Source organism: Myxine glutinosa, chromosome 14 (assembly GCF_964187855.1).
Source record: "Myxine glutinosa chromosome 14, kmMyxGlut1.1, whole genome shotgun sequence".
In the NCBI taxonomy this organism is placed as follows: domain Eukaryota; kingdom Metazoa; phylum Chordata; class Myxini; order Myxiniformes; family Myxinidae; genus Myxine; species Myxine glutinosa.
In genome coordinates, this window is record NC_136274.1 from 29,856,299 (window position 1) to 30,117,508 (window position 261,210).

A 261,210-nucleotide genomic window follows, 5' to 3' on the forward strand; every position below is an offset into this window, starting at 1 on the left:
AACTAGATATATGCGGTCGCAAAGGGTGAGCCTCCCCTGGCTTCCCATTGGCCCTTAATCCAATGATAATAATAATAATAATACATTTATTTTATATAGCGCTTTTCAAGAAGCCCAAAGGCGCTTTGACAGAGTACAAAAAACAAGTGCAAAAAGACAGAAATCAATAGGTAAATAATCAAAGCAAAAGGAAGGAGAAGGAGAAGAGATAGTCAGGGGTTAAATGCTCTGGGTTAAATGTTGAATGCAGTGTTGAACAGGTGGGTCTTGAGTGATGTTTTCAATGTGGTGAGCGAGGAGGAGTCTCTGATGGTGTGAGGTAGTGAGTTCCAGAGGGTGGGAGCAGCGACGGAGAAGGCCCTGTCCCCCCAGGATCTGAATTTGGTCCAGATGGGGGGGGGGGGGGGTCAGGAGGTTGGTACCAGCAGAGCTTTGGTTGCGGGTGGGAGTGTGTCTGGAGAGGTCAGTCAGGTAGGATGGGGCCAGGTTATGGAGGGCTTTGTAGGTCAAGAGGAGGATTTTGTACTGGATTCTCTGGGGGATGGGGAGCCAGTGAAGCTTATAAAGGACGGGGGTGATGTCACGGGTCCGGGAATGGGTGAGTAGATGGGCAGCGGAGTTCTGAATGTATTGGAGTTTATTGAGGGTGAACCATAGAGGAGGCTGTTGCAGTAGTCCAGACGGGAGGTGATGAAGGCGTGGATGAGGGTTTCTGCAGCCGTGGAGGAGAGGGATGGACGGAGACGGGCAATGTTTTTCAGGTGAAAGAAGGCTGTCTTTGTGATCTGTTTAGTATATTTGTCGAAGGAGAGGGTTTGGTCAAAGATGATGCCAAGATTCCGGATGTGAGGGGAGGTGGATATTGGGAAACCGTCGATGTTGAGGGCAAAGTTATGGGTGGATTTGGTGAGCGTTTTTGGGCCAATGATGATTATTTCAGATTTATCATAGTTAAGTTTGATGAAGTTGATTTGAAGCCAGGATTTTATTTCAGTGATGCAGTTTGTCAGGATAGAGTGGGTGTCGGTGGAGACGGACTTGGTGGAGATGAAAAGCTGGATGTCATCGGCGAAGCAGTGGAATTGGAGACCATGACGGCGGATTAAGTGACCAAGGGGGGACAGGTACAGGATGAAGAGGAGGGGCCAAGAACTGAACCTTGGGGGAGGGGAGCAGTGGGGGATTTGCAGTTATTGATGGAGATGAACTGGCGTCTGTCAGAGAGGTATGATTTGATCCAAGAGAGGGCAGTGCCGGTAATGTTAAAGGTGGTTTCAAGTCGGGTGAGGAGGATGGTGTGATTGATGGTGTCAAAGGCGGCGCTGAGGTCGAGGAGGCTGATAATGTTGAGGTTGCCGGCGTCAGAGGAGAGGAGAAGGTCGTTGGTGATTTTGAGGAGAGCAGTTTCAGTACTGTGGTTGGAGCGGAATCCTGATTGGAATGTTTCATACAGGTTATTGGCAGAGAGGTGATGTTTGAGTTGAGTGGCTACAGCGTGTTCCAAAACTTTTGACAGAAAGGGTAGGTTGGAGATGGGTCTGAAGTTGTTTAGGGTGTCAGGGTTTAGTCCAGGTTTTTTTCAGAATGGGGGTAACAGCAGCAATTTTGAGGGAAGGTGGGACGATGCCTGTAGACAGGGAGGAGTTTATTGTTGCAGTGATAAGTGGAGAGAGAGCAGGAAGGGAGGCCTTGACAAAGCTGGAGGGGATGGGGTCAAGAGTGCAGGTGGCAGTTTTCATTCCTATGAGGTCAGTCGGGGAGACTGGGGAGAACTGAGACAGGGGTTGGCAGGATAAGGGGGGGTAGGTGGTTTGAGGGGGAGCGGGTGCGGTGGTTTGAGGGGGAGCGGGTGCGGTGGTGGTTAAGCTGTTATCGATGTTGTCAATTTTGGTTTGGAAGAATGAAAGGAAGGAGATGCAGTTGTCTACTGTGAATGACTGGGTGGTGGTGTTCAGGGGGCTGAGGAGTTTGTTTATTGTAGAGAAGAGTGCTTTTGGGTTTCCGGAGCCAGAGTGGATAATTTGAGAGTAGTCGGCGGAGCGGGCGTGGGAGAGGGCATCTTTGTCGTGCTGTCGGTGGTCCTTGTAGGCTTGGGAGTGAATTGTGAGACCTGTTTTATTGCGGAGTCTTTCAAGTTGGCGAGCACGAGTTTTCATCAGGCGGAGTTCAGGTTATATTATACCAATGATGGTTATATTATTTTCAGACCACCATATGACGTTGACCATCAACATTTAGGGATAGAGGGTAAATTAAGAAAATGTGTCCCCATCTGAAATCTATCGATAAAACTCCATCATGAAAATCAGATAAAAATTAGTTGTGATGAAAAAGGTGTTTTTAGTTAATTAAGTCACAATCAGAAAAAGTGTCAGACACAAATCAACGTCAGTGCAGGTGCACTATTATGATGCAAGAACATCAAGGAAGGCCAATCGGTCTTTGAGATTCCACATTGGCAAAATTGAGCAATGACAAAACACGTGTTTTTTTTTGTTGTTTTTTTTTGTTTGGGTTTTTCAGACGACCATTTTACCTTGACCTTTAACCTCGAGGGGTATGAGTTAGATATGGGCTGCTGTAGGCTATCTGGAGAGGGAAATGTCATTCTGATCAGCGAAACCTTAGGCAAGTTATGGCAAAAAATGTTTAAATGTCTATAATTAGGTTGTGACCTTAAAATTAGGTCAAGGTTAAAATTATGTCAACCCTAACCACCCCCGCATAATTTATATTCACATTATTGATGCAAGATTTTATTCTGAAAGCCCCAATCGGTATTTTAGGAGTGATGGGAGCTTTTTAGGAGACATTAGGAGTGAAGGGAAAAAAATAAAACCCTAAATGGTGGTTTAGTAATTCTATGGGTCTAAGAACCTCTGGGGTCAGTAATTGTAGAAACAAACCCTACAAGGCTTAACTACACTGACCACGAGAGTCAAACGGATCAGCTGTTTCGATTGAATGCTGCTGGGACTTTTCACCGCACTCAGGTACCATATAATGAAGGGTGGAGCAACCACAAACGGGTCCACCGAATAGCCAACTGGCACACCATCAAATCCGCTGTAGCCGACATCAGTTTAACCAATGAGACTTGACGAGGTGAAACCCAAAGGGAACGATTCGTGAGTGCGCAGTGTGTTCTCAGCACGCACCATGGCTCACCAAAGGTGATGCTCATACCTGACGTGGAACCAAATTAGATGAGGGCTCTTCAAGAGATGAAAACATTGCAGGTTTATCGGGATCGTCGATGGGCAACAAAGGCTGGGAGGTGGCTCTAGGGTCCACGGATGTGCTCTGAAGACCACGACTTTGGTAAGGGTCCAAGCTTGTGCTTTCAATCATTTAGAGATGTTCAACCGGTTGTCCCATATCTGCTTTAGATGTGGAAGGGCCAAAGTATTTTTTTATTTGGATACTTCCTTATGTGGGGGTAATTTTACCCCCATTCAAAATCCCCACAGCATTGGACGTCATTGGTCATATATGGGGTTTACCTTTTTGGGGTCAGTATAATCCAAGTGATACAAAGTTATATGGCCATAACGAGGTTGTTTGGGTTGGTTTTAAAAATGTGAATGAGGCATACTTAGACTGGTATGGCACCTGTATACCTGTAACACACCGGTCCAATAAAAATGGATTATACCGATCGGTACCACACGCTTGGATTGTGGACCAGCGGTACTGGTATATGAGCAATCATTGGGCCGATGTGGTAGCTGTAAAAGGTACCCATATCTCAGTTTATTATCTGTACAAGCCAACATTGGTCTAGTGTGTCACCTGTAGAAGGTGTGCTTCCTGTCTATTTAATGAACCCGTGAGACAAGCTGAGACTTGTAGTTCAGGCATCTTGGCACACAGGCCCACACATCCCTCAACTGGGCCAACCTTACACGCACTCTGCCATGTTATCACCCGGGAGAGCTTCATGGGACTTTAATTCAAGGTTCCAGGTCCAAGTTCGAACAGCAGCTGCAGTGCTGCCACATCGCAGATGGTTCAAGCTGAATTCACACTCTGCTCACACCTTTGGGAAGTTGAGGATTTCTCCGTAACTCGTCCACAAGTCCCTTCCATGCAAATCGGTCTCGTGCAGTCATTGTGTGGCAAGGCCCCTCAAGGTGTGCTGTGGATTCACCAGGTATGGATTAGTAAGTATTGTATACCTGTAATTACTCTATGCTATGGATCATCGCTGTTATAAAGTAGGTCATGGTTAACAAAGAACGACGCTCTTCGAAGAACCACGTCGACCGATATGACTCCGCCCATTATACATACTTGTACCAAGTTTAATTATTTTTATTTATTTTTTTGTATACAGAATCAAGGCTCGTGTAAGAGCTAACACATTGAACATGAAAACATGCACAGGCACACAAAACATATGATAAAGGGGGAGACAAGAGGGGGAGAGAGGGGGAAGCACACAAGCACAACAGTAGAGAACAGGTACGTCGGTAGATCTGTGGAAGGGGGAGGGCTGGGGGAGGAGGGTGGGGTACACGTTATAAAGCAAATTAACACTACTAGGAATTTCAGGAAAGAAGTTGGGGATTGAAAGAGGCGGATTTGGAGTTTTTTAACGGGGGTAGAAAAGATCAAGGTTTTGGATTGGGGAAGATAAGAGATGGTGGTGAACAGCTGTTTTAAAGACCTGGAGGGAGGAGTGGGATTGAAGAGAGTGAGGGAGTTTGTTCCAGAGGCGGGAGAAAAGAGGAATGAAGGAGTGAAGGTTTTTCTCATGCATTTCTCAGGCTATTCTCATGCAGAAACGTGTGTGTTTCATCAAATAGTGTGTAATGTGCTTGAAAACGGCAAAATAACACATATTTGACAAGAAACCTTTTTCATGCAAACCAATCTTGTTTTCCAAATAGAAGCAGTTTTGACACAAAAGTGCAAGTTTGTTTGGTTGCAAGTCACTATTCTCATGCAGAAACGTGTGTGTTTCATCAAATAGTGTATATTATGTTTGAAAACAGCAAAATAACACAAATTTGACAAGAAACCTTTTTCGTGCTAAACCAATCTTGTTTGCCAAATAGAAGCAGCTTTTGGTCCAAAAGTGCAAGTTTGTTTGGTTGCAAGTCACTATTCTCATGCAGAAACGTGTGTATTATGCTTGAAAACAGCAAAATAACACAAATTTGACAAGAAACCTTTTTCGTGCTAAACCAATCTTGTTTTCCAAATAGATGCAGTTTTGACACAAAAGTGCACGTTTTTTTTGTTGCAGATCACTATTCTCAGGCAGAAACGTGTGTATTATGCTTGTTTCCAGCAAAATAACACAAATTTGACAAGAAACCTTTTTCGTGCTAAACCAATCTTGTTTGCCAAATAGAAGCAGCTTTTGGTCCAAAAGTGCAAGTTTGTTTGGTTGCAAGTCACTATTCTCATGCAGAAATGTGTGTGTTTCATCAAATAGAGTGTATTATGCTTGAAAACAGCAAAATAACACAAATTTGACAAGAAACCTTTTTCGTGCTAAACCAATCTTGTTTGCCAAATAGAAGCAGCTTTTGGTCCAAAAGTGCAAGTTTGTTTGGTTGCAAGTCACTATTCTCATGCAGAAACGTGTGTATTATGCTTGAAAACAGCAAAATAACACAAATTTGACAAGAAACCTTTTTCGTGCTAAACCAATCTTGTTTGCCAAATAGAAGCAGCTTTTGGTCCAAAAGTGCAAGTTTGTTTGGTTGCAAGTCACTATTCTCATGCAGAAATGTGTGTGTTTCATCAAATAGAGTGTATTATGCTTGAAAACAGCAAAATAACACAAATTTGACAAGAAACCTTTTTCGTGCTAAACCAATCTTGTTTGCCAAATAGAAGCAGCTTTTGGTCCAAAAGTGCAAGTTTGTTTGGTTGCAAGTCACTATTCTCATGCAGAAACGTGTGTATTATGCTTGAAAACAGCAAAATAACACAAATTTGACAAGAAACCTTTTTCGTGCTAAACCAATCTTGTTTGCCAAATAGAAGCAGCTTTTGGTCCAAAAGTGCAAGTTTGTTTGGTTGCAAGTCACTATTCTCATGCAGAAACGTGTGTATTATGCTTGAAAACAGCAAAATAACACAAATTTGACAAGAAACCTTTTTCGTGCTAAACCAATCTTGTTTGCCAAATAGAAGCAGCTTTTGGTCCAAAAGTGCAAGTTTGTTTGGTTGCAAGTCACTATTCTCATGCAGAAACGTGTGTATTATGCTTGAAAACAGCAAAATAACACAAATTTGACAAGAAACCTTTTTAGTGCAAAACCAATCTTGTTTTCCAAATAGAAGCAGCTTTGACACAAAAGTGCAAGTTTGTTTGGTTGCAAGTCACTATTCTCATGCAGAAACGTGTGTGTTTCATCAAATAGTGTGTATTATGCTTGTTTCCAGTAAAATAACACATATGTGACAAGAAACCTTTTTAGTGCAAAACCAATCTTGTTTGCCAAATAGAAGCAGTTTTGACACAAAAGTGCAAGTTTGTTTGGTTGCAAGTCGCGATGCTCATGCAGAAACATGTGTGTTTCATCAAATAGTGTGTATTATGCATGAAAACAGCAAAATAACACAAATTTGACAAGAAACCTTTTTAGTGCAAAACCAATCATGTTAGGGTTCTTCGGGTTGTTAGGGTTACTAGGTGTGAGGCAGGAGCACCGGCCCAGAGGGGAGAACAGTATTCCATTGAGCTGCGAATGGGAGACTTGTGTGTGGTCGGGAGCTCAGGTGTGCCCAGAAAGGACTTCGCACGTCGGAGGATGCCCAGTCGGCGACTGGCTTTAGAGGCCAGCTTGGAAATGTGGTTTTCCCAGGAAAGATCATGGCAGATAGTGAGACCCAAAAGCTTGAGTGACAGAACTTCTTGGAGAGGATTGTTGAGAAAGTAGATGGGAGGGTGTTCCCGACAGTCTTTTTGGAGAGACGTAGTTAGAGTGTGAGATTTGTCAGGATTTAAATCCATTCAGCTGTTCTCAAGTATCACATTTTTACCTGACATGACCCCTGACTTCACCAAAATCACATCACTCCTCACATTTGATGCCCTAATCAAATCAGTTCATCTTTGCATCATGATATAAACTTATACCAAGTTTGGTCAAAATCCCATCACCAGTTCACAAGTTAGAACAGTAACATAATTTTTACTTGACATGACCTCTGACATTTGGCCTAGTGACCCCATAAGCTAATCAGTTCATGTTTACATCATTATACTGTACATACTTGTACCAAGTTTGATTTTAATCCCTTCAGCTGTTTTCATATTATCACATTTTTACCTGACATGACCTCTGACCTTTGATCTGTTGACTCCAACATCTACTCACTTAATCTTTGCATCATATATACTTGTACCAAATTTGTTAAAAATCCCATCACTGGTTTCACGACTTGACGCGTCAACATAATTTTTACTTTTGTTGACCTCTGCCATGACCTTTGTTGACCTTTGTTGACCTATGTTGACCTCTGGCATGACATGACCTCTGGCCTTTGACCTCTTGACCCCAAGATGTAAACAGTTCATGTTTACATCATTATACATACCTGTACCAAGTTTGACTTGGGTCCCTTCAGCTGTTCTTAAGATGTGGTGGTAACGAAATAATTGTAACTTAAATATGACCTTTGATCTTTGACCTCTTGGCCCCAAAATCGAATCCGTTTATCTTTGCATCCTAATATATAATTATACCAAGTTTGGTGAAAATCTCATGACTGGTTCACAAGTTAGCTCGGTAGTTTAAAAATGGTCTCTCTGGCTCCATCGTTGCAGGTCTAACTGTCGCTGGTGCTCCCCCCCCTCCCCCTCCCCCACCCCACCCCCCATGGATCACCGGAAGTCACAATTCGGTGAGTAAATGACATTTCACAACATTTGATTACACTGTTTAAGTTTGAAGAAACTTTTCAATCTTAGCAATCCTGATAATTACCGTATTAATTGATAATGGTGATGAAGACCTTTTTCCAGATGTGAACAATGAAAATTTTTCCGAGTACCACTTGTATGAATACTACGACTTTGACATCTCCTTCGACAACCTGGTGGTGAGTAAATGTGAGTACAAAGGTCGCATTGGGGACATACATGCACCTATTGTTCCACATTCTCGAATGTTCTGCTCTGGAACTCCTTGACGAGTTCCTGCTTCCTTCGTCGGCCATTACCTTCGCTTTGAGCTTTCACGAAAGGCAAACTTGTTCGTTTAACAATGTCGTTCATGGTGGTGCTACTGGAAGCCTGCATGAGAACATGGGAGGTAAAGACACGTTTGCACCTGCAAATCGTGACATGATTGTACGTGTAGTGAGTGTGACGTCATACTCAGCAAAAATTCACAACAGCAATGCGCTTCACACACTGTACCTGTAGATACCTGTGCCATGTCTCCGATGCTCTCTCTCGGCACCTTCCGAAGGTTTCTTTGCACTTTACAAGAATCCAGCTTACCCTCATCCCTTCATCAATCATCAGCAAGGTCATGGAATCCATCATCACAGTTGAAATGAAATCCTTCCTTTTCTCCAACAACCTCATCTCACATCGCCAATTTGATTTAAGACCAGGTCACTCCACCTTGGACATGCAACTTCTACTCACCCAACAATGGATGGAGGCCCTCAATGTCAGACATTAGATCTTGGCCGTCTCTGTGGACATATCCCGTGCTTTTGATGCAATCTGACATCCTGCCTTGCTCTCCAAACTCTCTGCCTGTGGCATCTAAGGTCATCTCACACATTGTTTTCTGACTTCCTCTACTCTCGTCGCCAACGTGTGTGGCTCTCAACGGAATCCTTTAATCTCCTCTCCCTGTCAAGGCTGGAGTGCGCAGTGTTATGGGCCTAGCCTGTCTGCCTCTCTGGAAAATCCTCTTGATCTATTTATTGACAACTCAACCTTCTGCTGTGACATCCCTCATACTTCAGACATGCAGGCTGCAGCCTCTTCCTTCTCTTCAGACCTTGACAAAATCACAAACTGGTCAAACACTTTGAATATGTCTTTCAATCCTTACAAATCTCACTCTCACTATCTCCGAAAGGACCGTCTCGCAACCCCCAACCCCTCTCTACCTTCCAAGCGATCCTCTTGAGCAAGTTCAGTCATTCAACCTCTTGGGTCTCAGTATCAGCCATGATCTTTCTTTGGCAAACCCCATTTCAAAGTTGGCCTCCAAAGCTAGCCGCCGACGGCGCATCTGTCACACAAAGTCTTTCCTTGGCACACCTGAACTCCTATCCACCGATAAGGCCTTCATCCGCAGCTTGATGGAGTACTTCTTACCCCTCTGGGCTGGCTACCCTGCCTCACACCTTGCTCGGCTTAATGTCGTGGAAACCAAGGTTTTCAAGATCATTGGAATCTCCCGCACTGAAGCTGAGTCTATGGGCCTTGCACTTCACCATCAGACAGTTTGGTGATCTCTTTCTTCTACCACCTCCTTTCTGGCCTTGCAACTTCTCCTCTTTCCGTCCCTTCCCACCCATCGCCCCCGCCGGCCCTCCGGTTTTCTGCAGGATACACAGTCCACCATTAACTCCCTTCTGGTGAAACTACCCAAATCCAGGATGACTGCTCACCTCCACTCATTCGTTTCTCTTTTTCCCACCTGTGGAATCATCTTCACCCTCACTTCAATCTCATTCTTCCCTCCAGATATTCAAGACAGCTGTTCACCACCATCTCAAGGTCATCCCCAATCCAAAACCATGATCTTTTCTACCCTCGTCAACCCCTCACCCCCAATCCCTCCTCCTTCCAAATTTCTAGTTTTCCCTCTTGAGAGTTCCCTTCTGTATCCATCTTGTCCACCCCATGCATCCTCTCCTGCCCCCCATTCCTCCCCACACCCATTCTTTGTCCACCTCCCTCTGTCTTGGCCTTACACTCTGCTGCTGGTGTTTCCTTTTCTCTATTGTTTATTCTGTCCTGTTGCCTCCTGATCCGTTCAGTGTTCTCGTACTAGCTCTTCCACGAGTCTCGACTATGTATCCAAAAAAAATCCTACATGCAGGAGAGCGTACAGCAGCGAACTCGTCTTGAGCTGTTCAACCTCATATCCTCATTTCTGTCTTCTACCGACTCCTCTCCGGCCTTGCTCCCCCAGCTCTCTCTGTGCTCTGTCCCCCAAATATTCCTACAGGTCGCACAAGATCTGCCAGCAACCCTCTGATGGTTAAACTGCCGAAATCTCGGCTCTCTGCTCACCTTCACTCTTTCATTCCTCTTTTCTCCCGCCTGTGGAACAAACTCCCACACTCCCTTCAATCCCTCTCCTCCCTCCAGGTCTTTAAAACAGCTGTTCACCACCATCTCTTATCTTCCCCCATCCATAACCTTGATCTTTTCTACCCCCACTAATTCACCCCAGATCCACCTTGTTTGAAATTCCAACTTATTTCCTGGAAATCCTGGCAGTGTCCATATGTTTATACCTCTCCCACCCCCCCCTTCACATGCCTCCCCCCTTCACATGCCTCCCCCCATTCACATGCCTCCCCCCCAAAGCCCTCTCCCTCCCACAGATCTCTCGATGTCTCCATGTCTCTCGGTCCCTGCTCTCAAATGTTGTTTGTGTCCTTCCCCCTCTCTCCCCATCTTGTCTACCGCTCCCGATGTTATTTGTTTTATGTGTCTGTTTGTCTTTCTGTGTGATTAATGTTCGCTCTTTCACGAGCCTCGATCTTGTATACAAAAAAAAAAAAAAAAAAAAAAAAAAAAAACCTGCGTTTGATTTAGAACCTCACTATAATTTGTCGTCCTGGTACTTTGTAGTTGTTGCATCTCTGCCGGGTGGTAACTTTGGCAAGAGGATTGTCATGCGTGGACTATGCACATGGACATGTGAACTGCATGAGCTGAGCCTTGCGAGTGTGCAGCGTGGGGACAATGCGAGACAACCATGATGATGTTTAAAGGATCTACTTCGGACCATTTTTCATCCCAGGGGCCATCGAAGCTATCCTGACATAATTTGGACGAATATAATAATGGCGGGAAGCTGCAGTATAGCCCAGTATGTATAGTGGACCTATATGGTCCTGGTTAGAAGATTGTGCATGAAGACCAGTCAAGGTTGAGAAGTGTGCTCGGTAATGAAATAAAACAAAAGTGGGCCATTGTCTGTCTGTGACGTCACAATGTTTTCATTCGCAGATTCCATTGTCATTGGGTTCTGGTGCGGAGTGGTCCTTCTCCTCATGTTACTCTTACTCTTCTCCATCGTCCTCATGCGCCTTGCCAGTCGTGGGTGTGTATCGACCATGCGGTCTCCATTAAGCATTCTCACCAAATCATAGGTCCAACGAACAACTCTTGGTCACGACCAAATGGTCTAATGAAGGAGCACTCATTACAATCGAAGGACTAAGGGAATAATCGTAAGCTTTAGCGGGGTGAAATGGACTTGTGCGTTGGTAGACCTGATAGACCTTTGGTGGAGCAGAGGTTGCAGGTGAAATATCGTTTGTTTGTGGTTGTGCCTTTTTACAGGTTTTACGGTTATTTTAGCAAAATACGATTTTCCGACGTAGGTCAAAGCTCATGGTTAAGGTATCACGGGATAGCAAACAAGGATAATTTCGAAATAGGATGGAAAAGTCATGAGAACAAAAATAATTGTTTGAGGGACCAACATTGGACTAGAGGTTCCGGTGAGTGGACACCTTGAAAAGTCCATGACAAAATGCCGCTCATTGGCGGCCCCATAAGACTGGAAGGAGCCGTGTGTTTTGAGTTATGATGCAATTAATGTCTAACATTTGAATTTGTGACCTATTTGTATGGTGCTGTACCTTGTGCGCACTGCAGGTCACCTCGTTACGGGACACGCACTCGCACGTTACGGGACAGTCAGCACCGGGAAGGTGAGGACTCGCAGGTCGACCCCACCTGTTCCACACAGATTGCCACAGATGATTGGGGGTGTCTCCGAGGTCGGTTTGGACCACAAAGTTCAGGCGTGCACCCCAGGCCTTCCCTAGGAATGCCATCCCAATGCGTCGTGGTGACGATGGATTGCGTTTCCATTGCCTCGTTGCCATCGGAGCAGGAATCGCCAACCGATGGATTGTCCACAGTGGTCGTGGAAGGTGTCCAGTCGCATCGGGGTCCAGTCACACTTTGACTCCCGTGCGAGTCGAGATTGCTCTCATCGGTGAACAAGAAACTTTGATCCATAAACAAGATAAGCACACGTCACTAGGATCAGACTGGTCCAGAGCGGTGACCATTGTTCGACCACAAGTATAACTGGTTCCCCTGACCGTGCCCTAGTGAGGACCACCACCATGAAGCAGGAACTCCAACACAATGCCAGAGATTCCTGTTGAAAGAAAGTCCAGGGTTTGCTTTCCCGGCCTTGCCCAATGGCTCTGGAATTGTTCGCCATATATCTTCCAATAACTTATCAAATGTGGCATCGAAAGCACTTAATTTGCAATGCACGAATCACTGTAATTCGTTCATTTCCCTGCAAGAATGAATAAAGAATTGCTCAAAAAGGCCACACGTGGGAGCTTTGTACATTTTCCGATAAGAGAGGCGGTTCAAGAGAGGGAATTTTTTTTTAAAGATTTTCATTCAATCCAATATGGCTGCCAGACAAGAGTGCTTGTTATGTTCAAATGACCGATTATGTTTTCGTTATCACCCTTGTATCCCCAAGGCTTGTGGATCATGTGTGTGAAGTTTCATGTACATCTGTCGAGCCATTCTGGAGAAGATAAAATTTAAAGATTTATTCTTCAAAAAAAAAAGTCTGCCAGATCATGTGACCGATGACGTTTGAATTTACACCCGGAGATACAAATGAACGTCTTTCCGTGAATCATAAGGTCACTCTTATTGCGAAGGGAGACTGTTACATCATTTGCTGTGTGTGCTACTGATGCAGTGCCCCCTGTAGGTTAGAGCATGAATTTGTAATTGGATCAAGGTGCTGGCTAGTCAGGTTCACTATGTTAACAAATACAATTTCGTTCAAAATTTTGGAAGATTAGCAAACCTGTACATTTTTAGAATCATCAGAGCATAGAATCCGAAAATCAATGTTGGCATTTGCACAGACACCTGCATGGCCGCCATTTTGGATTTTCAAAATGGCCGCCATAAAATACATATTTTGCGCTATCTCGGCTTCGAGTCAACCTAGAAACTTAATTAAATATGCTAATCCTATGTTTTCTGGGTCAAGGAATCCAATAAAGGCCTCAAAATAGTGCTCAGAATTATAGAAAAGCAACAAACAAAGGTAATTGAAAACCATAGTCTTTATATTTGTGATTAACTGTATTACATAATACATGATATTGCAAGTCCTTTAAAGTTATAGGTATGGGTTTATAAAGCAAGAAAGCAGCCTTGTTAGTATCAGATTGAACTATAAGTCCTATACGCAGGATCTACTAGGTCTATACCGTTCAGGAATATGCTTTTACAGATCTTCATCACTGTCCTGAGTGTCATCTGGAAAGTCCTAAAAGTGAAGCAAGTATTAGGGCTAGAAGTCTAATGATCCCACCAATGGTTTCCTTGACCCAGACAACATAGGGTTAGCATATTTAAATAAGATTCTAGGTTGACTAGAAGCCGAGATAGCGCAAATTATGTATTTTATGGCGGCCATTTTGAAATCCAAAATGGCGGCCATGCAGGTGTCTACACAAATGCCAACATTAATTTTTGGATTCCTCATGCTCTGAATATTCCAAAAATGTATAGTTTTGCTAATCTCCAAAAATTTTGAACGAAAGAACATAGTGAACCTGACAAGGCGATATTTGCCCAGTTTAACGTCTATCCGAGGGAAGGCACACCTTGATGACTCCCTGCCTGTGAAACACCGGGATGACGACTTGAGCTGGGTTGGGATTCAAACCCAGGTTAGACATCTCAGAGGGAGTGTGCAAGCCAAGACTAGGTTGTTTGAGTCTCAGAGGGGAATGTGTTAGTTTCCTCAATCTCCACTTAGCGGGTGAAGAACTACAGTTCCACCACAAATACATTTGGATCTGAATCAAAGATGTAGCGTGGTAGATCGCAGGATGGCTCACTGCAGGTGTGTTCGGGTAGATCGCAGGATGGCTCATTGCAGGTGTGTTCTGATAGATCGCAGGATGGCTCATTGCAGGTGTGTTCTGCTAGATCCCAGGATGACTCACTGCAGGTGTGTTCTGATAGATCGCAGGATGGCTCATTGCAGGTGTGTTCTGGTAGATCGCAGGATGGCTCACTGCAAGTGTGTTCTGGTAGATCATAGGATGGCTCATTGCAGGTGTGTTCTGATAGATCGCAGGATGGCTCATTGCAGGTGTGTTCTGCTAGATCCCAGGATGACTCATTGCAGGTGTGTTCTGGTAGATCGCAGGATGGCTCACTGCAGGTGTGTTCTGGTAGATCGCAGGATGGCTCACTGCAGGTGTGTTCTGCTAGATCCCAGGATGACTCATTGCAGGTGTGTTCTGGTAGATCACAGGATGGCTCATTGCAGGTGTGTTCTGATAGATCGCAGGATGGCTCATTGCAGGTGTGTTCTGGTAGATCACAGGATGGCTCATTGCAGGTGTGTTCTGGTAGATCACAGGATGGCTCATTGCAGGTGTGTTCTGATAGATCGCAGGATGGCTCATTGCAGGTGTGTTCTGGTAGATCACAGGATGGCTCATTGCAGGTGTGTTCTGGTAGATCGCAGGATGGCTCATTGCAGGTGTGTTCTGGTAGATCACAGGATGGCTCATTGCAGGTGTGTTCTGGTAGATCGCAGGATGGCTCACTGCAGGTGTGCTATGGAAGATCACAGGATGGCTCACTCCAGGTGTGTTCTGGTATATCGCAGGATGGCTCATTGCAGGTGTGTTCTGGTAGATCACAGGATGGCTCACTGCAGGTGTGTTCTGGTATATCGCAGGATGGCTCATTGCAGGTGTGTTCTGGTAGATCGCAAGATGGCTCACTGCAGGTGTGTTCTCGTAGATCGCAGGATGGCTCATTGCAGGTGTGTTCTGGTAAATCGCAGGATGGCTTACTTCAGGTGTGTTCTGGTAAATCGCAGGATGGCTCACTGCAGGTGTGTTCCGGTAGATCGCAGGATGGCTCATTGCAGGTGTGTTCTGGTAGATCGCAGGATGGCTCATTGCAGGTGTGTTCTGGTAGATCGCAGGATGGCTCACTGCAGGTGTGTTCTGGTAGATCGCAGGTTGGCTCACTGCAGGTGTGTTGTGGTAGATCGCAGGATGGCTCATTGCCGGTGTGTTGTGGTAGATCGCAGGATGGCACATTGCAGGTGTGTTCTGGTAGATCGCAGGATGGCTCACTGCAGGTGTGTTCTGGTAGATCGCAGGATGGCTCACTGCAGGTGTGTTCTGGTAGGTCGCAGGATGGCTCATTGCAGGTGTGTTCTGGTAGATCACAGGATGGCTCACTGCAGGTGTGTTCTGGTAGATCGCAGGATGGCTCATTGCAGGTGTGTTCTGGTAGATCACAGGATGGCTCACTGCAGGTGTGTGCTGGTAGATCACAGGATGATGTCTCACTGGAGGTGTGTGCTGGTAGATCACAGGATGATTGCTCACTGGAGGTGTGTGCTGGTAGATCACAGGATGATGTCTCACTGGAGGTGTGTGCTGGTAGATCACAGGATGATGTCTCACTAGAGGTGTGTGCTGCTAGATCACAGGATGATGTCTCACTAGAGTTGTGTGCTGGTAGATCACAGGATGATGTCTCACTAGAGGTGTGTGCTGGTAGATCACAGGATGATGTCTCACTGGAGGTGTGTGCTGGTAGATCACAAGATGATTGCTCACTAGAGGTGTGTGCTGGTAGATCACAGGATGATTGCTCACTAGAGGCGTGTGCTGGTAGATCACAGGATGATTGCTCACTAGAGGTGTGTGCTGGTAGATTGCATAATGGTTGTTTCCATTGGTAAGCCAATTGGTGCCATGCTGTCACTCGGGTGTCATGGCACTACGGCCATTCCATACCCGAACAGGTTGTGACACAACATCATATATCTTTGGACACAGCAAGCGTTCAGCATGGAAGGTGTTCATGCATCATCATGGATTTTTGAGTGGACTAGGAATGGGAATCCTGAGTCCGGGTCAGCTCACGTCAGCAGAGAAATTAGCATGCAGAACCTATGGCCATGAGAATGACGATTCTGTGGATGTAATGTGTGCTGTCATGTTTCCAAAGTATAACGAGCAGGAAATGTTACCACCAACCACACCTGTGCTGTATTACCACCTGTGCCACATCTTCCCGGTGCTCCCGAGTTTGGATGGAAACGGGATGAGACGGTCCTATATCCAATTCTCATAACCCTTGATCCTATTCCAGAAGCTTGTTTGGAAATTGTATCATGTGACTGTCGCTCACGACGCCAAACATTTACAAGATCTGCCTGCAACCCTCTCCTGGTTAAACTACCAAAATCAAGACTCTCTGCTCACCTTCACTCTTTCATTCCTTTTTTTTCCCGCCTCTGGAACAAACTCCCTCACTCTCTTCAATCCCACTCCCCCTCCAGGTCTTCAAAACAGCTGTTCACCACCATCTCTTATCTGCCCCCCCCCTTCCAAAACCTTGATCTTTTCTACCCCCGCTAATTCACCCCAGATCCACTTTTCTGAAATACCGACTTCTTTCCTGGAAGACATAGCAGTGTACATGTGTTTTTTTTTTGTTTTTTTTTTTACCTCTCCCACCCACCCCCCACTCCCCTTCCCACGCCTCCTCCCCCCAAGCCCCCTACCACCCACAGAACTCCCGATGTCCCTACTCTCCATCTTGTCTCCCGCTCCCTTTATCATATGTTTTATGTGTCAGTTTGTCTTTTTGTGATCAATGTTGGCTCTTTCACGAGCCTCGATCTTGTATACAAAAAATAAAAACCTTCGCTGCAAATGTCGAAAAGTAAAGCTGCCATGTACAATTGCATGTGGGATGTAGACAACAGGCTCATGAGAATGATTGCTTCAACATTATGGATCGGTGGATTTTAGGCCACTAAAACAGTGGAGCCAGAGTTGTGCTGAGGTCCAGCGCAGTGTCTAGGATTCTGTAGAGTGGGCCCATTATGACATTGCATATTCAAATAATGTGTTTTGTTTATATCATCTATAACTATAAATATCGATCTGTCTGTCTGTCTGTGTGCGACATATACACTCATGCAGGTTGCACCACTGGACGGATTTGGACCAAACTTGTCACAGGGGTAAAAGGATGTACCGGGCAGGTTTAAGCTGGGTTAGCGGCTCCTTCGGCCGCCGGGAAACCCCCGGGTATTCCTGGGGAAAATGACAGGGTACACGTGCCTCGCTGTTGAAGTTTGTTTAAATATCGCCACCTTTGGTGAAGTTGAGCACTACAGGATGGATTGAATTTCCCCCACATAGTTGCCTGACTCATCTTCTGTGGTTATTCTCGCCACCAACCTGCCAAGCTTTTTCCATCACTGGGGACATGGCTACTTTTGCTAGTATTCAATAAATGTGGCCATATTGTCAAAATCTAATTAGCGGTTAGGGTGCCGGCTTGGGATCCTAGGATCCTGGGTTCGAATCCAGGTCGATCGCTGAATTAACACCACTGGGCTTGACTCAGCCTGTCATCCTTCCGAGGTCGGAAAATTGAGTACCAGTTCACTGGTAATTCGCTGTGTGTCGCAAAAAGCGACTAACAGGGTTGGCTGCAGGAAGGGCATCCGACCATAAAACATTGCTTCAAAAAAGGGACCACGGTGCCAGAAAAAGGCCAACCCCCGCTCTGTGGGGGAAAATGGCCTCTAAAGGTGGTTCATATTGTCAAAATCTAGTTTTTATTTCGTTTTGGTAGCCATTTTGTTTTGACGCTTTGACCTCCTTAACCTCAAAATTTAGTTTGGTGACGTCGCCTTTTGGATTCGGCGACCCCTAAATTAGGTTAGGTAGGCACGTGACCAACTTTTTTTTTTTTTTTTTTGTATACAAGATCGAGGCTCGTGAAAGAGCGAACATTAATCACACAGAAAGACAAACAGACACACAAAACAAATAACATCGGGAGCGGTAGACAAGATGGGGAGAGAGGGGGAAGGACACAAACACAACATTTGAGAGCAGGGACCGAGAGACATGGAGACATCGAAAGAACTGTGGGAGGGAGAGGGCTTTGGGGGGCAGGCATGGGAAGGGGGGGGGGTGGGAGAGGTATAAAACATATGGACACTGCCAGGACTTCCAGGAAAGAAGTTGGAATTTCAAACAAGGTGGATCTGGGGTGAATTAGTGGGGGTAGAAAAGATCAAGGTTTTGGATGGGGGAAGATAAGAGATGGTGGTGAACAGCTGTTTTAAAGACCTGGAGGGAGGAGTGTGATTGAAGTAAGTGTGGGAGTTTGTTCCAGAGGCGGGAGAAAAGAGGAATGAAAGAGTGAAGGTGAGCAGAGAGCCGAGATTTCGGCAGTTTAACCATCAGAGGGTGGCTGGCAGATCTTGTGCGACCTGTAGGAATATTTGGGGGACAGAGCACAGAGAGAGCTGGGGGAGCAAGGCTGGAGAGGAGTCGGTAGAAGACAGAAAGACCACCTACCTGCCTGCGGTGAGTGAATGAAAGGCCCTCAGAGATAGCTTCATCGCGGGAGATTCCAATGATTCTGATAGCTTTGGATTCAACAGCGTGAAGCCGAGCCAGGTGTGAGGCAGGAGCACCAGCCCAGAGGGGAGAGCATTATTCCATTGAGCTGCGGATGAAAGCCTTGTATGTGGTGAGGAGCTCAGGTGTGCCTAGGAAGGACTTCTCACGACGGAGGATGCCCAGTCGGCGACTGGCCTTGGAGGCCAGCTTGGAAATGTGGTTTTCCCAAGAAAGATCATGGCAGATAGTGAGACCCAAAAGCTTGAGCGACAGAACTTCTTGGAGAGGATTGTTGAGAAAGTAGATGGGAGGGTTGTCCAGTCGATCTTTTCGGAGAGACATAGTAAGAGTGTGAGATTTGTCAGGATTGAAAGACATGTTCCACTTGTTTGACCAGTCTGTGATTTTGTCCAGGTCTTCAGAGAGTGAGGAGGCTGCAGACTGCCGATCTGAGGGAAGAGGAATGGAGCGGCAGAGAGTGGAGTCATCAGCAAAGAGATAGAGAGGATTTTCCAGAGAGTCAGAGAGATCATTGATAAAGACCAGAAAAAGCACAGGGCCCAGCACACTGCCTTGGGGAACTCCAGCCTGAACAGGAAGGGGAGATGAGAGAAATCCATTCATGGCCACACGTTGACTACGACCAGAGAGGAAGTCCGCAAGCCATGCATGGAGATTTCCATGGATACCATAGGAGGAGAGTTTGGTGAGCAGAGCTGGGTGCCAGACCGTATCGAAGGCACGTGATATGTCAAGGGAGACAGCTCTGATTTCCTGTTTGGCATTGAGGACCTCCATTCATTGTTGAGACAGCAGAAGCAACATGTCCAGAGTAGAGTGACCTGGTCTGAAACCAAATTGATGATCAGAGATCAAGCCATTGGAGAAGAGGAAAGATTTCATATCCGAAGCAATGATGGATTCCATGAATTTGCTGATAATTGGGAGCAGGCTGATTGGTCTGTATTTGCAAGGATCTGTTTTTGCACCTTTTTTGTGTAAAGTGGTAATGTTTGCTGATTTCCAGGATGCTGGCAGATGACCTTGAGCAAAAGATAGGGTGAAAAGAACAGAGAGAGGGTGAGATAGAGCGGCAGAGCAGGATTTTAGGACCCGTGGGCTGATGCCGTCTGGTCCAATTGCCGAATCAGAGTCGAGGTTTGACAAAAACTCCTCCACCTTGTCAGGAGAGAAGGGCACAGAGTCCAGGAGCAGTTGGGTTCGACTGGGAAAGGTGGGAACAGAGAGAGATGGGTTTGGGACTAAGGATTTTGAGGCAAACACAGAGTTGAGGCATTCGGCTTTGTCACGTGCGATGTCAACTGTGTGGCCATTTGAGGTAAGGGAGGGGATGGAGGGGGAACAAACACCAGAAACGGATTTGACCAGACACCACCAGGATTTGGAGGAAGGAGACAGGTTTGAGAGTTCATTCTTGAGTGAGGAGAGATAGTGCTTCCTGGCACTCCTGAGGGTGGACACACACTTGTTCCGAGCTTGGTGGAAGGAATAGAGATTGCCTTCAGTTGGATTAGCCTTCCAAGAGGCAAAGGCAAGTTGTTTCAGGGCAACTGCCTCACCACAAGATTCAGTGTACCATGGACGGGAGGAAGTGTAAGACAACTGAAGGCGAGATGGGATAAATCTGTGCATGAGAGAGATCAGTTTGCTTTGGAAGAATTCCCAGGAAGAATTGATGTCAGAGGCAGTGGAGATGGGAGACCAATCCAGACGATTGATGGCTGCTTGAAGACCGTCCCAGTCGGCCTGAGTGAAATGCCAGACTCGTCAACGAGTCGAACTTCGACTCAAAAATGCCTCATGTTCTAAAATGAAGTCTTTTCGGAAATTAGATAACGGGTGTCCCATGGATGAGCGCCCCACGATTTTAGAAAATAAAATGAATGATCGATCCCATCGATTTTCTGTATGTAATTTTGGTTTTAGCCCGGAAATTGTGTGTTTGTGCGTACGGACGCACGTGTGCATTTTGTTGACAAATTGCTCCCTTCGCCCCTAATCCTCCACAACGATAGTCTCATTTCTTGTACTGTGCTATATGTTGCAAATAATTTAATTGGACCTCATTGTTAACTTCCTGTGTATGGTGTATGGTAATCTTCTGTGGTGTGTGCTGGTAGATCGCATGATGGCTAATTGCAGGTGTGTTCTGGTAGCTCGCAGGATGGCTCATTGCAGGTGTGTTCCCATGGATGAGCGCACCGTTTGACAGGCTTTTCCCCAAGTATATAATTTTTAAAAAGAAGAAAATGAATAAGATACCAGCCTGGAAGGCTTGATACCCTAATAGTTTGTATTGACGCATTTCGAACCCGTGTGTGAGCAACACATTCACATTCACCTGTCACTGTAACGTAAACCACCTCATTCACAGGTACCATTATCTGGACTAATCGTCTGGCTCTTACCGCATCGAAATATCATTTCACGTGTCGTGATTGTTAATAAGTTTTATTTTTCCAGGTGCAGTGCTTTGGATGCCAGATTGCCAGTCCACAAGCAAAGTTCCGTGTTCAACGAGACAAACGAGCTATTTTACCACCTTGGTGTTAATGGCCCATAGGCTACCTACCTTCATGCGTGCATGTCCCAAAACGTCTACATCTGATACCGTTATGTAGTTCCATTTCAGAATGTCCCATTTTCCAGGGTATAAATGAGCGAGAGAGACAATGCGCAATAGTTTGTTAAACACGAGGCTATCAAAGGTAAGTGTTCCCTTATTCTGCTTTATCAACTGAATAAATAGCCCTGAGTGTCTTGAGGATGTGTTTCAGCCCACTGCTGATTTTTAGGGGAGCCCCCATGATCCAAATTCGAAAAATGCAAGACCCGAAAGATCTTGCGGACCATCAAGTAAATGGTCTGCATTGGGTTTCAGAGCAATTGGTTGGTAAATCAAGGATGAGTAGGGATCCGAAGTTTGGCGGAGTAAGATCCATGGTCCTAAATCGCAAGATCGAAGCTTGAGCAATTGTGGGGGCTAATGTCTTGTATTCATGTGTCAAGTTTCAGAGCAATCGACCAGATAACGTAGAAGTAGCAAAAGGTTAACGGACGGACAGGCATCCGGCCCCATTTACAAGTTAATCTCTGAGAATTGAGAGGAGATGACCTAATAAGTAACCAGACGTTGATTGGATAACACTGAGTGGCTCATTACCTCTCGGGTTCACCTGTCCCCTGTGAGTACATCGATCATGATGCTCGAAACCCCTGTTCAAACCCCATGTACCGCACCATACTTTCGTAGACGAGTACGTCGTTCGCACATTTTCTTGGCATTCTCGGGCAGAAGGATCTAGGAAGTGAAGAGTGGCGGAGAATGTAAGAATCAGTCGATTTGAGGGAGATAACTAAATATATCGATTGTTATTCACCCCAATATCTACAAAATGCCATCCGCACATTTGCAAGAGTTTGGATTGGGACCAAAATTAATTAAATGGCTACCTTTGCTCTTTGCTAGAACCAGAGTTGGGGGGGGGGGGGGTGGGGAGAGAGAGAGACAGAGAGGGAGAGAGAGAGAGAGAGAGAGAGAGAGAGAGAGAGAGACAGAGAGAGAGAGAGAGAGAGAGAGAGACAGAGAGAGAGAGAGAGAGAGAGAGAGAGAGACAGAGAGAGAGAGAGAGACAGAGAGAGAGAGAGAGAGAGAGAGGAGAGATTCTCACTTGGGACCAATTTTAATAATTGTTTTTTTTAATTATTATTTTACCATTTTAACTTATGCTGTTTCCAATGAGTACTTAATTGCATAAAAACCAGTTGCCGTTCGTAAATCTTAAAACCAGATTTGACCTTTAACCTGATAGTCGCATTTGTAAATAATGATTTTTTAAAATATCATGCTTCTCTTCGCGTTAATGACGTCATTATGCAACAGGAATCCACGCCCCCAACGTCATTACATCTGCTACCCCTTTATACAACACGTTCTTTTGAAACTTTTGAAACTCGTTCCTGCTGTTGTGATACCAAACTGAAAGGGAGGAAGCCCGGGTTGTGCTCCTTTACCAAGCAGCTAGCTAGCGCTTGCCAAGCCAGCCGTTCCTTAAGGGTTTTGAGTGGAGTGCTTGCTCAAATGCTTAAACCACTTGGCGATCTCCACGAGAAACTTGGTGAATGAACACACACCCAATGTTCTTGAGTCCCGACCATAGATCGACTGTAATCTATATACCCCAATAGTCCATGGGCCAGGATGCCAAATTTCCAGTATCGGTACCACCCGGGGTGACATTCTCTTTGGTGTTTTTAACTTGCTATATGTCTCTAGTTTGCATTTTGATATGATAGCCCTTGCACGCTCACAGCTTTTAGAGTTTATCACTTCTTGTAATGGACATGCCCCATGGATGAAAGGCGCGAACACACACTTTACCACGATCCTTTATTCTCACACCACAATCTTTCTGTTAAGAATCAGTTCAGTCACAGACGAGCATAAAATACCACATAGGGATCCTTTCTTACCAGTATCACGAATGGAGGCAGTCATTCTCGTACATAAAGGCAGATTTTGTAGATGAAGTGGGTTGTTTTCAAAAAAATTCGAACTTAACTTAACAAAATATTTATGCAAGTTGAACAAAATATTTATGTTTTTGTCAAGTCACACCCTGTGACAAATCAGACTCTAGGTTCCTGTTTTAAGCAAGGTCTTTGATTCAGTAGAATCAACATGCATCCATGACACTTTTTCTTTGGCTCTTAACATTATTAAATGAAGTCCAGTTTAACGTTTCTGTTTGTGCATAATTATGCCACCAAGTTATTCATCATCACCGTCATCCATATCAGAGTCGGTTAATTCCACTTCTGGCTCTTCTTCACTGGCTTGGTTGCTGCACGTTTGTAGTTTGCACATGTCTGTGCACTTCAGGCCATTGCTGAGGCAGTTACATGCTGGTAGTTTGCATGACCGCACACATTTGCAGGAGAGCAGCTGCAGCACAGCATCTGGTGCAGGCGAGCCATGCATCCACTCAACAGCCAGCTTCCCATCCTCATCAGTTGTCCAACCACAGTCCTTTGGGCTTGGAACATAAGGCTGGCTCTGCAGACATCTCCTCCAGATGGCAGCTTGATAGTTTGCACGGCGAGCATGCATGAATAGACAGTCCTCACAAGGAGGGAGTTGACTTGACTCAACCTCTCCACGTCTGGCACAGAACAGTTGGTATCGAAGCTTGTTGACTTCAGATGTGCGGCTAGAAGGCATGTACATATGGCAGGTGATCTCCTGTAGCTTCTGGAACAGTTCTGCAGATACTTCCCATGAACGTCCAAGTTCCATGAAAGCTTCCTGGTAGGTCTTGTCAGACTTCACCTGCTTCAAGGTCATCATCTTCCCACGGCCAGCGAATGCACTGACTGTATCACAGCCCGTGAAGGCATGCATACCAATCAAGGCATCACAGACAGTACCTCCCAGTGCATGGCTTAGCTTGGTGATGTCCAGGAACCTTGTCCGGTTCTTTGTTCCACATTTCTGGTACATGGGACATGGGATGTTGCTGCTGACCCCCAGGCAGATAACAAAGACGTCTGTATCCTCAGCAGTGATGACAACAGACTTGTAGCCAGATTCTGCTGCATGAAGAGCATGGAGTAGTAGGCGAGTATGAGCTTCTTCCTGTGAGGATTTTAGCTCTGTGGCCTCTTCCCATTGTTCTTTGGTGATCTTGAAGCAAAGCTGCTCACAGGTAACATAGAGTACCTTGTCCTCGAGTTTCTCTCTCTGTCTTGGCCCCTTCCATTCCTCTACCAGAAACTTGATCAGGCTTGTTTTATTTGAAGGACTGCTGAGCAGTTTCCTCCATTGCTGGATGTTGTGCCCAGGTGCAATGTTCCGGAATTGGATTCCAGTGTCTGCACCCCTGTTGGCTCTTTCTGCATCTTTAATGGACGTCTCCTTGTAAACGTTAAAGACGACATCGATGTGATGGCTCTTGGCACCTTCATGGAGAACACTTGACAAGGCTGATTCTGCCAGCTGTGAGAAGGTCTTGTCATTCGCTTTCAGTTTCTGGACCAGGCTCATCCCATCAATGACAGTTGCTGATGGCTCTGGAAGGAATTCTGCTGCAGAGCTGGCAGAAGACTCGTCTTTTGTGTACAGTTTGTAGCATGACTTATGGTAATGTCCCTCTGCAGCAACAAGGTCTCTGCTCAGTAAGGCAAGGATTCTTGGATCCAGTTTTTTGGTTGCTGCGTTGCGAACCCTGGCATCTGCACGTAACTCAACACACTGGATGAGGGGTTCCCTTGTATTGTGTCCTTTTAGGTATCTGCTCGACTTGTTGCAGAAAATGCAGATTTTATCATACACTCTTGATGTACCTGGCGTATCCATAGCTGATCTTCTTGAACTGACCTCTCCAGGTTCATCTTTGGGGTCTTTGGAAAGGAGAGAGTCAAGAGACTTCTTCATGGTGAAAATGCTACGGCATTTGCGATGATACTGCAATTGTGGTATTTGTCCTTCTTCAATGCCTTTGGCTATATCCAGAAGTGGAGCATGCTGTCTGATCTCTGCAGCCCTGAGCAAAGTGTTCCATGAGTCCAGATCTTGTGGTGACACCAGGGAGTCGGAGTCTTCATTAGAGCAATGAATGATACAGTCAGTGCGTGCTCGCTTCCTTGGCAGGGTGGAACCTTCATCTCTACTTGGTGGATCCATCATGTACACCTCAGGACGTCAGCACACTACAGTAGACACCTGCAATGTACAAGCAGCAATCCGTGTTCCAGCAATCCAATGCATTCTTTGTTCTGACAGTACCATTGAAAGCAAAACAAAATCTTATCGAAGATCTGCCACATCTTGACCTCACTGGTAAGTTAATCCTAGAAAAGGAAAGGATATTACCATAGTTAACTGATCTTAACTAATCAAACTTAATTAACCTTAATTAGAACTGCAAAAGATAACTTACATAGCCAGATATCTCACCAGTTCCATCAAAGGAGCTGAAAAAAAAGCTTACATCTATCCGCAATTAACTCTTCCTAGAAAAAAATCTGAACGTGAGTACACAATTGTCCAATAAGAAAGTACAGACAAATAGGAAATGCATTTATTTTGCTCTGATGTTTAATAATTACAATAGAATAGCATTTCTCACATGGTTTTAGTTCTGTATTGACTGAAATTAGATGTGATCTTTGCATACCGCAAGATTTAAATGAATTACGCAATGCCGCGATTGGGTGAATTTGAAGTTTTTACAAAAAACTGACAAAGCTGCCAGTGTGGAAAGGCTATCACATCTTAATGTACTTATATTGACCCAATAAACATTTTAGTACCACTTAGGTTTGGTCACCCCAGGTGGTACCGATATCTGGCCTGGCCCATGGACTACAAAGAGAAATGACACTCCCTGCAGCTCCCGTAGTGAGCGGGTGTAGGCCTACCAGTAAATTAAAATGTCGGTCGGAGGAGTCAGCCGTCGTTATGACATCATAGACGTAATGGACACAAAACTGCCGCTACTTTAGTATGTAGAAGATGATATATTTTAACTTGCAGTACGTTTGCAGTCACTCCAAAGGGATTAGTCTTACGATTAGATTTACTAGAATATTAACGTTACGTTATCATTATTTCGAAAATGATATTACTATTAAAAAACCGAGGCTAATTCCCTACTTCCACGTTATTAATATGAGTACTGTACAAAGAAATATCACTGATTTGTGAACCATACATCGCTTCAATCTATTAACTTTCCATTCACGACATTGGGATTAAGGTGTTACGGTTATATTTACTGTATTATTATTTTTATTACGAAAACGATACTACTGAAACGATACACTATTGTATTAAGAAACCTGGGCTTAATTTGTCCATAGTGCCCCGAAGGGTAGGCATAAAGCCTAAGGCCTATACATACCGTTTTTTTGCAAGAGCCGTAACGCCGATGCTTTCGATATTTGATGGTCATTTTAACAATCGGTTTGTTTGTGTTTCACATTGAATGAAAATCGTAAAGGCAGAGCATGTTTATTGTGACATATGGCAGGTTCGACGATATGTTCGGCATGAAGGGCATATAAATCAAAATGGCGGTGTGTGGAGAGTCAGCCGCGTACGCCGTAATGACATCAGATGTAATCACATCACCCTATCATGTGACCATATCCTCAGCTCTGATTGGTATACGTTTGAGGGGACATACATACATACATACATACATACATACATACATACATACATACATACATACATACAGACGGACAAACACTGTTCTAGACGGCTTTGCCCTATGGGCTACGCCGTAAAAATTTGGAATACATAGTCGAGGCTCATGGAAGAGCTAGTACCAGTACACTGAATGGATAAGGCCGCAACAAGAAAAAAAGGAACAGTTGACAGAGGGGAGGCATACCAACAGCGGAGGTGAATGCGAAGAAACTGAGACGAAAAATTGGTGTGGGAAGGAATGAGGGACACGAGAGGATGCATTCGGTGGACGGAATGGAGACAGAAGGGAACTCTCAGGATAGAAAACTGAAAATTTTGGAGGAATTGGAATGGGGTGGGAGGGGGAGAATGTTGGTGTGCCAGGACTAGACCAAAGGAAAAATAATCTCAAAACCGTCCGAAAATGTCCACAATCGAAAATATCCGCAAATAAAAGTAGGCCGGTGCAGCCTCACTCTTTTTTTTCTTTTTTTGTATACAAGATCGAGGCTCGTGAAAGAGCTCTGATCACGTTGGGTCACGTGACTCAAGACAAAGGAGTTTACACTCAAACAGGTTACGAGGCAATGCTAACACACCCATCTTCCACCTTTTATTTTATAACTTTTATCATATCAAGTTTGTATCATATCATATCAAGTCTTCAGAACAAGAACATTTTAATCATATTTAAACGTTAAAATAAAGAGTTCATTCTAATCGCTAATTCTGATTTATTTGAGTTATTTAGCTGCTTACAGAATGCAACCACAATCCACTTCATCAAATGTAGAAAGTTTCTTTTTATGCCTCCGCCCCCGAAGGTGGCCAGAGAGGCATTATGTTTTTGGGTTGTCCGTCCGTCCATACGGGCTAAACCTCGTTTTTCTCAGCAACCACAGGTCCGATTGAGGCGAAACTTTCAGGGTAGGAGTGACACCCATGTAGAATGTTTTTTTTCTTAATTGTGACGTCATAGGTCACGTGGTATGGCAGCCATCTTGAAATAAACACGAATAAAATTTTTTTATTTCTCAGAAACTGCCGAATGGAAAAATTTGAAACTTGGCACATTGTCAAGTACTCCCAATGGGGAACAAAAGCATGATAATGAGGATATCATAGGTGAAGTGGTATACCAGACAAAAATGTTTTAATTGAATTCCTTCTAAAAATCTGAACTTGCATGCACATGATCTATGACCCATTTGTGTTGAAATATTAAATTTATGATATCATAGGTCAAATGGTTTGGCAGCCATATTGGCTTTAACCTAAAACCTCTGAAAAAACACCTTCTCCCAAACCACCAAATTGATCGACTCAAAACTTGAAGTGTGTCATTGACTAGGAATGGCGATTAAAAGATGCTCACAAAAACATCATTGGTTACATGGTGTGGTAGCCATATTGGATTGAAGGAAAATATTAAATAAATAAACCGCTTACCCTATCGATGCGAAATTGTACAAATATCAATTAACAGCATTGTTGCATATAGTTTGAAAATGATGACATCGTAGGTCATGTGGTTTGGCAGCCATCTTTGATAGAAAAACGACCATTATCCGATCAACACGAAACGTCACAAATGTGATCCCCTTCCCATACATATGCAGAGTGTACATTTTTAAGGTCATATGTCACGGGGTGTGGCAGCTATATTAGTTTGAAAGTCGATATTTAAAAAAAAGTACCTTCTCTGAAACCGCTTCACCGATCGATGTGAAACCTGTCATGGCTGGTGAAAATTTGATACTTGAAAACAACTGAAGGGATTTAACAAACTTGTTTATTTTAGGAGAATGAACGAGGGCATCTACCCGTTGTGGGACTATGCAGAGGCATATTTTGGCGACAGTCGCATTACTCTAGTAATTATGTATGCACGTAGTGTGCACCCGCACCAACACTCATTCAGCCACACATGTTCCCAGGTGACATGGATTCCCACAAGCAGATCCTGACTCTGAGCGTTGTCCTACTCATGTGGACGCCACTTTTGATGGCAGATTTCCAAGGTAAGACCGTGGATGGTTAAAGTATCTGGAGTGATATTCCACACCGGTTACTTAATTACCTCCGCGTCAAATTCAATACGTTCACGTCCCGAGGTCAAAGGTCACAGGTAAAAATGTGATAACTTGTGAACAGATGAAGGGATTTAAATTAAAACTTGGTACAGATATGTATAATGATGTAAACATGAACTGATTAAATTTTGTGGTCAAGAGGTAAAAGGTCAGAGGTCATGTCAGGTAAAAATGTGATAACTTGAGAACAGCTGAATGGATTTAAATCAAACTTGGTACAAGTATAATAATGATGTAATAATGTGGGCGGAGGCATATCGGTCGACGTCGAAGAGTGTCGTTCTAGTTTTTTTTTTTAATTCTGTGGTCTGAGACGAAAATTCAACTATTTAGCCTGAGTGCAAAGCGCTACCTACATCTGGTGGAAACAGAGCACAGCTCATCACCCATCTAACACCATCCCTACCCTGAAGCATGGAGGTGGGCAGCACCATGCTATAGGGATGCTTTTCAGCGGCAGGGACTGGGAGACTTGTAAGGATAGCGTGAACAATGAATGGAGCCAAATACAGACAAATCCTTGCTTCAGAGTGCAAAAGACCGCAGACTACGGCCAATATTTACTTTCCAACAGGACAATGACCTCAAGCATCGAGCCAAAGCAACACTGGAATGACTTCAGAACAAAAACATGAAAGTCCTTGGGTGGCCCAGCCAAAGCCCAGACTTGAATCTCATTGAGAATCTGTGGAAAGACTCGAAGATTGCTGTTCGCTGATGCTCTCCATCCAACTTGGCATAGCTTGAGCAAATCTGCAAGGAAGAATGGGAGAAACTCCCAAATCCAGATGTGTAAAGCTGATACAGACATGACCAAGAAGACTCAAAGTTGTAATCGCTGCCAAAGGCACTTCTACGAAATATTGATTCAATCAATCATGTCTAGTCTCCTCGGTCAATGATGGCGTGCCAGACACCACGGTACCCCATACACGACCTGATTTCTGCAGTGATCGCAAGTCCTGTGTTCCGCCTCAGCTGGTCGATGTATGTCAAGTGACGCCCTCCTCTCGAGGCCTATCCATGCTCCCAGAGAACCAGCTTACTAACTGCTAGGTCATTATGCCATATGCAGTGTCCTGCCATTCGTAGCCTCCGAGTCCTGATCTTTTGAGAGATACGTGGTCATCCTCTACACAATATGTTATTTCTGACATGTTCTCTCCATGTCACATTGAGGGCCCATCCGTAGCATGCGCGTGTAGCAGCCATCGAGCCTTGCCTCCTGTTCGGAAGTGAGGGTCCATGCCTCAGAGCCGTACAGGAGGATCGATTCGACAGTTGCAACGAACAGTTTTCTCTTGAGGTCGTCTGGCATGCCTGATTACCACATCTTCTTGAGATCGTGAAGGGCTCGCCAGACTTGTGCTTTCCTAACTTTGATGTCTTTCTCGGTCGAGCTGATGTAGGACCCCAGGTACTTTGAAGTCGTTCTTGACTGCCAGAGTGGAACCATTGAGTGTCAAGATCCTGACCTTGTCTGTGATGTTGAAAGCCATGCTAGCCGGCCGTGTGTCACACACCCGTGAATACTAGCCGGCCGATGTTTTGCTCAGCTGGCCGTTGTTATAAATGTTAGGAATGGCCACAGAGGGTATCACGAATAGGGAAAATCAATCTTGATCCCTACTACTAATTAACACGGCATCATCCCTCGTATGATGAACATCGAAACACAACCTTCAGCTACATTTTCCCTACTTAGTACATTGAGATGCTCCTACACGTCGCATGATCCATGCTATTTCCTATTAAATCCTACCTTTCCTGCAGTATTCTCTTACCTACCCCCATAAACGTAACAATACTTTTACAACCAGTGAATTTAGATTTTGTATATGTTTTTTGCAGGAATTCCTGATATGATCTCTTCATTTATGGATAAAAAGTTCATTCGGAAATATTGTTTCTACATAATTCGTAATTCATCTAAATGCGTTTTTTTGAGGTGTGAATACTTTTGCAGGCCACTGTACTTATAATGTCGTTGTTATATTAGGTGTACCTAATACATAATAATATTGTTTTTTTTTGGATCTATTGTTAGTTCTTTTATTTCATTTGCACTTTTGATATTTTGTTTTCATGGTATAAGTGTGTACTGATTTTTAGGTTATTTCTCCAAAATAACCTCAGAGTCAGTCCTGGTGTCCGGCTGGTGTCCGGCCGTCCGTTAACATTTTACCAAATCATTTTCTCCTCACAAACTACCAGACCAATATGGACCAAATTTGGACAGCAAGCTCTCATACGGTTATGCTCCCCATCCGGATCCACCCATTTAAAGTGGATAAATGGGGGGTTTCGCCCCAAATATTGGTAAAAAAAATCTTCGCAAAAACCGACAACCACAAACTACATAACCGATATGGACCACATTTGCTACGATACATCAGGACATTAAGGTTTCATGGGGTTGTGCTCCCCATCTCGAGCCACCCCCGATAAGAGGCTGAAAGGGGAGGGGGCGGGGGGTTCGTCTCAAATTCAGGTAATTTATTTTAAGATCTTCTCAGAAACCATGGGGAAGTGACCGTCAGTCCCCCACAGGGCCATTTATTGTTGTCCACCAAGTATTTGAACATGTAAAAAGTATAATTTGAGCCTGGTAATGGTTGACACCACAAATGGAATAATCGGCATACTCAAATTCTGTTAACACGTGTTTACCAACTTTTCCTCAAAATACCTGTAGGATGCTGTTTTTTGGGGAATCCTCCCTGGTAATGGATAGCTAGACTGTACTGTACGTAATGAAATGAATTTTCATTCTGAAATAATCAAATGGTGTCTCCATGAAACAGTCAGCTTTGGTTGTTGTCCTTTTACTGTTTGAAGAGAAGGCTCAGGTTTGGAATATTCCCCTTGTGAGCCTGGATATACCTGGAGTGTCCAGACAGGTAGGTTATATATATCTGAGTCATTTCTTTAGCACCCATTTTTAAACTCAGGTGCATTGCACGAGCACGTGATTTGATAAGAGATCGAATTTATCGAGCTATCCACTTCCGTTTTCAGTCATGCCTCTTCCTGTGGCGTTTTAATAATAATAATAATAATTCATTTATTTTGTATAGCGCTTTTCCAGAAGCCCAAAGGCGCTTTGACAGAGTGGAAAACATAATGCATAACAATACATGAAAACAACAATTGCAGAAAGACAAGAATCAAGAAAACAAACAGCAGCGATATACGGCATATATATAAGACAAGAATCAAAAAGACAAGACAAGAATCAATAGGGAAATATTTAAAGCAAAAGGAGGGAGAAGGAGAAGAGATAGTCAGGGGTTAAATGCTGTGGGTTGAATGTTGAATGCAGCGTTGAACAGGTGGGTCTTTAGTGATGTTTTGAATGTGGTGAGTGAGGAGGAGTCTCTGATGGTGTGAGGTAGTGAGTTCCAGAGGGTGGGAGCAGCGATGGAGAAGGCCCTGTCCCCCCAGGATCTGAATTTGGTCCGGATGGAGGGGGTCAGGAGGTTGGTACCAGCAGAGCGGAGGTTGCGGGTGGGAGTGTGTCTGGAGAGGAGGTCAGCCAGGTAGGATGGGGCCAGGTTATGGAGGGCTTTGTATGTCAAGAGGAGGATTTTGTACTGGATTCTCTGGGGGATGGGGAGCCAGTGAAGCTTGTAAAGGACGGGGGTGATGTGGTCACGGGTCCGGGAATGAGTGAGTAGACGGGCAGCGGAGTTCTGAATGTATTGGAGTTTATTGGTGATTTTTGAGGGTGAACCATAGAGGAGACTATTGCAGTAGTCCAGACGGGAGGTGATGAAGGCGTGGATGAGGGTTTCTGCAGCCGTGGAGGAGAGGGATGAGCGGAGACGGGCAATGTTTTTCAGGTGAAAGAAGGCTGACTTTGTGATCTGTTTAGTGTATTTGTCGAAGGAAAGGGTTTGGTCAAAGATGACGCCAAGATTCCGGATGTGAGGGGAGGTGGATACTGGGATACCGTCGATGTTGAGGGCAAAGTTATGGGTGGATTTTGTGAGCGTTTTTGGGCCAATGATGATTATTTCAGATTTATCACAGTTAAGCTTGAGGAAGTTGATTTGAAGCCAGGATTTTATTTCAGTGATGCAGTTTGTCAGGATAGAGTGGGTGTCGGTGGAGACGGACTTGGTGGAGATGAAAAGCTGGATGTCATCGGCGAAGCAGTGGAATTGGAGACCATGACGGCGGATTAAGTGACCGAGCGGGGACAGGTAAAGGATGAAGAGGAGGGGGCCAAGAACTGAACCTTGGGGGACACCTTGGGGGAGGGGAGCAGTGGGGGATTTGCAGTTATTGATGGAGATGAACTGGCATCTGTCAGAGAGGTATGATTTAATCCAAGAGAGGGCAGTGCCGGTGACGTTAAAGGTGGATTCAAGTCGGGTGAGGAGGATAGTGTGATCGATGGTGTCAAAGGCAGCGCTGAGGTCGAGGAGGACGAGAATGTTGAGGTTGCCAGCGTCAGAGGAGAGGAGAAGGTCGTTGGTGATTTTGAGGAGAGCAGTTTCAGTACTGTGGTTGGAGCGGAATCCGGATTGGAATGTTTCATACAAGTTATTGGCAGAGAGATGATGTTTGAGTTGAGTGGCTACAGCGCGTTCCAAAACTTTTGACAGAAAGGGTAGGTTGGAGATGGGTCTGAAGTTGTTTAGGGTGTCAGGGTTTAGACCAGGTTTTTTTAGAATGGGGGTAACAGCAGCAATTTTGAGGGAAGGTGGGACGATGCCTGTAGACAGGGAGGAGTTTATTGTTGCAATGATAAGTGGAGAGAGAGCAGGGAGGGAGGCTTTGACAAAGCTGGAGGTTTAGTTTAGTTCTCACTTTGTACCGAAACGTAGGACTCTACCAAACGTCCAAACCATGTGCCACAGATAGCAGTCGCTGTACCCTACGCACGAACACCTACCTGAGAGAGCTGAACGACAAACTGCACCACGTCCTGCAGTGTTCCGGCTACTGCTTCTCAAGGGCCTACCCGACCCCACCGAGTGTGATGGACAGCATGATATCACCCAAAAATATCACCTCAGAGGCTCTGTGCTGCGTGGCCAGAAGTTGGAACCAGGTACGTGTGCGGTGAAAGAACCTGTGTCCTGTCACCAACTACAGAGTAACACATGATCGTTCCAAGTTGATAGCGCTATACGGAAGTGCTTGATGTCGCCATTTTGTGTAACGTGTGGTGTATTCGATATTCCTTTGAAGGTTTCAGTATTAGAAATGGACTAAGGTGTCGGTTTTATTTAGAAGCCTGTGGTAAGGCCTAGTCATATTAGCGACTTATCAAGAGTGCTCGTTTGGTATTTTTAGTAGGTGGGCAGTGCAGGTAAATAACCCCCCCCCCCCCTCCCAAACCCAAAGTCCTCAACCTCCCACTCCCCACCCCAACCCTAAGGCTTCAATCCTCTCCAAGCCTTGAAACTCACCTGCCCCCTACCACAACCCAACCCCCACCCTCCACAGAAACCATAACTGAACCAGCGACAGAAACATGGCTCCTACATGTCATGGCCAATTACGGTCACCTGTCCAACTCACAATCCCACAAGATATGCAGGAAACCCCCATGGAAATGCAACTCTCAAGTGACCATGAGCAGCCTAATCATACCAATAAAGTCATCAAAACCAATTATCTTCTTCCTGATGCATAAATAAGTCACAAATTTATGTCCATTCTATTTGCGTCTTTCTGATAGAATGTCCAACAGGACAATGACCCGAATCTTCTTCTTCCTGATGTTCTGACCCGAATCTTCTTCTTCTTCCTTCAATTATCTTCTTCCTGGTGCATAAATAAATCACCAATTCATGTCCATTCTATTTGCGTCTTTCTGATGGAATGTCCAACAGGACAATGACCCGAATCTTCTTCTTCCTGATGTTCTGACCCGAATCTTCTTCTTCTTCCTGGTGCATAAATAAATCACCAATTCATGTCCATTCTATTTGCGTCTTTCTGATAGAATGTCCAACAGGACAATGACCCGAATCTTCTTCTTCTTCCTGATGCATAAATAAATCACCAATTCATGTCCATTCTATTTGCGTCTTTCTGATGGAATGTCCAACAGGACAATGACCCGAAGCATGCACATTATGGGACCATAGTCGACTGAAGTCTCACATGATACAAGGGGCAATTTTGGAGCACGTCACATAGCATGAGGATCTGGAGTTGATTAATAGATACGTTGGGGGTTGTGGGGGTTAAGCAGACAGGACAATGCCAGGCAGTTATGCAGTTAACGGTAAAGATAACAGAGGGTTTAAGGTTGTATTTGTAGGGTGATACATTTTAAATCAAGAGATGGTTAACATTGTACAGGAATTTAGTGAAGCTCAATATAATATATTGTGTGCAGTTTTAGTCACCACAACTCAGGAAGGACATAGCCCCCATATGGATGGTGCAGCGCAACTAGATTCATTTCAGGCCTAGCTAGACTCCGCTTAATGCATGGAAAGGTCGTGGCTGCAGAAACAGTACATAAGTTTAAACTGGAATTAGATAGGTATCTAGCAGTATGGACAATAGAGGGGTATAGCGGTATAGGGATATTAGCAAGACTTTTAAGTAGCTCGAGTATGGATGGGTGAAGCATGGCAGAAGCAGCATCATGCTGTCGGGATGCTTTCAGTGGGAGGGACTGGGAGACTTGCAGGGATAGAGGAAACAATTAATAGAACCAAATAAGGCAAACCACCCTTGCCAAAATCTCGGCTCTCTGCTCACCTTCACTCCTTCATTCCCCTTTTCTCCCGCCTCTGGAACAAACTCCCTCACTCTCTTCAATCCCACTCCTCCCTCCAGGTCTTTAAAACAGCTGTTCACCACCATCTCTTATCTTCCCCCATCCAAAACCTTGATCTTTTCTACCCCCGCTAATTTCACCCCAGATCCACTTTTTGGAAATTCCAACTTCTTTCCTGTAAGTCCTTGCACTGTTCATGTTTTATATCTCTCCCACCTCCCCCAAAGCCCACGCCCTCCCACATTTCTCCCGATGTCCCTGCTCTCAAATGTTGTGTTTGTGTCCTTCCCCGTCTCTCCCCATCTTGTCTGCCGCTCCCCTTATTTTTTGTGTTTTGTGTGTCGGGTTGACTTTTTGTGTGATTAATGTTAGCTCTTTTACGAGCCTCGATCTTGTATACAAAAAAAAAAAAAAAACCCTTGAGGAGAACCTGCTTCACAGTGCAAAAGACCTGAGACTGCGGCGAAGATTTACATTCCAACAGAACCCCAAGAATACAGCCAAAGCAACACTGGAATGGCTTCAGAACAAGAACGTGAAAGGCCTTGAGTGTCCCAGCCAAAGCCCAGACCTGAATCCCATTGAGAATCTGTTGAAAGACTTGAAGATTGCTGTTCACTGACGCTCCCCATCCAACTTGACAGAACTTGAGCAAATCTACAAGGAATAATGGGAGAAACTCCCCAAATCCAGATGTGCAAAGCTGATACAGACATACCCAAGAAGACTCGAAGCTGTAATCACTGCCAAAGGTGTTTCTACAAAGTATTGACTCAGAGGTTCCCTTCCAAGTCTGAGTTCCTTTTGAGCCACATCAAATGCCTGCTCCTCCTCCCAACACAATAATTGCCATCCTAATCTTGATCTCTGTCATCGTGCTCTCCATCCTTAAATCCAACCCTTTTGTCCGGGGAGTCAAACCCCCTCACATCAGCACCCTTCCCCACATAGTCTTCACACCTCAGTTTGCCTACACCTGCTCCAAGATCCCACACCCCTACTCAGCCTCCCCCGATTACCTGTAAATTCACCCATGCCCTTCCCCCTCCTTGCTTCCTTCTACCCCCACAACCACTTCCTTCACTTCCTGCCTCTTCCCTCCCCCAAAGGATCCCAGCCCCTCTCTTCACTCCCTGGTTCCCTGCAAGTCTCTTCTCACCCTGATTCCTCTCTTCATTCCTTTCCTCCCTCTCCCCTCCCGAGTCCCGGCCCCTCTCTCTCCCCACTCCCTCCCACCGAGTCCCAGGTCCTCTCCACCCCCGAGTCCCGGGCCCCTTTTTCTCCCCCTGAGTCAAGGACGCACCGGATATGCACGGCAATGTTGTCTCTAAAGAAATCCTGATTTAACACTCCAATTACGATTTTTACAGCATAGTCCGTAGGGCAATGCGGTCTAGAACAGCGTTTGTCTGTCCGTATGTATATCCTCATAAACGTCCACCAATCAGAGCTGAGGATATGGTCACATGACAAGGGGACCCGTTTAGTAACCATTACAGTTAGTAACCACTACAGTAACCATTACAGTTGCATATTTTACTAAAAGGAAATATAATAACCTTCTGTGGAACGTTTTGAGTTCCCAGCAGGTATCGTAAGGTAGGTCGGAGGTTTCAGAAATTTCTCAATGCAATTATGATTTTCAAATGCGATCGACACGCACTTGCTCCCGAATCTGGAAGTGAACAGATGATGACGGTTCGCTGGTTTGATATCTCAATACAATTGTGATTTAACATTCTATTTTGATATATTGATACTATAGTATTAATTTGTGATTGGAATGATGAATGATTGTTTGGAATGAAAATACGGAGAACGTGCTGTCAATGGCTGACGTTCGACTGAAGGTGGCACAGGAATGTGGAATTTATTGGTTCATGGTTTGCCATTCGCCGTTTTTTTACCCAAGTCATTCACGAACTGGATGTCCATGCCTGAAGTCAAATAATTTAATACTTTGTTTGTTACAAAAAAAATTGTAATTTGAAAGAAAAATACATTTGTCTACACTTTCATCCCATTCACTGCTGCAAAGAAATGTGATGAGAAAAATCTGTTTTCCTACAGCTAAATATGGGCAGGATAATTATCTACAACCACACTGCATGCGGTTGTGGACCATGTTACTACCACCAGAGAGACATATGATGCACACCTGTGGGATGCTGCGAGGATCGGACTCAGCATTCTTTGTAAGTTTTTCTTTGTAAGTGAGTTGTCACTTACATCCTGTTCCAACCTGTTCTTACTCTTCTCATTGCAGGAAAGAAAGTGTTGCATTGCAATACTAATCGTGATGCACAGCAGTATTATATAATCTTTGGAATATGGAATGCTAATAAAGTGAAAGAACATATACTTAGTGATAACTCCTTGAGTAATCTGCATTATGAATTATAGAAATTATGTGCTGTGCTTAGATATACTTAAAGGAATAAAGCTTACATTGATAATCTGTGCAAAGATGATATACAATATTACTTTAAAGAAACCATGAAACCGCTTTTCCAGATGGAATGGAATGCCTGGATTCTTTGTCCTAAAATGCTTATCTTTATGGATTATGCTGAGATGTAAACCAGATGATTTTCTGCGCCTGCTTGTCTGAATCCCTGACCTCTTGTTCGAGCCCTCTTCGCTCAAGCCAGATACCCCAAACAACAACATGCATTTTAAGGCCATTTTTCCTGCTAGAGCGGGGGTTAGCCTTGCGGTCCCCATGACAATCTTCTCCATTTTGCCCTATTTTCTGCATCTCTCCTTGTTAACCCCCTTGCCCGCATTTCTTCTTCCACCATCTTTAGCCAATTCTTTCTCGGTCTTCCCCATCCTCTACTTCCTTCTACATTCATTTCCATCACTCTTCTCAACCAGTCACTTTCATCCTTCCTCAACACATGACCAAACCATCTCAACCTGTTTCTCTTCACAGCATCAATCACAGGCTCTATTCCCATCATCTTTCGTAATTCATCATTTGTCTTCCTCTCTCTCAACGATACTCCACACATCCACCGAACCATTCGCATTTCACCCTTTGTTGCTGCTCTACGTTCATTACCCATGTCTCGCTCCCATAAATCATAACACTTCTCACACATGCAGCATATACCTTTCCCTTCAGCTTCAACGACACTCCCCTCCTCATCAGCACGCCACTCAGTTCCCGAAACTTCTTCCATGCACATCTCACTCCAGCAACCGTTGACGAGTCTGATCCACCTTCTCCATTCAGCATGTCTCCGAGGTAGAAAAATGTTTTCACACCTTCCAGCTTCACGCCGTCTCCAAGATCCAACTCAACATTTCCTCCATCTGCAGTTCCCTCTGTGCACACCTTACATTTGAATGTAGCTGCCACACTGGTTAATGACCCTCTCAGACCACTACATTTTTGATGAACCCACTCACTGCACACAGCACACGGCCACTTCCCAGTTCTTTCCACCTCACCACATGCTTTACCACTTGCCATCACCTTCGTCTTTCTGATATTCACCTTCAGACCTTTTGTCTTCATACATTCCTTCCACTTGTTCATCTTTTCCTTCAGTCCATCCATACTTTCCGCAATCAACACCAGATCATCTGCATACAACAACTCCCACGGTAAACCCTCCTTTACGTTCTGAGCCAGCACCTCCATCACAGCTACAAATAGTAGTGGACTTCGTACCGACCCCTGATGCACTCCCACCTTCACCTCAAACTCACCACTGTTCCCGTCCTTCGTCCTTACAGCTGTGCGTGCTCTTTTGTACATTGCCATCACTACTCCATGATCAACCATTCCTCCACTCCTAACTTCCTCAATGCCCATGTCACTACTTCGCGTGGAACCCCATCAAATGCTTTCTCCAGATCAACAAACCCAAGAAACAACTTCTTCCTCTTCTCCATGTACTTCTCCTGCAACTGCCTTACAAAAAAAAGCGCGTCTGTCGTTCCTCTTCCTGGCATAAATCCAAACTGCATTTCGTCGATCTTCACTTTCTTCCTTATCCTCCTCTCCAACACCCTTTCCAATACCTTCATTCCATGCTCCAATAACTTTATCGCTCGATACGAACCACAGTCCAGAGGGTCACCTTTCCCCTTGTATAGAGGGACGAGGGTACTCAGTTCCCAATCCACTGGAATGCGGCCTTCTTTCACCACCAGATTACAGATCTCTGTCATTCTCTTCACACCCCAACTTCCTGCTGCCTTCAACATATCTCCCACAACTCCCGTCGGCCCTCCCGCTTTTCTACTCTTCATTGCTTTTAGTGCCCAAAGCACAGAAGAATTTATTTTGTCTCAACAAAACACTATAAAAGACAAGATGCAGACCGAATCGGGCAGAAGACCTGCTCGATATGTCGTCTGGAGTCATGTTTGAGTACGCCAGCATAGTACTGTTCAACTGTGTTGTAATCCTTATTATATTTGAGTGAGGCTTCTCCATTTAATTAAATGTGACATTGTACTTGAGATGTGGACATTCTATTGGTGTACATCCAACCACGACATAGGCGAGCCTGGATCACGTTTGGTGGGCGGCAAGCCTGGATCACGTTGGGTGGGCGGCGACCCTGGATCACGTTGGGTGGGCGGTGAGCCTGGATCATGGTGGTTGGATGTGAGCCTGGATTATGATTTCACCAGGACAAAGTTTCACAAATACTAGAGTGCCAAAATCATTACTTTTCACAAGTTGTGTTGTATTGTTACAATCGAAGTCCAACAGCTGTCAAAGGTAGCCATTTGATCACAAATTAAATCTACTGACCACAGATTAGATATGTAGGAGGCAAAGTGATAAGTCATAGTCAGAAAGTGGGGAGTTTGTTGTAATGCAGGGTTCTCACCTCACATGATCAAATTAAGTTAATCATTTAGTAAACACAAGGATCTTTAATTGCACTGCAACCAAGGGATTGCAAACTTAAAGGCAATGAAGAGCCATAACTTAGAGTTTATAAAGTTGAAGGAGTAGATTAAACATCCGATTCAAAATTGGTTTCACATCAACCAACTGCCTTCACATCTATGATATGTGACATGACCACAACACTCGTCCACTCCCCTCGGCCAGCTCTCCCAACTTACTGATATCCCTCTTCACCGCGGTCTACCTCTTTTCCTCTGACCTTGTTGAAAAGGAAGAACATGAAACCATAAATTATTACATTATTCATTGAAACACTTCAGATTGTTTGTTTGTTTTTAGCTTATTTGTATGAGATGGCTGAGGTGTAAAACTGGCAAGAATAAATCAGGAAATTGTTACCCTTTACTTCATAAGACCTCGGGCAAGTGCTACACCAACCACCGACGAAAGTGACAGTAGCGGTGGACGAGGCAGCTTGCCTGGTTCGTCAAACAGCACGTGCAGTAATGCAAGTAAAAACGGACTAAAAGGACCAAGCAAAGGGTTTGATTTCAGATGGTCACTCAGTCCTGCCAGGTAAGACCCAGGGTACGCGCCATGAAGCCGTACACGTCTGCAGCCTCACTCAGCACTTTAGCCGTGGGTTTCCCGGCACCGTGCCCTGCCTTGGTGTCGACGCGTAAAAGCAGCGGGCGTCCGTTCGCACTATGGCCGTACTCATTGGCCACGTGCTGTAGTTCTGCAATGAATTTGTACGAGTGCAGTGGAACAACACGGTCGTCGTGGTCTGCAGTTAGCAGGAGGACTGCAGGGTATGTTGCATCGGCATTCACAGTGTGCAGCGGAGAGTGCCTGATGGAAATCGCTTACTGTTACCGGCAATTGAACACAAACAATCTCTGTCCAATACCTCACCAAACAATGTATAAATATATTATCAAACACCATGATGCTATTAATGGGGTCACGGGTTGGTCACGGGTTGCTCTCAGACGCCACAATCACACAATTTGATCTTCTCTGTATCCATTAGCTCGGTGTGGTCAGCAGATCGATATCACCCAATATCACTTACTTCACTAGCCAGGGGAAATGATCCGGGTCTTCGGAGCAGCCAAACTCGGTGGTCCAAGCATGGCCGATAGTGAAACGATGGAACTTGAGCAGGTCAAAGACACCGACCTCAGCGACGGCGCAACCAAATAGATCCGGCCGGCGGTTGATGCAAGCTCCTGCATGAAATCGACATGAGGAGGGATGGAGAGACCCTCATTATCTTCAATTAAAACTTCCTACCCTCATTGAATTCCCCCAAGTCCATCTCTCCAATTTAATATAACCAGGTATGCTGCATCCTGCACCATGTACGGCCAAATGTAATTTCGTACCCACGAGAAGTCCTCCATTGGAAGCTCCATTTATGGCGAGGCGTTGTGGCTGTGTGTACCCGCTCTCCACGAGGTATTGTGCAGCACAGATGAAATCGGCAAACACATTGTTCTTCTTCTCTTTCATTCCCTCTGCAACGCACATCAAACATCCACACGCATCGCCATGCCAATGGCCACCGACAAAGTGGCATGCACTTAGACACTTGTGCCAAGCACCCAACTTTATGTCATCCACCTCTCAATTATAGATGAGGAAAATTACAAAATTGAACTGCAAAGCCATCCAACTATTCATAAGCTATGTGTTGTCGCTTATTGGAATCCAATCAATGAATGGCCTTCGAGCTAGTGGAGCCACGAATTTGCACGCTAACATCCAACGCATGTATTACTAAAATGGTGCTCGCGAGGACCTCACCAACCAAACCTCCAACATTGTAGACCACACGAGTTAAAACTCACCAAATCAGATCGCTAACACTGCCGGAAATCGAGAGGCATTGGAACAAATCCCGGAATGCGCGAGGCCTGCTCGAGGACTCACCACGGTGCCACGTTTCCCCGTACTCGCCCCCTCCACGGATGTTTGCCACGGCCAGAATCCCACCGAGGTGTCGCACAAAGATCAGGTGTGAAACGCTGCCCGGGTACAGCAACAAAGATGAGAAGCGCTAGGCCATTTTGCACTCTAAATGAGAAAAGTGACAAGGCCCCGGTGGAAGAGGGTTGGGGCAAACCTATAGCTCGGCGTGATGGAGATGTTGAACCCTCCATAGCCATAAAGCAGCACCGGAGAAGAACCGTCCAACTCGATGCCCTTCTTGTGTACAAGAAACATGGGGATCTTTGTGCCGTCTTCACTGGGGTAAAAAACCTGAGGCATGGCCATAAACATAGATGCAGATCCCAGAACTCATCAGTGCACAACATTGAACACAACAACATGCAGATCCCACTCTGACAATACACCACTCCCTCTGCCTCTTCAAAACCCCCTTCATCCCCATATGCATATAGAGTGCAGCTCAGCTGATGCAGGCCATTATTAAACACGTCAATGGGATCTTCCGGTGTAATAAACCACAATCAGCACTGCCTACGTCAGGAACAACGAGGCCAGATACACTCCTACAAACATTTTGAACTACATCTGCAAGGGAATCTCAGTGAACTAAACAGGCCATTCCAAAATGCCTCAATCACAATTAGTGTGGAAAAAAAAAATCTACATTTGTAACTCAATCGATCGGTGGCCAAACGTGCTTTTGAAGTGATACCAGTCGTTATCACATCTCGCTTCTCGTCTCGTTCTGACAAACTGGCACGTTCTGAAACCACTGGAAGCAATCGTTGAAAGCAGTTTTGTGGTCGATGTTCCTGGTTTTACATTTCCTCGGTTTGCTATAAAGCACTTAAATTAATTATTACAGTACTGTTACATGGAAAGTGGAAGCTGGGGGTGGTGGTTGGAGGGGATCCACAGCAATTACAAATATGTTCAGAATAGTATGGAACATGTGCTCGAGTAGGTTAGATTTACACCTGAATAAGGGACACATCAGGGGTAAGTCATGCATAATATGAGCACCGAGCAGGCAGTGACCATTCATCACCAAGCAGCATAGGGTAAGGACACAGACCCGGTTGCATAAAACTCCCTTATCCTCAAGGAAAGATTCACCTTGAGGTACACTGACTCCATAGCCAACGATTTCCTTAAGTGCTGTTGCATAAACAACCCATTAAGAAATCCTAAAGTGATTCTGTGTAAAATTCATTCGATTCACATTCACCATTTTATTACCTCCGCGACCAAAGGTGGGCAGAGGTTAGGGCTGGTTGCCGAAAGCATTCTTAAGGAAACATTTGAGGATTTCCATAAATTTCCCCTTAAGGACATCATTAAGTTGAAGATGGTTGCATATACGAACATTCCTTAAGTTTTCCCTTAAAACCTTCGTTAAACACAAACCTTTGAGGTTCCAAAAAGCACACTTCACAAGAAGAGAACGATTTATCACAGCGCGACGCCAGAGACTGATAGGACAATACTTCCCCAATTTTCACTCTCTCATGGCGTCCAGAATATTTTGCTTATTGTTTCGCACTAGTGTCTCACTTTTATAATTCTACACTTTCGCCTTTTTCGGGAAGTTTCCAAATACTTTCTGCATGCATTAACACATTTGCAATAAAATGCTCAATGAGAATCAAATGAATTTCATCCAAAACACGTGTTCCTCATGCAACATATAACAAGCGTCATTTAAAATCACATGTTCATTACGTGTTATTGCTTTAGGACACCACTTCCTAGCTTTATCTGATTGGTTGCCTGGCATAGCAACGACTCTAAGTATTTCCTTAACTTCAAATAAATCATTAGCTAAGAGTAAAAAAAATGTACTTCAAAGTAAATCTTTCGTTAACACATAAAACGAGTCAGGTCACAATCATGGTCGAGCCATGTATGCAAATGAGTTTAAACTGAATGTTCAATTTTCATCCAATTGACCTGAAATTTAAATTTACCAATTGAGCTTTTGTCATAAAATTTTCAACAAAGCTTTATTATTAGAATATTGAGAAGACAAATCAATAATTTGGGTGAAAGGTTAAAAGGACAAAGGTCAGCATTAGATAAAATCGCCAATTTTCATCTGATTGACCTGAAATTTTAAGAATTTGCATATTGTGTCACAGAATTGGTTCACCAATCAAAAGCTAGAAGCTGATTTTTTTTTAGCTCTAAAGCTCAAAGGTCAAGGGTGCATACAATTATCAATTTTCAAAGATCAAGGCTGCACCAACTGACAACTGGGTTGATTAAAATGACTTCCAAAAATTTGCAAAAGTACTTTAAGGACGACCAAAAGGGTCTCTTCCACTTCCGACAAAACAGCGGTTGTACGAGTTTGTTTTTTGTTTAGGGGGAAGGGGGGAGGGAAGAGGGACTCTCAGTGCTTCATTACCGAGAGCCCCTTCATCCAAAACCGTCACAGCCTCAGTTTTTCATCATGGAGTAAGTTTTGATGCTCGTCGACCTCCAACCCTCCCCTTTCTGCCACTCCTGTGCGAAGTACTCATCTGCCCATTTCCCTTTGACCACAGTCTGCGAAAATGCTGCTCTTTCTCGTTTAGTTCCACCATGAGCCTCAATTTTTGTTCCAAGACCTATTATATATGTATACCTGTATCGAGCCATCACCGTCTATTTGAAACAAATAATAAATCATTGGCGATACCGATTTGTATATCTGACATACCAAGGGATATCCTCTGTGCACGAGATACACACCACACATTCAGAAGGCAAAATGGTGATTGTACCTGCACCGTGTCGTAGTCTGTGGGTTCAAAACCTTTCACCATGATGGTGCGAAACACGCTTGGCTCGTAACTCTCTTTAGTCAGGTCGCAGTGGTAGATTATTCCTGTGGTGATAATTTATCGTCACAATGTAATCTGTGATCAAACAAGGGTCACGGTGACATCAACGGTTGTTTCCTCAGTCTCTTCAGGCAAAAACCTGTCGGTTCGGTGGATGTAAAGCAACCATCACATGACCCACAAGCAAAGCATCACTATCACTGCACCTGGAATGAGAAAGGAGGTGAACTGGAAGAAGATCTCCTTGTCTTTTTTACGCCCACTGAAGCCCACGACAGAACCAACGTCCAGTGGGAAGGTGGTGAGTTGGGCGCCTGTTGCCAAGTCGTACATTTGCAAAACGTTCTTCACGTGGCTGAGCCAGCACACCGGCATGAGCGACCCATTCACGCAGGTCGCCCAGTCTACAAAAAACACATGGGAGAGTACCATATGTTAGCAAAGAGTAAGCGAGTTCATGAGGAATTGCCAGCAAACGTGGACGATGGTGGTGATTGGTAGTGAGGATAATGTATGCACCCAACACGTCGCATTCGTGCTGCGACACGAGCGTGCGCCAGGACGAGGGCTCGGCATCAGTCAGGTCGATGGTAATGAGACGGTACCGAGGGGCATCACAGTTAGTGCTGCAAACACACATCAAGAAGATTCATTAATTCTAAAAGAGCACGAACACACTGGTTGACCCACTGGTACCTTTATATAAAAAGTCAACTCTCAAATGAAAGTCAGTTAAAAAGAAACATCCATGAAGATTACACGCAGGAGACCAGGCCGCAAAAGGACATCATCCCACGAGACCGTCACAGGGAAAGACTTCGACAAACAAACTTGATGTCCAAACGGGGTTGCCAAGTGTCCAAGAAGCATGTACATCAAATCAAAGCTCATAGTAGAGATTTACATAAACCACAAGCAGGACAGATGCGAGTAGACAACAGTGGCCTTTAATGCAAATTACAAAAACAGTAGATAGTGGAAAAATACAGGGCAATTTTTTTTAAAATTAAAAACTCCTAAATAATTCCCATACACTAAAACGATATCTTTTAGGAACCTAATATCTTGCGTAAATGTAGCCTAATGTTACAGAAAAATGTATCATGATCCTGAGAGTTATGAGGTATCACGTGACCTGGCAGTGATGCTTAACGGTTTTCACTCGGTCACACCATGGCGCTCACTGTGGAAGAAAGTGTGCTTCTCGTCGAACATTACATCAAGAATGCATCCTTTAGGAATTGTCAAATTGCATTTTTAAGTCGCTTTGTTGGTCGTACGAAACCTTCAAAAATCAGTGATATGGAAACTGGTGAAGTAGTTCAGAGAAACAGGGTGCGGGAAAGTTAAAAAGCACATGCGCCAGCCAAGTGTTGTTACACCATAGATTCATAGAAAATGGATGAAGTGTAGGAAAGAAGAGAAGCTAGCCCGAAGACATCTCTGAGATGTTTAGCACAACAAACTCACTGTTCATATTCCAGTGCAAGGAAAGTGGTCAAGATACTCAAACTTTATCCCTACAAAAACCATGTAGTGCATCAGTTACTGAAGCCAGATAAAGAGAAATGTATAGCAAACTGTGAGTGGCTCCAAAGGATGGTGAGAGAACACATGAAAGACACATGAAAGCCCACAGAATCTTGTTTCTCACAGTCTGAGAGTCCTTTAGGTGCTTTTTTGCAAACTCCAAGCGGGCTTTCATGTGTCTTTCACTGAGGAGAGGCTTCCGTCTGGCCACTCTGCCATAAAGCCCAGATCGGTGGAGGGTTGCAGTGATGGTTGTCCTTCTGGAAGTTTCTCCCATCTCCACACAGGATCTCTGGAGCTCAGCCAGAGTGGCCATCGGGTTCTTGGTCACCTCTCTTACCAAGGCCCTTCTCCCCCGATTGCTCAGTTTGGCCGGGCGGCCAGCTCTAGGAAGAGTCCTGGTTGTTCCAAACTTCTTCCATTCAAGAATTATGGAGGCCACTGTGCTCTTGGGAACCTTCAATGCAGCAGAGCTTTTTTTGTAGGCTTCCCCAGATCTGTGCCTCGACACAATCCTGTCTCTGAGCTCTGCAGGCAGTTCCTTCGACCTCATGGCTTGGTTTTTGCTCTGATATGCATTGTCAGCTGTGAGACCTTATATAGACAGGTGTGTGCCTTTCCAAATCATGTCCATTCAATTGAATTTACCACAGATTGACTCCAATCAAGGTGTAGAAACATCTCAAAGATGATCAAGAGAAATGGGAGGCACCTGAGCTAAATTTCAAGTGTCATAGAAAAGGGTCTGAATACTTATGTAAATGTGATATTTCAGTTTTTTCTTTTTAATAAATTTGCAAAAATTTCTAAAATCCTGTTTTCTCTTTGTCATTATGGGGTATTGAGTGTAGATTGATAAGGGAAAAAATGAATTTAAACGATTTCAGCATAAGGCTGCAGCATAACAAAATGTGAAAAAGTGAAGGGGTCTGAATACTTTCAGAATGCACTGTATAATACATGGGATTTCAACGTGGGTTCCAGGCATCGATTCGTATTGGAATGGCAAAATAGGAAAAGTTCGACGAATACCGGAATGTAAAGAGCGTCCCCTCATTAGTGATGTACTCGTACTCAGCCTCAAAATTGTCGATAAGTTTCACCCAGGGGAGTTCACCTGTTGGACACGCGTGATAATCAAGAGATCACTCACCAATAGCAAGATCAGCACAGGAGCCCAAATACATTTAACTGGTACATATCTGGAACAACAATTGTGTTTAGAACATGATACAAAGGACACAAAGCTATTACGACGCGACACCGAAGACTGCATGAGCGACGAAGAAGTTTACAACTCTGGATGTAGTATATCCTGCTCAAATGGTGACCATCAGGGACAGCACGATGAGGTAGTGCCTTTTGTACCTCTGGTTGGTAGAATAATTACGTACATGGGAAAAGGGAATGCGGCCCACACTCACATGGCAAAGCTGGTCAGCCTAAGATCTTAAAACTAAGAAATGCATGGAGAAGAAGACAGAAAAACAAAATCATGGCTCGAAGGAACCTAAATAACGGCAATAATATGAGTCTTCAGAATACACATCCTCTAACAAACTCGATCATGCCCCATCGTCCTCTCCTCCTGCACCCCAGTTACTGTGCCTTCAGAAAGTAGTCACACCCCTTGACTTTTTCACATTTTGTTGTGTTACAGCCTGAATTTAAAATGGATTAAACTTTTTTCATGCTGTTTTACACATAACACCCCATAACGTCATAGGGAAATTCTTTTTTTAGAAATTGTTACAAAATAATTGAAAATGAAAAGCTGAAATGTCTTGAGTCAATAAGTATTCAACCCCTTTGCTATGCCACTCCAAATTGAGCTCAGGTGCATCCAATTTCCTTTGATCATCCTCGATATGTCTCTACAACTTGATTAGAGTCCACCTGTGGCTAATTCAATTGACTGGACAGGATTTAGAAATTACACCTTTCTTTCGAAGGTCCCACATTTGACAGTGCATGTCAGAGCCAAAACTCTCCCATGGAATCCAAGGAACTGCCCGTAGAACTCCGAGATAGAATTGTGAGGAGGCATAGATCTAGGGAAGGGGAAATTTTTTTATTTCTCGAGTGTTGAAAGTTCCCAAGAGCACAGTGAGCTCCATCATTAGGAAATGGAAACAATATGGAACAACCCAAACTCATCCTAGACCTGGCCGTCTGACATAGGAGAACCTGCTGGAAGGCCAACAGTCTCTGCAGCACTTCATAAGTCTAGGCTTTTGTGGGAGAGTGGGCAGACGAAAGCTACCCGTGAAAAAAGGCACATGACAGCATACCTAGAATTTGCAAAAGGCACGTGAAAGACTGAGAGCATGGAGGCAAAATATTCTGGGGTCTAACAAAAATTGAACTCTTTGGCCTGAATGCAAAGCGCTACGTCTGGCGGAAACCGAGCACAGCTCATCACCCATCTAACATCATCCCTACCATGAAGCATGGTGGTGGCAGTATCATGCTATGGGGATGTTTTTCAGCGGCTGGGACTGGGAGACTTGTAAGGATAGAGGGAACAATGAATGGAGCCAAACATAGGAAAATCCTCGAGGAGGACCCGCTGCAGAGCGCAAAAGACCTTGGACTGCGGCGAAGATTTACGTTCCAACAGGACAATTGCCCCAAGCATCGAGCCAAACAAACACTGGAATGGCTTCAGAACAAGAATGTGAAAGTCCTTGAGTGGCCCAGCCAAAGCCCAGACTTGAATCCCATCGAGAATCTGTGGAAAGACTTGAAAGATTGCTGTTCACCAACTCCCTCCCCCCCCCACCCTCCCCCCCCCTTCTACCCATTTCATCTAATCTGACAGAGCTTGAGCAAATCTGCAAGGAAGAATGGGAGAAACTCCCCAAATCCAGATGTGCAAACCTGATACAGACATACCCAAGAAGACTCGAAGCTGTAGCCGTTGTCAAAAGCGCTTCTACAAAGTATTGACTTAGGGGGTTGAATACGTATGTGAATTAGATATATTTCTGCATTTCATTTTTAATTATTTTGTTGTAATTTCTAAAAATAAAATTCCACTTTGACATAATGTGGTATTAAGTGTAGATCAGTGACTAAAAATTTCAATTGAATCCATTTTAAATTTAGGCTGTAACACAACAAAATGTGAAAAAGTCAAGGGGTGTGAATACTTTCTGAAGGCACTGTATATTCCAAAGGTATCTTTTAAACATAAACAAGTTCCTGATGGTTTCAGGTGAGCACATACCTGAGATTCCATCAGGCAATGTTTCGAGGTCACAGTACCACAAACGATTGACCGGCTCACAGCCTTCATGGATGGACAGGACGACATACCGACCGTCTGCAGTCACCTGAGGACAGGGACGCCAACAATAACCGGTTTCCTCAACGGACTTGTTTTCATGGAATTGGCCACAAAGGGAAGCCAGACATGCATTGTATCATATGTAGTGGGATAACATAAATGGCCGATCATGTTGGAATCGATTAATGTAGAAAGCAGTGGACTCATGGCAAACTCTATGTCGATTTTAGATCGTACAAGGCAATGAGGAAGCACTAAGATGCCTTGTACTCTGGACACAGGATGACCGGGTGTGTCGGGCCTTTCCTTCAATCAAAAGTTGGGAAAGTAGTGAGAAGTCACTTATTTTCACTTCTGATTGGCTGACAATGCTCAGCACAGTGAGTCAGCCACCGCAGAGTAAATGGGCTACAAAAGGCCATTCAGCCCATCTATACATATACGTCACAACATCCTAGTAGCACCATGTGATATACTAGATGCATAGATGCAGCATTTGGTGGTGGGGGAAGCGTGCTCACATCAAAGACTGAAATAAACAATGTAGGGAATACGTTATTTTAAAAAAACAGTTTAAGCACAGAGTTTGAAAGTACCAGTGCAACCGTGTTACATACATCGTGTTTTTTTAAATGACATACAATGTGGATAAATATGGTAATAAAGAATTAGGAGTAAATAAATAAGTAAATTTCCTCTCCTCCCTCCAGGTCTTTAAAACAGCTGTTCACCACCATCTCTTATCTTCCCCCATCCATAACCTTGATCTTTTCTACCCCCCACTAATTCACCCCAGATCCACCTTGTTTGAAATTCCAACTTATTTCCTGGAAATCCTGGCAGTGTCCATATGTTTATACCTCTCCCACCCCCCCCCCCCCCTTCACATGCCTCCCCCCCTTCACATGCCTCCCCCCTTCACATGCCTCCCCCCCAAAGCCCTCTCCTTCAATCAAAAGTTGGGAAAGTAGTGAGAAGTCACTTATTTTCACTTCTGATTGGCTGACAATGCTCAGCACAGTGAGTCAGCACTGATCTCCCACAGATCTCTCGATGTCTCCATGTCTCTCGGTCCCTGCTCTCAAATGTTGTGTTTGTGTCCTTCCCCCTCTCTCCCCATCTTGTCTACCACTCCCGATGTTATTTGTTTTATGTGTCTGTTTGTCTTTCTGTGTGATTAATTTTCGCTCTTTCACGAGCCTCGATCTTGTATACAAAAAAAAAAAAAAAAAAAAAAATGGAGGACAAGACAGAGGGCAGGTCCGTCGGGAAAATCAGCACCTCGGCACTGCCCATCCACTTTGGGTGATCAGGAAACTGTGCACAAAGCACATCGTCGGCCTGCTCGGTCGCCAGCACATGGTAATACAGCTTCTGGTGCAAGTATACGTCCGTGTCCGTGCCTGCAAAGTGAAAGTGGCGATTACGTCATGGAGCGTTTAGCTCGGGGCTCATTTCAGGCGAATCGCCGGGGCAAGCGTGTGCAGCACCTGTCAAATGAAACATGTCATTTTTCAGATTTCCTTTGCCAAGGACAACATGAATGGTTTGTTACCTCCGCCACCAAAGGTGGACGGAGGTTATGTTTTCACCCCTGTCCGTTTGTTACTTGGCAAAAAAACATTTTTTTGACAAGTATGTTGATCACTCTGGTTTGTGTGTTTGTGTGTGTGTTTGTCTGTCCGCTCACTTATACTTGCCTACAGGTCACAATTTTAAACCGATCTTCATGAAGCTTCACCAAATAGTAGAGTTCGTGGTCCGACAAAATCCTATATATTTGAGGTCAAAAGGTCAAAAGGTCAACATAGGCCAAAAGGTCAACCACTTTTTCAAAATATATTAAATCCTCAATTTTCATCCGATTGACTTCAAATTTGAATAGGATTTACACCTGGTTGGCCATATCACTCAATGGTGAAGAATCACTTTTAAAAATTCTACTAGCCGGATCCGGATCTTCACCAAAATTGAATAGATTCTTCCTCGTCACAAACACAGCCTGTCCAACAGGTTTTGTCCAAATCCAACCATAACTTTTTGAGATATCCTGCTATGTATCGTTTTTATCCCCATCTCCCATTGGTAAAGAATCACTTCAAAAATTTTATAATTCTCATATCCGAATCCATACTCAGATCTTCACCAAAGTCGAATTGAATCGTCCTTGTCAGACACCAAACCGGTCCACCAAGTTTCGTCCAAATCTGTCCACAACTTTTTGAGATATCCCGTTATGTATCGTTTTTTGGCCCTATCTCCCATGGTGAGGAACACTAAAAATTCTTGTAGCCGGATCCGAATCCGGATCTTCACCAAAATCGAATCATTTCGTCCTTGTCACATACGCTACATTTCTGCCAAATGTCGTCCGAATCAGTCCACAACTTTTTGAGATATTTTGTTCACAAACGGACAGACAGACAGGGGTGAAAACATAACCTCCATCCACCTTTGGTGGCGGAGGTAACAACTGTCCTGCCGCACAACAATCGAACAGGACACAAGCCGAGACGTGCAGGCTCACCATCGCAGGACTGTGCAGGTGGCGGGTAACGGTTGTAGAACATCCCGTGTCCATCGTGCGTCCAAGACATGCAGCTGAACTTGACGTGGTTGAGGCGGTCAGGCAGGATGAGAGCACTGGCAGGGGTATCCTCCTTGCCAGGAACGACCTGCAGGAAGCAGATCTGCACCCAATCGGAACCACTGGCACTCAGACCATATGCTAGGGAGGCTCCATCCTCAGAAAAGGACGTCCCTGAAGAATAAACAGAAAGTAATGACCACAAAAGGCCAGCGGATACGTTCCATTACACCGCCTTTGATGGAAAAGCATTTCTCCTCACCACGCAGCGCCACAGTGCCATCCTCGGAGAACGTGTTCGGATCCAGGAAAATGGAAGGTTGGTCAGAGAGGCTTTCTTGCACATACATCACACTCTGGTTCTGCAAGCCAGTGTTGTGGAAATGGAAATACCTGTGGCGTTGGGCATGGATGGAACAGAAACGTAGCAGTACTTTAGTAGTTGTACCACTACTTCAACAGCCCTAATTAATTCCACCTTTCTGTGGAGTCAGCTTGGGTTTTTCAAGAACTGTGAAAAATTTCCACCAAGTCTTTCACGAACCGATTGGTCAAGCTTAATGTTCAATTGGAGCCGATTTGGGTGACAATTTGTAATTTGTTCAGGGTGCGGCGATAACTCATTGACTTCACAAAAGGATCTTGAATGTGCACCAAGCACAGTACTACCACCAAGTACACCTAGCTCAACGTCCACTGGAGGCAAGGCACACCTTGTGATGAAACGATGTGCCTACGAATCACCAATCCGAGCGTTTATGATCAGGTCAGGATTCAAACCCAGATTATATAGCAGAGGTAAGTATGTGACCTCTGCACCATGCTGTTGGATAAGTCAAAATAACCAACAGGCTATAAACAACAAACACGTCACAAGAACGCACAACCTACCTGGGCCCTCTGTGGAACGGACATCCGTACTTGGGGAAGTCAAAGAGCTCCGTCATACGGTGACGAAAAGGCTCGCGCACAGGGCAGGCCTCAAGGAACGGCAGGGTCACACTGTTCTGTGCCTCCACAAATGCCTGAAACGGATTAGACATTAATAGGTATTCGACACAAAGAAAATCGGAGTGCAAGAGTTCCTCAGTAAAATAGTTTGATGTGAACAATAATTGGTCCCAAATAAATAAATATGAATTAATTTATTAATTGATGAAATAAATAAACAAGGTAAAGTTAATAGCACAAGTTCCCTTCCAAGGAACCTTGATGCAGGAGGAGGCCATTAGGCCAGTAAAGGCCTGCGCTATTATACCAACCTATGGTTGTTTGTCCATGTTCTATCCTTTTAAAATGGCAAGCGTCAAGCAAGGAAGCAGCACGTACCATTTTCAAAGTGTTTGGTATGTATCGGCCTCGGTTCAAACGGCCGACCTCCCAAACTCAGAGCAGACGCTCCAATCATTACATTACATCAATGTTATGCTCATGGGAGGGAATGGAGTGGAAAATCTCATCATAAGTCTCAGGGGCTTAAAGAGCAGATTTCAGGAAATCTCATCAAACATTCAAGTGTAAGGTGGGCAGAGGGAGCTGCAGATGGCGGAAATGTTGAGTTGGATCTTGGAGACGGCGTGAAGCTGGAAGGTGTGAAAACATTTTGCTACCTCGGAGACATGCTGAATGGAGAAGGTGGATCAGACTCGGCAACGGTTGCCAGAGTGAGATGTGCATGGAAGAAGTTTCGGGAACTGAGTGGCGTGCTGATGATGAGGGGAGTGTCGTTGAAGCTGAAGGGAAAGGTGTATGCTGCATGTGTGAGAAGTGTTGTGATTTATGGGAGCGAGACATGGGTAATGAACGTAGAGCAGCAACGAAGGCTGGCAAGGGTGGAAATGCGAATGGTTCGGTGGATGTGCGGAGTATCGTTGAGAGAGAGGAAGACAAATGATGAATTGCGAAAGATGATGGGAATAGAGCCTGTGATTGATGCTGTGAAGAGGAACAGGTTGAGATGGTTTGGTCATGTGTTGAGGAAGGATGAAAGTGACTGGTTGAGAAGAGTGATGGAAATGAATGTAGAAGGAAGTAGAGGACGGGGAAGACCGAGAAAGACTTGGCTAAAGATGGTGGAAGAAGAAATGCGGGCAAGGGGATTAACAAGGAGAGATGCAGAAAATAGGGCAAAATGGAGAAGATTGTCATGGGGACCGCAAGGCTAACCCCCGCTCTAGCAGGGAAAATGGCCTTAAATGTCTGTTGTTGTTGTTGTTGTCAACAAACATGAACTCTCCGCACATCTCTAACCGAACACTCACTCGAGTGTGTATAGATTCAAGTGGCAGGTTCATGGGAGTACAACCCTGTGGGAATGGCTGGCGACATCCTTGGGGTGTGAACCCCTCAGCAGCATATCTCATCAGGTGGACAACAGGGGGCGTCTCGCCACCTTGCTCCCTCAGACTTAAACTAATGATTTAGTGCCGTTGGCTGTGACTTGTCAGAGTGGATACAGGAACTTGTAAGTCTCAGAGTGTCCCTGATGACTTAACACCTTCAAAGCCGTTGGAATAATCTGCGTGACCACTCAGGGCAGAGACCAAGGTATCAGGCAAAGCCCATTGTGAGTGAGCCACGGGTTATTTATCAACAATGTTCCTCGTTAATGGCGAATGATGGAAATGATGAAATTTTTAAAACGATAAACATTCCCGAGTTAAACGGAACCATGTCACACATATGGAACCAAACAGAGAACGTTGATGATCACGAGAGGAAATATACGAGCGTGAAACAACATAACTGAACCCAAGTACTAATTAGATAATTTATTTATGAGTTAGTGCAAAAATCCTTAGGTTATAACACTTTTATCAAACTAATGATAGCAATCCAAAAGAAACAAACAAAAAGGCACAAAACAGGACCTTGGTGTGCTCACTCATGGGGTTTTCAAGCCAGGCATAAGGGTCCGAAACCTTGTTTCCATGGTAATCATTCATCTGTTTGGGGAGACACCATCATGTTGAGATAAAGACCGTGCAAATGGTGCTTGGTTAGCGAAAACTCTCAACAAGTTTAAGGACATCTAATCGTCATTTCTAGAACCTGCCATAGGCTACTTCATTCGTTTGCATGACTGTCAGACACATGTGGGAGGGGATTGCCCATTCCAGGTGCTCAGCAAGCCCACAAGAGCCAATTAAACCACTTGTTGGGGTCAGTTAACCCATAAGGGGACCATACTGCGGAAGGGTGTCATGGCAGGTGGAAGGAGGATAGGAGTTGGATCGATCCTCATTAGATCAACAAAATTCCCAAAAAACCAAGGGCACTATTTATGGCCTTAGAACCCAAACAGCTGGAACTCAAAGTTTACTTTTTCAAATCGTTTGGTCTTGTGTTGGTCAAAAACTGCATGGAATCACATTGTGGTGTATGAGGACCCATGGGATTAAATTGGTGTGGTGTTAACTTATTATACAATCATTCTTCTGTAGGGTGGGGGTTGTTTATTATTATTATCAATTGTGGTTTCGTAAGGATGAAAGAACAGAAACGGAGAGGGTGGTCAGATCAGGAGAGGATCAGATCACAAGAGGGTGGGCAGGAGGTCAGATCAGGAGAGAGTGGCGAGGAGGTCAGATCAGGAGAGAGTGGGGAGGAGGTCAGATCAGGAGAGGGTGGGGGGAGGGAGGAGGTCAGATCAGGGGAGGGAGGAGGTCAGATCAGGAGAGGGTGGGGTGGACGTCAGATCAGGAGAGTGGGGAGGAGGTCAGATCAGGAGAGAGTGGGGACGAGGTCAGATCAGGAGAGAGTGGGGACGAGGTCAGATCAGGAGAGAGTGGGGAGGAGGTCAGATCAGGAGAGGGTGGGGAGGGCATCAGATAAAGAGTGGGGTTGTGGGTCAGATCAGGAATGGGGGAAGGGGTCAGATGGGGAGAGGGTGGGGAGGGGGTCAGATCAAGAGTGGGGGAATGGATCACATGGAATGGGGGGAATGGGTCAGATCGGGAGTAGGGGAGGGAGTCCGATTGGGCAAGGGTGGAGGGGTGTCAGTTTGGGATAGCGTCAAATCGGGAGAGGAGGTCAAATCGGGAGAGGTCAGATGGGGAGAGGTCAGATCGGGCGAGGAGGTCAGATCGGGTGAGGAGGTCAGATCGGGCGAGGAGGTCAGATGGGGTGAGGAGGTCAGATGGGGCGAGGAGGTCAGATGGGGTGAGGAGGTCAGATGGGCGAGGAGGTCAGATGGGGCGAGGACGAGGAGGTCAGATGGGGAGAGAAGGTCAGATCGGGAGAAGAGGTTAGATGGGGAGAGAGTGGTCAGATAGGGAGTGGGTGGAGGGGTCAGATCGGGGGTGGGTGGAGAGGTCAGATCAGGGGTGGGTGGAGGGGTCAGATCGGGAGTGGGTGGAGGGGTCAGATCGGGAGTGGGTGGAGGGGTCAGATCGGGAGTGGGTGGAGGGGTCAGATCGGGAGTGGGTGGAGGGGTCAGATCGGGAGTGGGTGGAGTGGTCAGATCGGGAGTGGGTGGAGGGGTCAGATCGGGAGTGGGTGGAGGGGTCAGATCGGGGGCGGGTGGAGGGGTCAGATCGGGAGCGGGTGGAGGGGTCAGATCGGGAGCGGGTGGAGGTGTCAGATCGGGAGCGGGTGGAGGGGTCAGATCGGGAGCGGGTGGAGGGGTCAGATCGGGAGCGGGTGGAGGGGTCAGATCGGGAGCGGGTGGAGGGGTCAGATCGGGAGTGTGTGGAAGGGTCAGATCGGGAGAGGGTGGAGGGGTCAGATTGGGAGTGGGTGGAGGGGTCAGATCGGGGGTGGGTGGAGGGGTCAGATCGGGGGTGAGTGGAGGGGTCAGATCGGGGGTGAGTGGAGGGGGCAGATCGGGAGCGGGTGGAGGGGTCAGATCGGGAGCGGGTGGAGGGGTCAGATCGGGAGCGGGTGGAGGGGTCAGATCGGGAGCGGGTGGAGGGGTCAGATCGGGAGTGGGTGGAGGGGTCAGATCGGGAGTGTGTGGAAGGGTCAGATCGGAAGAGGGTGGAGGGGTCAGATCGGGAGTGGGTGGAGGGGTCAGATCGGGGGTGGGTGGAGGGGTCAGATCGGGAGTGAGTGGAGGGGTCAGATCGGGGGTGAGTGGAGGGGGCAGATCGGGGGTGGGCGGAGGGGGCAGATCGGGGGTGGGCGGAGGGGGCAGATCGGGGGTGGGCGGAGGGGTCAGATCGGGGGTGGGTGGAGGGGTCAGATCGGGGGTGGGCGGAGGGGTCAGATCGGGGGTGAGCGGAGGGGTCAGATCGGGGGTGAGTGGAGGGGTCAGATCGGGGGTGGGTGGAGGGGTCAGATCGGGGGTGGGTGGAGGGGTCAGATCGGGGGTGGGTGGAGGGGTCAGATCGGGGGTGGGTGGAGGGGTCAGATCGGGGGTGGGTGTAGGGGTCAGATCGGGGGTGGGTGTAGGGGTCAGATCGGGGGTGGGTGTAGGGGTCAGATCGGGGGTGGGTGTAGGGGTCAGATCGGGGGTGGGTGGAGGGGTCAGATCGGGGGTGGGTGGAGGGGTCAGATCGGGGGTGGGTGGAGGGGTCAGATCGGGGGTGGGTGGAGTGGTCAGATCGGGGGTGGGTGGAGGGGTCAGATCGGGGTTGGGTGGAGGGGTCAGATCGGGGGTGGGTGGAGGGGTTCATATCGGGGTAGGGTGGAGGGGTTCACATCGGGGTAGGGTGGAGGGGTTCACATCGGGGGTGGGTGGAGGGGTTCACATCGGGGGTGGGTAGATCGGGAGAGAGCAGAGGGTCGATAACGAGATAAAAGGAATATCAAACTCGGGATTACGAGTGGAGCAAACTGTGAGAAACCCGCATTGAACGACCTAAATCCTAAGGCTAAAGTGATGGATTCCCATTCATACCTATGGTTCCATCACTATTGCGCACATTATCCGCACGGCAGTTCCTTACACGTACCTGGCTGTCATCACGGAATACTTCAGGGTAGTGACACTCCATACCAGCGGCTAACACTAACAGAACCCAATTAATACACAGTCCCTTTAACTGCGCGGACTCCTCCTCGAATGCTCCTTCCTCGTACAATCTGCGATACACATTCAAAACACCCTTTGTTAAATCCCTCCTCGCTCCACCTGAAAGAAGCACACGTGGTTTACCTCAGGCCTCAAAACCCGCTATTGGTCGAGACTCGAGAGGAAATCCGAAGTCCCACCTACTTCCGACACGTAGGTTCCGGAATGATATTAAACTAACGATGTAGTTTGTCATCACGTTATTTACTTACAATTTGTTCTACAGAAACAAAAGCGTTTTATTTAAACCACCATTTCGTGGGAGAATAATCGGGCCTGTATTCTGGCCTCAACAGTTATTCAACATACCAGCAGTGTGCGCATGCGCAATGACGGCTTTTCTTCCTCAACGTGATGCGTCCAGTCCACAGGAGGAACTACGGCGGCTCATACGAATCATCTTGGAGCAAACAACGACCTCCGCCAGGGCGAACAGGTTACGGTTTCGTATCCACTGATTAGTCCAGTCAATATACAACAAGACCCACCACTAATTGCAACAGAAATGAAACCACATGTATCTGTCTAAGATACCGGTAAGTCAACCTTATAACATACCAAAAGTCTTGTCAAGTCTTTGGAGTGGAACATGGTGAATTTCGTGGATGAAAGTTGTCCATTTCAACTCATTTTCCATTAAATTGCCGAATTTTAAGACAGGCATAACTCGGCCAATTTTCAAGATAAACCAACAAAATCCAACACCTTTCCCTAGGTTTTCAGGGGCGATCTTTCATATGGAAGTACTAAAAGTAGTGTTGGATGATGATTCCTTATGCCATATATGGGGGTACCCATACCCCAAACCCGTTGCTTCACAACTCAGAATTACAAATGTGCATAACTTTTCAACCATTCATCATTCATCATACCCCCAAAAACTTGGTGTCTTTACCAATGTTTCTGGAGTCAACCTTTCATTTGGAAACATTTTAAAATACTTTAAGAGTCTTCTAATGCCTGCATTCAGGGTACCCCTCCACCCCCCCCCCCGCCCCCCCCGAACTTTGACCAGCATCCCAGAATTACAATATGGCATAGCTTCTCATTATTTCATCATAATCCACCCAACCTAGTGTTTTTACCAATGATTTTGGCATCAGTCCTTTCAAGGGAAACCGTATGAAGGTCCTAAAGTGGCCATGAGTAGCATTTTGGGGGGTAACTGAAAGTACACTAACCACTAGTCAACACTAAAGCTCATCGAACCTCAGAGAAGTACTGCTCGAAAAGTCACATTTCACTGCCACTGTCCTCGTTATCATCCAAGTCATTAGTCGACATGTTTTGACAAATGCCTCTGCATCCAGAACAAGCAGACGAACATTTCAGTCCCTGTCGGCGGCACCCACACCATAATGTCCCACAGCCAGTATTGCAGGTGCATCTCACAAGCTCCAGAAGTGATTGAGGGGCAATGCCAAAGTCCGAGTTCACTGGTTTCAATCTTCCTTCAGGAAGCTTCCAACCCCAATCTTCAGCCTGCAAAGCATTCCCCTGCCACTGTTGGACCTGATGGAACACTCTGAGGCTGTGGTACTTCGTTGCTGCAGACGTTGGTGGCAACATGTTGGGGTGGATGGCCTTTTTTCTGGTGGTGACTAGCTCCTGGAAGCAGTGATATTTCATGGTATCAAGGTGGTCAGTCTGCTTCCCTTTCTGCACGATGGTCATGGCCTTCTCACCAGCTGCAATGACCTGGTCCGTCGAAGACTTCACACTTCTAAATACTTCAGCTTGTTCACGGAATGTCTCATTCTCTTTTACAAGTTTCAATCCGGCTGCTTTCCCGATCCCAAATAACCTGGATGTAGTATCACACCCAAGGAAGGCATGTACGAAAAGGATATTCCAACAGATGTGCTCCCCAAGTTTGTTCCTTATCGAATGAACTCCCATATACCTGAGGGCTGCTCCTTTCTTTGGTTCGGGTCTGAAGTAGATATTATGCTTGTTTTCATCAGCAAGATGAATCATGAGAACGACTTCTGGGACGTCAGACATCGAAAGACTAGTTGGGAAAATGTCCTTGGGTTGGACAACTAACTTGATGTCACTCTTGACAAGATTAGCTGCAGCTTCAATCAATCTCAACTCCTCAGTCTCTGGGTCACTATCCTTGGGCTGTTGATAAAAGTCTCTTAGAATAGCTGAGGCTGAGCGTCTTAATGTCACTATATTTTGAGTACCGTTTATTTCTGTCACTATTATTTTGTCTCCAAAATGACCAAGAAGTTTCTCTTTCATGTGCGTGAAACCACACGGCTCCAGATTGGAACCTTCCAGGAACTCGTTCATTTTTTGAACGAGATCAGTAATTGTCATCTGCTCCTCATCATTCTCTTCTAGGAATACAGTGACCTTTTGAAAAGCCTCTGCCCCCACCGAGTCCTTCGGCCGCCCCACTCTCTGTCTTTTTGAGGAATTATCATAATCATTCAACTGAGGTGTATTCTTACCCGTTATGAACTTCACACGACATGCTTGGTGATGCACAGCTTCGGCTGCGTGAAGATCTTGGGCAAACATAACTCTGCCTTTTACTTTTTCTGACCATTCATCACCTCGCTCATCACAAGCTTTTAGTATCGCAGTGTCACATTCTAAAGTCCTAACAGGAATTAATTCAAATTGTTTCTTCTTTCCGTGGTATTTATCAGTTGTTCCACAAAACAAGCAATTGTCCTTGTATGAGAATGATTCCTTCGAACGGAGAGTACGGACAGTTACACATGATGCAGGTTTCCGTTTGAAACTTTGTATTGCAGTCGGATTACAGTATGCTTTTCTGCATTCTTTATGAACAACATCACCGGCTCTCACAACGATGTTGGATTCCCGTTCTAGACTTGCTTTAGGAATGCCTTCGCAGCCTTTTGTACCCAGTGTGACTGTTGGTCCATCAGCGAACGGATTGCTACAGAATACACAGGTCTCCATGTTTGCACTGCAAGAAAAAATGGGGGCACATCAGCAAAGGTAAAACATCGATTTGAAAAAACAACACAATATCAAGCTTCATGTTCAACTCATTCTTTCCTGTCCACCAATTGCACATAGAGTGAATTATTCTGGGAAATTGTTCGTGGTACTTTCTATTTTCAATTCTTATATCCACATGTTAATTCAGCATGAATGAACCTCAGTTAAAATAATGAATGCTCCCTGCCACTGATTCTTGAAACGAAGAAGGGCTTCAAGGACACTTTTCATTCCTGACTATTTTATATAAGAAAACAATCATAAAAGGTGTGTGTTTATCATTCTTAGAGACCCTTACCTTGTGTAGATTGCCTACATCGTAATTGCATTCTTGCTAGTCGGTGAAATTGTTGAAAATTAGACAATCTTTATCTTTTCTAATTAGTTGATCACTTCAAAGGAAGGTGCTGCCATCTATTAATAAGGCATCCTGGGGAGCATCAAGTTTGTCTCACTTCATCTAAAATTGAAACCTAATACTTTGGACAGGGCCATGGAGGGGTCAGGCATTGTCAGGGGTAGGGTACCCCCCAAATATGGCAGAAGGAATTCCTACATCACTTTAAAAACATCTCCCTGTGGAAAGCAGACCCTGAAAACATAGGTATAGGCACCAGAAGTATGTTGATTGCCTCACCACAGAGAGCAATAGCTATTTTTGTACTTCGCTTTTTTCATACATCGTGATTACATGATCTTATCTTCACACGTAGAAAAATACTATTCCACTCCAAAGACTTTACAAGACTTTTGATATATCATTTGGGGTACCAAACTAAACAAATTCCAACACGTTTCGTTTCTGTTGCAATTAGTGGTGGGTTTTGTGAAAACTTAGCTAACTTGACTGGACTAGATGGGTCGGATCTGGATTCGGACCGGAACCAAACTCTAATCGGCTTCTTCTTCTCGTGTTTGGCCCTATCTTTCAATGGTGAAGTATCACTTTAAAAATTCTCGTATCCAGATTCAAAATCTAATCAATTCTTCCTTGCCACATGCTGTAAAGTCCTTACGAGATTGATGGCATCGCAAATCGAGGGATTAAGAGACACAAAGCAAGTGTCCAAAACAGCGGTTTATTCCCGGAAGTGACGACACAGGAAAAAAACACTCGGGGCGCCCAACAGGTGGCGCAGCCCGGAAAAGGATATGACATCACAGTAGATGTCACACGTCATCACAGATGACGTCTGCACAATATGATGTGACATCATGTCTGCACAATACAATTCCCTCCTTAAAAATCAAGGCGTGTCGGGACATTTGCGGATCGAACAACTAACAGCAACCGGTGGTTCGGTAATGACACCGCTCGCAGTGGCTGAAACATTCTCGACTGGAAGGCCATTGGTCTGGGACGTTTCTGGTAAAGGTTCTACAGGTGCGGGTATGAAGGGCGATAAAGGCATTCTCTCGGATGGTTGAACAGGTAGCGGTACAAATACAGGTGGTTCTGCTGGTTTGGTATGACGCAACCTGAGTTGATCAAGGTGCTTCCGCTGTAGTCTACCATCAGACAGTTTGACTAGGAAAATCTGACTACCAAGACTCTTGATAATTACCCCCAGACAACCACTTTTTACCAAGGCCAGGATTGAGAACAATCCAGACAACCACTTCTCACCAAGGCCGGCATTGAGAACAACCCAGACAACCACTTCTCACCAAGGCCGGAATTGAGAACAGCCCAGACGACCACTTCTCACCAAGGCCGGCATTGAGAACAAACACAGGATCATTTACATTAATTTCATGATTCACAGACGTACGGTCGTGATAATGCTTCTGCTGGAATTTCTTCAATTCTACACTGGCCACCGTATCTGGATGCACAAGTGACAACCATGTCTTTAACTCGTGGCCTATTAACATTGATGCAGGAGAACGACCAGTAGTATGATGCGGGCATGTGCCAAAACTCAATAGGACTCGGGCCAAGCGAGTTTGTACGGTCCCTTCCGTAACACGCTTTAGTCTACTCTTCATGACCTGAAAGACCCTCTCAGACTGGCCTATGCTGGCAGGCTTGTATGGAGCAGAGGTATAATGCTTGATGCCATTTTGCTTGCAAACCTCAGGAAATCTTATAAGATGAACCGTTGTCCAATACAATGCAATCAGGTATACCATGAATGGCGAACACACTGCGTAGGCTTCGATTGTAATGACCGAACCTGTAGAGGGTACAACAACAACCTCAATCCACTTTGAGTGGGCATCAACAATGACAAGGAACAACTTGCCTAAGAAGGGTCCAGCATGATCAATGTGTAACCTCGACCAAGGTTTAACTGGTCATGACCACATTTCAAGTGGTGCTTCCGGCGGTGACTTAGCATTAACTTGACATGTGTGACAATGACGTACGCAGGTTTCTATGTCATCATCTAACTTTGGCCACCACACGTGAGCTCTGGCTATAGTTTTCATAATGACCATCCCAGGGTGAGCATCATGTATTTCTGACAATACAGTCTCAAGTACTTTAGGTGGGATGATGATTGACCCCCAAAGGAGGCAATCCATGTCAACTGACAACTCGTCCTTCCTGTTTAGATACGGTTTAACTTCACTTGTACAAGATGACCAATCACCCGACAGGACACAGCATCTGACATGCGACAACGTAGGATCGTCGCTCGTACCTCTTGCAATTTGCTTTGCAGTGACAGGTGCTTTCTCATGCACAACCGGAGACAGCAGATGAACAATATTACCCGGTAGAGGTGGTTCCTCAATGGTTTGCGGAAGCGGGAGACGACTCAATGCATCTGCACAATACATTTCACGTCCTGCCCTGTACACAAGCTTGTAGTCATAACCAGCAATGGTTAAAGCCCAACGTTGCACCCAACCAGATGAAGTCGGTTGGTGGGAGCGGGAGCGTTCTTGATAGCTTCCACTTTACCTGGTGAGGGCAAAATACCTTTCCGCGTGATGCAATGACCCAAGTACTCAACCTCAGGGGCCATGAAGACACATTTCTCACAACGGAGACGCAGGCCTGCTGCCTTATCCACCCCCAACAGACCGAGGAGGGGTTTATGGTCAGTTTACAATGGGAAATGTTGGCCATAAAGGTACTGGTCGCATTTTACCTACTCCAAAAATGCAAGAAAGTGCCTCGCGGTCAACCTGCCCGTACCAACGTTCCATACTTGACAGTTTCCTCGATGCAGATGCAACAGGTTGCAAAAGACCAGCATTGTTGGTTTGCAATAGTGCACAACCTAACCCGTAAGATGAACTGTCACAGATCAAAGTGAGCGCTTTTGTAGGGTCGTAATGTACAAGCAATGGTGACGTGCATAACAGGGTTTTTGCATCTCTGAAGGGACTACTCTAACGTTACATTATGGAAATAACTACACTGAGGACCTGTATGTTGGGTGCCATTGCTTTCTGGGCCAGTTCCTAGAACCACAACAATGCGCCCTTCCCTTTCACAACAGTGTGGAGACACATGGGGGAGTGCGGTCATCTCCCATTACCATTACTACGTACCATGCAGATGTAGTTATTTCCCCAAATCCATTTTAACACTATCCCCAGTGGTGTGTGACAATTTACAATGTACATGTCCCACCTAATGCATTTGGAACTACCTAACTGACTCACACAGACAACCTTATGCAAAGAAATGAATTCAATTATGCGTTAATTCAACGATCGACCGAGATTCGAACTCAGGATCCTCGGATCCCAAGCCAGCACCCTAACCACAAAGCCAACACCAGGCTAGTTAAGGTGTGTACTGAGGTGATAAAGCTGCACAGCGCCGGGCGGGATCCATTGTTCGCCCAGAACCCCGCTCCGCCAGGTCCATCCCACAGCTTGGCTTCACTTGCCCCAGCTCTGCTCCGTCTCTCCTTGCACACCTCCTCCGAGCCAGAAGTCACACAACAAGCTCACTTCCTCCATGAATCACCTCTGAACACATCCAAGTGAAGAATCACGTCTGATCATCACCTCTCTAATGTCTGGAATGTGGTGTTTATATCGCCACTTGGTGGTCGGAGCTTCAGCAAGGATAAAAAGAACCTATAGACATATTCAGACTTGTGTACCGGAACCTTTAGGCGTGTTCAGACTTCTTGTTTATGGGGAAAGGCTTAGCTGTGGAAGTGGCCCCAGTGGTTCAGCTTATATGCTGTTGTGGCCCAGGTGTAAAGGCTTACCTTGTGGTTTGTCTTCTTTCCTGTGTATGGAAAAGGCTCGTGGGGCACAGGTATGATGGCCTACTGCTGATTATGAGAAATGGGCACAGATGGTACAGCTCATACCCGCGATTGGTTGTCTTATGGGAAATAGGCTTGTGCCTTTAGTTTGGACTGGTGTTTTTTCAGGAAATGGAGAGAAAAGAGGGAAAAACCTAGCTAATCCCACAAAACCTATATTGACGCGTGAAACCCACTATGCAAAAGGGAAGGACTACCTGCACATGTACTAATGAAATATCTAACTAGTGAACCTGTATGTTGTATACATTACCTGGGGAATGATGGGTTTGCAGAACCGTCAACAATATATTTCGTTGGTGAAACCCCATAACTAAATCAGTGATTGGACTTACTCAGTACTTTTCAGTACTTTTCACTTCAGTACTTTTGCTTGTCATAACAAATTGGGGGCTCGTCCAGGAGTTTGAACTATGCCGTACTGATACCTGTCTTTGATTGTGATGTACATTTTTGCATTAATCAGCTAATCTGATGCTGCGGTGAATTGTACTGTTACTGCTGTTGCACACCATGGCTTCGATTAGGGGATAATAAGGGATTCGATGTCAAATAATTTGGTGATAGGAATGAATTATTATCAGTACAAGATATAGAACTGTTATATAAGGTAGATTTACAGGCTGCAACGGATCATATGGGCGTTTGTGTGACATCCAGCATGAGAAAGTCTGAGATTGTCTTGATTATTGTAAAACACAGGGGTTTGGCATTATTGGTAGAGAAGACTCGTAGTGATGCGGTCGAACTAGCCTGGATATATTCGGAAGAAAGACAAGTCAGATTAAAGTTAGAAGACAAAGATAAGGAGAGAGAGTTATATTATGTGTATAGTTTGATAAAGTATTATATATTATTGTTATAGTTTGATAAAGCATTATATATTATTGTGTATAGTTTGATAAGCCGTATTATAATACTGTGACTTTTTAAGATCCACCATTTTTAACTCAACTGGACTATGTCCAGCTGAGTTTTTGTCGACACCCAGTGTCCGTCGTCCGTCTGTCGTCTGTCGTCTGTCTGTCTGTCTGTCTGTCTGTAAACAATTCGATGTCTATGCTCTAAAAGTCACAAATATTGATAAAATTTGATGAAACTTGTTATGCAGCATCTTTAAGACATAAACTAGTTTGGGATTGCATTTTGGCATTGCACGCCCAAAACTGGGTGCGGCAGGGCGGCCATATTGAAAAATCAATTTTTGTCATATATTTTTAGCACATATAAACTATATAGTTTGTGGTTCTATTATGCATATTCTAACCATATTGATATAGACTAGTTGAGTTCAGGTTCCCTGGAACCTCTAGTTTGGGTTGGGAAAGGTTTTTTAAATAAGCTCTTATAAAGGATTATACAAATACTTCCAAAATCCCACATCCAGCTTCTTTAATTCCAAAGACCATGAGTCATGATCCGTGTTCGTGTAACAATCGTTCAGGAATGTTTGTCCGTCCGTCCGACAGGCGGTCCAGTGGAAGTACCAAGAGGCTGCTATTTATGGTAGTAGATGCTCTATATTTGGATCGTTGTGCCAGGCTGTGCGGAGCTGTGCCAAGCTGTGCCAAGCTGTGCGGAGTTACAGTCGTGGAGAAAACGGTGAGCAGGGTGAAGATGGAGTTTGGTATAATATAACTTGGTTATGGTCAGGTCAGTAATATAACTCAGCTGTGGTGAGCTCGGTAATACAAGTCAGTTGCGATGAGCTTGGCAATATACCTTTGCTATGTTGAGTTGAGTTGGCTACCATATCTTGACTAGGGCGAGCTCGGCTATGGTGACCCTCAGTCATAGTGTGAGGTTCATATTAAATCACACGGTTGCTTAGCATTCACACATAGGAGCACGCATTTGTGACACTGCATGTGATACCGTCGACATTCCCCACTGGACTGATATTTTGGGAGAATATATTTATTACATATGCAAATATGATGGAAATATTCAACGACCCCACACCCGCCCCCTATGCTGTGTCCTTTCTTGTATGCACCATGTAAGTACTGGCTAAAACTAAGTAACACATCAACTCCACCTTTTCTTACGGAATAAATATAATAAGTCTCCTTAGGCAGTTATTGCTAGGTTCTGAGTGCGCATTCATATTACAACGACAATGCAGTTATCATACAGAGGGTTTTGCAACATCCTCAGAGACATTTGTGTCAGAATGTCTTGAATGAGAACATCCTCAAAATGTCAGACGCAAAATCGCTGCTGGAATGTCGCTGTAATAACTCATGTGAAAGAAAATGAAAACCCTATTATGCTTATTACTTTAATGACCTGGCCAAATGTCACATCCAATTTATCGGAGGGCATTGCCACTGGTTACACTCCCACTCTCTGTCAGCCTTCTGGCAATTGCTTGTGTAAGGAAGCATGTTACCATCTGCAAATAGGTTGCGAAGCACCAGGATGGCAATCTGTAGTGCAAAGCTTCTCCAAATGGGGAATGAGCAGACTAGTGATCCAGAAAACGAGTTTGCTAATTCTGAGTGATCCCACTTCCTTTTATTTCTTTCGAAGCATTTACATAATCTATTGTATAATGCGAAGTATGGTGTCTGTCCATGCGTTCGTAGGTTCAGGTGTCTCCCGTTTCCGGCGGCCGCTTCCCACCCTGCGTTTGAAAAGCTTAACATTCAATCAGAAGAAGAGCATGATACAAAACAGATACATTTTAAAAGTATAAATACACCATGGAATCGTTAAATTATCTCTGAAATCGAAGATGGACAGGAGGTTGTTTTCACCTGTGTTTGTCTATCTGTCTGTCTGTGTACGAGATATCTCCTGTTGCGTGTGGTTGTGTGAGGGCAGGAATTTGTCATTTGTTAATGGTGCTGCTAATAGCTCGTCTAATCTTTGTGAAAGACACCATGGGATATTTAACATCCACCAACGAATGCTGGCAGACAGGACACGCATTTGACGTCCATCCGAGGGACGGCACACGCATTGACGAATCATCCTGCCTGTGAAACACTGGGCTGTCAGTTTATAGCTGAGTCGGGATTCAAACCCAGGCTAAACAGCTTAGAGGCTAGTGTTTGTACCTCTAGGTCTAGGCCATCCTGTCAGCATTGGATTTCGATAAATTAAACACATTTTGTACAAATGTAACTAATCCTGCATAAATTAATTTTGTGTAAATTAAAATATTTTATTCAAACTAAACTTTTGTATATACTAAACTAATTTTGTAGAAACTAAACGAATTATGTATAAACAAAACAACTTTGTATCAACCAAACCAAATGGATTTAGTGTAAACTAAACTATTTTTGTACAAACTAAACTATTTTTGTACAAACTATCAACTATTTTTTCAGAAACTAAACTATTTTTGTACAAACTAAACTATTTTTGTACAAACTATCAACTATTTTTGCACAAACGAAACTATTTTGGTACAAACTATAAACTATTCTTGTACAAACCAAACTAATTTTGGATGAACTAAACTAAACAAATTTAGTATTAACGAATGTTATATAAACTTATTTTTGTACAAACTAAACATTGTACAAAATTATTTTTGTACAAATAAACAAATTTTGTATAACCAAGTTATTTTTTAATAAACTAATCAAATTTTAAATTAACGAAAGTAATCGATATACATACCTGAGAGGTCATAGAAAATGATACCCCTGAAGTGTAACTTCAATTTTAACAAAGTAATGATTTTAACGATCGCTAAAAACTATCCGAACGTTTCGTGGTATTGACGTGGTCCAGAAGCAGTCCTGAATACCACCCTGATACACCACCCATTGAATCATTATTTAAATTGAAGTACTGCAAAACTGGAGGTGTTGGCTTAGCGGTTAGGGTGCAGGCTTGGGTTCCTAGGATCCTGGGCTCGAATCCCGGTCGATCGCTGAATTAACACCAGGGGGGTTGACTCAGCCTGTCATCCTTCTGAGGTCGGCAAGTTGAGTACCAGTTCACTGGTAATTCCCTGTGTGTCACAAGAGGCGACTAACAGGGTTGGTGGCAGGAAGGGCATCTGGCTATAAAACATTGCTTCAAAAAGGGGACCAAGGTGCCCAAAAAAGGCCGACCCCTGCTCTGTGGGGAAAAATGGCCTCTAAAGGTGGTTCATTCTTCAAATATAAAATTAAATTCAAATTAAATAAAGATTGTAAAAGTCGTACCATATAAATAAATTAAAGCCGGTTTTTACCACCGTTTTCTCCAGTGTTTGTTACATCACACTATCTAACACATTGTATCAGTTATTCATGTCTATCGTATTTGTCCACTAGGAGTCCTTAAAAACGTAATATTTCCTGTTTGGAATGATTTTCAATTTTTATCGAGGCTCGTGTAAGAGCTAACACATTGAACATGAAAACATGCACAGACACATAAAACATGCAATGAAGGGAGCAAGAGACAAGAGGAGGAGAGAGGGAAGTACACAAGCACAACAGAATAGAACAGGGACGTCGGTAGATCTGTGGAAAGGGGAGGGCTTGGGGAGGAGGGAGGGGTACATGGGTATAAAGCAAATGAACACTTCTAGGAATTTCAGGAAAGAAGTTGGGGATTTAAAGAGGCGGATTTGACTGCCAAACATCCCATGGTGTCGTTTACAAAGAGACAGAGTAAAAATATTATCTCACTCCTCTCTGCGCATGTGCGATGGGGATGAATTCAGAGCCAAAGTACTCCTATACTACAGGTTCGTTTTACGATTCATGTTCTCCTTCGTGTTCAAAATACAACAATCAATTTAAAATTAAGTTAATCCTCGATCATAATCTTACGTTTGTGGATGCACAGTCGGACAGACCGGACGGACGGACAGCCAGATGTAAACCAATTGCGTAACCCCGCGTTTCGCTTCGTGTAATCAATCGATTACATCGTTTCGCTTCGTGTAATCAATGTAATCAATCGTTCCAAATGTCAGCAATGTCCGCTTCCGCATTCTTGAGTGTGATTAAGAAAACCCTCGAAATCACGTTGGTGTCTGTCAGTCCGTCCGGCCATCCGCCCAAAATGTGTTGGCACTCATATCTTAAAGGCTAAACATTGAAACTGGCTGAAACTTGGAAAATACATCGACCAATAGACCTAGTTAATGGCTTTCAAAACAAATTCAAAATCTGAGCTCATTAAGGAGGTCTACGCGAGGCTTTTGACTCCCTGAAATAAGTATTTACTCTCTTCTCTGAAACAACACACACGATTCTGATGAAACTTGGCCTCAAGCTTTATATCTGATGCCTCGCGAAGGTGCATTGACCGCATCAAAATCTGCGCTCAGTGGGGGGATCTATGGGGGAGGGGGCAGGGGTTCACCCCCCTCCTCACCCCCCACCCCCCCCCCCCCAAAATAGGTATTTGCTCTCTTCTCTGAAACTACACACACGATTTTGATGAAACTATTGACCGCATCAAAATCTGAACACATTAGGGAGTTTACGGAGGAGGGAGGGTTGAACCCCCAAAATTGGTGTTTGCTCCCTTCTCCGAAACTACACACACAATTTCAATGAAACTTGATCACAACCTTCATCGCCCATGATGGACAAAAGTTTGTTCATGGTAATAAAAATATCAGGGTCTGAGGGTGTCTGTGGGGGTTTGAGTGACTGTTGCTCCTGAACCAGGTGAGCTTCAGGACCCGTGGTCCTATTTTTGTTTGGCTCATGCCATATAAAAGCCAGGGGCATATAAAAGGCCCCCTTATATGGTATGTGCCATGTGGCAAACTATTTTAAAAAACAAAAAAAACATTCCATGGCTTGTGGAAAATGCCTCAACTCTGTGTTTGCCTCAAAATCTTGTGTCCCAATCCCATCTCTCTCTGTACCCACCTTACCCAGTCGAACCCAGCTGCTCCTGGACTCTGTGAACTTCTCTGCTGGCAAGCTGGAGAAGTTTCTGTCAAACCTCGACTCTGATTCTGCAACTGGACCAGACGGCATCAGCCCACGGGTCTTAAAATACTGCTCTGCTGCTCTATCTCACCCTCTCTCAATTCTCTTCACCCTCTGTTTTGCTCAAGGTCATCTTTCATCTGCTTCGAAATCAGCCAACATTACCGCTTTACACAAGAAAGGTGCAAAAACAGATCCTTTCAACTACAGACCAGTCAGCCTGCTCCCAATAAACAGCAAGGTCATGGAAGCAATCATCACTTCTGACATCAAATCCTTCATCTTCTCCAATGGCTTGATCTCGGATCATCAATTTGGATTCAGACAAGGTCATTCTACTATGGACATGCTGCTTCTGCTGTATCAACAATGGATGGAGGTCCTCAATGCCAAACAGGAAATCAGAGCCGTCTCTCTTAACATATTTTGTGACTTTGATACGGTCTGGCACCCTGCCCTTCTCACCAAACTCTCCTCGTATGGTATCCATGGAAACCTCCACACATGGCTTGCAGACTTCCTTTCTGGTCGCAGTCAACGTGTGACCCTGAATGGAATTCTCTCTTCTCCCCTTCTTGTTCAGGCTGGAGTTCCTCAGGGCAGTGTTCTGGGCCCTGTGCTTTTTCTGGTCTTCATTAATGATCTCTCTGACTCTCTGGAAAATCCTCTCTATCTCTTTGCTGATGACTCCACTCTCTGCCGCTCCATATCCCAACCCTCAGATCGGCAGGCTGCAGCCTCTTCACTCTCTGCAGACCTGGACAAAATCACAGACTGGTCAAACAAGTGGAACATGTCCTTCAATCCTGACAAATCTCACATCTCACTTTGTCTCTCCAAAAAGACCGTCTGGCCAAGCCTCCATCTACAAGCCTCTTCCTACATCTACAATCATTTCTGAACAATCCTCTTGAAGAAGTTCTGTCACTCAAGCTTTTGGGTCTCAATATCTGCCATGATATTTCCTGGGAAAACCACATTTCCAAGCTGGCCTCCAAAGCCAGTCGCCGACTGGGCATCCTCTGTTGTGCGAAGTCCTTTCTGGGCACTTCTGAACTCCACACCACATACAAAGCTTTCATCCACAGCTCAATGGAATACTGCTCTCCCCTCTGGTCTGTTGCTCCTGGCTCACACCTAGCTCGGCTTCACGCGGTTGAAACCACAGCATTCAGAATCATTGGAATCTCCCGTGATGAAGCTGATTCTGAGGGCCTTTCTCTCTCTCACCATAGGCAGGTAGGTGGTCTTTCTGTCTTCTACCGACTCCTCTCCAGCCGTGCTCCCCCTGCTCTGTCTGTGCCCTGTTCCCCAAATATTCCTGCAGGACACAAGATCTGCCAGCAACCCTCTTCTTGTGAAACTGCCAAAATCAAGACTCTCTGCTCAACTTCACTCTTTCATTCCTCTTTTCACCCGCCTCTGGAACAAACTCCCTCACTCTCTTCAATTCCTCTCCTCCCTCCAAGTCTTTAAAACAGCTGTTCACCACCATCTCTTGTCTTCCCCCATCCAAAACCTTGATCTTTTCTACTCCCGTCAAAACGCCCCAAATCCACCTCTTTGTATCCCCAGCTTCCTTCCTGGGGATCCTAGAAGTGTTCATTTGCTTTGTACTGTGTACCCCTCCCTCCTTCCCCAGCCCTCCCCCTTCCACAGATCTACCGATATCCCTGTTCTCTTCTGTTGTTGTGCTTGTGTGCTTTCCTCTCCCCCTCTTGTCTCCTGCTCCCTTCATTGCATGTTTTATGTGTCTGTGCATGTTTTCATTTTCAATGTCTTCGCTCTTACACTAGACTCGTTTCTGTATACAAAAAAATTATTTGATGCCAAACGATAGAAAAGAAGGGACATTCAAAAATTTGGTGTGCATGCTGTACTACCCTTGTGTTCTTCGGAGGAACCAAGTAGTGCTCTAGAAAAGTTCATATAAAGGAGCGCCCTACATCTGTCAAATAATTACATTTACCTCTTCATGCAGCTGTATGAATCAAATTGGCGGCCCTTGATATGAACTTTTCTGGAGCATTACTTGGTTCCTCCTAAGAACACAAGGGTAGTCCAGCATGCACACGAGATTTTTTGAATGTCCCTTCTTTTCTATTGTTTGGCATTTTCTACAAGCTATGGAATGTCCTCTCTTTTCTATAGTTTGCCACATGGCACATACCGTATACAGGGGCCTTTTCTATGCAAAACAAATTCTATCAAAAAAATAATCCTGGCATTCTCCCCAATAATTATTGTTACGAGTTTGTTTTGTTGGGAAAACTTTGTAGAGAAACGTTGGTTAGCGTGAAAACGCATAGGCCACGTGACAGTTTGTACTTTTAAAAAACAAAAAAAAACTTTGGATTGCTCGTTTTCTACAGCGACAAGACTGCCTGGCATGACTTGTCTGCTAAGCCCAGGCACGTTACAGTACATTTTAACAGATGTCTTAAATAATATTGGCACTGCTGACTTCACGTAAAACACGGTTCCATACCAGTACAGCGTTCTCGTGGGAATAGAGATTGATCTGATGAGGAGGCAAGAAAACAATTGTGTTTGGATCAGAAATGTGCCTGCTCTGAATCCCCTTTACATGATGCAAGGTCTCCATTCTCCAACCTCTCTGCCTTAACGATTGTCTCAGCTTGTTATAGGGGATTAATTATTATAACACCCAACCAGTGCAGTAGATGCGAGCCCAGCCCTCTGTAAACGCGCAAAGATTGCACACACAGCAATTTAAGGAACATTAATTGCACAAATAAACAGCAATTTATTCTCTATAACAAGCATGCCAGCAGTTTCACCCTAAATCACAGGGCCTCACGACCTACTTAACGATTGCAGGGCCCCGTGACCTAATTAACAACAATTAGTTTAATAGCTTTGTTGGATAAACTCATTCCTGTCCTTGAGAATGAAGGAAAAACAAACATTTCGGATTTTTTAGGATCATGTAGCATGATATAAACCTGAGTGCCAAACAGTAAGTCATTTGTGATAATAAATCATTGTACATGATGTTTCAAAAGAAACAGTGCAGCAGAACGTGTAAACACGAAACAGTGTAAAAGAAGATTTGTTTTGGAAGATTATTGAACAGTTGCAGCGAATTAGTAGCCATTGCTGAAAGTGCGACCCCCATTCAAACTCGTGAGTAAGTATTTTGCTCAATGCACTGTTACTTTTGAAGCACCCTGTACCATTTATAATATATATGGTATTGTTGTGGAAATTGTTCCTAAGGCTAAGGGTTAATAAACGCTTAATATAGCATAGTTATTCCCATATTGAGCATTTAGAATAAGCGTGACGTAATTAAATATTATTTTAGATATGTGTCGCCAATTCGTATTGTTAGAAATGTGTGTGTCCACCCACCCCATTGTGTGTGTCTAAATTTCATAATTTCTGTGAGCCCTTATTTGATGTTTTATCCCTGTTTTCTGTCTAAATGTGCCATTTTTGTGCTGCAGTGGGCCATAACCACGAGCTTAGGCCGTTAAAGGGGCTGCATGAAGGCCCAGATGCGAAGAGACAGAGACTCAAGATGGTAAAGGCATAAGCCCCACCCACCGCTTGGGGCTTGGACCAATGGTAAATGTGAGTGGCATTAATCATCAGCTGTGATGTCGGTAGGACAGTCTACAAAGGTGTAGGCTAACAGGAAGTAGGAGAACCCCGGAAGCACTGCACTGAAGACAGCGTTTTGGAGCGAGCTCAAGAGGAGGAATAAATCACGCCTTGTCCTGCCGGCATCATGCCCTTTCCCTCGGGCCATGTTTCTCCCTCCACTCTCCCTGCAGACCTTTGGAGCTCGAGCAAGGGACCTGGACACTTCATCTCCGCAACTTACCGGGTTTAGCCAAATACCTCTGCTGTCCTGTGGTGCCTTTGTCTTCTATTGTGTGTGTGTCTGAAGGCCTAAGGCACACACATGCACACATGCACATGCACACGCACACACACACACACACACACACACACACACAAATATTGGCACCCTTGCACTTTTTTCAAATAACTCGCAATTTTCTCTCAAAATAAATTGAAATTGACGAAAGTATTTGGTCTCCACAATTCCTTATTTTTCTGTTAATATTACAGAACCGTTGCTTTTGATTCAGAACTTAATATAACCTTTTAAATCAGAAAATAAAAAGAAATGGCATGGACAAAATTATTGACACCCTCGACTTAATATTTGGTAGCACAGCATTTGGACAAAATAACTACAGTCAAGCACTTCCTACAGCCATGAATGAGCTTCTTCACCTCTCTACTGGCAGTTTGACCCACTCTTCTTGTGCAAACTGCTCCAGTTCTCCCAGATTTGAAGGGTGCCTTCTCCCAACTGCTGTTTTCAGATCTCTCCACAGGTGTTCAATGGGATTTAGATCTGGACTCATTGCTGGCGACTTCAGAACAGTCCAGCGTTTTATCTTGAACCATTCCTGGGTGCTTTTTAAAGTGTGTTTGGGGTCATTGTCCTGCAGCAATACCCATTACCTTCGACGGAGACCCAGCCTTCTGACACTGGGTTGAACATTGCGCTCCAAAATGCCTTGATCTCCTGATTTAATGATGCCAGGCACACATTCAAGGCACCGAGTGCCAGAGGCAGCACAGCAACCCCAAAACATCACTGAACCTCCTCCATGTTTGACTGTAGGGAAGGTGTTCTTTTCTTTGAAGGCTTCATTTTGTTTTCAGTAAACATAGAGATGATGTGCTTTACCAAAAAGCTCTAATTTGGTCTCATCTGTCCACAGGACATTCTCCCAGAAGGATTTTGACTTGTTCAGGTGTGTGAAATGATAAAAGAAAATAAAATAAAATCCCCACTTTTTTTGCTGGCACTCAGCTCTGATCTCGACGAGCTCTTTGGTGGGGTCGCTCGACGAGAGGCCCACGCGTCAAAGCGCCCAAACAATGGCGCCGGTCACTCACGCCTGCACACCGAGCAGTGCAGCAGGCAGCCAAACGTCTCCACTCGATCCCGGGCCAGCCAGCACAACACGGTACATAGCTCCACCGAAGTCCGCCCGCCATGAAGCCAGCACCAGAGAGCCCGATTCTCCCTCTTTTCTCCTCCAAAGCGCACAAACTCCATGACCCAGCCGAACAAACAATGGCTGGCGTCCTGCTCAAGCCCACGAGCCAAATTGCACCAGCACGAACAAAGGAAAATGGCACCCTTCTTGTTCGTGCCAAGAGACCGAGAGAGCAACAGATTCTCCTTCCTCTTAGCTCGAACCATTGCTCTGACATCATACGACCAATCGCAAAAGCTTGGGGCGTGGCCTTTTCCTTACTCGGTTGATGGGCAGGGTTTAGTTGCCTGTTACGATCTTTCGGAGGAGGTGTTTATTTATAGATCGTAATGTCCGGGTCTCTGCCGGGTTTATGTCGGTTGTTGTGGTTAATGGAGCTGATTGCATGGCTGGCCTACTGAATGCAAAAAACATAAGGGAAAAATCACAGGAGGCAATTACATACTGGGATTTATCATTAAGCCCTATTTAACGAACACAAAACCACCCTACGTGTGGTGACACATAAACACTCTTCAGCTCACAGTTTCCCTGCTTATGTACATAGAAATGTCTCCTATGCATCAATGGTCCATGCTAATACTAAGCAATCCTATCTCCACTATGGTATCCTCTCACCTAACCCCACAAACGTAACAATATCGTTTTTGGCCCCATCTTTCAATGGTAAAGAATCACATATATATATATATATATATATATATATATATATATATATATATATATATATATATATATATATATATATATATATATATATATGTATTTAAAAATTCTCGTATCCAGATTCGGATCTTCACCAAGATCGAATCGATTTGTCCTTGTCACACACCCAACATGACCACCACATTTTGTCCGAATTTTTTTCAAATTAGTCCACAACTTTTTGAGATATCCTGTTCACAGACAAACAAACAGATAAACAGACAGGAGTGAAAACATAACCTGTGCCCACCAAAGAGCAGAGATTGCAGACCCTCGCCAGGACTTGTTTTGTATGGTGTATTTTGTGTGGCAAATAAATGGAAGGATGTACTTCATGAAAGGTCTAAATGGTCTAGTTGTAAATGTGTAAAAATCAAAGTTCTGAAAAATTGGAAAAGTCAAATGTTATTAATGTCTATTGAAAGGTCTGAAAAGGTCGAAATGGGTCTAAAGTGTAGAAATGGTCTAAAGTGTCAAAAGTGTATTAAAAGGTCCAAGGGGTCTAAAGGGTGTACTTTAAGGTCGAAAGGGTCAGAATTGCCTAAAGGGGTCTAATGGGTCTTAAAACATGTCAAGGGGGTCTAAAAGAACGTGCATATTAAAATGTCTGAAAGGTGTGAAGGTCTAAAGGTCTAAAAACGGTCTAAAGGTCCTAAGAAAGGAATGTAATGGTCTTAGGAGTTCTAAAGCATTTAAGAGGATCTAAAGGGTCTTAGAGGTCTAAGGGTTCTAAAGGGTATAACAGGATCTATAGGGTCTTAGTGGTTTAAAGGGGTCGATAGAGTTTTAGGGGTTAGAGCATCCTGGGGTTCTAAAGGGTCTAAAGGGGTCTTGGTGGTCTTAAAGGGTCTGGTGGTTATAAAGGGTCTAAGGGGTATTGAGGATCTTAGGGGTCTTAGGGTCCAGAGGGTTTTAGTGGTCTTAAAGGGCCTTAGAGGTCCAAGGGGTCTGAAGGGTCTTAAATGGTCTTCATTGTCAAAAGGGTCTTAGGGGGTCTGTGGGGTATTAGGGGGTCGAAATAATCTTAGGAGGTTGAAAGAGACTGAGGATTCTAATAGGTCTTAGGGTTCTAAAGTGTCTTAAGGGTCTCGGCGGGTCTGAGGGAATCCATCATCGCATTTTGCATTAAATCATTCCTTTTCTCAAACAGCCTCATTTCAGATCATCACTTTGGATTCCAACCTGGTCAGTCACGAGAAAGGAGACTCCACCTTGGACATGCTGATTCTACTTTCCCAACAATGAATGGAGGCCCTCAATATCAGTCATGAGATCAGGCCGTCTCTCGAGGACATATCTCAAGCTTTTGATACAGTCTGGTATGATGGCATCCCATCTTGCTCTCCAAACTGTCTAACTATGGAATCCAAGGTCAACTCCACTCTTGGATTACTGACTTCCACCATTCTCAAAGCCAACATGTGTTTCACAATGGAACCCTTTCTTCTCCTCTCCATGTCAAGCTGGAGTACCCAAAGGCAGTGTTCTCGGCCACATCATATTCCTAATAAGTTATTTATAAACGTTGATTCGACGTTTGTTCAAGGAGGAAAAACCCCTTGGGGAGGTGGGATATTATTGGTATTAATATTGTTTTGTAATAACATTAATATTATGCTATTATCGTTAGTTTTGTTATTAGAAGCGGACTTGGAAAAACGACACGATAAAGCTAACTTAACATTGATATACACCTCAACATGCAACCCCATTGATGGCAATGGCGGGGAAAAACCTGCTCGGGGGAGAAAACTTACTTGGGGAGAGGGGCAAATCAATATGCTACAACCTTCATTGTGTAACCCTTAGTCATCCTGTCAAGTTTGGTTGAGATTGGATAAGTAACGACCAAATGTATCGCAGTCAAAAAATCATCAGACAGACAGACAGACGCCAAATTGCATATTTTAGTATGATGATGATGATTAGATTTTCCATGGAACATTTGTGATACTGAGGACTACAAAACCACTATTTAGTTTGATTCGAATATTGGTTTGAGGAGTTCATGCTATATTGATGAAGTATTCTGCTGTACTATAACACTAATTAATAATCAATCCTTTAAAGCATCAATGCCCCACCCTCAAAAGGGAAGCCTCGTTTATATTTCATGAGACAGCACCTTAGTGCTTTAAGGCCCAAAAGGGTGTTCTGAGATCACTTACTCCAATTGGGATTTTGATTTAGGTTAGCTGCGCACATTGTCGACAGGTGCACATAGTGCTCTCATCGGAACAGGTCCCATACCTATAATGGCCTGCAGCTGCACACAGGGCCCACCTTTTCCTATGATACATTTGGGGTTTCTTCCAATATCCATATACTTAGAGCATAACTTCTTATACAGTGCATTCAAAAAGTATTCAGACCCCTTTACTCTTTTCACATTTTGTTATGTTGCAGCCTTATGCTGAAATCGTTTAAATTCATTTTTTCCCTCATCAATCTACACTCAATACCCCATAATGACAAAGAGAAAACACGATTTTAGAAAGTTTTGCAAATTTATTAAAAAGAAAAAACTGAAATATCACATTGACATAAGTATTCAGACCCTTAACTCAATAATTAGTTGAAGCACCTTTGGCAGCGATTACAGCCTCGAGTCTTCTTGGGTATGACGTGACAAGCTTTGCACACCTGGATTTGAGGATTTTCTGCCATTCTTCTCTGCAGATCCTCTCAAGCTCTGTCAGGTTGGATGGGGACCGTTGGTGGACAGCCATTTTCAGGTCTCTCCAGAGATGTTCGATTGGGTTCAAGTCAGGGCTCTGGCGGGGCCACTCAAGGACCATCACAGAGTTGTCCCTAAGCCACTCCTGCGATGTCTTGGCTGTGTGCTTAGGGTCATTGTCCTGTTGGAAGGTGAACCTTTGGCCCAGTCTGAGGTCCTGAGCGCTCTGTTTCAGGTTTTCATTAAGGATATCTCTGTACTATGCTACGTTCATTGTTCCCTCAACCCTGACCAGTCCCCCAGTCCCTGCTGCTGAAAAACACCCCCACAGCATGATGCTGCCACCACCATGCTTCAACGTTTGGATGGTATTGGGCAGGTGATGAGCGGTGCCTGGTTTCCTCCAGATATGACGCTTAGAATTGAGGCCAACCAGTTCAATCTTGGTTTCATCAGACCACAGAACCTTGTTTCTCACAGTCTGAGAGTCCTTTAGGTGCTTTTTTGCAAACTCTGAGCGGGCTTTCATGTGTCTTACACTGAGGAGAGGCTGTCGTCTAGCCACTCTGCCATAAAGCCCAGATCGGTGGAGTCAACCGGTGGAGGTGATGGTTGTCCTTCTGGAAGTTTCTCCCATCTCCACACAGGATCTCTGGAGCTTAGCCAGAGTGACCATCGGGTTCTTGGTCACCTCTCTTAGCAAGGCCCTTCTCCCCCGATTGCTCAGTTTGGCCGGGCGGCCAGCTCTAGGAAGAGTCCTGGTTGTTCCAAACTTCTTCCATTTAAGAATTATGGAGGCCACTGTGCTCTTGGGAACCTTCAATGCAGCAGAAATTTTTTTGTAGGCTTCCCCAGATCTGTCCCTCGACACAATCCTGTCTCTGAGCTCTGCAGGCAGTTCCTTCAACCTCATGGCTTGGTTTTTGCTCTGATATGCATTGTCAGCTGTGAGACCTTATATAGACAGGTGTGTGCCTTTCCAAATCATGTCCAATCAATTGAATTTACCACAGGTGGACTCCAATCAAGGTGTAGAAACCAGTTCAAACCAGGAGGCACCTGAGCTAAATTTCAAGTGTCATAGCAAAGGGTATGAATACTTATGTCAATGTGATATTTCAGTTTTTTCTTTTTAATAAATTTGCAGAACTTTCTAAAATCCTGTTTTCTCTTTGTCATTATGGGGTATTGAGTGTAGATTGATGAGGGAAAAAATGAATTTAAACGATTTCAGCACAAGGCTGCAACATAACAAAATGTGAAAAAGTGAAGGGGTCTGAATACTTCCTGAATGCACTGTAACTGAAGGATGAGGTGTCCCAAATACATCTCCACCGCATCTAATGTTCTTTCCAGGTACTTCCTGTGAAACTATGACCAGTGCTTGGACAAACTCCACTCTGATGTGGGCATCTGACTCAACCACAAACAGCAGTTTGGGCAATTCAACAAGCCAGTGCAGCCCGAAGCTGCAAGGGCAATCTGGCATTTGGTACGGGGGAGAGGCCTGCTTGCTGTTCGCACTGCTGATTCCACAGACCCTTCGCTTCCACCCTCAGATCTTCAAGACGTCACTGGGAGCAGGTACATGCCTAAATTCAGCTTTAGGTTACCCATTTTGCTCAGTTGATGCTGACCGACTCTAGGTGTGAATGCTTTCCCTGGTGGTAGGTTCTCAAGAATCCCACATTTCGCGTTTGAGTGGTTGTTGTCCACTCCTTTAAAGTGTACTTTACCAGTAGCAAATTATCAGTAACTGTTCCTTAATAGTAAAACAAAAGTCAAAATTTTCAATAGCACCATTTCGTATCATTATATTTTTTTTGTAAGACTTGAGGCAAAGATCCGATCTCTTGGTATCATTCACCATAGAAACCATAATGACCAAGGATGAGCAATGAGCATGCAGAAAAGGAAGCAGAGGTTTGGAATTCAGGACTCTGAGTCAGTCACAGAAAGATCTCACATATGCCGGAATCTACAGAGTGGTTCCAGAATCTCAGGCAGCTTTGTCCCAGGTTACCAACAATGACCTGAAATTTTCGAAAAAAAACGCAGTTGGATCTTTAACATTCACAAACTAAATGCAGATGGGTCAGTCAGCCTTGTGTCCCCATCTGCAGGATGGCATACGCTGAGATGCAGCTCCTCCAGATCTAGTGTTTCTAAAGGTATACTCGACTCCAAAGGGAAAGAAACATGGGAAAATGCATCTCCGAGGCGAGCACACTACTTACTCATACTGTATGAAATGAGATAATGAACCTTTGCTTAGGTATTCCATGGTTGTCTCTCACCTGAAAAAGAACTGGGTTTAAATCTTTCTTGCATTCCAATAACTGATGACAACAGGAACAATCAAACGATGCAGTAAGTTATAGGAAAACATTTATCGTTCATTCAAATCCATTTTAAAATATTCACGTTTTAACCTTTATCAAAGGTGTTATTGAAAAGTTCTTTCTTTCTTTTTTTCGTTTTGTTTCTTCGTGAGCACAAGTTGCAAAATTTGTGTTACGGATGTTTGGCGAGTTACGGGAATTTTGCATGCTATGGACATTTGAGTGTCATGTACGCTTAGGGTGTTAAGGACATTTGCCGTGTTAGGGACGTTTCGTGTGTTAGGGACATTTAGCGTGTTAGGGATGCTTGGCATGTTAGGGACGTTTTGTGTGTTAGGGACGCTTGGCATGTTAGGGACATTTGGCGTGTTAGGGACATTTGGCATGTTATGAAGGTTTGGCATGTTCTGAAGGTTTGGCATGTTAGGGAAGTTTTCCGTGTTAGGGAAGTTTGACATGTTGGGGAAGTTTGGCGTGTTGGGGGAGTTTGGCATGTTAGGTAAGTTTGACGTGTTAGGGAAGTTTGCCGTGTTGGGGAAGTTTGCTGTGTTTGCGAAGTTTGCCGTGTTAGGGAAGTTTGCCGTGTTAAGGAAGTTTGCCGTGTCAGGGAAGTTTGCTGTGTTAGGGACGTTTAGTGTGTTAGGAACATTTGGAATGTTAGGGACGTTTGGCATGTTATGGAGGTTTGGCGTGTTAGGGAAGTTTGCCGTGTTAGGGAAGTTTGCCGTGTTGGGGAGGTTTGACGTGTTGGGGAAGTTTGACGTGTTGGGGAAGTTTGACGTATTGGGGAGGTTTGACGTGTTGGGGAAGTTTTGTGTGTTCGGGAAGTTTCGGCGTGTTGGGGGAAGTTTGGTGTGTTAGGGAAATTTTGCGTGTTAGGGGAGCTTGGCGTGTTAGGGAAGTTTGGTGTGTTAGGGAAGTTTGGCATGTTGGGGGAGTTTGGTGTGTTAGGGAAGTTTTGCGTGTTAGGGGAGTTTGGCGTGTTAGGGAAGTTTGGTGTGTTAGGGAAGTTTGGCGTGTTGGGGGAGTTTGGTGTGTTAGGGAAGTTTTGCGTGTTAGGGAAGTTTGGCGTGTTAGGGAAGTTTGGTGTGTTAGGGAAGTTTGCCATGTTGGGGAAGTTTGACGTGTTGGGGAAGTTTTGCGTGTTAGGGAAGTTTGCCGTGTTAGGGAAGTTTGCCGTGTTAGGGAAGTTTGACGTATTAAGGAAGTTTGGCGTGTTGGGGGAGTTTGGCTTGTTGGGGAAATTTTGCGTGTTAGGGAAGTTTGCCGCGTTGGGGAAGTTTGACGTGTTAAGGAAGTTTGGCATGTTGGGGGAGTTTGGCGTGTTAGGGAAGTTTGGTGTGTTAGGGAAGTTTGCCGTGTTACAGACCATTGGCATGTTACGAACGTTTGGCATGTTAGGTACGTTGCGGTGTTAGAGACGATTTGCGTGTTACATATGTCAAGGTAATATGGATGTTAGGTATCACGTGCTCCTTGACCATGCCCTGCAGGATTTGTTGTGCTTGCAGTCTGGGGTGCTGTGAATCGTTGTGCCATCGACGTGCTTGTGTGGCACGTGACAATTGCCTTCCTCTGCCTAATTCAGATCGCATTCTTCGTTTATGAACAAACACTCCAAATTGTGAGTTTGTTTCACCTCCTTCTTAACTCCTAAAATTGCTTTGCCTCATTTAAAACTACTTTTGTTTTTTTCTACCTCAAGTTTCGAGTACCTGCTGTTTTGCGCCCCATCTACAAAACGCACTTTGCTCCGCTGGGGTTCACACCTCGGATGTTCCGGAGGCTTGTTGGTGGTCCCAGCCGTCTGCACAATCTGCCACAGAACCAGCCATATGCTATCGAAGAGATCACACCTGCTGGAAACAGTCTCAGCCTCCTTGTTCGTGGAAGGTAACGATACAGAGTACAGCAATCAATAAGCAGAGGACGAGTTGGAGCAAACCCCACTTTAATGAGATCTACCTAAAAAACCACCACAATAGATTGTGGTTATTGGTGGTAAGAATTTTGGTGTAAGACAAACCACTCACAAAAGGATCTCCCTGGTGATGTTTTTTAGATTGAGGGTGAGCCATAATGGTGAGGTTCTTCACACCATTTGGCCGGGGGAATTTGTGGACTCTCCAGAATTCCGTGCTTGTCAGATCCATCCAAGACAGCCATTCCAGGTGATGTTACAAACTAAACACCACAACACCTTGCACTTTTAAACAAGTCATAACTTTCCAAACTAAACATAATCCAAATAGTAACCACAACTTGAAACCAACCACAACTTGCCTATCTTAATATAACTCAATCTCTCACCCTAAAACCAACCACAACCTACCTAAATTACCACAACCCAATTCTCTCATCCTTAAAACAACCACAATTTACCAATCTTAATATAACTTAATCTATCACCATCAACCCAACCACAACTTCCCTAAATTACCTTAACCCAATTCTCTCACCCTGAAACCAACCACAACGTACCTAAATTAGAATAACCCAATTCTCTCATCCTTAAAACAACCACAATTTACCTATCTTAATATAACTTAATCTATCACCATCAAACCAACCACAACTTCCCTAAATTACCATAACCCAATTCTCTCACCCTGAAACCAACCACAACGTACCTAAATTAGAATAACCCAATTCTCTCATCCTTAAAACAACCACAATTTACCTATCTTAATATAACTTAATCTATCACCATCAAACCAACCACAACTTCCCTAAATTACCATAACCCAATTCTCTCACCCTGAAACCAACCACAACGTACCTAAATTAGAATAACCCAATTCTCTCATCCTTAAAACAACCACAATTTACCTATCTTAATATAACTTAATCTATCACCATCAAACCAACCACAACTTCCCTAAATTACCATAACCCAATTCTCTCACCCTGAAACCAACCACAACGTACCTAAATTAGAATAACCCAATTCTCGCCCAACCACAACTTGCCTAAATTACCATAACCCAAATCTCTCACCTTTAAACAAATTACAACTTGCTTAAATTACCATAACCCATATCTCTCACCCTTAAACCAACCACAACTTGCCTAAATTACCATAACCCAAATCTCTCACCTTCAAACAAATTACAACTTGCTTAAATTACCATAACCCATATCTCTCACCCTTAAACCAACCACAACTTGCCTAAATTACCATAACCCAAATCTCTCACCTTCAAACAAATTACAACTTGCTTAAATTACCATAACCCATATCTCTCACCCTTAAACCAACCACAACTTGCCTAAATTACAATAACCCAAATCTCTCACCTTTAAAGAAACTACAACTTGCCTAAATTACCATAACCAAAATCTCTCACCCTTAAACCAACCACAACTTGCCTAAATTACAATAACCCAAATCTCTCACCTTTAAAGAAACTACAACTTGCCTAAATTACCATAACCAAAATCTCTCACCCTTAAACCAACCACAACTTGCCTAAATTACAATAACCCAAATCTCTCACCTTTAAAGAAACTACAACTTGCCTAAATTACCATAACCAAAATCTCACCCTTAAACCAACCATAACTTGCCTAAATTACCATAACCAAAATCTCTCACCTTGAAACCAACCATATCTTGCCTAAATTACCATAACCAAAATCTCTCACCTTGAAACCAACCATATCTTGCCTAAATTACCATAACCAAAATCTCTCACCCTTAAACCAACCATAACTTGCCTAAATTACCATAACCAAAATCTCTCACCCTTAAACCAACCATAACTTGCCTAAATTACCATAACCAAAATCTCTCACCCTTAAACCAACCATAACTTGCCTAAATTACCATAACCAAAATCTCTCACCTTGAAACCAACCATATCTTGCCTAAATTACCATAACCAAAATCTCTCACCTTGAAACCAACCATATCTTGCCTAAATTACCATAACCAAAATCTCTCACCTTGAAACCAACCATAACTTGCCTAAATTACCATAACCAAAATCTCTCACCTTGAAACCAACCATATCTTGCCTAAATTACCATAACCAAAATCTCTCACCCTTAAACCAACCATAACTTGCCTAAATTACCATAACCAAAATCTCTCACCCTTAAACCAACCATAACTTGCCTAAATTACCATAACCAAAATCTCTCACCCTTAAACCAACCATATCTTGCCTAAATTACCATAACCAAAATCTCTCACCTTGAAACCAACCATATCTTGCCTAAATTACCATAACCAAAATCTCTCACCCTTAAACCAACCATAACTTGCCTAAATTACCATAACCAAAATCTCTCACCCTTAAACCAACCATAACTTGCCTAAATTACCATAACCAAAATCTCTCACCTTGAAACCAACCATATCTTGCCTAAATTACCATAACCAAAATCTCTCACCTTGAAACCAACCATAACTTGCCTAAATTACCATAACCAAAATCTCACCCTTAAACCAACCATAACTTGCCTAAATTACCATAACCAAAATCTCTCACCTTGAAACCAACCATATCTTGCCTAAATTACCATAACCAAAATCTCTCACCCTTAAACCAACCATAACTTGCCTAAATTACCATAACCAAAATCTCTCACCCTTAAACCAACCATAACTTGCCTAAATTACCATAACCAAAATCTCTCACCCTTAAACCAACCATAACTTGCCTAAATTACCATAACCAACCCAACACTTCTCGCTTGAAAACACAACTAGTAATACTACTTTTTTGAAAGATCAGGTAAAATCACCTCTCCTTGGAAAGCACAGGGAGAAATACCTCTCATTAGAAAGCACAGGTAAAAACACCTCTCGTTTTAAAGCACAGGTAAACACACCTCTCGTTTGAAAGCACAGGTAGCACAAATGCTGTTTGGAAAGCGACCTTCAAAATTGTTATAATAATGAACGACGTTGGCTGTTTACAACATCCACGGTATACATGATTACCACATCCACGTTATACATGATTACCACATCCACAGCATACATGATTACTACATCCACGGTATACATGATTACCACATCCACGGTATACATGATTACCACATCCACGGTATACATGATTACCACATCCACGGTATACATGATTACCACATCCACGGTATACATGATTACCACATCCACGGTATACATGATTACCACATCCACGGTATACATGATTACCACATCCACGTTATACATGATTACCACATCCACGGCATACATGATTACTACATCCACGGTATACATGATTACCACATCCACGGTATACATGATTACCACATCCACGGTATACATGATTACCACATCCACGGTATACATGATTACCACATCCACGGTATACATGATTACCACATCCACGGTATACATGATTACCACATCCACGGTATACATGATCACCACATCCATGGTATTCATGATCAGCACATCCATGGTATACATGATTACCACATCCACAGTATACATGATCACCACATGCACGGTATACATGATTACCACATCCACGGTATACATGATTACCACATCCACGGTATACATGATTACCACATCCACGTTATACATGATTACCACATCCACAGCATACATGATTACTACATCCACGGTATACATGATTACCACATCCACGGTATACATGATTACCACATCCACGGTATACATGATTACCACATCCACGGTATACATGATTACCACATCCATGGTATACATGATTACCACATCCACGGTATACATGATTACCACATCCACGGTATACATGATTACCACATCCATGGTATTCATGATTAGCACATCCATGGTATTCATGATTACCACATCCACGATATTAATGATTACCACATCCACGGTATACTTTGTTCCAGGTTTACGTGGTTACAAATATAGATATTGTCGCATTCCTGGTGATTAAAATCTTCCAAGGAAACGGATTTCCGAATGGGCTTTAACTCCGAGGCGTTCAGTCAAGATATAGCGGAGAATACGCGTGGGGGCAAGTGGTGGAGAAACCGGAACGCCACCTTCACGGATCCCACCGGCAGTCCTCAACCCTGCAATAAATTAACTCAAACTTTCTCCAATGGCTTGATCTCCGATCATCAATTTGGATTCAGACCAGGTCATTCTACTCTGGACATGCTGCTTCCTTCTGCTGTCTCAACAATGGATGGAGGTCCTCAATGCCAAACAGGAAATCAGAGCTGTCTCCCTTGACATATCACATGCCTTCGATACGGTCTGGCACCCCGCTCTGCTCACCAAACTCTGCTCCTATGATATCCATGGAAATCTCCACGCATGGCTTGCAGACTTCCTCTCTGGTCATAGTCAACGTGTGGCCCTGAATGGATTTCACTCATCTCCCCCTTCCTGTTCAGGCTCGAGTCCCCCAAAGCAGTGTTCTGAGCCCTGTGCTTTTTCTGGTCTTCATCAATGATCTCTCTGAATCTCTGGAAAATCCTCTCTATCTCTTTGCTGATGACTCCACTCTCTGCCGCTCCATACCTCATCCCTCAGATCGGCAGTCTGCAGCCTCCTCACTCTCTGCAGACCTGGACAAAATCAAAGACTGGTCAAACAAGTGGAACATGTCTTTCAATCCTGACACTCTTACTCACACTCACAAATCTCACACTCTTACTATGTCTCTCCGAAAAGACCGAATGGACAACCCTCCCATATACTTTCTCAACAATCCTCTCCAAGAAGTTCTGTCACTCAAGCTTTTGGGTCTCACTCCCTGCCATGATCTTTCCTGGGAAAACCACATTTCCAAGCTGGCCTCCAAAGCCAGTCGCCGACTGGGCATCCTCCGTCATGCGAAGTCCTTCCTTGGCACACCTGAGCTCCTCACCACATACAAGGCTTTCATCCGCAACTCAATGGAATACTGTTCTCCCCTTTGGGCTGGTACTCCTGCCTCACACCGAGCTCGGCTTCACGCGGTTGAAACCAAAGCTTTCAGAATCATTGGAATCTCCGGTGATGAAGCTAACTCCGAGGGCCTTTCACTCACTCACCGCAGGCAGGTTGGTGGCCTTTCCGTCTTCTACCGACTCCTCTCCAGCCTTGCTCCCCCAGCTCTCGCTGTACTCTGTCCCCCAAATATTCCTACAGGTCGCACAAGATCTGCCAGCAACCCTCTTATGGTTAAACTGCCAAAATCAAGACTCTCTGCTCACCTTCACTCTTTCATTCCTCTTTTCTTCCGCCTCTGGAACAAACTCCCTCACGCCCTTCAATCCCAATCCTCCCTCCAAGTCTTTAAAACAGCTGTTCACCACCATCTCTTATCTTCCCCCATCCAAAACCTTCATCTTTTCTACCCCCACGAATTCACCCCAGATCCACGTTTTTGAAATACCAACTTCTTTCCTAGAAGTCCTTGCAGTGTCCATGTGTTCTATACTTCTCCCACCTCCCCCCAAGCCCTCTCCCTCCCACAGATCTCCCAATGTCCCTGCTCTCTAATGTTGTGTTTGTGTGCTCCCTCCTCTCTCCCCAGCTTGTCTACCTCTCTCATCATCTTGCTTCCCTTATTATATGTTGTATGTGTCTGTCTGATTTTTTTTGTGTGATTAATGTTAGCTCTTCCACGAGCCTCGATCTTGTATACAAAAAACCCCCCAAAAAACCCGGATTTAAAATGTACAAAAATAAACAGGGTTATTAAAGAAAATGCCAGTAACAAAGAAAACACGGTCAAATAACAATAAATTCCTAATTTGGAGCACCCCCGCACAGACTCGAATACACAGACAAAGGGAACTATAATGATATAAAAATAAAAGGTGTAGTTGGCACTTATCTGTGAGCGGCTCCCGAACTTGTCACAAATTGTCTCATGCCCGCGTGCGCACAATCCAGACACGGCTCCGGCCTTGGCGGGAAGGAGGCCTCAGTGTGTCCTCGTTTCATTACGGGCCTCGTGCGCGAGTTGAATGGGCCACGCCTGTCCACTCGCTGTTCCTGCTTGGAAACCCATGGTTCTCAGTCCGTGGCTCTTCCTCCTCACGACCACCAGCAAGATGTCGGCACACGACTGTTCACCACAAAATCCTGATTCAAGAGCACGCCAATGCTGGGAGAGACGAAATGTTCCATTCGCTATCGATGCCCAAACGAGAAGCGCCAAGAACAAGCAGCTGTTCGCAATGGGATCCTGGCACGAGAAAGAGGACGACACGAGAAACAACACGAGAAGCAATGCTCGCTGTGAATCCCCCACACGAGATGTTGGTCCGAGCGTTATTGTGTCCACAACGAGAAGGCGCAAGAGAGAAAATGTCGGCCAGAGCATTATTTTATCGTCCAGGCTCTGACGTCATCTCAACACGTCCCCGTGTCCGACCCTATCAGCGAGTTCCATCTTACCAGTCCTCTGTGCCAATCAAATCCCTGCCCAATCACCGCTCTTTGGGCATGTCTCCACGGAGCTGCCTGTCCTGTGCGCTCACCAAGTCGATGTCATCCACGGTAATGCTTCATGCCTGGCTTCCGGTAGTTTTTATTAATTAGTGCCATTAAATGCATGATTCTGGCTCTATGTGTGGGTGCTGTGTCAAAAGGAGCAATGGATAAATTACAGAGGCAATTACATACAAGGGATTAATTACCCATAATCCCTCGCTAATTAACAAGCCCCACCCCTCTCATGGGGACAAAGATACACTTACACGACACACGGTCTACCGGATCCCTACTTATGGTACATTGAGGTGGTTCTTCTTCTCCACAACAATCGGAGCACACTAATCTACACACTTTACCTGAACTAAGGTATCACTACCCCCCACAAATGTAACAATATATATTATATATGGAAAAAACGTACCAATCACCAATGGTCTTTCCCCAAAACAAACAGACATTTTGATCTTTCCTCATCAAGACAATGCCACCTGTCTAATGCTTATTACAAAGGTGACCTTCAATGCCAGGTGTAATAAATGCTCAGAGACGGACTCGGCACGCGGAGCATGTGCCACCCAATGACTCCGAATCCCCCGGTTAGGTGAGCGTGGTCGCCGAGGAAGACAGCGTGCTGCTCGGATGGCCGCAGGGTGCTCTACACATCATCATCTCAAGCAAAGTGAAGCTAGGGTGCCTCCTGCTCCTGCTTGTCGGACAGGATGTCATGCACAAGCTGTGCTCCCTACGCAATCCGACTAGCAAGGTGGGTGTACCTATGGTCTAGTTAGACCTCGACCCCTCATCAAGTCAAAGGGCCCCTGGCACTAGGACTCCGGCATTTTGAAACCCTTCCTTGAGTGGTTTGATGTTGATTTGTCTGTTGGGTGTTCACCTTATATTGTTCGTATATCATGTGTTCACCAAGAGTCTTAGACACTGTTAAAAGATTGTCAGCAGGTAAAGAATGTAAACTGCTGAACAAAAGTAAATCACAAAACCTTTACACCTTCAATAGAGAAGTGTACACTGTTATTGACATGTAATTCTAAAGATCATTCGTTAGAGTAACACCGATTAAAGGACCCGGTTTTAGCTGTTTGTTAATATCATCTAGCAGGCTGACCCATAAGACCCAGGAATAAGGGAATTCATTAGAGTAACACCGATCAAAGGACCCGGTTTTAGCTGCTTATACAAGATTTGTTAATATCATCTAGCAGGCTCACCCAGGAGTAACAAGAACGGCACTCGGTAGAGCGCATACCTCCACCAGGCTGAACAGTTTGTTTTGTATCCCACTAATGGGCCGGATCTGGATTCGGGACCTGAAACAAAATCTATTCACTTGTTCTTGTCACCTAAGCAACTCATCCCCCAAGTTTAGTCATAACTCGTTGACGAAGGTGTATCGATTTGAATGGCCACATACCAAGAACAATTTTGAATATTTAATTCACCGGAGAAGATTCACTCGAATACAACAAAGATTACAACAAAGTTTAACAATACTATACCGACGTATACACTCACAGATTCAACACAATGTGTCCAGCCAATCTTTTAGCGAGTGGTTGAATGCAGTTTCTTTTTATAGTAAGTTTGGGAAGAAAAATAATCTCCTGCTGTCTCAGGAGTCAGACTGAGGAATGGCAAGGTCAGGGGTTTTGCAGACAGGCTGGCACCATGGACCCAGTAAGGGATCTGGTTATCATTACACCTCCGACCATTGAGGATAAGTATCTGAAGATGAGGAAGTGCAGACTTGTTGTTTTTTCCAGCATGGAGCCTCCCGGAGACTCTATCTGTTCTTGTCTGATGAAAACAGCTCCATTCACCTTTTGTACATTTCAATACCCTTTCAAACATTGCATCTCTTTCCTTGCATAGATGATCAATGATGATGATAGATAGAAGAAGCCTTATTTCTAAGCACAGCAAACACACAATTTCTCGAATCAATAATGCAGATTTAATCAAATATTTATCACTAAAGTATAAGCTTCACTTTTATTGACTACATATATATATTGAAGACTAACAGTAAGAAGTCCATTTAGACTTCCATATCGTCCATAACGTTTTGAAATATCATGTTATATATCGCTTTTCACCCGATCTCTCAATGGTGAAGAATCACTCAAAAATTAAATAACTCTTGTATCCGAATCCATATTCAGATCTTCACCAAAATCAAATCGATTCGATCTTGTCACACATACACCTGCCCACCAAATTTTGGCCGAATCTGTCCACAACTTTTTGAGATATCTTGTTCACAGACGAACAAACAAACAGACAGACTGACAGGGGTGAAAACATAACCTCCATCCACCTTTGGTGGTGGAGGTAATAACATGTTATTGGGGAAAATGTCAGGGGCATAGAAAAGGCTCCTTTATAATTATGGTATGTGCCATGTGGCAAACAATAGAAAAGAAGGGGCCTTCCATGGCTTGTCGAAAATGCCAAACAATAGAAAAAGTAACATTCAAAAAAATCTCGTTAGCATGCTGGACTACCCTTGTGTTCGTAAGAGGAACCAAGTAATGCTCTCGAAAAGTTCATATAAAGGGATGCTATACATCTGGCAAATAAAATACATTTACTTCTTCATACAGCTGTATGAATCAAATTGGCGAGTAGAGAGCAGTACTCCATGAAGCTGCGGATGAAAGCTTTGTAAGTGTTGAGGAGCTCAGTTGTGCCAAGAAAGGACTTCGCACGACAGAGGATGCCCAGTCAGCGATTGGCTTTGGAAGCCAGCTTGGAAATGTGGCTTTCCCAGGAAAGATCATGGCAGATAGTGAGACCCCAATAAACTTGAGTGACGGAACTTCTTCGAGAGGATTGACATTTTTACATCATCTTGTCTTGACATTAACATGAGGAGGAGACTGCCATCTTCGTTTAATGTATTATTTGTATTGTCTAAAAAAAAGAAAATAGTATAAATACATGATATAAACAAATCTTGTATAAGCAGCTAAAACCATGAAATGGGACTTATAATTCACCCTGTAGAGTGGTGATATGATCTGGCTCTGGTTTTCATTCCATTCCAGAACCCTGCACGGAGTCGTCTGACACAGCAGATTTCGGTGACGAGTGTCCGAAGCAGCTTGGCAAGCACCAGCGATATGGATGAAGGATTACTCACCCCAACAGGTACTGGGATCATCATTGCACACCACTGTGGGTGTCCATTCTCATGTACCACCAGCTTATATGCTGTGGTGACCCTTTGGAAAGAAGAACACCTCGTAATGACCTGTTAAGGATTTAGGACACCTGTTCAGACTTGGGGTGCATAATTATCGACATCAACACGGAGCTGTGACACACCTAAGGTTTTGCGCACTTATGGTGTAATAATCGAACCACCAGAGCATGGTTAACTGGTATTCCGCCGAAGGTCCCGCAAATCCACCACCATTATGTTGCTCCCACCCAGACCCTCATCACACTATTCTAACCTACCTGGGTTTTCTATAACACTGTACTATCCCTATTGAACACACAAACATCAGCCATTACGGAATTTCAGTGACAAATGTGTGTCCGCAGGACTGATGAGACAGGCCTCCTACATGGAGCCAATTGCAGAAACAATGGAAGACTTCGTATTCCATGCAGCATCTCCAAAAGCAGAGTGATGAGCAGATAAACCAGTCACTCGCTCGCCATATCTCCACCGAAGGCACGGATGGTCCACACTTGGCATCACTCCGAGTCAGAAGGCTGCACAAATAGAACGTTTACCGTTAGCTGCACCACAATGGCGGTAGTACCGAGCTAACCCCACATTAGGGATCTCATAAGGGAATTGTTAGATCAGACCTTCCATTAAGAACTCTAGAGTGATCAGAAAGATACAGGATCACCGTGCAATGTGTGTTAACGTGTGTTTACAATCACAAAATAACGATTTGCTTTGTGTCGTATACCTTTATACTGGATTGAAGTGAAGAGACCTTTTTGTATAGACCTCTTGCCATATCATCGGACACCCTGTCGTGCATTAGTCCACCACCAGCTTTGCCAAGATTGTGTCACAGATGCTAATCAGAGCACTCTCAACACGCTCTTTTTGTCATTAATCGAGATCGTGAAAAAATGTACATCATGCTGGAGATCCATTAGGACTCAATCTATCCGATAGACCCGCTCAACGGTGACCATGAAACACTCAGGTCGACTCGTCTAGTTCACATTTTTAATGTAAAACCCATGGAGACCGTGCTTATTGAAATGAAACAAGAAAGAGCAATCAAAGACGACAGACCCTCACCAGGACGTGTTTGTGAGGTGTATTTTGTAAGGTGTTTTTGTACATTCTTTCATTATGTTGTATAACCCCATTTTCATCAGACACGCGTGACACATTACGTCCTCTTTATAAGACTGAATTCAGTATTGTACTGTATTTTAAATATATATTTCAAAATGAGGCTGTCCTCTGGGTCTTTTGAGTCCCCAGGGTCTTTTGCATCCTCGGAATCTTTTGGGTCATCAGAGTCTTTTGGGTCATTGGGGTGTTTTGAGTCCTCAGGATCTTTTGGGTCTTTTTGTGTCCTCAAGGTCTTTTGGGTTATTGGGGTCCTCTGGTTCTTCATGGTATTTAAGGATCTTCAGGGCAAGTTGGGGTCATGGTGGTCTTAAGGGTCTTGAGGGGTCTTAAAGGTTCTTCAAAGGTCCAATGCCTGGGTCTCAGCAGTCCAAACTGTCAAAAGGTACATTCCAATAGTACATACTTAATACGTAATTAATAGACAGGATACCACTGACGTCACACAGTACATAATTATTAGATATATTGAAAACTCACCTAATATAGTAGTGTTTCTTCTTCTTCAAACAATAACAACTTCTGGCTGCCAGACCGTAAGACCAATCATATTGAAATTTTAAACACGTGTTCTGCTTTACAACTACTACATTATATGAAGTTTAACATTGATCAATGAAGCGGTTCAAGAGTTATAATTTTTTGAACATTTTTGTTCAATCCAATATGGCCATCACACCATGTGACGTATAAATTATTCAAGGACAGCATGGTATACACAAGGCACGGGGAACATATGTGTGAAGTTTCCGTTCGATCTGTTCAACCGTTCTGGAGGAATGGCTTTTTAAAGTTTTATTCTTTAAAAAATCATAGCCACCAAACCATGTGACCTATGATGCCATGGTCATGGAACGTTTTGTTCGTCATGGGTATGAGATCGTGCATGTAATGTTTTGCCTCGATCTGTTTAGCCATTTCAGGGAAAAAGTGTTTTTGGTGGTTTTTAAGGCTTTTGTGTTCAAACAAATAAGGCGGCCCAACCACGTGACCAACGACGTCATCATTTATTTTTCTCTCCACCAATTTATTCCTCGATGACGCTCAATAAATTTCATCTTGATCGGATGAAGTTTTGTACTTGTCGAATTATGACGTGATAATTGAGTCACCTATGACATCAGTAACATATTGTTACGCAACCGTGATTAACACCACAGTTACGGATGGCCGATTTGCGAGACTTTAACTCCCGAGGCGAAAACTCAATGGCGGATTAAAGCTCAACACAAAGTTAAACGCGCGGAATGGCGGACACGGCGAAGCTCCCCCCCCCCCCCCCCCCGCCGCCTTATCTATTAAAATCAAACACCCAGGAAACTGCGTTCAGATATATACAGAAAATAATACAAGGATTTATTATGGAAAAGTAAAGCCAGTGAAAAAGCCCGCCGGTAAATCTAATATCCTAGATCGGGACGTCCCCACACGACTGACAGCAAACACAAAACGAGGGAGATGAATTACGAAAAGAATACGTCACGTCGTTCAAAATGTACGCGGATGCGGGCTTATCTTGTCTGTCTTTCGTCGTCTTTGTGGCGGCCGTCCAACACCGCTCCTTTCGGCCCGATCGCACACCACGAGGTCCCTCGCTCCAAGTCCCACAAGGCCGAGCACCACGCACCAAAAAGCACCATGCGTCGACGACCTCCAACGCGGGCACAAACTCCACTTGACCAGGGACAGGAAGGACTCCTTTGATAGCCACTCGACTCGACTCTCTGCGGGAGTGCTGGCAGCCAAGTGCCAACTGTTCAGTGCCAACTGTTCAGTGCCAACTGTTCAACGAACTGCTCCCACGAAATGCTGCCTCTGCTGAGTCCTGTGTGCCCTGTGTGCCCGGTGTGCTCGGTGTGCTCGGTGTGCTACCTGTTCCACGAACTGCCTCAACTGCTGAGTCCTGTGTGCCCTGTGTGCCCTGTGTGCCCTGTGTGCCAACTGCCGACTGCTCCGAACTGCCGTACGAACTGCTGCGAACTGCCGTGTGCCAACTCTTCAGTGCCAACTGCCGACTAACTGCGACGAACGAACTGCCGTGTGCTCTGTGTGTTTGGTGTGCCCGGTGTGCCACGAAATGGCGTCCGACCGTCGCTAATATTGGTGGCCGATGACGTCACATTGGCGCACTCCTCAGCCAATAAAAACCTCCCAACTCGCCGGCTCGCCCAGGTCACGCCCTCTGCGGCATCCTCACCACTCCGCGTCCCCGACCCCGCGGTCCTTGTGTTATAACACGTGCCAGGCGAGGTTTGTAGGCCTTGGAGGTGTAAACGGTGGCGGCCCATTGTGGCGGTGGTTTTGGCCTGGTTTCCTGTCCGTTTGTTCCTAAGTCATTGTCAGGGAAAGGAATTATTTAATGTTGCGCTAAGGACCTAACTAATGTTTATGTGGTTTGCAGTGCCATAATGGACAAAGGTTTGACTACTAGGTGAGACTCACAGGGGCGTTACCTTTAATCCCTCACTATTTAACACTCGAACCTCCAGGTAGGTCCACAATCATACATCTTCCCCCGACAAACGCCTAAACATCAAGAACTTATTACATGTAGAGTCCCTGTCACGATAGCCGAATACCTACCTATTCAGATCTACCTAGCTCTAGATGTTGCTCTACCAAATTCATAACAATATTGTTACGTTTGTAGGGGGTAGGCAGTGATTACCTTAGAGCCAGGTAGAGTGCATAGATAGTGTGCTCTGACTGTCGTGAAGAAGAAGAAACCCCATGTAATAAGTAGGAAATTTGTGTAGACCGGATGTCGGGTAAGCTTGTAGCTTCGTCCCCATCAATGGGGCGGGTTTGTTAATTAGCGAGGGATTATGGGTAAATTAATCCCCTGTATGTAAAATAATATTTTCCTGTGTACCTTATGACACTGCACTCCAGACACCTAGTAAGAAATCAGCCATTAACCACACTAATTAAAAACCAACCGGAACCCAAGCATCAAGCACTATCGCTGATAACACCGACTTGGTGAGTGCACAGGCACAGGCAGGGCCATGAGCCACGCCCCGAACAGCAGTGATTGGACCGGGATTTGATAGTCACAAAGACTGGTAAGATGAGACTGGCTGATAGGAGCAGAGACGGAGACGTCGTGGGATGACGTCAGAGCCTGCGTGACCACTCTTGGTGAAATTTCACCCAGTTGGGTGAAATCGGTCCGAGTCTGGTAATCTGGTGGAAGAAATCGAAATTGGTCGAAATCTGGTGAAATATCAACAATACTCCCCGCCACGAGGGGGCGGGGCATGTTAAGTAGTTAAGAACCAACAGGAAGCCAGTTCGGAGCACCGCCGATGGGGCCGCAGTCAGCCACATCACAAATACAACACAATGACAGGCAAACATCGTGCAAGGCAAGTAATAGCCACGCCCAGGAGGACCTTTGATTGACAAGGGGGAGGGGCGTACAAGAAGCGGGCCACACTGATTGGCCACCGACAAACGAAGTGCGACCAATGACACCTCGGCCAATCAGTGAGGGAGGCGCAAACATTCGGCCAATCGGTGTGGAGGGCGAAAACTACCAACAAGCTGCGCGCTGATTGGAGGGAAGGGCCGGTGACATCAGACCATGGCAAATGATGAGGCCGTTTTGCGAACTTTACGCAACTCTTTTCATTAAAAAAAAGTTTGTTCGACAGTTCATTTGTCAATAAAGTTTGTATCGTAAACAATATTTACAAGTTTGTTATCATTTAGCAGTCGATATCTAATGAAAACTTGGCATTTGGTGAAATCTACTTCAATTTGGTGAAAGTTAGGCACCCGATTGGTGAAATTCGAAAAACCTGAATGGCAACACTGGTCAGAGCCTCAAGTACAAAATAATTAGGACTGCGGACATCTTGTCTCTCTTGGGGTCCAGACTTTGTTGGTGAACGGTCGCCGAAAAGCTTTCTCTCAGCATCGACGTCCCCTCTCGCTCCTGCTCGTTTTGTGATCTGGTGGTGAACGGTCGTGTGCCGACATCTTGCCTTCTCGTTCTGGATCCATAGCGAATGGTCGCTATTGCTCTTGTGCAAGGAAGCTTCATCGCGAATGGTCATGAGGAGGAAGAGCTGCGACCGAGAACTGCGGTTTCCCATGCATAGATCGTGAGGACAAGCGCGGCTGGATGAGTGAGCTGCACGCCAAGGCCGTTCGCTTCGCACACGGAGCCAGGAGTGAGCGGGCCGTGAGTGAGGCCTTGTTTGCGCCAACCAACGTGCGTTTCCCGCCAAGTCCTCAGATGATCTTTGACAATTCCTGACGAGATACACCAGCCGATTGGAGATAAGTGCCACAAATCACACCTTTTCATTTTCCAGTTATTCTATCCTTTGTCTGTATTCGGGTCTGTGTGGGAGCGCTCCAATAAGGAATATAGTTTTATTGTGTTTTCTTTGTTGCCGGCATTTTCTTTAATAAATCTGGTATTTTTGTACATTAAAATTCCATGTTGTTTGAGTTAATTTATCCAGGTGTGAAGACGTCGGGTGGAGGCCGTCCAGGTAAGTTCGTCATCCCCCTTTTCCCTCGCATGTAACGAATACCGTCATATTGAATTGAACGCCTCAGAGTTAAAGCTCGTTTGGTCTTCCGTGTCACCTTGCGGTGTTCACCAAAGGGTAGTCACACGACAATGTTATTTCCCATGGAGAGTTCTTTACAATGAGGCATGTCTCAATTTTGTATATGCAGTGCTTTTGGAGATATAGATGTGCAAAGGTTTTTTTTGTTTTTCCAATATGGCGCCCATACCACGTGACCTATGGCATCATAATAATCATTAAAATATTCTGCAGGAGGTGGTGCTCATATGGTGAAACTTTCCTGTCAATTGGACCAACGGTTGCAGAGAAAAGCATATTTATTCTGTGCGGCCAAACTGAGACAAACAAGCAAACAAACAAGAAATATGTTGTGCATAGCACGATGCTTGTGAAATCCCTAAAATAAGTTGTTGGCCTATGATGACCTCAAACATGGTTGGTGATTGAATTCAGAAACCAGATATGCAAATCCTCTTAAAATTTCAGGTTTTTTGGATGAAAATTGAGGATTTTAGAAATTCGGCCTATGTTGACCTTTTGACCTATGTTGACCTCAAAAATAGTTGCTGTTTGAATTCAGAGACCATACATGCAAATCCTCTTCAAATATCAGGTTTTTCAGATGAAAATTGAGGATTTTAGAAATTCGGCCTATGTTGACCTTTTGACCTATGTTGACCTCAAAAATGGTTGGTGATTGAATTCAGAGACCAGATATGCAAATCCTCTTAAAATTTCAAGTCAATCGGATGAGAATTGCAAATTTTATAAATTTGACAAAGTTATAAAAACGTTGAGTTTTTATAACTTGTGAGTTACCTTTGGCCTATGTTGACCTATTGACCTTTTGACCCCAAAAAACAATAGGCTTCTTGTTGATGACCAACTCGACCATTTGGTGAATTCTTCGATTTTCGCAAGTAACAAACGGACTCAAATGCAATACCCTCTCTCTCCTCTGGCAATGGTAACATTGACTCTGATGTGAATGGGATTACCTTTGGTACAATGACTCAAACAATGACTGATATGAATGGGATTACCTTTGTTACAATGACTCAAACAATGACTCTGATATGAATGAGAGTACCTTTGGTACAATGACTCAAACAATGACGCTGATATAAATGAGATTACCTTTGGTACAATGACTCAAACAATGACTCTGATATGAATGAGATTACCTTTGGTACAATGACTCAAACAATGACTGATATGAATGGGATTACCTTTGGTACAATGACTCAAACAATGACTCTTATATGAATGGGATTTCCTTTTGTGCAATGACTCAAACAATGACTGATATGAATGGGATTACCTTTTGTACAATGACTGAAACAATGACTCTTATATGAATGGGATTTCCTTTTGTGCAATGACTCAAACAATGACTGATATGAATGAGATTACCTTTGGTACAATGACTCAAACAATGACTGATATGAATGGGATTACCTTTGGTACAATGACTCAAACAATGACTGATATGAATGGGATTACCTTTGGTACAATGACTCAAACAATGACTGATATGAATGGGATTACCTTTGGTAGAATGACTCAAACAATGACTGATATGAATGGGATTACCTTTGGTACAATGACTCAAACAATGACTGATATGAATGGGATTACCTTTGGTACAATGACTCAAACAATGACTGATATGAATGGGATCACCTTTGGTACAATGACTCAAACAATGACTGATATGAATGGGATTACCTTTGGTACAATGACTCAAACAATGACTGATATGAATGGGATTACCTTTGGTACAATGACTCAAACAATGACTGATATGAATGGGATTACCTTTGGTACAATGACTCAAACAATGACTGATATGAATGGGATTACCTTTGGTACAATGACTCAAACAATGACTGATATGAATGGGATTACCAGTAGTGTATATATGTTGCTTCTGGGACACTCTCATTTTCCCATTGACTTACATGTTAATTTTCCTCTTAACCTCATTGGCCATTAACACCTCTATTTCTCCCACCCTCATCTTTATGAACCGTTTGTCTATAGTACCTATCCTTAATGTTGTTCATTAGACCACTCAAACACTACAAATATTTGTTTTCTCTTATAGACCTATAATCCTTCTTCTACATATCATCTGGCAGATTATCTTTGACCCACTCAAACATCGACCCATTCACTTCCATGTTAATTTTCTTCTCACCTCTTTACGAACCTTTTAGCCTTTTGACACTCAAACAATGATTCCCCCTTGGTCTTATGGTACTCTTACTATCAATGATCCCGAGTAGACCACTCAAACATTGATCCTACAAATATTTGTTTATGCGTGGGAAATAATTTAATTCTCTTGCCACTCCCTTCACCATCTAATATATTAACAAAAAAGATGTTTGAGTTTGGTTCTTTATTAAGATATTTTAACTGAGCTGAGATAAAATGATAAACCTCCCTCAATGTTCTTGTTTGAGCGCCTCCAGTGCCACACACTTTTTGGTAGGCTCTGCCCACTTTTTGTTAAGCCCGCCCACTTTTTGTTACACCACGCCCACTTTTTACTAAGCATCACCCACTTTTGTTAAGCCACGCCCACTTTTTGTTGCGCCACGCCCACTTTTGCTAAGCTCCGCCCACTTCTGCTAAGCCCCACCCACTTTTTGCTAAGCCCCACCCACTTTATAAACTCTTCAGCATTGTATCATTTCCAGGTAATACATTACATCATTTTCAGGGAATTCCCATCACATCATTTCCAGTTAAGACACGCCCAGGGAATTTCCACAGGAAATGACACACCGAGTCCTTATAAAAGGCACCGACCACACAGGCTTTTTCAAACACGCTTTCTGCTTCACTTGAGAATGGACTACTATGCCGAAATGGAATGGGATAACTTTGCTATTCCTTGGAGTCCTACTACCTGTGTAGAACTCAACCTTCAGATTGATGAACTGGACTCGAACCTCTTATCAATGGAGGTAAGTTTGTTTATTTATTTATTTCTTTATTTAATGAATTATTTATGTATTTTATTTTAATTTTTTTTTTTTTTTTTTAGATGAGACTCGTGTAAGAGTTAACAAAGTTTATTTTAATATTCATAGAGCTTGATTTATACAAATAAAAATATTGTATTAAATTAATACATTGTTATTTTCTTTCACAGGAAATTGTATCTGAGATACGAAATGAAAATTCTGCTTTTAACACAACTTGGGATGAAGTTATTTTTTTGTTTGAAGACATTTTGAACAACCAAGACCCCCAGAACGAGTTCTACCTTGATGACCCAGCCAAAGAGTTATACCTTGGAGATCCACAAAATCCTGAAAAAGAGTTTTACCATGATGATACTTGTTGTGAGTTATCAAAACAAAACCCACTGAACAAGTTCTACCTTGATGAGCCAGAATACAAGTCATACATTGGAGACCCACAAATTTCTGAAAATTGGGAAAGGGGAGTTCTCCCTGATGGTCCGCAGTTATACTATGTGAGACACATCATAGAAACCCTAAAAAATTGTGAAACGGGAATTCTCCCTGATGGTCTGCAGTTATACTATGTGAGACACATCATAGAAACCCTAAAAAATTGGGCAAGGAGAGTTCTCCCTGATGGTCTGCAGTTATACTATATGAGACACATCATAGAAACCCTAAAAAATTGGGAAACGGGAGTTCTCCCTGATGGTCCGCAGTTATACTATATGAGACACATCATAGAAACCCTAAAAAATTGGGAAACGGGAATTCTCCCTGATGGTCCGCAGTTATACTATATGAGACACATCATAGAAACCCTAAAAAATTGGGAAAGGGAAGTTTTCCCTGATGGTCCGCAGTTATACTATGTGAGACTTATCACGGAAACCCCCAATATTTCTGAAAATTGTGGTTCTACCTTGGAGACTTGGAAAGATGGTTATATTTTTGGAGACTCGGAATGGGGGTTTTGTTTTGATGACTCGGAATGTGATACCTATCTTGGAGGCTCAACAGGAATGTGGTTATACCTTGGGAACTTGGAAAGTTGGTTTTATTTTGGAGACTCTACCTGTGTGGTCCATCTTGGAGAATCTTTGGATTCTAAAGCAATGAACAATGTTCTTTGTTTAATGACGCTTGATTTAAGCAATATCAAGAAAGTTCGAGGAAGAAAATGCTGGAAAATTCTTTCTTCCCATTTCTACTTCTTCAAACTTGAAAGCCTTGAAAGACAGAATTGGAAGAAGAGGAAAAAAAAATTATGAAATACGTATTTTTAAAAAAGAAGAAAAAAAAGATTATGTTAGGGTTTGGGTGGGATTTTGAATGTGAGGGTTAGGGATGGGGTTGGGTTAGGGATGGGGTTGGGTTAGGGTTGGGATTTTGAATGTGAGTGTTAGGGTTGGGGTTGGGTTAGGGATGGGATTGGGTTAGGGTTGGGATTTTGAATGTGAGGGTTAGGGATGGGTTGGGTTAGGGATGGGGTTGGGTTAGGGATGGGGTTGGGTTAGGGATGGGGTTGGGTTAGGGATGGGGTTGGGTTAGGGATGGGTTTGGGTTAGGGATGGGGTTGGGTTAGGGATGGGGTTGGGTTAGGGATGGGGTTGGGTTAGGGATGGGGTTGGGTTAGGGATGGGGTTGGGTTAGGGTTTGTATATTATTATGACTCACTCACACATACACACACAAAAGTTAAGCCCCAACTGAAAAGTTGAGGGATTCTGTGTTTGGGGTTCACAGATCTCAAGAACGTATCCCCATTATACACACACAAAAGTTAAGCCCCAACTAAAAAGTTGTGGGATTCTGTGTTTGGGGTTCACAGATTTAAAAACGTATCCCCATTATACACACACAATAGTTAAGCCCCAACTGAAAAGTTGAGGGATTCTGTGTTTGGGGTTCACAGATCTCAAGAACGTATCCCCATTATACACACACAAAAGTTAAGCCCCAACTAAAAAGTTGTGGGATTCTGTGTTTGGGGTTCACAGATTTAAAAACGTATCCCCATTACATTTTATTTATTTATTTATTATTTTCAAGGGTATTATCTGCTTACTTGTGTTTTTTGTAATTCTTGCGAGTAAAATGAACCCAAGATTTCTTCTCCATTTAAATCATATAATTTGTAGGTCCAATGAGCTGTATCCATTACATCAATGATTTTAAATAATTCACGAGTCCATTTTTGTGTACTAGGGCATGCCCGTACTATATATATATCTAAAATTATATCCCCCCCCTCTATTTACATGAAATGGTTTGGTCCATTCGCAAAGCCAAAGCGAACGGCTTGCGAGTACGGTGACAATCCTCCCCCTCTATTTACATGAAATGGTTTGGTCCAAAGCGAACGGCTTGCGAGTACGGTGACAATCCCCCCCCCCCCCCCCCCTCTATTTACATGAAATGGTTTGGTCCAAAGCGAACGGCTTGCGAGTACGGTGACAATCCCCCCCCTCTATTTACATGAAATGGTTTGGTCCAAAGCGAACGGCTTGCGGAGTTTGGTAAAGAAATCGCCATAGCGTGCACAAACGTGCAGGAAAGCGAAAGAATCGCAAATTAGTTTTAATTAGTTTTAAAACATAGTTTAACGCCAACATAGCGGCAACATAGTTTGCCAACGTGAAATAAATGAATACGCTCTCAAATGTGCCGTCCGAGGCAGAGTCTGTTCGGCACGTTCGGCACACGTGATAGCTCGCTGCTCTCTGATTGGTTGAATCGTTTTTTGGACATAGCTCGGTAACTACTTGTCCGATTAATATGAAACCTTGAAAAGGCACATCCTCGGGTCCCCAGCAATATACCTGGCAAGTTTCAAGTATATCGGACCCGTGGTTGTCGAGAAACAGCGGTCACAGACATACATACATACATACATACATACATACACACAGAGATTACTGGAATTATAGATAGATAACCTTTCTCAAAATGACTTTTCCATTTGTATATCTATCTATAATTCCAGTAATCTCTGTACGTTTGTACATTTGTACGTTTGTACGTTTGTACGTTTGTACGTTTGTACGTTTGTCTGTTTGTCTGTGACCGCTGTTTCTCGACAACTACCGGTCCGATATACTTGAAACTTGCCAGGTATATTGCTGGGGACCCGAGGATGTGCCTTTTCAAGGTTTGAAATTAATCGGACAAGTACTTACCGAGCTATGGCGATTTAGCCGTTCGCCGTTCGCTTTGCCGTTGCGAATGGACCAAACCATTCATGTAAATAGAGGGGGGGGGGGGGGGTTCTGTGGTCGTTCGCTTTGGCTTTGCGAATGGACCAAACCATTCATGTAAATAGAGGGGGGGGGTTCTGTGGTCGTTCGCTTTGGCTTTGCGAATGGACCAAACCATTCATGTAAATAGAGGGGGGGGGGGGGTTCTGTGGTCGTTGCGAATGGACCAAACCATTCACATCGAATCATCGAATCACATCGAATGGACCAAACCGTTCGCTTTGGACCAAACCATTGCATGTAAATAGAGGGGGGGGGGGGGGGGTTCTGTGGTCGTTGCGAATGGACCAAACCATTCATGTTTTTTTTTTTGTTTTTTTTGGCAAGGAACGGGCACCCACGTACGGGCACGTCCTAGCTTATATATAGTACGGGCATGCCCTAGTTCTTACAATATCACCAACTTTAAACTTGGGCTTTCTCAAATTAATCTCCTTTTCATATTCTAATTTTGTAAATGTTTCCGATGGTTTTGATTTTGTTGATGAATGAACTGTATTATTGTAATTATCGACAATATCCTGAATTAAATACACCCATTTTTGAGAACCGAGTTGTGTGAATTTTTTATATAGTCTCTCTTTCAAAGTACGATTAAAACGCTCAATAACAACTGCTTTTCCTTCATTAAAGGTGCTGTATAATTTAATACCCTCCCCTTTAAGAAATTTCATAAATATTTTGTTATAGAACTCTGTTCCCTCATCGGTCCATAACTTCTTTGGTTTCCTTTTATTCCTATCAAATATTAGCTTAAAGGCTAACATTAAAGTATTACCTCTCTTGTTTTTCAAAGGAACAACCCAGGCAAATCTACTCCTCAAATCAATAACGGTTAAAGCATACCTGTATCCCTTATCATTATTTAGTTCGATTAAATCAGCGGACCATATGTGGTCAGTGTATTTAGAATAAACTTTCCTTCTTTTAAACTTTGTGATTATAGGTTTATGTAATTCATTAGCCAAAAGCTCCTCAGTCTTGATAACATCATTGGAGTTTAATAGTTTTTTGGGAAATAACCAAGACCAAGTTTCAATTTAACACTTATCATTTTTTTCACAATAAACCTATCAACTTTCTCTCTCAATGTCGGATTTCGTATCAAGGACAAATTATACAACATTTCTCTGTCTGCTTCATGTTTTTCATCCAATGTAGTGGTATTCCCATAAGCAATATCATGCTTCATACACACTTCATCAACCCTATTTATAGGTCTGGACCAAGGTTTAGGATTGTCAGCCTCATCTAATCTTTTATCCAAGTTTGTTCCTGGACCACAGAAAGAATACCCTGGAAGGTGTAATTCCCCTGGAATTCCAGTTGTTGTAAATTTACTTCCTGACAGAAACTTTTGTATGTCTCCTCCACTTTTAGGAGAGATGAATTGGCACTTTTTAGAGCCACACACTTGACATATTCCTTTTTGATAAACTCTATTATTTTTAGCTTTAACATAAGAGATATTTTTAGATTTAGTTTTCTTTTTACATTTGAGACAATAACTCATATTTATTTATCAGAAAAATTCCGACAGAGTATCAAAACCTTTTTGGTTTTTAACATATACATTTCAATCTTTATTTTTAAAACATAAAGAATCCTAAGGAATGCCTTCACTCTCTCCTCCATTTATTTACAAATAAAACTAACTAAAGTCAATTACACCGACATCATCAACCACACAATCTTTTCCTTCTTCTTCTTCTTTATCCCCACTTTCTCATTTAAATCTCCTCCCTGAAACTGAAAACATTGACGTCGTTATTCTTGAAAATAATATTTTCATTAGACTTCTCATTTCTTTATTTTCCTCCTCAGTGCGTTGAGTTTGATTTATTTGCTGTAATACCTTCAATCTTTTATTAATCTCACTGATTTCCATCTTTTTATATTTTTCCTCCCTCTCTCTTTGCTCCCTCTCCTCCTTCTCTCTTTTCTCCCTTTCCTCCCTCTCTTCCTTCTCTCTTTTCTCCCTTTCCTCCCTCTCCTTTTTCTCCCTTTCCTCCTTCTCCTTTTTCTCCCTTTCCTCCTTTTTCTTTTTCTCCCTTTCCTCCTCCTTTTTCGCCCTTTCCTCCTTCTCCTTTTTCTCCCTTTCCTCCTTCTCCTTTTTCTCCCTTTCCTCCTTCTCCTTTTTCTCTCTTTCTTCCTTCTCTTCTTCAACTCCTTCCTCATCCCTTGCTAACCTTGAGTTTGAACCCCAAAGAATATTATACATATTATACTCATCTGGATTTTGAGATATTCTTGTATCAATAATTATTTTTCTCATAATAGGATACCAATAAGATTTGTTGACGATTTCTAAAAGAGTTTTATATTTCATAACTTTGAGAAGTTCATTTTTATTTAATACTTTAAACAAGTCTCTATTTGTGGGTTTAACAATATCAGTATAAGGCCAGTTTTTAATGACAAAATTCCCATGTATATGCTCCAAATCATAAGGTATGTAATACCGAGCACCCTTTTCTTGTAGGTATCCTTGAATACAAAAATTATAATTCTCTTGTAGTCTTCTTCCTGCCATTTATGTATCAGAAATATATGTGAGATTAATATTATGACAGGTAATACCACCCCATCTTCCCACTACCAAATCGGTTTGTATTCCTCGGCTTTCTATCCTTATCTCATTACCTTCCTTCTTTGTCATGCTAACCATCGCTATACTATCATATATTTTTCTTTTCTTAAAACCATGTATTTGTTGTTTATTAATTGTACTTCCACATAAATCCTTATCCTCACCAAGTGGATAATATTCTTCTTTACGAGACTGATTCAAATCATGTAGGTCTTCTATGTTTATTGAAAAAGACCAATTATACCCTAAATCAGGCATATCATACCCCCATTTATTAATTCGCATATTAACTATATGTCCTTCTTTATAAAATTCAATTGTAAGCAGGTAGTTAAATTCAATGAGGAAAGGTGTATGGTCAGTATAACCAGGTGTTGTGGTTGTAAATTTTACTTGTTTAACAAAACGTGCTGTTTTCTTTTAAAATATATATTGTGATAAATCACTAAATCTAATTAAGTCATTCACATCTGTAGGGTTTGGATAATTGATTAATTTATAAGTATTCTTCATATTAATATTTTTACTTACACTATATTTTTGTCGTTCAGCCTGTGCCTTTGTATAATAATTTGATAAATCAATATCCTGAGAGGATTTTCCAAAGATAGAACCATCTTTTCCAACATAAGTCATTTATATTAGATTTAAAATGATATCATAAAAATTTTCATTATTGTTGAGTTGGATAATACATATAAACATAATTGACCACAACATTTAGAATTAATTTCTTGAACTTGAAATGTTTGATAAACACCATTCTGTAAGAATTGTATTACTTCAACAGGTGGTGGCATACCATAACTATCAAAATAATATTTATCCTGACTATTATGAATACAAACCCAATGAGAACCATTCTGTGTGTCTAAATTCATAATAATATTCTTTGTATTCTTATTTATATGTATTAATTCATCTCTCATACAAATAACCACATTATCAATTTTTAGTGTTTTACAATACTTAGCTAGTTCTATATTTGACGTTGTATTCTTTCCAAATTGTTTAAACCATTTATCCATTTATTTATGAGAAAGATACAATCCATTACCCCGTTTAGTTAGTTTAACACCCGCTTGAGCGATAGAGGAAAGCATATCTCCAACCAACAATCTAGCTTTATCAGGTAGACTTTCAAGTTTTTGAGCAAAATCTACAATTACACCACTTCCACTAATTTGTTTCTCCAACTCCTTGTTATGTCTTTCCAATTCTTTTTGAGCTTTTAGTTGTGCCTTCCTTTCGTTAGCAGTTTTTACCATTGCTGAAATACCACCAGTCAATGCTCCCGCCGCACTTAAACCAGCAAATAAAGGAATTAGAAACGGGAGAAATCCTCCTCTTGACTCTCGTCTATTGAATATTTCTTTAACATAGGTTTCGTCATTTTAATTTTAAGTGAACCAGTATTATTTAGTGTTTTTACTTGTGTGTGTGTGAGTAAAACATCAATTCTTACAGCTCCTTTTCTTTGAATTGTATTAACATTAATAATACAAGGCTTTTGATTTTGAATACAAGATGTTAATTTATTAAGATTGATTTGATTAACATATACCCCTACCATTTATTTATGAGAAAAAACCTATGTGATATTAATCATAACACCATTATCTGTATTAATCTGTAATTCTGTTTCTTCCAAAAGCAAACAATAAGCATTAACTTCTTCATTCTCTCCTCTTTCAATGTATAGAGAAGTATCCACTCTATTAGACTTTATAGTTTCCTTTTGAGAACTCAGGTCAATTGTGTAGATTGTATAAAGTTTTTGAAACGCAACCATATCCAAAATAGGATCATTATTACCATTGCTTTCACACACCTTTTGGTAAGACTTGTAGGCTTCCGCATAATCATTTTTTTCCCAATCAATTTCCAATCTATCTCGCGGATAAAATGTGCCATCAAGAGAAACCCAAAGTTGTTTCACCTTAGCATTATCACTCAGCGCATTATTCTTATTAGTACCGTCCTCTCCATCTGGTTTTTAAAAAATGAGCCAGAGGTATCGTGGCTTTCCTTGAAGAACACCCAAATTCCAAGTGTAGGTAGTGTGTTCCAGTTTAACGTGTTGACATCTTCTTTTAAGGTATGATACATTTAGCGGTTTCTTTGAGTTAAGTCTTCTATTTAACATCTCTTCCGTTTTAAGATTAGGAGTATATTCACTGATATACCAACACAAATCATTAATAACAAATGTATTGTTGTCTCCAAAAGCATTTTCAACCCCAAAAAGCAACCTATTTACATTATCATTCCTTTGTAGTTGAAATCTAATTTTAAGACCATACAAAACTTTATCATTAATCACAAAATCCAAATATACCTTTCAGAGGTACTGCTACGGTAAAACTATTCTCTGGTTTTGTGTCATGATTATACATTGCCTTCCTTTGACTATAACCAAGGTCTGTGTTTGTACCCGTTGACATATCAGGAATAAAACCTTCAACAGCTCCCTTACCCATTCTATCACTAAACGAATATAGTGTAAATTTCATCATTTCAGATGTAGCAGAGACATAATCAACCGCTTCAACCTCTTGTGTTCCAATATACAGGCGGACACTATCAAACATTTTCCAGAAGAAATCATTTACGAGTGTAGCATTAGTATTATTCGCAGCCTTAGTGAATTTAAATTTACACAGCAAGAAACTATCAGCTATATTCAAGTAAGTTTGTTGATTATTTATTTCAAAACTTTTTGTTCCATTTGAATTCCAGTCTGTTGCTGTTATAGCATTTACCTTGAAATAGTCTTCCTTTTTAGTGGAGTTTGAAATGATAATCGTATCATCCAAATCATAGATACTATCAATCGCTTCCATACTTGTATTTATATAGCATTAAAATTGTTGAAACCCTGACCCAAGTATTTTAATGATTTTTTGTCGTTCTTGTGAAGATAGTTGAGTTTTACCTTTTTTTATTTCTTTGATCGATTGTAATTTATGAGACTCCTTTTGAGCATCTTTTATACTCTTTATAGCACCCGCAACTGAACCCACGGCAGAAGCAGTTGAACCAATTAGGTCTTTATGTTTAAGGATGGTTGAACCAATACCCATTAGAGTATCAATTATCCCATCTCCTTTATTTCGAAATTGATGACCTACACCTCGTTGTCTCTTAGGTTTATAGTATCCTCTCCCAAGAAACATACCTTCACCCTTATAGTATGGTGAAAGGTACATGCCCTCCCCTGTAATTATTTTATATTTTCCCAACTCGTGTTTTCTCACAATAACCATTATTTATTTATTGAAAAACTTCACGTAGGTGAATTCTGATGGATATAATTTCATCATTAAAGGATATCATACGATTATCTTGGTCGGTTATCCTAAAATTTACTCTGTATATGGTTTTTCCTGATACAGGTAAATAGACAAGATTTTTTGGTTCCATATTAAATTTATAACCAATCGGGGTTGAGTATGCACTGAATGAAAATATTGTATTTGTTCTTATTCCATCGTTATAAGCACCATCAATCAAATCACAATGAATTAATACTGAATTTATACCGGAGGATATTTGGATAACATTATCACTGTAAAACGTCCCGTTATTTTCAATCTTTTTTGAAGAGAAACCCAATAGCTCTCTAAACGAATTTTCAATCGTGAAATCAACTTTATAATTATTTTTAAGTTTAATAGTTGATTTTGAAGTGTGTTTTTGAATATCTATTACCATATTTTTGGGTTCATCACCTTTTTCTTTCATAAGGCGAGAGACTTCAGAAGATATTTGAGAAATCTCGTAAGCTCCGGGTGAAACGGTTATAGTTTTATATTCACTTCCTGGATTATAACTAAACTTGTTGTTTTTCTCTGTGATATTAAAAAGTGTATTATAAGTTTCCATCGACAATAAAGAAGCCTCATATGAGACAAGGGGGTCAAGTTGTAGTGGGTAAGGGAATGAAGCTGTGTAATCACTCGTTGTGAAATTAAAACTAAGAATTGTGCTTCTCATCTTATTTAATATCTAATAAAATATCTTTGTATTGACATTTATTAATTATTTTCATATTCATCAACTGATCTAAAATGGCGGATGCTTCATTAAAACAATTGTTGTTTCCAGCCTTCTTACTACCTAACAACAATAATAACCTATTAACTAATTGTGATGGGTCATTTGGAAGAAAGCTAACACCCGAACCAAGCTTACTTAAAGCATCAATAATATGTTTCTCCTTCTCAATCTTCTTACTTTTACCAGCAACAGAAACTCTATAATCAAGTGCATTTATTAAATCAATATATACCCTATCTTCCTCTCTTTCCATATCAAGTGGTTCCTCAAAATATTTTGAACCGCTGAATCCGGAGTTTGTTAGAAGAAACATTAATCTTGGAGTTAATTCAACATTTGGTTGAGCAGAACTTAAGAACACCAATTTATCATTAAATATCAATAACTTTTCTTTCACAAGATGGAACTGTGCTTGTTCTTCTGTTGGAATGAGACCTGCTCTGGTTTTTGAACCCGCCGAATATTCATTGTTTTGAAGAGCTTCCACAACATAATTAGGTGGTTGATTTACCTCCTCAAGTTTCCGAAATAATCCTTCATCATCATATTGTAATTCTCCAAGTTCTTGCTCTGTCATTTGACTAAAATCTTTGATCATTTGAAGTTTTTTTGGAGTAAATTCTACTGTGGGAACTGTAGGTGAGTGTTGAGTTTTCAAAAGTGGTTTAAAGAATTTCTCTTGTTTTCTTTCAAAGACTTCTTCGCCAGTCAGTTTTTGTCTCCGTTTCTTCTTTATCCCTTCCTGTTGTTTAACAACTTTTGAAACTAATTGTTGATGTTCCTTAAACTTTCTTGCTCTTTCTTCGGCATTCATTTAGTATTGAAAAATATCATTTAATGAATTGTAAAGGTCAATGGGAAAATTTTCCTTTTCTTCATCATTATAGTAAATGTGTTGAAATAAATCCTTTTCTTTAAATATTTCATCAAATTCTTTATTGGTATTAATACGAGTTGTTATTTCTTCTTCACTAATACTTGTATCTCTGCTTTTCATACGTTTGCGTTGAGTCTCCTCATCGATATCAAAACCGAATGATAAAGTCTTAACTCCATCACCACACAATTGTTTAATAATTTGTCTCATTCCTTCAGGATTAGTTTCTAAAATCCCAAGACCATTAGATTTTACTTTATTTAACTCACTCTTACAATGTGAATATTTTGTAGAACCAAGAGAGACCTCCTCAAATATTTGACCTTCATTCCTCAATCGCATATGTTCCTCCATTGAAATGTAGTAATAATCTTTCCCTTCTACTTCTCCTGGTCGCTTTGCTCTGGTTGTAGTACTCACAAAACGAATCATAGGGTGTTTTTTAAAAAAACTTACAATCTTTTCATTTTTACTATTCAAGAGTTTAGATTTATGAAAGTTCTTTCCTGAAGCAGATTTACCCACAAGATTAATAATAATAGTTATCATTTATATATGTAATTATGTTTAAAATAAAAATACATCCTTTAATATCTCATCTTGTTTCACAACAATATATTTATATTTTCCAATCGTGTGTTTCATATAATTTTCAAATTCTTTTTTACTACATAACGTAGAGCAATTATCTCTCCAAAAATTATTTATATGTATTGAATTTAACTTAAATAAAATAAAAGTATTGGCATTGTTTCTTATTGAGCGTCGAGGGAGTTGAAAATATGACTGACTAAGATAAATACAATTACAAGAAGAATGTCTCCCTCTTGTGTAGTAGCTGTCCATTACTGTTTGGTTTCTCTCATTAACACAATCATCAAAGATGACGAGGTTCTTTTTTGATTTATCTAAATCTTGAGGTGAAGGTATATCATCCGTATTATCACTGAGAATACAAGTTATGGGTTTTGGTTTCGATTTTGATTTCTGTGTATCACAAAATAATTGTATTATATCTTCAATATTATAATCATTTAGTTTGTTTTGAAGTTTAAATAAACCGATAATGTCTTCCTTTTTAAGACCCGCATTAAATCCTTGTGATAGTAGTTGATACTCGGGTTGAAAACTTGACTTCGTAAAAATTATTAAATTATCATAATCTAAAAAATTAGGACCAAGGAGCATCTTTAAAAGTAAACAGGTTTTTCCACATCCGCTTGAACCAACTATTAGACATCTCAATGAATTTGGAATGTTTTTATGGTTATTAAATTTTATCTTATTTTCCCAAACGGGTAAAAAATCATTCATTTATATATTTGGAAAACAAGTCATCTAACTTTTTTTGAGCTATTTTATAAACTCTATATTTTATCCTGAGTTCGGGTTTAATTTCAAAATAATTCATTATTTTATTTATATAGTATCTTGTATTAACATTTCCATTAAAATTATTTTGAATAATAAATATCATTAAACCCTTATACATCTATCTATAATTCCAATAATCTCTGTGTGTGTGTTTGTATGTTTGTATGTTTGTATGTTTGTTTGTGACCGCTGTTTCTCGACAACCACGGGTCCGATATACTTTAAACTTGCCAGGTATATTGCTGGGGACCTGAGGATGTGCCTTTTCAAGGTTTGAAATTAATCGGACAAGTAGTTACCGAGCTATGGCGATTTAGCCGTTCGCCGTTCGCTTTGGCGTTGCGACTGGACCAAACCATTTCATGTAAATAGAGGGGGGGGGGGGGGTTCTGTGGTCGTTGCGAATGGACCAAACCATTTCATGTAAATAGAGGGGGGGGATTGTCACCGTACTCGCAAGCCGTTCGCCGTTCGCTTTGGCGTTGCGAATGGACCAAACCATTTCATGGACCAAACCATTTCATGTAAATAGAGGGGGGGGGGATTGTCACCGTACTCGCACCCACGTACCCACGTACCCACGTACGGGCATTGCACCCACGTACGGGCATGCCCTAGTCTATCTATAATGCCAGTAATCTCTGTGTGTCTGTCTGTGACCGCTGTTTCTCGACAACCACGGTTCCGATATACTTGAAACTTGCCAGGTATATTGCTGGGGACCTGAGGATGTGCCTTTTCAAGGTTTCATATTAATCGGAGAAGTAGTTACCGAGCTATGTCCAAAAAACGATTCAACCAATCAGAGAGCAGCGAGCTATCACGTGTGCCGAACGTGGCGAACAGACTCTGCCTCGGATGGCACATTTGAGAGCGTATTCATTTATTTCCCGTTGGCAAACTATGTTGCCGCTATGTTGGCGTTAAACTATGTTTTAAAACTAATTAAAACTAATTTGCGATTCTTTCGCTTTCCTGCGCGTTTGTGCACGCTATGGCGATTTCTTTACCAAACTCCGCAAGCCGTTCACTTTGGACCAAACCATTTCATGTAAATAGAGGGGGGGGGGGGGATTGTCACCATACTCGCAAGCCGTTCGCTTTGGACCAAACCATTTCATGTAAATAGAGGGGGGGGATTGTCACCGTACTCGCAAGCCGTTCGCTTTGGACCAAACCATTTCATGTAAATAGAGGGGGGGGATTGTCACCGTACTCGCAAGCCGTTCGCTTTGGCTTTGCGAATGGACCAAACCATTTCATGTAAATAGAGGGGGGGGATATAATTTTAGATATATATATAGTACGGGCATGCCCTAGTTTCCTCAATACAAATAGTCTCTTCCCTTGAAAGAAATGGTGTATTATCATCACAATACTTAACATTCATCTCTCTTATTAATCTTGTAAAGTAATTCATTTTTGGTTCTAATTTAAAAGAGTTATATATATATATATATTTTTATTATCATTAATTAAAATTAAATCACAGAAAATACATTGTTTATATGAACCCTCATTATTAAGCCCTATTCTATCACAATCCAGACAATTCTCTAATTTATCATATGGAGAGTCTGGAAATTCTAAATATCCTTCAGAACTTATCATATTTATATGGTAAATTTTTACTTAAACTAAACGCAAGTTTATTCATTAATAAATACAATGTTTCAAAGCACAAAAGACAAATTTCAATCAATCTCTACTTCGGTGAAAGATATAGGAAAATATGTCAAAGATGTTAAATTGAACAAAGATAAATATGGAAATTTTTGGGTAAAACCAGTTATGAAAAATAACATGAGCCCCTCTATTTCATTTAAAGGAAGAGCTCTAACTATACCTGGAAAGACATCCATTAAAGTAAATCTAACAAAAGTTTCTCCTCTACTCCTGGCAATTTATTCAAAGCTTGAAAAAGTGATCGATCGCGATACTTTGAAAAAGAATGATAAGACCATCAACAATACTCATGGAGAAATTTGTATTTACTTTAATAATCCAAAGGGTGTAGATCTTAGTAAAATGAATGATGTTAATATTTCTGGTGAAATGTCATTTCGTTCTATGATAGTTAGAGATTATTTAAAGATAACTTTTGATATTAAAAATGTAGAGATTGAATCTGTTAATGAAAGAAAGTATATAGATATTGATGGGAATGTTTTTCCTGCTAATTAAATATGAGTCATTACAGCAGTGAAGATTTTACTATTTTATTGAACTCGGACGATAGTGATGATAGCATTTCATTGAACTCGGACGATGGTGATGATAGTATTTCATTGAACTCAAATGATAGTTATGATGCTAATAGTTTGTGCTCAAATGATAGTTATGAGAGTAGCTTTATTGATGACTCTGAGTATGATTCTGAGTATTCATGTGATAGTTATGACTCAGATGATTCTGAGTGAAAAAGTGTTTTAGTTTAAGTATAGTTTCATATATAAAAAGCCTGTAAAAAGGCACTTTCTTCTATAAGTGTTTTACTTTAAGCACAGTTTCATCTTTAAAAAAGCCTCTAAAAAGGTGTTTTACTTTAAGTATAATTTTGCTATATAAATATTGTTACAGACGCGGTTGTGGATGTTGGTTTACCGAGCGGTTTGGTATGACCGCGTCTGCACAGTTTACCCGATTATACTCGAACGTTGGCCGAGTCGCGCTACGCTAAATCAATTGAGGAAAGGACACAACGGCTGGGTTAATGACACGACACCAGGGGTACAGTTCTCAAGACCTCCGGAGGAGGTTATAATATTTCGGAACGTTGAGATTACAAGGACAAGAGGGACAGCATAGGAAGGTAGGCACTTAACCACGGTCTTATAGTAGCCCCGACAGACCACAGATAAACAGGACAAAACTGACTCACACAGGGATTGATGGCAAGGAAGGGCAGGTAGTCGAGGCTCAAGGTGCACCTTGGCTCAGGGGCAGAATCGACCCGGTCCGGTCCAGAGATGCGGTAGGTCTCTCAGCGCTCGGAGGTGGCGACTTCTCTTTCCAAGCTGGGGGCGCATCTCACGTCACGTCCGGTAAGTGGCTGCGTATATCCAGCGGGGAGTGACACGCCCTCGGCTCGTTAGCTCCGCCCCAGATGGAATCGGCCCGTTGCTTCTCATTGGGTGCGGGGGGTTACCGGGCTCCGCCCTTGACGAGGGGCCGACAGTCAGCCCCTTCGTGGTAACCCCGTCGGCGCACATGGGCAATGGCGGCTAACCGAGCCGGAGTGAGGACGCACACTCCCCGCGCGCTGTTGTTGTAGTTGTTGTTGTTGTTGTTTCATGGGGAAGATGGGAGGAGGTATGGGGAGGTCCTAAACTCACTACTGGTGCCATACAATCACATTCTGGTGCAACGAAGAGTCAGAATTAATGGAAACGAGTCCTTAACTGACATAGACTAAGAATAACTAGCAAGATGTCCGAAAGTTGTCTACGTGAGATGCGGTGGACCTGGGCACGACATTTAATGGGGGAAAAAGGGGAAGGTCGGTTCTACAGAGTGTTGTTTACAGACAATGGGACTAGGGAATGGGGGATTGGGGATAGTTGGGGAGTATTGGGGAAATAGGGGAATATTTACAAGCGGATATGGATGGAGGCCAAATCCCATATCCGCAACATTGCACCCTTCTCTACCCTCGGGGCGTCCCGACCCGATAAATTTTTACCTACTTTAGTGTGGCACTCAGATGTAGTTCCCTCTACTATTAACTCTACCCTGAGTGCGACAGTTTTACAGATGTTCACAAATGAGTAAATATGTCCCCCTGCGACGTTGCACCCTTCTCACAGAAACACACCCACAGGATAACCGAATCGCGGAAAGAATCCTCAAACTAAACATACAGCCGGTAGGGAGCATCATTTATACAAGACTACACTGATATTTACACTACGATCCAGGACCTGTTTTTGGAGGAACACATGCAGATGTTATGCATAGAGAGAGCACGCATGCCAGCATCGATACACCAACCCACGAGTGCTCTGTGGCCTTACGGCCTTTAATAATGTGCAGAGCACCCCATCCAAGCACCAAAAGCACCACCCCATCATGTACAGTCAGCACCATCCGGTGCACCAATAAAGTGTTTATAGTCACCGGTGGTGTCGCAGCCGGCCGATGTTCTGCCGCTGGTCTTGCCTTCGTGTGGTGCACTTGGTGTTCTGGCTTCCTTAGAAAAAAAAGAAAGGCGCCAACCGCGTCCATTTCTAATTTGTGGCCGTCAGGGGGCCAACTATTAGTGGTTCACCTGTATGGCATAGGTGCCACGTTGACCAATAGGTCCATCCACGGGTGGTGCTTGCCCGCAAGAGAACTGCGGTCCATGGTGGGCAGCCACAAAAATTGCGGTCCATATGGTGTATCGATCCCGGCAGCAAGCAGCGAAAGTGCAGGCCCACAACTGCGGAGCCAGCACCTCTCTCTCCTCTCTCTCTGCCCCAAAGCCAGATCCTCGGAGGTGGGAGACAAAAGAAGCAGACAAGTGAGTAAGGTGGTAAGGGCGCAAAAGTGCACGCAATACAAGATGATGCACACTGGGGGCACATGGGAACCAGGTGAGACAGGTACGTTCCTACCGTATGCCCCCCACCCCCCCACCAGGTAACCTACATGGCCCCTCCCTTACCCCTTACTGTATCCACAAAACACAACACTACCCATAAACATCTATTTTACAAATCAACAAACGTCCCTACTGTCTTCCCCGTTCCTCCCATAAACCAAATTCGTCTTCTCTCCCTCCTAACCAATCAAATTTGCCATTTCCAACTCTCATCAAAATTTGCCATCTCCAACTCAACATCATAATTTGCCATCACCAATTCATCATCAGTCCCTCCTAGGGAGGGAGAGATGGAATCACCCCAATGTCTCATCCACGTCGTGATGCGTCTCACCAATCCACACAGCAATCCTTACTTCCTGCAACACAAAACAAAGAAAACACAGGTGTGGAGTCATCATCACCACAGGTAAGTGGCTGCGTATGGTGCGACAGGTTCATCAATCCTAACTATTTCCTAAATGACTTTAACAACTTTACATTACCCGGGGTCTTTCCCTGCCAAACCATTGGCCCTCTTACACTATGGGTTCTAAAAACCAATTCCCATTGACCAAACTGTGGTGCCTCTCAATTTGGGGTCTCACTCCCCCGATTCATCTCCCGGTGCCCTCGCACAATTTCTGGGCTGTGGCGTGTACCTCTCCCAGCGGGTCTACCCACCTGCACACATCCACCACTGCAGTTGCCTCCGAGCTTACCTGCTCCTTACCCTAACCTAACTACCTGGGGAAGGCCCTCTGGCGCTCTCCCCACTCGGTGCCCTCTCTGGCACTGGGCTACCCGGGTCCGTCCTCCGGATCCTCGGGCCCCACTGACACTAACGGCTCCCAGAGCCCACCTGCGGCCTCACCTGGCCAACATCCTCACAGTGGTGGAGTGCCCAACCAACTACACACACTAACAGGCTACACGCCCAGCCATTTCCACAACACTAATGCACCCATCCACAATACCATTCTGCAACCGCACCACAAATGCCAATATCCAACCACAATTTACCTATACCCTCTACCTAACACTTACACTACCCGCCCCGGGTACTCGTGAAAGGGGTCCACTCTTCCCCCATCCACACCTTCGCACCATGCACACCACTCCGTACCACTTACTCCAACTCTCTCCACACCACTCATTCTCTGCTCCATATATTCCACACACCTGCACTTGCACACCTGTGCTCTCACACCTGGTGCCACCTGCACCTTTCTCTCCCCAAGCGCATTCGTGCTGATCCACACACTCACTACTCATACACTGCTCCACACCGCTCCACACACCTGTCCAGCTCTCACACAGCATCATCTCATCTAACTACTCCCCTCTGAAACTTGCGCTTCCCAGTCGTCCCTTTAAACTATTGCGCTCCCTCGTCATTATCAACCACACTAAACTACCTGCGTCCCCACTACAGGTATCAGTCACTAACTAAACTTAACGTTACCTAATGTCATCTTCGCTAGATCCCTATCAATATCCTAACCCACCCGGGCTAGTTTCCACTGCCATACACCCCATAAGCTATAGCTCCTTTGCCCCCAAATGGGAAGGGTGGCAGGGATGCCACCCTTACCCACCGTCATACGGCGCGAGTGGGACCTTGTGGGACCACCTCGTATGCGAGTCGTTGCCCGCCTGCCGGACCCCGTGCGTCGCCCCTTGCGGGGTCAGCGCGGGGCCGAACCGGCCGGGCCCCCACAGTACATTACCCCCAAGGGGCTCTCGTGCCTCCCCGGTCCCTCCAACAACTACCCCTGTTGGTGTCGATGCATGGGTCACACCTCCGCAACCCGCTACCCATTCCATACCACCACAACCTTGCTCACCCACACCTCGCACCTCTCGTTCCATACCCTCCGGACCAGCCATACACCTCACTCTTGGCCTCTCACGAACATCCGGGTCTATCTCGACCCCCAAGCTCATTAAATCACCTGGCGCATCATACGCACGACCATATTGGTCACCACTTACACCGGGTCCTCTTCCTCTTCGCTTCTCCTCCATCACCTGCGAATCCCTCATCCGGTTAATGAGCACATCATCACGATCCGAACACAGACTTTGGACCAATTCTTTTACTTCCTCCTTTATCTCTTTCTTATCCCCTCTCCGTCGCTTCTTAATTTCGCTCACCCCTTCTCTCACTTCTTCTAATTTCTGCTTCACCTCTTTTATTTCCCGGTACGTCTCCTCAAGCTCGTCCTCTAAGGCTACCTTGACCGTTTCCATGTGCGTCCTCACCTGCCGGTCCTTCGTCTCCATTACCTCTATCACCTCGTCCAACCTCGTTGTCAGTCCCTCACGTACCATCTGACATTCCCTCTTCGTCGCTATCAAGTCGTCTTTTAGTTCTTTCTGTGTCGCTTTTAAACCTCCTAATACCGCAGTGTTCCTTTGAACCTGCTCCGTTAGTCCTTTTTGTCCCTCCGTCAGCTGTTCCACCTCCTGCGTCAGGTCCTCTATGCCCCCTTGCAATTTTATAGTCCCCTTTCTCACCTCCTTCTCCATGTGCTCCTTACAGTGCCTCACCTCCTCGCGCACTCCTCCGACCTCCTCACTCACACCTCTTCTGATCTCCTCTCCCATCACTTGCATCTCCTGCCCAGATGCCACCCTCATCTGCTCCATTTCCTCCCTGTGAGCATCCAGTTTGGTTTCTACCCCCATTCTGACCCCCTCTATCTGCTGCCCCATTTGTTTAACTTCCCTTTCCGCTTGGTCCCTCATGTCCCTCAATTTGCCTTCCATCCTGTTTTCTAACCCCTCTCACCCATTTTTCACTCCCTCTATCTGATTCTCCTGGGCAGCCATTCTATTTTCTACCCCCATTAACCCATTTTTCACCTCTTTTATCCCGTTGTCTAACCCCTCAAAATTATTGTCTAACTTCCCAAATTTCTTGTCTAACTCCCCAAAATTATTGTCTAACTTCCCAAATTTCTTGTCTAACTCCTCAAAATTATTGTCTAACTTCCAAAATTTCTTGTCTAACCCCTCACCGGTACCCCTCGCTTCGTCCCTCATTACCCCCATTTGGTTTCCCATTACCCCCAATTGCTCACTCCGAGCCCTCGCTTCGTCCCTCATTGACATTGCCCTCCTCATTCTGTTTTCCATTTCTTCATTATTCTTGTCCATATGGGCCTTCATTTGTATAAAAAAAAGGTTCAAATCCATAGGCTGCGCTACTACGGTCGCGGGTGTGGACGCCGTGGCCACCTCGTGCGCGACGACGCTATTTTGCGACCCTGCCACCCTCACTGCTTCGCTCTCCTCTTGTCCCTCATTTTGGTCCTGGATCGACCCTGCCTCACTCTCCTCTACCGGAACCCAGCCGTCTTGGTCTGCCATAGCGCGACTTTCAAAATTCGGGTTTTTATTTTCGTAAAACAAAATCAAATTTCGCCGTTATAATTTCGAGCGCGTGAAATCCGGATCGAATTCCACTTCCCAACACCAATTGTTACCCTAATGGTACAATTGGTGTTCCAAAATTTGGGCCTAACAAATTTAGTCCCAGGTCCGAATCCAACTCCTCGACACCAATTGTTACAGACGCGGTTGTGGATGTTGGTTTACCGAGCGGTTTGGTATGACCGCGTCTGCACAGTTTACCCGATTATACTCGAACGTTGGCCGAGTCGCGCTACGCTAAATCAATTGAGGAAAGGACACAACGGCTGGGTTAATGACACGACACCAGGGGTACAGTTCTCAAGACCTCCGGAGGAGGTTATAATATTTCGGAACGTTGAGATTACAAGGACAAGAGGGACAGCATAGGAAGGTAGGCACTTAACCACGGTCTTATAGTAGCCCCGACAGACCACAGATAAACAGGACAAAACTGACTCACACAGGGATTGATGGCAAGGAAGGGCAGGTAGTCGAGGCTCAAGGTGCACCTTGGCTCAGGGGCAGAATCGACCCGGTCCGGTCCAGAGATGCGGTAGGTCTCTCAGCGCTCGGAGGTGGCGACTTCTCTTTCCAAGCTGGGGGCGCATCTCACGTCACGTCCGGTAAGTGGCTGCGTATATCCAGCGGGGAGTGACACGCCCTCGGCTCGTTAGCTCCGCCCCAGATGGAATCGGCCCGTTGCTTCTCATTGGGTGCGGGGGGTTACCGGGCTCCGCCCTTGACGAGGGGCCGACAGTCAGCCCCTTCGTGGTAACCCCGTCGGCGCACATGGGCAATGGCGGCTAACCGAGCCGGAGTGAGGACGCACACTCCCCGCACGCTGTTGTTGTAGTTGTTGTTGTTGTTGTTGTTTCATGGGGAAAATTGGGAGGAGGTATGGGGAGGTCCTAAACTCACTACTGGTGCCATACAATCACATTCTGGTGCAACGAAGAGTCAGAATTAATGGAAACGAGTCCTTAACTGACATAGACTAAGAATAACTAGCAAGATGTCCGAAAGTTGTCTACGTGAGATGCGGTGGACCTGGGCACGACATTTAATGGGGGAAAAAGGGGAAGGTCGGTTCTACAGAGTGTTGTTTACAGACAATGGGACTAGGGAATGGGGGATTGGGGATAGTTGGGGAGTATTGGGGAAATAGGGGAATATTTACAAGCGGATATGGATGGAGGCCAAATCCCATATCCACAACAATATGATCAAAGCAACGTATTGCGACGTTTGTGAACAAGAATATAAACAATCCAAAAGACACCTTAAAACTAACAAACACACATTTAATCTACTTCACCTACTATCTCCTATTCAGAAGGAAACAAAACACTGTTCTGCCTGTAATAAAAATATCCTCAAGAAAGGCTTCGAAATCCATCTTAAAACAAATCAACATTTATCAAATTTTATCACAACTAAAAACTCTGATGGTGCATTCAAAGGACATATTAAAATAAGAGTCTTTAACTTCAAACCTCCTGAACCAGAGTCTATAGTTGATGCTGTAGAAATAGTTAAACCTGCTGTTCAAACGTTGATTGAAAAAACACTAAAAGAAATGAAACCACTTAAATTTTATATGGGAGTAAAATTAGAAATGACAAAGGACGAAGGAGTTATAGATACACCATACATGAGAACTGAGCCACACTTTATATCTTCATATCAAGATTTTAAAACATCAGGAGTCTATGATGAACTTATTAAACAAGAGCAAGATGTGGATAATTCAATCGTAGGAAGTGGATTCAATATAGGAAAAATTATTTACATCGACATTCATATTCTTAAATCAGATCCTCTAAAAGCTTCTTCTTACATTGATTTACCCAGTGTTATCAAAAATAGAAAAGCAGTTATCAATATCAAAAATAAAGACAATAAATGTTTTCTCTGGTCTATTCTAGCACACTTACATCCTCCACATTTTCATGATGAAAGAGTATCTCATTATAAAAAATATGAGAATACATTAAATACGAAAGATCTAAAGTTTCCGATGACTTTAAATGATATTCCTAAATTTGAAAAGTTAAATAATTTATCAGTTAATGTTTATGGTCTAACAGAAACAAACAACATTCAGGTTTTAAAGCTTTCTGACAATTGTAAACAAACTCATATTAATCTTCTATATTTTAATTCAGACGAAAATTCACATTATACATACATCAAAGATATTACAAAATTAATAAAACCACAAGTATGTAAAAGAACAAATAAAATATATATTTGTATGCGTTGTCTTAACTTCTTCCATACACAAGAAAGATTAGATAAACATTCAAATTATTGTGGTGAACATAAATCAACGGTAATCAACATGCCTAAAAAAGGCTCAAAGATCACATTCAAAGATGAAAAGAAAACAATAAAACATCCATTTGTTATATATGCTGATTTTGAAAGTATTTTAGAAAAAATTGATACTGCTTCTCCAGATCCAAAAGAATCATATACAAATAAATATCAAAAACATACTCCTTGTGGTTTTTGTTATTATATCAAATCATCCGTTGGTGATGAATATAACAAGTTAGAGATGTATAGAGGCTCAAATACCCCAGAGGAGTTTGTGAAACGACTAGAAAAAGACTGTGTTCGATTAACCAAGATAATGAGAGAAACCAATAAACCAATGTCCTTAACAAGTAAAGAAAAAAGCGAATTTAGACAGCCAAAGGCTGCCTGTCATATTTGTGAGAAGAAAATTGGTAAAGGTCTAAAGGTTAGAGACCATTGTCATCTCACTGGTAAATATAGAGGTCCAGCTCATCAAAGTTGTAATATTAATTATCAACTCCCCTCTTTCATTCCTGTTTTTCTTCATAACAACGCTCATTATGATACACATCTATTTATCAAGGAACTCTCAAAGACTTCTGGAAGTATCTCAGCAATTCCAAACGCGGATCAGAAATACATTTCATTCACAAAAACAATTCACACATCTCCTATTACTCATATTAGATTTCTTGATACATTTAAATTCATGGCAAGTCCATTGGCTAACTTGGTTCAAAATCTAAAAGAGTTTCCATGTCTTTCAGAGTATTTTTCAGATAAAGATTTACTAACACAAACGGGAATTTACCCCTATGACTATATGGACTCATTTGAGAGATTCAATGAAACACAACTTCCTTTAAAAGAAAATTTCTATAACAAATTAAATAATAGTCATATATCTGATAAAGATTATGTACACGCACAAAATGTTTGGAAAAAATATAACATTAAGAATCTTGGTGAGTATCACGATTTGTACCTCAAAACTGATGTGCTTTTGTTGGCTGATGTGTTTGAGGCTTTCAGAACAATCTGTCATTCTGGATATGGATTGGATCCTGCTCACTATTACACTGCTCCTGGATTGGCTTGGAGCGCGATGTTGAAAATGACAAAACAAGATTTGGATTTAATAACCGATGTTGATATGCTTTTGATGATTGAAAAGGCAAAGAGAGGAGGAATTTCACAAGTCTGTTCAAAGAGATATGCTAAAGCAAATAACAAGTACATTCCAAATTATGATCCATCGGTAGAGAGCTCCTACTTGATGTATTATGATGCAAACAACCTGTATGGCTGGGCAATGTCTCAGGCTCTTCCTTATGGAAAACTTAGATGGGTAAAGGAAAAAGATTACAAAAAGGTTTTACAAGATGTATGTATCTCTACACAAAAAGAATTGGATGATTCAAAGGTTGGTTATTATTTTGAGGTCGATTTGAAATATCCAGAGGAACTTCATAACCTACACAAAGATCTCCCATTTGCTTGTGAAAAGGCAAATCCAAAGAAGGAGTGGTTAAGTGATTATCAACAATCATTTAATATAGGTGAATCAACAGAAAAATTACTTACTACATTATATAACAAGAAAAATTATGTTCTACACCAAAGAAATTTGCAACAATATTTATCAAAAGGTCTAAGAGTAGAGAAGATTCATAGGGTTCTAAAGTTCAATCAAAGTCATTGGTTAAAGGGGTACATTGATTTTAATACACAAAGAAGAACAGAGTCAAAAACAGATTTTGAGAAAGACTTTTATAAATTTATGAATAATGCAGTCTTTGGTAAGACCATGGAAAATGTGAGGAAAAGACAAAATATCAGACTATCAACATCTTGGAAACAAGCATCAAAATTAATTAATAGACCGAGTTTTACTCGAGCTGAGGTCTTTACTGAGAACTTTTGTGCGATCCATTTGATTAAAGAGAGTATTGAAATGGACAAACCTATTTATATTGGAACATCAATTCTTGATTTATCAAAGTCATTAATGTATGATTACTTTTATAATAACTTGAGAAATAAATATCAAAATGATGTTAATCTACTTTATATGGATACAGATAGTTTTATTTTACAAATTAATACTGATGATGTTTATTCAGACATGAAAAAGGACATTAATATCTATGACACTAGTAATTACAGTCCAGAGAGTGAGTTGTTCTCTTCTAAAAATAAAAAGGTGATTGGAAAGTTTAAGGATGAATTAGGAGGAAATGTCATGAGTGAATTTGTGGGATTGAGGTCTAAGGCTTATGCTTATAAATACATTGTGAATAACGTTGAAAAAACTGATAAGAAGTTAAAAGGTGTAAAGAAAAATGTTATTAAAGAAACAATAAACTTTAAGGATTATTATAACTGTTTAACAACAAAGAAAGAAGAGTTTAGAAAGATTAATGGAATAAGAAGTTATAAACATAAATTATATTCAGAAGAGGTGAATAAGAAAGCATTGGGGGCTTTTGATGATAAGAGGTTTATTTTAGAAAATGGAATTGATAGTCTCCCTTATGGTTATATAAGTATATAAGTGATAAGTTAAAAAAGGGGGGGTTAGGGATTTTAACGGGCTACCGCCGCCTTTTTACTATTATATAAATGATAGAACCAAGTACCAACCAGACTAAAGAGTGGAGGTGTAATCAACCTTGGTATATAAATGGTAAACATAACGAATGTGAAAAATATCAAATAGGTATAATTGAAAAGACAACTGGTAAAAAAATTTACAGATTGCAATTGTTTTTTTTTGTTGCAATTTTTGCAGATTTTGCAGATTTTGCAGATTTTGCAGATTTGCAGATTGCAGATTTTGCAAACAGAATTTACAGATTGCAAAATATCAAATAGGTATAATTGAAAAGACAACTGGTAAAAAAATTTACAAAACAAATAAGAGAATTAATTTAAATACCGGTGAATTGGGTAAAAAAGATGGAAATATTTTTGAGTGGACGGAAAACTTTGATGGTTGTCAGGAAAATATATACTTTAATTTAAAAATGGTATGTGGCACTGGAGGCGCTCAAACAAGAACATTGAGGGAGGTTTACCATTTTATCTTAGCTCAGTTAAAATATCTTAATAAAGAACCAAACTCAAACATCTTTTTTGTTAATATATTAGATGGTGAAGGGAGTGGCAAGAGAATTAAATTATTTCCCACGCATAAACAAATATTTGTAGGATCAATGTTTGAGTGGTCTACTCGGGATCATTGATAGTAAGAGTACCATAAGACCAAGGGGGAATCATTGTTTGAGTGTCAAAAGGCTAAAAGGTTCGTAAAGAGGTGAGAAGAAAATTAACATGGAAGTGAATGGGTCGATGTTTGAGTGGGTCAAAGATAATGTGCCAGATGATATGTAGAAGAAGGATTATAGGTCTATAAGAGAAAACAAATATTTGTAGTGTTTGAGTGGTCTAATGAACAACATTAAGGATAGGTACTATAGACAAAAGGTTCATAAAGATGAGGGTGGGAGAAATAGAGGTGTTAATGGGCAATGAGGTTAAGAGGAAAATTAACATGTAAGTCAATGGGAAAATGAGAGTGTCCCAGAAGCAACATATATACACTACTATTACCTTTGGTACAATGACTCAAACAATGACTGATATGAATGGGATTACCTTTGGTACAATGACTCAAACAATGACTGATATGAATGGGATTACCTTTGGTACAATGACTCAAACAATGACTGATATGAATGGGATTACCTTTGGTACAATGACTCAAACAATGACTGATATGAATGGGATTACCTTTGGTACAATGACTCAAACAATGACTGATATGAATGGGATTACCTTTGGTACAATGACTCAAACAATGACTGATATGAATGGGATTACCTTTGGTACAATGACTCAAACAATGACTGATATGAATGGGATTACCTTTGGTACAATGACTCAAACAATGACTGATATGAATGGGATTACCTTTGGTACAATGACTCAAACAATGACTGATATGAATGGGATTACCTTTGGTACAATGACTCAAACAATGACTGATATGAATGGGATTACCTTTGGTACAATGACTCAAACAATGACTGATATGAATGGGATTACCTTTGGTACAATGACTCAAACAATGACTGATATGAATGGGGTGGGGTTGGAGGTGGTTGAGATCAGTGTGTGCTTGTGTGCGTGTCCGCGCGTGGCGGAGCTTGTGTGTGCGTGGCGGCATGTGTGTGTCGGCGCGTGGCGGAGCTTATGTGTGCATGGCGACGTGTGTGTGTGTCGGCGCGTGTGTGTGCGTGGCGGAACTTGTGTGTGTGTGTGTGTGTGTGTGTGTGGCATCGTGTGCGTGTCGGCACGTGTGTGTGTGTGTGTGTCTGTGTCTGCGCGTGCGTGTGAGTGTCGGCGCATGCGTGTGAGTTTTGGCACGTGTGTGCGAATGTCGGCGCGTGTGTGTGTGTGTGTGTGTGTGTGTGTGTCGGCACGTGCGTGTGAGTGTCAGCGTGTGTGTGAGTCTCGGCGTGTGTGAGTGTGTGTGTGCATGTCAGTGCATGAGTGTGAGTGTCAGCGCATGCATGTGTGAAGACGCGTGCATGTGAGTGTCGGCGCATGTGTGTGTCGGCGCATGTGTGTGTGTGTGTGTGTGTGTGTCGGCACGTGTGTGTGTGTGTGTGTGTGTTGGCGTGTGTGTGTGTGTGTTGGCGTGTATGTGTGTGTGTTGGCGTGTATGTGTGTGTGTCGGCACGTTTGTGTGTGTGTATGCGTGTGTGTGCATGTTGGCGTGTGTGTGTGTGTGTGTGTGTGTGTGTGTTGGCACGTGTGTGCATGTCGGCGAGTGTGTGTGTGTGTTGGCACGTGTGTGTGTGTGTGTGTGTGTGTGTGTGTCGGCGCGTGCGTGTGTGTGTCGGCGCATGTGTGCGAGTGCCGGCACGTGTGTGTGTGTATCAGTGCGTGTCGGCACGTGTGTGTGTGTGTGTTGGTGTGTGTGTGGACTGTGTGTGTGTCGGCATGTGTGTGTGTGCGTGTTGGTGAGTGTGTGTGCGTGTTGGCGCATGTGTGTGCATATTGGCGTGTGTGTGTGTGTGTGTGTGTGTGTGTGTGTGTGTGTGTGCATGGCGGGGTGTGTGTGTCGGCGCGTGTGTGTGGATGTGTGTAGGTGCGTGCGTGTGAGTGTTGGCACGTGCGTGTGAATGTGTCGGCGCGTGCATATGAGTGTCGGCGCGTGTGTGCGAGTGTCGGCGTGTGTGTGCGAGTGTCGGCGTGTGTGTGAGTGTTGGCGTGTGGGTGCGTGTCAGTGCGTGTGCGTGAGTATCGGCGAGTGTGTGTGAGTGTCGGCGCGTATGTGTGCTTCTCGGCGCGTGTGTGTGTGTGTGTCGGCACGTGTGTGTGCGTGTTGGCACGTGTGTGTGCGTGTTGGCGCATGTGTGTTGGCGTGTGCGTGCGTGTCGGGGTGTGTGCCTGCGTGTTGGGGCGTGTGTGTGTGTCGGCACGTGTGAGTATCGGCATGTGTGTGTGTCGGCGCGTGTGTGTGTGTGTCGGCACGTGTGTAAGTGTCGGCGCGTGTGTGAGTGTCGGCGCGTATGTGTGCATCTCGGCGCATGTGTGTGTGTGTGTCGGCACGTGTGTGTGTGTGTCAGCGCGTGTGTGTGTGAGTGTCGGCGCGTGTGTGTGTGTGTGTCGGCGCGTGTGTGTGTGTGTGTGTGTGTTGGCGCATGTGTGTGTGCGTGTCGGCGTGTGTGTGTGAGTGTCGGCGCGTGTGTGAGTGTCGGCGCGTGTGTGAGTGTCGGCGTGTGTGTGTGCGTGTCGGCGCGTGTGTGTGTGCGTGTCGGCATGTGTGTCGGCATGTGTGTGTGCGTGTCGGCGTGTGTGTGAGTGTCGGCGCCTGTGTCGGCGTGTGTGTGAGTGTCGGCGCGTGTGTGCATTTCGGCGTGTCTGAGTTTTTCGTGGAGATGGCTGGACGGATCTTTGAACTACCAGAGGTTTATCAGGGAGTGTTTTGGACAAAACGAATTTTTGAAAAAGACAGTTTGATGTTTTTGGATTTTTTTTTTAATTGCTCCATTGTGTCGAAGTGAAACTGAAAGGTAATATATTAAATAATCCCCGACCGCATTTCTAGTGTGTGTAGAGAAGTGTTTTAGAACTTCCACAAAAAAAAAATTCGAAAAAACATTGATTCCTTCAAAATGCCAACCGGATTAACAGCACCGGGCAACGCCGAGTACCCCTACTGGTATATATCATTATATTGAAGGAGCTGGGGCTCCCACGTCGATCGGAAGAATGGACGCGACAAAAAGCTGGAATTCATCCGAGTTGCTTTAATCAAACCAAACACTCAGGCACTCTGAAAAGCCCGTTTATCGGGCAGCAATATATATACATATTATCCCGGAGCGCTTGCCCAGGAAAGGCGAGAGGGGGCGTGGCCCAGCGTCCTGGCTGCGGCCTGGCAAGTTGAGGGCGAGCCTGCCCGGGCATGCCCGGGTGTCCCGACCGAGGCCTGGCAAGTTGAGCGCGGGCCTGCCCGGGCGTCCTGGACGAGCCCGGCATGGTGATCGCTCCGCGTCCTTGATAGGTGCAAGGCGATTGTGAAAACCCAGCGGTAGCCGCTACACACGTCCCCCCAGAATCGACTTGCACCGGCAGGGTCAATTTGAGGGGGGTCCTGATGACCCGGCCGAAGCGACCCCTGGCGGGTCGTGGGAGGGGGTCCGGTGTGGTGGTGGGCGGTCGAGTGGGGGGCACCGTGGACGGGGGGCGGCCTCGCCGCGGCGGAAGGGCCACCCGTGGTGGGTGGTCGACGTCCACGTGCGCCGGCTTGAGGCGGTCCACCGCAATCCGGTCCGACCTGCCGCCGATGTCGATGACGAACGACTTGTCGTCCCGTCGCAGCACCCGGAAGGGCCCGTCGTACGGCGGCCGGAGTGGCCCCCGATGTGCGTCGTGACGCACAAAAACATACTCTGCTGTGCGAAGTGCTGGGGGGACGTAGGACTGGGGGTCACCGTGGTGGGATGTTGGCACGGGGGCAAACCGTCGGGCGGCCTCCTGGAGGTCCGAGCGCTGGTGAGCTGCGGACCAGGGACTGGTAGCGTCAGGCACGAATTCGCCCGGGACGCGTAGCGCCTGGCCATAGACAAGCTCGGCGGTGGATGCCTGGAGGTCCTCCTTGGGGGCCGTGCGGAGGCCCAAAAGGACCCACGGCAGCCGGTCGGCCCAACCGCCGTCTTGAAGGCCGGCCATGAGCGCGGCCTTCATGGAGCGGTGGAATCGCTCGCACAACCCGTTTGCTTGGGGGTGGTAGGCCGTAGTACGGTGGAGCTTGACCCCCAGGTTGCGGGCGACCGCGCCCCACAGCTCGGAGGTGAACTGTGGTCCGCGGTCTGACGAGATGTCCGCCGGTGCGCCGAAGCGGGCGACCCAGGTGGCGATGAAAGCCTGCGCCACGTCGGCGGTGGTGGTGGAGACGAGGGGAACGGCCTCCGGCCACCTGGTGGTCCTGTCCACCATGGTGAGCAGGTGTGTGAACCCCCGTGACGGGGGGAGGGGGCCCACCAGATCCACGTTGACGTGGTCGAAACGTCGTTCGGGCACGGTGAAAGGTGCCAGCGGGGCCTGGGTGTGTTGGTGGACCTTGGCCCGTTGGCAGGCCGTGCAGGTGCTGGTCCAATCGCGGACGTCCCGACGAAGGCCGTGCCAGACGAATCGCGCCGACACCAGCTTCTGGGAAGCTTTCCGGCCCGGGTGGGAAAGGCTGTGGAGGGAGGCGAAGATGCGGCGTTGCCAGGTGACGGGCACGATGGGGCGAGGCTGGCCTTGGGAGACGTCGCAGAGCAGGACAGTGTCCGCGAAGGGGATGTCGGCCAGGCGGAGGCCCGTGTCCGCCGCCCGGAGGGCTTGCACCGTGGTGTCGGTGGTTGGGTCCGCCGCCATAAGCGCAAAGTCCACGCCCAGGTGGACCGCGTTCGCGCTGGCCCGGGAAAGACAGTCGGCCACGGCGTTGTTTTTGCCGGCGACGTGCCGGATGTCCGTGGTAAACTCCGACACGGCGGAGAGGTGGCGCTGTTGGCGAGCCGACCATGGCTCCGTGACCTTGGCCATGGCGTAAACCAACGGCTTGTGGTCGACGAACGCCGTGAAAGGTCGGCCCTCCAGGAGGTGGCGGAAATGGCGGACGGCCAGGTGTAGACCGAGGAGCTCCCGGTCAAACGTGCTGTATTTGAGCTCGTTCGGCCGGAGCTGCCGGCTGAAAAAAGCAAGTGGCTGCCAAACCCCGTTCACCCATTGCTCATGTACGGCGCCCACCGCGTAGTCGGAGGCATCCGTGGTGAGGGCGATGGGAGCGTTGAGCACCGGGTGAGCGAGCAGTGTTGCGTCGGCGAGGGCCCGCTTTGAGCTTTGGAAGGCCGCATCCATTGCTGCGGACCAGGCGATGTCGTGCTTGGCCGGCTTGCCCCGGAGGGCTTCGTAGAGGGGCCGCATGAGTTGAGCAGCGCGGGGCACGAAGCGGTGATAAATATTCACCATTCCCAGGAATTCCTGCAGGGCCTTTATGGTGCGGGGACGCGGGAACGTGGTGATGGCCTCGACCTTGGTTGGCAGCGGCACGGCCCCGTTCTTGGTGATGTGGTGGCCCAAAAAATCAACGGCCGTCGTGCCGAAGTGGCATTTGGCCGGGTTGACGATGAGGCCGTGCTCGCTGAGGCGCCCGAACAGTGTTCGGAGGTGGAGGAGGTGCTCGGCCCGGGACGTGCTGGCGACGAGGATGTCGTCCAGGTAAACGAAAAGGAACGGCAGGTCACGCAGCACGCCGTCCATCAAGCGCTGGAACGCCTGAGCCGCATTCTTGAGACCAAACGGCATCCGCAAGAATTCGAATAAGCCGAACGGCGTGATGACTGCCGTTTTAGGGACGTCGGCCGCCCTGACAGGTACCTGGTGATATCCCCGTATGAGATCAATTTTCGAAAAAATGACCCGTCCCGCCAGACGGGCGGAGAAGTCTTGGATATGCGGGATCGGGTACCTGTCGGGGGTGGTAGCGTCATTGAGACGGCGGTAGTCGCCACACGGGCGCCAGCCACCCCCCGGCTTTGGCACGATGTGCAGTGGCGAGGCCCACGCGCTATCGGAGCGCCGCACGATGCCGAGGTGCTCCAACGCGTCGAATTCGGCCTTCGCCACGGCGAGCTTGGCTGGGTCGAGGCGGCGGGCCCTGGCGTAGACCGGCGGGCCCGTGGTTGGTATGTGGTGCTCGATCCCATGCCGTACTGCGACGGCCGAAAACGTCGGCCGCGTGAGGGCCGGGAACTCCGTGAGCAGGCGAGCAAACTCGTTCGCCGCCGGGACGGCGCATGCCAGCTCGGTCGGCGCGGAGCTGCTCAATGTGCATACCAGGGAGGTGAAGGTTTCGGCGTTGATTAAACGACGCCGTTGGACGTCCACCAGCAGTCCGTGTGCGCAGAGGAAGTCGGCGCCTAGCAGAGCCATGGGCACGTTTGCGGTTACAAACGTCCAAGCAAAGCGTTGGCCGCCGAAGCAGAGGGTGACGTTGCGCGGGCCGAAGGTGCGGATGGTCGATCCGTTGGCCGCAACCAAGGAAGGGCCGCAAACCGCGGATTGCCTGTCCTGGTCAGAGGCGGGTATGACGCTCAGTTGGGCGCCGGTGTCGCACAGGAAGCGCCGTCCGGACGCTTTATCCGTGATGAACAGTAAGTTGCCCGTGTGGCCGGCGCTCATGGCTGGTAATGAACGCCGGCCCGGCCGTTTCCTGGCCTGCCGAAGGTGCACGGGGGTCGGCATGTCCGGGCCTTCTGTCCGAACCTGGCATGATAGTAACACCACGCTTGGTCAGGTGGAGGCCCCGGTCGTCGTGCTGGAGGTGGTCGGCTCGGTGTAGCGGCCGCCAATTGCGTCGGCAGTTCGGTCGTCGACCGTGCCGGGTGCTCGGGTGCCATGGGTGTTGCGTCGGACGGCGGTGGGTCCCATGTCGCCGCTGCGATGCGCTGTCCTGCGGCGGAGATCTTGTCGGCTTCTCTGGCAAGGGCCCGGGGATCTGTGATCGTCGTGCTTGCCAGGGCGAGGCGTACCGGGTTAGGCAGCTGACGGAGGAACAGCTCCCGGAACAGGAATGCCGGAGAGTGCTCGCCGAGCAGTGAAAGCATGTAGTCCATTCGCTCGGAAGGGCGCGTGTCGCCGAGCTCGGGCAGGTCGAGCAGGCGCCGTGCGCGTTCCGCCGATGGGAGGGCGAAAGCGTCGAGGAGAAGCTTCTTAATCGCGCCGTATTTGTCAGTGGCTGGCGGGCTCTCGAGGAGGCTCAGGGCGCGGGCCGCGGTGGCCGAACCGAGCGCTGCTACCACATGGTGGAAGCGGGTGTCGTCGGCCGTGATGCCTCGCAGGGCGAACAGGGAATCCGCCTGTGCGAACCAAACCGCCGCGTGAGCCTCCCAGAAGGTAGGCAGTTTAAGGGCGACTGCCATGTCCATGTCGGTAGGTCACCAATGAAGGAGCTGGGGCTCCCACGTCGATCGGAAGAATGGACGCGACAAAAAGCTGGAATTCATCCGAGTTGCTTTAATCAAACCAAACACTCAGGCACTCTGAAAAGCCCGTTTATCGGGCAGCAATATATATACATATTATCCCGGAGCGCTTGCCCAGGAAAGGCGAGAGGGGGCGTGGCCCAGCGTCCTGGCTGCGGCCTGGCAAGTTGAGGGCGAGCCTGCCCGGGCATGCCCGGGCATGCCCGGGCGTCCCGACCGAGGCCTGGCAAGTTGAGCGTGGGCCTGCCCGGGCGTCCTGGACGAGCCCGGCATGGTGATCGCTCCGCGTCCTTGATAGGTGCAAGGCGATTGTGAAAACCCAGCGGTAGCCGCTACAATATCATACACCGGGCAACGCCGAGTACCCCTACTGGTATATCATACACTGCGTGTCGAGTACCCCTACTGGTATATCATACACTGGGCAATGCCGAGTACCCCTACTGGTATATCATACACTGGGCAATGTCGAGTACCCCTACTGGTATATCATACACTGGGCAATGCCGAGTACCCCTACTGGTATATCATACACTGGGCAATGCCGAGTACCCCTACTGGTATATCATACACCGGGCAATGCCGAGTACTCCGACTGGTATATCATACACCGGGCAATGCCGAGTACCCCTACTGGTATATATCATACACCGGGCAACGCCGAGTACCACTACTGGTATATCATACATCGGGCAATCCTGAGTACCTCTACTGGTATATATCATACATCGGGCAATGCCGAGTACCCCTACTGGTATATCATACATCGGGCAATGCTGAGTACCTCCACTGGTATATATCATACACCGGGCAATGCCGAGTACCCATACTGGTATATCATACACCGGGCAATGCCGAGTACCCATACTGGTATATCATACATCGGGCAAAGCTGAGTAGGTACCTCTATTGGTATATATCATACATCGGGCAATGCTGAGTACCTCCACGGTTATATATCATACACCAGGCAATGCCGAGTACCCCTACTGGTATATCATACACCGGGCAAAGCTGAGTAGGGACCTCTATTGGTATATATCATACATCGGGAAATGCTGAGTACCTCCACTGGTATATATCATACATCGAGCAATGCCGAGTACCTCCACTGGTATATATCATACACCGGGCAATGCCGAGTACCCATACTGGTATATCATACATCGGGAAACGCGAAGTACCCCTGATACTGATAGTGATAATACGTGATATATGAACGGTGCAAGACATTGAACGAAGGGAATGCTGTTTCGGTCGGTACGATATTGTTTGTACTTTGTCGACGTGGAAAGACGGCCATCTTCACATCGGCGCAAACAGAAAACGTGCTGCGTGACCGGGGTACAGGCCTCACTACTCCCAGAATAATACCAGAAAGGAATTTAGCAGTTAAAGGTGTAAATATGTCAATAATGAATATGTTCTCTTACAAGGATCTTCAACGCAGGAGGAGACCATTAGTCCCATCAATCCTGCGTGCGTCTGTTTTGCTAACTTTGAGCGAATGAGCAACAGATTGAAGGAGTTCAACGGGAATGAATAATGGATTTAGCTGGATTGTGAGGAATTGATGGACTTTAATTGTGGAATGTGAGGCATGAATAAATAAATTGATTGCGTTCGTGAGGAGTGAATAATAAATCGACGGTATTTGTAAGGAATGAATAATGATTGAAGGACACGCCGAATCCATTCAAATGATTGGTGAAATCACCGCCACAGGACCCACCACCTCCCTCTGTCGGAACAAACGAGCGAACGGGCGGAACGACGAGGCCCGAGCGAGTACGGTGCCTGCCCCACGGAGTCCGCCATGGCTGCGGGTCGCGAATGCCGGGTCCTGTCCATTCAGAGCCACGTCGTGCGCGGATACGTAGGGAACAAATCCGCCGCCTTCCCGCTCCAGGTACGTCCCATGCACGACCGCTCGGAATGCCGCTTCGACCGGAACGTCACACGGGGACTAAATCGACGTCACCGTTAAATGGTGCTTTCTAACGCACGTCGGCATCCGCTTCGTGTTATTTGATTTCGGTTGCAAACGTGAGGGTTCAGGTGGATGTCCTTCCCGCCGCGATGATGAGCTGACACCATATTGCCGTTTGGTCCATCGCGCCCGTTTTGCATTCCGCGTCCGGAGCTACAAGGGCGGGAACGGGAGGGTGAGGTAACGTGAGGGTGAGGTAACGTGAGGAATGATCAAATCAAACACCATCAGCACATTAACCTTTGCACTAGACCCTCTCGCAGACCTCACAATCACAACACCTGTATATAATCACCCATACCTACCTACGAGTCCTATCGGTATCCATGTACCCCGAGCTATCTCCAATGCTTCAGGTACTGTACCTGTCTAATTCAAATTTAAACCGATTTACTGTAAACTCAAACGACCTGGTCAGGAACACCATTCGACCTTGATAGTGATACCTTCCTAACTCTCAGGTTGTGGCCCCTGGTGTTGTCACTGTCTATTCTCAGAAAACTGTTTTGTTTTATCCTTCAATATGTGAAGATCTCACCCATTCTAATGGATAAAGTAACGTTTCCTCCAACTGCTCTTCATCGCTTAGTCTCTGTCTAAGAGATGGGGACGAAGAGGGGGGACGGAGAGGGGGGAAGGTAGGGTGGGGAAGGTATGGAGGGGAAGGTATGGAGGGGAAGGTATGGAGGGGAAGGTATGGAGGGGAAGGTATGGAGGGGAAGGTATGGAGGGGAAGGTATGGAGGGGAAGGAAGGGAGGGGAAGGAAGGTAGTGAGGAGAGGAGAGGGAGGCAGTGAGTGGGGAGGGGAGGGGAAAAGATAGGGAGGTAGTGAGGAGAGGGAGGGAGGAGCAAGATAGGGAGGTAGTGAGGGGGGAAGGTAGTGAGGAGAGGGAGGTAGTTGTAGTGGTGTGAAAGAGTCACACTAGCACTCACAACATGTACGAACACAGCTGAATGTGCTCAATGAGAACCCGGCAGACTCTCTCGTTGAAACAGCAATCATTTTATTCAACATGCCATGATGTGGTCGTGGCCATGATGTCAATTTCCCGCCCACTCCCATTCGTTGAAACCCAGCTCAAAGCTCATTGGCTAGCTTCAATACTCAGTGTCACAGAATACTACAGTAGTGAGAGCAGGCAGTGGTGAGGAGGGGAAGGAAGTAGTGAGGGCAGGTAGTGGTGAGGAGGGGAGGGAAGTGAGGAGGGGAGGGAAGTAGTGAGAGCAGGCAGTGGTGAGGAGGGGAGGGAAGTAGTGAGGGCAGGTAGTGGTGAGGAGTTAACGAGGGCAGGCAATGGTGAGTGGGTAACGAGGGCAGGCAGTGGTGAGAGGGTAATGAGGGCAGGCAGTGGTGATGGGGAAATGAGGCCAGGCCGTGGTGAGGGGGTAACGAGGGTAGGCACTGGTGAGCTGGTAACGAGGGCAGGAAGTGGTGAGGGGTAACGAGGGCAGGCAGTGGTGAGGCGGTAACGAGGGCAGGCAGTGTTGAGGGGGTAACGAGGGCAGGCAGTGTTGAGGGGGTAACGAGGGCAGGCAGTGGTGAGGGGGTAACTGGGGTAGGCAGTGGTGAGGGGGGGTAACGAGGGCAGGCAGTGGTGAGGGGGTAACGAGGGCAGGCAGTGGTGAGGGGGCAACGAGGGCAGGCAGTGGTGAGGGGGTAACGAGGGCAGGCAGTGGTGAGGGGGTAACGAGGGCAGGCAGTGGTGAGGGGGTAACGAGGGCAGGCAGTGGTGAGGGGGTAACGAGGGCAGGCAGTGGTGAGGGGGTAACGAGGGCAGGCAGTGGTGAGGGGGTAACGAGGGCAGGCAGTGGTGAGGGGGTAACGAGGGCAGGCAGTGGTGAGGGGTAACGAGGGCAGGCAGTGGTGAGGGGGTAACGAGGGCAGGCAGTGGTGAGGGGGTAACGAGGGCAGGCAGTGTTGAGGTAACTAGGGTAGGCAGTGGTGAGAGGGTAACTAGGGTAGACAGTGGTGAGGGGTAACGAGGCAGGCAGTGGTGAGGGGGTAACGAGGCAGGCTGTGGTGAGGGGGTAACGAGGCAGGCAGTGGTGAGGGGGTAGCGAGGCAGGCTGTGGTGAGGGGGTAGCTAGGCAGGCTGTGGTGAGGGGGTAACGAGGCAGGCCGTGGTGAGGGGGTAACGAGGTATGCAGTGGTGAGGGGGTAATGAGGAAGGCAGTGGTGAGGGGGTAATGAGGCAGGCAGTGGTGAGGGGTAACGAGGCGGGCCGTGGTGAGGGGGTAACGAGGCGGGCCGTGGTGAGGGGGTAACGAGGCGGGCCGTGGTGAGGGGGTAACGAGGCAGGCCGTGGTGAGGGGGTAACGAGGCAGGCCGTGGTGAGGGGGTAACGAGGCAGGCCGTGGTGAGGGGGTAACGAGGCAGGCCGTGGTGAGGAGGTAACGAGGCAGGCCGTGGTGAGGGGGTAACGAGGCAGGCCGTGGTGAGGGGGTAACGAGGCAGGCCGTGGTGAGGGGTTAACGAGGCAGGCCGTGGTGAGGGGGTAACGAGGCAGGCCGTGGTGAGGGGGTAACGAGGCAGGCCGTGGTGAGGGGGTAACGAGGCAGGCAGTGGTGAGGGGGTAATGGAGGGAGGCAATGAGAGCAGGCAGTGGTGAGGAGGGGAGTTAGGTAGTGAGAGCAGGCAGTGGTGACGGGGTAGGTAGTGAGGGCAGGCAGTGGTGAAGGGGTAGCGGGTGTATGCAGTGGTGAGGGTGTAACGAGGACATGCAGTGGTGCGGAGATATCGAGGGCAGGCAGTGTTGAGGGGGTAATGGAGGGAGGCAATGAGAGCAGGCAGTGGTGAGGAGGGGAGTTAGGTAGTGAGAGCAGGCAGTGGTGACGGGGTAGGTAGTGAGGGCAGGCAGTGGTGAAGGGGTAGCGGGTGTATGCAGTGGTGAGGGTGTAACGAGGACATGCAGTGGTGAGAGGTAGCGAGGGCATGCCGTGGTGAGAGGTAGCGAGGGCATGCCGTGGTGAGAGGTAGCGAGGGCATGCCGTGGTGAGAGGTAGCGAGGGCATGCCGTGGTGAGAGGTAGCGAGGGCATGCCGTGGTGAGAGGTAGCGAGGGCATGCCGTGGTGAGAGGTAGCGAGGGCATGCCGTGGTGAGAGGTAGCGAGGGCATGCCGTGGTGAGAGGTAGCGAGGGCATGCCATGGTGAGAGGTAGCGAGGGCATGCCGTGGTGAGAGGTAGCGAGGGCATGCCGTGGTGAGAGGTAGCGAGGGCATGCCGTGGTGAGAGGTAGCGAGGGCAAGCCGTGGTGAGAGGTAGCGAGGGCAAGCCGTGGTGAGAGGTAGCGAGGGCAAGCCTTGGTGAGAGGTAGCGAGGGCAAGCCTTGGTGAGAGGTAGCGAGGGCAAGCCGTGGTGAGAGGTAGCGAGGGCAAGCCATGGTGAGAGGTGGCGAGGGCATGCCGTGGTGAGAGGTGGTGAGAGGTGGCGAGTACATGCCGTGGGGAGAGGTGGCGAGGGAATGCCGTGGTGAGGGGTGGCGAGGGCATGCCGTGGCGAGGGGTGGCGAGGGCATGCCGTGGCGAGGGGTGGCGAGGGCATGCCGTGGCGAGGGGTGGCGAGGGCATGCCGTGGCGAGGGGTGGCGAGGGCATGCCGTGGCGAGGATTGGCGAGGGCATGCCGTGGCGAGGGGTGGCGAGGGCATGCCGTGGGGAGGGCATGCCGTGGCGAGGGCATGCCGTGGCGAGGGCATGCCGTGGCGAGGATTGGCGAGGGCATGCCGTGGCGAGGGCATGCCGTGGCGAGGGCATGCCGTGGCGAGGGGTGGCGAGGGCATGCCGTGGCGAGGGGTGGCGAGGGCATGCCGTGGCGAGGGCATGCCGTGGCGAGGGGTGGCGAGGGCATGCCGTGGCGAGGGGTGGCGAGGGCATGCCGTGGCGAGGGCATGCCGTGGCGAGAGGTGGCGAGGGCATGCCGTGGCAAGGGCATGCCGTGGCGAGAGGTGGCGAGGGCATGCCGTGGCGAGAGGTGGCGAGGGCATGCCGTGGCGAGGGCATGCCGTGGCGAGGGAATGCCGTGGCGAGAGGTGGCGAGGGCATGCCGTGGCGAGGGCATGCCGTGGCGAGGGCATGCGGTGGCGAGGGCATGCCGTGGCGAGGTCATGCGGTGGCGAGGGCATGCCGTGGCGAGGGCATGCCGTGGCGAGGGGTGGCGAGGGCATGCCGTGGCGAGGGGTGGCGAGGGCATGCCGTGGCGAGGGGTTGCGAGGGCATGCCGTGGCGCGAGGTGGCGAGGGCATGCCGTGGCGAGGGCATGCCGTGGCGAGAGGTGGCGAGGGCATGCCGTGGTGAGGGCATGCCGTGGCGAGGGCATGCGGTGGCGAGGGCATGCCGTGGCGAGGGCATGCCGTGGCGAGGGCATGCCGTGGCGAGGGCATGCCGTGGCGAGGGCATGCCGTGGCGAGGGGTTGCGAGGGCATGCCGTGGCGAGGGGTTGCGAGGGCATGCCGTGGCGAGGGGTTGCGAGGGCATGCCGTGGCGAGGGGTTGCGAGGGCATGCCGTGGCGAGGGGTGGCGAGGGCATGCCGTGGCGAGGGGTGGTGAGGGCATGCCGTGGCGAGGTCATGCGGTGGCGAGGGCATGCCGTGGCGAGGGCATGCCGTGGCGAGGGGTGGCGAGGGCATGCCGTGGCGAGGGGTGGCGAGGGCATGCCGTGGCGAGGGGTTGCGAGGGCATGCCGTGGCGCGAGGTGGCGAGGGCATGCCGTGGCGAGGGCATGCCGTGGCGAGAGGTGGCGAGGGCATGCCGTGGTGAGGGCATGCCGTGGCGAGGGCATGCGGTGGCGAGGGCATGCGGTGGCGAGGGCATGCCGTGGCGAGGGCATGCCGTGGCGAGGGCATGCCGTGGCGAGGGCATGCCGTGGCGAGGGCATGCCGTGGCGAGGGGTTGCGAGGGCATGCCGTGGCGAGGGGTTGCGAGGGCATGCCGTGGCGAGGGGTTGCGAGGGCATGCCGTGGCGAGGGGTGGCGAGGGCATGCCGTGGCGAGGGGTGGCGAGGGCATGCCGTGGCGAGGGGTGGCGAGGGCATGCCGTGGCGAGGGGTGGCGAGGGCATGCCGTGGCGAGGGGTGGCGAGGGCATGCCGTGGCGAGGGCATGCCGTGGCGAGGGGTGGCGAGGGCATGCCGTGGCGAGGGGTTGCAAGGGCATGCCGTGGTGAGGGCATGCCGTGGCGAGGGGTTGCAAGGGCATGCCGTGGTGAGGGCATGCCGTGGCGAGGGGTTGCGAGGGCATGCCGTGGCGAGGGGTTGCGAGGGCATGCCGTGGCGAGGGGTTGCGAGTTGATGCCGTGGCGAGGGGTTGCGAGGGCATGCCGTGGCGAGGGGTTGCGAGGGCATGCCGTGGCGAGGGGTTGCGAGGGCATGCCGTGGCGAGGGGTGGCGAGGGCATGCCGTGGCGAGGGCATGCTGTGGCGAGGGGTGGCGAGGGCATGCCGTGGCGAGAGGTAGCGGGTGCATGCAGTTGTGAGGTGGTAGCCAGTGGTGCTTGCAGTGGTGTCGCATATGTGAGGATGAAATGATTCGATTTTGGTGAAGATCCGGATTCAGATCCGGCTAGTAGAATTTTTAAAGTGATTCTTCACCATTGGGAGATAGGGCCAAAAACGATACATAGCAGGATATCTCAAAAAGTTATGGATGCATTTGGACGAAACTTGGTGGACAGGTTGTGTGTCTAACAAGGAAGAATCGATTCCATTTTGGTGAGGTTCCGGATCCAGCTCTTAGAATTTTTGAAGCGACTCTTCACTATTGAGTGATTGGGCGAAAAGCGATATATATATAATTATATATACAGTATATATATATATATATATATATATATATATATATATATATATATATAGTCACAGACGAGTCACGGACGAAAAAGTCACGGACGATATATATATATATATATATATATATATATATATATATATATATATATATATACACACACACACACACACATATATCATGATATTTTAAAAAGTCACGGACGAGTTATAACTAAACTTGGTGGATGAGTTGGGATAGGTGACCAGAACATATTGTCGTGCGAATCTCTCAAGGTTAACACCAGGGACAGCGGAAGACCGAACGGCTTTAATGAGGCGATGACCAAATACGGGTTTTGCTATCGACCGCAGGAAGAAGAAGTTAAGAGGAAGAGGCAGAAGCGCTTGCTCAGAGCGAACTGACGGCAGCTCCGATCCTGCAGGGGATTGACTCGAACGAACACGGGTTTAACAAGGAATGGAAAGTAATGCAAGCGTTTATTTTAAATAAAGGTCGGCACAGGGAAACGCGATGATAAATCTAATAATGATCCTAAATTGGGATCCCACACACCGACTTCCAAATTCGAGACAGGGGAAAATCAATTGCCAAAAGAACACGTTCGTCGTGTACGGGGAAATGTGGTGCATCCTTATCTGTTTGCCGTTCAACGCGGCCCCGTCCGGCTCCAAGCTCCGAGCACAAAGAAACCTCACCCTCCTCGCTCGCACGCTCCACCCGGCCTTGATGCGACTCGCTCAGCGGCACACCACGAGGTCCCTCGCTCCAGTACCAACTGCACCGGATCCCGCTCCAAGCACCACGACAAACCGTCACCCAGCACGAAGCACGAAGGTCCAGCACGCAAGAAAGAAGAGCCAATGAAGACCAGGGACAAGAAGAGCAAGAGCTTCAAGCACAAAGATCTCCAATACGGTGGGGTCCAGCGAGCAGAGTCAGAGAGAGAGAGCAAAGAGGAGCAAAGAGACAAAATGTCGTCCAGCGCGCCCCTTTGTAACCTTCCCTCTGACGTCAGTCTTTGCACGCTGCCAACCAGCGCCTCATAGCTTCCCGCCGTCCACCAAACCTTCTAGCGCCTTCCCTCCAATGAACAACCTCCTTCTCAGTTGCGTCTTCGAGCCTCCCGCCCTGATTGGCTGGAGGTTTGTGCCTTCCGCGCCAACTAATCACACGTTCCCTGTGGCGTGGGTTACAACTCGTCTCACACGATGTTGCTAGGCCAGCTGGTGGTGCGGCTGGCTGCGGCCATCCGGCGGTGCCCCGATCTGGCTTCCTGCCGGTCTTCTTCCAAGGTCATTGTAAGGGAAGGGAACTAATTAATGTGTGCACTAAGGACCTATCTAAGTGTTTATATGTGTGCGTTGCCATAAGGGACAAAGGAATGATTACCAGGTCTGACACACCGGGGTTTATCTTGGTCCCTATAATTATTTAACACCCGAACATCCTTGTATGTTCACAGGTACATACTTCCCTGACAAACCGCCTAAAACACAGAACTTATTACAGGTAGATTCCCTATCGCGACAGTCGGATACCTACCTATACAGATCTACCTGGCCCTAGATATTCCTTTACCCCCCCGACACGACACAGTTCCCCCTCCCCCCTGGAACCATAGCTCCTGCTAGGTTCACTGCAGGCGCTACCATTCCAGTCTTAACACTTACTGTCTCACACTTAATTAACCTACGAAATAAATCAGGAGGGCTGTGGGAAGTGAGCCGCACGTCCTACCTATTCTCCTCAACATGCTAATCCCCTTAACAATCATGCAAATATGTACAATGATTTCATTCGTTGTTCCTGCAGAGGGAGGAACAAACAACACACCAAAATCCTACCTTAACCACAAAACTTAACCTTAACCAAAACTTCAAAAATTCCAAAACTCTAATAAAACATTTGTACAAACCCCAGTCTACAGACCGCGTCCCCTGGTGGATGCCACAAGACACAACCTTACCTGTGGGGCCATCCCAATACACCCCTAAATTTACGTGGGCCCTGTCCAGGTGTTACAGGTGAGTGACATGGCTCGGTGGATTTCGCCCTCATTCTTTCGACACAAACCCCTTATCCACTCATTCTCATTCCAAAAAATCCTTGCACACAAAATCATTACCAAGCACGTACTGATTACACCCCCCTGCAGATGGCATTGATGTCATCTTCATGTGTGTGCATCATTTCTACTAGGCAGCGGGGAGGTCCCGCACAACTAAGATGGTGTGGGCGCTTCAGGCTGTGGTGCCAGCAGTCCCAAAAACAAGTCAACCGACTTAACAAGTTCATTGCCCCCCCCCCCACCCCCCCCTTTACCTCTTGACCCCGTGACAGCCCAACAGCCCTTTCCGCTTTTACCCCGCCGGTGAGGGTATCCACACACCAGGCTCCGTTGCCTCCTGCTTCCACGCAGCTCCACGGGTCGCCGGGAGCCTCCTTTACCCCACGGCGCCCAACCAGACCCTCCACCGGCGAGCTCCAATTTCCAGATACCACTGGCTGCCAGGGGTAATTGCCGCAGAGGGGGGACCGCAGGCATCACTCCTCAGAGCTTGATCTGTACCTGCGGACACACACACCTTCCCCACCCACAAGATCCCAAACACATTTCCTCCCCCCGCTGCTATTCAATTCTCCAACACATATTGCCAAAGATGGTACAAAAGAGTTGCCATGGCCTGCCTTCATGTGAAATCCCCAGTTCACATTTTACCAACACGTTTCCATTTTCAACACAATAATCACCACTCACTCATATTTCCATTCTCCACGACCACATAGAAACACATAACCACAACACAAAAACAAACGCCACCCACAAGACTCTGTGGCACACATTCCATCCCCCTCACAGGCCATGTCATCACTCGCACCCGCCCCCAACTCCAAATTACATGTCCCCCAAATTTACATAAGCAAGTCCTGAAGCCTGGGACAGTAACCATCAAGGCCTTACCTTTACCTTGATGGTTGGTCAGATTGGTTGCTGGTTACTGGTTGGTCAGGTCCAAAGTGCCATCCACCCTCAAAATCCCAAAATTTATCCTTGGACCAATCAAATTCTTCCAAATTTCTCTTTTGTCCCCACTACACTGGCAGGTATGTGGGTCCTCATCCAACAGTGATTATCACTACACAACTACCTGTGGCCACGACAGCTCCGCACCTCTACCGTGCAAGGGTCATCGGGACAACCCGAGCAGTCAAAACGCCAACATGGCCCATGAGTGTCCATAAGGGTGCGACCCACCATCCATCCTTCGGGCCCTCCTGTGAGGAACACAGCTGCACCAGCCCCAGCTGGCCAATGTGGTGAGCACCTGCTGCCAACAACACTACCGCACGCACAACCTCGGCCCTGGGGGAGACGGTCGCAGTGCGTGGCATTCCTCTCACGTCACCTACGCCGCCCTCGTCCCCCAGTCCACAGAACCGCAGCCCCCACTGCTCACCCACACTTGACCACACCAAGGTCCAGTCGACAGCCATGCTCCACCAGGAGACCCACCCAGACGACATGGTCCACACACCTCGGACACCCATAGCACCATGTTGACCCCCAGACTACCCAACCACATCCCCATGACTCCGCGTCCCAAATATTGGCGCAATCGCCCCCGCCACCAGTTGAAAGCTGTGCCCTGCTACCCTGTCAATTTTATCACAGCCTCCAACACTTTGGTCTACACACCTGGATCAATAATGGTGACACTGCTGTCAGTATCCACCATGCCATTTCAAAATTCACCCTTAAATTTGCATCTATCCCTCAGATTAGCCATGCCCACCATTTTTCACATTTCACTAAACTCACTAAAGAAAGATGCTTTGCCATACACATGCCAGCCGAGCATGGCCCATATGCTCGGCGCGTTACAAATTCCCATTCAACACTCCCATGGCTCTCTTCCCAAACCGAGAGTCCACAAATCATAACGGAACATCTGTGGAAGGTCATTCTCACACCATCACGTTCCACAGATGCCCCAATGGTTGTCCGGCAGGCCATCTCCATCTCCATCCCTGTCCATGCGGTTCGACCCGCGTCCATAGACCAACACAGCATGGCAGGTCACCACATGCTGGCTGTCTCAGAGTCTCAGGAGGAGGGTGCCAGGCCGCATGCCCGGGTGGTCACCACATCAGGCCCAAGTTGGCCGTCCGTGATGCCACCACCAAAGCGCAACCCACAACACCTCCCCCTAGTGGTCCTCAATAAATGCCATCCCAGGCTTGAGAAACCACCTCGGACCCCCTGGAGGTCTTAACCCCCACCAGGGTCCGGTGACCCTGCCGGCCCGAGCCACAAGCTCGGGCGGCGCCCTGACGGACAAGGGACGCCACACTCCACCAGACCCCCCGTGGGGCCCAGGTCGTACCATGACACCCATGGCTGGATCCCACGTCCAAATCGCGCCAGCCCAGCCCCCCAGCCAGCTGGCTAGCATAACAAAATTTCCAAAGGGTCAACTTTTGCCCGAGGCCATCTCCAATGACCTCCTGGTCCGAATCCCGCAGCCCAGGGACTAACTCTCCCCAAGGCTGCTCCACATTAAATTCCCATTTTAATTTTATTTTAAATTTCCTTTTTACAATTTGCATTTCCCGTCCCAAACCGCAGCTGCAGGTAACAACCCCTCCCTCAGGTTGTTCTGCCCCTCCCCGCAGCTGTTCCAAATTCCCTACGGGGACCAAATCTTCAGAGGCTCGATCTCCCGACTCTCCAAAGTCCAAATCCAGCCCGGAGCCAACACACTCCCCCAACTGGTTCTGTAATTTCGGAGCCTCTGTTACCCAATCGGTGTGCACGGTGAGGGTCCCTTCGGTCACCTCAACCTCCTCCTCAGACCGACTCACCTCCTCCCCCAAACTCCTTTGGGCCTGATCAAACTTGTCCTCCATGGGACTGTCCCAGGTCTCCAGCTGCTGGGATCACATCATGCTCAACCCCATCGCCAATCATTTCTGGGCCCCATCAGGTCGTCCCCAATAAATACCCGGTCCGGCTCCATTATCCGGACCCCCCCCTGTTATCCCCTGTTGCACTGCACAACCGCCCTTGTGCTGCACCATTCCAAATTCGTTCCCCCGTTGAGGTGTTGACATCCACCCGGCCACGATAAACCTCTAGGCCACGATGTGGGAAACATCCTCCATTTACCTCTACACATGCAGTCTCCCCATCTACCTGTGGGCACTCCACATTCACCTGTTGGCACTCCCCATCCAAATTTCGAAACTCCCCATTCCCTTCCAATTTTAATTTAATTGCCATTCCCGTCTCCTGAGCCCCGTGCACATCTGCATGGGCCGTACTCTCCATTCCCAATTTGAATTCCCCCCGTTCAGATCGAATTTCTGCCACCCTTGGCTCCTCCTGGGCCCCATCGGCACCATTCGTTCGTCCTTCCCTCAATTTACTCGTACATTCATCAATTTTAATTCCCATTCCTTCAATGTGTCCCTTCAATTCCCCTTTCATTCCCTTCATGTTATTGTTCATTTCTCCCATCTCTCCCTTTAACCATCAATTTTATCGTTGAACCGCTCACCCTGAGCCTTTAATAAATTTACTATGGTCTGGAGATCTATGGGGACCGTCTCTACGGCGGGGGAAGCTCCACTCCTGCTCTCTACCCCATCCACTTCCGACTCACTTCGAAGGCTCAACGCACCTTCCATTCTCCTTTCTTCCATATTGCCCACCTCCTCCATCCGTTAAGAGGAGGTCGCTTTCCCGCGCGGATTTTACAACCGGAATAAAATTGAAATTTTTAACTGACGCCCTGTTCGCGTCCCACAAATGCAAATGCAAATTTATCGCCTCAGACTACGAAAATTTTGTTTCCAAATTCTCCACACTCTTGACACCAAATTTATTACAGGGTTCTATCCCACTCCTTGACAACAGTTGTCGTGCGAATCCCTCAAGGTTAACACCAGGGACCGCGGAAGACCGAACGGCTTTAATGAGGTGACGACCAAATACGGATTTTGCTATTAACCGCGGGAAGAAGAAGTGAAGAGGAAGAGGCGGAAGCGCTTGCCCAGAGCGAACCGATGGCAGCTCTGATCCTGCAGGGGATTGACTCAAACGAACACTGGTTTAACAAGGAATGGAAAGTAATGCAAGGGTTTATTTTAAATAAAGGTCGGGACAGGGAAACGCGATGATAAATCTAATAATGATCCTAAATTGGGGTCCCACACACCGACTTCCAAATACGAGACGGGAAAATGAATTGCCAAAAGAACACGTTCGTCGTGTACGGGGAAATGTGGTGCGTCCTTATCTGTTTGTCGTTCAACGCGGCCCCGTCCGGCCTTCCGCGCCAACCAATCACACATTCCCTGAGGCGTGGGTTACAACTCGCCTCACACGATGTTGCTAGGCCAGCTGGTGGTGCGGCTGGCGGCGGCCATCCAGCGGTGCCCTGATCTGGCTTCCTGCCGGTCTTCTTCCAAGGTCATTGTAAGGGAAGGGAACTAATTAATGTGTGCACTAAGGACCTATCTAAGTCTTTATATGTGTGCGTTGCCATAAGGGACAAAGGAATGATTACCAGGTCTGACACACCGGGGTTTATCTTAGTCCCTATAATTATTTAACACCCGAACATCCTTGTATGTTCACAGGAATACACTTCCCCAACAAACCACCTAAAACACAGAACTTATTACAGGTACATTCCCTATCGCGACAGTCGGATACCTACCTATACAGATCTACCTGGCCCTAGATATTCCTTTACCCCCTGACATAACAATATTGTCGCGTAACCGTGATTAACACCACAGTTACGGATGACCGATTTGCGAGACTTTAACTCCCGAGGCGAACACTCAATGGCGGACTCAAGTTCAACACCAACGCGCGAAATGGCGGGACGCAGCGAAGGCTCCGCAACCTTATCTATTAAAATCAAACACCCAGGAAAACTGCGTTCAGATATTATGTACAAAAAGTAATATAAGGGTTTATTAGGAAAAGTAAAGCCAGTGAAAAAGCCCGCCGGTAAATCTAATAATTCTAATAAACCTAAATCGGGACGTCCCCACACGACTGACAGCAAACACAAACGAGGGAGATTAATCACGAAAATAACACGTCCCGTCGTTCAAAATATACGCGGAGATCGGGCTTATCTGTCTTTGTCGTCTTGTATTGTTGGTGTCCAGCACCGCTCCTTCCGGCCCGATCGCACACCACGAGGCCCCTCGCTCCAAGCACCACGCGTCCGACGCAGGCCAGCGGCTCCACTTGACCAGGGACAGGAAGGACTCCTTTCAACTCCACTCGACTCGACGACGCGGGAGTGCTGGCAGCCAAGTGCCAACGAACTGCTCAGTGCCAACTGGGTGTGCTCTCGTGTGTCTCCTGCGACTCCCTACAACCCGAACTGCACTCGAACTGCAACTGGAATGGCGTGTCCTCTCCAACTCTCCACCACCGCTCAACTCTCTGGTGCCTGCCTGCGTCTGCCAGTGCCTGCCACGAACTCAACTCAACTGCCCGCGTCTGCTCAGAGAGACAACTAAAAATGGCGTCCGACCGTCGCCTATATTGGTGGCCGATGACGTCACATTGCGCACTCCTCAGCCAATCAAAGCCTCCCGCGACTCCTGACATCTCCCCCGTTACGCGACCCTGCGGTCCTGGCATAACACGTGCCGGCCAGGTTTTTAGGCCTTTGGAGGTGTACACGGTGGCGGCCAATTGTGGTGGTGTTTTTGACCTGGTTTCCTGTCAATTTAATACGAAGTCCTTGTCAGGGAAAGGGGATTATTTAATGTTGCGCTAAGGACCTAACTAATGTTTATGTGGTTTGCAGTGCCATAAAGGACAAAGGTTTGATTACTAGGTGAGACTCACAGGGGCGTTACCTTTAACCCCTCACTATTTAACACTCGAATCTCCAGGTAGATCCACACTCATACATCTTACCCCGACAACCGCCTAAACATCAAGAACTTATTACATGTAGAGTCCCTGTCACGACAGCCGAATACCTACCTATTCAGATCTACCTAGCTCTAGATGTTGCATTACCAAATTCATAACACAGCCCCCCCCCTGGAACCGTAGCTCCTGCAAGGTTCACCGCAGGGCTACCATTCCAGCCTTAACACTTACTGTCACACACTTAATTAACCTACGAAATAAATCAGGAAGGGCTGTGGGAAGTGAGTCGGACTACCTACCTACACTTCCTTAACATGCTGAACCCCTTAACCATCATGCAAGTATGTACATCTTCTTCGTTGTTCCTGTGGAGGGAGGAAACAACAACACACAACACTAACTTAACCACAAAACTTAACCATCTTTCCAAAACTCAAAACTCTAACCTTTGTACATACCCCGGTCTACAGACCGCGTCCCCCGGTGGATGCCACAAGACACAACCTTACCTGCGGGGCCATCCCCAATGCATCCCCCTAAATTTTTCCACGGCCCTGTCCAGATGTTACAGGTGAGTGACACGGCTCGGTGGATTTCGCCCACATTCATGCTACACAGACCCCTTAACCACTCATTCTCATTCCATAGGTCATCAAGGCATTTCAAAAATCAATAAGGTTCTTCTTCAATACACCCCCCTGCAGGACCATGGCATTGATGTCATTCACGTGTGTGTGCATTCCTCAACTAGGCAGCGGGGAGGTACCGCACAAAAAGATGGTGGGGGCGCATCAGGCTGTGGTGCCCGCAGTCCCAAAAACAAGTCAACCGACTTACAAGTTCATTGCCCCCCCCCCCCCTTTACCTCTTGGCCCCATGACAGCCCAACAGCCCCTTTCCGCCGTTACCTCGCCGGTGAGGGTCTCCACACACACCAGGCTCCTTTGCCTCCTGCTTTCGCGCAGCAACACGGGTCACCGGGGGACTTCCTCACCCCGCGGCGCCCAACCAGACCCTCCACCGACGAGCTCCAATTTCCAGTTACCACCGGCTGCCAGGGGTAATTGCCGCAGAGGGGGGCCCGCAGGCATCGCTCCTCAGAGCTTGCTCTGTACCTGCGGACACACACACCTTCCCCACCCACAAGACCCCAAAACACACTTCCTCCCCCGCTGCCATTCAATTCTCCACACAACTCAGCACAATTCAGTACAATTCATAGATGGTGTAAAAGGTGTTACAAGGCTTGCCATGGCCTGCCAATGTGAAATCCCATTCACAGTTCGAATCATTGAATCCTTACACATTTCCATTAGCACATTTCCAAAAAGCACAATTATCGCCCCTCATTATCTCCAATAATCATCACTCACTCTCCAGGTTCCACTCTCACGACCACATCAAAACACCTAACCACAATACAAAAACATACGCCACCCACAAGACACTGTGGCTCCCATTCCATCCCCTCACCGGCCATGTCATCACTCACACCCGCCTCCCAACTCCAATTTACATGTCCCCAATTTCCAAAGCAAGTCCTGAAGCCTGGGACAGTACTCCTCAAAACACTCACCTCAAGTGCAGGTAGTTGCAGGTTGGTCAGGTCCAAGAGTGTCATCCACCACACCTAATTTCCCCCTCACCCTTCCAATCCACTCCGGAGCCTCCCGACCCATGTAGGAGCTCAATCTATCCCCATGAACTATCTGTGGAAGGGCATGCGGGCCCATCTGAATTTTGAACACCACATCAGTCACCTGCCGAAGCACCACCCCAGGGCCCTTCCAAGGTGAAGTGAGTTTTGGGCACACCCCCTTCCTTCTCCGGGGCCAGTAGAGCCAAACAAGGTCTCCAGGAAGGAAACGAGGTGTGTGAGCCCGAGCGTCATACCGCGTTTTCATCTGCGAAGAAGCCAAGCCAATTTGCTTCCTCGCAAACTCATGAGCCTTTTCCATGCTCGCTTTCAAATTGGTTGCATAGCTCTCCACAGTTGGCTCACCCGGTTCCCCTGGTGACGGTCCCATCAACAAATCTGTGGGGACTCGCATCTCCCTACCGAACATCAACAAGGCGGGGGTGCACCGAGTGGTCGCATGCTGGGCGGTCCGGTATGCCATCAATATAAAGGGAAGGTGCTCGTCCCAATCCTGTTGGTTTTCAGATGTAAAGAGGGCCAATTGTGTCAACAGTGTCCGGTTGAACCTCTCTACCATCCCATCCGATTGAGGCCTCAGGGGAGTCGTCCGGGTCTTATGAATTTGGAGGAGCTCGCACACCGACCGCAGGAGGGCAGATTCAAAGTTCCGGCCCTGGTCAGTGTGTAGCTCCCTTGGGACGCCAAATCGGGAGAAGAATCCCTCAACTAGAACTTGAGCTACCAGCCGGGCTTCCTGGTTGGGCAATGGGTAGGCCTCTGGCCACTTGGTGAAGTAATCCATTGCCACCATAATGTACCGATTCCCTCGGCGGGTGGCTGGCAGGGGCCCCACCACATCTACTGCCACCCGCTCGAGCGGTGCCCCGACATTGTACACCTGGAGCGGGGCCTTGCGCGCCCGTGGGGGTCCCTTCTTACCGCGGCAGAGGTCGCAGGATCTCACCCAATTTTGAATGTCTCTGCCCGAATTCACCCAGTAGAACCTCTGTCGTAATTTGGACAAAGTCTTGGCCACGCCCAAATGTCCCATTGTCCTAGTCCCATGCACGTGCCCCATAACCACTTCCTTCAATTTGTTAGGTACAATTATCAACCAGGAAGCTACATCACCCATTGGTGTCACCCACTTTCTGAACAAATAGCCCTCTTTCAACCCCAACATCTGCCACTGTGCCCAGTAGGCCTTTACCTGGGCTCCGTGTGGAGCAATCTCCTCCCAAGAGGGTCTTTTGTCCTCCTCTAGCCAATGAAAAAGGGGCCCCAAAACGGGATCCTCCCTTTGACTCTCTTGCCAATTCACATCGCCCAATTCCTGTGGGGGTTGTGGCAAAGTTCGCCTGGTCACTCTCGCTGCATATAGGCATGCATCAATTTGGCCCTGCCCAATTGGATCCTTGGCTTCTTGTCTATCACAAAATTTACACTGTGCCTCCCAACAGGGGCGCCGAGAGAGAGCGTCTGCATTGGCATGTGCTTTGCCAGGCCGATGTTGCACAGTGAAATTATACTGCTGCAGCCTCTCAAGCCACCTTGCAATTTGTCCCTCCGGCTCTTTGAACCGAAGGAGCCATTGCAAGGAGGCATGATCCACTCGGATCACAAACTCCCTCCCATAAAGGTAAGGGTGAAAGTGTCCAACTGCAGACAGCAAGGCCAATAGTTCTTTGCGGGTAACGCAATAATTTCGTTCGGGCCTCGAAAGTGCCCGACTGTAATACGCAATAGCCCTCTCGACTCCCTGTTGCATTTGTGACAACACAGCTCCCAATCCCTCCTGGCTCGCATCTGTGTCCAGGATGTAATTGCCATCATCCGTTGGGTATGCCAAAACTGGGGCCTCCACCAGACGTTGTTTTAAGTGACTGAATGCCTCGATGCAGCTCTCTGACCATACAAATTTGGCTCCTTTCTCTGTCAATTTGTGCAAAGGTCTTGCAATTTCCGCGAAATTTGCCACAAATCTCCTGTAGTACGAGCAGAGGCCCAAAAATCCTCGGACCTCCCTTACATTTTTAGGGGCGGGCCACTCTTGTACAGATTTTACCTTTCCTGGGTCAGTGGCCACGCCGCTCTCACTGATCACGTGACCCAGGTAAGTCACTTCCCTCCTGAAAATTTCACACTTGCTCGGATTTAATTTCAACCCGGCACCCCTTAATCTCCCAAATACGTCTGACAAATTTTCGACAGCCTGTTCAAATGTGGGAGCGTGGACCAATACATCATCCAAATAGACGAGGCAAGTCTGCCACGGTAAGCCAATTAAAACACGTTCCATCAGACGCTCAAACGTGGCAGGGGCATTGCACAATCCAAAGGGCATGACGACAAACTGCCAGAGACCCTTTCCTGTGGTGAACGCCGTTTTCTCCCTCGCCTCTTTATCCATTTCCACCTGCCAATAACCGCTCTTTAAATCCAACGTGGAGAACCACGTTGAGCCTGAAACGGCATCGAGGGTGTCATCGATCCTTGGCAGGGGATACGAGTCCTTGAGTGTCACATGATTGAGCTGGCGGTAGTCCACACAGAACCGAGTGGTCCCGTCCTTCTTCTTCACCAGCACAATGGGTGACACCCAAGGACTCACCGAGGGCTCGATAAATCCGGCTCTTTCCATTTTGCTCACTTGTTCCTCTGCCTCCTCCTTCTTAGCGAAAGGGAGCCGCCTCGGCGGTTGGCGAACAGGCCGAGCCTCGCCAGTGCTAATTTTGTGCCTGACGAGACTCGTGCGTCCAACATCCTCGGGGGAGAGAGAAAAAACACCCAAGTTCTTACCAACCAAATTGTGCAACGTCTCTACCTGCTCCGATGTTAGGCCCTCTTCAGAGCGTGTCATCATGTCCCGCACTCCCTCTGACCAATCACATTTCCCCAAATTTTGCCCTCCTTCCGGCTGTACTGGCAAGCATGTGGATCCACCTCCTCCGGTGACCTCTACTACACTACTGCATTTGGCTACGATGGCTCCGCCCCTTATAGTGCGGGGGCTGTCGGACAAGTTGAGCAGCCTGACTGCCAGCATAGGCCCACGGGTGTCTATGAGGGTGCGACCCACCATTAATTCCTCCGTCCCCTGCGAGGACCACGACTCCACTAGCCCCAGCTGGCCAATGGGTTGAGCACCTGCTGCTAACTCTGCCATCACGACTCTCTCGGACCTGGGAGGCACGGTCACAGTGCGCGGCACCTCCAGCCACGTCCCCTGCACCTCCTCGTCATCCCCCAGTCCCATTAACTGCAGCCTCTCGGTGCCCAACCACATATGACCACGCCCAAGGTCTAATTGGCAGTCATGTTCCACCAGGAAACTCAGTCCCAACAGACACTGATCGCACACCCCCGCCACCCACACAACCACGCTGACCTCCAGGCCACCCAACTCCATCCTCACCACTCCGCGTCCCAATATTGGTGCCGTTGCCCCCGTAGCCAGTTGAAGGCTGTGTCCTTCTACCCTATCAATTTTGTCCCAGCCTCCAACACTCTGGTCTAGCACACCCGGATTGATAATGGTGTCACTGGCTCCAGTGTCCACCACAGCCTCACAAAATTCTCCCTCAATTTTGCATCTAACCCTTAGATTACCCGTGCCAATTTGTCCGCAATTCACTACTTCCACCAAAGGAGGGCGCTTCTCCACACACTTGCCAGCCGAGCATGGCCCCGTATGCTCGGCTCGTTCTAGTTTCCCGCACACTCTACCTCTATTGGCCCAGGCGGAGGTGGTGGTCCTCTGTCTGGCATCTGTGGACCTACTGGGGGCCCCCTCCTTTCTGGACTGCGAAGCCTGTCAGGAGGTGGGGGCCCATATGGTTGCCGACAATTCCTCTGACTGTGCCCTCTTCTCCCACATCTAAAACAAGTCCCCAAGAACGGACCCCTCTGGTAGCCAGGTGGAGCCCCCCTTTCTCCCGGCCCAGCCCGATAAAAATCAGGCCGTCCTGATGGCCAACCTGGACCACCCTGTCGTGACTCGCTCCCTGCAATTTGTCCCCCCATCAAATTTGTCAGCTGGCGGCTGATTCCCCTTAACATTCGCCCGATGTCATCCTCTGGCTTTTCCCGATCCCGCACCTCGGTCTGCCGTACCGTCACAGGTGCCCTCTCCGATGCGCGGTTCGACCTTCTCAAAAAGGTCAGTCTCGCCGCGCATTCCGCTGCCCGGTGCACCGTGGGTGGGTCCTGTAACTCCACCAACGTCCGGACCTCAGGATCAGGGAGAGCCGCCATAAATTTTTCTATCGCCAGCTTGTCCCACGCCTGTGCTGGTAGGTCCCTGTATGCTATCCTCACAGATTGGTATATATCCTGGGCCAGCTCCTGCAACGTCTCATTAGGCTTTTGCCTGCGATGCAGCAGCTGTGCCCTGACCAGGTCGCACCTTGCGCCTGTCCCGTACCTGTTATTCAAGGCCTCACAAATGGCCTTGCTGGTCAATATTCCCTCTGGGACTACGTTTAACACGTCGGCGGCTGACCCCCGCAGTGTCGCCACCAGATTCCCCATGCGCTCCCGCTCTCCCCAACCATTGAGCTGAGACACGCACTCAAATTGTGTCAGGAAAGCCTCGAGGCTCCCGGATCCGTCAAAATGTACGAGGGGGATTGTTTTTCCAGAGACTCTATTCCCCGATTCCTCTCTGTCCAAATCCAGTCCGGGGCCAAAACACCCCCCCAACTGGGTATTCCGTTTCGGAGCCTCTGGTGTCCAAATGTGGCTCGTGGTGAGGGTCTCCTGGGTCACCTTAATCTGGTCCTGAAGATGTTTAACCGACTTACTCACCTCTTCCTTCAGGCTCTCTTGAACCCGACCAACCTCCTTCTTGATGGTATTGTCCCAGATCTCCAGTCGCTCCTGCATAAAATCACTCACCCTTTCATTATCCATTAGTGGCCCCCACAGGCCTTTCTCAATTAACCCTTGCTCCTGCTCTTTTATGCGGGTTTCCAACCCCCTCACCTCCTCGGCCAATTTGCCCCCCTGTCGGTTGAGCAGTCCCCATTCCTCACTCTGCTGTAGCATTCTGGCATCCACCCGGCCCCGATAGCCTTCCAGGTCCCCATTTGCTTTATCAATTCGAGCATTTGTGGCACCAATCTGACCCTCCAACTTTTCCCCCATTTGGACAGCCTGCGTCACGCCCTCCTCTATTTTTGACATTAATTCTTCCCGTTTCAATTCAATTTCCACCCCTATGGCTTTTTCCATCTCCCCCATTTGAGTTTCTACTTTACCCTCAAATTTCCCCAGTCTGTCCGTAATTTGGTTTTGCACTCTCCCTTCTATGCCATCAATTCGTTCCCCCAGCTGCTGTGCCATTTCCCCAATTTTTTCTTCCAATTGTTCATTCCTTTCCTTTATTTCATTCCCTTGTTCATTCATTTGTTCATTCATCACCTCCATTTTTCCCTCCAATCCATCGATTTTGCTGTCCATCCCTTCGATTTGTTCTTTCAATCCCTCCTTTAATCCTTCAATTTTATCACTCTGGGCATTCAGTTCCCCTTTTAACCCATCAATTTTATTTCCCATTCCTTCAATGTGTCCCTCCAATCGATCACTCATTCCCTTCATTCCTTCCCTCCATTCCTTCCCCTGTGACTTCATTTGTTCATTCAATTCCCGACTGGCTCGCTCACTCTGTGCGTTCATGTCTCCCATCTGCTTTCCCAATCGCTCACTGTTCTTTTCCATCCCTTCCATTTTTCGAAGCAATTGACCCAACATCTGGTCGGTTGTCGGGGCCGTTCCTACTACTCCCGACTCCCCGGTGGGGGAGGGGGATAAGTTGGTGCTCGGGACGAGGGAGGTTCCAAGGCTCACCTCTGCATCTAATTCCCCTATTTCCGGCTCACTCCCAACGCTGACGGAGGCCTCGCTACGCACCTCCATTTCGTCGACCTCCGACATCCGCTTTTCGGAAGGTCGTTCCCCGCGCGCGTACTTATTTCAATTCCAAAAACACAATTTAAATTTGACGAAGACGCGATATCGCGCTCCGTATGCCCAATTGATTATTAAATTTCTCCGCCTCGCCTATACAAATTTTTCGTTCGAACGTCGGACGCAATGTACGCCCGACCGTGTCGATGTCTCGCCGCGGACAAAAAAATTTGTCCGACGGGTTCAAATCCTACACTCCTGACACCACTTGTCGCGTAACCGTGATTAACACCACAGTTACGGATGACCGATTTGCGAGACTTTAACTCCCGAGGCGAACACTCAATGGCGGACTCAAGTTCAACACCAACGCGCGAAATGGCGGGACGCAGCGAAGGCTCCGCAACCTTATCTATTAAAATCAAACACCCAGGAAAACTGCGTTCAGATATTATGTACAAAAAGTAATATAAGGGTTTATTAGGAAAAGTAAAGCCAGTGAAAAAGCCCGCCGGTAAATCTAATAATTCTAATAAACCTAAATCGGGACGTCCCCACACGACTGACAGCAAACACAAACGAGGGAGATTAATCACGAAAATAACACGTCCCGTCGTTCAAAATATACGCGGAGATCGGGCTTATCTGTCTTTGTCGTCTTGTATTGTTGGTGTCCAGCACCGCTCCTTCCGGCCCGATCGCACACCACGAGGCCCCTCGCTCCAAGCACCACGCGTCCGACGCAGGCCAGCGGCTCCACTTGACCAGGGACAGGAAGGACTCCTTTCAACTCCACTCGACTCGACGACGCGGGAGTGCTGGCAGCCAAGTGCCAACGAACTGCTCAGTGCCAACTGGGTGTGCTCTCGTGTGTCTCCTGCGACTCCCTACAACCCGAACTGCACTCGAACTGCAACTGGAATGGCGTGTCCTCTCCAACTCTCCACCACCGCTCAACTCTCTGGTGCCTGCCTGCGTCTGCCAGTGCCTGCCACGAACTCAACTCAACTGCCCGCGTCTGCTCAGAGAGACTCAACTAAAAATGGCGTCCGACCGTCGCCTATATTGGTGGCCGATGACGTCACATTGCGCACTCCTCAGCCAATCAAAGCCTCCCGCGACTCCTGACATCTCCCCCGTTACGCGACCCTGCGGTCCTGGCATAACACGTGCCGGCCAGGTTTTTAGGCCTTTGGAGGTGTACACGGTGGCGGCCAATTGTGGTGGTGTTTTTGACCTGGTTTCCTGTCAATTTAATACGAAGTCCTTGTCAGGGAAAGGGGATTATTTAATGTTGCGCTAAGGACCTAACTAATGTTTATGTGGTTTGCAGTGCCATAAAGGACAAAGGTTTGATTACTAGGTGAGACTCACAGGGGCGTTACCTTTAACCCCTCACTATTTAACACTCGAATCTCCAGGTAGATCCACACTCATACATCTTACCCCGACAACCGCCTAAACATCAAGAACTTATTACATGTAGAGTCCCTGTCACGACAGTCCCCAACAAACCACCTAAAACACAGAACTTATTACAGGTACATTCCCTATCGCGACAGTCGGATACCTACCTATACAGATCTACCTGGCCCTAGATATTCCTTTACCCCCTGACATAACAATATATTGGTTTCTAGATTATATTGATAGGTGATGAGATAGGTTTCTCAACAATCCTCTTCAAGAAGTTCTGTCACTCAAGCTCTTGGGTCTCACAATCTGCCATGATCTTTCCTGGGAAAGCCACATTTCCAAGCTGGCCTCCAAAGCCAGTCACCGACTGGGCATCCTCTATCATGCGAAGTCCTTCCTTGGCACACCTGAGCTCCTCACCACATACAAGGCTTTCATCTGCAGCTCAATGGAATACTGCTCTCCCCTCTGGGCTGGTGCTCCTGCCTCACACCTAGCTCAGCTTTATGCTGTTGAAACCAAAGCTTTCAGAATCATTGGAATCTCCCGCGATGAAGCTCACTGAGGGCCTTTCACTCAATCACCGCAGGCAGGTTGGTGGTCTTTCTGTCTTCTACCGACTCATCTCTGGCCTAGCCCCCCCCCCCCCCCCCCCCATCCATGTCTGTGCTTTGTCCCCCAAATACTCATACAGGTTGCACAAGATCTGCCGACAACCCTCTTCTGGTGAAACTGCCAAAATCAAGACTGCTCACCTTCACTCTTTCATTCCTCTTTTCTCCCACCTCTGGAACAAACTCCCTCACTCTCTTCAATCCCTCTCCTGCCTCCAGGTCTTTAAAACAGCTGTTCACCACCATCTCTTATCTTACCCCATCCAAAACATTGATCTTTGCTACCCCCGTTAATTCACCCCAGATCAACTTTTCTGAAATACCGACTTCTTTCCTGGAAGTTCTAGCTGTTTCCATGTGTTTTTTTACGTCTCCCACCCCACACTCCGTTTCCCACGCCTCGTCCTCTCCCTCCCACAGATCTCCCGATGTCCCTGCTCTCAAATGTTGTAGTTGTGTTCTTCCTCCTCTCTCCCCATCTTATCTCCCGCACCCTTTATTATGTTTTATGTGTCCGTTTTTGTTTTTTTTGTCATTAATATTAGCTCTTACATGGGCCTCGATCTTGTATACAAAGAAAAAAAACCACAAGCCGATTCGATTTTGTTTCAGGTCCCAATCCGGATCCGGCCTATCAGTAGGATGCAAAACATAAACTAAATTGATATATGTGGGAAAATTAAATGCCCAGACCAGGAATTGAACCCTGGTCCTCTGGAAAACCATACCAGTGCTGAGCTTATCTGTGCGACCCTGACTGAGAATGAGATTTTTTCACATATATCAATTTAATTATTTAATCCTGTTCATTAATATAATTGCGTCACTACGCCCCCAGTGGTGTTCATAATAGAGGACATGGATTTGTACCCCCCCATTGGAGGAAGACACGTGTTCAGGCCGTTGGTGCTCCTATGGTTGGCAGCGAGTGCCCCAGAAGCATTGACGGAAGGAGAGTGGCAATCACATGTGTTGGAAAATTGCATGCTTTGTCAGGGTCGCCCAGATAGCCCAGATGGCAGAGCACAGGTACGGTTTTCCAGAGGACGTGGATTCAATTCCTGGTCTGGGCATGTAATTTTCCCACATATCAATTTCATTATTTAATCCTGTTAATTAATCTAAAAACATAAACTGTTCAGCCTGGTGGAGGTATGGTCTCTACCAAGTGCTGTTCTAGTGTTAATCTGACATTGTTGGTGGTGTAGCACAGGCATGATGGGCTAAATCCGAATGGCCGTCTCCTGCGCTGAATTTCCTTATTCCTTGTGATGTCTTTGTGATAGGCTCACCCTAAGCCCGGGCCAGCGCCCTCAGAGCCTGTCTCTCCAGGCGGTTGTCTGCTCCTAAATCTGACCCTGCACACCCATGTACCCACCCACCCACATACATACCTACATACCCACATACATACCCTTGATTTTTTTTTTTTTTACAAATAAAAAATCAAGGGTAACATTTTCATACACCGGCAAGAAGGCGGGAATCGATGAAATAAGCAACGCGCCTATTGATGAATACATCAATGAAAGTAATGATGTTTGTTTTTTGTTCAACCCCCATCAATATGCATATCAAATAAAAGCTTATGATTCACAAAATTCAAATATTACAATTCTTCCCTCAAAAAGATGTTTGTATGTCAGGAAAAAAAATAATGTATTCATGATTTTTGGTTTTGAGCAGCATATAAACTAGCATACACCGTTAAGTCGGTTTGATTTGCTTTATCTCTTGATATTTTCTTTCTAGCAGCATGTCCTAATGGATGTCAAACATATTTAGCAGTTTCACTTCTGAGCCAAAAAACAAACCCGGAAGCAAGAAGGCAATGCAACAAGAGCATGCTCAGTCGCATATGATACTGGACCTAGCTCAAATCAGGGGATATGATATGACAGAGCTTCTGAAATATGATGTGGTGCCATCGTCATATCTAGTTAATGATGAAGGTCTAAAGACAAAGCCAGTCAAATCTAGTCTTGTGTTGGAACTAGAAAAACTCGTGAGCCCTGATGAGCATGGCCAGCCTTCAAGATGGACCAAATGTGATACTGCATACATGGTAGATGCTATGGCTAACCTCAAACATCAGGACCAAGGAACTCAAAACGTTTGGACAACTAGCTGAAAGTTTATTGGATTCAGCTCTGAAATCACCTGAAAGCTCATCTAGACCTGGCATTTTGATCGATACATATTTGGATGGATCGGCAAAGGATGGTGAAAGGATGCGTAGATGGAAAACCAAGCCAATAGACCTTGGTACAGTACATGTTAATAATTTACCTGTTGATGTGGACACTGGTCGTCAAAAAAAACAAAAAACTGTTCATTCACTGTGGTCGTCAAATAGCAATAAATCTATACTTCACATTATGCTGAGATTACATTGTCAGCAGTGACTGATTTACGTCCTGATAAAGAAGTAGTGCCGAGTGGAATGGCTCTTGGCCAAAATCATGTGTGCCAAGTCTATACAACGGTGTTGTGTCCCAAATTCCCATTCTTGATCTGGAGTCTAGAGCTAGACATGGAGGAAGCTGATATTCACATAATTCTTCATGCAATGAATTCTGCACAGCACAAAATAGAGAGAATTATTATTCTCTCCAATGACACTGATTTGATTGTACTACCATTGCATGTCTGGGTCATTCTTCAGCGCTATGGTTTGAAAGAGCTCTGGTTCAAAGCAGGTGTAGGAGTTTCTACAAGATATATACCAGTCCATATATTGGTTGAGATGCACATGGATGTATGTAGTGTTCTTCCTGTGGTAGACACCCTCACTGGTTGTGATATAACCACAAATTTTGAAAAAAAAACATGCAGCTCTAAAAGCAAATCCAGTTGCATTTCTCTGAGATTGTCAAGAATGCCGATGATCCGAACATTGCAGAAATCTGCTCACAGGCCGAAGAATATTTACGACAGGTTCTGAAATATGGATTTGCGTGTAAAACCACAGATTGACTGAGGTACTGGTTGTGTGACCACGGTAAGGGAACAACTCTTGCACAGCTGCCTCCGACAAGCTATGCCACAAGAGGCCGTATTCAGAGGGCGTTCTTTGACACTAATCACTTGGTGAACTGTCTAAATATAAACTATAGAAACTTGGATCCAGCTTTATTTGGATATGAAGTAGCAGATGACCTTGTCTTACCAAACGGCTCTGCCGATTAATACCTGAGTACTTTGCTCAGTATTGTACAATGTACCTGCATAGTAAGTGCTACAATCAGATGTGACTGCAAAATAAAACATGGAATCCCATGCTGTGGATTTTGCAAATGTCAAAACACACACAGTCACATCAAAAAGTAAGTACACCCCATGTAAAGTTTTGACTTTTTCAACATATTTCAACATGCAGCTATTTGATCTTCATTTCAACAATATTGAGAGATGAAGGTGATATAATATAACAAATATCATGAAACATTTACATTTTGTAGTCCAATGTATAATTTAAATAAACATAAATGCAAATTTCGCATGTGGAAAAAGTAAGTACACCCTTGGTAGTCCATTGGCTGAGGGGGTCCCCGTGTGCATGAGATGTGCCCTAAGTTACTCTTCATAATATTGAAGTAGACCATGAGACATATCAAAAAAGTTTGGGTAGAGTTTTGGTAACCCGGCAGTAACAGAGGAAATGACGTCATTAGCCACGCCCTTTGCCGCTCTATTGATACCAAAATTTAGGGGTAGGGGAAACATAAATCGCAATAACTTTGGAAGTATAAATAACATAACTACAAAATACCCATAAAAATGTTTGTATTTAAGTACTCTATTCATTACAATAATCATTATACAAATTAATGTTAATGAGGTCACCAGAGGTCAAAAGGTCACAAAACCCAAGTACAAGTGAAAATTTCACACTGCTCCAAAAAAATACCCACCAAGTTATGGATTTACTCACTTTTACATTTATGATGCATGGAACGTTTAGAATAGATGCTACTGATTACTTTGATATGCATTTGGGGCCTTTTAATGCCTAATTGTATTACATAACATCAACTGAAAATTGCCGTAAATTAAAAAGGCAGATTTTTTTGCACTCCATAAGTATAATAGAATGTTCTGCATACTAGTACCTTCTTTAGCAATTTGAGAATGTATTCTGAGTTATGTTTTGTGAAGAGTTCCCTTATGCTCTTCAGTCCATTGTATTAACCCTCAGTGTTTTGTCAAGTAGGCGGACACATCATAAGGTTAGATTTAATTGAAATCTTATTTGAAGCCAAGAAGCCTTTAAAAATACCCATGGGAATGATGACCATGGTTCCATAAAATGTTATCTATGCCTGATCTGCTAGTCAAATGAAAGAGACATATCTCAAGCAATGATAGACAAGTACATGTTTTAACGCAATAGTTTCTATTGTCCACAAGTTTAGGAATTTACCGTTGCTTACTCGCATGTTTGTCAAAGGGATCCAGATGACCCAGCGATGCTTATACAGAGTAAATTACTGCTACATACCTAATACCATAAAGGAATTTCCTTTATGCTAATACTGAGTTGAACCAGAGGGGTTTTTGCATTGCACAATTTGTTCATCACCCTGGAGACTTTGACACTTGCAGAAACTAATGCAGGGAAGTCCATTTTTGCGACAGGCACATCTGTTATTGCTGCATTTTTTGCAATTGCACAAAACTGTGTATTCTTCAGGAATTGGGCTCATGCCTTTAGTTGGCATCAAAAGTTCATCTGCTTCCCTGAAGCCAAAGGCAGTTGGATCCAGTGATGTGGGCTTATGAGGGTGTAACAAAGTCACCATCTGATAGGTTGCATAAAACGCTCTATGGATGTGTTGCTGTATTGCATGGCTAGTTGGTGGAAGTTGCTCCAAGGATGCACCTTTACTGTGATGGTACATGTGGTCTCTTAATTGATCCATTGTTGTGCACTTGGTGTTCTTTTTTTATAACCATTACCTGTAGAAATGGACAGATTTTGGGCATCAAGCAATAATAAATTTAAACTCCAGATGCTTCTTCACTCACAAGCCATAAAGCGTGGAAAAGAAAGACCTTCCACAGTCAACGTTGTGGCAAGTTCTTTTTCAGGTGTATCTGGTGCAGTTACATGCCAGTCTGTCAAAGATGGCTGTTCAACAGAAATGCCAGACCTCAGTCCCGATGTAGCAGAGGCAGATGCTCGTATCATTCCACATGCGATGCATGCAGTCAAAAGTGGAACTGAACGTATTATCATATTGTCTGGTGATACGGATGTGTTTGTACTGCTTATGCACTACTGGAATATTCTTCATTACAATGGCCTAAGCAAACTTTGGCTAAGGGCTGGTGTTGGAGATTCAACGAGATACATTCCAGTTCACACATTAGCACCAAAGGGTGGAGAAGAACTTTGCTATGTGCTACCACTTGTTCATACCCTGACTGGCTGTGACTACACAAGCAAGGTGGGAACAAAACATGCAGCCTTGAATAATGCTAGTCCATCTGAGTATCTGAAAGACTTTGATTCTGGAACAAGTTGGACCGACAGTTTCATGGCGTCCTGTGAAACTGTCGGTCCTGTGAAACCTGGTACAAGTTATAAAAAAAGAACACCACGTGCACAACAATGGATCAATTAAGAGACCACATGTACCATCACAGTAAAGGTGTATCCTTAGAGCAACTTCCGCCAACTAGCCATGCAATACAGCAACACATCCATAGAGCGTTTTATGCAACCTATCAGATGGTGACTTTGTTACACCCTCATAAGCCCACATCACTGGATCCAACTGCCTTTGGCTTCAGGGAAGCAGATGAACTTTTGATGCCAACTAAAGGCATGAGACCAATTCCTGAAGAATAAACAGTTTTGTGCAATTGCAAAAAATGCAGCAATAACAGATGTGCCTGTCGCAAAAATGGACTTCCCTGCATTAGTTTCTGCAAGTGTCAGTCTCCAGGGTGATGAACAAATTGTGCAATGCAAAAACCCCTCTGGTTCAACTCAGTATTAGCATAAAGGAAATTCCTTTATGGTATTAGGTATGTAGCAGTAATTTACTCTGTATAAGCATCGCTTGGTCATCTGGATCCCTTTGACAAACATGCGAGTAAGCAACGGTAAATTACTAAACTTGTGGACAATAGAAACTATTGTGTTAAAACATGTACTTGTCTATAATTGCTTGAGATATGCCTCTTTCATTTGACTAGCAGATCAGGCATAGATAACATTTTATGGAACCATGGTCATCATTCCCATGGGTATTTTTAAAGGCTTCTTGGCTTCAAATAAGATTTCAATTAAATCTAACCTTATGATGTGTCCGCCTACTTGACAAAACACTGAGGGTTAATACAATTGACTGAAGAGCATAAGGGAACTCTTCACAAAACATAACTCAGAATACATTCTCAAATTGCTAAAGAAGGTACTAGTATGCAGAACATTCTATTATACTTATGGACTGCAAAAAAATCTGCCTTTTAAATTTACGGCAATTTTCAGTTGATGTTATGTAATACAATTAGGCATTAAAAGGCCCCAAATGCATATCAAAGTAATCAGTAGCATCTATTCTAAACGTTCCATGCATCATAAATGTAAAAGTGAGTAAATCCATAACTTGGTGGGTATTTTTTTGGAGCATTGTGAAATTTTCACTTGTACTCGGGTTTTGTGACCTTTTGACCTCTGGTGACCTCATTAACATATTAATTTGCATAATGATTATTGTAATGAATAGAGTACTTAAATACAAACATTTTAATGGGTATTTTGTAGTTCTGTTATTTATACTTCCAAAGTTATTGCGATTTATGTTTCCCCTACCCCTAAATTTTGGTATCAATAGAGCGGCAAAGGGCGTGTCTAATGACGTCATTTCCTCTGTTACTGCCGAGTTACCAAAGTCTACCCGAACTTTTTTGATATGTCTCATGGTCTACTTCAATATTATTAAGAGTAACTTAGGGCACATCTCATGCACACGGGGACCCCCTCAGCCAGTGGATTATGGCTCTAATAGGTGGTATTGCCCCCTTTGGCAGAAACAACCTCAAGTAGGCGTTTCTTATAACTGTCTACCAGTCTCTGACATCGACTGGAAGAAATTTTTGCCCATTCCTCCATGCAGAATTATTTCAGCTGCGTGATGTTTGAGGGGTTTCTTGCATGCACAGCTCGTTTCAAATCCCCCCACAACATCTTGATGGGATTTAGATCCGGGCTTTGACTTGGCCATTCCAGAACCCTCCATTTCTTTCTTTTCAGCCATTCCTTGGTGGATTTCCTGGTATGTTTAGGGTCATTGTCATGTAGCAAGGTCCACCTTCGGTTGAGCTTCAACTTTCCGACAGATGGCCTCACATTATCCTCAAGCACCCTCTGGTACAATAAAGAATTCATAGTGGATTCTATGATGGTGAGCTGCCCAGGCCCTGATGCAGCAAATCTGCCCCAAACCATAATATTACCACCAACATGCTTTACATTTGGTATCAGGTTCTTGTGATCAAATGCTGTCTTTGGTTTTCGCCAAACGTGTCTTCTGGTACTGTGGCCAAATTGCTCTGCCTTTGACTCATCTGTCCAGAGCACATTGTTCCAGAAGTGCTGGTCTTTGCCAAGGTGTTCATTGGCAAACTTTAGTCTTGCCCTGATGTTCTTTCTGGACAGCAAAGGTTTCCTCCTGGTACACCTCCCATGTAGATCAAATTTGTGCAGCCTCTTTCTAATGGTAGACTCGTGCACTTTGACATCAACGGTGGCAAGGGCTACCTGTAGGTCCCGTGATGACATTCTGGGGTTCTTAGAGACTTATTTCAGCATCTTGCGGTCTGCTCTCGGGCTGAACTTGCTGGGGCGGCCTGGCCTGAACAAGTTGGCAGTTGTTTGGAATCGTCTCCACTTGTAGATGATCTTCCGGACAGTCGAATGATCGATTTCAAATTGTTTGGAGATCTTTTTAAATCCCTTCCCAGACTCGTAGACATCTATAACCTTTCTGAAGGCCCCAGGGAGCTCTTTTGATCTAGGCATGGTGATGCCGCACACTTAAACAACAAAGAGCAAACCAAACTAAATGTCTGAGGTTTAAATAAGACAGGTTCCTCCAAGATCCTCTCTAACGATGTTCTAATCATTTGCACCTGAGCTGGTGCACCTGATTCAAATTTTAGGTATTTGAAGTAGTGATAAATGTAGGGGTGTACTTACTTTTTCCACATGCGAAATTTGCATTTATGTTTATTTAAATTATACAATGGACTACAAAATGTAAATGTTTCATGATATTTGTTATATTATATCACCTTCATCGATCAATATTGTTGAAATGAAGATCAAATAGCTGTATGTTGAAATGTGTTTAAAAAGTCAAAACTTTACATGGGGTGTACTTACTTTTTCACGTGACTGTATGTATACTGTAGAAATGCAATTGTAAATAGTTAGGATTTTTTGTCCACATCTGTACATAGCATGTACACAGTTGACACATGTCATAATTATGTGAAAATTAACATATAAAACCATGTATTTTCTCATTTTAAAACAAATACAGTCTCTCCTCGAGTTGCGACGTAGGCAACTTACGACTCGCGCTTACGACCGTCGCAAAAATCTCAGTTGCTCCTTGTGCCTCGCGCTGACAACATCCCTTACACTCCATCGCCTATAAGTGTGTGTGTACTGTACTGCCATCATCATGTCTAGCACGAAGAAGAGTGCATCCACTGATGGATCGGAGAAAAAGAAGAGGAAGGTGATTGACCTGGAGTTGAAGATTAAAATAATCGTGCAGCTCGAGAACGGTAAAAGCGTGGCCGCCATCTCACGTGACTTAGGCCTCTCACGCCAAGGGTGACCTGGAGGAACCAAAATTCGACGGTGTCCACCATCTTGAAGGATAAACACAGAATCCGAGAAGCTGAGAAGGGATTGGCGCCAATGGGAGCTACCCTCATCACCAAGAAGCGACGAGGGCTTATCCATGAAATGGAGAAGATGTTGATGACGTGGATGGAGGACCAGCTGCAGAAACGTGTGCCGCTAAGTTTGCTAATGATCCAGGCGAAGGCTCGGAGCATCTTTGAGACCCTAAAGGAGCGTGGGGGAGAGGATTACTCTGAAACGTTCACCGCCAGCCACGGCTGGTTCCAACATTTCAAAAGAAGATTCAATCTTCACAACGTGAGAGTGAGTGGAGAGGCTGCTAGTGCAAAGACCCAAAATATGTAATAAGTAATATATAATAAGTCCATGAGGGGTGATTCGACTTACGACTACCTCGACTTGCGACCTGCTTGTCAGAACGTAACCCCGTTGTAACCCGAGGAGATTCTGTATAGGTTATTTTAATACTAGTTGTCAGTATATCTATATACAAGTATAATGGAGCAAATGTATTTAGGTCAAAACCTACATACATTTGTATGCATGTATGCATATATGTATATCTGCTCTTCACCCATTGGTTGGACAGCTGACCTGACTTCACCCACAAATGTAACCTGAAATACTTGACCTAAAGTACCCAGAGGAGCCAAAAGACCCTTCCCCCCCCCCCCCCCCCCTCAATACCCTGAGGACCTACAAGACCAAAAAGACCCTCAGGACCTGGAGGAACCAAAAGACACTGAAGACCTAAAAGACCCCTGAAGACCTAAAAGACACTAAAGACCTAAAAGACTGAAAATACCTGAAAGACTGAAAAGACCCAAAATACCCTGAAGACCCAAGATACCCTGAGGTGTGCTCATGGGTATTGTTAGCTAGGGTGATGGTTGAAGGGGGATTGTGGGGGGAAGGTGGAGTGGGGTTGTTATGGGTATTTTTAGCTTGGGTAACGGTTGATAGGGGATTGCGAGGGGATGGTGGAGTGGGGTAAGGGGTGTGGGGTGGTCGTGGGGGTATTGTTAGCTAGGGTGATAGTTGATGGGGGAATGAGCTGGGTGGTGGAGTGGAGTGGGGTGTGGGGCAGTCATGGGTATTGTTAGCGAGCGTGGGGGGTAAGGGGTGTGGGGGCGGTCATGGGTATTGTTAGCTAGGGTGATGGTTGATGGGGGATTGTGAGGGGATGGGGAGGGGGGTAAGGTGGTCATGGGTATTGTTAGCTTGGGTGACGGTTGATGTTTGGGTTTTTTCTGGAAAATTGAGATGCCTCAAAAACCAAGGACACTCGAGTTTAACAGTAATCAGCAAGAACAATATTACCAAAGGAAATCGGCAAGAAATCCAAGTCAAAGCAGTTGTCAGCAGAAAATATCCGATGGCAGAAAAATGTGTTGCATGCTTGGAGTAGGGTTGCCCATAGGGCAGGTACTCTGCTAGTGACTATAAACATAGAACACAATGTCCGTTTGTGTTTGTACAGATATCTGGCCCCCAAGGGTAGGTTTTAAAGGTCTAATCTTTTAACAAATGTGTGTTCACTGCGGTCTATTTTTGAGTATAAAACAAACTCGAAAAACATTTTCCATAAGAGTAATTATGTCTCTTCTGTTGGAAATGTAGATGGTGGCTTGCAAACCGGGCCTCAAGCGGTGTACAGAAACGTTTTGTAAAATAATAAATACAAGGTGCAGGGAGGTGAACTTCGCTGCAAGTGATGTGCAACGAGCACCAGAGTAAAACGAGTGTTCATTTACATCTGTATGATGTCTAATAAATAAATAAAGAATATATAAGTTCACCTGACACTAGGCCGAGGCTTCAGACTTTGGCACGCTCACGAGGCTGCACCGTCGAATAAACTGCTCCAACCCGTCATATTTCAGGGGGTTTTTACTAGTATGACTATTAACATGATTGTTGTGTTTTACTTATCACAAGTGTGTATGTGAATTATTTACAACAATGAGCCAAACGTTTTCCTTTCAACATTTTTGTGACATGAAGCTTGCATAAAACATTGAATATTGTACAAAGTGAAGATTAATTGTATACAAATACTATCCTTAAATGGGGGTAGGCATTAGGCAGGTTTGTCATCACCTCGTGCCAAATCCTGGGTTTACCTCTGAGCTCTTCTCCTCCTCCCATCCACTTGCTCTTCCTTTACTGTTGTCGGTCTCTGTGCCCTTTAACCCTGTACTTCAGCTCTTCCACAAGCCTGGACTTGCATGAGACAGACGGACACAAGTTGTGGTTTTATTCTGTGTGCACAGTGAAATTTGTCTGTGAGAAACGAACCACTCCTCACATAGACAATTGTGATTGCAAAGCAATTTTGTGAAGGAGGGATTGAAATACCTGAGTTTGACAGCAAGCCCAACATTTTCTATCGAACTCTCACGTTCCTTCCTTATCCCTGTTCAGGCATGGACTGTTTTCTTGTTGTTTGCAGGTGATGGGGTTTGAAGTGGACACTATCAACTCCGTGCAGTTCTCTAATCACACAGGTGCGCAGCTCAATGGCCGGTTGTCCATCAATTATTGTCGGCTTTTCGCATGTGTCCAGTTTGATTTCCTTTCACGGTGATTATTACTTTTCCTCGGTTCATGATGGGTCGCCCATTGCCGCTAGTCTAAAGGCTATATTTCTTAATACTCGGTGTTTGCATTGGGCGATTTGAAGCTGGAGTGGTAGTAAATGTGAGAGCAACCAACTTGATCTTCGGTATGTTTGAGTGTGCGCACAGGGAACTGCCGTATGGCGCTTGGCGGTGCACGCCATATCCCAGATTCCACCATCGCGACTAACACGAGATCAAAAGGAGCGACAGAGCCTTGTACTTCATCTCATGACATTTCATGCATTGTTCTCCTTTGTTTTCTTTCCTGACATTGTCGGCACATGAACGGATAGACTAGGAAAAGAGCTTGGATGTGGAATTTCTGGCATTTTCCGATGCTGTTTGGTACTTGACTGTTGGATTGGTTGTTTTATTCATTTTCTGCTGTGCTCCTTACACCGTACTGTCCATGGCTAATCGAGCAACACATCGTGAAATATTACAAGTGATTCCGTGCCGGCATTCGGCGGTGTCATTTCACATGCCTGTATTGTCACACTTCATCGCATCTCCATTCTGCTCTTCCACGACAGATGGACATTTTTAGAGACATTTTTAAACGCGATAAGGACATTGTGACTGTACAGTGGTTATTGTCCCCCGTCGCACCGCAGAGCGAAAGGGGGACTATGGTTTTCCCCTCCGTCCGTGTGTCCGTGCGTGCGGGTGTGCGTGCATGCGTAAGCGAAGGACCGCATTCGAATTTGGTGTGTGGGTGCAACTAGAGTCCCTGTATATAGAGAGTTGTGTCAACTCAAATTTGGACGCCATTTTGTGTCTAAGTGTGTCGGATTAGATACACATGAAGAGTTCAGATGCAAAAACAGATATATCCATTTTTGCTGAAATGAGAAAATCAAGATTTTCTGCTGTGCATTCCAGGTGAAACCCATCAAAATGACATGGGCTGTATCTTAAAATACGTGGACGCGATCGGGTTTTGGGAGAAAATGATTTGCCTACTGAAACGGAGGTATTGAAACATATACTTCGGTAAACATAGTTCGGTTTCATCAAAAATGGCGTTTATCGGTTTTTGCGCCTGAACTCTTCACATGTACATTCGCGATATGGGGTGATATATTCTAAACCTGCTAAAAAAAATTTTACTACACATATTTAGTCTTATTATTACATACAGGTGATATTTGTTTTGTCAAAAACTCAGCTATTGCCGTGAAAAAGAGCTGTGTGGTGATATTAAAAGTGGTATGGCAATGCATATTACAAGCCAACACTGCATATAAGAGCTAACATTATAAGTAAGACAAACCAATGCTGTCGTTCTCTGAATTTTAATAACTTTTAGAAAGGAGTGTGGGCATATCCAATATTTTTTAAAGGGTGCCGAGAGCAATTCCGGTGTAGGACTTCCAGCCGACATATAGTCTAACACACTTAAAACAAATTCTGTACGTGGTATTGCCATATTTCTATAGTGTACAACTTTAGTTTTATCGACATTTATATTCAATTTCCATTGTAATGATTTAACAAGCTGCAAGTCAGCTTCTGTCTCTGACATAAGGAAAACGTCATCGGCATCTAGTAAGATTGAAACGTTCATTTATTACTACACCCTTGCCCAGAACTCTGATGGATATTGCCTGATCGATTAATATGTTTCATAGCTGGCGACTTAATTAACACTTAATTTTCGACTGCGCCAAGCCGTAATTAAACAGAGAAAAAACTTTTTAAAATACCTGCAGTGTGCACGGTTCGTCTAGTCGAACAGATATGGAAAAGCACAGATACGACGTCGTATTCACCATAACTTGTTTAATTTCACCAGGAACACGATGAGGCCAACACAGTAAACATTCAGTACAAAACTTGGTTCATACATTCAGTACAGAACATGATGATTGTTTGGCAATAAACAACATTCCCGTACCAAGCTGACGTTCACGCACGGTGAAGTTAGACACAAAATGGCGCCACGAAATCACGTGACCAGAAATCTCGGGTCAGCACATGGCGCAACTCTTTATACAGGGACTCTAGGTGCAAGCCACGTCAAAATCCAAGATGGCCGCCGCCATGTATGTCTGATGCCACGTATGTCTGAACCTTGTGAGTGGAATATCTTGAAAAATAAGCGAAGTACCAACTTCTAATCTGGTGTGTGGGTGTATCTAGGCATAAGGAAGGTCACGGAACGTCAAAACAAACGGCCTGCCGGGGCCGCCCAAAAGTCGGGCGTGAGGGGCGCGTCCACTAATGGAACGCCTCTCGCTTCCCAGATCGAGGGCCACGTGGTCAGGAGAACCTCGTCCCTTCTGGTTGCCTTGCCGTCCCACCGTGAGCGCTGGTCAGGGTGTACTTCAAGCTAAGCTTAAGTGTTAAGTGTTAAGTTCCTCCTTGCCCTCACAAGGGAAAGGCTAGGGTCAAGCTCTTCCAAATTTCCAAACACTAGAAATCGGACGTCTCAAATTAATTAATTAATTTGTTAATACATCTCAGTCGCCCGCGACCTCTAGCGCGGGTGTCGAACCAGTTCATTTCCGGTGCGGCCGGGCCGAGTATCGACCTGGCCGTGGCCGAAGCCGTTGATTCCGCCGTAGCACGCTCACGCGTAGGCTCACGCGTCCCTGGTCCCCCGGGGCTCCGCGGGTGTCCTACCGTGCCTGGCGCCGCTATTCTCTCAAACTTCCGGGAGTAGGTGCCGGTGCCCGGGGACGGATTTTGCTGTCTAAACATGGTAGCGCTAGGCCAGTGGGACCGCCGGGACCCACGTGCACTCACAAGTTGTTCTGCGCGTGGGCGGCAGTATCAGACCGGGGCGCCCAAACGCTCCCCGGCTAAAGTTCATCCTGAAAGCGCCCACATTGTGCGGACAAACCCCACCAAGTCGAGGGCCACGTGGTCAGGAGAACCTCGTCCCTTCTGGTCACACTGTGTCTATCGGCCGGCCTCGAAGACCGAAATTGTGTCGGTTACCGATCCTTCGGGTTCGGAACTATGCCACCCTTGTGTGCTTCCCCTTCTCTCCCCATCTTGTCTACCGCTCCCTCCTTTTATATATTTTGTTTGTCTGTTTGATTTGTTTGTGAAATAAATGTTAGCTCTTTCACGAGCCTCGATTCTGTATACAAAAAAAAAAAAAAACCCTATTGAAAATTGGGTCGCCACGTCAAAATCCAAGATGGCCGCCGCCATGTATGTCTGAACCTTATGAGCGAAATATCATATCATAGCATGTTTTCTGCGTCTTCCACTTTGTCGACTCACATCACTTCCCCGATGGGGGACCTAGGCGTAACGCTTGTTATCCCTGCACTGCCTTTACTAAAATACCATGTTCTCCAGAATGGTTAGATTCCCCAGAAGGCTAATAGCGGAACTTGTACATAAATCACATTCAGGCCAAACACACTGGCCTCTGAGCTGTCTAGCCTGAGTTCAAATATTGGCCAAGCTGTAAGTTGCCATCCTGGATGGTGCATCACAGGCAGGGCAAGGCATCGATGTGCGCAACGTCCCAACTTAAACCGGGTCACCCGTCTATCGGTATTAGTTCATGGAAGTTAAAGATCCCACGGAAGAGATCCCACTTCTTCAAGAGTAGCTGAGTTATCGCCGGCAGTATGAATAAAATTACAAATGCCTGCCCTAACCTACAGGGGGCACTGCATCGGTGGCACAGCCGCACCACCAGCAAATTATGCTATCTACAACCATGTTCTGCAACTGAAAGGAGATGCAGGACACAGACTGTAGACATCGGTGAAATTCAATGTGAATTGCAAGGACATTAGTAGGCTATGGACGTATATTAGACTGGATTGGAACCAGGATTTCGAGAATCATGAGCCATTGGTTCAGATGGGAGTGCTAAACAGGCAATTTCATTGTGATGTGATGTATGAACGCTTTTTCTGATTTATGGGGTAGTGTTGGTGTTGTACTCTCGTCGTTTGGAATGTAAGGGTTTTGTATGTATTTGAGCATCGTAACACGGTAATACGTTTGTTCATTCTCGGAATTGCATTTTCATCGTTCATCTTGTTTGGCAATAATATTGTTTTATTTTGCGCTTTCATGAAGTTTTCCTTGGGATCAGTTTCCCTGTTCAGTTTACATTAGTGAGTTGGTGAGGTCAAACAGTTTTTGGTACTGAGGATCGGAAGGTGTGATGAGCAATATGATAGATCATCACACATTGGCCTTTAAATTAACAGGTTGTAATATGAGATTGAGGTTCATTGTTGTTACCGGGTCTTGCAGGTGAAAGGTCGTGATTTTGCACATTTCTTGTAAGCAAAACGATTGACAAAAGGAGATAACTGGTACCATGCAGAGAACAGTCTGAGGTTTTGTTTCGTGTTCCATTTGGTGCACCACCTCCAAATGGGGAGTGAGAGGGTCCTCCTATTGGTGCACCACCTCCAAACAGGAAGTGAGAGGGCCCTCTTATTGGTGCACCACCTCCAAACGGGGAGTGAGGACCCTCCTATTGGTGCACCACCTCCAAACGGGGAGTGAGAGGGTCCTCCTATTGGTGCACCACCTCCAAACAGGAAGTGAGAGGGCCCTCTTATTGGTGCACCACCTCCAAACGGGGAGTGAGAGGACCCTCCTACTGGTGCAGCACCTCCAAACGGGGAGTGAGAGGGTCCTCCTATTGGTGCACCACCTCCAAACAGGAATTGAGAGGGCACTCCTATTGGTGGACCACCTCCAAACGGGGAGTGAGAGGACCCTCCTACTGGTGCACCACCTCCAAACGGGGAGTGAGGACCCTCCTATTGGTGCACCACCTCCAAACGGGGAGTGAGAGGGTCCTCCTATTGGTGCACCACCTCCAAACAGGAAGTGAGAGGACCCTCCTACTGGTGCACCACCTCCAAACGGGGAGTGAGAGGGTCCTCCTATTGGTGCACCACCTCCAAACAGGAATTGAGAGGGCACTCCTATTGGTGGACCACCTCCAAACGGGGAGTGAGAGGACCCTCCTATTGGTGGACCACTTCCAAATGGGGAATCGGAGGGCCCTCCTATTGTTGCACCACCTCCAAACAGGGAGTGAGAGAGCTCTCCTATTGGTGCATCACTGTTTTTGGACCTTCCAAAACTTTATGGTGCTGATCTGATAAAAGGGTGTATATCAGAGGGAGCCAATGGTGTTACGGGGAGGAAACCAAGATCTTCGACCTTGTGCTTTGTGACTTCTATGCTTTGATACATTTTCGAGCAAACTTCCCTCCATGGGACTCTCGTGTCATGCAGGGTATAAACACTGGCGGGGTCATGTGCTGAAATCCGATGAGCTGTGCCAGCTGTACGAAGGCCTTCGTCTCAACGGCATCACGGACTACGATTATGTCCTGACTGGTACGTCATGCGTTCGGCTATCGCCGTGTGATTCCAATTTCCGGTCATTGGCAGTTGTGCATTTTTATTCATTTAATTATTTCTTTTTATTGGATCGAGAGATGATGTAATAGTACAATGACGCTCAGAAATGAGAGTTGCTATGAACTCTGAGATATTTTGATGAAATGCAGCATTTCAATTGTATATTTTGTTATCGTTAGGGTATACTGCAGATCGCTCCTTCCTCGAGCGGTTAGTCGGCATTATAAAGGATCTAAAGCAAGGAAACCCACAAATGGTCTACGGTAAGCTTGAATTTCATGAACTTTTGAGGTCGTATTTTCATCCACTCCTTACTAGTTATACTTGAGCCTGCTTTGGAGCTGGTTTTGACTTCCCACCCTCCCACCCCCCCCCCCCCCCCCCTTCTCCCTTCAGTTTGTGATCCAGTGCTGGGTGACACCTGGGATGGTAAAGGCTCCATGGTAGGTTTCATTAGTGATGAAAACGAGAAAATGTTTTCACCGTTGCCTCGTCCCAGCATAATGATCCTTGCATCGGATGGTGAATCTCCTCTGTTTAAACAGGATGTAGAGATGTCTGTTGATTTTATTTTATGCTTAAGCCTTCCATGCTCTAAATCTTTAATAGGTATGTGATGCGTTATTTGTCTTGCCAGTCAGTTTACCCAATGCAATTGTAACAGTGACTTGTATAGAGCTTTTGAAGTTTGTGACCAAGGTGTTATTCCTAGAAATATTGCAGAATTACCTGTGAACCTGTTGGTGTGTCCACTCAGTACGTTCCTGAGGACCTGCTGCCTGTGTATCGTGACCTCGTGCTCCCAATGGCGGATGTTATAACACCCAACCAGTTTGAGGCTGAGTGCGTCCCATTCTTGTGGTCATCCCCCCCCCCCCCCCTCCCTGTTACTGTTGATGCGACTACAATCCCCCACCCTCCCATCCGGGTTCCTTCACCATCCTGGTTTTATCTGAACGCTTCTTCCCTGGTTGTTTCTCATGACCACCTCTCCCTTCCTACTTCCCTTGGTCACCACCCATCTTTCTCGCATGCTTATTTTGCACATAAGTAGAAGTCGTAATTTTAATTAGTTTTTTGTCGTCACTTGGCAGACTTTTGACAGGCCGTACATTTTCCACTCAGAGTGAGGCTATTGAGGTGAGTACTCACTTTCTGTCATCGTTTCCTGAAAACAATGAAGTCATGTATACTTGGGCCATTATCCAGACAAATGAGCTTTGAGACCTTGGACTGATCATTGGCATTACTCAAAGTTTAATTCAGCTCAGGGTCTAATCAAAATATATTGGCTCTAAATCCTGGCTTCTTTCGGAGAGCACCAACGGTTTGGTGCCCCCTCCTTGTTGGGTAGCCATGCTCTAAATCGCCACGGATCCCAGCTGGACCCAAAGTCAAAATGTACTGAATCAGAGCGTGTTATATGCACAGGTAATGGAGTGTTTGCATGCACGTGGACCACACACCGTGCTGATCACCAGCGCCAATGTCGATGGTGCAGAAAAGAACGACCGTCTGGTGGTCTTTGGCAGCCGTAACCAGTGTGGGTCTCTTTAATTATCTGCTCGATGGATGACCACATTTGTATGTAATAAGTAGATTGCATTAAGACGTGGAGTATACAATCCACAGGGCATTACCACACCCGTTAGAGTGAACGGCCAGTAATAGTGGTGTGTTTGCGCAGCGGGTAGGCGACGCGAGCGTATCCGCATGGAGATGCCACGGATCTCTGCTGTGTTTGTGGGTACCGGTGACCTTTTTGCCGCCATGTTGCTTGCCTGGCTGCATCGCCACCCACACGATTTCAAGGTGACCATTTCAAAGCTGTCCGGACTGTTTGAGTGTTTACACCATGGAAATTAAAAACGTCCTGTTGAGTGTTTAGACCACAACTATCTATCTGAAATCACAGAATGACTTTGTGTGCATTCCTTCCCTGTCCCATCCTTCAGTTGGCGTGTGAAAAGGCGGTTTCTGCGATCCAGCACGTCCTGCACCGCACGTTGCACTGCGCTCACGGTAAGATGATGCACCAAAATGCTCTCCGTCCTTTGGGGAGAGGGTCAGACAGGGGAGACCAGCACATGTGGTGATTCATGGATTGTTATCTCACAGGTGTCCAACGATACCACTCGGAAACTGGTATAATTGGCTTTAAAAACCATATTTGGAATGTACTTTAACCACTAACGGGTTTTTGGGGTCGGGATGCTCTCCTGAATCATTCAATAGGTCCCTGTGGTCACAAGGTTAGAAGTTTAGAGTATCTTCATCTTCTGGAAGAAGTCTGTAAGATGAGCATGAACAGGCTGTTCAGTTGGATTTATCACGATTTGGATAAAAGTCTCTTTGCGGTTACACAACCATTTTCTATCCCTGCTGTTTGAGTATGCAATCCATGGATTGGATGAAAGTCTCTCTATGGTTATACAGTCCTGAGTTTTTACATTTTGAACCAAACATCCGGCTGCATTTTCTTTAATATGCCACGCGTTTTGTTATAACATGAGTGAGTGATGAGAAGAACAACACCTCATCGAAGAAAAAATTGCAAAATTCCAAGTCAGAGGAGAATAACCAAGCTTCAAGCCTGAATGACCATGGCCAAAAGCTATGCCACGTAAGGGGCACTTGCATCTTTCCATGCTGACTTCCAACACACCACCTCACAGGTATTGCAGAGATTGGACACCATGGATGCAAGCATAATGATCCAACAATATGTACAGCAGATTAACACCGCATCACCAGAACTACAGCATTCTTTATTGGCCTCTACTGATAGATTGTTAACCCTGGAAAGCGAAACGTTACCCAGCATGCACAGGGAGAGTAATGTAATCTTGGAGAAGCCAGTGAACACCATGACGGCCATGGAGATGTATAAAAGAAAGCAGAACTTATTGTTTTGCAATCTACCAAAGAAAATGCCCGAGAATACCAGAGAAGAGGTGCTTGACACCATTATGCAATCTCCGAGGTCAAAATGTACTACACATTATGCAATCTTTGCTTCATCTCCGAGGAGACTTCGTCCATGCCACTGGTAAATGCTCACCGTCTGTTTCGGAAATCCCACCTCAACGACTGGGCAAACCAGCGCCAGACTCCAAACCCCATGATCATGAGATTCGGATTCATGTTTGATCGTGATGGAGCTCTACACGCGTTTGAGGCTCGGATTAAGCAACAGGAAACTCGCCCCCCTTCCCCCCGCACTCCTTGAGAATTTGCACAGACTTGCCACCGAAGCTCAAAGCAGTTCGTTACAACCTTGAGAATTGTTGACCACCAACAAGAGAATCATAGCAAATCTACTCAAATTTGTCTTGTAGGTACAAACTGATTTTGGAATCGCGTGATAAATGTGAACTACAAGCACCGATGGCCAAAATACACTGACTAGTTAGAAATTAAGATGTTAAGAAGATTTAAGTCTGATTTTTTCCTTCTTGACTCGGTATACTTTTATGTATTATTTACAGTCTATGCTGCAGTGGTTGGATTTTAGTTCATTTTGTTGGATTAGGCCGAGAAAAATATATTTCCGGTCTCTGGTCAGCGCGCGCATCGATTTTGACCCTGCACGTCAACAATTTTTTTTATTTTTTTTAAAAATTTCCAACGGTACCTACAACAGCGCGTGCCTGTTGTTGCCGGGCCGGCGCGCTATCTCGGGAAATATGGGTATGTGAGGGCCGCCATTGGTATCGACGTTCGCGCACGATTTTCCCCTACAAAACTGCGTTTAGTTTGTCCAAATCCAACCAGCCGTTCCAACGATATGAGTAGTTTTGTGTGCCGTGACGTCATGAATCCAATCGGTTGGATATTGTCATTTATTGAAACGAAGACGTTCTTTGTCGGGTTCGTGTGAAGCAACCAGAAGGCCAAGAGAGCTGTGGGTGGTCTCGTTAGTTAGGCCTGGATCCTATCTCGTTTGTGATGAAGTTGTAAGTGTCTGATAATCTGGTGGACTGGGAGAAGAGATCGTGGGAGACCATCGGCCTGTTAGACCACTTTAGCATGCGCAGTGTTGACGCGATCGACGCATTGGAATGTTTGACGGTACGGCAAGGCGATCTCGGGAACGAAATGGCAGTCTATAATATGCTTGAAGAACTTAATGATTTTCAGAATAAATACATTTTAAAATAACTTAAGCTTGTGTTCATTGTTTACAAAAAGGCCGACCTGTCCCATTGGCTGTCTTTAATTTCTCTCTGGACGGTGCCACGGCAGATGAGGAGGACCGCAAGGCATGAGGACACAAAAAACAACACCTTTATATGCGCAATCCATGCTTTTCAGAAAAAAAAGAAAAGAAAAAAAAAACCGCATGGCCGCATCAATTCTGGAACTTTGGTCTGACCAGAGACCAGCAATGTATATTTTTTGGCCTTGGGTTCGGTTGAATTTTTAGACACAATTATCCACTTCTGAAAGCAATTTTTTCTTTCTTTCTTTCTTTATTTATTTATTTCATTCTTACTTTCTTTTCTTTTCTTTATAACATTGTATTTATTCCATTGATAATGTTTCATTCTAAAATGTTATCTTCACAGCTGGAGAGGGATACTCGATTACATTTTTGTTATCTGTGCGATTGTTGTTTTCATTATGATGACAGGAATTATATCAATTTTGGTCTGTAATACTTGCTTTCAAAACATTTTACCATTTAATCAACTTCATTCAGATAACTTTAATGATGTGCAATCTGATCATGCATAAATGTTGACTGGTTGGAAAATTTGTGATTTGACCCATTTGATAATTATGATTGTGCTGGAAATGAAGGATTAAATCCACAGAATATATATATACAGTCACATGAAAAAGTAAGTACACCCCATGTAAAGTTTTGACTTTTTCAACATATTTCAACACAGCTATTTGATCTTCATTTCAACAATATTGCTAGATAAAGGTGATATAAGATAACAAATATCATGAAACATTTACATTTTGTAGTCCATTGTATAATTTAAATAAACATAAATGCAAATTTTGCATGTGGAAAAAGTAAGTACACCCCCACATTTATCACTATTTCAAATACCTAAAATTAGAATCAGGTGCACCAGCTCAGGTGCAAATGATTAGAACATCGTTAGAGAGGATCTTGGAGGAACCTGTCTTATTTAAACCTCAGACATTTAGTTTCGTTTGCTCTTTGTTGTTGAAGTGTGTGGCGTCACCATGCCTAGATCAAAAGAGCTCTGAGGTCTTAAGAATGAAGGTTATAGATGCCTATGAGTCTGGGAAGGGATTTAAAAAGATCTCCAAACAATTTGAAATCAATCATTCGACTGTCCAGAAGATCACTTTCTACAGGTAGCTCTTGCCACTGTTGATGTCAAAGTGCACGAGTCTACCATTAGAAAGAGGCTGCACAAATTTGATCGACATGGGAGGTGTGCCAGGAGGAAACCTTTGCTGTCCAGAAAGAACATCAGGGCAAGACTAAAGTTTGCCAATGAACACAGGCAAAGACCAGCACTTCTGGAACAATGTGCTCTGGACAGATTAGTCAAAGGTAGAGCTATTTGACCACAGTACCAGAAGACATGTTTGGCGAAAACCAAAGACAGCATTTGACCACAAGAACCTGATACCAACTGTAAAGCATGGTGGTGGAAATGTTATGGTTTGGGGCAGCTTTGCTGCATCAGGGCCTGGGCAGCTCACCATCATATAATCCACTATGAATTCTTCATTGTACCAGAGGGTGCTTGAGGATAATGTGAGGCCATCTGTTGGAAAGTTGAAGCTCAACCGAAGGTGGACCTTGCAACATGACAATGACCCTAAACATACCAGTAAATCCACCAAGGAATGGCTGAAAAGAAAGAAATGGAGGGTTCTGGACTGGCCAAGTCAAAGCCCGGATCTAAATCCCATCGAGATGTTGTGGGGGGATTTGAAACGAGCTGTGCATGCAAGAAACCCCTCAAACATCACACAGCTGAAAGAATTCTGCATGGAGGAGTGGGCAAAAATTTCTCCCAGCCGATGTCAGAGACTGGTAGACAGTTATAAGAAACGCTTACTTGAGGTTGTTTCTGCCAAAGGGGGCAATACCACCTATTAGAGCTAAGGGTGTCCTTACTTTTCCCACATGCGAAATTTGCATTTGTTTATTTAATTTATACATTGGACTACAAAATGTAAATGTTTCATGATATTTGTTATATTATATCACCTTTATCTATCAATATTGTTGAAATGAAGATCAAATATTATGTTGAAATCTTTATCTCTTTCACAAGCCTCGATTCAGTATCCAAAAAAAATTTAAAAAATAAAAATAGCTGTATGTTGAAATATGTTGAAAAAGTCCAAACTTTACATGGGGTGTACTTACTTTTTCACGTGACTGCATATATATATATATATATATATATATATATATATATATATATATATATATATATATATATATATATATATATATATATATACATACATACATATTTATATATATATATAATATACATATTTATATATATATATAATATACATATTTATATATATATATACTTATATATATATATACATATTTATATATATACATATTTATATACATATTTATATACATATTTATATATATATATATATATATATATATATATATATATATATATATTGTTGCGGATATAAGGATTGTATTTTTTTGATTGTGTGTATTGTAGTGGTAAATTGTTGTGTAACATTGGTTGGATATGGCCCCTCCTGCCTCCAGAGTTGTGTAAAGGTAAAAAGGGCGTCTCGGTAGTTAATTCCATGAAACACCACATTGAAGGACACGATAAAACCCTTGTTCAGTAGCTTATATCTTATTATGTGTTTTCGAGTAAGGCCTTGTCTTCCATTAGAATGACACTCCATTGCACCGAATCAATTAAGAATAGCTCCCCTTCAATCATTCCATTTCCCAGCCAAACTCTCCATCTGTGGGTAAAGCAGTTCACAAGCGTGGGGTGCACGCCCTCTCATTTCGCTGCTATAGTGAATATGTGCTCCGTGCTCTGTTTGAACAGGAGGGGCGGGGTCGCCAGGAAGAGGCAAGCCCAGGGCGTGCCACGAAGGGCGGGGCTGTTCAGCCCCATGCCCAAATAAGGAAACAAGCCCGTGGCTCGCCACGAGGGGCGTGCCGTCGGCGCCATGCCCAAATAAGGAGACAAGCCCGTGGGATTACCATACAAGGTCACGAAACAGAGCACGGGGGGAGGGCGGTACCGAAACCGAGGAGGGCGTGTCAGACCCGCGCTGAAGGTTTGGACAGAAGGGTGCGACGATCGCTGGGACAAGCTACACGAGAGATACGGCAGATGAGTCCAGGTGCGTAAGAGGGTTGGCAGTCCACCGGGAGAGAGTTCAGAGTTGCACCGGAGTTGCGTGAGAGATACGAAAAGCCTTTGACAAAGAGCCGCTTCAACCAGCCCCGTTTCAACCAGCCGCATGAAGCCCTGACGGGGCAGCGAGTGACCCTGCCGGCGTGCGCTGTAAAGCCGAATACAAGGAGCTACCGGCGTGCACTGTAAAGCCGAATACAAGGAGCTGCCGGCATGCGCTGTAAAGCCGAATACAAGGAGCTGCCGGTGTGCGCTGTAAAGCCGAATACAAGGAGCTGCCGGCGTGCGCTGTAAAGCCGAATACAAGGAGCTGCCGGCGTGCGCTGTAATTCGAATACAAGGACCTGCCGGCTCCTCGCTTCCCGCCCGGAGTGGACCTGCTCGCTGTGCCCTGTGATCCCACCTGCTCATCCCTCCAAACGATTCCTACCCTTCCATCCATTTGCGTACGTGAGTTTGTTCTGTTCGTGCTGTCCTGGGTAGGTAATTAAGTCAGTATAAGCTAGTAATTTGCACTGTGTTACCTGCTTTTTCATGTCCGCTGTAAATACCCGTGACTGCTCTTTTGGCTTATGTGTGTGTAAATAATAATAAACCCCGTTACTCTTCTGTACATCTTCTTCTTCCTCTTTGCATTCGTCGTCTTAGTCTTTTCCCGATTGAATAGCAGTGGCGCGATACGGCCAACGTCTGGGTGAATCGGGTTTAGTCGGGGAACAACTGTACGGCCGCGGTACCTCCGCTCGGTAAATAACATCTAATCCGCGGACCGTAACAATATATATACAGTGGAACCTTGACTTACGAGTGCACCAACTTACGAGTTTTCCGAGATACGAGCCGTCGCTCGGGCGGTTTATTGCTTTGAGATGCGAGCCGAGATCTGAGTTACGAGCTTACGCCACCCGCCACCAGGTGGGTTCCGGTCACGTGGTTATCTTGCTGTGCAAGTACAGTATCTCTGCCGTATATCGCTGCTGTTGTGTTTTCGCATGTTGGTTATTTTGGAGCTTACGCCAGCCGCCACCAGGTGGGTTCCGGTCACGTGGTTATCTTGCCGTGCAAGTACAGTATCTCTGCCGTATATCGCTGCTGTTGTGTTTTCGCATGTTGGTTATTTTGGAGCTTACGCCAGCCGCCACCAGGTGGGTTCCGGTCACGTGGTTATCTTGCCGTGCAAGTACAGTATCTCTGCCGTATATCGCTGCTGTTGTGTTTTCGCATGTTGGTTATTTTGGAGCTTACGCCAGCCGCCACCAGGTGGGTTCCGGTCACGTGGTTATCTTGCCGTGCAAGTACAGTATCTCTGCCGTATATCGCTGCTGTTGTGTTTTCGCATTTTGGTTATTTTGGAAAATTTCTTAGTTTTAACAATGGGTCCTAAGAAATTGAGTGCCAAGGGCAGTGCTGAGAAGAAGAAGAGGATGATGTGCTTGGCTATAAAACACGCAATCGTCAAACAACATGAGCGAGGTGTGCGTGTTGTCGACTTGGCGAGGCAGATGTGAAGGCAGCTGAAGATTTTATTATAACTTTTGCCGAACTGATAGAAGCCGAACGATACATCCCCCAGCAAATCTTCAACTGTGACGAGACAGGGCTCTTCTGGAAAAAGATGCCGAGGAGGACGTATATAACGGCAGAGGAGAAGAGCATGCCAGGCCACAACTTGTTCAGAGTGCCGGCGATAGCTCGCCTTCTCTTTGTGGAAGACACGGTGAGATCCTTAACATCCAACAACTAATGGGACGCAAACGGGGCGCCCAGTTTAGCGGTACACACATTGATGAATCACCCTGCCTGTGAAACACCGACATGACAGGTTATAGCTGGGTCGGGATTCAAACCCAGGCTGGACAGTTTAGAGTCAAGTGTGCGTACCTCCAGTCCAGGCCATCCTGCCAACTTGTATGCTGCATACAGGTGAAATATAAAGCGCGAGATATTTTTATATATACTGCATATTTAAAAAAAAATTGGTGTGGTTTTTGGCGGGCTGGAACGGATTAATAGCATTTCAATGCATTTTAATGGGGAAATTTGATTTGAGAAACGAGCAAATTGAGTTACGAGCTCGGTCACAGAACGAATTAAACTCGTAAGTCAAGGTTCCACTGTATATATATATATATATATATATATATATATATATATATATATATATATATATATATATATATATATATATATACAGTGGTACCTCGGCTTACGAGTTTAATCCGTTCCGTGACGGAGCTCGTAAGCCAAATCGCTCGTAAGTCAAAGCAAATTTTCCCATTCAAATGCATTGAAATGCTATTAATCCGTTCCAGCCTCAAAAAAAAAACACCAATTTTTTTTGTTAGGTGCTTTTAAATAACAAAAATGTACTTTATAAATAACAAATAATGTATAAACAAGCACGACCTCGTATATACTGTACATAATACAAGAGAATGTAAAGAAATAAACTGGACCTCTATCCATGAAGATATGGAGAAGTTGTTGTTTGTGTGGTTGAAGGAGAAGCAGCTCGCAGGAGATACCGTGACCGAGAGCATCATGTGTTTGAAAAGATTGAAACTCGGATATCGAGCACGGACCACGAGGTGTTTTTTCTTTTTTCTTAATCTCGGTTTCAGTGAACTTTTGCTCTGTGCTCACGTGTACTGTACCTGTACCTGTAATGGTACGTCAGAGGATGGCACCTGTTGTCATCATATTAAGTGCAAGATGTTCTGCATCGTAAGTTGGTACACCGTGGTCTTTCGGCGGTGTTTAAGCCGGCCGTCTTGGCTTCTGTCACCATTGGCATTGAGTCTTTCGATGTAGGTAGGTCGTTGTGTGCCGGTGCCTTGGCCGAATTCCTTCATTGCTGCATTGTTAGCTCACCTGGTTTTTTATACCACATCTTTGGTTATCGGACCAGCGAATGACGTCATCTCCAAAGTATGGCTTATTCTCACTTGTCTTGGACGATCTTCTACTTCTAGCCTTCCACCGTGCATTTGGTGTCCACTGTACTTACTGTACAGTGCCTGGTAAAATTGATGTAATGGGTTTTTGACCGTCAACGCCATGAACCGTCATGAACCGTCAACGCCATGAACCGCTAACACTCAAAAGCCCATTTATCGCGCCTTATAAAGCAAAACGCAAACCGAAAGCCATGCCTCTCAAGCGAGGCGTGCTTCCGTGGTCACGTGATCCACAGGTGTAGCTCATTATACCCGCACGCGCGACACGCTTTGGCGGTCACGTGACCAGCCACTCTGGAGGCGGGGATCCCCGCCGATGACGTCACCGGCTGGAGCAAGGAGATTCCTCGCTAATGTATTTCGACGATTGCGTGTTTTATATCCAAGCAGAGATGCTTTCACGGCAAGATAACCACGTGACCGGAACCGGAAGCCACAACCGGAAAATTCAAAAAAATAAATTTTTTGAGCTCGTACATCGGATCTCGGCTCGTATCCCAAAGCAACAAACCGCCCGAGCGACGGCTCGTATCCCGAAAAACTCGTACGTTGGGGCACTCGTAAGCCGAGGTACCACTGTATATATATATATATATATATATATATATATATATATATGTATGTATATATAATCGGGAGATTAAATCAGACGCAGACGTAGCTTCAGGACGGTCGATCTTTAATTCTCGACAAGCTTTCGACCAACAAAGGTCTTCTTCTTAGTCTACAGAATCAACAGGCATGTATATCAGACAAGTATGTATAGTGATGTGTGTAAGATGTGTGATATGCATCCAAAAGGGAGAGCCACGCTAAAGCTCACTCACTGTCCCCAAGTTCATCGGAAGTGAAGCGCAGCTTAGTTATCGTTCATGTTACAGTTGGTGCACGTGCATATACAAATATAGAGATACATACATACATAAACACACAAGCATATATTCATATACCATTTATATTCATGTTATATATTTATATATATATTTATATAAATGACATATAAAGGTAGGATGAGTGAATGAGTGAATGAATTGGTTACGGTTAATGATTTGATTGGGTTGATGTTGGAACATTCTTTAATCATCAAAATTTATGCCATGAGGGATTTTTGTCCAAAGTTTATGTATCCAAAAGGACTCGCGTTTCAGAATCGTGGTGTGTGATCGATTTGTAATTGATTCAATGGCAGAGATTTGAATGTCATTTATAGAGTGATCCGGTTGATTAAAGTGTATCGTGTAAGGTAGAGATTTGCCCTGACTGGTGTGGAAGTTCTTGATTTCTGACCGGGTGTTATTAAATCAGAAATCAATAACTTCCACAAAATCACTCATTCAACCAGTTTGAATAGAGAAAAGGAGTCATTCTGTTTGTGCCACTGCGTGTACTGCAATGAGCATGGAGAAAATAAAGAAAACCAGAGAATTGTCTGTGGAGGTCAGACACAAGATTGTATCCAAGCATGAACAAGTCCATCTCCGGAGACGTTGATGTTCCTGTGTCCACTGTACGCAATGTTATCAGGAAGTTTAAGGCCCATGGCACTGTAGCCAACCCGGGACGTGGCCGCAAGGGAAAACTTGATCGAAAATTGCAGCGAAGGATTATTTGAATGGTGGAGAAAGCACCTCGATCAACTGCCAAACAGATTCAAGCTGACCTCCAGACACAAGGTACGACAGTTTCAACTCGCACCATCCGTCGCCAACTCGATGAAAGGCGGTTCTATGGCAGGAGACCTAGGAGGACCCCACTGCTGAGAGAGAGACATGAGAAAGCCCGACTGGAGTTTGCCAAAACGCACCTGAACAAGCCAAAATCTTTCTGGAAGAATGTCCTGTGGACCTATGAGACCAAACTAGAGCTTTTTGGTTAAGCACATCATCTCTGTTTACAGAAAACAAAATGAAGCCTTCAAAGAAGAGAACACTCTCCCTCCAGTCAAACATGGAGGAGGTTTAGTGATGTTTTGGGGTTGCTGTGCTGCCTCGGGCACTGGGTGCCTTGACTGTGTGCCTGGCATCATGAAATCAGGAGATTACCAAGGCATTTTGGAGCGCAATGTTCAACCCAGTGTCAGAAAGCTGGGTCTCTGTCGAAGGTCATGGGTCTTGCAGCAGGACAATGACCCGAAACACTTCAGAAAGCACCCAGGAATGGTTCAAGACAAAACGGTTCAAGACTGTTCTGAATTGGCCAGAAATTAGTCCAGGTCTAAATCCCATTGAACACCTGTGGGGAGATCTGAAAACAGCAGTTGGGAGAAGGCACCCTTCAAATCTGGGAGAACTGGAGCAGTTTGCACAAGAAGAGTGGGCCAAACCACCAGTAGAGAGGTGAAGAAAGCTCATTTATGGCTATAGGAAGCGCTTGACTGCAGTTATTTTGTCCAAAGTCTGTGCTACGAAATATTAATTTGAGGGTGTCAATAATTTTGTCAATGCCATTTCTTTTTATTTTCTGCTTTAAAAGGATATATTAAGTTCTGAATCAAAAACAACGGTTCTGTCATATTAACAGTGAAATAAAGAATTGTGGAGACCAAATACTTTTGTCAATTTCACCTTATTTTTGGAGAAGATTGTGCGTTATTTGAAAGAAATGCAAGTGTGTGTGTGTGTGTGTGTGTGTGTGTGTGTGTGTGTGTGTGTGTGTGTGTGTGTGTGTGTGTGTGTGTGTGTGTTTATAGCCCCAGACATAAATTAATATTTATTGATGCCTTGGATACACGATTGGCTGGCATATCTATCGAAAATAAAAACGTTTTCATTATGGGGGACTTTGATATCGATTTTCTTAAATATGATATAAATTATAAACAATAAAAATCGGTATTTTGTGAATACCATAACTTTATTTCATTTTTTTTGTCCCCTTGATTACTCTCCCTGCACACATTACAAGTACACAGCCACCTTTATTGATAATATCATAACAAACCAATGTGATTTATCTACTACTAGTGGCTTAATGTAATGTGATGTCACTGACCATCTACCCGTATTTCAAATAACATCTCTGCATAATAAAACTACAGCTACTGGAGGAAAATATATTTTTTATTGATTCGGACTGTATTGCTCTTTTACAGAATGATTTACGAAATAGTATTTGGGATGATATTCTCTTGTTTGATGACCCCAATGAAACATATGGCTTATTTGATTCCAAAATGTGTGTCTTGTATGAGGAAAAACATTCCACTTTGTAATGTTTTATAAATAGAAAGAGGAAGTTAAATCCCTGGATGACAGATGGGTATGGGTACAATCGATAAGATATAAAAATAGACTTTACAAAGTAGTTTTGCATAAGCTGAGATTTAATGAATCGAAACTTGGTGCATTAATATGGTCAAATTAAAATATTATGAAAATAAATTATTTAATATAAATCAAATACAAAGTCAACCTGATCTATAATAAATACTCTGATAATTAAGAAAAAAATTAATGACTCTAAAATTAGCATGAACTGTAATGGGACATGATGAACAATACACAAAAAATAGCTGATTAATTTAATGATTTATTTGTTGGAATAAATCCATAATTAAATAACAGGATTCAACTTAGCCAGGTTGATTTTCACTATTATCTTCATCTTACTATAATTCACCAAATGTCCGTCCGTTCTAAGGTACTGCAAAAACAGCTCAACCGACCGCAACGATATTTTGGGTGGGACCCCTGGGAGTAAAATAGGCTATATTATTTTTCCTAATTTTCCAGTTTTTCCAAACACTATGGAATAATATTTACCGATATGAACAGTGATGTGGATTTTGTTGAAATTCTACAAATACTGTTTATTCTGTGTACCAGGAGAGAGTAGATCGACTCCTGACGAACTCTTCCTCTATGAACGTGCGGCTCCGAAGTAACATGGCAGCGTGTGCAAAGCGACTGAGAAACGGGTGTCGCGGCCGCTTCCGTTTTGCAGAATTCAATCTTTTTTCAAAATGGGCGCCATGTACTGTTTAGAGTTTGATGATTTGCGTGTGATTATGATTCAACGGATGTTTATATGAATCGTTTAAAATTAAAAAAAGCCTTCAATTTCTGATATTTTGCCTTTTCATTTGGGCCTCCCAATTGAAGCCCCGCCCATAGGGCGGGTACCGTTGCTAGTACCTCTAACCTGAATTTGTTGTATTTATACCCCACAATAGAGTTGGAAATTTGTGATATTATTGAATCTTTGAAAAACGACAAAGCCCCTAGCTTGAACAGATTTAGTCAGAAGGTGATAAAATCTTTGATGAAGCAAATTGCTTGGCCAATGTGTCATATTTGTTACCCTCGCCAGAGGAGAGGGTATTGTATTTGAGTCCGTTTGTCTGTCTGTCTTTGTTTGTCCGCACAGAACAAATATGATTTTCTCTGCAACCGTTGGTCCGATTGACAAGAAATTTTCAGTCGGTGCACCTCCTCCTGTAGAATTATTGTCCCCCGTCGCTCAGCGGAGCGAAAGGGGGACTATGGCTTTCCCCTCCGTCCGTGTGTCCGTCCGTGCGGCGTGCGTGCGTAAGCGAAGGACCGCATTCGAATTTGGTGTGTGGGTGCAACCCACGTCAAAATCCAAGATGGCCGCCGCCATGTATGTCTGATGCCATGTATGTCTGATGCCATGTATGTCTGAACCTTGTAACCTGCATATCTTGAAAAATAAGCGAAGTACCAACTTCTAATCTGGTATGTGGGTGTATCTAGGCATAAGGAAGAACGCTATTGAAAATTGGGGCGCCACGTCTAAATCCAAGATGGCCGCCGCCATGTATGTCTGAACATTGTGAGATGAATATCTTGAAAAATAAGCGAAGTACCAACTTCTAATTTGGTGTATCTCGGCATAAGGACGAAAGCTATTGAAAATTGGGTCGCCATGTCAAAATCCAAGATGGCCGCCACCATATATATGTCTGAAACGAGCGAAATATCTCGAAAAATAAGCGAAGTCCCAACGTCTAATCTGGTGTGTGGGTGTATCTAGGCACAAGCAAGAACGCTGTTTAAAATTGGGTCGCCACGTCAAAATCCAAGATGGCCGCCGCCATGTATGTCTGATGCCATGTATGTCTGAATCTTGTAACCTGCATATCTTGAAAAATAAGCGAAGTACCAACTTCTAATCTGGTGTGTGGGTGTATCTAGGCATAAGGAAGTACGCTATTGAAAATTGGGTCGCCACGTCAAAATCCAAGATGGCCACCGCCATGTATGTCTGAACCTTGTGAGATTAATATCTTGAAAAATAAGCGAAGTACCAACTTCTAATTTGGTGTGTGGGTGTATCTCACCATAAGGAAGAAGGCTATTGAAAATTGGGTCGCCACGTCAAAATCCAAGATGGCCGCCACCATATATATGTCTGACCCTTGTGAGATGAATATCTTGAAAAATAAGCGAAGTACCAACTTCTAATTTGGTGTGTGGGTGTATCTCGCCATAAGGAAGAACGCTATTGAAAATTGGGTTGCCATGTCAAAATCCAAGATGGCCGCCACCATATATATGTCTGAACCTTGTGAGCGAAATATCTCGAAAAATAAGCAAATTACCAACTTCTAATCTGGTGTGGGTGTATCTAGGCACATGGAAGAACGCTCTTTAAAATTGGGTCGCCACGTCAAAATCCAAGATGGCCGCCGCCATGTATGTCTGAATCTTGTGAGAAGAATATCTTGAAAGATAAGCGAAGTACCAACTTCTAATTTGGTGTGTGGGTGTATCTCGGCATAAGGAAGACCGCCATTGTAAAGTGGGTCGCCACGTCAAAATCCAGGGCGGCCGCCACCATATATATGTCTGAACCTTGTGAGCGAAATATCTTGAAAAATAAGCGAAGTACCTTCTGGTGTGTGGGTGTATCTAGGCATAAGGAAGAACGCTATTGAAAATTGGGTCGCCATGTCAAAATCCAAGATGGCCGCCTCCATGTTTGTCTGACCCTTGTGAGCGAAATATCATATCATAGCATGTTTTCTGCGTGTTCCACTTTGTCAACTCACATCACTTCCCCGACGGGGGACCTAGGCGTAACGCTTGTTTAATGATAATTATGCCGTCATGGGTCACGTGGTATGGGCGCCATCTTGGAAAAACTGAAAAACTTTGCACCTCTATATCTCTGAAAGCACTGCATAAAAAAAAAATTGCCATGGCTCATTGTAAAGAACTCTCCATGGGGAATAACATATGTTAATGATAATGTCATAAGCCTGGTGTTGGCTTAGCGGTTAGGGTGCCGGCTTGGGATCCTAGGATCCTGGGTTCAAATTCCGGTCGATCGCTGAATTAACACCATGGGGGTTGATTCAGCCTGTCATCCTTCTGAGGTCGGCAAATTGAGTACCAGTTCACTGGTAATTCCCTGTGTGTCGCAAGAGGCGACCAACAGGGTTGGCGGCAGGAAGGGCATCCGGCCGTAAAACATTGCTTCAAAAAAGGGGACCACGATGCCCGAAAAAGGCCAACCCCTGCTCTGCGGGGAAAAATGGCCTCTAAAGGTGGTTCAATGATAGTCATATGTGCCTCCATTATGACGTCACAATTCAACACTTACAAAACTCCAGCCAATCAAGATGAAATTTATTGAGCGTCATCGTGGGATAAATTGGTGAAGAAAAAAAATAATTGATGATGTCATTGGTCACATGGTTCGTCCGCCATATTTGTTTTAACACAAACGCCTTAACAACTAAAAACATGTACTGGCGAGGGTCTGCAATCTGATTGTTCTTTCTTGTATTAATTTGTCTTTGAACATAGCGATATTCACAGATAAATTTAAAATAGCAAGAGTTACACCAGTGTTTAAAACTGGGGGAAAAAGGAACTTGCAGATTATAGGCCAATTTTTGGTACTTTATATATTTTCGAAATTGTTAAAACGAATTGTGTATACAAGATTGTTTAAATTTCTAGACAAACATAAACTTCTCTAAGAATCATTATGCATTCCGAAAAGGCCACTCTGACATATTTGGGTCTGATTGACCTCGCCAACAAAATTATTTATGCTTTTGAAAAGAATTTGCTATTGTGGGTTTTATTTATTTATTTTCAATAATTTATTTATCTGAAACTTTTGATACAGTTAATCATATAATTATGTTGTCAAAATTGTTTTATTATGAGATTTGGGGGGCGGGAATGGGGGTGGCTTATTTATGATTGGTTTATAAGTTATTGAGATAGCCGCTTTGAGTGCACAAAGTATCAATCTTCTTTATCTGAATTTAAGAAGATTACCTGTAGTTCATTGTATATCAGACGTTCAAACATCTAAGTTCATTTTATTTTATCAAAATCGAAATTAAATTGTGTTACCACCTACTTTTTGTATCTAGGTTTACTGTTTTTGTTTAAGTAATTTGAATGTATTGTGTCATTTTGTGTTTTTGTTATGGCATGCACAGCCCAAGCAATTTGCTTCTCGGGATTGACGCCAGCCTTCTGTTAATGTTTTGTATTTTATTTGAAGAAGGAAATAAATGATTGATTGATTGATAAACAACCATTTTCTATCCCTGCTGTTTGAGTATACACTCCACGGATTGGATGAAAGTCTTTCTCTGTGGTTGAAAACAATTCTCTAAACCGGCTGTTTGAGTTTACGCTCTACCATCCTAATTACTATGTGATTTAATCGACATACTATTATTACCTTCGCAAAAGCGGAAGGTTATGTTTTGATCGCTGTGTATTTATTTGTATGTCTGTGTGTGTGTGTGTATGTTATTCGCATAACTCAAAAAGTATTCAACCGAATTGCATGAAATTTGGTGGGATGATTGGTTATTATACGGGACACATTTGATTAGATTTTGGGAGCAATCGGGTCAAAGGTCAAGGTCAAGGTCACAAAAAGGTCAAAATCGTATTTTTGTTCTGTTCCCTACACTCCCATGCCAAGTACAGAACAGTAGCTGCGGCGAAGGTATGCGCTCTACCGAGTGCCCGTTCTAGTTCCCATTGGCGATGGTGTAACTTCCATCCACGGGTGACTTTACCCTATCCCCTTCACCCCTCCTCTCCTGCCTCGATTTATCCGATAGGAAACTCTTGGGAGCTTGAGATTGGGGAGGAGAGGGAAGCCGGGATCATGTTGTCATTATTATTATTATTGTTACCTCCACCACCAAAGGTGGATGGAGGTTATGTTTTCACCCCTGTCTGTCTGTCTGTCCGTTTGCCTGTGAACAAAATATCTCAAAATATTGTGGATGGATTCGGACGAAATTTGGCAGAGATGTAGCATATGTGACAAGGACGAAATGATTAGATTTTGGTGAAGATCTGGATTCGGATCTGGCTACTTTAATTTTGTAAGTGATTCTTCACCATTGGGAGATGGGGCCAAAACCGATACATAGCAGGATATCTCAAAAAGTTGTGAACGGATTTGGACGACACTTGGTGGACCGGTTGTGTGTGTGACGAGGAAGAATCGATTCAATTTTGGTGAAGATCCGGATCCGGATACAGCTAGTAGAATTTTTAAGTGATTCTTCACCATTGAGTGATATGGCCAACCAGGCGGAGGTATGCTCTCTACTGAGTACCATTCTAATTGGTTATGATATTATCGTTGTTGTTGTTACTACTTTTTTATTGCAAAAAGGCCACAATAACCTGCTATCTATGCACTTTAACACGGAGTTTTTCCAAGATGGAAAAGCCCCCTTGCGGAGGGAACCAAATGAAGTTGCTACAACCTCCATCGTATGGCCCCTTGTCCTCATGGCAAGTTTTGTTGAGGTTCGATAAGTAAGGACTGAATGTATTGCAGTCAGACAGACAGACCCCAAATTGTATATTGTGGTACGCTTTTACTGCCCTTACTCTTTACCAGAGCTCGCGGGTGACGAAAAGCCGAACTCTGCAGAGCTGGAGCTCAGGATGATCCAAAGCAAGAAGGACATCGAGGATCCACAAGTGACATTTCATGCCAGCTCTCTGTGTATGCTGCACACCCGCACCATCATGTAGACAGCACACACAAATGCACTACCCCCATTATCAATGTTAACTGAGGTGATGTGAGATAAAGATTTCACTAGGCCGAGGATTGAAGCCGAAACACTCGAGCATCAGGTCTTTTGGCCATAGCAAGTCACCAGTGTTAGGAGCACAGGTTGTGCATGAGCTTTTGAGCTGCCTGGTCTCGGTTTGACACCTAAATTCGACCCCCAAATGGATTATTTCATCGGAAAGTTCACTGTTCATCAAATGGGACCTCAAGGTGGTTGTCTCGTCTTCTGGCATTTTCTGCCACAGGACGTTAAAGATCACAGTGTGTTTTGCAAAGTTTGGCGAAAAAAAACCATGCCATGGCAGTGATGCAACCAAGGTGATTAATTTTGTGTAATTGATGACTTCTTCAAGTCTAGAGATCCATGGCTCTGCAGAATACCAGGAATCCTTTTATTACACTCTATTGTTGGAATATATCGACAATAGCTGGCCGGATGGCATAAAGGTATGCACGCTCACCTCTAAAGCTGTCTAGTCTGGATTTGAATCCCGACCCAGCTATAAACTATCATCCCGCAGTTTCGCATGTAGGGTGATTTATCATTGTGTGTGCATTACCTCGAGCAGACCTTATATTGTGGGTGTCCCATCTTCCGGCATTAGTTGATGGGCATTAAAGATCCCATGGTGTTCGTGAAGAGTATTCGACCTATTGTCGGCCCCATGACCATATTCCAAATTCCTGCCCTAACTCTAGGTGAACATCAGGCCTGACCAGTTGGTTTTTGGAAGACTTGAACCAGTCGTCCAATGGTCAACCCAACAAGAAGGTGGTAATAATTGTGGCTGTTGAAGAAGAGGAAGAATAATTTTGAATATCTTGGCAGCACACCTGTTCATAATCCACTCCATTACACAATCTATTGAGAATTCCTTGAAAATATTTTTTTATTATATTTGGATTGTTTTTAATTTTATTTCTTTGCACATTCGTCTGCTCCTGAATTTACCTGCCTGACCCACTGACTTCTTTCCCCATCTCGTCAACCCACAGAGCTCAAGTCCGAATGTTTCTTCAACCGTCGTCCTCGTCCACTCGCGTCTAGTGCGGTGTTGGCCGTAAGGTCTTTGTCCAGTGGAGCGTCTTGTCCTGTGCAACGTAGCTCGTGTCTGTATCAACCGACGTAGAATCTTGGGACAAGTTGGTCGGGAATTCTGTCATGATTTCATGATTTTGAATCCTAGAAAGCCCATGAATGAGGAGGCTGATTGCTGTCTCTCTGTGCCCCCCTCCCTACCTGGACAAGGAAAAGGGGAGGAGGGATCGGTTGGGTGATGTGAGGTTATGGATGTATATAGGGTTATTTATTAGTGATTCTGTGGAAATGAGAAATAAATAAAGTAAATCTATTTTAAATGTAATTGTGGTGAAAATGCTGGCCATCTGTATTTTCTGGTATATTGTGGTCGTTAAAGCGAAGCATTATGATTGGGCGTCTCTGGCGGTGTCCACTTGTGCGTGTCGTCGAGTGGCGTCGTGTTCTCCTGTTCGCTTTGCCGTGCCGGCTCGGCCTGGATGGCTGGCCTGTCTGTGGGAATTGGCGCTGGGATATTTTCATGTTTTCCTCGTCTCCAGATAGATAATTGCTCATGGATGAGTTTTTTGTTTTGTAGTTGTACTAGTTGGGCCTCGTCGTTTTGTCTTGCGCTTTCCATCGGCATCATTGTGCGGTCAGTGCTGGGCACTGAACATGTCCAAAAAGCTTACGAAATGCCTCCTGGCCACGACTTTATTCCACCGATTACTCGGATACATCGTCTGTGTGATTTGGTATATTTCCAATCTGGTTGACATACACTGCCTTTTAAACCTGCTGCTGGTCCTATATTTGAACCACTGGGAGCTTTATTTATTTATTTGTTTTCAAGAAATGTCAATTCATTTCTGATGTTCACAAAGATTTCTCTTTTTCAGTTTCTGATTCGTGTACGTTTTGTGTTAATGATGGTATTTCCTGCTTTGTGCCAGATTTTCAAATTGGCTTGTGATGTTCTTGTCACCATAACTTGTAATTATTTAAAAATGCAAGCCAGGCCTCTGTCCCCTCCACCAGCAGTTGCCCACATGGTAATGGAGGCCATGGCAATTGTCCTGCCCAGATGGCCACTGCGATTTGTCAAGCTATATCTGAAACCGCAAAACCTCGAAGGACCCAAACAGGAGATCTTGCAATTTGAACTAGGCCTGTATAAGGTCTCTGGAACCCTCATGGAAAATGTGATTGGTCTTGTTTTGGTCGTTTGAGGTGTTTTGGGCCTACATAAATTGTTCCCATCTTTCCGCTGATTTTATATTTGCAGTTGGATTTGACCAGAGACCTTGCGCTCGCTCTCGATGCTTTTTACATCTTTGCCCATTGCACGGTTATGCTTCTTCGCTGTGACCACCTGTGGACTGTGAGCCTGTTTACACATCCCATGTAACGTGTTCGTAATATAATGGTCTCAGACTGTATTGTGATTAACCAGCATACCCAGACTTGTGTTGTCGTCACCTCTAGGTTGGTATCTTTATTGGTGGCGTGTCACTGTCATGTGATTCCTTTCTGTATATCGCAAACTGGAGTGATTATAACTTGTTGAGTCGTATGCCAAATGCACAATAAAGTTGATTATCTGCAGTGCTTCACATGTGGGATTACTATCATCCAAGTTGTGGCCCGTTTGAATCCCCCTCCCTGCCCCCCTTTTGAGAGCACGTCTCGTAATGCCGGGATCGGAGGTTCGAATCCCATTTATTGTGATTTGTAATGTTTCATAACGTCTGTCATGTAACGGTGCGATTATGTTTCCTAATATCCTTGTCATGCACATGTGGCTGCCATTTTCCATCAGCCTGAAGGTAGAGCTCTTGGCATGAACTGGAACATGGATGGCCAATCGCGTCTAGTGGATATCGGTTATTTTAACCTCAACTGATTTAATTTAACACCACCTTGTGTGTTATTAGTATGCAAGCACAAAACTTAAATAACCACAAATTATCAAAGGGAGGCGCAAAGCACCCATCCCTTGATATAATTATAAGGGATCGTTTCTCTGTATGCAGCTTTAACATGGGGACTGAAAACACGTTTCTCGGCTTCAACTGGACGAAATCGGCTGTAAATTGCAGAAGTAAATGCTTTGCACGTTGAGGTAATGTGTTCCAAATTTCGGCAACGTCTGTTTATGCATTCTTGAGTTTTCTTTGGAAAACCCTCAACCACAAATGTCAAATTTAATCTTGTGGTGAGGCAGTTGCCCTGAAACAACTTGCCTTTACCTTTTGGAAGGCTAATCCAACTGAAGGCAATCTCAGTTCCCTCCACCAAGCTTGGAACAAGTGTGTGTCGACGAGCTGAGGAGAGCCAGGAAGCACTATCTCTCTACTCTCAAGACTGAGCTCTCAAACCTGTCTCATTCCTCCAACTCATGGTGGTGTCTGGTCAAATCTGTTTCTGGTGTTTGTATCCCCTCCCTTACCTCAAATGGCTACACAGTTGACACCGCACATGACAAAGCCGAATGCCTCAGCTCAAAATCTTGTGTCCCAAACCCATCTCTCTCTGTACCCACCTTACCCAGTCGAACCCAGCTGCTCCTGGACTCTGTCCTTCTCTCCTGACAAGGTGGAGAAGTTTCTGTCAATCCTCGACGATGATTCTGTAACTGGACCAGACGGCATCAGCCCACGGGCCCTAAAATCCTGCTCTGCCGCTCGTTCACACACTCTCTCTGTTCTCTTCACCGTCTCTTTTGCTCAAGGTCATCTGCCATCAGTTTGGAAATCAGCCAACATTACCGCTTTACACAAAAAAGGTGCAAAAACAGATCCTTGCAACTGCAAAACAATCAGCCTGCTCCCAATTATCAGCAAAGTCATGGAATCCATCATTGCTTCGGATATCAAATCCTACATCTTCTCCAATGGCTTGACTTGACCTCTGATCATCAATTTAGTTTCAAACCAGGTCACTCTACTCTGGACATGCTGCTTCTGCTGTCTTAACAATGGATGGATGTCCTCAATGCCAAACAGGAAATCAGAGCTGTCTCCCTTGACATATCACATACCTTCGATACAGTCTGGCAACCCGCTCTGCTCACCAAACTCTCCTCCTATGGTATCCATGGAAATCTCCACGCATGGCTTGTGGACTTCCTCTCTGGTCGTAGTCAACGTGTGGCCCTGAATGGATTTCTCTCATCTCCCCTTCCTGTTCAGGCTGGAGTTCCCCAAGGCAGTGATCTGGGCCCTGTGCTTTTTCTTGTCTTCATCAATGATCTCTCCGACTCTCTGGAAAATCCTCTCTATCTCTTTGCTGATGACTCCACTATCTGCCGCTCCATTCCTCATCCCTCAGATCGGCAGTCTGCAGCCTCCTCACTCTCTGCAGCCCTGGACAAAATCACAGACTGGTCAAACAAGTGGAACATGTCTTTTAATCCTGACAAATCCCACACTCTTGCTTTGTCTCTCTGAAAAAACTGTCTGGACAACCCTTCCATCTACTTTCTCAACAATCCTCTCCAAGATCTCCAAAGCCAGTCCTCCAAAAATCCTCCAAAGCCAGTCGCCGACTGGGCATCCTCCGTCGTGCGAAGTCCTTCCTTGGCACAACTGAGCTCCTCACCACATACAAGGCTTTCATCCGCAGCTCAATGGAATACTGCTCTCCCCTCTGGGCTGGGCTGGTGCTCCTGCCTCACACCTAGCTCGTCTTCACGCTGTTGAAACCAAAGCATTCAGAATCGTTGGAATCTCCCGCGATGAAGCTAACTCCAAGGGCCTCTCACTCACCCACCGCAGGCAGGTTGGTGGTCTTTGTCTTCTACCGACTCCTCTCCGGCCTTGCTCCCCCAGCTCTCTGTGCTCTGTCCCCCAAATATTCCTACAGGTTGCACAAGATCTGCCAGCAACCCTCTTATGGTTAAACTGCCAAAATCTAGGCTCTCTGCTCACCTTCACTCTTTCATTCCCCTTTTCGCCCGCCTCTGGAACAAACTCCCCCACTCCGTTCAATCCCACTCCTCCCTCCAGGTCTTTAAAACAGCTGTTCACCACCATCTCATCTTCCCCATCTTCCCTTGGTCGACTGCGCATGCGCAAGATTGGAGGTCTCGTCTCTTCAAAGCTGTCCATGCGCGCTCGCTTTCGAAGTTAAGTAACTTTTCACAATTGTTTTTGTCGAAACTGTATCTTTCTCTCGGTGTATGTACCTATTGGGGTGTCTTTAATAGTATTCTTGGTGTTGGTTTTTCATACCTGTGTACAGAATCGTCGGTCTTTCGTATCGCGTATTCTGAGGCCTAAGTGTAGTACTAGGCTACCGTGTCCGACCTTGGCTTGAGGCTTTGTTTTTGTCTCAGCGGTTCTCCGATCGCGCTGCAATTACTTTCCGATCTCTGTTTTTCACGGTCTTTTCATCCCATACTTCCTTGTTTTAAAATCTCAAAAAAAAAACATTTCCTTCTGTTCTATTCGTTTATTCGTTCTTATTTGTTCGTTCGTTCTTCGACCACGTTGTTTGTGATCACGTGATCACGTTGTTAAAAAATGTCTCATCTGTCCCCTGAAGACCTGTACTCTTGTCATATTCTATAACACCTTTTTCTTCTTCTTCTATAAAAGGATGCTTTCGACTTGCTCACCAAATCTATTCATTCCAAAAAAAAATTCCATCTCTTATAGTGCATCTTTCATTCATTCCCTAAATTCTCCAGCACTCCATCCTCCCTCCAGCGTCCTCAAACGTATTTTTGACTCTAATGTCTAAAGAAACTCCCGCGATGAAGCTAACTCCAAGGGCCTCTCACTCACTCACTCTCAAGGGCCCCCCCAGCTCTTTCTGGGCTCTGTCCCACAAATATTCCTACAGGTCGCACAAGATCTGCCTGCAACCCTCTTATGGTCAAACTGCCAAAATCAAGACTCTCTGCTCACCTTCACTCCTTCATTCCTCTTTTCTCCTGCCTCTGGAACAAACTCCCTCACTCTCTTCAATCCCACTCCACCCTCCAGGTCTTTAAAACAGCTGTTCACCACCATCTCCTATCTTCCCCTATCCAAAACTTTGATCTTTTCTACCCCCGCTAATTTCACCCCAATTCCACTTTTTTGAAATACCAACTTCTGTCCTGGAAGTCCTTGGTGTCCTTGTGTTTTATACTTCTCCCTCCCCCCCACCCCCCCTTCCCACGCCTCCTCCCCCCAAGCCCTCTCCCTTCCACACATCTCCCTGCTCTCAAATGTTGTGTTTGTGTGCTTCCCCTTCTCTCCCCATCTTGTTTTCCGTTCCCTCTTTTTATATATTTTGTTTGTCTGGTTGATTTGTTTGTGAAGTAAATGTTAGCTCTTTCACGAGCCTCTTCAGTATACAAAAAAAAAAAAACCTGGATCTTTTCTACCCCTGCTAATTTTTTGTTTGTTTGTTTTTTTGTATACATAATCGTGGCTCGTGAAAGAGCTAACATTTATTACACAAACAAATCAAACAGACAAACAAACTAAGTATATAAAATGGGGAGCGGTAGACAAGATGGGGAGAGAAGGGGAAACACATAAACACAACCTTTGAGAGCAGGGACATCGGGAATGTGTGGGAGGGAGAGGGCTTGGGGGGAGGTGGCGTGGGAAGGGAGGAGGGGGGGTGGGAGAAGTATAAATACAAGGACACCAAGGACTTTCAGGAAAGAAGTTGGTATTTCAAAAAAGTCGATTTGGGGTGAAATTAGTGAGGGTAGAAAAGATCAAGGTTTTGGATGGGGGAAGATAAGAGATGGTGGTCAACAGCTGTTTTAAAGACCTGGAGGGAGGAGTGGGATTGAAGAGAGTGAGGGAGTTTGTTCCAGAGGCGGGAGAAAAGAGGAGTGAAGGTGAGCAGAGACTCTTGATTTTGGCAGTTTAACCATAAGAGGGTTGCAGGCAGATCTTGTGCGACCTGTAGGAATATTTTGGGGACAGAGCCCAGAGAGAGCTGGAGGAGCAAGGCCGGAGAGGAGTCGGTAGAAGGCAGAAAGACAACCAACCTGCCTGCGGTGAGCAAGTGAAAGGCCCTCGGAGGTAGCTTCAACACGGGAGATTCCAATGATTCTGAACGCTTTGGTTTCACAGCGTGAAGACGAGCTAGGTGTGAGGCAGGAGCACCAGCCCAAAGGGGAGAACAGTATTCCATTGAGCTGCGGATGAAAGCCTTGTATGTGGTGAGGAGCTCAGGTGTGCCAAGGAAGGACTTCGCACAATGGAGGATGCCCAGTCGGCGACTGGCTTTGGAGGCCAGATTTGAAATGTGGTTTTCCCAGGAAAGATCATGGCAGATAGTGAGACCCAAAAGCTTGAGTGACAGAACTTCTTGGAGAGGATTATTCAGAAAGTGGATGGGAGGGTTGTCCAGTCGGTCTTTTCAGAGAGATATCTTAAGAGTGTGAGATTTGTCCAGGATTGAAAGACTTGTTCCACTTGTTTGCCCAGTCTGATTTTGTCCAGGTCTGCAGAGAGTGAGGAGGCTGCAGACTGCCGATCTGAGGGATGAGGAATGGAGTGGCAGAGAGTGGAGTCATCAGCAAAGAGATAGAGGGGATTTTCAAGAGAGTCGGAGAGATCATTGATAAAGACCAGAAAAAGCACAGGGCCCACAACACTGCCTTGGGGAACTCCAGCCTGAACAGGAAGAGGAGATGAGAGAAACCCATTCAGGGCCACAGGTTGACTACAACTAGAGAGGAAGTCCGCCAGCCATGCGTGGATTTCCATGGATACCAAAGGAGGAGAGTTTGGTGAGCAGAGCGGGGTGCCAGACCGTATCGAAGGCACGTGATATGTCGAGGGAGACAGCTCTAATTTCCTGTTTGGCATTGAGGACCGCCATCCATTGTTGAGACAGCAGAAGCAGCATGTCCAGAGTAGAGTGACCTGGTCTGAAACCAAATTGATGATCAGAGATCAAGCCATTGGAGAAGGGGAAAGATTTCATATCCGAAGCAATGATGGATTCCATGACTTTGCTGATAATTAGGAGCAGGCTGATTGTTCTGCAGTTGCTAGGATCTGTTTTTGCACATTTTTTGTGTAAAGCGGTGATGTTGGCTGATTTCCAAGCAGATGGCAGATGACCTTGAGCAAAAGAGAGGGTGAAGAGAACAGAGAGAGGGAGTGAAAGAGTGGAAAAACAGGATTTTAGGACCTGTGGGCTGATGCCATCAGGTCCAGTTGCAGAATCAGAGTCGAGCGTTGACAGAAACCTTTCCACCTTGTCAGGAGGAAAGGACACAGAGTCCAGGAGCAGCTGGTTATGACTGGATACAGAGAGGGATGGGTTTGGGACACAAGATTTAGAGGCAAACACAGAGTTGAGGCATTCAGCTTTTTCACGTGCGGTGTCAACTGTGTTGCCGTTTGAGGTAAGGGAGGGGATGGAGGGGGAACAAACACCAGAAACAGATTTGACCAGACGCCACCAGGATTTGGAAGAGGGAGACAGATAGAGTTCGGTCTTGAGAACGGAGAGATATTGTTTCCTGGCTCTCCTGAGGGTGGACACACACTTGTTTCAGGCTTTGTGAAAGGAAATGAGATTTTCTTCCGTTGGATTTGCTTTCCAGGAGACGAAGGCAAGTTGTTTCTGGGCAACAGCCTCACCACAAGATTCCGTGTACCATGGACGGGAGGAAGGGTATGACAACTGAAGACGAGATGGGATAAATCTGTGCATGAGAGAGAGCAATTTATTTTGGAAGAATTCCCAGGATGGGTTGATGTCAGAGGTGGTAGAGATGGGAGACCAGTCCACATGATTGATGGCTGCTTGAAGACCGTGCCAATTGGCCTGAGTGAAATGCCAGACTCGTCGACGCTGAGGAGGCTCCCTGAGAATGGTCAGAGAGATGTCCACTTTAACAAGCACATGATCAGATGAGCCGATTGGAGCAGAGAAGAGCTGGGTCTGGTTTGGGTCTGGTTGAATTCACCCCAGATACACTTTTTTGAAATTCCAACTTCTTTCCTGGAAGTCCTTGCAGTGTCCATATGTTTTGTACTTCTCCCACCTCCCCCCAAGCCCTCTCCCTCCCACAGTTCTCTCGATGTCCCTGCTCTCAAATGTTGTGTTTGTGTCCTTCCCCTTCTCTCCCCATCTTGTCTACCGCTCCCCTTATTTTTTGTTTTATGTCGGTTTGACTTTTTGGGTGATTAATATTAGCTCTTTCACGAGCCTCGATCTTGTATGCAGAAGAAAAAAAAAAAATCTGTCACGTAAGCTTTTGAGTCTCACTATCTGCCATGAGCTTTCTTGGGAAAACCACATTTCCAAGCTGGCCTCCAAAGCCAGTCGCTGATTGGGCATCCTCCATCATGCAAAGTCCTTCCTTGGCACACCTCAGCTCCTCACCACATACATGGCTTTCATCCGCAGCTCAATGGAATACTGCTCTCCCCTCTGGGCTGGTGCTCCTGCCTCACACCAAGCTCTGCTTCACGCTGTTGAAACCCAAGCCTTTTTTTTTTTTTTTTTTTTTTTGAAAAGAAACCAAAGTTGGAACCAAAGAAACCAAAGCAAAGTTGAATATTTTTTCCCCTTTACATTTTCAAGTATTTTATATCGTCTTGAATAATGAACAAATGAACATCTTGTACAATGAGCAAATGCATTTTATTTCTATTTAGAATGCAATTATTCTTAAATCTGAATTTCAGCGTCATTATAAGTGTTGTACCACATCAAATTGCTTATTGTATGGAAATCGAGGGAGGCGCAAAGCGCCCTTTCCGTTTTTTGGGACGGTTTCTCTGGATGCAACTTTAACAGGGGGACTGAAAATTCGTTTCTCGGCTTCTACTTGTATGTTGTATATATAAATATACATATATATACAAACTTTATACCTCTTTAAAATATTTTAAAAATAATTCTAACATGCTGACAATGGCCTAATGGATAAAGCATCACTCCCAGGGTGGAGATTATGGGTTCAAATCCGGTCTGGGTTGAATTTTTCCCCCCTGACTTTTAATGTCTTTCTTGAATAAAGGATTGTATGATGAACAAATGCATTTTGTTCGTATTTAAAATGTATCTTGGGAAAAATGCCAGGCGCATAGAAAAAGCCCCTTTATATGGTACGTGCCATGTGGCAAATTATAGAAAAGAAGCGAGCCATGAGTGGAGATTTCCATGGATTCCATAAGAGGAGAGTTTGGTGCACAGAGCGGGGTGCCAGACTGTATCGAAGTCACGAAATATGTCAAGGGAGATGGCTCTGATTTCCTGTTTGGTGTTGACTCCATCCATTGTTGAGACACCAGAAGCAGCATGAGTGACCTGGTCTGAATCCAAATTGATGATCAGAGATCAAGTCAAGCCATTGGAGAAGAGGAAGGATTTGATATCCTAAGCAATGATGGATTCCATTACCTCGTTGATGATTGGGAGCAGGCTGATTGGTCTGTAGCTGCCAGAATCTGTTTTTGCACATTTTTGTGTGAAGCGGTAATGTTGGCTGTTTTCCAAGCAGATGGCAGATGACCTTGAGCAAAAGAGAGGGTGAAAAGAACAGAGGGTGAGATTGAGGAGCATTTTAGGACCCATGGGTTGATGTCTGGTCCAGTTGCAGAATCAGTCGAGATTTGACAGTCATTTCATCTTGTCGGGGGAGAATGACGGAGTCAAGGATAAGCTAGGTACGACTGGGTAAGGTGGGCACAGAGAGTGATAGGTTTGGGACACAAGATTTCAAAGCAAACAGAGTTGAGACATTCAGCCTTTTCACGTGCAGTGTCAGCTGTGTAGCCATTTTAGGTAAGGGAGGGGATGGAAGGGGAACAAACATCAGAAACAGATTTCACCAGACGCTACTAGGATTTGGAGGAGGGAGACAGGTTGGAGAGTTCAGTCTTGAGAGTAGAGAGATATTGTTTCCTGTCTCTCCTGAGCATAGACACACACTTGTTCCGAGCTTTGTGAAAGGAACTGAGATATTGCCTTCCGTTGGATTTGCCTTCCATGAGGTGAAGGCAAGTTGTTTCAGGGCAACTGCCTCACCACAAGATTCAGTGTACCATAGACGGTAGGAGAAGGGTATGACAACTGAATACGAGATGGAATAAATCTGTGCATGAGAGCAAATTTATTTGAAAAAAAAATTCCCAGGATGAGTTGATGTCAGAGACGGTAGAGATGGGAGACCAGTCCAGATGTTTGGCTGCTTGAAGGCCATGCCAGTCAGCATGAGTGAAATGCCAGACACGTCGACGTTGAGATGGTTCTCTGACAATGGCCAGAGAGATGTCCACTTTAACAAGGAAATGATCAGATGAAGGGATTAGAGCAGAAGAAGAACAGCAGACATTTGCAGGGAAGTTTGTCATAACCAAGTCGAGAAGAGAAGATGGTCCATTCACTGAGATCCGGGTCGGGAAATTGACAGATTGTGTCAGTCCCAATGAGTCGCAGAAGTCCTTTGCTGAGGTGCCATGGCTGGTGAGAGAGGAACCCACACCCAGCCAGCTGGCATGATGACAGTTGAAGTCACCACATATGAGGAAGAGAGAGAGTTGGGATGAGTTGATAGAAGTCGTTCCATGTTGTCAGCAAACGAGGTGTCGATGAGATGCATATCATTTTCAAACTGAGATACTTGTTGAAGGGGCAATCTGGGTTCTTGTGTAACCAAACCCGTGGAAGTATTCACCTTCCCACGATGGGTACACTTTAACCCCTTGGTTGCTGGATATTCAGCTTTTCTTGTACGTACCCATGGAGGTATTTGTCTCCGCTGAACTCCCTCAGCCATTCGTGGAACCTCCCTGTTGGACATTGCACTCCTGTGATCTTGGTGACAATTTCAACGCTGCTCCTTATATTCTCTAGTTGGCACCATTATGGGTGATGGTTTTCACCATTTTGAGCAGCACTCTGCTTGTTGACCCGGTGCGTATCCTTGGAGTGTATTCGGCCCTTGACTCTCTCCTGTCCTTCACCCACCTCATCAGTTTCAGCTTAGAGTTCCCTTCTTCCTTATCTATGGTGCAGCTTTACCGGCTGACTCGGGTTCTTCATGTTTAGGTGATTCACTTTCTGAGGACTGGTTGAATGTGACAGATTGACTGACTGCCCTTGTCGGCTTCACCATTTGTGCGCACCCTCAGGATGTGGATCCTTCCAAACAGGGCTCACCTCCGACCCTTCACCCTTCATAACCCCTGGATCTTGATGTGCGAACTGCTTTGTTAAACCGAGCTGCCACATTGATGGGCGTGAGTTATCGTATAGCTGCATTGCTGTATGGAACGTTCGTATTTATTTAATTTGTGGATTCTTAGGTAAGTCATTATTTAATGCAATTAATTAACATTATGGTGCTTAAGGTAGACATGAGGGTGAGGGATTAATATTTCTTGTAACCAGCGGTGTAGCGCAAAATTTTGAGGGACCGCCCTGCAAAAGTGTGGGCAGTGATGTCATCACCAGGTGTACTGTCACATCAAGTTTTAACATGACACTAACAATTCGAGTCCTCAAAATGAGTGATAAATTTAATCTGCCCATTTTCAGATAAACCAAAACTTAACACTCACACACCTAATTACAATTCAGAATACCCTTTTAATAAAAAGTAAGATCAGTTGGTCTCTCACCACCATTTTTTGACACAAGTAATTTAAGAAATAAAGAAGCTTTATTTATTTATTATTTAGGACCGAGACTACTGGAGGGATGAATGCACACTTGCCTCTAAGATGTCTAGCCTGGGTTCGAATCCTGACGCAGCTATAAACTGCCATCCTGGTGTTTCACAGGTAAAGTGATACATCAGTGTGCATGTGCCGTCCCTCGGATATGGACGTTAACCTGGGAATCCTATATGCCAGCATTGGTTGTTTAGTTGGTGTCTTTCTTGGAATTGACGAAAGAAGATAAAGCTTTTGGGCCAGATAAACATCCGAGAGTATTGAAGGAGATTACTTAACAGATAACCATGATGTCGACATAGGCCTACTGCATATGTCATGCTTGTCTGTTCTGCCAACATGAGTCCGTGACATTGATGTATTATAGGTCTGTCTACCTTTGCTCGTATAACGTGATCATTCTTCACAGCAACAGCGACATCACTGATCGATCCACCCAGACGTCAACTAGTTGTAGGTATCCAAACTTTTCCATACCGTCGGGTCTCCCAGGGTGTAAATACTTTTATTAAATCCTTGGACTTGGATATTAAATTCATGGACCGGTGTGTATTTGTTGCCCTCCTCCTACAGTTCTGGGCCGATTACATCCAGATTTACTTCCTCGGATCAGAATGACCCCATTTAGTGTAACAGGTGCTTTTATCTTTTCCAGTGGTCTTGGGGGAGGGAGGGTGAGGGTCCCAAATTCTCTATGTAAATGTTGTTGTGTAGCGCCGCCTCCAGGTGGGAGAGGGTATTACAAGTCAAACCCTTTACAGTACCGTATTCTTGCCCCGACGTTTTCCAGTGCAGTGGGGTGTTTTGAATTATAAGCAGTAATGTTTTTCATTCATGCAGGTAACCTGGTTATTTTTATTTTCTTGGAGTGAATGAAGCAGCTGTTTTAGTTTGAAGCAGTTGCCTATACACCACCCAAATAAAGAAGGTGTTGCATGCTTGAAACAGGATCACTCATAGGGTGGGTACTATGCGAGTACAAGATAATTCACTAAATCTATATTATAAAACAGGGGTAGCTGTCCGTCCATCCCCGAACTACTCCCTCAGTTTTGTGGCAAGCTCTGCCAAACCTTCTGTGGAACCTTTTGGGCTCCCAGCAGGTGACCTAAGGTGGGTGGGAGCTTTCATGAGTTCCTGAATACAATGATTATAATTTTGAGTTTCCATCGGTACGAAGTGTTTCGTATCTACCCTTGCTCGCTGGCAGATTCGTCTGTATTGGTTATCATATCGGACCGGTATCCATACAAGTTTACCTCACGAGTGTTTGTAACATTGTATTGTGTTATATTAATGGTACTAGCAACGGTACCCGCCCCATGTTGGGGGCTTCAATTGGGAGGCCCAAATGAAAAGGCAAAATATCAGAAATTGAAGGCTTTTTTTAATTTTAAACGATTTATATAAACATCCGTTAAATCATATCACTCGCAAATCATCAAAATCTAAACAGTATTTGTAGAATTTCAATAAAAGCCGCATCACTGTTCATATCGGTAAATATTATTCCATCGTAATTGGAAAAATTGGAAAAACAATTTCGCCTATTTTACTCCAGGGGGTCCCAGGATTACCCACCCAAAATTTCGTTGCGATCGGTTCAGCCGTTTTTGCGGTACCTGGGAACAGACAGACATTTGGTGAATTAGAGTAAGATAGTGTTAATTTGTGATTGAAATGATGCTGTTTGGAATGACTTTAAAGAATTATGAGGAAAAGAAGAAGTGAGAGTTTCCACCCATGACATTCGTGGATTCACCATTTGCAGTTTCACCAATGACGTCATAGAAATATTACCACCTTCTGTTTGGGGCATCTGCGGTAAGTTTTTTTTTTTGCCCAAGTCCTTCACGAACCGGCTGTCCATGCCTGACGTTCGACTGAAGGAATTTATTGGTGCAAACTTTGTTTTTTTGAGATTTTCGCCTCCGACGCCCTCGTGTGTGTGTGTGTAGCATGGGTACCTCGCTCGTCCTTCAATAATAAAACAATTGTGGGTGTAAATCGTTTCCTTTCGGCAATTGATGATCGCCAAGGTGTAAGGTGACCCACTCACTACAAGATGGTTCTTATTTCGAATCTCCGTACCAAATGGGGACCCGCAATGCGTAGACCCAGTACAAAATGAAATACCACCTACCCCGACAGTTCAACAACAATCCTGTGTGGCTCAATATGATGTCATAGCATATCGACATCCTCAACAAATCATCGTGACGTAAGCAATACATGATCGCCCTTTTCAACCCGCGGAGCCATATATTTAATATGTATGCAAATATGGTTTTTTTTTTTTCTTTGCTCTGGATGCTTCACAAATAACGCTCACCTGTCCCGCTCCTCTTCCCATTCAACTTATTTCGCCCCCACAGCTTATTAAACCCATTAAATGGCGCCTTATATAAGGGTTAAACACTTACTCCGCATGGAGCCGAACGTTGTTGTGACAAAGCCGACACGTCGCTCAGGCACGGTCTGCATGCCGGGCCGCGTGTTCGGAGCCCTGCTCGTGACGTAAGGAAGTCATGACGTCACGCCTTGCAATGTCTTGTTTGTGCAACGCCTGTCTCAATGAACACCTGTTTCTGATGATCCGCCATCAGACACGTAACCCCCATCGGCGGGTTTATCAGGGTTTACGCAATCTTCAAAGTTTTTGTTGTGAGTTTGTTCCAAGAGGAACTTGATCACCTGAGTTCCTTCAGGTGGTTAGAAGGGTCTTGGGTGGGTCGGGTGTGTTAAGGAGTGGCTGGTGGTTGCATGACTGCTGTGCCCCTGTTATCAGTAAGCTCGTACTCATTTTGCCAACCTCGGAAGGATGACAGGCTGAGTCAACCCACCTGGTGATATTTAATGCCGGTACAGGGGCTCGAACTGAAGACCCTAAGGTTTTAAGTGAGCCATCTTAACCGTCAAGCCATCACAAGGCTTTCGTAGCTTGATGATGAAACATCACGAGATCAAATTACCTCCTTGTTTTTGTAAATCCAACATGTATTCCAATTGCGTCATGATCAGTATGCGACGTCATGCGGTCAAGCATTCTCGTCACGATGTTTGCATTGTGGATTGGTGGAACGACAAAAGGGGGGTTTGCTTCTTTCCCGGAAATGTAAGAAATTTGTGCTTAAACATCATCATAGTAAAATCCGAGAAGTGTGTGTGTGTGTGTGTGTTTGTGTTTGTTTTGTGTGTGTGTGTGTTTGTGTTTGTTTTGTGTGTGTGTGTGTGTTAGTTGTGTTTGTTTTGTGTGTGTGTGTGTGTGTGTGTGTTAGTTTGTGTGTGTGTTAGTTTGTGTGTGTGTGTGTGTGTGTTAATTCTGTTTGTTTTGTGTGTGTGTGTGTTAGTTGTGTTTGATGTGTGTGTGTGTGTGTGTGTGTGTTAGGTTTGTGTGTGTGTGTGTGTGTGTGTGTGTGTGTTATTTCTGTTTGTTGTGTGTGTGTGTGTGTGTGTGTGTGTGTGTTATTTCTGTTTGTTGTGTGTGTGTGTGTGTGTGTGTGTGTGTGTGTGTTAGTTGTGTTTGATTTGTGTGTGTGTGTGTGTGTGTGTGTGTGTGTTCGTTGTATTTGATGTGTGTGTGTGTGTGTGTGTGTGTGTGTGTGTGTGTGTGTGTGTGTGTGTGTTAGTTGTGTTTAGTTTTTTTGTGTGTTAGTTGTGGTGTGTGTATGTGTGTGTGTGTTTTGTGTTAGTTGTGTTTGTTTTTTTGTGTGTTAGTCGTGGTGTGTGTGTGTGTGTGTTAGTTGTGTTTGTTTTGTGTGTGTGTGTGTGTTAGTTGTGTTTGTTTTGTGTGTGTGTGTGTGTGTGTGTTAGTTTGTGTGTGTGTTAGTTTGTGTGTGTGTGTGTGTGTGTGTGTGTGTGTTAATTCTGTTTGTTTTGTGTGTGTGTGTGTTAGTTGTGTTTGATGTGTGTGTGTGTGTGTGTGTTAGTTTTGTGTGTGTGTGTGTGTGTGTTATTTCTGTTTGTTGTGTGTGTGTGTGTGTGTGTGTGTGTGTGTTAGTTGTGTTTGATTTGTGTGTGTGTGTGTGTGTGTGTGTGTGTTCGTTGTGTTTGATGTGTGTGTGTGTGTGTTTGTTGTGTGTGTGTGTGTGTGTGTTAGTTGTGTGTGTGTGTGTGTTAGTTGTGTTTAGTTTTTTTGTGTGTTAGTTGTGGTGTGTGTATGTGTGTGTGTGTTTTGTGTTAGTTGTGTTTGTTTTTTTGTGTGTTAGTCGTGGTGTGTGTGTGTGTGTGTTAGTTGTTTGTTTTTTGTGTGTGTATGTTAGTTGTGGTTTTTTTGTGTGTGTGCGTTAGTTGTGTGTGTGTGTGTGTGTGTGTGTGTGTGTGTGTGTGTGTGTGTGTGTGTGTGTGTTAGTTGTGTTTTATTTTTTTGTTGTTTGCTTGTTATCCCATTCTCCGGGCAGTGGGAGACGGAATTTTGCAATTTACCTTCTGTATGTCTATGGAGGGGGGGGGGGGGTGGAGTTTGCAAGTATCGTGCTCTGCACGATGTATTTCTTTCTTGTTACTTGCCGGAAAAGATTCGAACCCGAGTTAGAATAAACTTGTGAGGTCGCTTGAAGCAAAAACTGCATTTTCCCCAAAGGAATTCCTTCACAAAGTCATAATTCCTCACTTATAAGCCATCCATCGCCCATCCTAACATAATCCGAAAGTCCACAAGTTTATAACTTTAGGCATACAATGATATTCATAACATTATCCAAAACCTTCATTTAGACAACTTGATTTGTCCAAAACCGCTCGGCCTAACATCCAGCCAAAACCAAGAAAGAGGAGCGAGGCCTATCACCGGTGACCCATATTTTAAAACATTAATAAATCAAAAACTATAAGTGCTAAGAACACAAGACTTACCTTATTCTTCTCCGGACACCCTTGTCTTTCCAAATATCCACCCGTATCCACAGCTATGACACAAGAAACCTTTCCTACTACGGTCTAAACCCAGCTCACGTTCCTGTTCATAGATGAACAATCTCAATAGGCCAAAACAAAATGGCAGCTTAAGAAACTAGCGATGTTGATAGTGGGCTGACCAATATGGTGGACCACTTTATTGTTATCAGCAGCTTGTTAATCGTCTTCAAAAAGGGTGTTGTAACAAACCCAAACACCCAGTTTTCATTCACGCACTCCCTTTGAGGTTGACTAGTAAGCCAGAAAAGATAGGGGCCGCTAGGTTTCATGATTTTCGAGTTATGGAGGAGACACACACACACGTACACAACACGTTTTTTCATTTCTGTTCCTCACAATTCTGTCTCTCTCTTATTCACACAGATACACAAACATCCACACTCACACACACACATATACACATACACATATATATGCACATATATACATACACACACACACACATACATAATATACACACACACATACATATACACACACACACACACACACACACACATATGCACACACACACACATATATACATACACACACACATATACACATACACACACACATATACACACACACATATACACACATGCATATACACACACACACACATACACACACGCACATATACACACACACAAACATACACACATATACACACACATACACACACACACATGCACATACACACACACATACACATACACACACGCACACACATATATACATATACACACACACACACACATATATATACACACACACACATATACACACATGCATATACACACACATATACACATACGCACATATATATACACACACACACACACACACACACACACACACACACACACATATATATATACACACATATACACACACACACACATACACACTGCCTTTTATTTGTATAGTTTTCACCCCTCAGCCCAAATTGGGCTAAGGGGTATTGTCGTCCGGGCGTCCGGGCGTCCGTCAAATTTTGGTTTCCGTCAATTTCAAGGAGAACGGCTTGTCCGATTAAATCCATTTTTGCAGTGTGTGTTGGGGTTGAGTAGAGGAAGGTTCCTTTCGAAAATGGGCGCGCTGCAATTTTCAATATGGCCGCCACGGAAGCAATCTTGAAATTGGTTTCCGTCAATTTCGAGCAGAATGGCTTGTCCGATTAAATTCATTTTTGCAGTGTGTGTTGGGTTTGAGTAGAGGAAGGTTCCTTTCGAAAATGGGCGCGCTGCGATTTTCAATAAGGCCGCCACGGCAGCCATCTTGAAATTTGTTTCCGTCAATTTCGAGCAGAATAGCTTGTCCGATTAAATTCATTTTTGCAGTTTGTGTTGGGTTTGAGTAGAGGAAGGTTCCTTTCGAAAATGGGCGCGCTGCAATTTCAATAAGGCCGCCACGGCAGCCACCTTGAAATTGATTTCCGTCAATTTCGAGCAGAATAGCTTGTCCGATTAAATTCATTTTTGCAGTTTGTGTTGGGTTTGAGTAGAGGAAGGTGCCTTTCGAAAATGGGCGCGCTGCGATTTTCAATATGGCCGCCACGGCAGCCATCTTGAAATTGGTTTCCGTCAATTTCGAGCAGAACGGCTTGTCCGATTAAATCCATTTTTGCAGTGTGTGTTGGGTTTGAGTAGAGGAAGGTGCCTTTCGAAAATGGGCGCGCTGCGATTTTCAATATGGCCGCCACGGCAGCCATCTTGAAATTGGTTTCCGTCAATTTCGAGCAGAATAGCTTGTCCGATTAAATTCATTTTTGCAGTTTGTGTTGGGTTTGAGTAGAGGAAGGTTCCTTTCGAAAATTGGCGCGCTGCAATTTTCAATATGGCCGCCACGGCAGCCATCTTGAAATTGGTTTCCACCATGCATGGGCTGAGGGGTTACGCCCGCTTTGCGGTGCTATTTATTTTAGCTGTTTTCGTCATGTTTAGCATGCGGAACAAAAGCGGGAATTGCTTTACAATCCCTACCAACGTCCCGATATACATCCCTACCAACGTCCCGATATACATCCCTACCAACGTCCCGATATAAATCCCTACCAATATCCCGATATAAATCCCTACCAACGTCCCAATATAAATCCCTACCAACGTCCCGATATAAATCCCTACCAACATCCCGATATACATCCCTACCAACGTCCCGATATAAATCCCTACCAACGTCCCGATATACATCCCTACCAACGTCCCGATATAAATCCCTACCAACGTCCCGATATAAATCCCTACCAACGTCCCGATATAAATCCCTACCAACGTCCCGATATAAATCCCTACCAACATCCCGATATACATCCCTACCAACGTCCCGATATAAATCCCTACCAACGTCCCGATATAAATCCCTACCAACGTCCCGATATAAATCCCTACCAACGTCCCGATATAAATCCCTACCAACATCCCGATATACATCCCTACCAACGTCCCGATATAAATCCCTACCAACGTCCCGATATAAATCCCTACCAACGTCCCGATATAAATCCCTACCAACGTCCCGATATAAATCCCTACCAACGTCCCGATATAAATCCCTACCAACGTCCCCCCCCCCCCCCCCGTCCCCCCCCCCGTCCCCCCGATATGACATTTTCTTCTTCCAATAGGATAATAACTTTGAAAGAAATGATGAACGCCCTGTAACTCAAACTTGTTCTGTAACTTGTCATAATAAAGCATGTACCAAGTTTCAGTTAAACGTGTTAAATGGGTATGGGGGAAAAGTACTAAATGTCACAGGTGTGTCGGACGGACGGACGGACAGACTGAGACCAAACCGATAATCCTCTCTGGTGAAACCGGAAGGGGACAAATGAGAACAATTTGACCACAAATCTGACATTTTGGGGTTTTGCATTTTCAGATGCTTTCTGGTTTGACTTTGCTTTCCTGAACTGCTGGATGTACTCAAGGTGAACAATAGGTCGGGTTTAGGTGAAAGAAACAACAACATAGTCCGGAGCATTCGAGGTGGGAGCCAGACCCCGATCCCATGTAAAGGTGTATGGCACAGGTTGGTGGTTGATCTTGCATCATTTCCAAGCGACACTGAAACACCAACTCTGAACTCTGAAGGTAAATCGTGATGTTGGTGTAGCCTCAGGTGTAGTGAATTTGGGAATGTTTTTAAATGTTGAGAGATGCAAGAGGATAACACAGCAAAGGAAATACCCCGCATAGACCCTCCCCGTGCACCTGTACCTATGGCCACGTATTGGACTCTTCAATTGAACCCCACTACTCCCACCTCTTACCGCTACCTTTCCCTCCTCCCTCCCTCCATGTATCCCCAATATTGGGAAATGCCATCGCTTACCCAATGAGATCTTTACGTGTTTCGCGACGCTCAAAAGCGCTCTCACCACACCAGGAGATCACTCGCTAGTACCAAGTACTCTGGGGGCACGGTCGGTCATACCTGTACCGCCATCACGTGACGTCATCCGCGACGACTGCCGCCACCTCCGCTCCGCAGGTACGCACCAGATTCGTGTTTCGTTGTCTGTCCTCTCATTCTCACTCCCTCGGTTCTCGATCCAAGGTTACCTTTGTCGTGGATAACCACAGGTGAGTTCAATCACAAAGACTTTCCTTGTGGTTGTGAGATTTCGCGCTCTCCCTGAACCGGGAAGGGAAATGGACACTGGTGGTTCCATAAAGTTTGAAGGACTTGTTGTCGATCACGGAGAAGCAGCAGCAGGTGCTTCCTGAAGCCGACAGTGTGAAAATGAAAGTACCGTATAAATGGCGTATTATGTTGGGGGGGGGGGGGGGGGGGTGATCATATTGGGGAAAACGCGGGAAGGGGGAATTAAATCAGAACGTCAAATTGTTGGCGGGAAATTGGAAACTTCCGCAATTGGAAATTGGAAATTAAATCAAAAGAATTCATCCCATGAGCTGAACCCGAACCGGGAATCTCGAACTCCTCCCGCGCTGTCCCATGAGCTGAACCCGAACCGGAATCTCGAACTCCTCCCGCCCTGTCCCATGAGCTGAACCCGAACCGGGAATCTCGAACTCCTCCCGCGCTGTCCCATGAGCTGAACCCGAACCGGGAATCTCGAACTCCTCCCGCGCTGTCCCATGAGCTGAACCCGAACCGGGAATCTCGAACTCCTCCCGCGCTGTCCCATGAGCTGAACCCGAACCGGGAATCTCGAACTCCTCCCGCGCTGTCCCATGAGCTGAACCCGAACCGGGAATCTCGAACTCCTCCCGCGCTGTCCCATGAGCTGAACCCGAACCGGGAATCTCGAATTCCCTCCCGCGCAGTCCCATGAGCTGAACCCGAACCGGGAATCTCGAATTCCTCCCGCGCTGTCTCATGAGCTGAACCCGGACCGGGAATCTCGAACTCCTCCCGCGCTGTCTCATGAGCTGAACCCGGACCAGGAATCTCGAATTCCTCCCGCGCTGTCCCATGAGCTGAACCCGAACCGGGAATCTCGAACTCCTCCCGCGCTGTCCCATGAGCTGAACCCGAACCGGGAATCTCGAATTCCTCCCGCGCTGTTCCATGAGCAGAACCCGAACCGGGAATCTCGAATTCCTCCCGCGCTGTCCCATGAGCTGAACCCGAACCGGGAATCTCGAATTCCTCCCGCGCTGTTCCATGAGCTGAACCCGAACCGGGAATCTCGAATTCCTCCCGCGCTGTCCCACGAGCTGAACCCGAACCGGGAATCTCGAATTCCTCCCGCGCTGTCCCATGAGCTGAACCCGAACCGGGAATCTCGAACTCCTCCCACGCTGTCCCATGAGCTGAACCCGAACCGGGAATCTCGAATTCCTCCCGCGCTGTCCCATGAGCTGAACCCGAACCGGGTATCTCGAATTCCTCCCGCGCTGTCCCATGAGCTGAACCCGAACCGGGAATCTCGAATTCCTCCCACGCTGTCCCATGAGCTGAACCCGAACCGGGAATCTCAAATTCCTCCCGCGCTGTCCCATGAGCTGAACCCGAACCGGGAATCTCGAATTCCTCCCGCGCTGTCCCATGAGCTGAACCCGAACCGGGAATCTCGAACTCCTCCCGCGCTGTCCCATGAGCTGAACCCGAACCGGGAATCTCGAACTCCTCCCGCGCTGTTCCATGAGCTGAACCCGAACCGGGAATCTCGAACTCCTCCCGCGCTGTCCCATGAGCTGAACCCGAACCGGGAATCTCGAACTCCTCCCGCGCTGTCCCATGAGCTGAACCCGAACCGGGAATCTCGAATTCCTCCCACGCTGTCCCATGAGCTGAACCCGAACTGGGTATCTCGAATTCCTCCCGCGCTGTCCCATGAGCTGAACCCGAACCGGGAATCTCGAATTCCTCCCACGCTGTCCCATGAGCTGAACCCGAACCGGGAATCTCGAATTCCTCCCGCGCTGTCCCATGAGCTGAACCCGAACCGGGGAATCTCGAATTCCTCCCGCGCTGTCCCATGAGCTGAACCCGAACCGGGAATCTCGAACTCCTCCCGCGCTGACCCATGAGCTGAACCCGAACCGGGAATCTCGAATTCCTCCCGCGCTGTCCCATGAGCTGAACCCGAACCGGGAATCTCGAATTCCTCCTGCGCTGTCCCATGAGCTGAACCCGAACCGGGAATCTCGAACTCCTCCCGCGCTGTCCCATGAGCTGAACCCGAACCGGGAATCTCGAATTCCTCCCGCGCTGTCCCATGAGCTGAACCCGAACCGGGAATCCCACGTCTGATCCGAGCTCCGTTGAGTCAGTTTCGAACTCGCCAAAACTCCCCGCTCCCTGAACGTAAATGTAATGACGTCACGCCTGCCTCGTGACTGCTATCACAACCGGTAGATCGTTACCCGGAAGGGCAGCGACTTCTGATCGGGGATGTGGTATCATTCACGTGCGCAGCTTATATATAGGCCTATTAATTAATCAATCAATCGATATTAATACAAGTATCGTGTCTTGGTGCATGATGGACCAAAGGTTGCCATGTTTGTTACGCTGCATATGGTGGTGGTTACATTACATACCCGGTTTTTTTTTAGTTGTGGCTAACTCGCTGTACTTTTCCAGGTTTGCCGAGGTTGTTACATACCCAGGGGTTATAGTAGTCGTTAATATTCAGGGTTGCGGCGGTTGTTACATACCCGGGGGCATATATAGGTAGTTAATATTAAAGGTTGCGGTGGTTGTTACATACCCAGGAGTTTATAGTGGTAGTTGATATTCAGGGTTGCGATGGTTGTTACATACCCAGGGGTTATAGTGGTAGTTAATATTAATGGTTGCGGTGGTTGTTACATACCCAGGAGTTTATAGTGGTAGTTAATATTCATGGTTGCAGTGGTTGTTACATACCCAGGAGTTTATAGTGGTAGTTAATATTCATGGTTGCAGTGGTTGTTACATACCCAGGGGTTTATAGTGGTAGTTAATATTCAGGGTTGTGGTGGTTGTTACATACCCAGGGGTTTATAGTGGTAGTTAATATTGAGGGTTGTTGTGGTAGTTACATACCCAGGGGCTTATAGTGGTAGTTAATATTCAGGGTTGCAGTGGTTGTTACATACCCAAGGGCTTATAGTGGTAGTTAATATTCAGGGTTGTGGTGGTTGTTACATACCCAGGGGCTTATAGTGGTAGCTAATATTCAGGGTTGTGGTGGTTGTTACATACCATGGGGCTTATAGTGGTAGTTAATATTCAGGGTTGCGATGGTTGTTACATACCCAGGGGCTTATAGTGGTAGTTAATATTCAGGGTTATGGTGGTTGTTACATACCCAGGGGCTTATAGTGGGAGCTAATATTCAGGGTTGTGGTGGTTGTTACATACCCAGGGGCTTATAGTGGTAGTTAATATTCAGGGTTGCGATGGTTGTTACATACCCAGGGGCTTATAGTGGTAGTTAATATTCAGGGTTGTGGTGGTTGTTACATACCCAGGGGCTTATAGTGGTAGTTGATGTTCAGGGTTGTGATGGTTGTTACATTCCCAGGGGTTTATAGTTGTCGTTAATATTAAGGGTTGCGATGGTTGTTACATACCCAGGGGTTTATAGTGGTAGTTAATATTCAGGGTTGTGGTGGTTGTTACATACCCAGGGGTTTATAGTGATCGTTAATATTGAGGGTTGTGGTGGTTGTTACATACCCAGGGGCTTATAGTGGTAGTTAATATTCAGGGTTGCGATGGTTGTTACATACCCAAGGGCTTATAGTGGTAGTTAATATTCAGTGTTGTGGTGGTTGTTACATACCCAGGGGCTTATAGTGGTAGTTAATATTCAGGGTTGCGATGGTTGCGATGGGCTTATAGTGGTAGTTAATATTCAGGGTTGCGATGGTTGTAGCATACCCAGGGGCTTATAGTGGTCGTTTATATTCAGGGTTGTGGTGGTTGTTACATACCCAGGGGCTTATAGTGGTAGTTAATATTCAGTGTTGTGGTGGTTGTTACATACCCAGGGGCTTATAGTGGTAGTTAATATTCAGGGTTGCGATGGTTGTAGCATACCCAGGGGGTTATAGTGGTCGTTTATATTCAGGGTTGTGGTGGTTGTTACATACCCAGGGGCTTATAGTGGTAGTTGATGTTCAGGGTTGTGGTGGTTGTTCCATACCCAGGGGTTTATAGTTGTTAATATTAAGGGTTGCGATGGTTGTTACATACCCAGGGGTTTATCGTGGTAGTTAATATTCAGGGTTGTGGTGGTTGTTACATACCCAGGGGTTTATAGTGGTAGTTAATATTGAGGGTTGTGGTGGTTGTTACATACCCAGGGGCTTATGGTGGTAGTTAATATTCAGGGTTGCAATGGTTGTTACATACCCAGGGGCTTATAGTGGTAGTTAATATTCAGGGTTGTGGTGGTTGTTACATACCCAGGGGCTTATAGTGGTAGCTAATATTCAGGGTTGTGGTGGTTGTTACATACCCAGGGGCTTATAGTGGTAGTTAATATTCAGGGTTGCGATGGTTGTTACATACCATGGGGCTTATAGTGGTAGTTAATATTCAGGGTTGTGGTGGTTGTTACATACCCAGGGGCTTATAGTGGTAGTTGATGTTGAGCGTTGTGGTGGTTGTTACATTCCCAGGGGTTTATAGTTGTCGTTAATATTAAGGGTTGCGATGGTTGTTACATACCCAGGGGTTTATAGTGGTAGTTAATATTCAGGGTTGTGGTGGTTGTTACATACCCAGGGGTTTATAGTGATAGTTAATATTGAGGGTTGTGGTGGTTGTTACATACCCAGGGGCTTATCGTGGTAGTTAATATTCAGGGTTGCAATGGTTGTTACATACCCAGGGGCTTACAGTGGTAGTTAATATTCAGGGTTGTGGTGGTTGTTACATACCCAGGGGCTTATAGTGGAAGCTAATATTCAGGGTTGTGGTGGTTGTTACATACCCAGGGGCTTATAGTGGTAGTTAATATTCAGGGTTGCGATGGTTGTTACATACCCAGGGGCTTATAGTGGTAGTTAATATTCAGGGTTGTGGTGGTTGTTACATACCCAGGGGCTTATAGTGGTAGTTGATTTTCAGGGTTGTGGTGGTTGTTACATACCCAGGGGTTTATAGTTGTCGTTAATATTAAGGGTTGTGGTGGTTATTACATACCCAGGGGTTTATAGTGGTTGTGGTGGTTCGTATGCAGCCTGTGACTGCTTGGCAGCATAATGTCCTGGAAGCGTGGCTGTGCTGCTGATGCAGTGCTCCGATTACCAGAAAGCTGGTACTAATTCTGCCGATCTCGGACAGATGACAGGCTGAGTCAAACCACCTGGTGTTAATTAAACGAATGACAGGGGCTTGAATTCAGGACCCTCAGATCTCAAGCCAGCCACCTTAACCGTTAAGCCAAGACCAGGTTGGCTTAAAGTGAGAGTTAATGCAGGTAGTTAATACCTGGCGTTGGGTTTATTTTACTATAATTCACCAAATGTCCGTCCGTGCGTTCGAAGGTACCGCAAAAACGGCTCAACCGATCGCAACGATATTTTGGGTGGGTATTCCTGGGACCCCTGGGAGTAAATTAGGCTATTGTGGCGGGCACAAGGGTCAATAATTCCGCGCACCAGTGGCTGACGCGAGCGTCCAGGCGGGGAACTGAAATACATGCCCCGCCTTTCGGCCGATCGGCCACGCCCGGGGGCAAGGCGTGGCCTCGGGACATATATGCGGGCTCTAAGCTTGAGCCCGCCCAGTGCTGATATGCGAGCTTGTAATAAAGACTCTTGTTTGTATCCACGCGTTGTGGCCTACCTCTCTGGCAATCGAGTCGTGTGTGCACCACACCACACTGGTGACCCCGATTGGTTCAGCCGTTGCTGACCCCCGAACGCGCCATGGCTACCAACGCCGTCGCAATCAAACTCCCGGAGTTTTGGGAAGCGCAAGCCGACGTTTGGTTTGTGCAGGCCGAAGCACAATTCCAACTACGGGGCATCATGGCGGACGAGACCAGGTACTACCACGTGGTCACCGCCCTCGGGCCCGGCACTGCCGCCCGCGTCGTGTCCATCCTTCGGCGCCCGCCGGGCGACCACAAGTACGAGGCACTCAAACGTCTCCTCCTCGCCACGTTAGGGCTCACGGAGGTCGAACGTGCCAACCGCCTCCTGCACCTTCCCGTCCTCGGCGACACACGACCATCCATCCGGATGGATTTCATGCTGTCCCTGCTTGGAGACCAGCACCCGGATTTCTTATTCCGAGCACTTTTCCTACGCCAGCTACCTGTACAGGTTCGCCTCACGCTGGCCGGTTCCAAAATAACGGAACCCCGCGCCCTGGCTGGAGAGGCCGACAAGTATTTCGCGGCCTGCGACACGCGGTCGGTGTACGGTGCTGTCGTAGTGGATCCCGGCGTGGAGGCTACAGCGCCCCCTGCTTCCCTCGTGGCCGCTGCTACACCCCGCCCACTACCGCCGCCGCCACCACCACCGCTGCCGGCATGGCCGCCGTGGGGGCCACCGCCGCAAACCTGGTGCTACTACCATGCCAGTTTCGGCCGCAAGGATAAAACGTGCCGCCCGCCGTGTTCTTTTGACGGGTCGGGAAACGACCGGGCCGGCGCTCACTTGCGGCCATGAGCGTCGGCCATTCCGGCAGCCTCCTGTTCATCACGGACACCTCGTCCGGGCGCCGTTTTCTTTGTGACATGGGAGCGCAGGTAAGCATCCTCCCTGCCTAAGCGTCCGACAAGCAAGCCGCAAGCCGGGGCCCCGCTTTGCTTGCCGCCAAAGGTACACCCATCTGCACATTCGGGAAGCGTTGCCTCTCACTGCGGTTCGGAGGGCAGCGCTTTCAATGGTCGTTCGTCACTGCCAGCGTACCAATGGCCCTGCTCAGCGCGGACTTCTTATGTGCGCATGGGCTGTTGGTCGACGTTAAGCGCAGACGTCTCGTCCAGGCCGAAACCTTCAGCTCGCTCGCTTCTTCGCTGAGCGGCTCAATGAGCAGCTCGCTGAGCGGCTCACCGAGCGGCTTGCCAAGCGGCTTGCTGAAAGGTTCCGTCCCGGCGAGGTTAGTCTGTACGATTCCGGCAGCGGACGAGTTTACCCGCCTCCTCGCCAGTTTCCCGGCCCTCACACGGCCCACCTTTTCAGTGGTGGCTGTCAAACACGGGGTGAGCACCATATCCCCACGATCGGGCCGCCGGTCTACACCCGGGCACGCCGCCTCGACCCCACGAAGCTCGCCGTGGTGAAAGCGGTGTTTGCCACGCTGGAACGGCTGGGTATCGTACGGCGCTCCAACAGCGCTTGGGCCTCTCCTCTGCACATTGTGCCGAAGCCCGGCGGCGGATGGCGGCCGTGCGGTGACTACCGCCGGCTCAATGATGCCACCACCCCTGACCGCTACCTGGTCCCGCATATCCAAGACTTTTCCACCCGGTTGGCAAACACGACCATGTTCTCCAAGGTGGACCTCATCCGGGGCTACCACGAGGTCTCCGTACAACCGGACGATGTCCCAAAGACGGCCGTCATCACCCCTTTCAGCCTCTTTGAGTTCCTGCGGATGCCTTTTGGGTTGACGAATGCGGCCCAGGCATTCCAGCGGCTCATGGACAGCGTCTTGCGCGACTTACCTTTCATCTATGTCTACCTGGACGACATCCTAGTTGCGAGCGCGTCCCGGGAGGAGCACCTGCTCCACCTCCGCACGCTTTTCGAACGCCTGGGTCAGCATGGCCTGATCATCAACCCCGCAAAGTGCTGCTTCGGCGTCGCCGCCATCGACTTCTTGGGGCACCGCATCACCAGGCACGGGGCCGTCCCTTTACCGGCCAAGGTGGAGGCCGTCAAGAGTTTTCCGCGCCCCCGCACGATCAAGGGGCTCCAGGAATTCCTGGGCATGGTCAATTTTTACCACCGCGTCACCCAGCTCCTCCGCCCCCTGCACGAGGCCCTCCGGGGGATGCCGGGCAAAGGTGACATCTCCTGGTCGGAGCCGATGGCCGCGGTGTTTGCGGGTGCAAAGCTGGCCTTGGCCAACGCCACCATGCTGGCGCACCCAGCGCCCGATGCACCGATCGCCCTCACCACCTACGTGTTGGACTACGCGGTGGGCACGGTGCACGAGCAGTGGGTGCATGGTGCTTGGCAGCCCCTTGCGTTTTTTAGCCAGCAGCTTCGCCCGCACGAACGCCGCTACAGCACCTTCGACCGCGAGCTGCTCGGGCTCCACCTGGCGGTCCGACACTTCAGCCATCTGCTCGAGGGCCGCCCGTTCACGGCTTTCGTTGATCACAAGCCCCTTGTGTTCGTGATGGCCAAGGTCGCCGAGCCATGGTCGGCCTGGCAGCAACGTCACCTCTCTGCCGTGTCCGAGTACACGACGGACATCCGTCACGTCGCGGGTAAAGACAACCCGGTGGCGGATTGCCTTTCCCGGTCCGTCACGCACGCGGTCCACCTCGGGATCGACTATGCCCGGATGGCGGAGGACCAGACCGCCGACCCCGGCGTCCAGGCCTTGTGGACCGCCGTCATGGGCCTCCGCGTCACCGAGGTGCCATTCGACGTCGCGGGCGTGGCCCTCCTGTGCGACGTCTCCCTCGGCCGGCCTCGCCCCATCGTGCCCGCTGGCTGGCAGCGCCCGGTTTTCGACGCCATCCACGGCCTGTCCCACCCGGGCACGAAGGCCTCCAGGAAGCTCGTCGCGGCGAAGTTCGTCTGGCATGGCCTCAGGAAGGACGTCCGCGACTGGGCCAGGACATGCCTCGCGTGCCAGCGCGCAAAGGTCCATCGCCACACCCAGGCCCCGTTGGCCCCGTTTACGGTGCCCGAGCGTCGGTTCGACCATGTCCACGTCGACTTGGTGGGACCTCTGCCCCCCTCGCGGGGGTTCACCCACCTCCTCACCATGGTGGACCGCACCACACGGTGGCCGGAGGCCGTGCCATTGGCGGCGATGTCTGTGGCTGATGTGGCGCAAGCCTTCATCGCCACTTGGGTTGCCTGGTTCGGTGCCCCCTCGGACATCTCGTCCGGCCGCGGCCCCCAGTTCACCTCGGAGCTCTGGGGCATGGTGGCTCAAGGGCTCGGCGTCAAACTGCACCGCACCACGGCCTACTACCCCCAGGCCAACGGCCTGTGCGAGCGCTTTCATCGCTCGATGAAGGCCGCGCTCCGGGCCAGCCTCCGCGACGGCAGCTGGGCCGACAGGCTCCCCTGGGTCCTGCTGGGCCTCAGGACGGCGCCCAAGGACGACCTGCGTACGTCCTCGGCGGAGCTGGTCTTTGGACAACCGCTGCGGGTACCGGGCGAAATTATCCCCGACTCCACGGCTCCTTGGTCCGCGGCGCAACAGTGCTCCACCCTGCAGGAGACCGGCTGGAGGTTCGCCCCGGTGCCGACGGCACACCACGGTTGCCCGTCCTCCCACGTCACCCCGGAGCTTCGCACGGCGGAGTACGTTTTCGTCCGGCACGACGCCCACCGGGCACCGCTACGGCCCCCGTACGACGGGCCCTTCTGTGTGCTGGAGACCGGGGACAAACATTTCACCGTGGACATCGGCGGTGCCCCGGATCGTATCTCCGTGGACCGCCTCAAGCCGGCCCACCTCGATGTGGACCACCCCCCGCAAGCAGCCCTGCCTCCGCGTCGAGGCCGCCCCCCGGCGGTCAGACCCCCGGCACCCCCCAGCCCCGCCGTCCCGCTACCCCCCAGCCCTGCACGCATCGCCAGGGGGCGTTTCGGCCGGGTCATCCGGCTTCCCCGCAAGCTCACCCTTCAGGTGCGCGGGAATTCTGGGGGGGTGCCTGTGGCGGGCACAAGGGTCAATAATTCCGCGCACCAGTGGGTGGCGTGAGCGTCCAGGCGGGGAACTGAAATACATGCCCCGCCTTTCGGCCGATCGGCCACGCCCGGGGGCAAGGCGTGGCCTCGGGACATATATCCGGGCTCTAAGCTCGAGCCCGCCCAGTGCTGATATGCGAGCTTGTAATAAAGACTCTTGTTTGTATCCACGCGTTGTGGCCTACCTCTCTGGCAATCGAGTCGTGTGTGCACCGCACCACACTATATTATTTTTCCAGTTTTTCCAAACACAATGGAATAATATTTACCGATATGAACAGTGATGTGGCTTTTGTTGAAATTCCACATACCAGGAGAGAGTAGATAACTCCTGACGAACTCTTCTGAGTAACTCCGAAGTAACATGGCAGCGTGTGCAAAGCGACTGAGAAACAGGTGTAGCGGCCGCTTCCGTGTTACAGATTCGGCGCGCAATCTTCACACATAAACGTGCGACTGAGAAAGACGTGTAGAGGCCTCTTCCGTTTTGCAGATTCAATCTTTTTTCAAAATGGGCGCCATGTACTGTTTAGATTTTGATGATTTGCGTGTGATATGATTCATTGGATGTTTATATGAATCGTTTAAAATAAAAAAGCCTTCAATTTCTGATATTTTGTCTTTTCATTTGGGCTTCCCAAATCCCAATTGAAGCCCCGCCCTTAGGGCGGGTACCGTTGCTTGTAGTGGTAATTCATACTCCGGGTTTATAGGCATAGTTAATACCAGGGATTATAGTGGTAGTTAATACCCAGGGGTTATAGTGGTACTTAATGGTGGTAATTAATACCCAGTGGTTATAGTCAATTAGTCATAGTTAATACCTGGGGGTTATTGTCATAGTTAATACCCAGAGGTTACCGTGGTAGTTAATAACCGAGGTTATAGTCATAGTAAATCCGCGGGGGTTGCAGTGGTAGTTAAAACCCGGGGGTTACAGTGGTAGTTAATACCCGGGTTTATAGTCATAGTTAATACCTGGGGGTTACAGTGGTAGTTAATACCTGGGGGTTGCATTGGTAGTTAATAGTGGTAATTAATACCCGGGGTTATAGTCATAGTTAATAGTGGTAGTTAATAACCGGGGGTTGCAGTGGTAGTTAATAGTGGTAGTTATTACATGGGGCTATAGTCATAGTTAATACCCGGGGGTTAGAGTGGTAGTTAATACCCAGGGGTTGCAGTGGTAGTTAATAGTGTGAGTTAATACCTGTGGTTATAGTCATAGTTAATAGTGGTAGTTAATACACGGGGGGTTATAGTGGTAGTTGATACCTGGGGGGTTATCGTGATAATTAATACCCGGGGGTTACAGTGGTAGTTAATTGTGTTAGTTAATACCCAGGGTTGTCGTGGGTTTTTTTTCCTTTTTTTCTTTGCATCCATCGTGCAGTAGCCGTTCCCCGTTCGCAAATCCCACAGTTTACATAGATATCCACGAGGGGGCGAAATGTCCGAGCACAATGAACAGAGAGCATGGACAGGGACAATGGACGATGCTGTCGTTCTGATCCTGAATGTTTGGTTTAACATTGGGGTTTATAGTGATAGTTAATGGTGGTAATAATACCCGGGTTTACGGTGGTTGTTACATAACCAGAGGTTTATAGTGGTAGCTGGTAGTTAATATCCAGGGGTTATAGTCATAGTTAATACCTGGGGGTTATTGTGATAATTAATACCTTGGGGTTACCGTGGTAGTTCATACCCGAGGTTATAGTCATAGTTAATACCCGGGGGTTGCAGTGGTGGTTAATTGTGGTCGTTAATATCCGGGGTTACAGTGGTAGTTAATACCCTGGGTTATAGTCATAGTTAATACCCGGGGGTTGCAGTGGTGGTTAATTGTGGTAGTTAATATCCGGGGTTACAGTGGTAGTTAATACCCGGGGTTATAGTCACAGTTAATACCCGGGGCTATAGTCATAGTTAAGACCCGGGGTTATAGTCATATTTAATAGTGGTAGTTAATACCCGGGGGTTGCAGTGGTAGTTAATAGTGGTAGTTAATACCCGGGGTTATAGTCATAGTTAATAGTGGTGGTTAATACTCGGGGTTATAGTCATAGTTAATAGTGGTAGTTAATAACCGGGGGTTGCAGTGGTAGTTAATACCCGGGGGTTAGAGTGGTAGTTAATACACAGGGGTTGCAGTGGTAGTTAATAGTGGTAGTTAATACCCGGGGTTATAGTCATAGTTAATAGTGGTGGTTAATACCCGGGGTTATAGTCATAGTTAATACCCGGGGTTATAGTCATTTTTAATAGTGGTAGTTAATACCCGGGGGTTGCAGTGGTAGTTAATAGTGGTAGTTAATACCCGGGGTTATAGTCATAGTTAATAGTGGTGGTTAATACTCGGGGTTATAGTCATAGTTAATAGTGGTCGTTAATAACCGGGGGTTGCAGTGGTAGTTAATACCCGGGGGTTAGAGTGGTAGTTAATACACAGGGGTTGCAGTGGTAGTTAATAGTGGTAGTTAATACCCGGGGTTATAGTCATAGTTAATAGTGGTGGTTAATACCCGGGGTTATAGTCATAGTTAATACCCGGGGTTATAGTCATATTTAATAGTGGTAGTTAATACCCGGGGGTTCCAGTGGTAGTTAATAGTGGTAGTTAATACCCGGGGTTATAGTCATAGTTAATAGTGGTGGTTAATACCCGGGGTTATAGTCATAGTTAATACCCGGGGTTATAGTCATAGTTAATAGTGGTAGTTCATACCCGGGGCTTGAAGTGGTAGTTAATAGTGGTAGTTAATACCCGGGGGTTACTGTGGTAGTTAATACACAGGGGTTACAGTGGTGGTTAATCCCCAGGGGTTGCAGTGGTAGTTAATAGTGTTAGTTAATACCTGTGGTTATAGTCATAGTTAATCGTGGTAGTTAATACACGGGGGGGGGGGGGGGAGTTATAGTGGTAGTTGATACCTGGGGGTTATCGTGATAGTTAATACCTGGGGGTTACAGTGGTAGTTAATTGTGTTAGTTAATACCCAGGGCTGTCGTGGTTGTTTTTTGTTTTTTTCCTTTGCATCCATCGTGCAGTACCGTTCCCCGTTCGCAAATCCCACAGTTTACATAGATATCCACGAGGGGGCGAAATGTCCGAGCACAATGAACAGAGAGCATGGACAGGGACAATGGACGATGCTGTCGTTCTGGTCCCGAATGTTTGGTTTAACATTGGGGTTTATAGTGATAGTTAATGGTGGTAATTAATATCCGGGTTTACGGTGGTTGTTACATAACCAAAGGTTTATAGTGGTAGCTGGTAGTTAATACCCAGGGGTTATAGTGGTAGTTATTACTCTGGGGTTATAGTGATAGTTCACATACCCGGGGGTTATATTGGTAGTTAATAGTGATAGTTAATACCAGGGGGTTAGGGTGGTCATTAATAGTGGTAGTTAATACACGGGGGGTTATAGTGGTAGTTAATACCCGGCGTTTATAGTCATAGTTAAATGTGTTAATTAATACTTGGGGTTGCCGTGGATGTTTCCTACCCAGAGGCTTATAGTGGTAGGTGGTAGTTAATACTCGGGGGTTATCGTGATAGTTAATACGGGTAGTAGTTAATTACAGTGGTAGTTAATGTAGGGTTAACGTGGTAGTTAATAGTTGTAGTTAATACCTGTGGTTGTAGTGGTAGTTAATAGTGATAGTTAATCCCAGGGTTTATAGTGGTAGTTAATAGTCATCGTTAACACCCAGGGGTTATAGTGATACTTAATACCCGGGGGTTATAGTGGTAGTTAATACAAGGGGTTAGTAGTGGTAGTTAATAACTGGGGGTTATGGTGGTAGTTCATACAAGGGGTTATAGTGGTAGTTAATAGTGATAGTTAATAACTGGGGGTTATAGTAGTAGTTAATGGTTGTAGTTAATACCCGGGGTTGTTAAAGTAACATTCGTCTCATTAAAACGTCTATTTCACTCGTGTTTCATATAAGAGTCATGGAGGGTTCCTTGTTTGGAACTTTCCTCACATTTTCTTTTCTTCACTTTCCCCCTCCCCGAGGGAACAATCGACTAACGTTGGTATAATCGAAGTAAAGTTCGGACATCGGTAGGACAACAATCTTTTTGCGAACAGGTGCACCCAACTGTTCTCATACCTGTGCAGCTTGACGTCATTATTTGCCCAATATTTTTGCGAGAGGTGTGTTTGCTCCATTTCTAACAAGGTGATGTTTTCTAACAGCGAGTGAGTAACGAGAAAACCTCACTGACCTGTGAGTGGCAGTCTGGCAGACTATAACTTGATGGACAGGTTGTTGGGTGCAGACAAGCAATTCAAAGGAGAGTCGGTTGTGGAGATGCCAAAAATAATTTATTGTGACGTCCCCGAAATCTTTATGCTTTCCTGATTGTTATTGAAGAATTGTTTATTAATCTCGTCTAACTTGAATGGGTGTTGTTGGTGACCTGATACCTATATCACCTGATCATTATGTATGCATACTCACGTAGACGTTGATTTCACTCTTGTTTGTGATTGGTGGAGACAGATCGTCACAGAACGCGTGTATGTTATTTCTCAGTTTGGTGATAATTCAGACGTGATGGATGATGAATCCCTTTGTTGTACTTTTATGGTACTTTGATGTACGAGTATCTGGTCCCCACATATCCAAACACTTACACTCCCCGATCCCCATGTTCGGTTTCATGATATAATTAAATGTGAAAAGTTTTCGATTTTTTTTTGTAAGTCAACTCCAGCCCCCAGGGTTACCTGTTCAGTTACCAAGTTTCTTGTAGAGCGCCTGCCAAGCGGCTTAAGCACTCAAGCAAGCGCTCCATTCGAATCCGTCGATAAGGAACGGCCTGCTTGGCAAGCGCTAGCTAGCTGCTTGGTCAGATGCAGGTATTAAGTGTGTGAGTCAATGAGAGATTAAGTTGTACATGATGCGCTACGCGTGAGATACTGTGACGTATTTAAGTTTTCATGACGTTGCTTCGCTGCTTGTAGAGATACGTGGAGTCGCGAGATTCGTACAGCACGCTCAGATGTACGTCGATTGACGCTCTCGTACGTTTGTGTAAATTAAGGGCAAACATAGGTACGGTTAGAGGTGCACGTCTTCAGAACACGTACGCGAATTGTCGCAAACTGCGCGAATTTTAGATTCGGCGCTACGCGCTGGATCGCACGGTGGGGCGGAGCTACCACGTGCGACCCGGCGGACGCTTCACCGATTGGCTGGCGTTGAGGGGTTTTCCGTTTTGACGTCACTATCTCCGCCCTCGAGTTGTCTGAGTGACGAGACCGAAAGGAGCCGAAGCTGTTACGAGTTCAAAAGACTCTCGTGCATCGTCAGGAGTGCTCAGACGGTCGTGATCCGACGCACGACCTGGTCCCGCGTGCTGGACCCACCACGTGGCCTCCTGGAAAAAAAAATAAAGCGGAGGGTGAGTCCATTTTTGGCGTACTTTTGTAGAATCAACTCGAACCTGTTAACTCTCTTTAATGGGTTACGTGATATAAGGGAATGCAAGTTAAAGGACGGTTAGCGATTTTGTTAACGATTTGTCTGTTGTGAGAATTCTCGAGTCTCACACTGGGGTCCTGAACGGAGCATTCATCGCAACAACGACTGGGTACTTGCATGGATATCATTGAAACATACACGTCATGTCGATCGGGAATCACAGCGAGAAACGCACGAGCCCGACGCAGGAGAACGAATACACAGGAAACGACATTATACTATACATGGAGCACTTTTCATGGTACTTACATTAAAGGCTACAGTTATCATGATACTTACATTAAAGGATGCAATAATTATGGTACTTATATTAAAGGGGGCACTTTTCATTGCACTTTTATTAAAGGACATAATCAACATGGTACTTACATTAAAGGATACAATCATCATGGTACTTATATAAAGGGGGCACTTTTCATTGCACTTTCATTAAAGGACATAATCAACATGGTACTTACATTAAAGGATACAATCATCATGGTACTTATATATTAAAGGGGGCACTTTTCATTGCACTTTCATTAAAGGATACAATTATCATGGTACTTACATTAAAGGATACAATTATCATGGTACTTACATTAAAGGTGACAATCATCATGGTACTTACATTAAAGGATGCAATAATTATGGTACTTATATTAAAGGGGGCACTTTTCATTGCACTTTCATTAAAGGACATAATCAACATGGTACTTACATTAAAGGATACAATCATCATGGTACTTATATAAAGGGGGCACTTTTCATTGCACTTTCATTAAAGGACATAATCAACATGGTACTTACATTAAAGGATACAATCATCATGGTACTTATATTAAAGGGGGCACTTGTCATTGCACTTTCATTAAAGGATACAATTATCATGGTACTTACATTAAAGGTGTATCATGGTACTTACAACACCCTGGTGTTGGGCTAGCGGCTAGGGTGTCAGCTTAGGATACCTAGGATCCTGGGTTCGAAACCCGGTCCGAAACCCGGTCGATCGCTGAATTAACGCCAGGGGGGTTGACTCAGCCTGTCATCCTTCCGAGGTCGGCTAATTGAGTACCAGTTCAATGGTAATTCCCTGCTTGTCGTTAAAGGCGGCAAAAAGGGTTGGCGTCAGGAAGGGCATCCGGCCGTAAAACATTGCTTCAAAAAGGGGACCGAAAAAACAACAACTACCACGGTTCCCGAAAAAGGCCAACCCCCGCTTGCGGGGAAAAATGGCCTCTAAAGGTGGTTTTTTACATTAAAGGTCATCATGGTACTTACATTAAAGGTGTCAATCATCATGGTACTTACATTAAAGGCTACAATTATCATGGTACTTACATTAAAGGCTACAATTATCATGGTACTTACATTAAAGGCTACAATTATCATGGTACTTACATTAAAGGATGCAATAATTATGGTACTTACATTAAAGGCTACAATTATCATGGTACTTACATTAAAGGCTACAATTATCATGATACTTACATTAAAGGATACAATTATCATGGTACTTACATTAAAGGCTACAATTATCATGGTACTTACATTAAAGGATACAATTATCATGGTACTTACATTAAAGGATACAATTATCATGGTACTTACATTAAAGGATACAATTATCATGGTACTTACATTAAAGGATACAATTATCATGGTACTTACATTAAAGGATACAATTATCATGGTACTTACATTAAAGGATACAATTATCATGGTACTTACATTAAAGGATACAATTATCATGGTACTTACATTAAAGGATACAATTATCATGGTACTTACATTAAAGGATACAATTATCATGGTACTTACATTAAAGGATACAATTATCATGGTACTTACATTAAAGGATACAATTATCATGGTACTTACATTAAAGGATACAATTATCATGGTACTTACATTAAAGGATACAATTATCATGGTACTTACATTAAAGGATACAATTATCATGGTACTTACATTAAAGGATACAATTATCATGGTACTTACATTAAAGGATACAATTATCATGGTACTTACATTAAAGGCTACAAACGACATGGTACTTACAATTAAATGATATAATAATCATGGTACCTGCATTAAATGATACAATCATCATGGTACCTGCATTAAATGATACAATCATCATGGTACCTGCATTAAATGATATAATCATCATGGTACTTACTTAAATTCTATAATCATGATGGTATTTACATTAAAGGATATGATGAACATGGTACTTTCATCAACGGGTACAACTATCCTGCAATATAAGTATCATGGTAAGTGATATATTTAGATTAAGAGGAGAGTGTATAATTATTACCCGATACTGATGCATTTAAATAAAGGGCTGAGTGTATTTATTACCATAATTACCATAATAGTGGTATTTAGATTAATAGGGTAAACAGTACCCTCGTGTTGTGATAAACATCTGAAGCACACCTCTACTCTCAGGACTCAGACAGACCTCCTGCGTTGTTTGTGCACGCACGTATGACGTCACATTAGAAAGTTGTTATCTCAACGTGAATATAAGAGTTCCCGTAACCCCACCATGGAAATTTCTCTTTATTCTCATAAACACGGCGTGTACGGACGCACGTCCGCACGCACTCGCCCGTGCAGGGCTTTTCGCGGGAGTTTTTCAAACTTTACAACGTGGTGATTTTTATCGCTTCAGCAATAAATTGTCAAAATTGAGCCTGAGAAGTTGAGCATGAATGAGCGAAATCAACACAGCACGAATTTGAATAAAACCAAACTGAAGCACAATGAAGCGTTTAGTATGTATTTGCCACAGTATTTAGAGTAGTATCACTCGTTGTGATTGCCTTTGTTGAGGTGGAGGTGTGGTGGCCTCACCACCATGCTGCGATGTGGATTCTCTTTGGAGAAATCTCCATACATTGCCGTACCTGGAAACGGTGTGAGCAACCTTTTGTTGGAGACATCGCCCTTGGGCCACGTTATCGATATAATGTATTGTATTTACCGTTCAAGTCTATACAAATTAATGTATTGTCTCTAAGATACATCTCAATACAATGTATTGTATTTATGGTACATCTCAATACAATGTATTGTATTTATGGTATATCTCAATACAATGTATTGTATTTATGGTATATCTCAATACAATGTATTGTATTTATGGTATATCTCAATACAATGTATTGTATTTATGGTATATCTCAATACAATGTATTGTATTTATGGTATATCTCAATACAATGTATTGTATTTATGGTATATCTCAATGCAATGTATTGTATTTATGGTATATCTCAATACAATGTATTGTATTTATGGTATATCTCAATACAATGTATTGTACTTATGGTATATCTCAATACAATGTATTGTATTTATGGTATATCTCAATACAATGTATTGTATTTATGGTATATCTCAATACAATGTATTGTATTTATGGTATATCTCAATACAATGTATTGTATTTATGGTATATCTCAATACAATGTATTGTATTTATGGTATATCTCAATACAATGTATTGTATTTCTGGTATATCTCAATACAATGTATTGTATTTATGGTATATCTCAATACAATGTATTGTATTTCTGGTATATCTCAATACAATGTATTGTATTATGGTATATCTCAATACAATGTATTGTATTTATGGTATATCTCAATACAATGCATTGTATTTATGGTATATCTCAATACAATGTATTGTATTTATGGTATATCTCAATACAATGTATTGTATTTATGGTTTACCTCAAAACAATGTATTGTGTTTATGGTATATCTCAATACAATGTATTGTATTTATGGTATACCTCAATACAATGTATTGTATTATGGTATATCTCAATACAATGTATTGTATTTATGGTATACCTCAATACAATGTATTGTGTTTATGGTATATCTCAATACAATGTATTGTGTTTATGGTATATCTCAATACAATGTATTGTGTATATGGTATATCTCAATACAATGTATTGTATTTATGGTATACCTCAATACAATGTATTGTATTATGGTATATCTCAATACAATGTATTGTATTTATGGTATACCTCAATACAATGTATTATGTTTATGGTATACCTCAATACAATGTATTGTGTTTATGGTATATCTCAATACAATGTATTGTATTTATGGTATATCTCAATACAATGTATTGTATTTATGGTTTACCTCAAAACAATGTATTGTGTTTATGGTATATCTCAATACAATGTATTGTATTTATGGTATACCTCAATACAATGTATTGTGTTTATGGTATATCTTAATACAATGTATTGTATTTATGGTATACCTCAATACAATGTATTGTGTTTATGGTATATCTCAATACAATGTATTGTGTTTATGGTATATCTCAATACAATGTATTGTATTTCTGGTATATCTCAATACAATGTATTGTATTTCTGGTATATCTCAATGCAATGTATTGTATTTCTGGTATATCTCAATGCAATGTATTGTATTTATGGTATATCTCAATGCAATGTATTGTATTTATGGTATATCTCAATACAATGTTTTGTATTTTTTTTTTTTTTTTTGTATACATGATCGAGGCTCGTGTAAGAGGCTAACATTGATCACAAAAAGACAAACTGACACATAAAACATAAAACATATGATAAAGGGAATGGGAGACAAGATGGAGAGCAGGGACATCGGGAGATCTGTGGGAGGGAGAGGACTTGGGGGGAGGAGGCACGGGAAGGGGGTGAGGGGGAGGCGGGGGGGGGGGGGGGAGGGAGTGGGAGAGGTAACAAAAAAAACACATGGACACTGCTTGGACTTCCAGGAAAGAAGTCGGTATTTCAAAAAAGTGGATCTGGGGTGAATTAACGGGGGTAGAAAAGATCAAGGTTTTGGATGGGGGAAGGTACATCTATTTGATTTATGGTACATCTCAATACAATGTATTGTATTTATGGGACATATCGACACAATGTATTCCATTTCTGGTACCTATCGATACAATTTATTTTCTTTAAAATACATATCGGTATAATGTATTGTATTTAAGATATGTATTGATATAATGTATCACAGGCAAAAATTAGCATCCCTTTACTGGAGTAATTCTCTGCAGACTACTGTAATTAGAACTGTAATCACATCAGTCACCGACAATCATTACTGCAGTACACTTAAGTCACAAAAGAGTAACCTGTAGTAATTCTGAAGTTAACTTAAACTGCCAGAAAGTGATAGCACAAATACTTCTAACCATACCATTTTGCCTAGAGTATGTATTTAAGATACATATTGATATAATGTATGTATTTAAGATACATATTGATATAATGTATGTATTTAATATACATATCGATATAATGTATGTATTTAAGATACATATCGACATAATGTATGTATTTAAGATACATATCGACATAATGTATGTATTTAAGATACATATCGACATAATGTATGTATTTAAGATACATATCAACATAATGTATGTATTTAAGATACATATCGACATAATGTATGTATTTAAGATACATATCGATATAATGTATGTATTTAAGATACATATCGACATAATGTATGTATTTAAAATACATATAAACATAATGTATGTATTTAAGGTACATATCGACATAATGTATGTATTTAAGATACATAGAAACATAATGTATGTATTTAAGATACATATAAACATAATGTATGTACTTAAGATACATATCGACATAATGTATGTATTTAAGATACATATCGATATAATGTATGTATTTAAGATACATATCGACATAATGTATGTATTTAAGATACATATAAACATAATGTATGTATTTAAGATACATATCAACATAATGTATGTATTTAAGATACAAAGAAACATAATGTATGTATTTAAGATCCATATCAATATAATGTATGTATTTAAGATAATATCCATATAATGTATGTATTTAAGATACATATAAACATAATGTATGTATTTAAGATACATATCAACATAATGTATGTATTTAAGATACATATAAACATAATGTATGTATTTCAGATCCATATCAACATAATGTATGTATTTAAGATACATATCAACATAATGTATGTATTTAAGATACATATCAACTTAATGTATGTATTTAAGATACCTATCCATATAATGTATGTATTTAAGATACATATCAACATAATGTATGTATTTAAGATACATATCAACTTAATGTATGTATTTAAGATACCTATCCATATAATGTATGTATTTAAGATACATATCAACATAATGTATGTATTTAAGATACATATCAACATAATGTATGTATTTAAGATACATATCCATATAATGTATGTATTTAAGATACATATCAACATAATGTATGTATTTAAGATACATATCCATATAATGCATGTATTTAAGATACATTTCGATATAATGTCTGTATTTAAGACACATGGGAAGTATTGAAGGTGTGGGACGGATATTTCAAAGAGCTGTTGAACTAGTAAGGAAGCAACGGCAAACTGGAGCTACCGGATTATGTGGAGGGGAAAATGGAGTTGCCGGAGGAGGAAGTGGGAACGGCATTGAAGAGGGTGAAAACGGGGAAGGGTGCCAGGTATTGATGAGGTGTGCACAGAGATAATAATTGCAGCTGGAGAAGTCGGTGTCAATTGGACGAAGAGGTTGTTGAATGTATGTGTGAGAGATGGGTCAATTCTGGAGGAGTGGAGGACAGGGTTAATTTTGCTGATATCGAAGGGGAAGTGGGATTTTCAATATCCAGGGAAGTACAGGGGAATTACACTACTTAGTTATGTCATTAAGGTGTTGTAGAGGGTTCTGGATGGGACAATAAGGAAGAGTGTGGAGAAGGGCATCAGATAAGAGCAGCAGGAGGTTAGAAAGGGTAGGGGAACGAAAGGTGGGATGTTCGTGCTGACACAGCTGGTGGAGAAGAAGTTGGAGGTCCAAGGTGAAATTGCATTGGGATTTGTGGATCTGGAGAAGGCCTCCTTGGAGAAGGCCTCCTCCTATCATGCTCATCACTGAGCTAGATGGGAATGCTGGAAGCAGAAGTTAGGTTGGTGGAAGGAATGTATAAGGGAATGAAGGGAAGAGTTTTGGTTGGTCCTGGGATGCCGGAGGAGTTCAGCGTGAATATCAGTTTGAGGCAGGTAGGATCTCTCAGCTCACTCCTGTTTATCATGGTGATGGAGCTGGTAAGCAGGAAGGTAAACATGAAGGATATTCTGGGGAGGATATTGTATGGGGACGATCTGGTTGTTGTGTTGGAGAGTGGGCGGGAGATGCATGAAGCACTGGGGGAGTGGAAGCAGGCATTTGGAAAACATGAGCTGAAAATGAGGACGGAGGAGATGGAGGTGACGTGGGTCGGGCAGCAGAGACCAGAAATGAATATCAGGTTCGAGGGGAAGAAGATCAGACTAGGAAATAGGTTTGAGTAGCTGGGGGGAGCAGTGACCGGGGATGGTAGGTCAGAGGCAAAAGTGTAGAGGAGGATTGAGGTGGGTGCGAATGCATGGAGGAGGGATGAGGGAGTAATGGCAGAACAGACATTTCAAGGAGATTGAAAGTAAAGGGTCTGATGTCGTGCATAACACCAGCCGACCTTTACTGTCTGGAGACGGTGGCACTGACAAAGAGACAACAACCCAGACAGTTTTCGAAGAACAACTGGGTCAGGATGATTGCGTGCAGCGCCGGATTTATGGTGGTGGAGGCCTGGGGCACACGTGCGTGGTGGTGGCCCTTTCTGCCACTAACGATGAAGTAAAGCAGTGGTTTTCAACCTTTCTCACGGATGACACCCTAAACTGTTTTATCTCATTCTGTGGCACACCGTGTGTGAGGTCCAAGGCACACCTTGCACCGGCACCTGTGCACCGGCACACCGTGTCTCAGTGCATTTTTTTTTTTTTTTTTGTGGCACACCCATTCAATTTCCTATTTGTATAGTTGCCTTAAGAACATTGCACGCTCCATCAGTTAAATTTATTGGATAAAATGCATAATGTCCTCAGAGCTTAGATTTCCTCGGAGCTCAGCGAATGCAGATTTCTGAAGAAACGAAACGATCCGCAGATCTCTTCACCTGCTTACTATACCCTGTGGTAGCGCACTCAATTGGCTCTCAATAATTGGCAACAATTAGGTCATTTTTTTTTTTTTTTTTTTTTTGTATTTTTTGTGTAGTACACCTAGACTGTGTGATATAAAGTTTGTACCACAGGGTACACCCAGGCGACATGATTGGTGGATTTGCACACCCTGGCAGTTGAGGTAATGGTAGGAAGGAGAGGGGAGTAGATGAAGGACATGAATGAGAGATCCTTGATTCACATAAAGGAGATAAGGACGCCATACAACGAGTATAACAATGTTAATATACATTAATTATGATGCCTGGAATGTAACAATTATCAAAATCAATATGTCGTCACACGGGTGTGACAAAATGACATTTCAGTTTGTCTATTTCTGGAAGAAAAATAATTTTATTAAAACATTATTTGAATGATTAACTGAAGATTTTTTTGGTATAGTAAACCAAACCCTTGTATGATGTAATATTGGTTTAAACATGCCATATGAGAGGCTCATAATACCACGGGCTGTATACCATGGTGCCATCATACACTCCGTCATAACGCTACTTTCGCAGTGCACGGGGTTACAAAACCACTGCACCAGTACCAACCATTTTGTCATGATGTCACAATGGCAACATTTAACAACACCATGTCTCCATGGATCACACCATGCCTCCATGTGTAGTATCACGTCTCAATGTGTCATCCCACGTCTCCATGATGCAGTACCACATCTCCTTGATGTATAGTACCACGTCTTGATGTGCTATACCACGTCTTGATGTGTCATACCACGTCTTGATGTGCTATACCACGTCTTGATGTGTCATACCACGTCTTGATGTGTCGTACCACGTCTCGATGTGTCGTACCACGTCTCGATGTGTCGTACCACGTCTCGATGTGTCGTACCACGTCTCGATGTGTCGTACCACGTCTCGATGTGTCGTACCACGTCTTGATGTGCCATACCACGTCTCGATGTGTCATACCACGTCTCGATGTGTCATACCACGTGTCGATGTGTCATACCATGTCTCGATGTGTCATACCATGTCTTGATGTGTCTTATCATGTTTTGTTGTGCCATACCATATCTCGATGTGTCATATCATGTCTCGATGTGTCATACCATGTCTCGATGTGTCATACCACGTCTCGATGTGTCATACCATGTCTTGATGTGTCATTCCATGTCTTGATGTGTCATACCATGTCTTGATGTGTCTTATCATGTTTTGATGTGTCATACAATGTCTCGATGTGTCATACCATGTCTCGATGTGTCATATCATGTCTCGATGTGTCATACCATGTCTCGATGTGTCATACCATGTCTCGATGTGTCATATCATGTCTCGATGTGTCATATCATGTCTCGATGTGTCATACCATGTCTCGATGTGCCACACCACGTCTCGATGTGTCATACCATGTCTTGATGTGTCATACCACGTCTCGATGTGTCATACCATGTCTTGATTTGTCATACCATGTCTTGATGTGTCATACCCTGTCTTGATGTGTCTTATCATGTTTTGATGTGTCATACCATGTCTCGATGTGTCATACCATGTCTCGATGTGTCATATCATGTCTCGATGTGTCATACCATGTCTTGATGTGTCATACCATGTCTCGTTGTGTCATATCATGTCTCGATGTGTCATATCATGTCTCGATGTGTCATACCACGTCTCGATGTGCCATACCATGTCTCGATGTGTCATACCATGTCTTGATGTGTCGTACCATGTCTCGATGTGTCATATCATGTCTCGATGTGTCATACCATGTCTCGATGTGTCATACCATGTCTCGATGTGTCATACCATGTCTCGATGTGTCATACCATGTCTCGATGTGTCGTACCATGTCTTGATGTGTCGTACCATATCTTGATGTGTCGTACCATGTCTTGATGTGTCGTTCCACATCTCTGTGTGTCGTACCGATCTCGATGCGTCGTACCACATATTGATGTGTCCTACCATGTCTTGATGTGTCGTACCACATCTCTGTGTGTCGTACCGATCTCGATGTGTCGTACCACATATTGATGTGTCCTACCATGTCTTGATGTGTCGTACCACATATTGATGTGTTGTACCACATCTCTGTGTCGTACCACATCTCTGTGTGTCGTACCACATGTCTGTGTGTCGTACCGATCTCGATGCGTCGTACCACATATTGATGTGTCCTACCATGTCTTGATGTGTCGTACCATATCTTGATGTGTCGTACCATGTCTTGATGTGTCGTACCACATCTCTGTGTGTCGTACCGATCTCGATGCGTCGTACCACATATTGATGTGTCCTACCATGTCTTGATGTGTCGTACCACATCTCTGTGTGTCGTACCGATCTCGATGTGTCGTACCACATATTGATGTGTCCTACCATGTCTTGATGTGTCGTACCACATATTGATGTGTTGTACCACATCTCTGTGTCGTACCACATCTCTGTGTGTCGTACCACATCTCTGTGTGTCGTACCGATCTCGATGCGTCGTACCACATATTGATGTGTCCTACCATGTCTTGATGTGTCATACCACATCTTGATATGTTGTACCACATCTTGATGTGTTGTTCCACGTCTCTGTGTGTTGTGCCATGTCTCTATGTGTCGTACCATGTCTCCATGTGTACTATGATGTCTCCATGTGTAGCACCACGTCTCACTGTAATCCCACATCTCCATGGTGTAGTGCAAACAATAATTAAAGACCTGACAGAATGGTAAAACCCATTGTATGTTGGTTTTGTCAAGGCTTTGAAAAAGCTGTTGATGGTATGCATAGTGATTATGGAAACTGTTAAAGATGTATGGATTACCTGAAAAGGTAATCACAATGATTAAAATGTTATATGAAGGCTTCACCTGCAGCAGTTTCCAGTACAGATGCTTTCTTCAACTCTTTTCCTAATAGTAATAGACTGGCTTATGTTAGAGACAACCGAGGGAAACTGGAAACAGATAAATGCAGTTCTGAAGGATTTGGATCATTCTGAGGATTTCATACTTTACATCTCAAATAAATGGAAATACAAAGAATTCATCGCAGAAGGCCATCAAATACGTTTGGAAAAGATTTTAAAAAAGACAAAACTTAAAGCAAACCCCTAGTTTAGAGAGAAGATCAAGAGAAGTAGGTTTGAAAATGAATGTCCCCAAAACGAAACTGATGAAATTCAACAAAGACCCTAAAAAAGGATTGAAGATGTAGAAACATTTGTGTATTTGGGAACAACATTGGACAAAAATAGAGGAACCAATAAAGATATTGCAACAAGTATCGACTAGAATTGCACTCGGTAGAGAGCATACCTCCCTCCGCCAGGGTGAACAGTTTCTGTTCTGTATCCCACTAATAGGTCGGATCTGGATTCCAACCTGAACCAAAACCGAATCAGCTTGCTCTTGTCACCAAACCAACTCGTCCACCAAGTTTAGCCATAACTCGTCCATAACTTTTTGAAATATCATGTTATATATCGCTTTTCACCCAATCCCTCAATAGTGAAAAATCACTTAAAATTAAATAATTATCGTATCCAAATCCATGTTCAGATCTTCACCAAAATCGAATCGATTCGTCCTCGTCAAACACACATGTGCACCAAGTTTCGTCCAAATCCGTCCATAATGTTTTGAGATATCCTGCTATGTATCGATTTTATCGCTGTCACTCAATGGTGAAGAATCACTTTAAAAATTCTCTGATCCGGATCTGGATTTGATTATCCACCAAAATAAATCGATTCGTCCTTGTCACATATCCAACCTGTCCACCATGTTTCATCCGAATTCGTCCACAACTTTTTGTATATCGTGATATATATTGTTTTTTGCCCTATCTCTCAATGGTGAAAATCACTTTTTTAATTCTCGGAGCCAGATCCGGATGTGGATCTCCATCCAAATCTAATAATTTCATCCTTGTAACATAACCAACCTGTCCACCAAATTTCATCCGAATCCATCCACATCTTTTTGAGATATCCTGTTCACAAACAAACAAACAGGAAATATGTCGTTCATGGCATGATTCTTGCAATATCCCGAAAATATATTCTTGAACTTTGACCTATGTTGACTGTTTGGCCTATGTTGATCTCAAAAATAGTTGATGGTTGAATTAATTGACCTGATATGCAAGTATTCTTCAAATTTTAAGTCAATCGGATGAAAATTGAGGATTTTAGAAATTTGACAAAGTTGTTGACCTTTGGCCTAAGTTGACCTTTTGACATCAAAATCAATAGGCTTCTTCGTTATGACCAACTTTACCATTTGGTGGAGTTTCGTAAAAATCGGTTTAAAATTGTGGACTTTAGGTGATTGACATACAAACAGATAGAGATAGACAGACAAACAGACAGAATAACACACAAGACCAACCATTATACTTGACAAACCTTCGATTTTCGCAAGTAACAAACAGACAGAAAGACAGACAGACAGACAGACAGATAGGGGTGAAACATAGCCTCCATCCACCTTCGGTGGCGGAGGTAATAAAGTTTTTTTTTTTTTTTTTTTTTAAAGACTCTAACTAGTCTCCACAAAGCAAAGTGTGGACAAGCAAAAACATATCGTGAGAGACAAAAATGAAAAGATCCAATTCCAACACAAGGTCAGTTCCTTTGTGCGGAGCAGAGCAGAGTGCTGGAATATAACCAAAAAAAAGAGAGAAAAGTTCTAGAATTTCACAAGAGATGTTTGAGCATAACTTAATAGGTTTTCAAGGCAGAAATAATTGCAAATGAAGAACCAAAAGAAAGCCAGGACAAAAATATATCAATGAATGAGAGATGATGGAGGTGGCTCGGACATGCTATGAGGAAAGATGAAGATAATTTGATAAAAGAAGCTGTTCTTGACACCAAGAGGGAAAAGAAAGAGAGGAAGAGAGAGAGAAACTTGGAGGATTGTCCGGGAAGAACGAAAAGCTTTCAATGGGATGGAAATGAAGGAAACGGAAGACTTGGTGATGGATAGGAAGAGTGACGGGATTTTGTTTTGGCCTTGAGTGTCGAAAGAGACGATGAGAGAAATAAATTAACTCGGTTTGTAAAATTATTACCTGGATTGGTAAAATGGTTACATCGGTTTGTAAAAGGATTACCTGCATTGGTAAAATTACTTCTTGGGATAGTAGAATGGTTACCTTTGTTAAATTATTACCTGTGTTTTGAAAATGATTACGTGGGTTTGCAGAATGATTACCTGGTATGGAAGAATAATGGTTACCTGTGTTTGGAAAATGGTTACCGGCTGGGTAAAATGATTACTGTGTGGTACAATGGTTACATGAGTTTATAAAATGGTTCCCTCTAGTGTGAGATTTCTGGGAGGGGTGAGATTGGTTGGAGGTGGCAGATTTCTGGGAGTGGTGAGCTTGCTGGAAGAGGATGAGATTGCTAGGAGAGGGTGAGATTGCTAGGAGAGGGTGAGATTGTTGGGAGAGGGTGAGGTTGCTGGGAGAAAGCGAGATTGCTGGGAGAGGGTGAGATTGATGGTGGAGAGTGAGGTTGCTGGGAGGAGGTGAGATTGCTGCGAGGATATGAGATTGCTGAGAGGATGTGAGATTGTTGGGAGGACCTGAGATTACTGGGAGGACGTGACATTGCTGGGAGGACCTGAGATTTCTGGGAGGAAGTGAGATTGCTGGAAGGACCTGAGATTGCTGGGAGGATGTGAGATTGCTGGGAGGACGTGAGATTGCTGGGAGGAAGTGAGATTGCTGGGAGGAAGTGAGATTGCAGGAAGGACCTGAGATTGCTGGGAGGATGTGAGATTGCTGGGAGGACGTGACATTGCTGGGAGGACGTGAGATTGGTGGGAAGACGTGAGATTGCTGGGATGACGTGAGATTGCTGGGAGGACGTGAGATTGCTGAGAGGACGTGACATTGCTGGGAAGACGTGAGATTGGTGGGAAGACATGAGATTGCTGGGAGGAAGTGAGATTGCTGGGAGGACGTGAGATTGCTGGGAGGACCTGAGATTGCTGGGAGGAAGTGAGATTGCTGGAAGGACCTGAGATTGCTGGGAGGATGTGAGATTGCTGGGAGGACGTGATATTGCTGGGAGGACCCGAGATTGCTGGGAGGAAGTTAGATTGCTGGAAGGACCTGAGATTGCTGGAAGGACCTGAGATTGCTGGGAGGATGTGAGATTGCTGGGAGGATGTGACATTGCTGGGAGGACATGACATTGCTGGGAGGTTGTGAGATTGCTGGGAGGACGTGAGATTGCTGGGAGGATGTGAGATTGCTGGGAGGACGTGAGATTGCTGGGAGGACGTGAGATTGCTGGGAGGACGTGAGATTGCTGGGAGGACGTGATATTGCTGGGAGGATGTGAGATTGCTGGGAGGACGTGACATTTCTGGGAGGACGTGATATTGCTGGGAGGATGTGAGATTGCTGGGAGGACATGAGATTGCTGGGAGGACGTGAGATTGCTGGGAGGATGTGAGATTGCTGGGAGGACCTGAGATTGCTGGGAGGATGTGAGATTGCTGGGAGGACGTGAGATTGCTGGGAGGACGTGAGAATGCTGGGAGGATGTGAGATTGCTGGGAGGACGTGAGATTGCTGGGAGAACGTGACATTTCTGGGAGGACGTGATATTTCTGGGAGGACGTGATATTGCTGGGAGGATGTGAGATTGCTGGGAGGACGTGATATTGCTGGGAGGAGGTAAGATTGCAGGGAGGATGTGAGATTGCTGGGAGGATGTGAGATTGCTGGGAGGACGTGAGATTGCTGGGAGGATGTGAGATTGCTGGGAGGACGTGAGATTGCTGGGAGGACGTGAAATTGCTGGGAGGATGTGAGATTGCTGGGAGGACGTGAGATTGCTGGGAGGAAGTGAGATTGCTGGTAGGAAGTGAGATTGCTGGAAGGACCTGAGATTGCTGGGAGGATGTGAGATTGCTGGGAGGACGTGACATTGCTGGGAGGATGTGAGATTGGTGTGAAGGTGTGAGATTGCTGGGAGGACGTGAGATTGCTGGGAGGACGTGAGATTGTTGGGAGGACGTAAGATTGCTGGGAGGACCTGAGATTGCTGGGAGGATGTGAGATTGCTGGGAGGACGTGACATTGCTGGGAGGACGTGAGATTGGTGGGAAGATGTGAGATTGCTGGGAGGACGTGAGATTGCTGGGAGGACGGGAGATTGCTGGGAGGACGTGATATTGCTGGGAGGAGGTGAGATTTCTGGGAGGATGTGAGATTGCTGGGAGGATGTGAGATTGCTGGGAGGACGTGATATTGCTGGGAGGACGTGAGATTGCTGGGAGGACGTGAGATTACTGGGAGGACGTGAGATTACTGGGAGGACGTAACATTGCTGGGAGGACCTGAGATTGCTGGGAGGACGTGATATTGCTGGGAGGAGGTGAGATTGCTGGGAGGATGTGAGATTGCTGGGAGGACGTGATATTGCTGGGAGGACGTGAGATTACTGGGAGGACGTAACATTGCTGGGAGGACCTGAGATTGCTGGGAGGACGTGAGATTGCTGGGAGGAGTTGAGGTTGATGGTGGGATGATATTGATGGTGGAGTGGGACTGATGCTGGGATGATATTGATGGTGGAATGAGATTGGTGGGAGAGGGTGAGATTCATGATGGGATGATATTGATGGTGGAGTGAGATTGGTGGGAGGGGGTGAGATTGATGGTGGAGTGAGATTGATGGTGGAGTGAGATTGATGGTGGAGTGAGATTGATGGTGGAGTGAGATTGATGGGAGAGGGTGAGATACATGGTGGGATGATATTGATGGTGGAGTGGGACTGATGCTGGGATGATGTTGATGGTGGAGTGAGAATGGTGACAGCGAGACAGGAGGTGAAGACGTTTGTTTTGATTTCCTTTGTTTCAGATTCCTCCTACCCAAGGGGTGTGTGTTGTCAGAATCAAAGCGTATTATTTAAAAGTGAAATATCTTTGGTTAATGGACAGGTTTGACAAGACGAGCTGGTTTTGGCCTTGAGCGTATATACAGGCAGGTTTCACCACACCTGAACAACTTTCCTTGTTTATTTAATTATATTTTAATTTTAGCGTTGTTTGAGGATTGATTTGAAAAATGTAAAACACGTTTCTGAGTCAGGAATTTTCTGTGAAACGAGTTTCAGGATATTCACGTTTGGTGGAAAATTAAGTTACAAGTTCAGTTCCTGGAGAATCAATGACCTCTCAGAAACTCTACCGAATTTGCTTGATTAGTGAGTTAAAGGGTCTTGGGGTCATTGGGTGGAAATGGCAGGACGACCTGACTTGTTTATGAATCAAGGAGAAAATAGGAAATCACAACCAACTCGCAACCGCCATTGTTTTCATTCCCTTGTTATTGAATTTGGAAAACAATGAAGTGGAGGTTATGGGAAACATGACGGGCACACTTTATGAAACTCGGTTTTCAGGTGAATAATTTTTCACCATCATCAAACCATCGCACCTGTTGACTGCAGACAAGAAGGATGTGTCATGTGAATGTTTCCTGAGATGGGAGTGTCACACCCAAGCGAGTGTGCACGCAGCCGATACCACTCGGAGTGTGATACACCTGGGTAAGCACACAGGTCTCCTTCACATCTACCTGTCGCTTCCTTTAATCCAGCCTCGAGCACCTCAGGCTCAGAAATCACGTGGGGGTCCGCAATCTGGCATTCCCAAATCATTACGACTAAACTCGTCCATCTTGCTCACACTGACATCTAAAAATATCCATGTCAGCAGAAGTTTTGGAATTCCTGTTCATGACTTGGGCCACGTCACTTAGAAGATCTGGGGGGTTTGTACAGACAATAGACCACCGAACAAAAGCAAGAGTGGTTACACACCCATGTATAGACAATAGAACACCGAACAAAAGCAAGAGTGGTTACACACCCATGTATAGACAATAGACCACCGAACAAAAGCAAGAGTGGTTACACACCCATGTATAGACAATAGAACACCGAACAAAAGCAAGAGTGGTTACACACCCATGTATAGACAATAGACCACCGAACAAAAGCAAGAGTGGTTACACACCCATGTATAGACAATAGAACACCAAACAAAAGCAAGAGTGGTTACACACCCATGTATAGACAATAGAACACCGAACAAAAGCAAGAGTGGTTACACACCCATGTATAGACAATAGAACACCGAACAAAAGCAAGAGTGGTTACACACCCATGTATAGACAATAGAACACCAAACAAAAGCAAGAGTGGTTACACACCCATGTATAGACAATAGAACACCGAACAAAAGCAAGAGTGGTTACACACCCATGTATAGACAATAGAACACCGAACAAAAGCAAGAGTGGTTACACACCCATGTATAGACAATAGAACACCGAACAAAAGCAAGAGTGGTTACACACCCATGTATAGACAATAGAACACCGAACAAAAGCAAGAGTGGTTACACACCCATGTATAGACAATAGACCACCGAACAAAAGCAAGAGTGGTTACACACCCATGTATAGACAATAGAACACCAAACAAAAGCAAGAGTGGTTACACACCCATGTATAGACAATAGAACACCGAACAAAAGCAAGAGTGGTTACACACCCATGTAGAGACAATACAACACCAAACAAAAGCAAGAATGGTTACACACCCATGTAGAGACAATAGAACACCAAACAAATGCAAGAGTGGTTACACACCCATGTATGGACAATAGAACACCAAACAAATGCAAGAGTGGTTACACACCCATGTAGAGACAATAGAACAGCAAACAAATGCAAGAGTGGTTACACACCCATGTAGAGACAATAGAACACCAAACAAATGCAAGAGTGGTTACACACCCATGTATGGACAATAGAACACCAAACAAATGCAAGAGTGGTTACACACCCATGTAGAGACAATAGAACACCAAACAAATGCAAGAGTGGTTACACACCCATGTATGGACAATAGAACACCAAACAAATGCAAGAGTGGTTACACACCCATGTAGAGACAATAGAACACCAAACAAATGCAAGAGTGGTTACACACCCATGTATGGACAATAGAACACCAAACAAATGCAAGAGTGGTTACACACCCATGTATAGACAATAGAACACCGAACAAAAGCAAGAGTGGTTACACACCCATGTATAGACAATAGAACACCGAACAAAAGCAAGAGTGGTTACACACCCATGTATAGACAATAGAACACCGAACAAAAGCAAGAGTGGTTACACACCCATGTATAGACAATAGACCACCGAACAAAAGCAAGAGTGGTTACACATCCATGTATAGACAATAGAACACCGAACAAAAGCAAGAGTGGTTACACACCCATGTATAGACAATAGACCACCGAACAAAAGCAAGAGTGGTTACACACCCATGTATAGACAATAGAACACCGAACAAAAGCAAGAGTGGTTACACACCCATGTATAGACAATAGAACACCAAACAAAAGCAAGAGTGGTTACACACCCATGTATAGACAATAGAACACCGAACAAAAGCAAGAGTGGTTACACACCCATGTATAGACAATAGAACACCGAACAAAAGCAAGAGTGGTTACACACCCATGTATAGACAATAGAACACCGAACAAAAGCAAGAGTGGTTACACACCCATGTATAGACAATAGAACACCAAACAAATGCAAGAGTGGTTACACACCCATGTATAGACAATAGAACACCAAACAAATGCAAGAGTGGTTACCCAGCTAACACAACAGCGTTGTGCCAACGTTGGTGTGTTAGTTGGTGTGTTAGTTGGTGTGTTAGCTGGTTACTCAGCTATGAGGGAAGTTTGTTTTCCGTAACTGACAGCTTCGACAATCTGAGGTTTATGGTGGAGTGAGATTGGTGGGAGTGGGTGAGATAGAATGTTCGTTTTAAGGCCATTTTCCCCGCCAGAGCGGGGGTTAGCCTTGCGGGCCCCATGACCATCATGGTTCCCTGTTTGAGGCTATGTTTTTATGGCCGGATGCCCTTCCTGACGCCAACCCTTGGTCGCCTCTTACGATGCGCAGGGATACGGTGTACCTATTCTAAATCGGGGTACACACCGGGATCATTCATCCCAGCAAGCTGGTACTCCATTGGGTGAGATTGATGCTGTGATTATATTGATGGTGGAGTGAGACTGATGCTGGGATGATATTGATGGTGAAGTGAAAGTGCGACAGCTTTTGATACCTTTTAACCTTTCCGACCTGACTGACCAGTAAAACAAATAAATAAATAAATAAATAAACAAGAAGTCGTCATGCAGAGCACGATACTTGCAAAATCCACCCCTCCCCAAAATACAACGTTGCCAAAGATACATAAAATTGTCCATTTCATTAAGATTATAATAGACGATCTTAATCAAAGCTCAGGTCAATCTGATTAAAATTGATGATTATTCAGAAGAAAATTGATGATTTTAGAAGTTTGACCTTGACTTGACTTTTTGACCTCAAAAATAGTTGGTTTCCCAATTCATTGATTCACTATGCAATTGCTGTTTAACTTTCAAGTTAATAGGATGAAAAGTGACGATTTTTCAGATGAAAATCGATGATCTTAGAAGTTTGACATTAAGTTGACCTTTGACCTTTTGACCTCAAACATAGTTGGTTTTCCAATTCCGTGAGGCAATATGCAAATGTTGTTCAATTTTCAAGTCAATCGGATGAAAATTGATGGTTTTAGAAGTTTGACCTTGAGTTGGCCTTTGACCTTTTGACCTCAACCATAGTTTGTTTTCCAATTCAGTGAGGCAATATGCAAATGCTGTTCAATTTTCAAGTCAATCGGATGAAAAATGGCGATTCTAGAAATGCGACCTCAAGATGACCTTTGACCTCAAAATCAATAGGCTTCTTCCTTATGACCAACTTAACACCTGGTGAAGTTTCGTGAAAATCGGATACAATTGTGACCTGTAGGCGACAGACAAACAAACACACAGACAAAATAACGCACAAGACCAACCAATAGATTTGAAAAATCATAAATAAATAAATAAAATGAAATAAATAACTCTGCGACCCCTTTCTTGCAAAATGTATGTTTTGATGACAAGTACAAGTTTCTTGTAACAACGGGTTTCCCACAAGGAATGCTTGGTGTGCTCTGCACCCCTTATTGTTTCCCACAAGGAATGCTTGGTGTGCTCTGCACCCCTTATTGTTTCCCACAAGGAATGCTTGGTGTGCTCTGCACCCCTTATTGTTTCCCATAAGGAACGCTTGGTGTGCTCTGCACCCCTTATTGTTTCCCACAAGGAATGCTTGGTGTGCTCTGCACCCCTTATTGTTTCCCACAAGGAATGCTTGGTGTGCTCTGCACCCCTTATTGTTTCCCATAAGGAATGCTTGGTGTGCTCTGCACCCCTTATTGTTTCCCATAAGGAATGCTTGGTGTGCCCTGCACCCCTTATTGTTTCCCACAAGGAATGCTTGGTGTGCCCTGCACCCCTTATTGTTTCCCACAAGGAATGCTTGGTGTGCCCTGCACCCCTTATTGTTTCCCACAAGGAATGCTTGGTGTGCTCTGCACCCCTTATTGTTTCCCACAAGGAATGCTTGGTGTGCTCTGCACCCCTTATTGTTTCCCACAAGGAATGCTTGGTGTGCCCTGCACCCCTTATTGTTTCCCACAAGGAATGCTTGGTGTGCTCTGCACCCCTTATTGTTTCCCACAAGGAATGCTTGGTGTGCTCTGCACCCCTTATTGTTTCCCACAAGGAATGCTTGGTGTGCCCTGCACCCCTTATTGTTTCCCACAAGGAATGCTTGGTGTGCTCTGCACCCCTTATTGTTTCCCACAAGGAATGCTTGGTGTGCCCTGCACCCCTTATTGTTTCCCACAAGGAATGCTTGGTGTGCTCTGCACCCCTTATTGTTTCCCACAAGGAATGCTTGGTGTGCTCTGCACCCCTTATTGTTTCCCACAAGGAATGCTTGGTGTGCTCTGCACCCCTTATTGTTTCCCACAAAGAATGCTTGGTGTGCCCTGCACCCCTTATTGTTTCCCACAAGGAATGCTTGGTGTGCTCTGCACCCCTTATTGTTTCCCACAAGGAATGCTTGGTGTGCTCTGCACCCCTTATTGTTTCCCACAAAGAATGCTTGGTGTGCTCTGCACCCCTTATTGTTTCCCACAAGGAATGCTTGGTGTGCTCTGCACCCCTTATTGTTTCCCACAAAGAATGCTTGGTGTGCTCTGCACCCCTTATTGTTTCCCATAAGGAATGCTTGGTGTGCCCTGCATCCCTTATTGTTTCCCACAAGGAATGCTTGGTGTGCCCTGCACCCCTTATTGTTTCCCACAAGGAATGCTTGGTGTGCTCTGCACCCCTTATTGTTTCCCACAAGGAATGCTTGGTGTGCTCTGCACCCCTTATTGTTTCCCACAAGGAATGCTTGGTGTGCTCTGCACCCCTTATTGTTTCCCACAAGGAATGCTTGGTGTGCTCTGCACCCCTTATTGTTTCCCACAAGGAATGCTTGGTGTGCTCTGCACCCCTTATTGTTTCCCACAAGGAATGCTTGGTGTGCCCTGCACCCCTTATTGTTTCCCACAAGGAATGCTTGGTGTGCTCTGCACCCCTTATTGTTTCCCACAAGGAATGCTTGGTGTGCTCTGCACCCCTTATTGTTTCCCACAAGGAATGCTTGGTGTGCTCTGCACCCCTTATTGTTTCCCACAAGGAATGCTTGGTGTGCTCTGCACCCCTTATTGTTTCCCACAAGGAATGCTTGGTGTGCTCTGCACCCCTTATTGTTTCCCATAAGGAATGCTTGGTGTGCCCTGCACCCCTTATTGTTTCCCATAAGGAACGCTTGGTGTGCTCTGCACCCCTTATTGTTTCCCACAAGGAATGCTTGGTGTGCTCTGCACCCCTTATTGTTTCCCACAAGGAATGCTTGGTGTGCTCTGCACCCCTTATTGTTTCCCACAAGGAATGCTTGGTGTGCTCTGCACCCCTTATTGTTTCCCACAAGGAATGCTTGGTGTGCTCTGCACCCATTATTGTTTCCCACAAGGAATGCTTGGTGTGCTCTGCACCCCTTATTGTTTCCCACAAGGAATGCTTGGTGTGCTCTGCACCCCTTATTGTTTCCCACAAGGAATGCTTGGTGTGCCCTGCACCCCTTATTGTTTCCCACAAGGAATGCTTGGTGTGCTCTGCACCCCTTATTGTTTCCCACAAGGAATGCATGGTGTGCTCTGCACCCCTTATTGTTTCCCACAAGGAATGCTTGGTGTGCTCTGCACCCCTTATTGTTTCCCACAAGGAATGCTTGGTGTGCTCTGCACCCCTTATTGTTTCCCACAAGGAATGCTTGGTGTGCTCTGCACCCCTTATTGTTTCCCACAAGGAATGCTTGGTGTGCTCTGCACCCCTTATTGTTTCCCACAAGGAATGCTTGGTGTGCTCTGCACCCCTTATTGTTTCCCACAAGGAATGCTTTGTGTGCTCTGCACCCCTTATTGTTTCCCACAAGGAATGCTTGGTGTGCTCTGCACCCCTTATTGTTTCCCACAAGGAATGCTTTGTGTGCTCTGCACCCCTTATTGTTTCCCACAAGGAATGCTTGGTGTGCTCTGCACCCCTTATTGTTTCCCACAAGGAATGCTTGGTGTGCTCTGCACCCCTTATTGTTTCCCACAAGGAATGCTTGGTGTGCTCTGCACCCCTTATTGTTTCCCACAAGGAATGCTTGGTGTGCTCTGCACCCCTTATTGTTTCCCACAAGGAATGCTTGGTGTGCTCTGCACCCCTTATTGTTTCCCACAAGGAATGCTTTGTGTGCTCTGCACCCCTTATTGTTTCCCACAAGGAATGCTTTGTGTGCTCTGCACCCCTTATTGTTTCCCACAAGGAATGCTTGGTGTGCTCTGCACCCCTTATTGTTTCCCACAAGGAATGCTTGGTGTGCTCTGCACCCCTTATTGTTTCCCACAAGGAATGCTTTGTGTGCACTGCACCCCTTATTGTTTCCCACAAGGAATGCTTGGTGTGCTCTGCACCCCTTATTGTTTCCCACAAGGAATGCTTGGTGTGCTCTGCACCCCTTATTGTTTCCCACAGGGAATGCTTGGTGTGCTCTGCACCCCTTATTGTTTCCCACAAGGAATGCTTGGTGTGCTCTGCACCCCTTATTGTTTCCCACAAGGAATGCTTGGTGTGCTCTGCACCCCTTATTGTTTCCCACAAGGAATGCTTGGTGTGCTCTGCACCCCTTATTGTTTCCCACAAGGAATGCTTGGTGTGCTCTGCACCCCTTATTGTTTCCCACAAGGAATGCTTGGTGTGCTCTGCACCCCTTATTGTTTCCCACAAGGAATGCTTGGTGTGCCCTGCACCCCCTTATTGTTTCCCACAAGGAATGCTTGGTGTGCTCTGCACCCCTTATTGTTTCCCACAAGGAATGCTTTGTGTGCTCTGCACCCCTTATTGTTTCCCACAAGGAATGCTTGGTGTGCTCTACACCCCTTATTGTTTCCCACAAGGAATGCTTGGTGTGCTCTGCACCCCTTGTTGTTTCCCACAAGGAATGCTTGGTGTGCTCTGCACCCCTTATTGTTTCCCACAAGGAATGCTTGGTGTGCTCTGCACCCCTTATTGTTTCCCACAAGGAATGCTTGGTGTGCTCTGCACCCCTTATTGTTTCCCACAAGGAATGCTTGGTGTGCTCTGCACCCCTTATTGTTTCCCACAAGGAATGCTTGGTGTGCTCTGCACCCCTTATTGTTTCCCACAAGGAATGCTTGGTGTGCTCTGCACCCCTTATTGTTTCCCACAAGGAATGCTTGGTGTGCTCTGCACCCCTTATTGTTTAGGACAAGGTGGACGAGGTGAGAAATGTCTCACATGATCTCATTGAATTATCATCAGATCTCATGAGAGATCACAGGACGTTAAAGGGCAACACTAAAGTTTATCCTATCGATGACCTTTCCTCCCTCCTCCTCCTCCTCCTCCTCCTCCTCCTCCTCTTCCTCCTCCCCCTCCTCCTCCTCCTCAACAGGCTCTACTCGACCTCGTCCAAACTGTATGTGGTTCCTTGAACACGCAGACCCGGCCACCAGGCAGCAAAACATCGTGGCCAACCACCTTTCTAACCGCGTATGTTTGCACATGATGGGACAAATGGATCCTGCAGGTGACGAGCTGGCACTAGCTCCGCACTCCTCGGCGCGTCCCCATGGCAAGTCCTGAGATCTCTGTCCCATTGCTGTCCATGTCTATCTGTTATTAACAATGATTACAATGACAATTAACAATCACCTCAAATGCTTTGGGGTACATTTTACCTGAGTTCATACCTATTGAGTAGCTTGTGGAAAGTTCTTAAGCTGGTTTTCTTGTTACCCACAGTGCTCCACGAGAAAACGGACATGAACGGACAGGAAATGGAGATCGAGATACCTCGGGACGATGAGGGAGGTGAACAGAGACACGGACACAGACGTATGGATGAGAATGGATGTACCAACGTAGAGGCCACGACGTGCGGACAGACATCAGCAAGTCCTCGAGACTGCGGCAGGTATCCATCGACTGAGAAATAATCAACAATTCATTATTATATTACCTTATCATAATTATATTTACAATTCACAATTAATTATATTAGAAATGGCACACACAGACAAACTGAATTTGTCATTAAACGATCGGTTCTGTCGTCACGTGTGTTGTACTCATGGTGACACCTGAAAACATCGGGTCCTCACATGGGATGTAGTACTTACATTTTGATCTGATGTTTCGTTCCACAAGACAAATTGATTGATTGTGCCACAACTACCTGAGGATTCATTCCACAAGACAAATTGATTCATTGTGCCACAACTACCTGGGCTTCGTTCCATAAGACAAATAGATTGTCCCACAACTACCTAATGTTTCGTTCCACAAGACAAATTGATTGATTGTGCCACAAGTACCTGAGGCTTCATTCCACAAGGCAAAATTATTGTGCCACAACTACCTGAGGCTTCATTCCACAAGGAAAATAGATTGTCCCACAACTACCTGATGTTTTGTTCCACAAGACAAACTGATTGATTGTGCCACAAGTACCTGAGGCTTCATTCCACAAGACAAATTTATTGTGCCACAACTACCTGGGCTTCGTTCCACAAGACAAATTGATTGATTGTGCCACAACTACCTGAGGCTTCGTTCCACAAGACAAATTGATTGATTGTCCCACAACTACCTGAGGCTTCGTTCCACAAGACAAATTGATTGATTGTGCTGCATCTACCTGAGGGTTCATTCCACAAGGCAAAATTATTGTGCCACAACTACCTGAGGCTTCATTCCACAAGACAAATTGATTGATTGTGCCACAACTACCTGAGGCTTCGTTCCACAAGATAAATTGATTGATTGTCCCACAACTACCTGAGGATTCATTCCACAAGGAAAAATGATTGTCCCACAACTACCTGAGGCTTCATTCCACAGGGAAAAATGATTTCCCCACAACTACCTAAGGCTTCATTCCACAAGGAAAAATGATTGCCCCACAACTACCTGAGGCTTCATTCCACAAGGAAAAATGATTGCCCCACAACTACCTGAGGCTTCATTCCACAAGGCAAATAGATTTCCCCACAACTACCTGAGGTTTCATTCCACAAGGAAAAATGATTGTCCCACAACTACCTGAGGCTTCATTCCACAAGGCAAATAGATTTCCCCACAACTACCTGAGGCTTCATTCCACAAGGAAAAATGATTTCCCCACAACTACCTGAGGCTTCATTCCACAAGGAAAAATGATTGCCCCACAAACCTGAGGCTTCATTCCACAAGGCAAATAGATTTCCCCACAACTACCTGAGGCTTCATTCCACAAGGAAAAATGATTGCCCCCACAACTACCCGAGGCTTCATTCCACAAGGGAAAATGATTGTGCCACAACTACCTGAGGCATCGTTCCACAAGGCAAAATTATTGTCCCACAACTACCTGAGGCTTCATTCCACAAGGAAAAATGATTTCCCCACAACTACCTGAGGCTTCATTCCACAAGGCAAAATGATTTCCCCACAACTACCTGAGGCTTCATTCCACAAGGCAAAATGATTGCCCCACAACTACCTGAGGCTTCATTCCACAAGGAAAAATGATTTCCCCACAACTACCTCATGCTACGTTCCACAAGGCAAAATGATTGCCCCACAACTACCTCACGCTACGTTCCACAAGGCAAAATGATTGTGCCACAACTACCTCATGCTTCGTTCCACAAGGCAAAATGATTGCCCCACAACTACCTCATCCTACGTTCCACAAGGCAAAATGATTGTGCCACAACTACCTCATGCTACGTTCCACAAGGAAAAATGATTGTGCCACAACTACCTGAGGCTTCGTTCCACAAGGCAAAATTATTGCCCCACAACTACCTAAAGGCTTTGGTCCAAAAGGCAAATTGATTGCCCCACAACTACCTGAGGCTTCATTCCACAAGGCAAAATGATTGTGCCACAACTACCTCATGCTTCGCTCCACAAGGAAAAATGATTGCCCCACAACTACCTGAGGCTTCATTCCACAAGACAAAATGATTTCCCCACAACTACCTGAGGCTTCATTCCACAAGGAAAAATGATTGCCCCACAACTACCTGAGGCTTCATTCCACAAGGAAAAATGATTGTGCCACAACTACCTCATGCTTTGTTCCACAAGGAAAAATGATTGCCCCACAACTACCTGAGGCTTCATTCCACAAGGAAAAATGATTGCCCCACAACTACCTGAGGATTCATTTCACAAGGAAAAATGATTTCCCCACAACTACCTGAGGCTTCATTCCACAAGGAAAAATGATTTCCCCACAACTACCTCATGCTTCATTCCACAAGGAAAAATGATTGATTGTGCCACAACTACCTGAGGCTTCATTCCACAAGGCAAAATGATTTCCCCACAACTACCTCATGCTACGTTCCACAAGGAAAAATGATTGATTGTGCCACAACTACCTGAGGCTTCGTTCCACAAGGAAAAATGATTTCCCCACAACTACCTCATGCTACGTTCCACAAGGAAAAATGATTGATTGTGCCACAACTACCTGAGGCTTCGTTCCACAAGACAAATTGAATGGGCCACAACTACCTCATGCTACGTTCCACAAGGCAAAATGATTGTGCCACAACTACCTCATGCTTCGTTCCACAAGGCAAAATGCCCCACAACTACCTGAGGCTTCATTCCATAAGGAAAAATGATTGTGCCACAACTACCTCATGCTTCGTTCCACAAGACAAATTGAATGGGCCACAACTACCTCATGCTACGTTCCACAAGGCAAAATGATTGTGCCACAACTACCTCATGCTTCGTTCCACAAGGAAAAATTC

The 261,210-nt window shown here is 45.2% G+C and overlaps 5 protein-coding genes and 1 long non-coding RNA gene across 35 annotated transcripts in view; 4 read left to right on the top strand and 2 right to left on the bottom strand.

Annotated features, from left to right (window-relative positions):
• The first annotated feature begins 3,099 nt into the window (after positions 1-3,099).
• On the top strand, positions 3,100-28,878 carry LOC137439556 (uncharacterized). Of its 15 annotated transcripts, none has more exons than XM_068135415.2 (6): positions 3,100-3,321; positions 3,874-4,163; positions 7,790-7,866; positions 7,988-8,074; positions 11,177-11,270; positions 11,831-12,526. In XM_068135415.2, the coding sequence occupies exons 3-6, from the start codon at positions 7,842-7,844 to the stop codon at positions 12,144-12,146; spliced, it is 522 nt and encodes a 173-aa protein (XP_067991516.2). In that variant the 5' UTR covers positions 3,100-3,321; positions 3,874-4,163; positions 7,790-7,841; the 3' UTR covers positions 12,147-12,526. The 15 variants fall into 15 exon arrangements, with proteins under 15 accessions (XP_067991516.2, XP_078624205.1, XP_078624206.1 ...); XM_078768079.1 differs by having other exon boundaries at positions 3,109-3,321; positions 3,874-4,153; positions 7,976-8,074; positions 11,831-12,527; XM_068135413.2 differs by having other exon boundaries at positions 3,129-3,321; positions 7,976-8,074.
• An 11,502-nt stretch (positions 28,879-40,380) lies between these two features.
• PREP (prolyl endopeptidase) lies at positions 40,381-59,124 on the bottom strand. Of its 9 annotated transcripts, none has more exons than XM_068135426.2 (17): positions 59,081-59,124; positions 58,653-58,782; positions 55,629-55,703; positions 53,650-53,783; positions 53,021-53,151; positions 52,699-52,932; positions 51,453-51,574; positions 50,112-50,217; positions 47,915-47,999; positions 45,872-45,978; positions 45,559-45,756; positions 45,293-45,396; positions 42,700-42,836; positions 42,507-42,601; positions 41,960-42,091; positions 41,647-41,803; positions 40,381-41,423 (listed from the first exon to the last, which is right to left on the bottom strand). In XM_068135426.2, the coding sequence occupies exons 2-17, from the start codon at positions 58,692-58,694 to the stop codon at positions 41,135-41,137; spliced, it is 2,148 nt and encodes a 715-aa protein (XP_067991527.1). In that variant the 5' UTR covers positions 58,695-58,782; positions 59,081-59,124; the 3' UTR covers positions 40,381-41,134. The 9 variants fall into 9 exon arrangements, with proteins under 9 accessions (XP_067991527.1, XP_078624216.1, XP_078624215.1 ...); XM_078768090.1 differs by having other exon boundaries at positions 58,984-59,091; XM_078768089.1 differs by having other exon boundaries at positions 58,856-59,087.
• POPDC1 (popeye domain cAMP effector 1) lies at positions 59,103-95,499 on the top strand. Of its 6 annotated transcripts, none has more exons than XM_078768093.1 (9): positions 59,103-59,307; positions 67,464-67,596; positions 81,681-81,908; positions 84,160-84,290; positions 84,372-84,559; positions 84,729-84,837; positions 91,654-91,815; positions 94,115-94,217; positions 94,617-95,499. In XM_078768093.1, exons 1-9 carry the CDS (start codon positions 59,287-59,289, stop codon positions 94,703-94,705), a joined length of 1,164 nt encoding a protein of 387 aa, XP_078624219.1. In that variant the 5' UTR covers positions 59,103-59,286; the 3' UTR covers positions 94,706-95,499. The 6 variants fall into 6 exon arrangements, with proteins under 6 accessions (XP_078624219.1, XP_078624221.1, XP_078624223.1 ...); XM_078768095.1 differs by having other exon boundaries at positions 59,114-59,207; XM_078768097.1 differs by having other exon boundaries at positions 59,115-59,207; positions 84,178-84,290.
• Positions 92,486-137,414, bottom strand: LOC137439562 (uncharacterized). Its single transcript, XR_010986953.2, has 2 exons — positions 137,339-137,414; positions 92,486-94,790 (listed from the first exon to the last, which is right to left on the bottom strand). It is a non-coding gene; the product is annotated as an uncharacterized LOC137439562 (long non-coding RNA).
• A 168-nt stretch (positions 137,415-137,582) lies between these two features.
• PDXK (pyridoxal kinase) lies at positions 137,583-200,007 on the top strand. Of its 2 annotated transcripts, XM_068135434.2 has the most exons (13): positions 137,583-137,814; positions 172,501-172,555; positions 172,796-172,885; positions 177,902-178,006; positions 178,210-178,293; positions 178,427-178,473; positions 178,788-178,873; positions 179,125-179,170; positions 179,462-179,573; positions 179,718-179,842; positions 179,986-180,052; positions 197,205-197,312; positions 198,381-200,007. In XM_068135434.2, coding segments are annotated over exons 1-13 (1,020 nt in total). In that variant the 5' UTR covers positions 137,583-137,721; the 3' UTR covers positions 198,383-200,007. The 2 variants fall into 2 exon arrangements, with proteins under 2 accessions (XP_067991535.1, XP_067991536.1); XM_068135435.2 differs by lacking the exon at positions 172,796-172,885 and having other exon boundaries at positions 137,585-137,814.
• Positions 200,008-233,388: 33,381 nt separating this feature from the next.
• LOC137439557 (uncharacterized) overlaps positions 233,389-261,210 on the top strand; it is a 36,506-nt gene continuing 8,684 nt past the window's right edge. Inside the window, exons 1-3 of one of the 2 annotated variants that reach the window (XM_068135423.2) lie at positions 233,389-233,678; positions 257,853-258,032; positions 258,203-258,374. In XM_068135423.2, coding sequence (XP_067991524.2) covers positions 257,879-258,032; positions 258,203-258,374 — 326 coding nt within the window. In that variant the 5' untranslated portion in view covers positions 233,389-233,678; positions 257,853-257,878. Of the gene's footprint in view, positions 233,679-233,765; positions 234,000-257,852; positions 258,033-258,202; positions 258,375-261,210 lie in introns of those variants that run through there. The other variant, XM_078768298.1, reaches the window with a different exon arrangement.

Excerpts from the sequence above, each read along its gene's own strand:
- POPDC1 (XM_078768093.1), top strand. The coding sequence starts at position 59,287 with ATGTATCTGTCTAAGATACCG. Across the intron at positions 59,308-67,463 it reads TGTATCTGTCTAAGATACCG|GCGGTCCAGTGGAAGTACCA; the intron begins GTAAGTCAACCT and ends TCCGTCCGACAG. Across the intron at positions 91,816-94,114 it reads TACGCAATCCGACTAGCAAG|AACCCTGCACGGAGTCGTCT; the intron begins GTGGGTGTACCT and ends ATTCCATTCCAG.
- PREP (XM_078768088.1), bottom strand. The coding sequence starts at position 58,967 with ATGACAAACTACATCGTTAGTTTAATATCATTCCGGAACCTACGTGTC. Across the intron at positions 45,979-47,914 it reads GGGACGCTCTTTACATTCCG|CACTAACTGTGATGCCCCTC; the intron begins GTATTCGTCGAA and ends GTGTGTTTGCAG. Across the intron at positions 42,837-45,292 it reads CAGACTACGACACGGTGCAG|GTTTTTTACCCCAGTGAAGA; the intron begins GTACAATCACCA and ends GCCATGCCTCAG.
- PDXK (XM_068135434.2), top strand. The coding sequence starts at position 137,722 with ATGGCTGCGGGTCGCGAATGCCGGGTCCTGTCCATTCAGAGCCACGTC. Across the intron at positions 178,474-178,787 it reads GGGATGGTAAAGGCTCCATG|TACGTTCCTGAGGACCTGCT; the intron begins GTAGGTTTCATT and ends GTGTCCACTCAG. Across the intron at positions 179,574-179,717 it reads CTTTGGCAGCCGTAACCAGT|CGGGTAGGCGACGCGAGCGT; the intron begins GTGGGTCTCTTT and ends GTGTTTGCGCAG.
- LOC137439556 (XM_068135417.2), top strand. The coding sequence starts at position 7,842 with ATGGATCACCGGAAGTCACAATTCG. Across the intron at positions 7,867-7,975 it reads TCACCGGAAGTCACAATTCG|ACCTTTTTCCAGATGTGAAC; the intron begins GTGAGTAAATGA and ends ATGGTGATGAAG. Across the intron at positions 11,887-11,992 it reads GGACAGTCAGCACCGGGAAG|GCCTTCCCTAGGAATGCCAT; the intron begins GTGAGGACTCGC and ends CGTGCACCCCAG.